Source organism: Ornithodoros turicata, chromosome 3 (assembly GCF_037126465.1).
Source record: "Ornithodoros turicata isolate Travis chromosome 3, ASM3712646v1, whole genome shotgun sequence".
In the NCBI taxonomy this organism is placed as follows: Eukaryota; Metazoa; Arthropoda; class Arachnida; order Ixodida; family Argasidae; genus Ornithodoros; species Ornithodoros turicata.
This window is the reverse complement of record NC_088203.1, coordinates 9,345,735-9,634,092: the sequence shown is the minus strand read 5'-3', so window position 1 is coordinate 9,634,092 and position 288,358 is coordinate 9,345,735. Positions and strand designations below refer to the sequence as shown.

Below are 288,358 nucleotides of genomic sequence, written 5' to 3'. Positions count from 1 at the left end.
TAGAGGGCGAGTTTTTCACTGTTGTTGTGGACAACGGATCGGGACTACACGACTACCTTGTCGTGCGAAGCGTCTTCGTTAAATTTAACACAAGCCTTCTTCATCGGCACCTGCGGACAGATGTTCTCTTTTGCGAATCTGAGGCTACGTGCCGAACAGAAGATATCTAGAAGGTGCAGTCTTCCAGAAGCATCTAATATTATAGTCGCCATGATAATCTAAGAGATAAATGCTATTGTTCCTTGCTGATTTCTTATTATGATCATCAATATTTTTTTCCCAATTCCAGATGGCGTCTTCCTCACAGTATTTATCGTAGTTGTTAGGGTATTTAAATGATATTTTGTACTTATATACCCATATTGAAAAGTATTTAATACCTCTTTCAACAAAGTATTTTGTATTGATATTTAAATACGCAAAAAAATTATTTATGTCCATCCCTGCATCTGATATCGGGAGGGATTTTTCTGGGATAATTCACGGTTTTACACCGCGAGACAACTGTGACAACGAGTGACGCCACATCTAGTGGATGACGAGGAGCCCGAGGGAACTGCACCATGTCACCACGTTAGTGGCGTCCTCCTGAGCGAAGTTCGAACCCACCAACCTTGGATCAGCAGGAGGACTTTTTTTTTTTTTTAAGTGTTGACACCACGAAGAAACTGTGGCTGTGAACGGCCTACAGATGTGGATAGATGGAGAGAGGACAGCAGGAAGAAGTGGGGGATAGAGGAGTTGGTACGCGTACTGCACTCCAAAAACAGAACTTCACCGCATAGCACGCCGTGCGCCAACCATTGCCACGAATGATACGCTCTTAAAAATGAACTTCAGCTCATAGCACGCTCCTAGCCAACAATGATCCCGAGTGACATCGTTCACTATCCTATTTGTTAAAAACAGGAGGTGTACGTCTTTTTTGTGACACTTAAGGCCGTTCATAATTGTCACGAAAAAGGCATACGCCTCCCGTTTTCAACAAATCAAGTCAGATAACGATATCATTCGATATGATGGTTGGCTAGGAGCGTGCTATGAGGTGAAGCTTAGTTTTAAGACTGTAGGGTCATCGCTTCTGATTCAAAGAGAGAGGGGAGCCGTATGCATTTTTGTGTCAATTATCAAAAATCCAAATTGACACAAAAAGGTGTATGCCTCCCTTATCTCTTCGAATCAAAAGCGATAATCTTATCATACGTGGCAACGGTTGGCGCGCAGCGTGCTACGCGATGAAGCTTCGTTTTGCAGCGACAGCTGTATGGGCTCGATTTCGTGAAGACCCTGTCCCGTACGTCGCATCGCCGAAAACCCTCGTGAAAGAGAAGAAACGAGAAAAAAGCGCGCGATATGCAGATTGGTCATCTCCGAGAGTCACGTGGGCTGTGACGTTGGCATCACGTGCCCCGGAGAAAAAGTGGCAGCGGTGGCTGTTGCCGTACCGGGTTCTCGTCGCCCGCAGCAGCAACGCAGACGGTTTTGCGTGCGTATGCGGAGGTGAATAGCGGCATTATGGACCGTCCTATAGGAAGAAGACCTCGCTGCGGACTGCAACCGACAGGGCGAATCACGCACGTAGCGACAGGCGAGCTCAAATAAACAGCTCTGTCGCTGCCGTTGATTTGATGCAACCGTAACTTGCATCGTATCTGCCAGTTCGTTTTCTTTTTTTTATTTCTTTTTTTACAGTGTGGGCCGACTTCAGGGGAAACCGTGATGACACTCGTCCGAAAAGTCTGCCGGAAAACCCAGGGAATCCCTCAGACGACAAAGCCGGAATTCGAACCGCAACGCCACGCGAGCTTGTATGCGAGGTATAGACTTAGGGAGTGACTTTTTCGGGTTAAACCCGATTTCGCCCGGTTATTCCCCCCGAAATGACCCCGGACCAATTCCGGTTAAACCCTATTTCTCCCCGAATTCCAGTCACTATGAAATCCTCAAGTGACGTTCCTACTGAAGACGAACAAAGGTCGACACGTGTAACACATGTAAGAATGGGTCACTTACGATCCCATCAACACACCCATGTGTGTTAACACTGTATATGACTTCGGGGATTACCGCTGGAATGCCACGATACCCCAAAAGCAAAAAAAAAAAAAGAAAGAAAGAAAAGAGATTAGGAAAGGACTTATTAGACAAAAGGAGAAACAAAAACGCCCGATAACACCCGAAGGTACAATTATCGCCCGATTTCTCCCCGAATTACAGATTTTAAAATAGCGCCCGATTTTTACCCCCCGAATCTGAGAAAGGCATTTAACCCGAAAAAGTAACTCCCTAGGTATAGTATATGCACAGTGAGCAACATGCTTGCTTCACCATTTACGTTACACGCTGCAGCTGCCACGAAAAACACGAAATTCCGGCTGCCCAAATTTCCCAAAACACAAAACTTCCTTCGACGGTCACGTTTTCGTCTATGTCTTTATTTCCAATAAGATCCACAAACATACGGATGACGCTCATCTGCGAGTGGTTGCTGCCATTGTTCATTGTTTGACCAAGAGGAAGGGATTTCCCCTGATTCACGCTTGGTAATCAGGTAGCAATATTCCAGCGCGGGCAAAACGAAATTGCGTAACACCGTGGTACCAGCCGCAACAATTATTGCTCTTAGCACTCTGTTAGGAATCAGAAATGGCTTTGAATTCTTTGAACTATGAGAGAATGACTTTTGTAAACTGCTGCAACGTTCAAGCTGCCTCGCTCTCTCGTGACATCACCGAAGCGTCTTCCAATCAATACACGTCATGATACATCTATTTTTCTATCCGCCAGCTAAGCTGTTGTATCTCACTTTGTCCTACCAATCTTATCGGTGTGTCCCGTGTAACAAATTGCTCTCATAATGGTGGTATGTTATATCCGCTACAGTCTTTCTTCGTTATCACTTTTCGTTATCTGACTATGAGTCATCCCAACCTGGTTCGAAGTTGGGCAGTTCCAGGCATGATCCAGGCAGTCAGTCAAGGTACTGCGAGTCCGACTTTAAATTGAACTACCCACATTCTATAAACAGGACTTCACCGCTGTGCGCCAACAATTCTCACGAATGATACACTGTTAAAAATGATGGTGGTGGTGGTGGTGGTGATAGGGCTTGCCGTTGTCGGCCTCACGTATGTGGACAACGTCACGACTCACGCCCTGGGGGAATGTGCGTCCTGGGCCGACTTCTAAGGGAACTGTGCCGAACTTCACCACATAGCACGCTCATGGCCAACCATCATCCCGAATGACATCGTTCTTTCTCCTGATTTGCTGAAAACGGGGGCGTACGCCATTTTTGTGTCACTATGTGGTTTATAATTGCCACAAAAATGGTGTACGCCCCACGATTTCACCAAATCAGGGAAGAGAACGTTGTCATTCGGGATGATGGTTGGCTATAGGAGCGTGCTTATGCGGTGAAGCTGTGTTTTTAGAGTGTAGGGCTATCGCGTCTGATTACGATGGCGTACGCCCGTTTTGGGTCAATTATCGTATACCCACGTTGACACAAAAGGGCGAACGCCCCCCCCCCCCTTTCTTTTCGAATCAGAAGCCATAACAATATCATTCGTGGCTATATGGGTTGCGCACAGCGGTTGAAGTTGCGTTTTTTGGAGTGCAGCAGGACCAATAGAAGGGGTAACATTTGCTGGATATGGCGATATGTGTCAGATAAGATATCTACCACCACAGCGCTTCCAATGGGGGGCCCGTTGGTGCCCGATGATACCATATCAGCACGTGTCGCAGACCCTCCACGTGATCAACCAGTCCCAAGCAGTACAACGTAATGAAAATTCAATCACAAGAAGGTATATGACAGGCGTATTTTCTTCATTTCGCAGAACTGCCTATACAAAGGGAAGATCTTTTATCTTATTTATTCTGATGTTAGCGCCGTGAAGCAACTGATGCTATGAGCAGCGTACAGACGTGGACAGATGGAGAGAGGGCAGCAGGAAGGAGTGGGGCCAGGAGGGGGGGGGGGGTTAATATGCGTCCTGGGAAGACTTAAGGGGGAACTGTACCGACAGGAAAGTATAAAACCCTCATCTACTCCTCCCGACTATGCACTCGTATTTTCAGTACATTGCGGCTGCATAGGGTTTAAATGGACACCAGGCTCTACACAGCAGTTATCAATCAATATTACTCAATATTTATTGGTATTGATTATGCGTCAGGTAATCCAAACTGTTACGCGATATTCAACTGAGCTTTGTCGTGCCATTTCAAATAAAGTTTAAAAAGTAAACGTAAAATCTTCAAGGGCTTCGCTGTGAAGGCTATAATTCAACGGGGCATAATTACGGCAGTGTTTTCCAGCTACAATTAAATTTTCCGCAGGAAGTTCCGAATAAGGACATAGCGTGCTCTTGATATCAATGAACGGCGTTAATGGAATCACTGTGCAGGCAGCGCTTCCAGGCACCGTCGACGGTTTCAGCAATCATGTTTATTTGTTTTGCTTCAGCGAATGGTTCTGTATAGCTAAAACAAGGCATGCCCGTAGGCGTCATCCGTGTGAGAATGCACGGTCACGTGGAAAAAGAGCAGAGCTTCCTGTGGAAGTGAGAAAGAAGTGCGCAGTCACGCTTCCGATTTTTCATGTTTCTCGAAAACTCTGATGCGTCAAGCTTTCGCTTCTTTGACATTCGTGCCCCGTATTTTAGTCGTTCGTATAGATGTGAGCTCACACTATATATCTTTTTTTTTGTTAATTCAGTGTTAGCGCCGCGAAGCAACTGTGGCTATGAGCGGCGTACAGACGTGGACAGATGGAGAGAGGACAGCAGGAAGGAGTGGGGGACAGAGGGGTTAGTATGCGTCGTGGGCCGACTTCAGGGGGAACTGTGCCGACATTCGTATGAAAAAAGTCTTCGGGAAACACAGGGAAAAGCTCAGACAGCCGGTGGTAGGATTCGAACCCAGCACCTCCCAGTCTTCAAGCACGAGCTTGGCTACCCTACCACCATGCCGCCATTAACCCACCTTAGCTCGACCATGCAGCTGGTCCACATTATAGATCAGCATCGTTGAAGGAATTCGGTAGCTTTTCGAAAACTCGCATTTGTCAGAAAACAAACCTTCTTGAGCTTCGGGAACGTGAGAGTTGAACTGTAAACGGAAGAGTTTCGTGACGGGCTTCATCTTACTTAGCCCGATTTTCTTCTACTTGGTATGGCCTTGTATCTTGGTCTATGTCTTTTCACTGATATCATAACGCATTCACACACATTGGCGTTCCACAAAAGCATGTGTCCATGGGCCTGCTTGCATAAACGTCGAGGAAATTCCTCGGTACCGTCCTCAGCAGCATTGTCAGTGCTTCACGAGAGCGCAGTCTTGAGGACAATAGCGTAGCGTGTTCCTGAAACACTACTCCAGCTACTGAGGAATCCCCTTAACTTCAAACTCTTCGCAAATGAACCCAGATCTCAGCCGACAACTCTCAGACAACTACCGTTGCCCCGGCACCTATACCAGTCAACGCCATGCATATAACATGCTCCACCACTGTTTAACGACCAGCTTCCGTGGCATATAGTGGTTAAGATGATCCTTTTCCACGCCGAGACTGGGAGGTGATACGGGTTCGAATCCTGTCACCGGCTGTACTGTCTGGGGTTTTCCGAAGACATTCCAAACGAATGTCGGCCCAGAGTCCTTTGAAGTCGGCCCAGGACGCACACTAACCACCCCTGTCCCCCGCTCCTTCCTGCTGTCCTCTCTCCATCTGTCCACGTCTGTACGCTGCTCATAGCCATATTTCCTTCGCGGCGCGGAACTTGGAATTTAAAAAAAAAACTGTTTAACGGCTATACCCTGAGAGGTACACATATATCACCACCAGTGATATTCGCATGTGAACGTAATCCTCCTCATGACATGGTATGATAGTCTGGGATCTCGCGGTGAACACTCAAGTACGCTCGCAAGATCCATGTCAACTCAATAGATAGTAGCTGCCCAGTTATTTTTGGAATCGCCAACAATCTACTCCCAAGCAGCAAAATGTACTGAAAGTCGAGTGCAATAGGGGTGGACGGGTAGGTGGAAGGCCTCGAAGAGACTCGTGAAACTAAAGAACATTGATAAGACACATACCGTCCACCCCTATTGCACTCGACTTTCAGTACATTGTGCTGCTTGGGCTGTTTTTCATGGTGTTCACGCTTTGGACCGACGTTTTATCTGACGCAGTTGCTTAGTGTATTTGATTTCTCTTATCGCACCATTCTTATAAGTTGTCCATTTATGTGATATATATATGTATATATATACGCAACTGCCGGACAAGGGCCGTGTACAACCAGTCAGGGCTGGAAAAGGCTTGAAGAGGTCTGCGTCGGTAAGTATCCTGACGTGAAACGATAAGGGTATCGCCGCAAGAAAAAAAAACGAGGGCGACTATTTGTTGTATTTGAGAGCTCTCGGTCAATGTAAGTAGATAAGTTGATAAGTATCGGCACCCGGCCAATTCTGCAACTCAAAAGAGAAAAAGAGAGACACAAATAAAATATTTAAAAAAATAGAGAGGACAGAAACGCGTCGTAACACACGCACCCAGCAAAACGTGTAGTCTCTGCACCCTTAAAAATGAACTTCACCACATAGCACGCTCCTAGCCAACCACCATCCCGAATGACAACGTTCTCGCCCCTGATTTGTTGAAAACGGGAGGAGGAGCCTATTTTGTGCCGTGCATAATGGCACAAAATAGGCTCCTCCTCCCGTTTTCAACAAATCAGGGGCGAGAACGTTGTCATTCGGGATGGTGGTTGGCTAGGAGCATGCTATGTGGTGAAGTTCATTTTTAAGAGTGTGGGCCACAATTATACAGCGTCTCCCAGAAAACGTGTCACTGAATTATAATAAAAAAACTATGTCACTCAGAATCATGCGGTCAACGGCATTTGTTCTTACTTGGTTTCTGCCACCTCTTGATGTGCATGTCACGTAACCTAAGTTTAATTATATAAATTTTTGCGAAGTGAACTCTGAAATTAGCCAAGTAAAGGTCTCTTTTTTACCCCACCAACATGAAGAGCGTGCCGAATTTACTCAAATTCGCGATAATTGGCAGTGATATTCGGGGTCTATCCTATCGGGAAAAATATCCGAGCATCATATGCTTCTCGGGGCACTAGAGGATAAGGCGCGAAGAAATTTTGAGCGCGATCGCTCTCAGTTCGACGAAAGGAGGTTGGAAACCCAGCCCACAGAGTCATAGTAGAACAACTTCCGGAAATTGTGAGAGGCGAAGTATGGTCCCAGCCGAAGCCGGACGCGACAAGCTATGTCTGTGTTATTTCTTTCTACCATGCCGGTGTGGGCTGGGTTTCCATTCCAACCTCCTCTCGTCTGACTGACAATAATTTCGCAGAAACATTCGTCGCACGCAGACTTGTGCGTAACGCGTTAATCAATTACCTTTTTGAGTAATTTTTCGAGTAATCAGTTACTTTACTGTCAAAGTAATTTTTCGAGTAATCAATTACTTTTCTGAGTAATCGATTACTCAGTAATTGATTACTTTTCCGGCAGAGATTAGCTTATCTTTCAGATGTTCTGCCCCAAGTCAAGCCCCTGGTGCCATCAGCCTTTGTTGGGCCGTTCTAGTATAGCAAGCGGAGGTCATTGTAATAACGCTCTGGAACTTCAGAGTCTCTCTCCCTAATCTCTTCCTACACCAGTGTGGTGGTACCTGAAGCTTTGGAGGTTTAGTGAGTCATGGGGAAGTACCACGCAATGCTCTTCCACAATCGGGTCAACGTCTTCCCGGGCGTACAGATCTCCTTGTCCTACGTGTTTTTGTTTGTCTTGTTATTTCAGCTGTTCCGCTGTTGAACCTTTTTTTCTTTTCTTTTTTCTGAGGCACAGGAAGACGGTTATAATTTGCGTGAATGCAGAGTAACGACCGAAGTAACGCGTTACTTTTCTACTCGTTACTCAATTACATTTGAAGTCGAGTAATTGGTAATGGTAATCAATTACTTTTTCCACAGAAGTAACGGTAACGGTAATCAATTACTTTTTTCGAGTAACGGGCACAAGTCTGGTCGCACGCTATCCTCTGCGAGCTCCGTAGAGCATGATTTTCGGCTATTTTTTTTTTTTTTTTTTTTCGATACGATAGCTCCTCAATTTGAGTAAATTCGGCACGCTCTTCACATTGGTGGGATAAAAAAGTGGCCTATTTATTTGGCAAATTTCAGAATTCACTTCGCAAAAACACACATACATAATTAAACTTGGGTTACGTGACATGCACATCAGGAGGTGGCAAAAACCTAGTAAGAACAAATGTCGTTGACCGCATGATTCTATGTGGCGTAGTTTTTTTTTTTTTTTTATTATTATTATTATTATTATTAAAATTCAATGACACGTTTTCTAGGACGCCCTGTATACCAAGCGATAACAAATGGGCAACATCAACCACAAAGTGGACTTTTTCGTTACCGGTATAGACCGCTTACAAGAAAAATCTCGATAGTCGCTGTGTCAGAGCGAACCAATGTACTTCGTTGTTGCTTACCATGGGCATGAATGAAGTGTGTCGAAGAAACATTAAATGGGATCCTGATGAGATGTATTCACCAATCCGTGTGAAATTATTTTAGTGGCCTACATGTCAACTAACCAGGGATGTGTATAGTAGCTAACCACTGGTAAAACTACTGCGTGCTTGTTAAAAAGTAGCCAGAAAAGGATCCCCTGCATCCGCGGACACTTTGGAAAACGTAGCTATTAGAAAAATAGCTGGTTACTGAAACTGGCTACTGTAAAAATCTAGGCCTTAAGGTATCTACGAGCTGCTTATAACTCATTATGTACGACTGGTTAAGGTTCTAGGAGATATATCGTGCAATATTGCACGCGCTCAATGACGGTATACTCTATTAGGAGAGAACTCAAGCGTGATACACGAGGAGGTTACAGCTTCCTTTCAAGGTTTCTTATCGTTATTTCCTGGATAGTACGGCTGGGTGCGTGTTCTCTCAAAGACGCTGCGAACAACACCCCGTCCTGGAAGCACGAGGGCCGTACAATTTTCCAATCGTTTACAACTTGAGTAAGACTGTCGACTGTCAACAAACAGTCAGCACTATTGACTAAATAAACAAATAAATAAATAAATAAGACCGAACGCCGTTGACAAACTCGATCACACGAGGAAGAAAAGCCGAAGTTAGAGGAGCAAGCTGCTTTTGTTTTCTATTTCCTGTTCTTCTTCTTCTGTTTTTTTTTCTTTTGTTTTCTTGTAACAAAGTTGTTGTTGTTGTTTGTTTTCTTTCATTTTTTCCTTCTCTTTTATTTTATTTTATTTATTTATTTTATTTATTTTGTTCTTGACTGTGATCAAGCAAATACAGGGTTGGTACTCTGGATACTTATACAGTTTCATTTCATCGGTGATGACGATACCCATAATTCTGTACCTTATCATCCTCGCATTAATTTGGTGAAACAATAACGATGATCCCACAGCGATGTCCGAAGTCCTATATTATCCGGGAAGGTTAGCATACTTTTAGGGATGGGTGTTAGTGGGCCGGACTTGCACCATGAAACAAGTGCTGTCATAGTCCCAGAGGACGGCCCTAAAATGTTGGTACATGAAAAACGATGTCTGCCTCGGTGTATGAAGGGAGGGGAAGAAAGCCTGAAATATTCACACACGAAAAAAAAGCACAGTTTTTCTCTTTTTTCTTTTTTTCTTTTTTCAGCCGCTCAAAGGTTGGACAAAAAAAACCTCAGAAATTCCATGTGGCGTTTTTCGTGCCCCCAGCACATTGTGAGTGAGGCGCCCGAGTTTCGGTTTCACATTCAGCCTAAAAAGTACTTCGATGACCAGCGGCGAAAGATCACCACCGTCATACATCCCTTTCGCTCGCTTTGAACGCAGTGTTCATGACACTTTTGTAAAATAGTTCGTCCACTGTCATACGTTGAATATGTACTTCTCCTTGCGAATCGCAAATAAACAGCACGGAGATTCAATTCAGTCCGACTGACCGTTGTTAACAGACAACAAGACCTGTTGTTAAGGGGGTTGAACTTGTGACTACACTCTTAAAAATGATGGTGGTGGTGGTGGTGATGGTGAAAGGGCTTGCCGTTGCTCTCTACACTCTACAAAATGGCGAACGTCGACTCAGTGTGTGCAATGCAGCGTGTCGGAAGGGTTCCGGATAGATTGCTTCCTGAGGGTCTACACTCTTAAAAATGAACTTCACCACATAGCACGCTCCTAGCCAACCATCGTCCCGAATGACAACGCTCTCGCCCCCGATTTGTTGAAAACGAGAGGTGGAGCCTATTTTGTGCGACCTGTTTTGGGTCATAATGGCACAAAATAGGCTCCGCCTCCCGTTTTCGACAAATCAGGGCAGATAACGATATCATTCGAGATGATGGTTGGCTAAAAGCGTGCTATGCGGTGAAGTTCATTTTTAAGAGTGCTGTCACAGGCCGGATAGGTAGAGGGTAAGATTGTATAATTTTTTCCTCCGATGTAAGCATAAACACGTGACGATGATAGAATCACAAAACTCGCCTTGCATGCAAATCGCGGTCCAACATTTCCTTTCGTCTTCCCAATGCACTCGCAACATCGCAAAATATTCAAAATCATTAGGAATCATCGGCTATCTTGATACAACATAAGGAGTTGCATAACTGATTTGGAACACAGGCCGAAAAAGATAACAGGAATAAAAGACACGAGCTATTGACGTATTTCCTGACACTACAGAATAGGATTTACCCCAAGTTCGAACAATGGTTTATATTGCGTATTAGTTTATCTAACACTATCACGAAAACGAGCATAAGCAAGCTAAGTTCTGGCTTCTAAGGAGATAATAAACACGCATGTGCGTCATGGCGTGTTTAATGTGATAAGGCAATACAATGAGCCGGTGGCAAACCCTTTCAGTTTAGCTCTCAGCTATTTATTTCACGAATTATTTCACGAATCGGGAGTACGGCATACTTGTGGAAATCAGAACTAGAAATGTTTTTGTCTTTAAAACGCAGGTTCTCTTATTTTATTTTATTTTTAATTCAGACAGGCTGCGACAGAAGCACATATATGTCGTTTCTGCATGTGGGCTTTTCGGCTACATTCCGCACCTGGATGTCACTTCATAGATGACTAATTACATAAAATTAATTAAACAACTTTTTAATCAGAAGATTCCTGCCAAAGGTGAGGTAAAGCAGGATTGGAGGCATTTGATATTCGAGCCATTCAATGATCCAACCCACTCGCTGGCTTATCGGAGTTGCGAAGTATTTTATCTGGATCTCAGCGCGTGCCCGACGCTCCAGTCAGTAGAGAGTTTTAGGCAGAGTTCGAGGTAACTCGTTACTGTAACTAAGTTCCTTTTTTTTTTTTTTTATTCGCTTTTCACTCGCGTCCACATATTTTCTTGCTTCCTCTCCGGTTCTTCCATGGCATTTTATGCCATAAAACATGATATTCAATCAATGACAGTATTCTATTCAGGAAGTAAGAACCGCTGCCATTGAAATTAAGCTGAACCATTGTGAGCCCACAGGGAGTAAGATGCAAAGAGTTCCAATTGTTAGACATAAACGAAAACGATTAATTAACGATTTAAATGATCAATCAATCAATCAAAACGATCTAAGAGTGTGTCACTCCTTCGCAGGCAACTCAAGGTCTAACTCAACTGCTCACGCGCGCTGGACCTGTGTAGTGCTATTTCGTGTCCGAAGTAACTTAGAAGTAACTCGTTCTTTTTTTAAGTAACTCCGTAACTGCAAGTTACATTTCACGCTAAAGAACTTCGTTATTAACTCAGTTTTCACACGGTAATTTAAACCGTAACGAGTTCCTTTCGACGGGTAACTTCTCGTTCTATGGTTTAGGAGAACGTAGCCCAAGCAGCACAATGTACTGAAAGTAGAGTGCAATAGGGGTGGATGGGTAGATGGGAGGCCTTGAACAGGCTCATGAAACTAAAGGACATTGATAAGACACGTACCGTCCACCCCTGTTGCACTCGACTTTGAGTACATTGTGCTGCTTGGGAGAAGTTTCTCACGATAACGTTTCTGAAAACATGATAAGCCAACCCAAGCAGCCCAATGTACTGAAAGTCGAGTGCAATAGGGGTGGATGGGTAGATGGGAGGCCTTGAACAGGCTCATGAAACTAAAGGACATTGATAAGACACGTACCGTCCACCCCTGTTGCACTCGACTTTCAGTACATTGTGCTGCTTGGGAGAAGTTTCTCACGATAACGTTTCTGAAAACATGATAAGCCAACCCAAGCAGCCCAATGTACTGAAAGTCGAGTGCAATAGGGGTGGATGGGTAGATGGGAGGCCTTGAACAGGCTCATGAAACTAAAGGACATTGATAAGACACGTACCGTCCACCCCTGTTGCACTCGACTTTCAGTACATTGTGCTGCTTGGGAGAAGTTTCTCACGATAACGTTTCTGAAAACATGATAAGCCAACCCAAGCAGCCCAATGTACTGAAAGTCGAGTGCAATAGGGGTGGATGGGTAGATGGGAGGCCTTGAACAGGCTCATGAAACTAAAGGACATTGATAAGACACGTACCGTCCACCCCTGTTGCACTCGACTTTCAGTACATTGTGCTGCTTGGGAGAAGTTTCTCACGATAACGTTTCTGAAAACATGATAAGCCAACCCAAGCAGCCCAATGTACTGAAAGTCGAGTGCAATAGGGGTGGACGGGTAGGTAGAAGGCCATGAACAGAATTCTGGAACTAAAGAACATTGATAAGACACATACCGGCCACCCCTATTGCACTTGACTTTCAGTACATTGTGCTGCTTGGGAACTGCGTGATTCCTTTGGAGTGACTGACATAACGTTGCTGATATCTGCTTGACTGACAGCGATACGGAGTCTAAATCAGAGGGATGTCCTAAATTTCCATCGTTCCACAGGACGCAGCCCCATGGTTTCTCTTCCTATTTCAACATCTACGTCGACTTCTAGAGAAATGATAAGGCCGCCCTCTTCCGACCAATATCCTCTTGTCTGCTCTTGCGTCTATTTTAAGCTCTGACGTCTATCATTTCTGTTTTGAGCTACAAACGAGTAAATGTAACGTGCAAATTAATGTTAACCCTATCAGGAAGACAACCTTAATAATTCGAATTCCGAAAAGAAAAGATTGTATGTATGTATCAGGCTGTGCCGTGTACATTGGGTATTTCACTACGATGTAATAGATCAATATTATAATATGTATCATAATAATAGCAGTTTGTGTATGTCTTCGGCTGATATTGTTTGCTCTTTTTTTCCCCTGTTTTTGACGTTTGTCGTACCGGTCCCTCACAAGATGCGTGACTAGTACTTCAGTTTATCTGTGTTGTTATCCTGGACAGTTCAACAGGGCTTGCCCTTGCAGTCCTATCGTACCTGTACTTTGACAAATGTGGTAAAATGCAATAAAAAGAAAGAAAGAATATACATATATAATATATCTTTGTCGCATTCGGTTTTGCTCTCGTACGTACTCTCGATAGCAGAGATGGAACAAAAACGGCGACGTCAAATAATAATAAGACATAAAAAACAAATTGAAACTTATTGGTCGACATGTGTTTGGCTATACACTTTGACTGAACCTCATGGAACTTATTTTTTAGCTATTGGCTAGTAATTTGGGCCATACAAACGCGCAAAACACCGAACCACGGGATGCACATTTTTAAATGGATTTTGAGTTTGAGCTTGAGGACCAACCCATCCTGCTTTTCAGCTTATTTCATAATGGTGAATCATCACCAATCACAAGTTCTGGCCCCTTCTCGGTTCGCGAACCCGCTTGTCATCCGTCGACATGTTTTGTGTTGTCTACACATGACTCGGACAAAAACGGTCGTGGAACTCAAAATTCGGAAACTGAGAAATTGAGAATTGATTATAAAAAAAATTCCGTCACGAGTAAAATTTAAGAACTAATTCCTGCTGAACGTTAACGAAGCCCGCGTCAAGTTGAATGTTCACATCGGGGATCGGAAGCGCTCTACGAAAACAATGCGATAAAAAGAAAGCTGTCAAGTTAAAGATCCCCAATGTGACGTCCAGCCGCTTCAAATGAATCAGGCGCTTATAGGACCGTTATCCTGAACACCTTCCGAGCCAAACATAGGCAGTATATACGCTGTTTCACATCTCAAGCATACACTTCCTTGGCGAGCGACTTGGAAATGCGGACGTAGTGTATATTCCTCGTATGTTACGCTATCGTGTATAGCGCGCGCGCTCTGTCTTCTGCGAATAATAACAGCTGTCGTCTGCATGCTGACGGTTGCTCCAAAGCAGTCGGCTTCTCACTATAATCTCGCGCGCAGCTATCTGTGGTGCGATATCGTCTCGTATATAGGGGCAGGTACATTATCGGCGAGCGATAATGGCCTCTGTTACCTGAAACTGTGGCGAGGTGCGATATCGTCGCAGCGGCGTTGTGAGCGGGGCAGTGTCAGAACTAGGCCTAACCGTGCAAGAAAGTCGTCTGCTCGTGCTAGGCTTAATGGAACTCAAGTGCGTGATCTCACAATGGAGCAGTGTGCTCCCGGTGTTATTGGTGCTGGAGGTGGTGACACCGATAGCCGGTAAGGTTTTTTTCCACTAAGATTTCTGTGTCCGTTAGGCCTAGCAGTGGGAAGAGTTGCATGACATTGCCCAGAACCGGAATTACGTAACACAGGCACGTAAAATCACGAGAATAACCTTTAGAGAGAAAAAAAAAGTGGGGAAAGGGGACATGATATCCTGTAGTGCAAAATTCCTGCTCCATTCTGTTCGAAGGTATCTGTTTCTTGAACTTTCGTATAATTTCGAGCTTTATGTGCATAATTACCGGTGTGTGCCACAGGCTCATTTTGATGTATATACACAATTTTGACATATATACATTTTTGATGTCTATACACAGCGCAAACTAATTAATACACGTACGTAACATAACACCGTAACAATAAAGTATTCATATTTCCCGTGTGGCAGCTCACTGCAAAACTGTTTATCATACGCAAGATCACCGTTCCAAGGCGCATATCACAGGGCACACGGGATAACCTCGACCAAAGTGAGCATTCGACGGTCGGAATATCCTGTTGAAACATTCCCATGCACGTGTACAGGTCACAAGTGCGGAGTGATATTTATCACCTATTCTCGGTGCTTGGCAGTGTCACCCCTGGATGCAATCGCTGCCAACGCATATCAGACAGTAGGGAACAAAAACAACTTAAGTGCCAGCACGGGCCCAAGCTTTCCATGCAATGATATGTCAATACCGCAATCTCCTATATTATTTTTGCGCAAGGCATCAAGGACTCCCATATATGGTACCTTAGCCACAGCTGCATTGGGAGAAATATACAGATTCGATCACAACCGAACAGTTTTGAGCAGACAAGCTGGAGGTCTCTACGTTCGTGGAAACATGTAATGTAAAAAGTTAGAAGCGTTCCAATCGCGAGCCGCATGTAGCAGACGTCAAACGCGGTTGCAAACATAGCAGACGACAGCTTTCCTAGCAGACACCGTGCAGACACGCTGTGCAAATACCCCGTCGCTTGGTCACAAAGCGAAAAGCTGTCACATGCATTTCTAAACCGCTTTCAATATTCCTATGAATAAATCGTTATACTGTGCGTCTCATATGTACGAAATTGCGCTGTCACAGTGCATCGGGTAATTAGATCGTGTGCACATTTCTTCGTGTCAGGTTTTCAAAAACCCATGACGATCACTGTTTTGTGAGTTATGACGGACAGCGAAAGACTGCCTTTCCATGTTTGTACCTGGAACCACGACTGTGAGGGTTTTTTTTTTACCAGCGTTTTTCTTTTTCTTTTTTTTTCTTCTGAATTATCGGGGCGTACCTGGTGAGCGGAGAAATTCGGTCCAATTTGTAAAGAAGGGAGAGAGAGAGAAGTGCACTATAACAGGACGAAATTCACTGGGACCATCGGGTGCATCTCTGCTCTTTCGACAAGGGCGTAATGGGGACTATGTCACCACCACATATAAAGTGAAAATCTGTGTGATATAAATGCCACGTGCCTAACTGATAGCCCTTGCCAAAGCGACCCTGTGGTGTCAATTTCAAGATTACTTCGTGGCCAGCAGAAACGTTTATTGTTAGACATGAAAATGGCACGTGCATGTGCGCGATACGGAACCAGTCTGCGCTTTCCCCTTTCGCAATTACGCCGCGCCCTGCGTTTGGCTGTTCTCGACAACGTCGTGTTGCGCAACCGCCTACACGTAAAAGCTTCGTGCCTTTCAGAGCGAACGGCCACCTACTATTCAACAGATAGTGGAGACTTTTATTGTGTCGTTTGGACAGCAGCGATAAACGGTAGCGCAAACGATACGAGGCAGTTTTTCGTCATAACATCACCTGATCCGTTCTCATTGTTCCAAAAAACTGTGTAAGCACATATTCACACCGGCGACTTTGCAGCGAAAGACGTCATAGCTTTCTGCTTACACGTGAGCGCGAGGTCATCGCGATTTATTGTGTTGGGACTCGGGACATCCCAAAACCCCGGCTGCTCGTTGACATCATGTAATCCCGGGATTCCTGTTTGTTCTGGGAGGTACCCGGGTTCGAATCCCGGTGCCGGCTGTGCTGTCTGGGGTTTTTCCTGGGTTTTCCTCAGACGCTTTCAGACATATGTCGGCACAGTTCCCTTAGAAGTCGGCCCAGGACGCACATTCCTCCAGGGCGTGAGTCGTGACGTTGCCCACATACGTGAAGCCGACAACGGCAAGCCCTATCACCACCACCACCACCACCACCTGTTTGTTCTCTCTCTCTCTTTTCTTTTTTGCCTTCGACATTTGCAGTATTGGAGTAATCCCAGAAATTTCTTGAAAAAATAAAAAATGATTTCAATATTTGAATGGAATGTTGCGAAGGTACTGTTAGCGAGTCGCGACGCGGAACTGTTTGGACGATCTACGTTTTTTCTTTTGTTTTTTTTCTCCTTAGTTGCCTCCGAAGCACATTAATGCCGCGCACAAATTTCCTTCTATGTAGTGCGGTGCAGTGAGGGAGCTTCGTTTGTTGACTGTTGCGACACACGCTCCGTGCATTGATAGGGGTATCGCCAGTGTCGAACGATGTGTGTGGCGCCGTGCTCGTGAATAACAGAAGAATGAAAAAGAACAAAGAAAGGCTTGTGATCACAGGCGTGTATTCTACGATGAGCACACAAACGTGCAATAGCGACTTCCCGCAGACGTCACGCGATTCAACCATCGTGTGGTTTTACTTATTGCCTGCCGGACGTAGGCACAGTTCCCTTAGAAGTCGGCCCAGGACGCATATTCCCCCAGGGCGTGAGTCGTGACGTTGCCCACATACGTGAGGCCGACAACGGCAAACCCTATCACCATCACCACCACCACCACCGGAGGTAAACTGAGTGCAAATGGAGGAGGTGTAGCAAAACACTGAACACAGTTGGGGACTCTATGAAAGGTCTACACAAATATCTCCTTCGACGCAACATGAAGCACTGACTTGGCAAATATATTATTTGTATAGTGTAGACCAGCCAGATTTTTCTTCAACATTTCATGTAGTATGTTGTTTGTCAGGTTTTGATGCTTTGATTATCCAGTTTTGTAAGGAAGGCCCTTCTAGAGGACCCTTGGAAGCTCCATGACCGAGCGTGACAAGCATTTCGCCTTGTTCTTATCCTCGAGACCTCAGTAGAAAACTACCTCCACAGCTACTTTTCGTACTGGATGACAGTACTCACTGAGTAGTCCCTTTTTGGAGGACCCTTGGAAGCTCCATGACCGAGCATGACAAGCATTTCGCCTTGTCCCTATCCTCCAGACCTCAGTAGAAAACTACCTCCATAGCTACTTTTCGCACTGGATGACAGTACTCACTGAGTAGTCCCTTTTTGGAGGACCCTTGGAAGCTCCATGACCGAGCATGACAAGCATTTCGCCTTGTCCCCATCCTCCAGACCCCAATAGAAAACTACTTCCATAGCTACTTTTCGTACTGGATGACAGTACTCACTGAGTAGTCCCTTTTGGAGGAGATTTGGGAGCTCCATGACCGAGCATGACAAGCATTTTGCCTTGTCCCCATCCTCCAGACCGTAGTAGCAAACTACCTCCACAGCTACTTTTCGTACTGGAGGACAATACACACATCGCGTTGGCGCGTCTACCTCCTACTTGATGACAATACTCACTGCGTGGTCCCTCGATATATATATGATTGCTATATTTTTCCTGTATTTCTTCCACTTGCGCAATTTTCGTAAGGTGCTAAGTCTTGCGTGAACGCAGTCAGGGGTTGAAATCTTGTGCAAGAAACGAGTTGTTGCACGCGAATGTTTTCTTTGTTTCCAGTTTCTTCCGTTTCTCCATTCTTCTCCATTGCCCACACTACCAACCTTTCCGAACCGTACTCTCCGGATCCCTAAACGAGCTAGACTCTCGTCCAATCTCTCTCACAAAATTGCCTGGTCCCTGGCCACATCTAGGCCACCAGTGCTCTGCTCTCAAAAGCTCTCTTCACCTTTCTGCATACCATAGGACTTCGATCCTCACTGTGAAGGGGCTCATTATTTCATTCCCCGCATCACCATCACCAATGGGGTAGAGCATCGCCCCTGACGATGAAACTCCCCATTCATCATCTTGTAATAAAGTTGTTGTTGTTCCTACCATCCAATTCTAAAGCCCTTACAAAGCCGTTAAAAAATGATCGAAAACAAGCATTTTTGCCTCTGTCAGTGTAAGTTGCCTCGAAGACGCGCCTCTTGCCACACCCAATGCGGCGTGAAAACGGGAGAGAGCCTTGCTAACAAATTGAATTATTCCAATTTTCTAACCTCCTCGACGCAGTAATCAAAGCAGTTTCTTTCGGAACACCTAGTATTTGCCGGAAAAGGAAGAACGACCGTCCGCAAGTGGAATGACGCAGGCACAGCTCCTGTCTTGCAGAATATGAGGACCGTACCTGAGTTCACCCCGAGAACTATAGCTCCCCAGCGGTATGCCAAGGTCGTGCTGAGAGCTGGGAAGTCGTGGGTTCGAATCCTACCACCGACAACCTCCATATGCCCCACTCCTATACCTGCTTTAAGACAAAATATATAATATAAACTAAAGACAAACTACACCTCACCAATCAAGAAAGGGGCCGAATGTAGTCCGTCAACCAGAGCAGAGTTACTCCGCCGCAGACACTACACGGTTCCTGCATTCTCCAAAAACGCTTTTGAAAATAGTGCGCCTTTTAGTCGTAGGTCGTAATGATTATATTCGGATGTCATAATAGGAACCTCCGAACATCCCATGAAGCGTGAAAGTCACTGAGAAGGTTAGCCAGCTGTAGGACTCGAACCCACATCTTCTGGATTGCCGGTCCAGGGCTCTACCAGTTGAGCTAAGCTAACACGCCTTCTCACCGACTTCCAGGTTGCGTCATCTGAAGGGACAAACCAGCCAGCCACTCTCTCTCACTCATCCTCCTTTCACTCTTACATTTTTGCTCACTCACACACCCATTCATACGACGGGATCGACGCAGGCGGCAACTGATGAACGTGAGAGAACTGATGTTCTGAGGCTGGAACAACATAGAAGGGACAAATACATACAAAGCCTTTGTATGTATTTGTCCCTTCTATGTTGTTCCAGCCTCAGGACATCAGTTCTTTCATGCTCCGAACATCCGCACAGTCTGCGACGTCCGCCTCCAGAAAAAGAGGTGGTATTGTGTGTGTGGGGGGGGGGGGGGGGGGGATGTACGTTTGTCCACCCTGGAAGCATTTTGTCCCCGCCCCCTTGGAAAAAAAATCCTGGGAACGCTCATAGGTGGGGCTTAAACGTATAGCCTTCGTCGGACGAACGCGAATATAGGCAAATTCCCTGTGCAATATGGCAAATATGTGACGGGTCGAGCATATTAATAAGTCAAATACTACTTCCTCGTAACGACTTGTGAGGAGTAATGAAATTGCGTATAACTCTCTCATTTCAGGTAACCCCTTAGAAATGTGCCACTCGGACCAAAACTGCACAGCTCCTTATCGTTGTGTTGATTACCACTGCACCTGCCCTGAAGGATACGACGTCACGAAGTGGGGTTGTGAACCGCGTCCTCGTGAGTTCCCATTCACACACCACTACTTTTAGAATACGTACTGTCGCAGTGTAATCAATTAATCTAAAAGCGATCAGTAGACAGACGCATAAACAATAGGAAGATGCAACTCTTGCATATCCTGTTACGGACACTCTTGCAAACCACTGGGCGTCTTCTACGCTGCGCTACGTGAAATTAGAGCCAAAACATAGGGGACTAACGGAAGTCACGCTGAATCCTGCGAGATCCCTCTTCCCTCAGTTCCCTGGTCCGTAGGTCAGCGTGTTCCCTATTCCCTTAGTTATGTTCCTTTTTTTTTTTCACTGATTTTATCTAGTGCGAGCTACCTGCTGTTTTAGTTCTCCCCAGCTGTGCCTAGTCCTTATACCATTCGTTGAGGTAACCAGCGTGTGTTGGTCTGTTGCAGGTGAACTAGAAGGTGAACTGAACGGCCCATGCTTAGAGAGTACGTCGTGCCCGCTCAACGCAGAATGTCGCAGGTCTCGTTGCGAGTGCAAAGAACGCTTCGTAGGGATGCGGAACGCGTGCTACAGGAAAGGTGAGAGACTGAGAACCCAGCACGACCGGGATTTCACAAGTGTCCTTTTCCCCCGGTAGCGTTTCCTGGTGAACCGTGCGAGGTTGCTGAACAGTGCCCGCGTCTGGCAACATGCGAGAGTGGCGTCTGTGCGTGTCTTCAAGGCACCAGGACCACGGCAACTTCATGCGTCACTTTCAAGACACCAAGTAACTTGCCTGTCCTTGTATGGTTTGTGATAGAGTACAGCTGCGCAGTCGCATCCTTTCCAGTGGATTTCGAAACTGACCACAGTACCGAACACCCCACGCGAAATTGTGGCATAGTTTGACTGTTATTTGATCGAATACATGCCAAGAGCAGACGCCGAACGCTGAGCGTATTCCGGAATTCCCTCTCTGAAAAAACGAGAAAACGTCACTCCCTAAGAACCAATGAGGGCGCGGCCTTGAGAACAGGAATCCACCTTTTCAGAAAAGCAAGCACCACCTTGGCGCGCGCAAGGGCTCATGGGAACTTCGAGCGCCCTTAAGACATTACGAGACGGCCAGAGGCGGAGGCAGGAGAAGCAAAACAACGTTACCGGTATGCGCAGCAGCAGCGTCAGCCGGGGTAAATCATAAACGAAGCAGACGACAGAGCAATGTCCCTCAAAGTTCCCATGCAGCTTTGCGCAGCGCGCATCTTTTTAAAATCGTCTATAGACCCTTTTCACTGACCTCATTCCGTCCGCCATACTCTTGTTTTCGCACGTGCTCGCACCACAGTTAATGCTGGTAGCGTGCACGCGCCATGCACAAAAGTATGGCTGCCACAAGCAGGGGGAAAGGCTATGCCGTCTTCGACAGTGACGTCAGATGAAAAGAGTCTATTCTGCGGGCGTCTGGACGGCGCCTTCCTCATCTGGGCGCCAAGCTCTCTCACTGCTCCGCTTAGGGAGTGACGTCACGTCGCCGGTGCCTCTGCAGCAGCGGAAGCAGCGCTGAGCTTTAAATTCGTTTGCCGAACATATAATGGTATCGGTTCCATGGATGGGTTTGCGGATGCGATAAGCGAACGGGGGGATGTCGACGTCACATCGTGAAGTTCCCAGGCCCAATCCCTGCCGTTCCTTTAGCCGGCTTGCGCGGAATAATTTATACTGGAATCCACGCTGCGTGAAATTCCCGCGCACAGACGTATGCGCGACGACACTGTGACAGCACGAGGGCGTTTCCTTTGAGGAGGAGGCGTGTAGAGAACGCTGACTCGTGACCATCCTGGCGAGAACGTCACAGCAACGTCACGCGAGCTCCCGAGGAAAGTCTCCTACTTCCTCCTCCCCCTGGATGCGAATTCGCTGCTGGCTGAATCTCACGACAAAATACGCATAACTGGATAAGACGTCGGTTTCGTGCGAAATGGTTCGCCGAGGAGTTGTTTGGAGTAAAACCGTCCTGCCAGTCATATTGAGCTCGGAGTCACAGACGCTCAACATACAAACATGCATGTCGGACGCGTAATAGCTGGTCATATACTGACGATAGAAAACATGTTTCGCAAAACTGTTTGCTCCACACACTTGTTTGAGTATGTACACGGCTCTCAGTATGCATAATGCGCACAATCCTTTTAGTAGCCGATACTGACATCGCTACCCGGTAAACAGTCGGCGCCAGAGACAGTACATGGAGCTATGCAGCAGATACCTGACGGATTCATGTCGTGTCGGTATACGCTTCGTTTCATCGTCGACGCTGTTTTCTTTATTCTACTTTTCGAAAATATTAGGTTCGGGCGAGAGCTTCGGTACTAAGATTACTATTCGCCCAACCCTACTATAGCACGCTACCTATATACCGGCGCCACGAATTATTGTCTGCCATTATAGTAAGTACCGGGAAGGCGAAGTGGGCATGTCTGCGGTCATCAAATGGTGACTGCGAACTGCGCAAAGTAGAAGCGCAGAAGTCAGGAGGTGACCTTGCAGCTGCGGACCTAGGAGCCATGAGCGGGTCGAGCCTGGAAGCCTCCTTTGGCCCCAACGCCCACAGTCCAGGTATGACGCCGGCCTGACACATACCGTGTTACTTCGTTGTTGATCATGTTAGTGCAGTCGAGAGACAAATTCCTTCAAGTCGTTGCATAGACATTTTAGGTGACTGAACACACCGAATATTAAAATGTCTAATTAATAAGTTACTAATTAATTTTAGGCATTTAGTCGTCCACCAGTTATATGCCATTTTCCCGTAGGATGTACGCATGGCCGCGTAATTCCCTCCCTGCGAAAACTTAGGGGTACGATCTCACGTAGCTTTATTACGAATATTCTGTGTAGGATTAAAAAAGCGCCCTGTATATACAGGGTGTTCAAAATTAAGCTTTCACTAGCACTTTATAAATAGGCGAACAAAAGAAAACTGGTGCTATTTTTCTGTTCCTTGAGTAAGAAACAGGAGCTACATAATTAGCAGCGCCTGTTTCTTACACAAGTAGCGTAAAGTTATCATCCGGTTTCCTGTCATCGCTGTGTTCGTGTAGCGCTTGTGAAAGCTTAATTTTGAACACCCTGTATGTGATGTGGATGTGGACTGGATATGAGTGTTGAGGATTCCTCCAAGTATAACGATGGAAATACACGCCTCACATCACCAGTAAATTTAAGATTGTATCCCTCGCAGAACGATGTCCCTAGAGATATACATGCAGGACACGCTTTCGAAACCATACAAAATATACTACTTGGCATAGCCGAAGAGTTCATATTGTAGCTCCTTTAAGTGTATGATGCATTAAATATTGGGTGACTTTACCGTAAGAGAGTGCTCAGAGTTGCACGTAGAATTCAAACCCCGTTAAAAGTGTAGTTTTGCCCTAAGGCCGCAACAGAAAAGAACTGTTGTCGATTCACAGTTTTGTCCAACACGTGTATGTTTCCTATTTAGGCTGAACCCGTCCTTGTAGAAGAGGAGGTGTTAACCAGCTACTGAGCACGGAGCACAAGGTAGCTCCTGTGAGCCAGTCCAAAACAGTACAAGGCCTCGTGCACAGGAGTCGTCGAGCCATGTGCAGCAGCGGACGTCTCTCATCCAGGCAGTCGTCGACATGCTGAATGGTCCTGCTCCCCAGCAGGCAGACGAAGTCGATGACTTCTTGAAGCTACTGGGCAACGTCATACGTTCCGTTCCGCCTGGGATACAACGGGACAAGTTGTTCCATGCAATGTGGACCACAGCCCTGAACGTGAAGCATGGGACAACTGAATTTGTTTAGGCAAACGTCCATAAAAAATCTGTCTACGTTGAATCATTGGTGTAGACTGCAATTATTCTGTGGCGATTCACACTGCTACTCACCAGCTTCTTCCAAGTCCAAGTGAACCACGAAAATATGCCCACAAGTTTTCTCTGACATCATTAGCCGTGGATGCGTGTGGTCCTGACCTCGGGACTCTCGTGGACCCATGCCCTTCGGGGAGGTCAGAGTGGTACTTGCCGCCATGCATCACACACACACACACACATACATTGGATGGTGATGGGGTGGGCGATGCATCACAGTTCACATCACGCAATTGGAAAATATGTATACTTATAGGTATAGAAACAGACGCACTATCATCGCAGTAGTAGCTAAACTACGGAAGCTATTACGTAAATCAGTGGCGTAGTCGGGGGGGGGGGGGGGTCCAACCCCCCAAGATCGTACCTCTCGTAGTGCATTTGGGAGAGGGAAACGAGGGTGAACAGGGTGAATTCGTCAACAGGGGGCGCTATCGAAGCACTAGACTTTTTGCGAAGGTCCTGCAGACACCGGCCAAGAACTGAGTAGTGAGCGGCTTGTTTGCATACGCTCATTAATTAAACAAAAATTTTAGCCTCAGTTTTACTTCGGACGCTTTCGGAACCTCTGTTTCGTACATATCGGGACCTTCACCGAAAAATATTCCAGACAAAAGAAAAACCATTCGACGCCCGATTTTTTTTTTTGGTTTTCAAGTTTCTTGCGCGGAGCAGCGAACGAATGCGTTTACTTTTTATTTCTCATTTTATTTTTCATTTTATCTTGCTCAGCTATCCGCCCGTCAATTGCGTGTTCATCCGCCTGGTTCACACAAGGGGATGACGGAAGGTGCGTTTTATCATATCTACCCCGAGACACCCAATCCTCAAATCATATTTATTTTTTTATCATAATCTGCGACGATGCCTTTGTAGTGTCGAGATAGTCAGGCGAGACGCATATACTAGTTAGCCTCTGTCTAGATCTGCCATCGCGAAGGACATCACGCAGCACAACGGTAGCCCTGACAATCTCCTTGGCATTTTGGGCGAGGACTCTTGCGGGGGCTTCTGTACACTTGCCAGCAGATCGCAAGAACGCAAACGTCCCACAAACGCAAACAAACAAACAATACGGAAAGTCCATGTTGACCTCCCTACATTCACTTGTCCGTTACAACCACTTAATGGCAAAGTTTATCCAATATGAAACAGTTCCTGGAGTTCAATATCACCTGCACTAATAACAGTAAAACTGTACAAGGGGGCGCTGATGGGGTTAGCGGGTTTGACCAGGTTATTTTAGATTAGGTCTGGTTAGGTTGGGTTAGGTTAGTGATGTGACTTGGTCAAGTTAGGCTTCCGTGTGGCCTTTGGGAGGTCGATCCCCAGCTCGCTTCGGACGGTGCCGACATCAAACTGAAAGCGTTGCCAATACCGTAAGTGGGCTTCACCTAACCCTCGCAGTCATAACGTAAAGCCGACTTCCAGGGCCGTTTCTCTTATACTCCTACCCAAATAATGCCCGTCTCGCGTTGTTGCTCGGTAAATTTCGTAGCGGCAGGGGCATCGTAGAACAACCCTCCGCTGCTGTCAAAATGACGAGTCTCGACTTGTACTCACGTTTCCGCGGTGTGATCAAGGTGTGATGCGTTTCCTTGTGGTAGCGTCGACGGTGAAACGAAGTAAACCTAGACAATGTGCCACCAATCTCAGTGATGTCAAGTGTGTAGGCGGCTCCCGCCAGCTACTGTGGGTTGTGCCCGCTGTACATGTTAGAAGCCGTGTATAGCCAAATAAGTGTATGCAGCAAGCAAAGCTGTTGTAAAAGATGTTTTGTATCGTCAATGTGACCAGCTATTATACAGCAACTTTACTTTGAGATGGCCAGCCTTTATACATCTGCTATGTGCGTTTGTATACACGTTTTTAAACACGTTTTGATCGTTTGTATACATATAACTATTGTGACTAATTGTGACTCCGGCCATAGGGAGCGATCTTTTTTGCAGTTTTCCTCGTATTCACACATTCATCTGGAGGACTAACGCCACCGTTTTTCTCGACAGAACGAAGCATAAAGTCATTAGAAGTCTACAAGGCAGCTATGATTGTGGCGGCATGTCTGATGGTCGTCGTCCTCTTGGCCTTCCTTGCCTGCGTCATTAAAAAGTAAGCCGGATGCAACGCTTCAATAATCTCGCACACCAAAACAATAATCGCGTACTACGTTGAATATTCGCATGGCGGCTGGATGTCGGGAATGTCGTATTGAGCAGACGACACCCTAGCAGACGACACCCTATAGGCGCCTGCCGTCTGCTACGGAATAGCTTGTGGCCGACACCACAGAAACGAAGCCTGATAGCCTAAACGACGTTCGTGTTCTCGGCGGAGACTATGCGGCGGCGGATTATTATGGAAACGAGCCAGCCACAAGCCGCATAGGCAGTCACTGGTAGCCACAGAAAGCCTGTGTTTGAAATCGCCTGCCGCGATTGGCTGACATCCTGACTAAAAACGTCAACTTGCGAATAAGCGAGAGTATCGGCGGCAAGCAGGCCTTGTGTGGGCAGGCAGGTGACGTTCGAAGAGCACGAAAAGGGAGTCTGGCCATTAGGAGGAGCCTAAAAAAGAGGCTCGACATGTTAATCAAACTTGGGCGCATTTCATTGGTTGCCGTTTTCCATGTGGGACGCCATGACACCAAAATTTCTCCAAAATGGAGGATGCTGCTTGGAACGGCGAAGCGGAGATTTCGTGACAAAAAAAAAATTTCATAACCTACTCTAATCTCATTCTGTAAGTATATATCCTCCTGTATCTATCTGCAAAATCAGCCTCAACTTTCGCTCCGCCATCATTATTTACGCGAAAATAACGTTATAACGTTAGGCCTAGTGAAGACCGCGCGGCCCCAAGAGAATAGCAGGAAAGACTGCACTGATGCGTAAGATTTTGCATTATATAATTGTACTTTATTTATACATACATCTTAGTCCACTTTTCATTCCATCTGCTCATGTTACGTGATTTAAAAGTTCATACCGGCAGCCGCCTGTTATGAAGAAGCCGTTCTGCCGCTCTCCTAGCCAATCACTTCTGAGAGCAACCATTTCTGCAGTTCTGAGTCTTCCCAATATGCCTCTCTCCATGCAGATGGCGTTGATAAAGGTGGCAAAAATCCGTCGATTTGAACTGTCACCAGTGATATCCGTTTCAATCCAAGTCAATCAAGTTTCTCCAAAATGGTGGCAGTGCAAATAAGGGTGAGGTATAAGTACTGGATGGCCTTCAATAATAGGGAACTGTATTTCAACCTGCGATTGGCTAGATACCTCAAAAATTGGGTGGAGCCTCAGGAATATGCAGGTCCCATTAATGGTCAGACTCCCTTTTAATACACGGCACTGACGAAAAGGAACTATACGTTTAGCTCTCGCGTTCACGCGGCAGTAGAGAGCTATGAATCGTTTTTGCGCACCTTCCGCTGAAGCATTCTGGGATTCGTCGCTCGTGCAAATACACGGTAACCCACAAAAGAAACTGAGTCTGTTGTATGTCTCACGGAGTTGTCGACCTCTTATCGGTTACGGCGGACGCTTCCCTTTTCAGATCCTTCTTCGACGGTGCTCCATCAACGTTGCCATCGGTATTCTCGGTTTCGGAAACCGTGCCGGAAGCTCGACATCCGACGTACGAGAAACCGCCGTCTTACGAAGACGTGGTACGATCTCCCCCGCGTCAGGTAGGCACGTCGTCGGCGTTGACCGGCAGAAGCTTGATGAGTGCCCCATTGACGCTGACCGATTTCATTTCAGGAAGAACCGCCTTCTTACGCTGACGTCATGGGAGCGTGTGGCTCCTCCCACAATCCTGGTTTCGTTCCGGACGTCTAGAGCATAGTTTCCTTGTTGTAACATACGCGTTATTTATCTCAAGCTTGATATTCAAGCTCACAGGCTCAGGGTTGAGACAGGGACGCGCGGGATAAGCGTGTCGACGTTGCTATACGCAACATGCGTCGATGTGACGCATACTTTTTTTAGGCGCAGACTATGCATCACTATGACGCAGCAAATATTGTCTTGTTTTACTTCGTACTATGTCCAAATAGTACATTTCCGTCCCTATGTTTTCAATTTTGTATTTTTTTTATGTTGAATACGGTGGCTCAAGTGAGAAGCAACCAGGCGCGAATCTAAAAGGGGCAGCCGCGGATGGAACCTTCCTTTGTCGTTTTCTGCCGCTGCGTAGTTCTTCAGTTAGTCGTAGGCAGTGTATGTTGCATGCTGACCACGGCCACCCCCCATCAGAAAAGTCCCGGTTCCGCCCCTGCCAGTAACATCGGGTTCCAACGTTCAGTCGGGGCTGTTACCATAAAGTATGACTACTAAACTATGATTACTAAACTCATGACTAGGTGTGATCATGAACACGCCTTCCATGATAATTGCAGAAGATACTCTGCTAGCAGCAGCTATAGTGTTACGTGGCAGGCGACCATGTAAGACACTTGTGTATAGGCATACATTGTAAATAGTTACATCTTAGCACTTCATCAATCACTGCAATGACCGTGCTGGATACAAAATGATGAATGTGTGATGGATGATATGAAACAAATAAAGTATATGTGCAAAGTACAAGAAAGGCAATACCAAAATGATTTCCCTACGTGAGCACCATTACCATCCATTACTTGCGTGACCGTTGATCGATAATAGACCTCTCCCTGTTTGTAAACAAATGACGTCACAGTGTTCGACAGCGCCACCAATTTGGTAGAGTTGAACTACACACGAAAGCCACGGTCTTGATGGGATTACGAAGGTCCCTGAGAGGGACGCGACCTTCGGTCCTACTTTTCTTTCAATAGGAGGCAGCGAACAAGTGACCATTCGTGGAACCCAGCCCTCCCCATCCGACTTGTTCCGGCTTCAGTCTGTCTACCAACGTCATGATGACGTTTCTCGGGTAGATGTCTCTTACCGCATAAAATTACAAACAACAGACCTATTCTTGTACTCCACCGACACTCAGACGTCACCACTATGAGCGCCCACCCCTGCATTCCCCAGGGGCATGGCTAATATTGGTAATGGGAGAGAGCTGTCCCTTGTCAGCAAGGGGACGTCGCTGCAAGAAGTAAGACATCTGAAGAGTTGGGACACCGCGCGTTTTAACCATCATCAAAGGGAGCAATAATGTTGTGACATGTAACATGGCTCGAAACCGTGCTTCATTCGTTAAGCTGTCCATCAGGAGTCACCACGAAAAATATTTTCGGTCTGCGGAGTATCATAGCTAGGGTTCCACATTTTCGGCTTTAAATGGTAAACCGCAAACTTATTTTTCCGTATATATACAGGGTGTTTCACCTAAAGTGATTAAAAAAATTCTAACTGGCGATGCACTCGCCGGAGGATTGTGGGACTTTCGGCAATTACCTTCTGGAAATTTTTGCAGTCATTTAGGAAGGCTTTGAACAATTTTTAACTGAGGGAAATGTATTATTTTCAATTGAACTTTTAAAATTGCCAAGGGAACCTCACTTTTTTTACGGAAATATGGAGTCCCTCGCAGATAACCGTAGTCCTAACCAAAACTATGCTCAGTATGGCAACAGAAATAGTCCAAAAAAATTAGTAAAAATTCCGCTTAAGCCCCGCCTGCCTGATTGTCGCAAAGAAGAGCGCACGTAAGGTGCGGGGAGAGGACGAAGTGTTCCCCTCCTGTTTTATCTTTCTTTTCCCCCGCTTGGACCTTGATGCTAGTGACAACCGTCTTATCATATACTAGAAGGCAAAATCAAATGAAGGCGGGGACACCTCCTCTCCTAGACGCACATTTCGCGCTCCCTCCTTTGCGACAACCAAGCAGGCGGGGCTAAAACGGAATTTTGTTCTGCTAGTTTTATATATATATATATATATAAACATTTTGTAACGAATAAAGCAACACCCTGTATGTATTATATTCTTTCCGTAGTAGCCTTTTTTTTTTTCATCATTCATTACCCGAAAAGCGCCGAATACAAATGAATGTCCGACGAAAGACTAGGGGGATTAATCGCTGCGCATGTAAAATTTGACGTGTGCAGCACACAAGCATTCGGGCAAGTACGCAAGCATCGATTACAATAAGCTTAACGGAAGACTTCACAAGGATTCGAAAAAATTAAATAGGTGAGCATGATACCGAACACGAACTACCCCCTCGATACCGAATACAACATTCGCATTCATTTTGCGAGTGTAATTAATTCGTAACTGATGACAGCAAACCAAAACCGAAATGCGAAGAGCAGAAAGCAGAGCTCCAGAATATAGAGCGGTTCATCCGCAGGAGGCTACCGTGACGTCACCCAGCATTGTCGTCTGCTTCGAAACCTGCATTCTCCCTTGCCAGATAATGTCAGCGCAGTGTGTTGCTTTCAGTGCCCTCTCGCTTCACAGAGCCGAAGCGCTCGCTTCGTAATAAACTGGTTTGCATAAAATCTGCGCAGTTTTGGAACCAGATATTTACACATGTACATGACACACATGAGATACACATGTTCCTGACATCCCAAAGGATGTACCCAGCCTTCATGGTAATCTTGTTGCGGAGACCCACCTTAATTGAGCTCTGCTTTCACGATTTAAGTACCAGAACTTCACTGTGGAGCAATAAAGTGTGCATTTTGTGATGTCTCGCAGGGGATAGTCTTGTACTGGTTTTAAGGCTGCGCTGAGACGCACAGGTTTTAAATTATGCTGCGATTTATATATTCGCCAATAACTGCATGGTAAACCATGTATATACGCCAGAAAAGTCGTCGAAATAGGCCGATTTCACGGAAATAGACGCCGAAAAAATATGCGAGGAATTCACCCAAAAATAAAAACCCAAAGCGCGGAAGCCTAATTATAACTCAGCAATCAGTCAAAGAAAGCAGCATCGGACGGTCAACACAATAGTCGCGTGGAGTAGGGAAGTCCCCGTGCATTTTTCCTTATGGCGAATTCGAGTGGTCATTTCGTGGCAGCACGGCATAGGGCGGCGCCCGCGCTGGACTACGTGACCGTTGCTACCCCAAAACATGAGTCGGGAATCTAGCAGTTTTAGTCACTTGGATCACGCTAGGGGCATCGCAGTCGCTCGTCTTCGGGTTCCGTCGTCTGCTAACCCACGCGAACCTCGACGTGCGGGCCAGTGAGGGCAATCGCAATGAGGATATTGACGAAACCGGATATAGTTGGGCACCGGGCGGATAAAGTTCGAGGTGGCAAATACACCTCTCCCTGTTTGTAAACAAATGACGTCATAGTGTTCGGCAGCGCCACCAATTTGGTAGAGGCGAACTAGGTCTCGCCCGAAAGACACGGTCTTGCGGGGAATATGGTGGTCCCTGAAAGGGACGCTACCTTCGGTCCTACGTTTCTTTCAACAGGAGGCAGCGAACAAGTGCCCATTCGTGGAACCCAGCCCTTCCCTTCCGATTTCAGTCTGTCTACCAACGTCATGATGACGTTTCTCGGGTAAAGGTCTATTCCTGGCGTTCGGAAAGTGGTGGCACTTTCCGAACGCTAGGAATTCACTGGAACTTGCATGATCAGTAAGCAAGTAGCCGTGATGGCAAAAAGTGGTGGCACTCTCCGAACACCAGAAATTTTCCAGCTAAAACTTTATACACCCGGCCTCGAAGTGACAGGGCCCTAAGCACTGTTGTTCTTTTGCCGCTGATGATTTTGTGTTTTATGGTGCAAACGCAACTTTTGCAATAATGCTGTTTGTTTTGTTTGTTTTGCGCTTCTAGTATTTTTTTTTATCAGGCCCTGCATCGGTCCCTGAGCTTGACTTGAGACTGCCCTGTGTGCTAGTCGCCTATTTGCCCACCGCTGCAGTGGCTCGTTCCTTGCTCCTCTTCCCACAGTACAAATATCGTCTATACAATTGACGGCAGACGTAACACTCAACAAGTTCTCTAACACGCCAGCAGCGCGTAACTGGGCGCTGTCGGGAGGAGTGTAGTCGTGCGCGGTCATGCAAGCTCGTTAGAATACAGCGTTGCGAACGCTCATGCAATCGAATTATCGGGTGTTCCCCCTTCAAATACGCGACTCTGACAGGACCTGAGCGTCAACTCGAATTATCCAAAAGTTCGAATTACCCTAAAGTTCGAATTACCCTAAAGTTCGAATTACCCTAAAGTTCGAATTACCCTAAAGTTCGAATTACCCTAAAGTTCGAATTACCCTAAAGTTCGAATTAACGACACCGCGCTATTTGCTTTTTCGCCATTGGAATGCTTATTTATGAATTACGGGTGAAGAAAGGTTGGACCCCTGGCTCACAGCTGCTGCACTGTAACATTGATAGAGGTTCTTGTAAATGCAACGGAAGAACTATCGTCAGTATCATGAGAAAGTGATATGTAGAGCTGAAACCACAGCACGAGTCATTGTAGAGTGAACATCACTGTTTGGCGAACTGTCTCTCTATTGACGATGTAGTCTTACCAGAGGTCGTGAGAATTTTTCCATCATTGGGTACTGTAGTACCCACCCAATAAAATATTTACTCTTTCGAACTCCAATACAATTCAATGTTACAACTTTTCACTGCGGCACGGTGAACAACACATAAATGCTTTGCAAATTTACAGTACATATTATATTCCTTATAAAAACGCCATGTGCCATGAAACACTTGCTTACGAGGCAATTCATCAAAGAAGTGAATAAATAATTGACTGTTTTACGTGCGTGATAACTTTGCTAACCCACGATTATTTGGCAAGCAGCTTCATGCGTGATTACGGAAGCTTGTCAAGGGACATCCTACTCAAGCTTAGGCTTCACCTGGCATACGCTTGAGCGTAAAATGGGGTACAGTGCTGGACAAAGGTTTACGGAACACGCTCTGGCACATTCCTACCCCCGAGTGACAAGCTAGCAGCGAATGGCACCCTATGGACTTGCAAACGGGTGACTGGGTTACCTGGGCACTTGTCTGCAAGTCCATTCGAAGTATCCGAAAGTTCGAATTAACGAGACCGCGCTATTTGCCTTTTGGCCATTGGAATGCTTATTTATCAATTACGAGTGAAGAAAGGTTGGGCCCTGGGCACACAGCTGCTGCGCTCTAACATTGATAGAGGTTGTTGTAAATGCAACGGAAGAACAATCATTAGTATCATGAGAAAGTGGTACGGTCCCATTTGCTGCTAGTGTGTCACCGTGAGGATGGAATGTGCCAAAGCGTGTTCCATAAACTTTTGTCCAGCACTGTACCAGTATACGCATCAACACTGAAAATTATGGCACACAGTGCAGCTTCCCTGCAAACAATTGTTAGCTTGGTTTATGTGACGACGCATTCAGAAGGTAGTTAAAGCATTGGTATACAAAATTTACCTACGATATGTTTCATTAATGTAAGGCATAAATTGTTCTGTGGATAGGGTCAGAGCCACAACAAAGTGTGATATTCACAAGTAGAAATCACGGTGTACTCTGTGTTAACCATTGCGTACAGCATCTGTTTGACTATAGCACGTTTGTTATGCACATGAATGCTGTGAAATGTGACCCACGCAGGAACAGGTGTTGTCTTCACACATGCTGCAAACATACACATTTTGGTGGTCTGTGGCTCAAGCTGCTAAGCTATTTGCATGTGTAAAAGCTGCATCTTGTAATGAATAACCACAGTATCATGACCTTCCACTGATTCTATGGTGTCCTGAAAGCAGTTATATGTACAAAGACACGATGAAAAGGTTACATAAAATGAAGTGTTTCACAATAAACGTGTTGGCCCGAGCAGGACACATCCACAAAGCCCAGCGGGTCCAGACAGGTACAGGTATACAGGTCGTAGAATAACTATGAATGTGCGAAGCCTCACGGATAGTCTCAATTCATGATTCCACCAACATGTGACTTTCCTTCTGTGGTAGTCGTATTCTAAAGAAACAACAAAAATATAAAACACTTAAGCTTTCCTTTAATAGATACAAGCTTTCATGCAGTGGACTGCATTTCGTCAGGTACAAAAACAACAGCATTGGAGTTACAAATATATATACACTTGTGTCATCCCTTTTTATCATCTCCTGTCATCTTGTCATCCCTCTGTTAATTTGTATCCTTTACCCTCTCCCGTTTTGTATATTCACGTGTGTGCCATCCAAGTGTATATATATTATTGTATACATATATACATATTGTATATATATTTGTAACTCCAATGCTGTTGTTTTTGTACCTGATGGAATGCAGTCCTCTGCATGAAAGCTTGTATCCATTAAAGTAAAGCATCAGTGTTTTGTATTTTTGTTGTTACTTTTGCCAAGTAGATCTTGATCCCACCCTCTACATTCATCAACTAGTCATATTCTACACAAAACGCCAGGCCTACCCCAGGCCAAGAACCCACTTATTCAAACGTTGCAGAAAGCTTAATCTAGGACTAGCAAGGTACAGCTTTGTTCTTAGGACTCTGTTATGGGGTGTTTTACACAAACACAAACGTCAAAAGCACGGATCCCTTGTGCATCCAACAATAAAATAAGCCCTCTGTAGGTTACGTGACCGAAGACACTCATCTTATCTCATTCTCATCATGAAAATATAAGACAGTGTTATAGTTTTGGTACGCTGCAGTCTTTGGTGACTGCCTTCTTGAGGGCGCCCTTATTAAAACCTGTTATGGACGACAAGAGGGCTTTGCGGTCCCCACTGCCACCGGTCTGTGGTGGGGCACCATTGGAAGGGAAAGGGACACCATTCGGAGGGGGAGGGGGGCCTCCATTTGGAGGTGGAGGTGGCGGTGGGGGAGGACTCAAAAGTGGAGGAGGTGGTGGGGGAGGGGGAGGTACGGCCGACGTTGGAGATGTCACTGGAGCGTCTTCGGGGGTTGCTGTAATACAACAGGAAATGGCTTGTTGCAGACAGGAGCACCATTAGCACACGACGGTGCTGCGTTTTTCTAAAAACTAGTTGAAACCCATCTTCGCAACACATATGTGAGAACCCCAATGCCACCAAACATCCTCTGGATGTACGAAAAACGTCCTAACTGATTCGTACATCCAGAGGATATTCGGTGTTGTTGGGGAAGGCACGCCTTGCTCTGGTTCTTCGCCTGTGTGCTTAGCAAATAAATACAAGCTAGGTACGAGTACTTCTAGGTACTAACGAGTACTAAATCTATTAAGTACCAATACCGGCACTGAGTATGAGACAGCATGTACTCTGAACTAGCGTCACACGTTACTGTCCCGCATTTCATAACTTCATTTTTTTAGAACATGCATACTATATATGTATGCGCGTATACTGTTTTAGTTGTTCACAGCAAAGTGGTCGAATTGTGGAACGGACAGTGTTACCTCTCCTAAAAAACAATATAAGAAAAATGCATGCAGGTTCCCCAAATAGCGCACTGCACAGTGCTGAACTGTAATGTGGGCATTTCACCTATCACAATTAAGTGTCATGTCAGTCAACTGCAAGGATCAAAGCTACGGCAACAGACGTGAAGCAAGAAGAACATGAAAAAAGCACCTCGGTTATGAAACTCAGGGTGCTCGCACCTTTATGCCTCATGAACGATTCAGACCTAGCCAAATGGAAATTAGGCTTATTCAATCATTGCGTCGGATTGACACAGACCAACTGTTGTGCACAACATAGCCCGTTTCTGTTGGTGCTAACAGTATGTTATCCTCAACAGCTATCCTCGTGTCAGCAAGACACCCCGCAAACAAAAGGTCAACTCACTCGGAGATGCATGCTGGGACGATGGTGTCTGTTTCCCACTCTGTTGCCTCCGCTGAAGAAGAGAACAATGTGCATGTTCTATGGTGACTTTTTTGGACTCAACCCAAACGTGGAAAGTTTTACCTACCTTTTTCAGCTCAACTGCTCTCCGCTTTCTTTCTTCCTCAGAACCCAGGAGGGCGTGAGCCTTGAGTAATTTTTCTTGGTGCCTCCACTGAAAGACAGAGTTGGACCGTTGCTGTTTCTACAAAGGCATGTTGCGGAAGATACGTTGGCAATATCATGTCGCAGCGTACAGCGCTGCACCGTGCGCTGTGTAAGATTCTGTAGCACAGAGGTCATAAAACTGCATTCTAGGGTATCGTTCCGCACTGTACTTTGAACTCCGTTCACAGCATGGTGAGCACTCTGCTCAGCAAGTGCCGTAGAATGCTTTTGTGCAAAACTCTGAAGCTGCAGCAAAACCTGCAACATGCTACTATAATGTGCTGTAAATACTATGCAGTAGCACCATGCAGTGGAATGTAAATTTTTGTAATAACCCTGTCACACAGCCAATTGAATGGCGTTCCCAGCGAATGACATTCGTTTGTATTGCATCGAGCTACACGGAGAAAAAGAATGTCATTCGCAAATCATGTTACTGTCGATGATTAAGACACCAAGGCCGAACATATGAAGATATACAGGGTGTCCCAGAAAACGTGTCATTGAATTATAATAAAAAAACTACACCACCTAGAGTCATGCGGTCAACGGTATTTGTTCTTACTGGGTTTTTGTCACCTCCTCATGTGAATGTCGTGTAAAGCAAATTTATTATTATATGTAAATTTTTGCAAGCTTTAGTCGGAAATTTGCCAAGTAAAGGTCACTTTTTTACCCCACCAATGTGAAGAGCGTGTCTAATTTACTCAAATTAATGATAACTGACAGGAATATTCAGGAGCTATCCCATCCGAAAAAATAGCCGAACATCATTCTCTACGGAGGTCGCACAGAATAGCGCACGATGAATTTTTCAGCGCAATCTGTGTCAGTCCGACGAAAGGAGGTTGGAAACCCAGCCCACCTCGGCATCGCAGAAAGAGATAACGCAGGCATGGCTTATCACGTCCGACTTTAGCTGGGATAATGCTTTCCCTCTCCCAATTTTAGGAACTGTTACTTTTTCTACTATCACTCTGTGGGCTGGCTTCGGAACCTCCTTTCGTCGGACGGCGAGCGATTGCGCTCAGAAAGACATCGCGCGATATGGTCCGGTGCTCCGAAAAGCATGATCTTCGGCGATTTTTTCCGATGGGATAGCTTGTGAATATCACTGTCAATTATCATGAATTTGAGTGAATTCGGCACGCTCTTCATATTGGTGGTGTAAAAAAGTGACTTTCCCTTGGCAAATTTCTGAGTTCAGTTCGCAAATATTTGCATAATTAAACTTGAGGTACATGACATTAACTTTACAAGGTGGCAAAAACCTAATAAGAACAAATGCCATTGACCGCATGATTCTAGGTGGCGTAGTTTTTTTATTATAATTCAATGACACGTTTTCTGGGACACCCTGTATGTACAAGTATATTCAATATACATATTCTGTTTTCTTCTTCTCGAAATGAGTGAAACATTTTATTGCTCCACAAAATTGTTGCGTGTTGGATGATGCTCAGCTTGCTAAGTACCACGAGCCGAAACAAATAAGAAGCCTATTTGGGCCACACTTGACAACATAGCAACTGGTAACGAGGGTAGTTCTCCGAAAAATTGTATTGAGCCTAGAATTGCTTGATGTCAAAAGTTACTAAATTTGTGATAAAATATTAGAGAATATCTTTTCATTCATGTTTAATTTCTCCTAATGGTTTACTGTTGTTTTTGCTACCTCTCTCCTGGTAAGGGTACGCAGTAGGTACGAGAGCGAAAAGCGAATGAGCTCCTCAAAACTCATTTGCTGGGCGAATGCCATTCGCACGTACTGCCATTTTTGGCTTCACCGTTTGACACGAAACGAATGTCAAACGGTGTGAATTCACGAGTTCTCGAATTCACGAACAGCGTGAATGTTATTCGCTGGGAATGTCATTCAGTTTGCCGTGTGAATGGAGTATAAGACGTGGTACGTAACTAGCATTTTATAGCAAGGGTCAAGGGTACACATACAGTGAAATAAATTATCATCAAAGCTCACAGATTTCTGGCCTGCCTAACATTTGTTTTTTCAGCAAAGTACCTGTCTCTGGTCCTCCTGCAACCTCCTCTCCGTCAACTCTCGGGCAGTTTTAAGGGATTCCCGCAGCTGGCTGGGGAACTTCATGGGCAGCTTTGGTGTGGATCCATTTGTTGCTACACAGCTCCTAAAGAACCTGACGACAAACCATAACACTCTTTTTGTTGTGACAAGTCTAGCAACACGTGTCCTGCCACGGTCGGACTAAGTGGGAACTCGTCACCTCGTGGCTTCAGCAGATGCCAGAGCCGAGGTGCGTTGGCTGGTTAGGTTCGAGAGTTATGCCACTTAAAAGCTCTAATGAAGACTACAACGTGCTGCATTCTTAATACAGCCAACCCTCAATTTATGAACAGTTGGTTTAAAAATTCCTTCTCGTTACAAACGGTGCCTTCTGGGACAAGACACTTCCCCTTCTAATCCCTCAATTTCTGAAGTATTTCTCCAGGAATGTGTACAGCTCATAAATTGAGGGCTGGCTGCATTTCCCCACACAGTGAAACCCGCTAAACATGACATGGACGGGAACTCCAAAAACGTTGTATTAATGGGGTGATTGTACAACGCAGAAACAATACTGCAAGCGGGGTGCTACTGGGGCAAAAAATAATTATATTCTGAAAGAAATTGTATGAAATAACATATCATTGAGGTTTTTCGTCATTTTTAGTCCTTATCTCTTGAGGGTGCGGATAACTACAGCACTAAATCATACTCACGGGTGAAGTAACAGGTCCGCTATTGTAGGTAAACCATTTTTGCAAGCCTCGGTCGTAAGCAGTGCTTCTAGCACCGACCCTAAAATATGGCACAAGCGTGTAATGTCATAAATGGCACACACAATTATGACACACTTTCTTACTTAATTCGGGGGGACAAGATGGTGGATACGAATCGCACGTCGCCGTTGGACATGGTCGACCGAATGCCATCTCGTAGACCATGTGACCGAAACTGTAGACGTCGATTGATTCGAGAGTCTATAATTCAAGGAATGAAAGAGTGAAATAATAAGATAACATTTCTCGAGCGCCAAATTTTGTGCAAGTGGCAAAGTTTTCAAATAAAAATGTATCTAAAATGTTAATGAGAAAGATATCAAGCACCAAAAAGGCATCTAACTGTAATCATGTCAAGTACCAAAAAAGCAATCTTCAAAATGACATGATGAACAAAACTAGTTCTACAAAATTTCAATAGACAAATACTGCACTAGATTTCATGACTAAAAATATATCACATCATCAAGCACTCAGCAGAGCCCTGCGGAGAGCTACGGCTAGCTCAACGCAGAAAGCAGACATCTGCACTGCAGTTTCTTTCCTACATCCATTGAAAAAGCTGTTCTTACTTAAATTTAAACTATCAAAAATAGAAAATACTATCCAAATGTCTGGCCGTTCAAACATAGTCTTACAGCACCCTATGTAATTCACAGAGGTCAAATCGCATTTCCACAGCTCGGTTTCGAAATTTTTCTAGCCTCTCTTGGTAGAAAGCTGCTTGGATAAATCAAATGTCTTTGTTCACATATTTACCCTGTTACCTTATTATTTACTAATAATTACCTAACCTTCTTAGCCAAAGACCATATAATGTCATAGAGGAGGTGCACTAACAATACAAGGAAAAAATTATCTCAACACTCAAAGTACGCTCAACCAGCACAGTGAAACTATGAAACAATCACACTCTCAAACACTCAAAACAAGCACTCCTACAGGAGAAACCTGGCTCTGTGGTAACTTCACCAAAACGTTCAGGAAAATGATACAAAAAAATAAAAATCTCATGCATCTGCCCAAACTTTGTGACATAACAAAAAAAAAATCTCCAACTAGGAAGCAATGTTTTCTTAAGTTTACCCACCTTAACTTTCTTTAAAGTAACAATAAAAGGCCTCAACTGGCATGGTAAGCCTAACAGCTGGTTCTCCAAGTCTAGCAATGCACAACCACTCGCGAGGATTGCCACATTTCCCAGGTGCAGGTGTCCTGAAATACATAAGCTCCTTGTTTTACGCAAGCAAATCTACTTTCCGTTTTGAGACCAAAAGAGAAAAATTAACACACACCATGATACAAGCCTCTGTCGTGCAGCATTTTGAGTGTGTGCAGTATTTGGTTTCCCAGCTTTGCTATGGCCTCAGACGTCAGCGCAAAGGACTCTCTCGGGCTGCAGTACTTCCTCAGGTAGCACTCCTGCAGCCTCGCCTGCAGACAGCAACGGGAATTAGGCTACTTTTTCAATATCACCCGCACAATACCGAACAGTGTGTGTTCAACAAACACTGGATAAAACTCTCACAAGATGAAAAAAAAGACTCAAATTGGGATTGGCCACTGTAGTGAGAAATACTTCCTTCCCCTCTCACTTTCTCTCTCTCTGCAGCGCAACGATGCAAAAACAACGCGAGGATCAAGCACGTTCCGGTCACCGAAATCAGGGGAACACCATCACCACTACAATAAATTCAGTGTGTAATACAAGGCATTCACACCAAGCACTTTCTTTTTGTAGTAAACATGCTATAGATTATTGTTTTTTTTCTCTCTCTCTCTCTCTGGCCAATCTATTTCCGAGCACCAAACGCTATGCATTCCAATTAATTGATTTCGAGTACAAGAGCCACAAAAACTTTTCATAATCTTATGTAAAGAAGAATCCCCTTCAGTGGTCGTTCACTGGGGTGCTCATCCTAGGTCGCCGGTCCCTTTGGCCTTTTTATTTTCAGCCTTATGACTTTCGGCCTTCTAACTGTTCAACCTTATGATCTTTTGGCCTTATGATTTTCAGCCTTTGGTATAATAAACATGTACATTAAACGGCAAAACATTCAGTTGTTGTCTTTCCGGATTCACTCCCTCCTCACTCCAAACACCCTCTCCCTTGGTTTTTTAACTGTCACTCCCCCCCCCCCTCCCCCCAAGACAAAATTCTGCCGCTGCCCATGCAAACACTCTTTTTATTTATTTTATCTTGATTACAGACCTTGTACTTTATCTCGGGTAACCCTGTGATCGCTACCTGGAGCTTGTTACGTTTCTGTCAGATATGATAAGGTTATCTACAAAAAGCACGTGTCTGTGCTTATCTCAGAGATAATCTCGAAGGCTTCAATGAGGATAATACAATACCTTCCTGCAAGGTACAGGCATTTTATCTTAAACTCTCAAGTGTCCAGATAGCATTATCTCCCATGCAAGTTCAATGAATGGATCACTGGGCCTGCTTGCCACTCTCCCCAAGTCATTTGTGGACACAAAACTCTTGCTCCACACGAAAGCAACTGAATATGCTATATGTCTTGAAATGTTTTTGTTCAGGGTTAAAGTAAGCAGAACTGAACTCATTTTCTTAATTTTTATACACAAACAGTCCAACTTACTCGATACAGAAGATCTCGTAATGAGCCCTCGTGCGAAAGGTTCCTTATAATTATGGCCCCGCTCTCGTTGACAGTACACAGCGACGTGGGCCAGATGTGCGGATGCTGCAACGTGACATATGACGCGAAACTGTATCGGATAGACAACGTAAAAACAGCATGGTGTTGTACGTTGTTGAGAAGGTGCACCTACTTGAACTGAGGAAATAATCTTCAATGCACTTTGAAGATCCTTAACACTTAGGTAAAAGTCCGGGCCCAGTGGAACCTTGGTTTTAAAAAAAGTATATGCATTCAAACCTGACCACAACTATTAAATAAGTTCAGATATGTTCGTGAAATAGGCATGAAAGCAAGCATGACACAGAGCATGAAAAAGTGAATATACAAGCGGTGAAAGTAAATACGAAGATGAGTACACAAAGAAAAACAAAAGTGATGGTGGAAGTGAATATGAAAGTGAGTATGGAAAGAAAAACAAAAGTGATTGTGGAAGTGAATATGAAAGTGAGTACGGAAAGAAAAACAAAAGTGATGGTGGAAGTGAATATGAAAGTGAGTACGGAAAGAAAAACAAAAGTGATGGTGGAAGTGAATGTGAAGGTGAGTACGGAAAGAAAAACAAAAGTGATGGTGGAAGTGAATATGAAAATGAGTTCACAAAGAAAAACAAAAGTGATGGTGGAAGTGAATATGAAAGTGAGTATGGAAAGAAAAACAAAAGTGATTGTGGAAGTGAATATGAAAGTGAGTACGGAAAGAAAAACAAAAGTGATGGTGGAAGTGAATATGAAAGTGAGTACGGAAAGAGAAACAAAAGTGATGGTGGAAGTGAATGTGAAGGTGAGTACTAAAAGAAAAACAAAAGTGATGGTGGAAGTGAATATGAAAATGAGTACGGAAAGAAAAACAAAAGTGATGGTGGAAGTGAATATGAAAGTGAGTACGGAAAGAAAAACAAAAGTGATGGTGGAAGTGAATGTGAAAGTGAGTACAGAAAGAAAAACAAAAGTGATGGTGGAAGTGAATATGAAAGTGAGTACGGAAAGAAAAACAAAAGTGATGGTGGAAGTGAATGTGAGTAAGGAAAGAAAAATAAAAGTGATGGTGGAAGTGAACACGAAAGTGAGTACGGAAAGAAAAACAAAAGTGATGGTGGAAGTGAATACGAAAGTAAGTATGTAAGCAAGTATCAAAGAGAGCACGAAACTAAATACAAAAATGAGTACAAAAGTGTGTCAATGACTGCAACGGCCAGTGAGACAGTGAATGATAGAGAGTACAAGCATGAGTACTGTCAAATATTTCAACAAATCCAGTATGGGGACTGTGAACATACCCAAGAAAGAAGGTGTCTTTCTCTAGATTCCCCCTTTGGTTTGACAAGAATGTATTGTTTTCTAAGACGCCACCCTACGGAGAGGTCAAAAGGAAGGTATGTGTAACATCATAGATTATTCAGTACAGTATTCATCTGCATTTCGAAACAGCTAGATGAGAGACCTCGAACTGAAATTTAGTCATGGGTCTTGTTAGCCTTAGCCTACATAAGAACGTGATACACACATACTTTCCGCGGTACTAAAGAAAGTAGAGCCACAGGAAATGTATACAATTCATAGACGAAAGACTCCACTTGACAGCAAAGATAAATAGGTAGACTGCCTACCTAGATCTCATCTCATCTCAAATTTCATGTTACCGAAGCTTTCGTAACAAATGAGTTACAATGAGTTACAGTACTGAAGGAAACGAAAAATGAGTTCAAGCACAATAGGTGATGCCACTTCAGCCAATCTTTGGGAGCCTATTTTCTATGGGCATCTGAACTTTTCAGAGTGCCCATGGACAACCACGTACACGTACCAATTTCTGGCAGAAGCTGCACGACCTCCCACTGTTCTTCTGACCGGAACAGCATTGAAACGTGCTGGAGAGCCAGTTCTAAAAAGTGATTAACGAAGACTTTATACACAATCCGCCCACACTCAGCTGTTGCACACCCAACAAGGTTTTGGCATACCTCGGAAATTCTGGCTGTAGTTGTGGGGGTCCAGGAATCGCTTCACATGGACGCTTACGGACAGCAGAGGATGTGCTAGCACCTTATCAATGTATTCCTATGTAAGAAAATCGAAGAGACAAAAATTCGTTATCTTCACGGTACTTTCAACTTGTGCACTTGCCTGCAACTGTTAATAGACTGTGCTAATATACAGACCTGCAGCTTTTGCTGCCTTTCAGCCACAAACTCTCTGTTCATCTTGTTGAAGACCTTCTTGGGAGGTAGCGGCAGCTCAATGCCGGACGCTTGCAAGTAGCCATTAAGGGAGTCGAAATCGCTGTACCGCCTTGATACAGTCCACGATGTGTCTGTCCCTCTGTGCACCCGCAGTATGTACAACTGGGAAGAAAATGTTTTATTGGGCGAGCAGATGTCGGCTGCATGTATGATACACTGAATCGTGAGTACGATGCAATTCACCGACTTCATTCAGATCCTAGATAACATTCGCCCCTTTTGTTATCCCATACACTGTCCTGTATCCATAACAGCGTACCTGCCTATGTTCTCATTCACAACAGCATTTCTATGGCTGTCCCAAATACACATACGCGAACAAAGAGATAAGCGTAGATGTTGCTGATGCAAGCAAGTTGCAGCAACGCCGATACGATCACTTAGTCGATAATACAGATCAAGGTTCTGATCGCGTGCTAGCTACTATGAACGTAAGGCGAATTCGTACGGCGAATACATAGCACATGATATGGCGCAATACCCCTGCAACAACAGGGAAATGCATCATAACTTCGTGTGGCCTTGCGTAAGCTTCCTTGGGCATAGAAAGCATCTTTCCACGCAATTTTACAACCGACATTTTACATACGCAGCACTACCAGCGTTGTGGCACTCTTCTATGTTTAATGTAGTGGCTTTAAACCCCGTGATTTGCAATTTATAGGCCCAAAAGCTCGTGGAGTACCTTACCCATGGAGGCGTACTGCAAGGGCCGCGCGTAAGTTGGAATTATCTCTAGCAAATAATCATCTAGTTTATGTATCTTGAAGACGTTCATAGTGTATACTTACAGTGTGACCCTGGGAGTTCTCGAAGGACTCGATAACACAAGAGAGTGGATGGGTATCATCGAGCAAAGTATGTTTGCTACGCCTCTCTTCAAACATCGCCATGGCAGCCGCCATGCGGGTTGCCAGACGACGCTTGCGACGCTCACGTTTACGCCGCCAACGCGACCAACCCAACAAGCGCTGCCAGCGCCCCTGTTCCTCAAAAGATAGAAGTGACTTCAATTGACTTCACCTGTGACTTCTCAATGGAAGTCTGCCCGGTGTCAAGAGGATTAGGTGAAACAAAACTCGATAATCGAAGAAGCTTCGGTAACAAGTTGGAGTGGAGACCTAGTGCGTTGTTGTGAAGCACGAAAGAGAAGAAACGAATGAACAAGAAACAAAGTGCCAGAGACACTGGAATCTAGGGTTCAAACTCCCCCCCCCCCCAAAAAAAAAAAATACTCGTACGTTGGGAGACGGGAAACGAGGGTGAAATCCCATTTTTCCATATAAAGTTCCCGCAGAAGATGTCCCGAAATATTTCTCTGACTACGTTTCTGGCATCCTGTATGGCCAACAACAGCGTTACCCAAACTGTGGGTTGCGACCACCAATGGGGCCAGCATGGTAGCCCGAAAAATATTTTATTTCCTTTTTTTTTTTGGGGGGGGGGTCCTATAGGAACTTTACATGAGGAGGTGCTTCCCTTTCCCTAATGCACTATCACGATTTCGGGGGGGGGGGCTAGCCCCCATCCTCCTCCTCCCCCCCCCCCTGGCTACGCCCACCGCCAGGGGGTCGAAAAATGGCATGGGAACTTGAAGGGAGAACAGTGAAAAAAGCTCGTGGTAGCAGACCCCGAGGTCCAGGAACCTAGCTCAACCTGCTGCCATTCGTTCATTTCAACTTTTTTTTGTGTGTGTGTGTGTGTCTCACTTCTTTTCTTTTGTCTCTCTCTTCTTCTTCTTTTTTGCGATGGTATGTAGCCCAGCTATTTCAGTGTCAGTATATATTAACTGCCACACTAAATTTTAGCGTCAATTTTGCGTTTTTCTGATCATACACTCAAATTGGAAAGCTTGTGCCATAGCGAAAAGCCAGGAAGGGAGGAGCGGGGGGGGGGGGGGGGGGGACGCGATATCATATTTTATATGGGATTTTGAGGGCAACATAGGTTGGGAAGCACTGACCTACACAATAAGCTGTGTGTGAAGAGGATGTATTTCTGTGGAATGTTATATTTGTCCAAAAGCGTTAAATGAAAAACAAACAATCACGAAACCGCCATGTCACCAAAAACAGTGATAAGAAGCAGCACCTCCAAACAACTGCCATCGCTTACTTTGAAATCCAAATATCAAAACAGTTCTGCGTCATTACGGACGAGACCCAATATACAAATCAGTTGTTCGTCACATATATACATTTATTGAAATATAATACATTCTGCAGTGTTTTCTAACTTTGTATTACAGAAGGGATGAGATCTGGTCTTCCCAATGGAAGTGCATCTCTCAATCAAGCCAATTTCACAGAGTTAGAACTTGTGAACTTGTTGACTTCAACGCACACACCGCGAAAGTCTGACCGCGAATAAATTTGAGACGAACGCACAAACTACCGGATATATGTTTGCAGACGACATCGTCGCTGTCGTGTGACGCGCATGCCCACATCACCTCCTTCACTTCGCTAGAATCCAATAACTCCAACCACGCAATCACAACGCAGCAAGTGACCGTCCGCAACCGTCCCAGATATTTGCGTAAAAAAAATAATACCAAAAAAAAGGAAGCTAGTTTCGCGAAAATTTTTGAATGAAAAAGTCTGTCGTCTGCTAACTCTGCGCGTCTGCAAGAGAGTCGTCTGCTGTAGTGACGAGCGGAGTCCTTTGTAGCGGAAAACAGCGAACTGCTCATCCAACGCGATTTTTACGCTTCCGCGGGCTTTTCAAGCTCCAATCGAGCTGTCACTCACAGCTGACGCCCGAAGATTTTCGCGCAGAAGAGCATCGCCTTCCTTCCTCGACCCTCTGCGTGTTCTCCGAACGGATGAGGCGCAATAAAGTTGGTGCGAGATAATGATTAAAGGATACGTCCACCGAGTGATATGATGTACCAAAATGTATATACACAGCATTGCCTCATGACGTATATACACGGCAGTTGATGAAGTAAGATGAGATACCGCAGACAAGGTGGTGTGAATTGAAATGGAGAAAGTGTCAGGCTTCGTTATGTAAGAGATCGTTCATGTTTTAAAACCCGCCTTCTTGAGTCGCTTCATTTACATGCATACTGTTCGAACCTCGTTTCGCACGACTTGCACGTGACGTAACAACACCAATGAAACTTACAGTGACACCTCTCTCGCTTCTTTACAACTTTAGTTTCATATCCGCGCCCGCAACAGAGCCTCTTGCACCCCTCGGGTGCGGTGCAAATTCTACCCCTTGTTCCCAACACCCCGAGTCTCGCGTTCGGTTCGCAGAAGTCCGGCGAAGCCCTCAGGTGCACCAAACCGTCCCGCCGCAACCGGTTCGGTCTGGTTTTAACCGGAATCGACCGCCAATACTTCACCTTCAGCGCACGCGCTACCACATGCAGTGGTGGCGCCTGCCGCCAGCACGTGCGCAGTTCGCAGGAGCCCGAGACGCCGTGACAACGACAACGCATGCGAACGCGAGCCGACAGGGCGATTCGCCCAGCCCGAAGGTTGTGGAGGTTGACGGTCGCGCGAGGATCGGACCGTCTTTTTCGCCGTTCGGGGGCATCGGCGAATTGTCGAGCAAGTTGCACGCCGAAACGGACGTTGTCGGAGCACCCGCCCCACTTCCAAGACCGCGGCGGCGATGGTCGCCGTGCTGGTTCGCAGCTGCATTCTGAGAGGTGACCAGAAGCGCAGGCAACAGCGACGGCGTGGGCTACGGCAGCGCTGTGGACGGCGTAGATGAACGCGGTCTCCGGACTTCCTGGAAGAGAACTGGGCCGGTCAGTAAAAGATGCCACTGCTAAGGCTCACAAAAATGAAAAGTGTGAGGATTACCCCTTGTGAGCATTTGCGTGAACCCTTGTAGGGAGCAGTTCCAAGGGTCGTATCTGAACAGCTTCTGGCATTCGGCGAGTGCCCGTCGATTTCCTTCGGCGACAGCTTGAAGAGCTCCTGGACGTTCTTCGCAGAGGCGTCGCTGAGAGCCGACGAGGCCCAGCGATTCGCACTCCAAATTTGGCGCAGTAGCCACTGTGCCCAGGAACCTGCGGCGAGCAAGGCACAGGAAAACGTGGTTAAGAGATAAGATAAAAGAGTAGAAAGCGCAGCCTTGTATGACGTCAACCACTGCGTTCGCGGGAAATTTAGAGGTGCCTAAAACACTCTGATTTCATGAATATGTAACAAGAAGCACGATAATATAAATATAATAAAATATAATTATATATATAATATATATATATATATAATGATATTATAATGATATATAATGATAATTATATATATAAAAAGAGGGAACACAGAATTTTCGAAATTATCTTCGATATTCAACGGCACTGTCAAGTAGGCTTTTCCTGCATAGTTTCCTGTTATGCAGGCAAAACACGCTTTACAGGGTACGGAAGAGGAACAATTTCTATTGATGATGGTGAATGAGTGGGGGAGTTTTATCGGTACACGAGGTACTCTATGATATTGTTCGTGGTAATTTGACGAAGATATAATGATAAGACTCACAGTGAGTATCGAATCCCTACATTATGCAGAGAGATAAGTGGTGCTTTTAAGGCAAGGCGTTGGTCGGCTCGATTTCGCGTATAACAAAGAACACACTGATAGCCAAGTCTGAGAGAGCTGACAAAAGAAAGAAAAAAGGCCTAACCATGCTTCTTGTGCACTATGACGCCACTGACCACCTCATCAAGGCTATTTGCCTAGTAACCACAGCCCACACTGATCATAGCTTATGTCAACGACCAACCTCAATCTGAGAGCAAACATTTTCCTGTCAGATCCCCCCGTTTCTACAACTTTCGCACGCATCGATCTCCCCTTGCTCTAGAGGTAGAGAGAGAGAGAGAGAGAGCACACTACCGAAAACTGTCAGCGGCCGCCGCGAGGCGTCGCTCTCTTCGCGGCGTCTATTTTAAAGCGCCCGTTTCACCTGAGTGTTGGAGGGTTAAAGCGGAAATGATACGGTCGCGGAAGCGGAAATTAAATCCGCCGCGCCGACCTTATCGGCGCTCCACGCTCGAGCGAACGCTCTACTAGACAGCTGATTAGAGAAACATCCCTGCTTTTAAACGGAGGCTTACAACAGGTCTATCTTGTTTAGTTTATTTTTTTCTTATGCACCGTTAATGGGGTTGAGGGACGAAGAAAGTTTTAATAGCTGTCGTTCGTGTTTCAGGCACTTTTGTTTAAACGTAAGAGAGGGTGGTGTTTGACGAGTGGTGCTTTTACCGTCTATAGCCCACAGAATGTCGTTTTGTATGAAGTCTGTTGTGGAAACTTGTTATGAAACTAACTTATTTACGAATTTATTTGTGTACCAGATAACGGAGTTGTTGGTGACTCCCCACCCTTCCCTATATTTATTCACCGAGAGACAATACAGTGTTTGAAATGTTGTATATATAAACAATTTCTACGGGTCATACTTACGTTTGACTAAACTTATTTTCATAGTTAAATGTAATAAGAATATACTGTAATGTTCTCCTTCACTTACCCACTTTATCTCGCTAATTACCCTAACATTCCTAATTAACCTTCCTATACAGACTATTACAACAACAAAAACTTCCTGAAAACGAAAGCTATACAACTACGATGTAGAGCTGAAAACGAATTAATATATATATATATATATATATATATATATATATATAGTGTGAGGTAAAAGGATTATCAAACGGCCACGAAGTTTTACAGAAGTTAAAAAAAAAGACGCGGAAACAGATTTTAGGGAAGTTACAAACTCTAGTTTATTACATAGGGAGACGTTAAAAAGTAAAATGGGCGAGGGGTCGACGTTTCGACAGTGGCACTGTCTTGACGACGAAGACGAAGACAGTGCCACTGTCAAAACGTCGAACCCTTGCCCATTTTACTTTTTAACGTCTCCCTATGTAATAAACTAGTGTTTGTAACTTCCCTAAAATCTGTTTCCGCGTCTATATATATATATATATATATATATATATATATATATATATATAACTACACTAGTAGTTAGTAGAATACAATAAAAGGTTATGGTACACCTAATAAAGGACCACGTCGAACGTTCTAGACGGCCTTGATAGTATACAAAAAAATATAGACTGTATACTAAGAGAAAATGTAGCACGAAACAATCCCATTACATTATACGCAATCCCTGTTTACTTCCTACAATTTTCCGAGAACTTCAAAACTGATAAAAGCGCCTCAGGCTGCCCCAACGGGTTATTTACTCTAAACGCCGTCAAAGAATCAATCGTTCCGGGTAATCCGACGGGATCCATCGATTGAGGATTTCCAGGAGAGTGTAAGGTTTCTCGTAAGCCTGAGGCCAAACAATGAGGTACGTGTACGCCGGACTTAGAAGCATAATCCAAGGTGCGTCCAAGCAGATCACGATAAAGCAGCTTGGCGAATAGCGTTGGTGAAGTCGTGATCATGTCGTACCTATAATCGAAAGTGTTTCGTAACTGGTAATGTAATGTATACTCCATCACTAACATTTACGTGGTGTGTGTGTAACGTAACAATTATTCGTAACAACTGCTTTCTCCCTACCCTACACATAAAGCACGCCAAAAAGATATAGGCCCGGTTTCACCAACGTTGGTTAACTTTGAACCGAGTTCAAGGGTTGTTAAAACTTGAAGTGAACACTAAATTCATTTTTTACAAAATTTTGTTGGCGACACGATGAATGTTTCAGTGACAATAACTCCCTTTAATGAAGCAGAGTTCAGCGTTGAATTCAAGTTAAGGGACCGTTGATCCCGGTTCAAATGTTAATCGGCGTTGGTGAAACCGGGCTATAGGAAACACATAGAAAAAGTAAACTATAGTACGCACAGTCAACGATATTCTGTATACCCTGACGTTCTCATCGCCTGTTGAGGGGACTTAACACACTGTTTCGTCTCGACCACGTCATTGGAAAATTTATAATCTCGTTTTTTTTTTCTCTCTCTCTCTCTCACTATATTTTTACGCCCGGACGTACTAGGGTTTGACACCCACCTGTAGCATATGGTTACAACTTTGTTCAAAATACATGTAAAGTAATTGTGACAGCGCCACCACCCTGCCAGGAAATATATCGGGGAAATAGAAGCGACAGAGCGTGAATGCCTGATAAATATACCACGGTGAGAATACGTTTTATCCGGATAGCCTGTGACGTGTATACAGTGTGCAGGGAAGAGGCGTCAAACGATAGAGCTTATCTATTTTGAAAATCTCCATCTACCAACAAATCCATTCGACGCGTGTAAAGATGGAGAAACGCTTGAACGGATGGGTACAGCTAGGAGTAAACTTCGTAGAGCGATGGTTATCTTGCCGCACGCGGTTTGCGGTTCACTGTTCTCGATAGCGATTGCCCCACACGAAACGTGAAGCACACACGCACAAAACAATTAAGTGACGTACCTGTAATGGAACACACAGTTTTATCGTTCTAGAAATATATTTCGAAAGCGCGCCATGCATGGTCGCCCTACAAGTATCCAACATATAAACGTCACGAATATTTTTGCGCCTTCTGGGGTATCTTCTGCATAAGTGTACATTCATGGATAACAGATTGATTTCATTTCATCATGAAATGACAGGGGCGAGTTTACTAATTCCCTAGCTATAACTGTTGCTATGGGACCGCTCGAAGGCAGCTGTTATAGCAAGACGCGACACTAACTGTTAAGTACCTCACGAGAGCTTCGGAAGCAGACGACAGAACTGTCGTCTGCATTGTCGAAGTTATTTGCAGAAAGCCGTCCTGTCCGAAACAGCTGTGAAGTCCGTATCCGAACTTTTGTCTGAGGAAGTTGCATGCTCGTGGACCAATGAAACAAAATAGTTTTCGATTCTTCGTCTTCTAGTAACACATATCATATCCAATCCTTAAGAAGAAAGATAATTAGAAAGCATGCATAAATTAGATCAAACCACATTCGGAATGCCATGTCCTTACCTAGCTATATTAACCACACTGTGTTACTACCTCTTTCTAACGTGACTGTTCATTCGTTTCTTTGTGAGCTGGACTTTCTCATTGTACCTTGAACATTTGTTGTCAAATGAGTTAATTTCGTGTTCGCGCGTCTTTTATACTCGAAAAACCTCGAACCACACATGCTTACTTACATCCAATTGGCTCTCACCCGCGCCGTTGCACAACAAATGAGCACCCAAAGTACGACGACAGACATTTTCAACTATTCCGTAACCACGCAGCAAAAATCATCAAAAGGCGGTCAACTCCAAGCGCTGGAGCTGAAACTTCGACTGATCCCCATGTTGGAGGGGCGTCCGCCAATCACACGCCCTCCCCCCTCACTCTCTCTCTGCACGTGCGGTCCGCCAATCAAGAGCGACTGAGGCGCGAGGTTCGAGTTCTCCCCCCTTCCCCACAAGCGTGCGACAAACGCGAGCGCGGGGTTGTAATCCGAAAAATGCCTGATATTGCTCAAGGAGATAACTGTTACACTTTTCTTTTTTGATTGCGTGTGCTTTCACTGGTGCATTGTGTTACGGATGACTCAAAGTTTTCGTCACTATTATCGAAGTCAGATTATATAATTGATGGGTATTGCAATCGCACGACTCGGAGCTGTCATAAAAGAGGCGGTTGCAAAATCTGGGAAGTACAAAAGAAATGGGATGGGGGAATAGAAAAAGGGGTTACAGGAGAGCATGGGTTGGATAAATTTACATCATTACTCATGTCTTTTATTTTTTAGATTCCGTGTTAGTGCCGCGAAGCAACTCTGGCTATGAGTGGTGTACAGACGTAGACAGATGGAGAGAGGACAGCAGGAAGGAGTGGCGGACAGGGGGATCAGTATGCATCCTGGGCCAACTTCAGGGGGAACTGGGCCGACATTCGTCTGGAAAGTCTTCGGAAAACCAGGGGGAAACCTCAGACAGCACAGTCGGTGACAGGATTCGAACCCGTGTTACCTCCCAGTCTCGGCGTGGAAATTTACTCATCTCTAAACTGATTGTAACCGTCATAAGATTAGCTATGATAGTGATGTCTACAGTTTTGTTTCGGATTGGAGTAAAACGTTCAACACAAAGGAAATACCATCAGTTGTAGTGTGTTGTGTAGTGTGTGCATTATATTTTAAAGAACGCAACCTGAACATCAGACATCAAAGAACATCAAAGAACACCAGAACATCAAAGAACCACGTCCGACAGCATGTGTCATGTGCTGGATCACATTTATTTCGGCTGCTTGGCATCATTGTGGCAACATAGGGGTGGCAAGGCTCGACAGTGAAGTCACCTTGCACAATAAGGTCACCCTTGGAAAGAGTTGCGCTACCCTGTCACAAGAAAATAAATACTAACTACTGGACGCACAACGCAATGAAGCAACTCGACACTGAAAACATGTCCTCAAGTACAGTGCTGAAACGTTGCAAGTGGAACACATTGTCGATTTGTTACAAACGCCTTCGTTAAACGTGTCGGTGCCAAGATTTTGTCAAACGATCTCCTAGGTCAGCAAAATGTCAACTCAACGAAGTACTTCTTCAAAAGTCAAAATATACTGTTAAAATTTGTGCGCCATATTTTAACCTCGTTGATCGATTCCCCATCGATCCTTATACTAGCTGTCCGTAAACCTTGAGGATGATCTACTGTAGCACTACAAGTGTGCAGTATATCAACTATGCCAAAGACTTTGGACATTTTCAATGGGGATACTTTCCTACTTGTCAGTAAGCAACAAGTTCAATAGGTCATAAATAGGCAGTGCATATCCGAAGGTCAGACAGAATGCACTGGTGTCCTATTACAGGAACTTCAGTACGAAGCCTTACCAAGAAGACGGAACACTCAATGTATGGCAGGGGACTGCATGAAAAATAAATAGTACTTATTCTTTGTACTTAAAAACAAGCGTGGCACTTTATGCTATAGTAAAACTTTCTGAATTTCAGTAAAGGTTGACTATACAACGTATGAGCATTTTTCCCGTGTGCATTCACAGCGTCTCGCACAACACCCACTCACTTCAAGAACAAGACCGTCCCTACGGAACATCAAGGAAGTGACACATCTCAAAAAGATCTGATCACATTGTCACATCGTAGTGTTCACAAAGTGCCAAAGAAAACAAAAATAATAATAATAAAATGGGGAAAATACAATGAGATGAGGTGATAATACACTGACGACAACACGCGCGAAAGACAGTGAAGCCCTCCCTCCCGACGATGCAGGTCCTCAGATCCTGGACAACTGTTGGAGCAAGCTCGAGGGCAGGAGCGCTTCCAGCTTGTCCACGACGTAACCGACGGGAAGGGCCAGCCACGACAGCAGCGTGCGCGCCGCCACTCCGACGGGTTCCGGATACTGATGGGTGAGCAGCGCGAGCAACGCCGTCAGCGAGCACAGACCCGCCGTGAAGAGGATGAAGAACGGCAGCTCCTTCTTCGGATAGACGGAGACCTCGTGGAACGGGGGCAAGAGCTCCCGGTCCGTCGCCTCGGTGCAGGTCGGATATGGGTAGAACAAGTGTCCCCGCTCCAGCGGATACGGAATGGCACGGAATGTTCCCTCCCACGACCAGTGGAGCAACGCGAGGGCGCCCTCGACCCGCTTCCAGTGGGCCAGGTGGAAGAAGGAGTATGCGACGGCCTCCGAGTCGCCCCTTTTGAGGAGGTGCTCCGGGGGCATGATGAGGCTCTTGGCTTCGAGGAGGTACTTGGGAACGTGCGGGTTGAACTCGACGGCACGGTGGATGGCCTCGACAGCAGAGAGTTCGGACGCGGTGAGGCCGCGTCGCGCCGCGGTGTCGGGAGAGAACTTGTCGCCGACCCCTCGGGCTTTGAGGAGGGCGGCGGTGTAGCAGATGGTTGCGGATTTTGGCAAGTTGATGTCTGCGCATCAAAAGAACAAACGTTTATTGCGCAAACAGCCACCAGGTGTACAGCTTTACTGAGCTTAAGCTTTTTAAGCTTTACTCTGCTTACGACATCTCGAGGGCTTACCGTCGTACTTTGCCAGTACCGCCTGGACGTCGGCGTACGCCTGCAGTTCCAGCAGGGCTTCTATCAGGTTCTCGTGAATGTTGAAGAGATTCATCATGGGGAATTCCTTAATCAACTGCTTCGTGAAATAGGGGAACGCATTAAATACAACTCATCTTCAACAGACATCAAGAAGGGGCTTCGACACTCACATCGCGCATCATCTTTACTGCTTCCCGCACTTTGCCCAGCTTGCGTGCGCACATGGCCAGCCTGCGCCGCACGTAAACCAGCACGTTCGAGTCTCGCCCTGCGCAAGACACAGATTAGACACCTCGTAGAAAGATTGCCTCACGCAAAGGTAAGGGCAGGCTTATCAGATGGTGTTATGATTATGTGAGCGATGCAGCGGTCCCTTTTGTTACAGGGGTCCCTTCCTACATTTTGAAAAATCACATAAAAGTATATGTGCTTTAGTGTTATAAACATGCGCATCAAAGTCCTGCGGTGCTGCGATTCTGCGTTCAGAAGTTAATGCACACTGCGACAGAGTCTTTCCCTTCATAGTCCTCGAAAAGATAATGTGCATTAGTGTTCAACTTGTGTTGGTAGTACCTCCCTATGGGTATGTGCAAAGTGTGTCCGTTCCCATGACAACTGACTGCTCCTCCTTTGGCTACTTGTCAGTTTGGCACTGGATCATCATGACCAGGTCCAAATCCTGAAAAGTTGCCAACTCGTCATGAGAAAGCAGCCAAAGGTAGCCAATTTTCCTTGTACGTACTACGTAGCCAATTCTATAACCGGTGCTGGCATCCTTGTATATTGAATGACGGCCTCTTTCAAGAGTGCTAAAACGCCAGCAGACAGACAAAACAGTCTGAAGGACATCGTACCGACTGAGGGAAGGCCGAATGTCAAGGGAATCAGGAATGCGTACTTTGGCATCATGTGGTGCACGGTGAAAACTATCCCAAATGTAGTCTCAAGTGTAGTGTGAAGAAGTATCCACAAAGGTAGCCAGAAAATAGTCAATTGTCCAAATTTTACATTGTCCAAATTTTACATTGTCCAAATTTCGGCATCACGACAGTCAGAAAGTAGCCAATTTGGAGCGAAGTAGCCAAATCTGGCAACCCTGTCTGTCAATTGAGGTCTCTGAGGGTGCACTTTTGGTGAACATTATTACAAGTACAGAACAAATAGTATGTTACATATTGAATATATGAGACACAGCGCTACAAACAGCACAACATGCCCAGGTGGCTTCAGAGCACCCCTCAACCCCTTTGACATCCTTAAATCATGCTTACTATTAGAGCCTGAAGTTTTAGGGTTTAACCCGATTCTTCCCTTAATTTGCACCCCGAATTGAAGGTTGCCTGTTTAGGGCGAAACCCGATTTTTACCAGGCAAATTGCACTCAATGAGACGTCTGTAGGAATGCACACTAACTTGCTTGGCAGCAAATGCAGTTACATCACCGTTTGTACCGAACTAGTACAGTTACTTTGAGTAACCGAGCCCGATTTCTCCTCGAATTTAGCGTACTGGATGTTTTTTCACCCGAATTCGCATGAATTTGGAGCACGTGTTTATTTACCAGATTTTTAACCCCCCGAATTTAGAAAAACATATTTCCCGAAAACTTCAGGCTCTACTTACTATGCAGGGATTCCTGGTATGAGCCTTGGTGTTGCATCTGTTGGCTCTTCCTATGATTGGCCTCTGCAAATTTGAGCGCCTGCTTGAACAACTTCTCCGCCTGAAAGTTCACCAGACGGGGATATTGATTACGATCAGCGAAAACATAAAATTCCTGAATTTTTTTTCCTGTTATATTAGGTACCTGCTGCAAGCCACACCACCCTCTTTTACTGTTCTTGGCTCTAATATTCTAATCTAATCTAATCTTGGCTCTAATTTACTCTCAACTATCTTAGAACGGATCAGTAAAACTTTCCAAGCACGTACCTCTAACACTCCGGGTGCTTCTTCTTCTGCTAATAAGATGTACGCTGTAACACATCTGCAGGAGAAGATTTCTTTAAAACTTTTGTACGTTTCATTTACGTGTGATGGTGATCGTGAATGACAACGGGCCTTACTCAGAATTCTTTTCCAATGCGTCGCGAGCATATTTTACTCTTGTCTTCGGATCTCTCTCTCTCCAAGCCATCTGCATCACTGTAAAATGAGATGCAAGTTAATTAAACTTCTATCGCATATTTTGCACATTCACGCCTGCCTGCATATTTGGTATCTTTATGTCTTGAGCGTGTTACAATGGGCTTTATATGGGTGATGGTTAGTGTTACATAAGGGAGCGTATATTTTGAATAAATAAGCCTGCATATTTTGCAAGGCTAACCTCTAACTAACTTCTTACCAATAGGGAACCATAGCTTTGGAACCATATCAAATCCAATATACGTACTGCGTTTGAAAGAGACGTTTCTTTGACTCGAAATTCAAATACAGAATTATATGTTCGATTCGGAATTGGAATGAAACAAACAACTATTCGCTTCTATATTCAAGAAAGCTGAGTATTCGCACAGCCCTGCTTAGCTCCAAATATGTACTCACACAAAATATGCCCAATTAATTACATTATATGATAAAAGATGAGTCACTGAAAAGGTTAGCCACCTGTAGCCTTCCCAGTGACTTGAATCTTTCATAGTTAATTTCTTAGGCAACTTGAGGCCTTGTATGTGATTATCCCTTCTATGTTGTTCCAGCCTCAGAACATCAGTTCTCTCATAATTACATTATATCTTTCACGTAAACATAGCACATACTCCGAACCTTCACAATCGGGCCGCCCGGTGTCTGCCTCGCACGTGAACAACGTTTGATGATCTTGTGCGGATAAGTTCATGTCGTAGAAGGTGAGGGGCTCACGCCCCGTAGCTGCCAGGAAGCGAGAGTATTCCGCACCGCGGAGGAGACTCAGCGGATTTCGCCACACTTTGCACTCTGATGCCGACGTCGGCGGTGATGCTAGAAAATGCGACAAACACTAAGTATACGGCAAAACAGCCTATGTGATCCATAACAAAAATATCTATATGAAGCACAACAAGAAGCAGACCAGCTCGTTGCATTCTAACCGTTCTTTTTCAGTGTCAGAGTGGAATTAGTTTTCTGTTGATGCTCTCACGAATGCATCATGTTTTTATTCTGCAATGTTGCTTATAGGAAGGGCAGGGACTATTTTGTTCCAAGAGATGTCGGGGGGAAAACCTTTGCACACTTTATTCATATTTTCTCCGTTAATTTGTGTAAAAATAGATTAATTTTTCAATGACCAGCGAAGCAACCTGAATCACACATACATTTTCAATATACGAGGAGTGTTCAAGTCAAACCGGGACTTTTCATTTTTCGCAAAAGTAAAATGAACTTACAGACGAGAAATTTGTTTTATTTTTCAACGTAATCTCCAGCTGCACTAATGCACTTGTCCAGGCGTTTCACGAGGGCTTGGATGCCAGTAGTGTAGAACTGTTTACTGGCGCGTAGCAGCCATGATCGGCTCGAAGAGATGGAAATCGCTGGGGACGAGGTCTGGACTGTAAGGGGGATGTGGCAGCAACTCTCAGCAAAGTTCCTGTAAGGTGCCGTGTCGTGAGATGCGCGGTATGCGGGCGTGCATTGTCCTGTGGGAGGACGACTTCTTTGGTGATGAGGCCCGGACGCTTTTGCTTCAACGCCTTATGCACATCCCTGAGAACCTTGCAGTAATATGCACTATTGATCGCACTATATGCACTATTGATATTGAGACATGTTATCCGTCGGTCCTTGAGGATCACGCGCTCCACAAGTTGGATGTTCTCAGGAACTCTGACACTGTGCTCTGAGGCTCCCCGGCCGGGATCGTCCTGCACTGATGTACGGCCGTCTCGGAAGCGTTTGCACCACTCAAACGCTTTGCTGCGGCTAAGTGTATTGTGGTCGTACTGAGCCTGATGTCTTCTGTGAATTTCAGATGACTTTACGTCGTCATTCACGAGGAACTTCGTGACAATTCGCTGTTCGATGTGCGCGCTCACCTCGTTGTTGGCCATCTTGTCCAGCACGTGTCTTCTGTTTTGCACAAACTTTGGACCACCACGAAAGTCCCGGTTTGACTTGAACACCTCTCGCATATGCAGACTTCTTTTTATCAGAAACATTTTGAAATCAACTTTGTCTGCCGACAACTTTGCAACCCAACAAGACATCGTGTAGCAACAAGCTCCTCCGTTAAATCTTCCTTTGTCTGTTTGTAACAACATGTGTCATGTTCTAAGAAAATCATGTGAGAAATATCGGTGTCCGACTCCATTCTTAACTGAAATGACGAGCAGCAAGATCCAGCCTTAATCTACTTCTGCGTGGATATGCCTTTTTTCCCAATCTCAGTGGACTACCAATGTTGCCACATCATTCGCCGTTCACCGAGCTCAAGAACGAGGGTCGTAAAAAAAACAGTGTAAGAGCGAGCAACCTTGTGGAGGCGGAGGTTCCGCTTCATCTCCATTGCCACCGTTTCCTCCGAGCCACGGGGAGAGATGGTTGAGGGACACCTGCTCGATGAAAGAGGTTCCGTACTTGCGGAAGTACCACCACTCGAAGATCTACAGAGAAGAGAAAAAGAGACGAACATCTCAGTGTTACGCGACGTATACAAGGGAAGTCTGACAAACTCACGAGGATTAAGCCCGAGATGAGTGACGATGTTCCGGTGAGAGCAACGTAGAATTTGGGGGTCAGCGTGTTGAGGAAGACGGAGGCTGTGGTAGAGGTGTGCGAGAGAGAGAGTAATTTTATAAGCATCAGAACACATACGAACACACTCAAGACAGAACACGTTTTTAACAGCATATCTGCTGGCTTTTTCGGGCTCTTTTGTCATTTCTGACAAGTATCTTGAGGGTGTTGTTATCTGGGTCCCGAAATTTGGGATTCCCTTTAAACCGTCAATTTCAGCCGCGAAGGATTTATAGAAATTCCCAACCAGATGCTTAGAATTTGACGAAAAATAAAAAAGAAAGACCCGTTATAATTATTTGTTATTCAGAAGGAGGTGCAAATGCGACTTTCTCACCAAGACAGAATGCTTACCGGTTAGTCAGCATTATATCATAGCAAATTAAAATACGGGCTTTTGTGGTTAACGTAAGGCGCTCCAATGTGCTTCGTACACTGTAACGCTAAAAGGCGCATGACAACTGACTGACGACTACCCATTCTGGCAGCCGGTTTCTGCAAAGGTATTGCCGCGCTTACCCATGGCGTGGATATCAACTGGAAGAGTTTTAACAGATGAGTCTTTTGATCGGCGCAAATATCTGTGCACAATATGATAAATTTGCGAAGTGTTCAGGCTACATAAACCAAAACTCTATTGGTGAAAACGGAGAAAAGCATCTCCAAATTCCGCCATGTCGCTCTGGCGATCGCGATTGCTCCGAACAGCTGATGTGGCTCGCGTTGACAGACGTAATCGAATCCGTGCCGCATTTGCCGGCAGACGACAGTGAATTGCGATATTTTCATTCTTGCAATGAAAAGACGCAGGGCGCAACGTAAACATGTCATTTTGGTGGTAATGTAGCGAAAAAGAACTTTCGGAACAGAGATGTTCTGCGAATTATTTCTGGTTTAAAGCTGGTTTATGTCTTATGGTTTCGCTTTTGGTTTTTTGAAACATCCCAAACACGGAACATTGCGTTCTGAATGTGTGTTGTTTGTGGGAGATTTGTTCATTATGCGCCACATATATAAGAATGGGAACACGAAACGTGTATCTGTTGCGCGATCCACGATAAACTAGTGTATGCGTGGTCAGCGAATGCATGAATATATTTCATGAAATAAGTAATGAACGAAGAGCATTCGCGCAGCAATTCCCGCTTCGCCGGCATTCCCGCCACAACCAGACCCTCCCACCGAGGAATATTCCACATGTCGTTCCCATTTCCTTGTGAAAAAGCCGGCCGTCCTAAAATTCCCCAGGATAGGGAATATTTTCGCGATGGAAAATTCTAGCCTCCTTGATTTTATAACCAGCGGTCTCTTTTTTTCGTTATAGATGGCTCGTTTAAAATCAATCGGACAGCAACAAACCGACTGTTGTCTGTAATGAAGCTATCTATCATTTGAATTTTGAAATGCAGGAATTCGCAATGTCGCTGTAGTACCTAGAGTACCATTTGCTATGCGCTGTTTACACAAAGGGGATTTTCATACACAAAAAAGGAAGTCGTGCATGCAACAGTACGAGATGTGATGAACCGAAACGTGAACAAAAATATGCGCTGCGATTACCGCATACAACGTCGTTTTAAATGATCTGCTACAAAAATGCCGCATACATCTTTCTCCTCCCTCATTCCCTTTCATATCGTGGTCTACCTGTCCTCCAACTTGTTAACATCCGAGAAGAAAACTAGTTCCTCACCCTTTCTATATTTCAAGTCGAAATAGCTTCGATGGTGCTGAAATATTGCATCGACATGTTTGTAATTTTAATTTTGAAGTCAGTTTTTAAACCGTAAAAATTTTTTTGCTAACCTATGCCAATGCCTATGCCTTTGACGCGGAGCAACACGCTATCTTTGTTTATCGATCCACAGTTAACCAAAATGGCGTTTCGTGCTGTTTGCATGTCTCAGTGAACCCACGCTATCTGCGATTTGTGCGCAGTCCCAGTAACTTGTTGTGTTTGTGTTGACGTATTATGCGAAGACTACAGGACCGGGATTCTCCTGGCAAAAGTAAGCGTTCTCGAACTCCCATGCCTCGCTACGACGACAGCCCCCGGGATCGTGGCACGCCAGACCGCCGAGATAGGCGAGGCGGCTCCAACAAGTCCCCAAGTGATCACCGGCGGCGGAATCGCGACCTCTCTGCTGATCGTGGTGGTATGTCGGGCTTTGACGATTATCGAATGAAAGTGGATCGCAGTCCTCCGTACAACGGTTACAAAGTGTTGTGCCTGTCGAATCTTAACCACAAAGTGTCCGACGTGGTGCTGCGAGATACGTTACAAGACCAGTTCAGTCGGTATGGCGATGTGTCCGTTAAAGTTGTTCATGAAGGCACAGATCGTGTAGCTTACGTGTATTTTCGGACGTACGAAGAGGCAAAAGAAGCCAGACATGCAAAAGCTCGCATGATTTTGTTCGATAAGCAAGTTCAGGTTGAACCTGTGTTACGTGTTCGGCAAAGAAGTTTGAGCCCCGAGTACCACCATCCTGTATCTCCGGGGGGTCGCCGTGGGATTCGTGGTGGAATTGACCGTGGTATAGATCGTGTTCCGTTAGATCCGAGACCGATAGATCGTGGAGGTCCTTATCCACGTTTCCGACGCGAAGAATCAAAGAAAGAGAAATTTCCCAACTATTTGCACCATGTAGCGCCCGAAGATGACGATAAGGCGACCCGGACCTTGTTTGTGGGCAATCTTGAAGTTACAATTTCAGAGGCCGACCTTCGGCGTATCTTTGAAAGGTACGGCGTGGTAGAAGATGTTGACGTGAAACGTCCGCCGCCCGGTCAAGGCAACGCCTATGCCTTCATCAAATTTCTGAACCTGGACATGGCCCATAGGGCTAAAGTTGAAATGTCGGGACAGTACATCGGAAAATTCCAGTGTAAAATCGGGTACGGAAAAGCCACGCCGTCCACTCGTATCTGGGTTGGTGGTTTGGGATCGTGGACGTCACTCGCGCACCTCGAGAGGGAATTTGACCGATTCGGAGCTATCAGAAAAATTGATTTTGTCAAGGGGGACAACCACGCCTACCTACAATATGACAGTATCGATGCCGCACAAGCAGCTTGCCAAGAAATGAGAGGATTCCCACTTGGCGGACCAGACAAGCGACTTCGGGTTGACTTCGCCGAACCAGATCCGTTTAGCTACTATCCGCCCGGCTATCCTCCTGAGCCGTACCGTGCACCTCCGCCTCCCGATTACATGGAACCTGGGTGGACGGCACCCCGTTACGAAGACCCTCCACGACGTTGGGAATCGTGGCCTCCCCCACCGCCCCCGACGTCAGGATCGTGGAGGCCTCGAACGCCGCCGAGTCCTCCGCCGCCATCGTCTTCGTCGTCTGCGAACAATTCTCAACCGACGACAGGGTCGAACAAGAAAGCAGACGGTGTGAGCGCAAAAACTGCAACGTCTTTGCAGGACATCGCTAAATCGTGCGCAGTCGCATGGCAGGGAACTCTCGTGCTGAAAAACACCGTTTTTCCGGCAAGAATGCTACACTGTTCCGGCGAGTCCGTCGACTCTCTTCTCGGCGACCAGAGCGCGCTGCGCATCACGCAACGTCTGCGACTCGACCCGCCGAAACTGGCGGACGTCGAAAGACGACTGGCACAGGGCTGTGCCATCCTGGTCGCCATGGCCGACCCGTCACAGCCATCGAGGCCGCTTCGAAACCTGGTGAGTTACCTGAAGCAGAAGGAGGCCGCGGGCGTCATTCCGCGCCCGCCGACGCGGGTCCTGTACGCGTTTCCCCCCTGCGACTTCGCCCTTCAAGTCCTGCGCCGAGCGTGTGCCAACATCGAGTCGGCGGAAGAAGATCACCTGGTCGTCGTGGTTGCGCCGTCTAATTGATGGACCTCGGTGTCGGTGTTATGTTGGTTCTCCCCTCCCACTTCCACATTGGTTTGTGTGATCATGCATGTTAAAAAAAAAAAAAGTGAAACACATTAAAGATGCGGCGATCTGCTTCTTCGTTGATGTGTGCATGTGTGGTTCCGTGTGTGCCTTGTTCATTTGGTGCGTGAAAAATCCGTGCGTGGGTGAAGTTTGCTGTTCTTTTTTAAAACACACAGTCAAAAGAGAGAGGTCTTTTAAAAAATGGTTTTGTGTGTGCATCTGGTTGTGTTCATCCGTCATGTGGTGCAATGAATCCTAGTGTCGGAGAAATGCTGTGCACGCCACGAGGTCTTTTCTCTTTTTTTTCTTTTCGAAGAGGCAAACACGTGTGATGGTTTTTTAAAGAGAGTTTTAAGTTCTGCTGTGAGGTGTCGTTCAGTTTTTAAAAAGTGTGTTTCTCGGAGAGGAGAAAACAGCATCTTAAGGGATGGAAAAATGCAGCACCGCACACTTCTCAGACAGCGTGCACCGACACAATGGGTTCTCATTCTCGAGTGGTTCTTGAGTTCTCGTGCACATGTTTTTGCGAGTATTGAGGTTCTTCGAACGGAAACAATTCCGCGGTGAAGGAGACTGGTTGAAGTGAGGCGACAAAGGTAAGTGTGTCGACGACGAACAGCACCGAGGAAGACTACCAGGAGGCTGCGTTATCAGATAAGTAACTCTCCCTCTTTGGTTAATAAAGTTGGAGAAACAACAGCTCGACCGAGTGGTTCCTTCATGTCCTTCGAGGGCAGGTAGCAGAAAAGGGTGAATCGAAATGTTTCAGGTTTCTAATGCAGATGGCCCCACACCAAATAGGTAAATTTTATTTGGTATTCTATAAGTTGCCTAAAAAGGCCACGGTGAGTATGAAGCGCCGCTTTCGAATGATTGATACTTGCTACTGAATAATGATACTTGGAGGTATTCAATAGTAGACCTCAAGGGATGTGACTTGATGCCAGTGGCTCATTTTCGATGGATGCAGATAATTGGCTTAAATATTATTTCTACCGTTAATAGGGGAGTATCCTGCCAATAGACACAATCAGTCATGCTTTTAAGGGCTCAACTGTCACCCTTACCCTGAGCATTGTTGTTCGCTTGGGGACAGTATTACTGAATGAATATTGAAGAAAAAAAAATCCCCATGGGTGTTACCAGGGTTTTTTCAGGGGGGGGGGGGAGGGGGCAAGCATGCAACCACCACTACCTCCATGACTGTGGTGAACTGGGCAAGTTTGTACAGATCCATTGTAAACTAGCACTGCAAAGAGGTCTGACGGGTCAAACACTAGATTTTCTGTTGTTGAAAGTCTAGCACAGTGTTTGTCTTCTCCCCTGTCAGTCCTCGTTGCAGTGCTAGTTTACTACGATGGCACCACTAACTCTCTTTCTGGAGCCGGACGTTGCGGACTGTGCAGACGCTCACATGTTCCTATTATGCCATCTGAGAATAATCATTACGACTAATGACTAAAGAGTGCACTATACAGTGAAACCTGCCTATCTTGGAGATCCGCGGTGCAGCCGAAGTGTGTCCTACATAGGGAGGTGTCCGAGTTACAGAATACGAGGGAAACAAAAAATGGAAAAGATCACAGCCGCGTTGCGAGAAATGTCCCCTTTCTTCAATTCATTGTCATTTGTGGTACCTGGAACCTCTCAACCCACTCTTCACTGATAATTATTACCGATTTTGGTAGATTCAATTCCGTGCAGATTCCACTCAATGGCATTACCTCTGGAGCTTTTCCAGCTTTTGGAGCGTCGAGCAGCGTACTGCTTGCCTGATAATTTAAACCCACTTGGAATTAAGCTCAAGGACTTATCTCTGAAGCCCACTTTTCATTGCCTTGGTGCAGTGCGCGTTCAAAGGCTCTAGACAAACCGAAGACAAGTGTTCGCACAAAGAATAGTTACAACGTAGACTGACAACACCCGTTTTTGGATTCGGGAAAAACAAACAACAAAGTGCTGAGACCAGTATAGGGAGGAAAAAAGGGCGAAAGTCAAGGGCACTGGCGCATTCTGGGTCTTTTTGGTGCAAAGATGAGCCGAGATTGAGGTAATTTGACCAGGGTTTTGTCCGACTTGGCAGGGAAAACCCTGTCCTACTTCCGAGATAGGGAGGTGTCCGACATAGAGAATTTCGTCTCCATGTAGTTTCAATGGGAGCCTGCCGGTGCAATGAAAGCTTGTCAGAGGTAGAGAGGTGTCCGACTTTGGAGGTTTTACTGTATTTCACAAGCGGCCTTGGCGCTCCGGGGAGGGGGGGAGGCACGGTCCCCCCTGCCCCCTTCTCGGTACACCCATGGGAAGCCCCTCGGTGCAGCCCTCTGTAGCTTTGCCAGTGCTCTGCAACGCAGCAGCATTGACAAAAGTAGTGTGCTCACAAAGATACAGTGAAACCCCCCCTAGTACGGACACCCATGGGACCAGGGTCCTTGTCCGCTGAAGGAAAATATCACTGAGGCTTGTCGGCGGGGAAATCCAACTGTCTGTAGTAGGGTGTGTCTCGCTAGGAGAGGTGTCCGTAATGGGAAGTTTCACTGTGCCACTAAGGAATTTCCTGAACATGAGCACTAGCTGGCCCAAGGCCGTACAAAAAGCTTTCGTTATAAAACATTCTTAGTATGACTTTGAAACAGAGATGCAAAACCATCAACCAATAAAATCGTTTAATTCATCGTGTTTCAAGCCTGACACTGACTTGTGGTGGAGGACACATTTTCTTTACACACACCTCTTTTGATTATCATCTTTTAAAAAAAAATGACAGTACACAGCTGAAGGAGTTATTGGCAGCCTCGAGAGTCTCTTCTTTTTTTTTTTCCTTGGAAAGTCAACTTTATAAAGAGGTCCTTCGCCTTATGAGCACCAACTTTGTCACCATTTAGTCTAACAAAGCTCTGTCGCTAATCTCAACTAGGTTTTTTGTGAAGCTAGTAAAAAAATGTTGCACCTTGGGTATTGTTGTGAGTAATGAAGCAGTCTACTGCTTCTTGTGCTCTGGTCATGCCTGAAAAAATAGTGTCTCGGGGACACGTCGTTAATGGAAGCCACGGACAAAATGCCTGTGAAATTCTAGGGCAGGATCTCAGAAGCTTATGGTGAATTCGGGTGGTCATTTCGTGGCAACTTTTCTTTTGCCAGATCTCGAGCAGTCATGTGCGCTTGGTGAAAGCGAGACAGTCTCGCATGTCGTCGTGGTGGGCTTTCCAAGCGCCGAGAATTTGCCAGCTACCACTTTTTTCGCCCGGTCTCGAAACGACCGACGTCATTGGCCCGCACGTCAAATTTCACGTGATTTAGCAGACGACGGAACCCAAAGAGGGGCGACCGCAATGCCCCGAGCGTGATCCAAGTGACTAAAACTGCTAGAGTCTTGGCACTCATGTACGGGTGACAACGGTCACATGATCCAGCTCAGGCTCCGACCTAGCAATTTCCGAGCGCCAGGCCGCATTGCCATGAAATGCCCACCCGAATTTGCCGTTACACGATTATTTTCCCCCAAGCAAAATCCACGAGGACACACGTACAAAAAAATCTCAGTCGTGGGAACGCAAAGTAGTATTAAATTACCAGTGAGCTCTGTTCACTTGAAATTAAAATTGAATCCTTCAAATGCTACTATGTACAGCCATAGATGTCGTGAGTATGTACATTGTTTCTTGAGATTGCTCGATTATTCGCGGAAGTCCGGACATCACCGCAAGGAACGCGGCTTGACGCGCAATAAGAAATCTTTGCCCGAATTAGTCGTCGTTAAACAATTAAATTAGAACAGCGATCATAAAAAGGTTTTGTTCAGAAGCAAGATTACCTTTCTGAATCAAACGCAGGTCATGTCTAGAGCCCCCTAGCTTTCCGCAAAATTTTGCGGAATTTTGCTTCATAATTGTTTCTTTTTTTTTTTTTTTTTTTCAGAATGTTCGATATATAGTACTGAATTGTGTAAGGATTTCGATCAATCTTCTGACATTTTTGCGGATTAAACCCGATCAGTCGCGAGTGCAATGCCTGTTGCGACCAATACTGCTGGCACTTGTCGGGGTAGAGTCGAACTTTCTTCGTGCACTGAAAAGTGGCGAAATGCTGGAAAAGCACGTGGGACAAGTCGGTGAGCGATCTTGAGAGAATGCTGCAACTTTTTTTTTTTTTGCTTGTTTTGAAAGTCCCACTTCGCAGGAATTGTAACTTTCCACCGCAGAAAGCTAGGGGCCTTACTCGTGTCTAGTGTTCCTCGTTTTGGGACTCGATCCAGCGTCACTGCAGTACCCAAAATTTGGGGCACGGATAACGTCCCAAGACAAGGAACGTCGCTCCTAGGCCCACGGGTACCCATCTTTCGAAAATAAGTAAGCAACTGCTGCTTTCGCAAGTAACGGGAAAGCAGACGGGCAAGTGGATGGCAACATTTGTGACGTGGTTGGTCGGCATTAAAATCAACTTTCCATGTCATCGGATGAGGTATGTACACATGAAATGAGCATGAAAAAACGGGTCAACACAAGCGAGGCAGCATTAGCTGGAAGCCAAGACCTGCTGTAAGTCCTCCGGGAGCTTGGATACAATAGTGCGCACGTGGTCCCGGAGTTTGTCCATCGTGTGGGGCGTCAGGGGCAGGTTCCCTCTTTCGCCCGATGTCTGTTGGGATGGGAAGAAGAGATGATGGGCAATGCTTAGCAGTGCTGCATGTGTTACATGGCATAAACTACAGTCATAACTACAGCCTACCGATTTCCGCGAAATTTTGCGGAATTGGCCATGTCTCGCGGAACATACGGTTTCCCGCAGAATCGTCAATTTTTTGCGGAATATTCGGTATATTACAGAATAATGGGCATTCCTTCGCTTGGTGTCACCACACTGCAAGTTGGCTTCACCTCACACTTCCTGTGGTGTCAGTTTACGTCAAATTAGGCTAGTCTTGGTTTGTTTGTTTGTTACTTTAGGTTAACAATTTTTCTATGGCTTTCGCGCTCATGAATGCGCCACCAGAAATTTGTCAGTTCCATGGACAACGAGTTGCGCATGCAAATCCCACTTTGGTATATCTGCACACACCCTGTGTATGTATCTCTTATGGTAAATTGAGAATCATCTATACTCTGTGCATTTGTGTGATTCTGAGAGAATGTTGAAACTTCTCTTTTTTTTTTTACTGTTTTCTGTTGCCCGCGGCATACCGCGTATTTGTAAATCCCACTTCGTGGAAAATTTAATTTTCCACCGCAGAAAGCTAGGGGCTTAAGTCGTAACCTCTTCGTGCCGAATTTGCATGCAAAAGTCTGCGTAAAACCCTGATCCTGATATGTAAACTGTAAAATGACACTGTGTTAACCGGTTTGTAATGTACAGTGCTGGGCAAAAGTTTACGGAACACGCTCCGGCGCATTCCTCCCTTAGAGTTACACGCTCGTATCGAATGAGGCCGTGCGGACTTAGAGACATGTGCCTATGTAACCCAGTCATCTGTTTGCAAGTCTGTACGGTACCATTCGCTTCTAGCATGTCACTCCGAAGAAGGAATGTGCTGAAGCGTGTCCTTTAAACTTTTGTCCAACACCGTACAAGTGAGCGAGCAAGTTGCGTGTCCGTATTCTCCTGTGTATTCACACAAGCGACATTCCCACAGAATATTCTAATGGAAGAAAAGGCAAATAACTGTTTATGAGGCACAAGTTCTGCCGCATGCTGTGTTAACCATTCGCACAGTGCCACAATATCAGTAGTGCCGCATACTGCATACAGCAGACGCCGCCATTGGCCCAGTTGTCTGCTAGGGAATATCTTGTAGCTGAGCTGTAGAGCTTTGCACATTGTTAGAAGTGCATTAAAAGACATGACGAAACCTTCTAAATATAGCAGAGACTGGAAAATTGCCGTAATTTCACGCGTATTAGCCGTGGCTTCTGTGCAATTTTTTTTTCTCACGGGCACTCTGCGGCTTATCCACTGGAGCGGCTTATCTGATGACTATTTTCCCCATACGCCGGTTTTAACGAAAAGGCCGACAGTGTCTCTGGAACAGCACCGCCCTGCCAATCCAGGAACGATGCGTAACAGGGGCACGTCCACGTTCGTGTAGACTGGCCTTCCTGATGCCTTCCCCCAAGCAGCTTTAAGAAAAGTGGTGACAGTGATTCATGTCTTCTGGAAAGCCACTGACCCGTCGATCCATGAAAAACACAGAACAAGGGCACAATCCGATCTTGCTAGAACACTAGGACTGACCTCCTTTGTTGTACACCATGCCAACCCCGGAGTATGGAAGACAGGGTCTATGGCTTCCTTTGTCGCACAAATCAGTCGCGTGGTATTGCATGCGGCTTATCTGCCCGAAAATTTTCAAAACGTTCCTAAAAAAGGGTCCTGCGGCTTATACGCGTGAAATTACGGTACACCGTACCTACATCATGGCGGCAGTCACCGTTTCAAAACTAGTGCAGATGATGACCAGCGAACAGTCAATAAGCCTTGTGGTGCACACAATTAATTGCTCTGTGGAACTTAGGAAGTTTTTACAAGGAGAATATTGTTTTGTTTTTCTGCGTACCAATTTGTCCTTGAGTCTTAGCACGAGGTCGACAACCTCCACTTCTTGCTTGTCCTGGATCCAGCACAGAGGGTCCTACATCACCAATGTGGAATGTTGTGCTTACTATACACACTTTCTATGTTTACCAGAAGAACAAGCATTGAAGCTTTCATCATATAATGCTCAAACAATAAATTAGTGTTATTAACTCCTGAGTACCCAATGTAAGTTTGATGGATTGCATAAAATATAGTCGTAAAATTCACCCTCATTGGTGGTAATCTAAAACAAGGCTTGAGCAAACTTACTGGATCGCAGAAGTAATTTTCTGAGCCACAACTAACAACGAAATATAGTTCCTTTTATTATTCGCAACAAACAACTCTACGGCCACTCGACAATTCAAATGGGTGACGAAATGCCGGAAAAACAGTAAAACCCGCAACACGTTTCGTCGCAGATAACTTTTGTGGGTGTCTGCGTGCTCTCATCCCACAGTGGAGAAAATATCTCCTGCACAGATATGCATCAAGGACATCCGTTAAGTCTGCTGCCTACAACACAACCTCATGCTGCCATTGAGCCAGGTTAACCGTAAAAAGTCCAGGGACTTACAGCATCCGAGATGGCTTCGACATGCAGCGCTTGCAGTTTCTGACAGGCCTCCTTGTACCTGCTGTTGTACCAGCCAGAAAAATTGCTGCACCTGAAGAACTTCCTAGAGAACAAAACGAAAGGCAAACTTTACAGTACGAATAACGGTAAGATCAAACCCCACATTTTGGACAGTGACATAAGCTTTCTCTTCACTTTTACGATTAGATGATTAGTTTTTTTTTTTTTTGGTGCACATGCCATAAAGGCCATAGTGCAGCAGAACTACGGTAATAGAACGTGACAACAAGCTAAGCAGGAACCATGGGAAACATGTTCTTTTGCATGTGATGTTTTGTGCATTTTTGTGCAGTGTCATACCGCCTGTGATTTACTTTATGTAATTTCTCTTCTATCACATGTGAACCGATATTCGCCGTGATAATTCTAGCAAATACTTAGTTATTTTATACGTTATTTCCTCTCTACACTAAAAATTGCTCATGTACGTCGCACGGCATGATTGTAGGAGATCGGCACAGTCAAACGGAATTGTGTTCTTGCTTTGCCACGTTGGGTGTACATACTTATTTCGGACAGCATCATCTGTTAAGATAAAGTCAATACGTTATTTCCCAACAATAACACTGATTCGTACTGGAATTTAACCCCCACAGCACAATGCACTTTTGATCTACGCGTCGAGATTTATGCGAGTCATCTCTAGGCTGGTGTAGGAGCATATATCAGAGGTGGATCCTCGACGTCCGCTACGTTCACATTTCCACTTCATACCTGTAGAGGGCAGCCCAGTCTCCCTTAATTCCTGTAGTCAGTTGCGGTCCAGCATTCTCCAGGGTGTTCAAGAAGTCGTCCGGCTTGAAAGGTCCCAGTGACGGAGTGCCCTACGTTCATCGATCAAACGTTGGCATACGGTAAATCACTTTCAATTCTTCACGAATCTGCACAAAAAAGGTACAGGTCCCGACAAAAGTTTACGGAACACCGCAGTGGTGTATATAGTCGTCGGAGCGATACCGTTGCTGCAAACAGGAGCAGACGGACTTACACACAGGTGACAAGGTACTCCATGCACCTCTCAGTAAGTGTGACCGCTCCCGTTCTGCTGCTAGGGTGTCGCTCCGGTCAAGAAATACGTTGCTCTGGTGTTCCGTAAGCTGTTGTCTGGATCCGTACATTGCTGCACAAAAGTTTACGGAACATGCTCCGACGCCTTCCTTCCTCGGAGTGACACGCTAGCGAACGGGACTGTACGGACTTACGGACATGTGCATAGGCAACCCTGTCACCCGTTTGCAAGTCCATGGGTGCCATTCGCTGCTAGCGTGTCACTCAAAGGAAGGTATGTGCCGGAGCGTGTTCCGAAACCTTTTTTTCCAGCGCCGTACGTTACCTTATATGGAGAAATATTCCTCTGTAGAGGCATGAGGCTCGCCATGTACCGTTCCTGAAACAGGCGCAAAATATCAAAAATTAAAATGTGTACCACAACAGAGGAAAAGGTGCAATTTCCGTGCATCCTACTCACCAGAGGGATCATGAAACTCTGCGTCAGTTCCAGCAGGTATCGTTTGAGCAATGCACTCTGAACTTCAGAGGGACGTTTAGTTTGAATCCCCTGCACAGCGTGAATTTAGAGGGCTCCACATTTAGCACTTTAGTCACCAATGCCCACCTTTAGTAACTTTTTGAGTAGCATCTTGTCCTTTTGAAGCAGAGGCTTGTACTGTGTATACAGGCCTAAAAAAAATAGAAAGGCCATGGTCGTTAAACATAAACATACCGTATTTACCTGAGTAGAGAGGACTCTGTGTTTTGGGGTAAAACTCATTTTTACCCCCAGATGTGCACCATCATCACTTAGGGTAAAACACAAAAAAACTCAAAAACTAACTTGGCATAGTGCAAATTCAGCCACCAATATTGGCACTAGAGGGCACTATGTACCGCATCTCATGTTTATGTCAAACGCGAGAAGTGCTCCTTTTTTTTAATTTTCCATCCGATATTGCCCGACTTTACCGTTTTACGGCCGCCGAAAGAACACCAGATTTTTACCCCGTGATTTTCAAAAAACATCAAACCCGAAAACACAGGGCCCTAAGTATAGATACACTATACCTATTTTACAGTAGCTTGCAATTTCACCTAGTATTCCTAATTCACCTAGTCTTTTTTTTTAAATAATCACGACCAGGTGGACGTCAGTCAAACATCTGACGGATAGCGGTTGACTTATTTATTTATTTATTTCAATTTACCTCCAAAGGTCCCTTGAAGGACACTTACCTTGCCGTAACCGATGTACAGTGAACCCTCGTTATTATGACCATGGTCGTTCCCGAAAATTTTGGTCATAATGCGGAATTGTCATATTAACGGGGGGGATTTGCAGAGGTTTCACTGCATTGTTCCCTAGGAGTATGGTCGTAAAGCGCGTATGTCAGATTATCGGGGGTCATATTAACGAGGGTTCACTGTACGTCAGAATAGAAACACACTTCCTACCTGGTTTCGAGTCTAGTGTCCTAAGATTGCTCGCTTTCTTGATCTTGTGCCTCTGTGGAGAATCTGAAATAGCAATCCCCGTTTCTGATATCACCTTCGTTAGGAGGAGCAAGCATGAAGCTGGTCATGGTACATAACCTTACGCCAAAACATCATTCTTTCTGAAAAAGCAATGATACCTTTTCATTTCAACATAATGGCATTATGACAATAGAGAAAAGGGGAACCAGCGAGGAGACGAGAACTCACTAGGAGGATATTCATCACCGATGCGTATGATGTGCGGCCAGTGCTGAAACGTCTTGGCGAAGAACGGGTTGGTCACTCCCAGGATCACGGACGGCCTGGATGATCAAGCACAATTCTGTTCAGGACCTACTAGATTATAACTAGAGCCTGAAGCTTTAGGGTTCCCGAGGTTTAGGGTAACCCGATTCTTCCCCGAATTTGCACCCCGAATTGAAGGTTGCCTCTTTAGAGTGAAACCCGATTTTTACCCGGCAAATTGCCCTCACTGAGACGTTTGTAGGAATGCACACTAACTTGGTTGGCAGCAAATGCAGTTACATCACCGTTTGTACCAAACAAGTACAGTTCATTTGAGTAACTGAGCCCGATTTCTCCCCAAATTTAGCATACTGGAAGTTTTTACCCCCGAATTTGCATGAATTTAGAGCAGATGTTTATTTACCCGATTTTTACTCCCCGAATTTAGAAAAAAATATTTTCCATAAACTTCAGGTTCTAATTATAACGAGCATGTCAAAGGCACCCCTCCCCAGCGCCGCTTTTGGAAGCTAGCGGTGGCGCTACTCATCGACCCGATTATTGCTTCCTCAATTTCTGCAATACTTTGTACTTCAGCCTTCCTTAGTATTTTTGCACAAGAGGTGGATGTCCCACAAGAGATGCTTGTTTCTAAAGTTGATTATCATCATCATTCTACATGTTTTCATAGGAGCTGTTGCTGTCGTCTGCTACGGTAGTCGTACGTCTGCTTCTGTGTGTTCAAAATTCAAATTTCCACTGTCCAATCACGACGCAGTTCTCGCGGGCCCTGTGAAAGTATAGCGACAATGGAAATGCTGCCGAAACAGCCTCCTTGATCAACCACGAAGCAAAAATAAAATTATAAAAGACAGTGACATCTCTTTTGCTAGTGGGTTTATGCCCCCCCGATTTCCCACGTTCCTATGGTGATCACATCATGATAGAGACTGAAGTTATCGGGAAATATTTTTTTCTAAATTCGGGGGACAAAAAATCGGGCAAATAAACATGTGCTCCAAATTCATGCAAATTTGGGTGCGAAAACTTGCAGTGTGCTAAATTCCGATATGGACTTAGTTACAACTAACTGTACTGGTTTGGTACAGCAGTGAAGTAACTGCATTTGCTGCCAAACGAGTTAATCTGCACCCCTACAGACTCTTCGGTGAGGACAATTTGACGGGCTAAAATCAGGTGTCACCGTAAAGAGGAAACCGTCAATTCAGAATGCAGATTCGGGGAAGAATCAGGAAAAACTCTAAAACTTCAGGCTCTATACAGGGTGCATCACGTTACAGTGACCATAATTTTTATAAAAAAAGCTATGAGACCAGCATAGGTATTGTTTTTGCTGTTGAGTTCTATGGCCAGATGGATACCCTCTCGAAGAAAGTGTGCAACTACGAGATGACTAATTACTTAAAATTAGTCATCTGGTAGTTAGATACTCCGAATTAAACCAAATAAAAATTGAGGCTAGAAAATAAACAGTGACTGTTCATTTTCCGTTACTGTCAATGAAAGAGGTCGGTTGTAACGCTTTTGTACCTCCGTTTTCGGCCAATGCTGCCCAAATACGCGAGATGATTCAAAAGACGTAGCACGTGCTTTTCACCCGCGAGTCACGCGACAGTGGTCTAAAGCGAGCTTCTCCTAAAGCACGCAGGCATTACGTGAAGCCGACTTGCAGAATGGTGACGCGTAATGTTGCCACAAGTTGTCCCGATATGTTCCCTCCACGTGTTCTGGGGTTCTGGTCGTTGTTTTCCGCCAGAGCGATGTCACACAGCTTCGCGGTTTATTGTTGCGAGGGGGATAAAAAGGTCAAAACAGACCTAGGTGGCGTAGTTTTTTTATTATAATTAAATGACACGTTTTCTGGGACACACTGTATATTACGTGATATCATTACACAATCTCATCTGCCCCAGAACGCAAACAGCAGGGACTCAAGTCAACTCGACTGCTCAGAAGAGGCGCTAAATCCTGTTGTCAATGTTCTGGGTCGGTCCCAACAAAGATCATACGAAACAATCTTATAAAGCAAGGGTTACACATTTCGAGGACGTCGTCAACATGAGGTTAGTACGTACATGAGTACAAATAGTGGACACTCACAGTGCTTGATTGGTAGAAGTGTATTCCTTGAACTCGCTATCGTGAATGGTGAAGAAGGGACGGTAGTCTGCGCAGTATCGAAGGGGCCAGATCATGCTCACCAGGGCTTGTACCATCTCGGAGCAGACGGAGGGTGATTGCGCCATCACCACTACGGGCTGAAAATTTTGGTCCAAGTCAGATGTTGAAAGACAAAAACACGAGGTAGGAGACAACAAAATTTACCTCTGTTACTATCACGAGTTCCCAGAGGAGCTGCACATGTGGCAGGATAGGAAGGAAGCACCTGGGAGAAATTACAATCCCGCAATCACTTTATCGACATCCTATAGGTATATTAGCAATTCGAATATATGGGCATTAAAGGGGTACAGAAGGCCACACACACACAATGTACGCAAACACAGCCGCACTCGTTCACTCTCGACTCTCCCCGCGCGGGGTGTAACGAGGAGGAGAAGGACGGCCCAATGACGGCATAACGTCGGCACGGTCGCTCGAGGTCAGCGCCCGCCTTTTTCTTTTTGTGTGTGTGAGGGCTCTCTCCTTTTGTAGTCGGTAAACCTGTTCCCTCGGGGGGAGGGGGGGGGGGGGGTATTAGGGATTGAAAGGGTGATCGTGCGCATGGAGGATTTCATTGTCCCGCCGGTGTTTCCCCGTGTGCAATGCGTCTTTACATCCCTCAACAGCTGACTAGCAGACGACATCAGCGAGCGTGGACGGCGTGTTGTCAGTGCGAGGCCAGAGGTTGTCACTGTTCCCCGTCAGCGTTGCACACGGTCGCTTTCTGGGACGTACATACTTCAAGCTCAATTTCTGCGACAATCATGACTCCGTGGGGTGAATTACTTCTCGTGGTGCATTTTACTGGCCTCCTTAACCGTTTTACAGAAAGAAAACTGCTAAAAATGATTTCTTTGCTACTTTAAGGTGCCAATTTTGACTCTATGTAGTATGCTCGGAATCCTATCAATTTACGGCACTGACACTTACGAATCCCACGCTGCTTGTCATAAAATACTGTGATGCATTTGCATTTTGTGTATTAAGAATCTGAGTGACGCTGTTTTACGATACCAAGTAAGGTTTTGAATCCACGTTTAAACACACACACAAACAAAAAGGAAAAATCAGCAACACATTTTTACGACTCAATCTCCCTTGGTCCTTGTGCAAATAATGCGCGTGTCACTCAGTGTTTCCGCCTCGCATAAAAATGCAATACAGAAACCGTACAGCATACCTGTCCTTTGTGACAAGAGAAGACCTTCCAATTTAAAAGTATAGTAGTCGTGTACATATCCGGCAATTCCAAAATTCGAATCGAATTATATTCACGAGTGCTATTGGTGAACAACAGCAGAAGTTTCATTCACAATAACAATGTAGTTAATATAGTTTTACAGAAATTTGCAGGAATATACTCTAATAGCAGACACTGCATGTTCAGAGCAGTGAGTAATCAACTGCACAAGATCACAAAAAACATCACGTTGACATTTAACCGAATAGTACCAGTGGGTAAGCACACAGGGACACACACACACAAAAAAACTATGCATCACTAATTAATATAATTTGATTATTTAATAGCCACGCGTTTTAGGGACATGAGAACTTGCATTGTTGCATTATCAATCACGGGGAATAAAATGGTATCCATGCTCTAGGAGACAGTCCTTTTAACGTCGGGTCTTTAATAGCGCACAAATTATTCAGCTCGTCAATGACATGCCTAATTATCCACATCTGCTAATCTTTGTAAAGCGTCAGAAGAGTCTCTGAGACCGATGGCACATCACTTGCGTGGGCCTACCTGAAGATATCGACCTCGTGCACCGAGGGCACTGCAATAGCACTAAGGTGAAACTGGGAAGGACTTGTCTGCGGAGGACTCGACCCCGTTGCCCTGTCGACAGGAAGTCGTGCTTTGAGCAAGACTCCGTTGAGCGGTAGCACGACAGTCTGACCGGGTACGGGAGGTGGCCATTGGTCCATGCTCTGGCAGGCTAATAGGACGAGGGAAGAAGTCGTGATGTCAGAGGTTAGACGATCTCTCACAGTTTTCCTCATCGGGAAGCAACCGTGAGAGAAGAACGTGTATCAAGTGCAAGGGGGGGAGGGGGGGGGGGAGTCCAATATGGGACTTCTTCAAAAACTGTGCAAGACCCACTTGGAAAGCTGTCAAAAATCCCCATAAGGGACTTCAACGAATACAATAATAGAGGACAACGGTACCTGCTTCAATACTGGGATCTCCACAATTAAAATACTCGGGTGCTATAAGAGAAAGGGCCTTGGAAAATAGACCCAACAGAGGTAGCCTGGTCAGCACCACAACAGACTGAAAAAAAAAACAAGGTAAAATTATATGAAAAAAAAAAAAAGACACTGCAAGATCTCCTTCAAACAAAGGAAGGTCGTCACTTGCCTTCTGAAAATACCCCCTCCGTACAGAAGGGTCCTTAACCTGCCTAAAGTAGACGTAGCCGTAAAAATGCGCCGGGTCGGCCTGCAAGGGGGCCGGTGCACCGCCGTTGTAGGCGACCAATCCCGGTGGCAGAGGCCGGGAAGGGGGACATTGTCGGATGCGGAACTGAAACTGCGTGTCCCCCATGCAGCCAGAATTGGAGTCTGGAAATGCTAAGTAGCAGATGCTGCTTTTCTGCAAATGCAGTATCGTGTATTACAGTGTGGAAGCACGTTTGAAGGAGCCTCGTAAAATATTTCAGCGAGTGGTGTATTTCAGCGAAACCTTTACAAAGTACTTATAAAGTATTTCAAAATGGGAAAACCCAGCGATCCAGTACGAGTAGAATGAAACAGACTGAGGTTGGGAGACTCTGATGTTTCTACTGGGATGTACGGCGCGTGTCAAACTTAGTTTGAACACCGTTCCAGCCTGCGAAGCAGGAAGCAGAACGAGAGTCACCGCTCTAATTGCAACGAGATGACCCAAACACCGTCCATTGTTATTTCTTCTAAGCACCACCAGGGTCCGCAGCCGGAATTGTGTTCAAATTAACTCTGATGCGAGCTGTACATCATTGCATAGCTAGCACTGGGCGTTTCAACTTATTAAGACGAGAAAATGGGCTAATTGGTGGTTATCTATAACGACAGCGCCCATTGGAAGACAGGGACAGTAGAGGACAAGGACAAGGGTGCATCCAGTAGAGAACAAGGGCACCCTTGTCCTTGTTCTCTACTCTGTCTTCAATTGGACACTACCGTTATGTTTCACCTAGGATGTCGTAAAAATATTGTAAAAAATCTACTTGTCTGAAAATTATGGGGTCAACAGAGTTTTTCTTTCGTGAACTTTTGCCATGACATAGGAGTACTTTGATCAGTTTTCTGCCTCAAGAAATCGAATTTTCTGAACTGAACTCCAACATTTGCCAATTTGACATTTGTCTGATTTGCCCTATTCCATCACAAAACACATTGCCTACTACAATGGTAATAGCTGAAGGAAAAAAAAATTACAGAGACCATTGTTTCGAAAGGAGCAAATTGTTGAGTCCCTGTCAATTTTCAGTCAACTTAATGCAGGAAGTGGCAAAAGATGTACATGGATCTGCCCCCCCCCCCCCTCCTTTTTCCTTTTCAGTGCTTCTACTGATAACAGTTGCAAGGTTACACGCCAATTATCTGAAGCAACAGTGAGGAGGGGCAGGTCACTATTTTCTTCCTCCGCTTCGTACCTTAATTTGACGGACGACTAAGCGCAGCTGACAATTTCGCGCCTCTTGAAACGGCGCTTTCGCACCTTTTGCCCATTTATTACCATGTGGTAGGGAATGTAATTTGTGATGCGATGGAATAAATCCGACATGCACTTTCTGTTTATGGTGCAGAAAAATGTGACACTCACTTGGCAATTTCTGAGTTTAATTCAGAAAATTCGATTTCTCACGACTGAAAATTGATCAAAGTAGTACTAAGTCGTGGCAAAAGACGAACGTTCGCTGAAGTTAAACAATATTAACCCATTATTCTCAGACAGGTAGATTTTTTCATGAAAATTTGGTGACACATTAGGTGAAACACTCTGCGTATGTTGTACAGTCAGCAGCTGTATGCAGGTGCAGTAGAAGACATTATTTTTCCATACAACGTAGCTACAAGTAGAAAATGGTATTTGTTTGTGTTGTTCGTATTTGTTCGTCACTCAAGCTCAGGCTGTACTCTCCACGGAGCTGTCCTGAGGCTATCTCTCACCGGGGGTAGGATGACTATGAAGCATACCCCTAGAAGCACTGTTGAAAGATTGTAAAATAGCCACAGAAATATTTAGGCGGAGAAATTACGTGAATGCTTTACACCATTAGCTACGCACATACAAGTGGCAATTGATTTTGTCCATGTTCCAGTGCTCTACAAAACAACAACAAATTTAGCAGAAAAAGAAAAATGTAAAACGGTGGAAAGTGAATTGGTAAGAAATATATATATTCTAAATTCTGCACTGAAGATTCTCTAATCTTTCGCTTTTTTACTTCATCCTATAAGCTTCCGGGGCACCCCTGCCATCCGGCTCCACCTCTGCGGTTGCCCCACTCTGAACGAACTACACTGTTAATTTATACATTATATGAAAACTTTACGCGCCTAATGCTGCTGCACAATGTATTCAGTGCCATCCGAACTACACCGAAGAGCACATACAAAACTGCGTCACGTAACGGTACGAAATCCAAAAATGTTTAAGAACATTTTGAGCTCGATATGGTGAAGTTGGATGTAAAAGAATGCTACAAAACATGAGATCAATACTTACTTCTTTTTCTGTCAGTTTCGCTTGATGGGGATATGTCATCTAAACAGCAACAAAGGAAATGAATCAATCAGCGTCTGAAAACGCAGCTACATTGCAAGACCTCGCGTCATCCCAAGACAGAAGTATACCAGGCTCAAGTTTTACGTAATGACAATATTTAATGTCGGAGTGAAGGACTCCAAACAGTACCTTTTGTTGGGTAAGGATACTTTAACACATGAAGTTTACCTCCATCGCTTGCCCCAATTCCAAATCGAAGGCGACGATGCAGATGCAATGCACCCAGTTGGAAAAGTTTTCCCATGGCAGAAGTGGAGAGATGACGGAATTTTCAGGAGACAACGAGCAGCTTTGAAGACCTGCTGCTATTTCCTGATCATCCTCCGCCATCTTACATGATGACCCATGTGGTTCAGTCGGCGGACGGAAATCGGCTGCTTTTGGCGGGAGCGGGAAGCCTGCTCTGGACCATATTTTTATCATTTATCACTACATCCGAATGACTACCACACCCCTACTAGCCAATAACTTACGGAGATATGACAAGCTTCTATAAGTTCAACGTTCAGAATATCATTTTTTGTTATTTTCGTTGGCGTGAACAAGCAAAACTAACTTGCCTCAAGTTAAGCCATATCAACGTTTGGAACATTTATTTACATCTTTTTGTAACAAGAGCAACAGACGACGAGAAAATCGACACTGCTAATGCCGAAACTAATCAGACAGGCATCTCCGCCGGTCGTGGGATAGGTCACGTGCTTATGAGAACCAATACGAATAGCCGGACCTTGACGCTGAAAGGAGTCTCTCGCGAACTTTGGCCCTTTGGCACCCAGAAAAAGAAATCTCACTAGGTATTCTGGCATGCAGTGCAACGCGGGTGACAACAGGCATTTCGCACAACCTGCGTAAAGTCAGCTGCTACATTACAGCTACTTACTGTACAGGAGCTGTTTGTGTGCCGTTTTTTGATGGCCAGCTTCTCCGCAATTTTAATTATGCGGTACCCCTTATTTCATAGTCTGGCACACAAGCTGCAAAATAGAGGTTTTGCAGTTCCACTTCAAAGGTACACTGTTTACCTGCAACCCTACCATATCTTAGGACACATCCTTACTGTGAGGTGGGTTCCAATAGCATCCTGGAAAAAGTGGTTGCCCACACCTATCCCTCACGCCCTTCCTATTCACAATGTTTAACGCAACATTTTGGACGTCGTAACTCTGTTCTTGCTCTTTATTTCTGACGTAATGACAAAAACAGAGCTTGTTTCGCTGTTGGTTTGCCTTCTGCTGTTGGTAAAGGCACGTACATCTTTTTGCCACGGTGTCCCTCTGCAGGATCTGGTTGTCAATCTGAAATGTTTGCAGAAACACATTCTACATACCCAAACATGTGCATCAGAAAAGAATTCCTCATCAACGGCCCACGTATCAACGTTTTCTCGAAAAGATTAAAAAGCACAGATATCGGCGTACATCTGAGGGATTTCCGTCCACCAAACGATTCGGCCCTCGCCGACGAGATCCTGTAAATCTGAGCCAATCCGTGAAGGAGGGTTTCAGGCTCGGGGCTGTACTGCTGTTGGTCGTCACCCATTACCTGACGAGGGAACATTACAGACATCTAGCCACAATTCCAGAGTGGTTTAAACACTACAAGAATGGACTAGCAAAACTTACCCCTATGCTCCATCACGCAGTCCCTGACAGTCCAGTTCTAGAACACAACATCGTAAACATTTTTTTAGACACTGGTCTTTCAAACATAGTTCATGTAACAGTAACACGTAGATGCATCAATGAATAAGTTTTAAAACATGCAACAATATATGTGTAGCAGCATGTCACATGCAAAAACTCAACCCCCAACAGTACCCTCGTACGTACTGGTAGAAATCGCGACTTTTCCCACATGTTCATTCCCTCGGGGATTATGCAGAAAATGTGAAACACATATGACACATGCAGCTGCAGCACTCGTGCAGTTATCCTTGCTACCAAAATGATCCCATGAGATAAAAGCAATACGGGTGCGGATGATAATTGAATTCGAGCAAACATTGCTTTAATTTATAGTTTGTGTGCAACGAAGGTTGCACATAGCGACCGCACAATTGTTCGATGCTTTGCAGTAAAGGTTTTAACATTATGAAATTATTTGACCGATTCTGCTTCGGCATTTCAACTTATGCGCAGCACAACATGGCGCAAGAACGCTTATCTCAACGTCGAAGTTACGGTGGACTAATAAATTCGGCTCCCAAAAGGTTCCGAGACAAGTTTTCTGCCGCACACATTTTTTGTGGTGCTGAAGACAAAGATAAAAAGTAGCCCCAAGGACATGAAATCATTTCCCCGAGTAGACTTTCTTTAAAGAGAACACTGTCACCAATTTGTAATAATTATCGTTACTTTAATAAATAACAAACATTCTACCCTACCCTATATTGTATTGTAACCTTTAACCCTATATTGTATAAGTGGTTAAATTCGCGGGCCCAATAACTCTCAAGCTTGCGAGGAGCCAGTACCAAGCAATTATTCGCGGAACCTTAAATTTGCGGTCGACCCTGCATCAGGGGTCTTAGGGGGCTCTCCACCTTGAACTTCCAGGTAGAAGTTACATTTTACAACTAGATAGATTTTACCAGGTAGATTTTACAACTGCGCAACAACCCTTTGCATTTTGTCATCTTTTTGAACCCTTCTGACTGAGAGGGCAGCGATTTCGGGGCCCTTACACAGTCGGTATCTGGGTCATTGCCGAATTTCCCAGTCTCCCATCGTTCTTGTCACCGCACTGAGCAGATACGATTGGCACACTGTGACACAATGCAGTGTAATAGCGTAAGAAACTGCGTACGTAAGTTGCCTCGGTGTCCTGGGTCAAATTTCTTAGGCATATCGTTCGCATATTTCTTTGTCACTGGTTCAGATATTTCGCGGAACTTTAAAAATGCGAAGAAAAGAGTGCTCGCAAATTTTGTGAAAACTACAACTTATACAGTACTCGTGCACGTCAACAGAAGCCCCACGTAGTACGAAACAACAGGTCATCATTGTGGTCATCGATTTCGGTACAACAAGAACTGCATCTTTTGCATGCTCTCTCGCACCGCTGCTAATACATAAGAATCCCACAGAGCGGAATGAATCTCATCATCTGAAATGCAAATCAACGCACGGCTGCGGCAAAAGACTCAACCCGCACGACGCTGTCAATAATACGTGCACGTTTAGAATTCACGTACGTGGGTTTGGTAAGGGGCATCCCCAAAGTTTATGGAGCGCAATTCTCAAAGCGCTATTTTGCAACGATGTATGTCTTACGAATCCACCACCAATTATGTTTACTCCATTCAACTGAATACAGATGTCACTGACAAGAAGCATATTCTGGGAGTCATACAATCGTGTAATTGTCTCCAATGACTCACACACAAGTTTCCCTTTTTTGCAAATATTTCGCGAATCAAACTGGCAAGCCACACGACGTATCGTGAAACATCTGACATGAAACAGTCTCGCACGTGTGTACACATCGGCAATGCATCGGCTGTTTGTCGTGTACCCAATTCATAAGCTTCAGCGGGACGTATCAAGTATGATTATGAGTCGTGGCTTTACGTCGCGAGACAAGTACGATAAAAAGCGACTGTGCTACAATAAATGCGCTGTCCCCCCCCATGCTCTCGTAGCAACTGCAAATGTAAGTGTTGACACTCTGAAGTGCCACTTGCTCATTGCACAGCAACGCCAATTGCATGTTGTCGTCAATATTGAAAGTCACTTTCTAATAAACGACTTCACGAAGAGGACAGCTACAAGACGCAGTCTATAATGAGAAGAATGATACGCTCCTTCGTATTGAAATATCATATCATATCGTTTAACAGGCGAGGCCACACTAAGATGCGCTTTTTGGCCCAAAAGTCAACGAAGGCACAATCACAAACAGCCTTCGAAGCTACGTAATTTACCATATACTGTTGCGCATAATATTCATGGTCATTGTCGGCTACGTGGAATTACAAGTTCACAAAGTCCGCTGCGCAAATAGCTACAACATCCCAGACGCATCCCCAGTAACGCATCAGAAGATTATCGCGACCCACGCCACACCACCCGTTCCCAGTATATATCCCCACTGAGTCCCGCTATAACCCAGTCGAAGGAGCGCAAAGCACGAAATGAAGCGCTCTACGCACATGATCCTTACCTCCATTTCATTCTCCAGATGTCGTCTGCTACACAATATCAGCTGCAGAAGATCTCTTTCTGTCGAATGGACCAACCTAAAAGACAACTTCTTTCTGGCCCAAAACTTTTGCCTATACGTGATTGTCTGTCCAGATATTTAGAGCAGTGCCGTCAGGCACTTTTAAAATTAACCTGCACTCCACTGCTAGAGACTAATTGTTTGAATTTCAATGACTTTCTAATTGTGCCATTAGTACTGGGGCACTCACTTAGTTCGGCATGAAGTTTGTTACGTTGGATTGCATTTAGAAGCAAATACAGTAAAATGGTCAGTAATAAGGATAACGCAATTTCCCGCCGTCGGAATTAAGGAAGACACAAAGCATACTATGCTAATACCGAACAGAAGTAATGGCTTTTATATTTTGTTTTTTTCTTTTACAAATAATCCTTCCGGAAACATTTTTAATGTGCTCCCATGGCAATGTTTTCATGAAATGCAAATTGGGAAGTCAAAATAATTTACGCGAATATTACGCATTCTGACCAATAGATAAACTTATCAATCCGTCAGTCCCCCAAAGCCACGGTGGGAGCAGCTATTGCTTGAGACATACATTATGCACATAAATACAAGATGCAATGGCATCAGCCAGGTCATTTCCTTGAGAATGTTTTCAGAACTTGAAACAAATTTTGTCTCAAATTGTGTAAGCACGCAATATCCTTACAGAAAAAACAAAACAGGCAACCCCATTGAAAATAACCATCTATTGTGTTGTTGAACTATGAATGCTCTGATGAAGTATCTAATGAAGAAGTATCTCTTGTTGTGTGCATAATATTTTCACACTGGAGTAAAGTAGTCTTTCATGATATCTAGTAAAATTGGGTGTTGCTTTCATATTTGTGTTTTATGTGGTAAATTTAAAAGTAATATTTCTGCCTGTAGTATGGAAGTACATGCAGAGTTTCTTTTCTTTACAAGGTAACAATTTTTTGCTACATTCAGCGAAATATGTGTTACTGTCATAATCATGTTTTATCTGGTAAAATGAATAACAAACATCTTGGCCCAAAGTATGCATAGTCATGTGAAGTGTAAACAAAGCGAAGTGTTATAGCAAAACACTTGTCTGCCACTGGTACCTGGACAGCAATAATGGGTTCTGCTGTGAACCTGCAAATGGTACTGAGGTTGCATAAGCCACAACTGGCAAATGGTTGTCTTTGAATCTGGCACTCCAATCAAGAGGAACATAGTGCAGCCTTCTGTTCTTGCATAATCTGCTGGAATCATAAATTGCCCTGACCTTCAAAAGTGAAACGGTGCTGACAAGCTGATGCACGACTGTACTGTGCATGTCTGTACACCTTGTCTCGGGTTTAGTTCGCAGTCTTCTAATCTTCCCTCATCCGTTGTGTTTCACTGCCACCGTCGCTGAAGTTGTCAGTTGCCCTCAATCTATCCCTTCTCAGTGTTTGTGTTTCCTCCCGTATCCTGACGCATTCCCGTACTCCCATTCCTCCCCATTCCCGTATGCAGGTAGTCTATAACTCTTTTGCGGCTTCCGACATTCCTACTGACATTTTCGTCGGCCAGAACGCCTTCTCGTACAACATTTTTCGTGTGCTGTTCTAAAGGTTCCTGGTCTTTTCCCAAATGTTTACTAGTCCAAATCGGTTTCTGACAAGTTCTATTATGTTATGTGTTTATTAATTATGTTTATTTATTAATTAATTTATTATGTGTACGAGTGGTGCACTACCTTAGGCTACTGCATCGAAAGAACTCTATAAAAAAGGTTGTGGAAAACTTGATCCTGGAAAATAGAAAAGCATGCGGCAGCAAGCAGGCAGAATCCGATTTTACCCAAACACGACCGTCGCTTCATGCCATCTCTTAGAAGTCATCCTTTGCTCAATCTCGGTTATCAGGTGATCTGGGTATTGGCCGGAGGGTACTTAGAAGACATGACTTGTGTGCCACCAAACGCATACGAATATGTATGTAAAGGTTTTGCGACAGCAATGCCTGCACAGCATATGGACAACAATCTGCCAGATGGTTTGATGGTGGCAGATGGTTTATCGCTCTGAGCAGTTTCCTGATGAGAGAATTACCTCCCGTATTAGTGATCGCGAAGTACAATGCAACGCACCAGACCAACTTGACAGGGCCCTACATAAAGCCACAAAACTGGCATGCCCCACTGTTGCTTTTCATTACGTTGCCCTGGCAACTTTAGCATCTTTATTTTCTTGCAGCGCAATGTTGCGGTGATGTAGACTTTGCCACCATCTTGCAGTGTGGCCACAAGGTAGGAGACGGTATAGTCAGAGGACAGGAGAAAGGGGATTCCAGGAAGGACATCAGGGAAGGAAAGATGCAAGGTCACCAGAGAGAGAGCTCTTACACTGCCAGTATCTGATGACAGTATCGGTATTCTTTTGACAGTGAGAGCTCAGTAGGTGTACTGTGCAGTTGCTCATTTGAAGCACCTGCCACAGAACTCCAAAGAGGCCTGTTTGAGGCCAAACAGGCCTAATCTGCCACGTTGCTCTAGTTTTATATGCGAGCTGCAGAAGATGAACTCTTGTCAGTTGCTCCATAAAGGATGTTAACGTGTTAATGACAAAAATCACTGGGGTAATCTTTCACAGTGTGAGATAAAAATGACAAGAAAGGAATGTAAAGGTAATTAAGACATCAAGAGCTGGGCAGATTAACACAGATAAAAAATTCACAAAACTTGTGACTGGTGTGCATTTTTTGGTCCCTGTTCACCTACTCGGCCCGATGTTCGTCCTTTTGATGCACGCAAAATGTTGGGGACTGACATCAGCCTATGTGCGTTAGGTGCAGTCATGGAGTTCCTTCTGGACACTGCATTGCAGAAAACATTCATTGCATCACGTCCATGCAAGTGACATAGGCCCTAGACCAGAGGTCCTCAAACTGGGTTCCATGAATCCCAGTTTGTTCTGAGATGTCCCCCTAGGTGTTCAGTGACCTTCATGGCGTCATCAGTAGAATCTTCGGAAGTCGACACAACGTTCAGTAAAGTAAAACTGATAGCTGTACGAGGTATATCATAACATGATGTGTCACGATATGCAGGATTTCACGTTTATAGTGCAAAGAGCATATTACACGTGAGACTCAATTTCCCTGAAAAAAAAAAAAAAAAAAACTCCCAATGTACTATTTGCAGCAACGTTTCAGCAAATAGTTTTATGAATGCCTGCAAAATGGTCCATGTGTTCAATGTTTAGACCCTGAAGTTTTCGGGTTTTATATTTTTCCAAATTTTTTTTTTTTTTGGGGGGGGTGGGGGTGGGGGGGGGGTAGAAATCGGGTCAATAAATTGATGTCGAAAATTCATTCAAATTCGGGCAGAAAAATTACCATCAAACTGAGTTTGGGGAGAAATCGGGCATTATTGTAGAATAAACGTTCGCTGTACCGTTTATTCAGAGAGCCAGAAGTAAGGGGCAGTCGCATATTTTGTGAGAAACTAGTATGTCGATGCCTTGAGGTACCTAGCCTAGCTGCAGTTTTGCAGGTAGAAATCGGGTTTAACCCTAGATAGGTGAACCTCAATTCTGGGAAAAATCAGGTTTAACCCTAAAACATCAGGGTCTATCAAGGTTACATGAAGCAATTTTTAGCATGCTGTCACCTGAGGGTATGTTGCAGATTGAAGGGTTCCTTGCTACGAAAAAAAAAAAAAAAAATTATAAAATTATAGGGGTGACTCGATCTCACTAATGGCAATTTCCGGTGATGCATCTGGTAATCCGAGCGAGATCGCCCAGGTCCAATGCGCGCTCTACATGGGAGTCGCCCTGGGGCAGTCATCACCCTGATGCTCTACCGCTCTTCCGCCAAGGGCGCTGCGCACCGCGCTATCGTCTATTGTCACCTGCATCACGGCTAACACAAAAAGATGGAGCAGAGTCTTTTTGTGACACCTGAAGTGTACAATATTGTAATGACGCTCACTCTGAGTACTACAGCTGCGTCCTCCTTCGAGATATAATATTCTTCGCGATGTATGTTTCGACTTCGGAGAGTCCATGAAGAGCACAGCTTGAGAGAAGCAGGGTGCATCTTCCTGTTCGTCATTCGCATTATTGAAGTCAACTGAACTTTCATTGCTACTGCTTTCGCAAGGATTCACGCCGTCACTGGTGAATGCACTAAGAAACGGTTCTACGTCAAAACCGCGAGTCAAACTTCGCGACACGTGGCAATGTATGTACATCTCAGACATTTTAGAGTTTTTTCTTGTGTTTTTCTTTACTTTTTCTTCTTGTTCTACAGGTTTTCCCGGCAATTTTAATCCAAGTGCCATGCAAACTTTATGGGGGCATGGGGCATGGTTAATTTAGCTGGCACATGGATTAAAATCGCCGGGAAAACCTGTAGTGCATCCTGGGCCATCAACGGGATTTAATTACTTCTCTGTTCTCCATCATGCAGCCTGTGAAACGTAAAAGGCTCTCCTGACCTAACGTTGGTCAGTCTCAACGAGCTCATACTCTACAAGAACTGACCCACTCCCCAAAGTATGAAATACGTAAAAGGATCTCCTTACCTAACCTTGGTCAGTTTCTCAGTCTTTATTTTAACTCCTGGCCTATTTTCACTGGGACACCCTGCATAGGGCTCAGTCGAGATACTGACTTGTCGCGATTTTTGACTCGCGAATTTGACGGGACGCTCTAAGAAAGATGACAGGCGGGCGCACAGCCGCAAAAAAACACTGCTCAGTTATACATCACCCGAACGCGCGGCTCTTGCTCTGACTGCACCACCCGAATTTACTGCTCATGTCTACGGCAGAAAAAAGTGCCCCAAATGTACCACCCGAAGTCATCTTAAGTTTGTGTACCCCTGCCTCAGACAATAGACAAGACATCCACCCCAGCAGTACTTGTCGTGGGATCATGCCATTTCACAAAACCCTTCCTGCCTTTCATATCACCGTACAGGGCAACATTATTGCCACCCTTTATCCGCAGTGAGTCTTCTTACTGTGCACTCAAGCTGTCTCAATCGGTACAAACATCTCCAGACGTACCGTAGGTTAACTTTCAGCACAACTACTCCGTTCCATGTTGGTAGCCCAGCACCAGTCAGAAATAAGGAAAAGTTGGACCCAAATATTTTTAGTCTGGCGGTTCGCGGTTCAAGAACGGTACTAAATCAAAACATGCGACTTGCAGACTTGTGTGTGGGTAAAACTCATTACAACAGCCTTTTTTTTTTTTTTTCATCCTTCACTGAAAGATGGCACCTTTATTATTCTTCACAGGATAGACATATCCCATCACAACATTACAAGACGAAGGGTGGTATACGACGACGCTCAGATTGTTCGCTTACAGTAGACCGCATGCTTAAGAGAGACGTCCGGTGACCATCTCAGCAGAATCTGTTTTCGCAACATACGTAGAAACCTTGTTACAATGCAGCACACTGCGACGTCCGATGAACAGTGTCGAGCCGTTTGGTCAAGATTAAACCAGCGTCAAATATTATAGTACCATTACCACTACATAACGTGCAGAACATTCTAAAATTCATGGACACGCGACAAGTCTAGGAAAACTAGGATCATCGACCCGAAACCAGCGTCTTGAATCCAGTGCTGACACCTCCTTGTTCCCCCAGTTTTAATTTTTAGCAAAGATGGACGAAAAAAACAGAAAAAATCATTCGCTACATAATCGATCAAACGATCAATCGATCAACCGGATACGATGATGCGATAGAGATGAGTCTAAATGCTAAAACATGAGACTGGAAATGTAACCGAGGGGTGATCAATATCTGCGCTGTCGCTTGGCGTCCATGTCGTAATCCCCGCGATCGAGGGCGTCACGGCGCATCATCATGTCGCGGATGGGCGGACCCCGCATGGACCCGTTCATGTCGCTTCCTCCTCCTCCGCCTCCGCCCATGTGCGGTTGGTCAAAACGTGATTGACGCTACAAGTCCAAAGCACAAGTGAAGGTCAGTTGCAGCAGAAGAAAATCGCAGCCAGGATCCCCGGGGCATTTGCAGCACCGTCCCCACGATCGGTCGTTGTCGTCGTCGTCGTCCAGGTGTCAATGTTGGGGAGAGGGACAAAATATAAAAGAAAAAAAGAGAGGAGAGGGCAAGAGTTAAAGAAAGTGGGTCTCGAACAGCCCCGTCCGCCGAGGGACCCCAGAATATCTCGTAACCTGTCGTGGATGTACACTAGGTTCCAGGAGAAAGAGGTTCCGGGGAGGGGGGGATATATTGATGGAGACGAGGTTACGTGCGCGGGGTTCCCCCCGAGGAGCGTATATGGCGTGGTACCGAATATCCTGCATGGCTAGAGACAGGACTTGAGAGGCTGTACCAGTTAACAACAATTGTCTGCACAAAATGCCCAAAGGTGTCCCAGAATCAAAAGGTCAAAGTTCAGGTCACTGCAGTTGTGACAGGAGGACGGGATCTTGTATAGCTGGTAACACACCAATAGGTTACACTCTGCAACTTCAGCAACTAGCCCAAGTTAAATCTGACAAAATCGTACGGAAAATATTAGCCGGATCACAATGATGAAAGAACAGCGCACACGATATTAAATATGAAAAAAAATATATATATATATATAACAATAATAAAGAAATAAAAAGAGAAGCTGCTATGACTAACCTAGCATTTCTTGTTAAAAGAGCTATGAAATTTCCCAAACACCCAATAGAATTTTTGCCAAAAGTGATTTATCCCCATTCAAACGTGCACGGCTGAAATTGCCTCTGGACCTCTCCTACGAGTTCTTTTTTCCCCTCTTGCTACTACACACATCTTCCCCATGCCCCCTCACATTAGGTTTGCACACGGCCCACACAGAGGAGTGTCCGCCGATGCCTTTCGGTGGGCGGCAACGTAACGGGGCACAGTGGGCAAGGTTTTTCGGCACGGCATTCCTGTCGCCAGGCCTATCGGCTTTGTATAATGCCTGTCGTTTGTTTTAATTCCCCCGTGAGAAATCTACCATAGTTCATAGTTCTGTCATAGTTCATGGTGAATCATTTGAAGTGAAGTTAAGCACTACTCTCAAAAAACACACTCCTTCTGGGAAAAACTGAAAAGACTCGTACCACGGACAGTCACCGAGGAGTAGTCATTTTGAGAAGCTAAAAAAATGACGATCCGAACACATTGTGCAAGTCCCATCTCCACTCAATTAAAGCGCAATGTAGTTGCCAGCTCTTGAAAATATATGCGCAAGCCCGCTACTCTATTCGTATTACCTGCACCCTGGAAGCTAGTGTACACCCAAGACCCCCCCAAAGTCATTTCAGCGTCCAGTATGTGCCCATTATCATTCACTCGGACAGACCAACAACGATTCAATATGACCCTGAAGCAGTACTACCCTTCAATTTGTGCACTAACCTACATTAAAGGACGTCTGAACAGGCTTCCATTAGAAACGGCACCTGTTCTTCAATGCCACTGTCTTGTGTTACCAGACACCAAATACGTGTCCTTCTCGTCGACGATTTGTTTCAATTTTTAATTTGTCGGGGAAGCACCAAACTGCACCGAAGGTAGAATTTATAGACACCAGAACGCTGCATGCGCGGACTGGTTTGACAACGTGTACACCCCATCAACTGCAAACACCTGTTCAGGGTGCCTTTAACTGTAGAATAGTGTATTTCATACCAAACAACTCGTGTGCAGAACGGCTAGAAGAACGGCTAGAGTCGGCTAGAACGGCTCTCAGCGTCACGAAAGGAACACGCCATCTGTGACCCACCCAAGTACAGAGTACTAATAACATGACGAAATAGCACTACAGGAATGCAGACACGGAAGACACGTTACTCGTTCTCGTCCTGTGTTTCTTCAGCACTATTTTGTCAGGTTGGATGTTCGTCAACTAACCGTCACCTTGATTAGTGTTCGTAACCCATTCCCCATGAACAACATGCCAGGTATACCCAACATACTATAGGGAGTGACTTTTTCGGGTTAAACCCCAGATTTCTCCCCGAATTCCAGTCACTATGAAGTCCTCAAGTGACGTTTCCACTGAAGACGAACAAAGGTCGCCACGTGTAACACATGTAAGAATAGGTCACTTGTCTATGCCTTCGGGAATTACCGCTGGAAGGTCACGATCCCGCAAAAAAACAATAACAACAACAACAAAGAGAGAGATTAGGAAAGGATTTAATAGACAAGAGGAGAAACAAAAACGCCCCGATACAAAATAGCGCCCGATTTTTACCCCCCGAATCTGAGAAAAGCATTTAACCCGAAAAAGTCACTCCCTAAACATACATGATCGTGAAACATGAAGAAAGCACCCCCCCTCCCCAATCTTCATATCATTTGTTAAGTCAGTTCTCACTACCATGAAAGAACTTTTACAGCGACGCTGTACGACCCGACAGTGTTCTCGGGTTTGTTTGACCCAATACCCTCATGCCCAACAGTCCAAAATGGCGCCACTCGAATCCATTGGCAACCGTGATGAAAACGCAAGGGAAAAACAAGTGCTGATACAGAGCAAGTCTATCTAAAGCAGTTGCTAATCCAAACTTTGAAATGTTGAGCAAAGCTTGACGGTGGGACAGTTGGTACGCGTAATTCATGCTTTGAAAGTTTAGGCACTGCAAAGGAGTGCAAAACAGGACGTGACATCAGAAAAACTTGTTGAAAAAAAAAAAAAAGATACTAGTTTAAAAAGTGTGCAGTGTTTTTCTGCTGTCACATCCTGTTTTGGACTCATTCGCAGTGCCTAAGCTTTTGAAGTATGAATTCGAAACGTTACATCACACGACGCAAGTTTAAAGTCATCCTTGTTCCTTCGCAAGTGCACATACGTATAATAATAATAACCATCAAAATTATAAGCATGCCCGTTGTCCTGAAAAACTAGACATTCGTACTTGGCTTAACAGTACATAGTTCCCGCTTCCCCTAGCCACTGTTTTTACAAACAGTCTGAAATGTCCACTGAATCCCCACGTTCATCAAAACCAGCAGGATAAGCACTGCTTGATCATTACCTGTTACAAAAATGCAACCAGCAAGTTAGTAAGGCTACAGGGTTACTCAGATATAACAGGCAGGGAGATGGGTCGTACACTCTGAAAAATTGAAATTTGGTGGATCTTCTACATTTTGTGCAGAATGCTCAATTTCGATTTGTCCGTTTCTGCAAAGAAGGCTGCATAAACTTTTTGGCTTCTAGCGTAACTGAGCCCTTCTGTGCAATAAAGGAGCAAGCTGTCTTAACCCCAGAGATTCCCTTCCCCCCCCTAGGGGAGGTATACAACCCTTGTGTTTTTGAAACACCAATCCCCCCCCCCCTTAAACTCCTGAGATTACCCAATATAGCTTAGCTACCAGGTACAAAAACCGGTAAAAAATGTATCCAGAAACATATACCCCCTCCACCCCCCATTGGAAGCTCGCTACCCCCCCCCCCCCCCCCCCAAGAGGTCAATTTCTGGAGGAACTACAACCCCTATCTTCCTAACATGAATGCAGTGCTGCCAGGTCACATGTGCAGAAATTCAGTAAATTCAGTAGAATTCAGATGTACTAAAAATAACGTTCGAAAACAAACTGGACTACTCCGCGACTCGACCACTGGGTCATATATGACAAACAGACAAACTATCACGATGTATACACGATAGAGTAAGCGTAAAAGATATTTGTTATTTGGTGTACACAGTATGTTCTTGCACACCATAACACACTTTCGCTCATAAGATGCATTCACAGTTTCAAAATTCAGCATTCACAGTGAAGTTATAGCAGTTCTTGTCTCCTATCAGTCGCCTAGTGCTGCAGCAATCAAGTAATAGTTTCTGTCGAAAGCTTGTTACACAGTTGAGTCTTCATGAGGTTGACTTCAGAAAATATCCTTTCCGTTCGTGCACTTGAATGCGTCAATATAAGAGGTTCACAACAAAACTTTTCAACATCAGGAAACATAAGCTTGTCAGAACTCATCTTCATGTCTGCTATGTTTTCATGTGTCCTGTCGAATATGCATTTTTATTTTTGCAATGTATTTGCTATAAATTAACGTAAATTGGAATTCACTAAGTCAAACTACATTTCAGGCAAAAAATTATGTTGATTTAAGCACATTTTGACCTTTTTTTTCTCTCAGTATTTCAGTAGACCAACCTGAAATCCAGCAGACATATTAATGGTAGATCTAGCAACACTGCATGAATGTTGCAGACCAGAAATATGCACACTGGACGAGAAAACGCTTGGAAATACGGCTGAGAGAAGACAGGTGTGTCCCACAATAAACATCCCGGCTGGCGGAACTGTTCTTTTTATTAGCTTTTTCACTGTTTTTTTGCTTGGACGCGTGCGTGTTCATGCGCTGTCCGCCAGATATAAAGGAAATGGCCACCACGACCATTATCATCATCATGTTCTCTTTTTACTACAACGAAAATCAGCAGCACTGTAGCATGCTACTAGAGCTCAATGCAGAGCAGAACACACCATTTGTTATCAGTATTTTTTAAAGCAGGCGCACTTTACACGTCACACGCCATTTGTGGTAGGCAAGAATTTCAAATTAACATTGCGATCGTTCATTGTGCAGCAGCTTGTGACGAACCGCAAGTAAGCAACACATTTATCGTGTAATGCGGAATAATGAAAAGTTGAGCAACAAACCCCTGGATTGCTAGAGGCAAATATTCGGAACGAGATGCAAGATTATAAACGACACGGTGCAGCACATCAAACACCTCTGTTGCACTCTGTCAAACTTGACAACATTTCACCCTTTTCAACGAGCCGATGAAGATGATGCGAGCTTGCCTGCCTTCTACTTGTTACAAAGGACCCCATCACGAACAGCCATTCAAGCAAAGAGTTTCACGGCAGCATACTTTTGTGTCATGTCACCGTCAATGATAAGCTGCAAACACAGAGCTGATAAAAGTAGAGCTGTGCAAACAGAAAAATTTCCATCGTGAATAGTTTACGCATATTTCTAGGTGTGTGCGAATATTTGAGTTCTCGAATTTGAATCGAATATCAAACGCTCGAACTATTCGATTCGCGAATCAAATATCTAATATTCGATTTTTAGACTATCCCACGAATATGAACGACACAACCTGAAAGTGGGCTTCACCTGATGCTTCCGTGCATGAGGTGAAGCCTGCTTTACGAAATTGCCCTTGTTGCAGGACCAACACAGGCCGGACGGTGTCTAGTTTAAGATAACGTTATCCAAACTTAGTTTTGTAGACATCGTCTGTGGAAGAGATGGCTCCCCTCCCACATACAGTTTAGCGGTGCCAACGAGGGACTTTAATTTTATCTTTGTGAGGTTGCCTTTAAAAAGTTAGGACTCTTGAGTAATGACTACAGCCCACAAACAAGAAGGGTGTTTTAAAGATGTCCTTTGTGTCTAAAATTTCAGCAGTGCAGTTTCCTCGGGTGAGAGCACAAACTAAAGGGTGTTCATGGCAAAGCTGAGGCAGGATGCTAATTTGTTTGTTTCACAAATGGCCTGTGGTTGTTTACTGCTTTAATTACAGCCTCATCCGTATAACATGCTACTGCCTGACGTAAAATTTTGAAATGAAGGTAACCACTCTAGTAAGTGTGGGCTCACCTGAAAAGCAGGAAGCACCCTGATTCCATGATAGGAAAGCCTGAGCGATGGGCAGGACACGTAAACAAACACAAACACGAAGGCTCAAAGGTTTGTTTACGTGTCCTGCCCATCGCTCAGGCTTGCCTATCATGGAATTTATCCACCAGCTAGCCTGCATTTACGCCATTCCGTCAAGCACCCTGATGTAAAATTAAACGAGTAGGGGCTTTAAACAGAAGAATTGCATGTCTCTCTTGTGACAGTTAATGCCAGAAAAATTACACAAAAGCCACGGGCCACAAAATGGAAAGTTTTAGTGCAAAAGTTACATACTGTAAATTTTGCACAAATATTCGATATTCGATTCGGTACTCGGAATTTTTTCCCCATTCGATTCGATATTCAATACGACTTAAAATATTCGGATTCGCACAGCCCTGCATATTTCACTTGCACTGCGAATCCAACCCGAATAATTTCTTCAGAAGTCGTCAAATTTGAATAATCAGAAAAGGCCCAATTTCAATAATTTTGCATACCTCGTGGTGAAATATTTTGTGCTGTTGTGCTTGTTCGATGATGTTCTGCTACAAACTTGTGAGCCTTTTCACCCAGCATAACATACTGTGAGAGAAGGGTCCCTCTGTGTTGTGTATGGTAGACTGCATTAGTGGGATGAACTGCATTGAGAGTTACTGAACATGTTCCATGCAGCCTGCTTTGTGTGCATCTCCTCATTTCTATGTTTACACAGTGAATTTCCTGTACTTTTTCTTACAGATTTTGTGCATATTTCGATCTGTTAGTGAACGTAACATTCTCCCAAAGTTGGGAGTACATTTACTGGAACCTGCTATGCCCAGAGTACAGTGTTGACCATAAGTTCACAGAAGTTGTAGGCTTTAGTGTAAAGTGGGCTTCACCTAACACTCGAGTGTAATGACGCGAAGCCGACTTGCAGGGTGGAGCCGTTGGGGGATGCGAAGTTGGCTTCACCTAACCCCTGGATGTAATGAGGCGAAGCCCACTTGCAGAATGGCGATAGCGATACCTCGCTTCAGTACTATTCCAAAATTAAAAACACGAAAAATAGGTTGCGAATAGCATCAGATCTTCATTCCATATTCAAATTTTCGAATATTCGCACAGCCCTAAATAAAAGCTGTAGGTGCCTGGGAAATCTCTAGTCCCTTGTGGCTTTTATTTCAGGAGCTGTAAAATCAGGTAGAACAGCAATTTTTGGGTGAAAAAAATGCAATAGAAACTCTTCTCATATTTGAAATTAACCCGAGATAGCTAATGGCAGCGCTGAATGTTAGGTGCTCGGGGTTCTTCGGTACCTGTATTGGTGGGCTTGATTTTGGAAAAAAAAAAAAAAAAAAATTACGAGGCATCACAAATTTATTGCTGTTCCGAGTTCCGTGCTGTGCTTGTCTCGTAATTGCTGTCCCCAACATTCTGGGACATGTTTTCTGTACTTGAGTTTCTTTTCGTGCGTTTTTTTTAAATATTATTATTAACCCTAAAACGCAAGGCACCAGCCATATTACGTGTGTCGTCTGCACTGCAGGAAATGACTGCGAATCATTTCAAACATGACAGTTTTGCGTGCAGTGATAAAACAGTTAAACGACATACTCAAACGATGTAACTAACATATTGTATTGATGTATTCATGGTGTATGACTAGATACAACGTCAAACCCTGTAACACAGCACACACAGAAGTGAAGAAATGGTCCACGGCACTAGGCTTCCTCCCGTAAGCAGACAAGGCTACCTAGTTTAGCAAAACGTGGCTACGCACTTTTGACGGCAGGAGAGTAGAACGGGTACGTGTACGTGGCCTGGAGAACGCAACCAGTGGAAGAGCAGAATCAGTCAATGCGTACTGACTACAGTCAACCCTCGATTTATGAACCTTCGATTTATGAATTCCCTCGTTTTATGAACACTAGCATGAGGAACCAAACTTTTTACGTTCATTTTTCCCTCGTTTTATGAACTTCGATATTCGAATAATGAATGGAATTTCTGGGAACCAACTAGGAGTTGCTAAGCATTTTTGCCCTCAATTTATGAACGGGTCGTTCCGAGGCTAACAAAAGCCTTCAAAGGGATTATTCGTGGTCTTATGAATGACGCTTGAACGGACAAAACATTTTCCAGGTATTGCACCCTCGGTTCTTAACGCCTCGAAATCCGAACAACAAACGGGTTTTTGCAGAAGTGTTCCTGACCTCAATTCACGAATAAGGTGTCCGCTGTCACCCGGAGATTAATAAACATAGGTTAAAAACCCCAGAGGCAATCCGAGACCAGTTGAGTGCGAACGTGCTGACATCTCCTCTTTCCAAGATTGACACAGCGGAAGGCTTGGTCCAAAGCAAAATTACACAATATGTTGCATTATAAACACAATACCAAATCGGAAATACTGTTCCATTTGCTCGATAGTACTCACTTAACGGAATTTTCGATTTATGAACGATTTTGCGAGGAACCGAGGGTGTTCATAAATCGAGGGTTGACTGTATGTGGCTATGACTATGGCTATGACTATGTGACTAACTTAAATACGACTATCGTGGTGCTAAAATTCATCCACAGCTTACCCCCTCATTGCACATATAGGGTCAATTACATAAACGCCTCCCTTAAAGAAACGTCTGTATCACCTCGAGAAAAGGTGTTCCCACCACACGTCTCCCAGAACTTCAACGAACAATAAAAGCAACAAAAGTGAGTTCGAAATACTTGACTGCCGCAATGGTTTTATAAAAGCCCTACTGTAAGGTCAGCCCACCCGTGGTACTCAGTTGCTTAGTACAGTTTGAACCATACTCAGCAATAACGCCCAGTTTCATCAGCCCGTCTTTTTTTATCTTCATTTTTTATTTTTTAATATTTTCTTGTATTTCATATATATCTTTCATTTTTTATCTTCATCTTTCCCAAGTTCTCATAAGGGGCTGCACTCCAGCTTGTGCAGGTGAAACAGTGTCACTTTTAAGTCTACGCTTAAAGCAGTGAGAGAGCCTTGCTGCAGTCGCTTACACACATTCGCATCCGCTCCAAAGTCCTTCACATCCTTTTCACAAGTAGATGAGAGGAGAAGGAGAGGTCAACCCGAACAAGTAAAGTCACGAGAGTAAAATAATTACGAATGCAGAACAAAATTCCGTTAAAACTCAGCTTAAAAATTTCTCCCATAACATGAACCTGATCTTATCTGTGTACTCTAAATGACAATTAAGTGAACAAAAAGGAGCAGGGCAGTCTTCCCGACTCTACGAGGCATACATGAAACACCTTAAAACCTAAGTGCAACAAATGCACACGCGTCCCCTGACCTACAGACTAAGCAGGGTTCAGGTACAGGCAGTTCCATTCCACAGCAACAAAATAGTAAGGTTCTCAGCGGCTCACTGAAGACAAATATTGGGTGATTGTGATGCTGGTTTAAAAGTCATGAAAGAGATGAATTTTAAGTGGCAATAGAGAGTTTGTTAACAAGTAATTTACAGCCACCGTGCCTAGAGAATTCCCGTTTTGGTTCCGTCCCATCCTCGACCCAATACCAACAGTCAGTTCCCGCTTGAAAAAGAGGTAACCGATATTCATGGGCACCGGAGTCACATAAGACCACTTGGATGACTCATCCCACAACAACTGCAACTACTCTGTACTCTGCAGGTATCCTGCGAATGCTAGCTCACAAAATACGAGACCTCCATTTTCAGCCAAGTTCCATCACTTATAGTGCAAAGAACAGTGTGCCTGGTACACAGGTCTGTGGCTGAGACGTAATGGACATTCCGTCCTTATGCTTTAGCTTCGCTGGTCTTCACACAACGTGGGATGCAGCGCAAAATAAATCAGACCGGTTGGTACATACTTAGAGACTGAAGTTTTAGGGTTTTACTCGATCCTTCCTCAAATTTGCACCCCGAATTGAAGGTTGCCTCTTTAGGGTGAAACCAGATTTTTACCCAGCAAATTGCCCTCACTGGGATGTCTGTAGGAATGCACCAACTTACTTGTTTGGCAGAAAAATGCAGTACATCACCGTTTGTACCAAACCGCTACAGTCAGTTTGAATAACAGCGCGATTTCATCCCGAATTTAGCGTACTGGAAGTTTTTCCACCCGAATTTGCATGAATTTAGTGCACATGTTTATTTACCCGATTTTTACCCCCGAATGTAGGAAGAAATATTTCCCGAAAACTTCAGGCTCTATACATACTTCAGCTGTAGCGACACAAGAAACAAATAAACTACACTTTTCAATCTTCATTCTTCGCTACTTCATTCATGTTGTTTATGTTTTTTTCTTGTGTCGATACAATTGAAGGATGGGATGCCGGTCAAGAGACCATTATCTCCACCACCCCGCAGACTCCCACGATTCTCCGAGGCATTACGTCCCGCAACATTTTCCGAAGTCACCTCCCCGTGCTGCCTTTCATGGGCAATGGCAGTTGCATTAGTACAGGCAAGCACTGCGGAGAATGCACAGCACCAACACTATCGAGTCCCCCATAAATTATGTTAAACACTCCAGGCTTGTTTCTGAAAAATAGCTCCCGCTATGTTGCCCAAGTTGGACGACGTACTGAACCCGCCAACCCGCACGAAAGCTTCGAGCGCACCCTACTGACATGCAACGAGATACTCACGGCAGCACTGGACTGTGGACCGTCATTGAAGCTGCCGTTGTAACCTGCAAGGGTGAGCGTCGTCTGCGTTAGTCATGCCGGGTGATATGTTCCATTCTGGAGAAGAGATTTATTCAGACAGCATGGTTCCCACTGAATTTTGCAAATTTTGGAACAAAATTTCCGAGGGTCTGTCGAGGACCTTTTTAAGGCTCAGCCATCACTTTGTCCGGGATGTAAAACACAGCTTATGAAATGCAGTTCGATATTTTTGCAAAAATATTCGTAAGCTACAGGCACCACGAGAGAACACGCGGGGACATCACATCGGTGATCCGTTCACGAATGTGGCTGACGACTCCTTAATTTTAAAGATCATAGGACAGAAAGGAAAACTGATTAATATAATGGAGGATTACGGATAACGGATTAATATAATTTCTAATAATAAAGGATTATGGATTAATATAATTTCTAGCTGCTAATTCCTGTTACTACTCCTGTGGTTTCGGAAAACCGTAGTTCTGACGTTGGATTAGCGAAACTTGCTCCAGCCGCTCCATGAGAACGAGAATAAGTTGCAAAAATCAAAGAGTTTCCTTGAAAATTACATTTTCAAATTCCAGGTCTTCAAGGACCAGTGGAAACCATGCATCTCCCCCTCCCCCCCACAAATGTCAAATGTTTGATGACACTCCCTCTATTTTCTTCCTGTGCACCGCCTACAGGGCATTCTACAAAACATGCTGCCAACGATACACAGACCAGCTACAACTTAACTGTAATAATGAACCCCCCCCCCCCCCAATGTCTTGCAACACCCCCTCATGGTAGCGATTCTGGATAAATCACTGACACCACTCACATTCCACCACACTGACATTATAGAATGAAAAAAAAAAAAGAGAACTCCCGACTTAACAAGATAACAAGGGTTACTCAGACGTTTCGTCCGTCGCCAAACTGAATGAAAGATTACACAACCGGTCGCTATTTAAGGAGATGGGAGTATCGTTTGGGAATACTCCCACCTCCTTAAATAGCCACCGGTTGTGTAATCTCTCATTCAGTTTGGCACTGATGATGTCCGTCGCATGACGGACGAAACGTCTGAGTAAACCATGTTATATTGTTTTGTTAAGTCGGAGTTCTCTATTTTTTTGTCCAGTTATGTCGCCTCCCGGCTTTTGGAGCATTTTTGCATTTATAGAATGGCACACAATAAAAATGGGTGGACACTGACCTCCCATGGCACCCCCCATGGCACCTCCCATCATGTGCGGAGGCGGGGGTGGAGCCGCCACCCCACTGTGGTACACCCCTGACCTGGTGGCAGCCCCCTCCTCCTCTCGTCTTCTGCGCATTTCTTCCTCCTGCTGCTGTTGCTGCTTCAAGAAAGCCTCCTCGTGGCGTCGGCGCTCTTCCTCGCGCCTGCGCTCCTCCTGCAGTCTACAAGAGAGAAAAAGATCCACCGTTGCACACATTTCGCTCTGTCGCGTATTATGCGATAGACCAAATAAGCTGGTCTGGAGTAAGTTGGGGTTAGGTCGGGAGAGACTTGCCTCATTTCCCGTTCGCGAGCCATCATACTGCTCTGCTCCTCCATCATTCGGAGTTCTGAAACAAGAACAGAAGTTGAGACCAAACGTAATTGGTGCTCCGCGAATTACGTTCAAACGGCGATAGCTGCCACACCGATAATTTTTTTGGGACCATTCGGGTTTCGACAGATGTACGCACCCGCCTGAAGGGGCGAGGGAGATTGGATTGGAATAGGCGGAACGAGGAACAACAGAGCCAAATAATACGCCGAAGGAATAAGTTAAACAAATGTCCCATGAGTTAGGAATGTGTCGTGCTGACCCTTTCCATTCCCTTCTCGTTGTAGCTGCAGATTTTGTTATTTTTTTTGTCTCTTCCTCCGTGGACATGGCACACACTATCCCGTTGCAAAATTGCTAGAAAATTTGATTCCTACTGCTCACGCACCATGAAAGGAGCTGTGAGTCCCTTTCTGTTTCAGCAGCTACACGTTAAGGGCTGGCCTTAACTTTTCGATATATCCATACTATCGTAGTCTTGTGAGGTCATTTTCTGCGCTCAACGAACGCGACAATTGTCTGCAGTTAGATGTCTTGTATGTCAAAACACACACACAAAAAAAAAAAAACTTCAAAAATAATAATACACGAAAAATGGGAACCCATAAAAATAAAATGCGGACTCACTTTCTCTGAGCATTTTGGCCTCGTGCTCGTAGAGGTAAAACTCCATCTGGTCTTCCAGCTGACGCCGACATTTCATGACGTCCTGCTCCAGCGACTCCTTGCGGAGACGCTCGCCGTCGTACAGCTTCTTCCAACGCATGGCAAACTCGAACTCGAAGGAACCGGGCTCGGCTATACGAGGCCCCATCTCGCGCTCCTTCAACATGGCCTTGTGGTTGGGAGGAAAGTTCATCTCGGGGAGGCCGTCATCCGTGTCACGTTGCTCCAAAGGCTCCACAATCACTGGCCGCGGTGTGCTATGGGTAAGGGTTGATATCTCTGTCATACAGCCATTCGAATCACCGTTGAAGAGAGTGGCCATTGGGTATCTCGAGTGGCACTGCCAACACATTGAGAATGCGCCAGCCACGTACTAACTGTTGTATTAGTTTCGTGATTTTACATTAAATTCATCGAGGTTTTCTAATGTGGTTCCATTATTTGTTTAGCCACTGACAAAACATGAAAATGCCACGCGCATTTTGCAGGTACCTCTGACTGCATCAATAATGTTTCACGGCCCTCTGTCGACTCAAGGAGCACTCCGAGCCAATGGTAATTGAAATGACGTAGCAGATGCCACTCGCCATTCAGTTCAATCGCCATTCATTTTCAATTGCCACTAAACTGCCCATGTGATACCAGTATTCCCGAAGGATGATTACTGACACATACAAAGAAATACGTACCTAGTGAGCATAAAACATGCTTCTGAGCAACGTTTGAGAGCATTTTGCGCCGCCTGCTTCCGCGCAAATTCAACGATGCCTTCGCCGACCGAACGGCCCCTGTCGTCAACGATGACCACAGCACGCTCCACTTCGCCAAACACGGAAAAGGCCATTTCCAGTAGTTCGTTGGTGACCCACTGGCTGAAGTTCTTCACTTTGAGGGCTGCACCATGTGTGGCGAATCGCACTCGCAATGGCTTGTTTTGCAATGGCAAGAAGTCCAGGGCGGCCTTGGCAGCTTCCGCATTTTGGCGGGTGTCCTGGAGAAGAAAATGTGTGCTTGACGAACGTCCTGAATTTGTAAGAGCTGATTTTATTTAGTCATTTTATTACTCCCCAAGAGCCTATGAAGGCGTTACACACAAATGTAACTGTGTATTTGTATGACCCAATTTTACTTCAGAGATGTAAACTTGTGAAACTGACAACAATCTTGCTTAAAATTACTGCAAACATCCTTGGCACAGTGAGTCACAGTCTCCTTTCTATGCAGCGCAAATCGCACCGCGCGAGTCGCATTTCATTAAACATCAGCTGTGAATGTCACAAAGAATACTGTAGTAGGTTTGCCTTCTTTGTTTGCGGCTCTCTGTGCCTTGCACTGATTATAAGCTTCTAAGAAAGCGGGAAATGAAATCCCTAGCGACTGAGTGCACCAACATGAGTGCTTGCACACCGCCTGCACTACGTGATTGCTGTACAAATCAGCACTTCAGTCGGTCTCATAGTTTACTGACATGCCTTCGCAAAATGGCAACGAACCGCGATAATTACCGATCACTATGCGGGTGCCGCTGAGTTCACTGTGCACGTTAAGCCTATTTTGTGATACAACGCCGCCATGTTAGATCTTACCATTTTGACGAAGCCGAATCCCTTTTGAGCGTTGAGGAATACTTCTGCAGTTTCGCCGAAGTCTTGGAAAAGCTTCTTGAATTGTTCCTCCGTAAAGTTGCTCGGCAAGTTGCCGACGAAAAGACGACATCGTCCTGTAAATTTCTTGGGTTCCACGGTTCGACTTTCAAGACCCGAGGAAGGACCACGGAGGTAAGACAGTTGTTCCAGAACGGGATCTATTTGCGAAGAACCTCGACCCCTCTCCCATCGGGGCTTCTGAGGTGGAGGCATGTTCTCGCGACCCATGTTGCGAGATTCGTTCCACCTGTCTGCTTGGTTACCTACCATACCTGGCATGCGGTCACCCATCTCGAAGGTACGTCGTCCGTTGCGCTAGTTGCGCCAGCCCCCCACAGCTCTCGCAAAATCTGTATCAAAATGCGTGTTACTGCGCACGAAGCAATCCGTGCCTCTCCATTGGTCGGACGCCACAAGCGTGTCCGGATTGGTTGCCAGAATTTGAAAGCGGCACTTCGCGCTTCCTCGCCTGCGTGCTGCGTTCTCCTTCGGCGGTTTCATTTGAAATCTGAACGGTGGGCGCCCCGTTGGCAGTGTCTTTCGTTGGGAGGCAAGTGAGTTCGCCGATCGCCGTTTTATCCGTGTATTATGGTGCCTTTGATCGTGTTGTACTGTTTGTCGCCACAAGCATTGGTCTACAAAGAGCCAATCGGATTTCAAACTGAAGTGTTGTCGTGAATTCTGGCTCGATGAATATGTTCGAGCGCCGTCAGATCTGCATAGCGGTGACAAGAAAATCCGATTCATGAAGCAGCATTTTATGTTTGACGTGTAGCAGGCAAGGACATGGTGATCAAGCAAATGTGCGCAAGTATGTGACAGTTGTTCGTTGCTGGGAATAAGCTGTGTCGATATGCGTATTTTGCAAGTTAGAACTTTGTTCCAGTGTGCTAGGAAGCGCTACGCAATGGACTGAGTACGCTCAGTGCATGTATATGTGTCAACCTGCCGATTGTGTCAGTATAAATAAATTTGTTCATTACGACACTTTTCACAGCTGTTTGTGAATCACGGAATAACTTTACGACGTGCATGAAAGCTAGTAGACTTAGAGGTGAGGGGTAGCCGGTACAAGCCAGTATGGAAAGCAACAGCCAGAACCGGTCGGGCTGCGAGCCGGACGGAAAGACTTCTGATTGGAGGATTGAGGAAGCAATCGCTGCACTCTCATTGGTCGTGTGCCCAGTGTTGTGTGAATTTAGCTATACTATGGGCTCTATGGGGAGTTGTGGAGGGCTGGTTGCGCTGCAAACAATCAATCACAAACAAAGAAAGCCGCTTGGGTTAGGTTCGGAGACAAAGACGTGCGACAGCTCTGCAAAACAAATCAGTAATTTAATATCCGCGTATAATATTTATAGCAAGATTTAAATTCCATGCGAATATTTTGAAAATAATCAAAAGCGTTTCGTTCGAAATGTACTTCCTCAGTCTCTGCGTCTCCTCTACCTTTTCGCCTTTTCCTGTTTCTGTGTACAAAATGGCGGCGAACGATGACGCTTTTGATCAAGTAATGCGATATTTCGAGGTTTAATTCTATCGAATTTGTGAATTTACTACGGATCTCTGCGAAAATTTGTTCTATAGCCAATGATGTCTGAATGACGAGCACTCGCATAATGCTAAAATTGCTGTCACTCCAAACACGATTACTTGTTATGAACCCGCATTCGTACATACAACTTGTCTGATCATCCTATTCTATGCATTATAAACAAATACTGAACTCGTCTCCTGTTTTGTTAACTATCCAGTTTGATGACGACCTACCAGAAGGACCCGAAATTCAAGGAGGCGATAGGCGAAAACGGCTCTTCTCAAAAGAATGTGAGTAGGTTTGTGTTCTATTGAAAAGGAGCGCAACAGTATCATTGTTCTTGTCTTTAATCTCAGTAAGGTGCATGATGTATGGATTTGGAGACGACCAGAACCCGTACACTGAGTCTGTAGACCTTTTGGAGGACCTAGTTATAGAGTTCATCACAGAAATGGTAAGGGCCAATGGCAGAACACCCGAATTACATTGACTCCCGAATACGTATTTAAGTAATCTCGAAAACGTTTTACATCTCTCGCTTCTGCAGACACACAAAGCCATGGAAATAGGACGCACTGGCAGAGTCCAAGTCGAAGACATCGTTTTTTTGGTCCGAAAAGATCCAAGAAAATACGCTCGTGTCAAAGATCTGCTAACGATGAACGAAGAGCTAAAGAAGGCACGGAAGGCGTTCGATGAAGTCAAATATGCCTCTGTATGATGCATATAGTACGGCAACTAAAGAACATGTAAATAACCTTGATCCACACATCACAACGTCAATAAATTACGAATACTTTTATCGTAATTGTTTTGCGGTTTTAAACTTACTCGGTGTTTAGAGCTGTCTATAGCCACTAAACTTAACTGCAATGCTTGAGCGATACGGAGCATTCGCCGCCGTGTTTGAGACCGTGTCACAGCAAGCAAGCAGCACACCCCATAGTGAGTGGGAAGCAGGGACTGATCGTTTGTGCGATAGTCACCCAGTCAAGCATGCCAAGCTGCTATGAAGTGGTGTATTACTCAACCCTGCCTCTGGCGCAGCCTCAAACCCATAGGCTAACGCTCTGTGGTGGACATGAGACCCCCCGTATACACCGCTTATAGCTAAAGACAGTTACTTAGTGGTGCTTTTAAATTTTAAATTTAAATGTTAAAAGGAGACTAGACAGTGACATAAGTTCAAGTTCTTAAGTGGAAGCTGCTATACCTGCATTCAACCCATGACCTACTAGATTATAACAACCATGTCGTAGGGCACCCCTGCTCAGCGCCGCATTTTTGGAAGGTAGCGGTGGCGCCACTCATCGTCCCAGTTATTGTTTCCTCAACTTCTACAATACTTTGTACTTCAGCTTACCTTAGTATTTCTGTACAAGCGGTGGATGTTCCACAGATGTTTCATTCCGAGCTTGATTATCATCATCATTCTACGCGTTTTCATAGGAGCTATTGCTGTCGTCTGCTACGGCAGTCGTACTACAGTGGCTAGTGGTAGTCGTACATACGCTTCTGCGCGTTCATGATTCAAATTTCCATCGTCCAATAGTGTTGCAGATCTCGCGTGCCGATGAGTAGCGGATCGTGCGGACAGGCTCCTCATAGGGGTTGCTGATTATGACATGGTCATTATAATCTACAGGTTTTCCCAGTGACTTTAATCCAAGCGCTATAGAAATTAATCCACGTGCCATGCAAACTTTATGGGGCATGGATTAATTTAGCTGGAACTTGGATTCAAATCGCCGGGAAAACCTGTAGTAGGTCGTGGTTCAACCTAGGAACTGCATGAAATGTAGTCCGTCAACCTCAACAGAGATACTCCGCCGGAGAAGTTATACTGCAGCGCCACCAGGGGAGCCCATGCAGGTCCCTGTACTTTCGGTGGCACTATCTTGTCACGGCATGATGTGATGTGATTAGCCGATTTAGCCAATATGCTCCGCAAGTCTGCGAGGTCAGTGCGCATGATGTCACGGTGACGTTTCTAGGACGCTCTTGATTGGCTGGAGGAACCATGTGCACGCTTCATAAGGTAAACAAAGGAACATTCGATGCACAGAATGCCTCCGGGAGCTCTGATTTTTGTGCTAGAGGTTCCACTTTTCGTTGGGGATGATCTTGGTTTATCGACAAAAGACGATATGTTCGCTGAAGTTTCAACTATTCGGCTCTTGTATAAGTTTGTTCTTGCGAGCATCCTGTAAACATTTTCCCCATTTTGTTCAAACTACGACTCGCGGAGTAGACAGCTGTCTAGGGTGAATTGCGTGTGTCCTCGTAGAAATGGCAAATGTAGTCACATGGCAGCTACAATGCTTTAAACTACTGCGAACGACAGGATGAAAACAACAGTTCCTCAGCACGTGTATGAACTTGCGTCCTACAATGTGAGGCGACAGGAGCCCGATACTGCGGCAGCGACAACCGAACGGACAATGATTGGGCTCGTTCCTGATGAAGTGCGAGGTTCCACCATTATTAGACATTAGAACTTCTATGCGACCACTCAAAACAACACATTAGACTGTGACCTGCCGCGGTGCTGTTCGTTTCCTCCAGAAAGGCAGAGCCTTGATAGTGCACCATGTTTGAACTGTTTCTGAAGCTACCATAAAACACAGCACAACACACAAGCACACAAACACCTCCCCAGCCGTAGAATGCCGTTTGAGCTTTCCAGTAGCAGTGACAGTTAATGGCTATCTCCCATCGTCGGCGCAGCCGTGCGCGCTTCATAAATAAAGCGACAACACATCCAATTGGGTTGAAGTAGAGTCGTAAATACAGACAGAAAAGGCCCAAAACGTACTTAACATAATATGCAGTTATAACATAATGCAGTTTCCTACTGTTTACCTTCCTGTGGTTCACACGTGGATTCGACAGGGGCCTTGGAAAATGGGAGTGCGGCATGCCGCCGCACGTTATTTAACACCCTCGCCCTCTGCTGCACAGAAACCTACTTGCAGAGCCTAAGGAAACAAGCACAGCATGGGGCATAAACATGCCATTCTTCATTTGAACACAACTATAGAGGAAACTCACAATCTTGAGAAAAGTAATTATGTGAAAACACCCAAGCAGCACAACATCTTGGCCGATATTGGCCATGCCAGGCCAATATTGGGCTGGTATCACCAATATTCACCCATTATTAATCACCTACACCCAATGTACATCTTTGCCCGATATTGGCCATGCTGGGCCAATATTGGTCCAAGATTGGTTCAGTATTGGGCTGGTATTGCCAATATTCACCCAATATTACTCATGTACACCCAATATACATCTTGGCCCAATATTGGCCATGCCGGGCCAATATTGGTCCACGGTTGGTTCAGTATTGGGCCAGACCCGCCAATATTAATCATCTACACCCAATATACATCTTGGCCCAATATTGGTTCAAGGTTGGTTCAATATTGGGCTGGTATCGCCAATATTCGCCCTATATTAATCTTCTACCGACGCCCAATATACATCTTGGCCCAATATTGCCCGAGGTTAGTTCAATATTGGGCCAGTATTGCTAATATTCATCCCATATTAATCTACCTATGCCCAATATACATCTTGGCTCAATACTGGCCATGCCGGGCCAATATTGGTTCAATATTGGGCCGGTATCGCCAATATTCCAATATTGGGCCAAGATGTGCTGCTTGGGAATGCACACTTTCCTTCTGAGTAAAGTCACCTTGTCTGCTGAAACACACACAAGTAAAGACAGCTCCACATCTGCAGTTCATTTTATTTGCAGGATAAACGAGTCTCAAACACCGGGTTTGTCACTTTGTTTTTCGTCCATGTCAAAAACTCCATTGCACGGAGAGTCGCCGGACAACTTGTAAGCACTGAGGAAGGGGGATGCACTGAGGTGGCGCTACTTAGGGACCACACTCTTAGTGCAGGACTAGACAATGTACAACTTTACAATTTTCCAGGCTGTACAACGCCAAGAACGCAATCGAGGAAGACTACAAAATCTGCTTCAGAAGTTGCACTGTGAAAGGGGTTTATCTAACTTGCAATGTGCGTGTTGCAGTGCGTTTTTCACCGAGAAGGCGCCCCAGAACGGCAGAGATATATTTTTAGAAAACGGTGCTTAGTTCTGGGTGCTTCGCCCCTAGTTAAGTATAAAGCGTACCTAAAGCCTATATTGGAAGCAGCTTGGGGGCAGCTTCTCCGCAGCCATAGCTTTGACCGGAAAGTTCTGATGTGTTGGTCAAATTTCTGCGCGATAGATGCGAACAACGAAACTAAGCCAGAAATTTTATTCAAAAACAGGTAAAGCAGTTATCGTTAATGGGCCATAGTAATGTTGATTTGGTGCTTCATGATGGGAAATATGCTGAATGTCACATTGATATGGAATATTATGTTAATTGAAATTAGTGAACTACTTGACAAATTTGAACAAAACTTTGCATTATTTAGAATGCAATGCATCTAGGCCAGGTAAAAAATTTGACAGAATAGTCAAAAATGGAACTCTAGCGCAGGTTTAATGGTGTCGCGCAGGCGTGTAACCTTGCACTACAAAAATACAGTAGCAAGGTGGCTGCCTACATGCAATCTCCACTCTATGGGCTTTTGAAGCCGCTGGCCTCATTTGATCATTTTGATCCTCCATCTGTCATTTACGGTCCAGCCATTCCTTTCACTTGCTTCGACTCTACTGAAACAGAAGGACCCATTTCGAGATAACGTTGCAACAAACAAAAATCTCCGCCGGAAATTATGAGAATGCAGTTCTTCCTTCAGGCGAACAGCATTTTACCCAACGTGCTGGGTCACTAAACCACCCGTTAACTGATTACATTCGCACGAATACTATTAATAACAAATAATAAATAGGTCAAGCTGCAGGTCATGCAGTCCGCAGGGTTGCCCACACAGAAAGTAATCGGGCGAGATGAGGTCACCTGGTTTGTGCCATCGTGCAAAGTGTGAACAAATGAGAGTATGTAAAGATTAAATGAGTCCAAACTTTGATTACATAACTTGATTGATGTGGCTGCTGGCCACTGAGGGCGAAAAAAAAAAAAAACCTGCAGCACACAATTCTTGTCCTGCGCAGTACCCTGCATCTGCATACTCATCCCTGCACACATATAACGAAAAGGCCCTCCTGTGAGTGTGCCAACACTTAGTTGATGCGGGAAACCTATTCCGGCAAAAATAAATATAATGCGCCCGATAATGCGTAAACAAAAATGAGCGCCACAAATCCAAGAGTTCTGTTTCAACCCCCCACTGTTGCTCGTAGAGAGAACAAATCGCAGCCAGGCTCATAGTCAGCTATGTTGCAGTTTCCCACGACTAGAGGTGATGGTACGGCTCAGTTGCATACGGAAGACTGGGAACGTTTGCCTACTCCATCATGGATAAATCTGCAAAGAAGGTGTTGCGAAGTCGCTGCATTATTATTACGCCACTGGCAACAATGTTACGGAAAAGAATAGTCATTGTCTCGCTAAATGTTCAAAGAGAATTGAATTGAATTGAATTGTTGAATTTTTATTAAAAAGCTACGAGAGCAGCACAGACGTCGTTTTTGCAGTTTAGTTATGCGGCCATATGGACACATTCTGAAAGAGAGCATGTTATACAAGATGACTAATTACCTAAAATTCATTAAGTAAGGTTTTAATTAGGTGGATTTTAGGCAAAAGCGAGGTAGCGGAACACGAGACAATCCCCGTTGGCAACAAGTTGGCGGGTAAAGTGATGGCCGACACAAGTTCACCGTATCGTAACCACAATGTAATGATCACTCATCTTAACATACGCAGACATTGGTGAAACTCTTCACTTCAGATTTACTCCCATTTAAACTTACCCACTAAGTAAAGCGACCATTATTCTTCCAACCCCCTAGGGGGTAAGAGACGACAGGTTGGGTGTAGATGGTGCTTCCAGTTAACAGATTCCACTCTTTTGTTTTGCGTACACCCTGTACCCCCTTTTCATTTTGCATTTTACGTACTACACAGCACACATGTCATATGCTTTGACCAGAATATATTATCTCATTATTTTCAGCTCTGTGATGACTCATTGTTGCACTGAGACCATGGTCCCACCGAGGCAGCTTGATAAGCAAAGCGTGCATGAGCAAGCCCTGCTTGAAACAAAATTACGACCAAATTACGACCTTGTTTGCCAACACGTTAAGCAGTTCCACTGAAACATGCGATCTGGTACACGGCCATGCGGAGGTTGAAAATGCTCTGCTGTTTAGCAGAATCCGTTTTCCATTCAGGGCTCATTGCCTAACGGCGACAAAACGAAGTCCCGCAAGCAGGCAAGCGGGACTGCGGGACCCTACCCACTTATAGATCGGGGTGTCTGACTATATTTTCTTTCATCATAAGAAGCTTCACACACAATGTGAGGTGGTTGCCCTGCCACAGCCCCTGAGGACGTGGCTAAATTAGTACAGTACGGCAGGAGTTTGTTAATGCCAACAGTGTAGTAAATTTCTGTTGCCCGCCACACCTCCGCAAAGCGCAAATTAAAAACAACGTTGATGGCTTTACGTCATTGGCCTGATAGGTGGCTTACCTGTCTGCGTGGCGCTCTCTGCCAAAGGCGGCCTACAGAAAGCCTCGCTGGGCGACGTTGCCCTGCTACCGTGGCAACCACACGTCGAGCACTCGGTGGCTCGGTATTGCACTAGCTTCTGCGGTGCCGGGTTCTTCCGGCCGGCCTTGCCTGTCCGGATGACGGGTGCGCTTTCCTGGCCTAGTTGCTGACAACGAACATAAACAATACCAACTATATACAAGTGTGGAAGCGGTCGTGGGCAAGTTACGTTTTAAAGGTGACAGAGTTAAAGCAAGTTTGTAAAACACGGTAAACGAGCTACGGTTACTATTTCGAATGTCACAGGATTGGTCACTCCACAGCAATTTTTCTAAACGTAACCAGTTACAGCTATATTTACCACGTTAAATTAACTTAGTTACTTTAGAGTTGCTTTTTTAAGAAATGAAATTTGAGTATACAGGGTGTCCCGTCCCACGTAACAATCACCATGCATTAATAAAAAAAAACTAAGCCATCTTTGTGGATGAAACCGAGTGCACATTAGAAGTTGCCGAAGCTGATAGCCAGTATTTATTTATTTTTTTTTGTTACACAAAATAGCTCATTAATTAACTCTTTAATTAGTGATTTGAGAGTTGAAGTGTCAATGAACAGGTTGTAGGGTAAGTTGAGACATTTTCGAATAAGGTGTCCTCAATGCAACGGGTTTCTCTTTTCCTGCCAAAAGAAAGAAAGCCCATGAAGTTTAAAAGAGTACCACGTGACTGCCTGCTTGCGCGTTTATCGCACGTCACTCTTGGTACGTCCCTCAAGTTCTGGCCATGGCAATGTTTATAATGAGGCTAGCATGGACAACAAACCCTGTCTAGCAGAGCATGTAGAGATAAGGTGGATATCTTTCTTCTAGCAAACTGAGGGCGTTCCAACAGCAACGTGTGCAAGACACGCGAGCAAGCAGTCACGTGGTACTCTTTCATGTTTTGTGGGCTTCCTTTCATGGCAGGGAAAAAGAAGCGTTTTAATGTCTCAACCTACTTAACGACCTGTCCATTGACACTTTGGCCCTCAAGTCACTGTTTACAAAGTTCGTTAATTTTAACTAATGAGCTAATTTGCATAAAACACAAATACTAACTATCAGCCTCAAGTACTCTTAACAGCATGCAGCCTGTTTCTTTTTAAGGCTAATTGGGGCATCCTGTATGAAACTCTCAAGATCCTTATTTTGCTACACTTAAGGAGTAGTTGTTCTATTGAAGTTATCATCAGTATGCTCTCTTCAGTCCAAACACATCCTTCCCACACAAAAAAGTTATTTAACAGGAGCGCTGGAACAAACGCCCATATCTAACCTGACAAACATCTTCCCAACGAGAAAGCCGTTCAGAGCATGCGGCGTGTTGCAAAAATATGGCACTGCCCCAGTAACTTAATTATGGTTACATTTATCACTTACTTTCACCAAAAATGACACCAGCAGCTAAAATCTGGTTAAAGTACTTTAACCAGATGCAGTCTAATTACTTTCCCAGGAATAGTATAGCTCATTACTGTAATTAGTTACTGAAAAAGTATCTAATTACAGTTACAAATTACTCAGTTACTACCCAAGACTGTTTGCAACTTTGTACCGCTCTAATCAAATTATATATTAACCGTATAAAATACCTCATTGCACGTATCTGCTTCCAATGGGCTATGGGTTACAGCGAGCATTTGCTTGAGTAGTTTTTCTCCAGATGTGCCATTGCATTCTGGAGACGCCAGCGACACGGCTGGGCCGGGTGAACTTGCTGGACCTGAGACGTCGAAAAGAAACAGAACCCATGAAACATACCGCTGATACCACACTAGAGTAGTACACGTAAAGGTAAGCATTCTTACGTGTCGGTACAGGAGGCCAAGCAGCGGAGTCGTTGCATAGTCGCTCGTACTGCTGTAAGCAGTCGTAAGAGCAGAAGCTCCTCAAAGTGTTATCCGCAGCGACGAGATGATGACTGGACATTTCTTGTCTCTGCTGCATTTGAAGCGAAGTTTTTGATCGACTGACATTCGGTGTACACAAAGCGAGAATATATCAAGTTCTAGCAAGCACTCTCGGTCTGCTCGGTCTGCGCTGCCTGCTATGGAGACTCTTTCAGATCTTCATAGCTTCTTATGGCATGTATAAAGGCAGTTTTTCTTTGGCAGCACCGTTATTCGGTACGTAAGGTAGAGTTTCTCTCAGTGTAAAAGATTATGCTTTTACCAATTCTGATTCATCTATTTAGTACGCAGGGCGATTCGTATTTCCTGAGTGGTATAAAAATATATGTAGTGTTTAGGAAGTTCCACGGAGCTGTGCTCTCCTGCCATCATAGGGTGTTCCAGCCTTCTCAACCATACAAGACCTCGGTTTACGAATCCCTCGAAGTATGAACAATTTCAGAGAAATTTTGGCTGTTCACATATCGAGGGTTGGCTCTACATATAAATAAACATATTCAACAACAACCTGCACATGTGATCTTGCAAGTGCTTTTCACAGACCATAATATAGCACCATACCTTTGGGACATACAGCATTTAAATCATCATCATTAAGGCCCCGGGTTTTCCGCGATTCCGCGAAATTTCACGGAGTCCGGAATCCATCGCGGAATCCCTTATTTTGCTCGAAATTTCGCGGAAATCCGATTGGGTCGAAGGACGCGATTGGCGCAATGTGGAGAGTTACTACGACGTGCAGCGTCGCAGGAGAAGTACAGGGTGTGTGCAGAAAAACATGACCCGCATTTTTACATGTAACTCGTTGTCTACTTAGCCGAGGAACTTCCGGTGGCGCACGACGGCGTATTTATGCGTGCGAAAGCTACAAAAAAATCCTGGAAGCCATACTCAATGTAAAAAAATAAACAAAGCGCTAAAACATGGGCTTCCATGCATTAGAATAGGGCGGTCATGACACTGCATGGTAGTGTATCTCGGTCTCATAAGAGTTATGTGCAGGCCCCGCTAGGGGCACTGCCGATGAGCATCCATGTGGGACATCGTTTCGATTTATGCACCGATAGCTCCCCTAGCGGTACTTGAACACAACTCTCCTACGTGCACCATGTTGCCCTTTCACATACACCCTGTTGCCCACCATGTTGCCCTATTCTGATGCACGGAAGCCGACGTTTTCGTTGTTCCGTTTATTTTTTAAGCTGGGTATGGCTTCCACAATTTTTCTACAGATTTCGCACGCATAAATGCGCCATCGTGCGCCACCGGAAGTTCGTTAGTTAGGTAGGCAACAAGCTATGTGCCTAAATGCGGGTCATGTTTTTCTGCACACACCCTGTACTGCACGCGAAATCGCGTCAGATAAGAGCGCACGCTCCCAACTGCTCCAAGGTACACGCAGTGGGTACTGCGGACCCTTCGACATATTTACTCGCGTATTTTCCGCCATCGCATATTTTTTAATTTAGCACTAAAAATGACAAGAAAACAAAAAAATCGCGTAATTTGCGCACCCGTGTTTTCATGCGCGGATATCTGGCACGCGCGTCTCAGCGACCGTGGCGATTGCTTTTCGCGGCGCAGTCAGTGCTACCGAAGTTATATTGCGGTGCTTTGGGTTGATTTGCGCGCACTTTCGAGTGTTGGTCCACTGACGCGATGGATGATACTGTCACTCAAACTACAAAACGCGGAAAGAAACGCAAGACAAACCTTACAGCACAGCATGACAAAGTTTGCCAACATAGCGTGCTTTCAGTTGTCAAGTGCGGACATAGCGGCGTCTTCCAGCAGCGTCTCACCGGTATGGGCCTGTTGCTCTGGGCCAGGTGGCGCGAGTGAGCAGCAACATCAGCGCCCCAAATCATGCAACACTCCCCAGTTTAGCAGACGACGCGGCACTTTCAAGTACACGGTTTCGAGTAGTTCGCGCTTTTCAAGAAGCACCGTTTTTTTCTGTTGATTTCCTACAGGTTTTGTAGCTTCCTTGGCACCATACCGTTTGACACACCATGCAAAACTCGCTGATGGAACTCCTTACTGTTGTGAACCGCGGCCGTTTGGGCCCGAAATGGCGCTGTGCAAACTTCACTGCAACAGCCCTATATGAGCAGTAATGGGCTGCCGTTTCGCCTCCCTACCGTCGGCGGTTGCGCGGTATTTGGGTGCTTCTTTCACGCTTGCGCAATGCAGTGAGAACGTCAATATCGGCTCTACCGAGAGCCTATATGACCCGCATACTAAAATGTTGAAATTTTTCGTCGTTTGAATATTGTAACGTTCCCGCGCAATTTGCGCACCCCCCGCAAACCCCGACTTTTTAGGGAGAAAAAGCGCGCAAATTATGCGAATAAATACAATAATTGGGTTTTGGAACGGAATTAGGGTGCTTGCTCCGAGTTTAGCGTTTATTCCGATCAAGTATTTGTCAATTCCTATAAAATTTGCAGATGCATAAAATTTTTTTCAGCAGGTATAAAATGATTGTGGCCGACAACGGCATTCGCTGTCAGAGGAGAACGCAAGATAGCATGTAACGCTGAAGTTTATAAAATATTTTTTTGTACCCACATTTCCCAAGAAAATAGTGTTTCCCGCTTCAAGCAGCCGTTGACTCCTTGCCGCGGAAAATCGTGGAATTTACAAGTGGGTGCCGCAGATTTTTTATTTTGCCGCAGCAGGAAACCAGGGGCCTTAATCATCATCAGCTAACCTCAAGAACGCAACAACTTACAGCCAGCACAATGTTCTTGTGTTGTGGCATAATTGTTTAACCTGCAGGGCATTGTACGTATGCAATGATGTTCATTCAACGATCCTCACCTTGCAAAAATCACACAGCTTGTCGGGCATCCCATTCTCCTCCTTCTCATCCTCTTCTCCCATCTCCTCGCCGGCGCCATTGGACGATGCTCCAGGCGACGCCGTCCTCCCATCCAACGTCGACACAGACGTCTTGTCAGCATGTGACGTTGCCTCTTCCCAATGTGTGAGGCAAAGCGTCGAGCAAAACTTGAGGTGTCCCTTCTCGAGAGGCTGCTGGCCAAACATGGCCCTGCCACAGTAATTGCACGACAGGGACTGGCTGTGAGCGGGAATGGGCTCATGGACGCTGGAAGCCTGGACGCGGGTCGCCCACCGGTGGTAGCATGGTAGGGTGCAGAACGGACTTGGGCAGCCCCGGGATATCACCACCTGCACTGTAGCCGGCTGCAAGACAGCAGTAGCCCACTAGAATTAATTTCTGTGCATATAGTGGAATTCGTTTGTTGAGATCTTCACTATAACGACAACCCCGATATTACGATCTGCATTATAACGACAACCCCAATATTACGATCCCCATTATAACGACAACCCCGATATTACGGTCCTCATTATACAGACTACCCGGATATTACGATCCCCGTTATAACGACAACCCCGGTATTACGATCCTCGTTATAACGACAGCCTCGATATTACGACCCTTGCTATAACGACAACCCCGCAGAGCGCGTGAGAAGTTTCGCGGGTTGATCCCACTCCGCTTTGCCCTTTCGCGCGGAAGTTTTTCAACGTCTTTCAAAGGAAAGACACATGCAATTTACGCTATCATCGATCCTAAGTGGCCTCGACGTGGGTTATCTTGCCGTTGGACAAGCCTAAGTGGAATGCAACATGAAGTTAGGTCAATTGAGAGTTAGATTAAATATGTATATGGTCCTCCATACATCAAGCTCGGATGTTCAGTGGCATTCCACTACAAGCGTATGGCTGCAAATCCATTCACGTGTTCAGGAATAGCAAGTGCGCGAACGCTCGCATAGTATACGATACTTCGGTATAAGGATTTGATTTCGCGTCTCCGTCAATATCATTATAGACGGGCTCGACTGTATAGCCGATGAAGGACATAGAACAGAAGGAATGCTCCACAAGAACTTGGCAAAAAAATGCGCTTTGCGCGATGTATACATTGACTGACGGGACATTGTAACCGTGACGGGTAACCCTGACAAAAAAAGGGGGGGGGGACAGAATACTGCCATTCTAATGGCGAATTCGGGTGGTCATTTCGGAGCAACTTTTTTTGCCAGATCTCGAGCAGTCATGTTCGCTTGGTCAAAATGAAGCAAATCTCGCATGTTCGCATGGCGCTTTCAGCAGATTGCTCAACTGTATCCGGTGTCGTCACATCCCCAATGCAACGGTGGCGAGTGCCCTCATTGGCCCGCATGTTGAAATCACGCGGTTTAGCAGACGACAGAACTCGAAGAGTTGCGACCGCGACGCCCCTAGCGTGATCCAAGTACCTAAAACTGCTAGATTCCTAGCAATCATGTTCGGGTGGCAACGGTCACGTGATCCAGCTCGGTCGCCGACCTAGCAATTTCCGAGCGCTCGCTCGTTTTGCTACGAAATGACCACCCGAATTCGCTATAAATGCGTGCAAGCTCCGCAGCTGCAAGTGCAGGAGTGCATGTGCCTGGAATGAGGCTCACGTCTGTAACTCAAATAAGATCCCATTATTTTCTTCGCCATATCCGCGACAACATATAACACTGACCGCTCCGCAGTTGAGACACGTGCCGGTGGCTCCACCGGTGACGGCGATCGGCCCGCAGTCGGCCCGCAGTTCCGTGCCCAGTGCCGTTGCAGCTGGCAGACCAGACATGAAGTGGTGGAGACCCGTCGTCTGCAATTGATGTCCCGCATCCGTCCCGCTGTGGCCCAGCTTTTGACTCAGAAGCAACCCGTTCTGTAGCCACGTTTCACTGGTGCCGTTTTGCATCCTGCGACAAAGCACGCAACGAAAAAAAAAGTATTGTCATATATTGAGTAGCACGTGGCTTCCGAATAGGGTACCTGTTTGGTTCAGGAAGGACGGCCAAGTCTTTGGCCGTGCTTTGGGCACTAGCGATGGCCCACGCTCTGGCGTTGCTATAGACTCGGCTGAGGCCCGCGCATTTGGAGATGGTCGCCATCATCTTGGAGAGGAGGGTCTTGCCCAGCGGCGCGTTGAAGTACCACACAAGGTCTTGACTCGCCACCTGACAGACGTAAATGTTACCATACTAGTCGCTGCAACACCGTCCTACTCAGTGGCAGATCCAGGGGGCCTCCGGGGATTGCCCCTCCCCAAACGCCAGTTTATACATTGGATTTCCCTCTCTCCCCTCCCCCACTACGCGTTTCAATAAAGCAACCCCCCCTCCCCCAAACAGAGGGCCTGGATCCGCCCCTAGCTGGTTCTACTGCACTGTCAACGATACACCACTCCCCGTGACACTCTCAGTCGAAGCGATCTGGGATGTACAGGCGGCCCAATGCCGAAAGGTGCAGTCATGTTGGGACATCCTGTATAGCACCATGCATTAACAAACACCATACTCAGTTGACGCCTTCGTCTTTGACATCCCATGGCTTACTATAATTATATTTGAGGGTCCTATCCGTACCTGGTCCTTGGGTCTTTGGAAGAGGGCCCTGCAGGCCGGGTTGAGCCTAGCGGCGTAGGCTTCGAAGTTCCGCACGGGACACAAGGGATCGCCGGGCCTTTCCGTCATGATACACACGGATGTCCCGTCCTCGTTCGTCTGAAAACAATGGGCTCAGAATAAGACACTTTTCTTACGTGCACTCCTCATGTTATGACTGATTCGGCGCGAGAAAGTGATCGGGGCCAGGCAATACCCAGTCCGTCCTCCACGACTGTCCTCGACGTCAGGAGACGTGTACCAGGACCATGTATAGACACTTTTACTGCACGTCGTTCTAGTACGTCACGGTGGCGGACGTCGTAGCGGTTCTCCTCACCCCCTCACCTTGCGTGCGCAAGTATCCAGGCTTCCTTGACCAGTCTTTTGGAGCAACTTAGTTACATGTAATCACTTTTACTTATCAGTAATTGTATTGTACTACCTCTTTCTCATCACAGTAGCACCAGCAATGGAGCACAGAGCATCGCCCCCGGCGATGAAACTCCGTAATAATAATCACAAAATAAAGTTGTTTTCTCAGGGAGAAATTTTCATGGTGCATACCAGTCGGCGACAGGCAGTGAGCAAAGATTATTGACTGATTACTGATGATTGATCAATATACGACCTGCGCCCCTACGTCACTGATTACGTAACGATGCCGCGGAAAGCATGCTGGTGAGCACTATCAGCCGACGCGTTTTTCCCGCTTCTTGCTCACCACAGCGAAATATAACCTCGAACCAGTCTTCTTGTGACGTCACATGCTTGTAAACAGAGGGTCGTCTATGGGACCAATCAGGAGTAGTCAGTACCAGCGTGATGACGAAAGAAGTAAATGACGCTTGTATTTAAGAAGCTGTTCTCTACATGATTAAACTTCAGTTGAGTCTGCAGTTGTCCTGTCTTTTTTTTTTTTTCTGTGTCCTTGTCTGCTTGATTTCGTCATCATGAGCTGATGATTGATTGATTGATTGATTGAAATTATATAGATAAACAGGGAATTCCGAAGTCACTAATTAGACAGCAACTATATAGTTTAAGCTACTTTTGAATTTCCTGTTTGGCTGTTTAATTTGAGAAACCTGTCGCATCTTTGTTCGCAATACCTGCCGCCGACTCGTACGCACTATCAAAACTGCTCCCTGATGAGAAAGAGTTATTACTTACAATACAATTACTGGTCAGTATAAGTGATTACTCGTAACTAACGTACTTCCCAAGACTGCCCTATAGACCATAGACTTGTACCGATGAGTTCATTTCTTTGATTTTTTACATATTAGTCCCGTGCGACTAGATTTTCCTAGCACGTTCAACTTCTGCAGTATGCATTTTAGTCGAGAAAATAAATAGGCATTTATTGACTTATTGTTTTCTGCCTGCCTATATACTTCATCTCCGCATTCTCGCGAGTGATATACGCATCCCAAACTCTCGTCTGATAAAAAATAAAATAAAAAATAAAAAGAAAAACGTGAAGAAAGAAAAATGGCTTATTTCACGCGAAGCACGTAACATTCAACGGGGCACGTACAACCCTTTCTCCGGAGTAAAACCCCCCCAAGGAGTTGGTTGACCGACTCGGAACACGTCATGGTCTACAAAACGCGCACTATAAAACCAGATTGGCCAATACGATAGTCAATATCGGCTTTTATTCAACGCCAGAAGAAAGCCTATCCTTATAAGCGTTCAAAGTGGGTCATCAATGCGTGCAATCAACAGTGGCGGTAAAACCGCTTTGCCAATGCACAAACTGTTCCCCCCTCTCCTCTCCCCCCTTTAATAATGTGTCATTAGACCGCAAAGGAGGTGGTAGTGGTGAAAGTCATTCGGAGAATCAGAAAAACGGAATAAACATCGAGGTCGCCTTTTCCACTCGCCCTGTCCTCCTATAATGTACTATATGTGCCAGATGTTTGCGGAAGACGAGAAAGACGGCGGATTATTCCGGTTACAACGATGCGTCGGAAAAAAACGGATTAATTATGCGGAAATTTCGTCGTAACTGGCAGCGGGAAAGTATTAATCACCCTTGCCAAAAGTTGCGCCTTAACAGATTACTATACAGTCAAACTCCTTTATAGCGAACACCTTTTTAACGAAAATACCACTACAGCAAATTTTTTTTGCGATACCGCTGGAGCCCTATAGGTCCAATAATGGACATCCTTTTTAACGAAAATACCTTTACTGCGAATTTTTTTTTTTTTTTGCTGTACCCTGAGTTTCGTTGTAAAGGAGTTTGACTGTATTAATAACTAATTGATTAGTGATTACCAAAAAATTCGTAACAGATTCCGACCTCTACCGAAGAAACGTCATCGTGACGTAACGACGTTGGTAGGTATATCGAAGCAGAAACAACGCGGATGGAGAGCATCGCCGTTTCACAGAGCCGTATTCCTTCACGAAGGTCACGGGTGGCTTCTTTGTACTAATGGTACACACAAATGAGGTCACGTTTTTTTTTTTTTTTTTGTCGATTTCGTGTCTTCATTCGCGTTCCCAGTCCACCGCGGAAAGAAAAGGAGGCTTCACCGCAAGTGTTGCATCGTCTGAAAGTCAATGTCGTAATCCTGGGCAGAATGTGGTCTGTTATTGCGACTTAGGTCGCGCTTGCTAGAAACAAGGGAAAGGGTGCAGGCTGGCTGGTATAGATCCATGAAGGAGACCGAGAGACACGGACACGGAAGACAACACATTGGTATTGGTTGGTATTGGTTCTGAGAACATACGTGTGTTGTCCCCCTTTTGTGTCCGTGTCTCTCGGTCTTCTTCATGGTTGTATAGAGACATCACGTGCACTCCGAGAGAAACTCGTGCCCTTCATGCTCCTGAGGATTGGAAGAGCCCGGTAGCCATCTTTAGAAAGGACTTGCGAAACGATAGGGCATACAACAATAATATGTAAGGAATTATACATAAAAATCTTACAATATGAGAAGCCATATTTAAACGTGGCTTTCTTGTGACTAGACTCTCGCCCCCCCTCTCTCTCACACAAAATTGCTTGGTCCCTGGCCCAATCCAGCCCACCAACGCTGTACCCTCAAAGCTCTCTTCACCTTTCTAGGTGCCATAGGACTTGGATCCTTATTGTGAAGGGGCTCATTATTTCATTCCCCGCATCACCACCAGCAATGGGGTAGAGTATCGCCCCCTGGCGATGAAACTCCCCATTCATCATCTTGTAATAAAGTTGTTGTTTGTGACTTATTGGTTTATATAGTAGTTCCAGTCTACCGAGTTGTCGGCGCTGTTGTACCATCTGACGTCATTGGTTTGTAAACAGGGAGAGGTCTGCACGGTAGATGACAGAAAGAAAAGTTTGATATATATACCAGCTATGACGTCACTGTTACACTCTCTTGCGTTTACTCCATAAAGTACAAAATCATGCTAGGTGTCAGTTAAGTATTTTGCATGTGCTCAGGAACCATGCGGTATCAGGAACGTGTTTTTCTTTCTTGTTATGGTCGCCACGTAATGCGCGAGACCGGATGTTACGTCAGAGGTCAGAACTGACGTCATGACGTCTACGTGACGACTACATGACGTCCGCACACTCGAAAACGAAACTGGACTTCAGAAAAAGACAACGTAAGGTATTTGTTGTGTGATATGTAACATAAGATGCATGATGCGTTTTTTAAAAAAAAAGGAAAGGAAAGAAATATTTAGTTTCGATTCTAACCCCGATAGGAAAAGCTTGAGATCCAGAGACACACAGAGACGGAAGAATACTATTTTGAAATTCCCGTAACAGAAGTTTATATACCAGTTTAGTACTTAGCAAGTAATAAAAATAACAAATGACGGCATGCGTCTTTGGGCGGTAAATTTTTGACGAAACTCTTTTGAAATGCCATTACATTTTTGTTGAAATTGCTTCGTCTCTTTTTATTATTATTATTTTCTTTTTCACTGTGGCTACATAATTTCAGAGTACCGCAAACAGTGTGGCGATCACGTGACCCTATAAAGCCACGGACGGACAAGCATATTATAGCGACGTCACATCGCGTGTAAGCATTATGCAAGAGAGAACATCCCACAGTTCGCTCGCAGAAAGATCAGATGAAATACTTGAATCGCTGTGCAAATCACAGACCAGCAAATTCACTCATAAATACCATCATGGACATCATTCACCATCACCACCTCATGAAGAATGATGTGTTGTTGAGCGATGGGCTTTGATGCGATGTCATGCTGAAGTTGATGTTGAATGACGGCCTGTGATGCGGTACTGATGCCCAATAATGAATAAGACGATCAAGTCGTATTACCCCTTTTTGGAGCTGACGCTTTAGAAAACAACGGACCCAGTAAACCATATATATCCCAGGTACATCCTGGCGATATCGCAAATTGGATGTTAGGATATCCATGGGAGCTTCACAGAGAGCCCGTTTACGTAGAAAGTACATCCATGCGACTGCCAAATTCCTACTGTTTTCACATCCCAGAACCGTCGCATAGACATCTATTTTGGATATTTGGATGTTCAGGGGATATTTTAAAATTTATGCTATTTTTGCGTTGAATCAATTTCAAATTGATAGTTGATTGATTGATTGATTGCTGTAGCAAGATGCTGCACACAGTAATTAAACAAAAAGGCATCTACCTTTGGTAGCACACCCCGCTTGTGGAGGGGTGCACTGTGACCTTTCGGCCACAATCCAAGATCAATGCAGACCACAGGTTAACAAATGTGCTCCCTTTTTGGCCCCTCCACCGCGTACGCGGATTTCAAGAGATACCAGAGCGAGCATATACTGAAATACAAACTGTTGGAGTACGTCCGTCAAGTGTAGCGTGGCGTATCACATTTGCAACGGTGACAACGTCTTTACAGTTAATTTGTGAGTCTGCAAACCATGTCAGCTTATACCTGCGAACGTTCCTGACACCCCATCCTAGCAGCTATCGTGTTTTTAACTCAAGCTACCGCCTATAGTGTGATTACTTGGTAAATAACGTAATAAACCCCAAAATTTTCCCCGTTTGCTTACGTCATGCCACTAACGGTCACGTGTCGTAGATGTCTCCGAAAAATAACGCGCGATTGCTCTATTCTTTTTACATCTACCAGATGTCCCAGGGATATACAAAGTAAGACACTTTTCGAAGTCACATTGTGGACGTACAGGTAACATCGCATAGACGTGGTGGATATGTGCGACGTGTGCGACCTTTGTGGGACGTACCTAGGATATTTCTGGTTTACTGGGGAGATTTGTTATGTATTGTTTTAACATCTTTGAAGCATCGAACATTACGTGTACAGACAAGAAGTACGGTGTGAAGTAAGAAAAAGAGTATTTTGAAGTCTAGGTCCGGTTCCTCCTTGTTGTGGCAATCGGCATGTCATCCCAGGTGAAAAAATATCCGCAATTCCAAATCGTTTACGAAACAACTTCCACTTTAAACCATTTACGTATACAAAGTGGTTTCAAGTAGGAATTGTTTCATAAACCACTTGTAACTGCAAACATTTATCACCTGGGATGCCATTACGGGCCATTACGAGACAAGTCCGCGTCCCCGCCGTTACTAAATCTTTGCGAGATACGCAGCACGACAGACCTAGCATGCACTTACGTTTCACAAAGCCTTCGCGAGAAGGCGCTGCGCACAGCCGAATTTCTCGCGTCACGAAAGCGAAACTGGAAGCTTTCGCTTAGATTTAAAATAAATACCGTATTTTCCGGTGTATAACGCGCACCCCTAAAACGGGCCGAATTTGAAAAAAAAAAGTTCGATGTATAACGCGCACCGCAATGGTGCTACAAGCTTCTGTACTGCCACCAGTATGCACAATAAACCAAAGCGGGTGTATCATATATGCATACGCTATATTTGAAACACATTTAGTCAAATCCGTTAAACTCCGATGCAACAGCGTCGCTGTCATAGTATACTTCGGTCTCCTCTTTGCTTTCATTTTCATCTCATTTCATTTCATTTATTGGAACATTTGTAAAAACCTGTACATCACAGGGTGTGATGTACAGGTTTTTACAAAACATTTCCGTTTCGCGTCCCTTCTCAATCACGCCATTCTTCGGAAATAAATTCAAGATTATTGACTGCTGAATAGCACCCTTAAGCAGCATCATTAACCTTTTATAGAGTTCAGTGTCCTTTCGCCGGTTTTGTCAACTGACCCTAACAGATATGGGAGAAAGCCACAGCGCACTCTGGAAAAAGGCTAGAATTTGTACGTCGTCGCCGACCTGAAAAGGAACTCTGCAGGAAAATATTTCCATGCATAACGCGCACCGTTAGATAACGCGCAGGACCTTTTCAGAACACTTTTTTTACTGTATAACGCGCGCGTTATAAATACACCGGAAAAAATACGGTACACGAATTACACCAAAAAGGCGGAAATTTGAAGGGAGAGTGTTCAGAAGGGAGCACTTTCACCAAAGTACTACCAACTTTCGCTTCTTCTTCTTTTTCTCTTTTTATGTACCACATCTTCGGTTATCTAATCAGGAAAACGGCTGTGTGATGCAAATTCACCACACTTATCTCGGGCCACGTGATACTATTGAGCAATGACGCGAGGCGCACGGCAAAGAGGTAAATCATCCCCTTCACGAAAAAGCGAGAGGAGCGCCATTCGAGGTCAACCCCCCCTTTTTTTCCGCTTTATATGCCTACTTATACCGACCTAGTTCATAATTGCACGTTATCGCCAGCATTTTTTCAGGTCAAACACAGTGCATTATAGACGGTGATCCAAAATGTGTATATACCCTCCGCGGTTGGGCCGTTTCAACCTGATTCCAACCGTTATTTGTTTCTTTCTCCTTTTTTTTTTTTTTTTTTTTTCTCTCGCTGGCCGATTTCAATTGTGGTCAGAAAAGCAAAGCGGAAGTTTGCCGGAGCGATCCCGTTTCAGAGTTTTTTATTCTTTTTTTTTTTTTTGCTCGGCACCGTATACTTTCCCCTTTTTTAGGTAGAGTTTTTCGTGATCTTTATTCTGTAGTCGAAGAAGTTGCGGCATAGTAATGAGTTCAAATGGGTTAACAGTTTGTGTCCGTTTTCCAAGCTTTCCTCTGCGCGTCTGTTCGTCGTTAACGGAACGATATTATTAATAGTGCTTTCGTGCGCTCGTACGTAAAGACACGCTTTTGTGTAATACCACGCGACTTTACAGTCTAGGTTGGGGGTTGAGCTCAATATCGAAGTATCTCCGACAATTCGAAGACTATGTGCGACTATAAGCTCCAGAACTGAACCCGTGAGGCAGACCCACGGGCATTTCTCCATAAAGTCATGGTCTGAGACAACGTTGAGCAAATTCTTCGCTCTCACACGATAAACCCAGGGTTACAGACTCGTAAACTGAGTTACAGGCAAAATGACAAGATACGGTTATTACTAAATGATTAGCCAATTCACTCGAAAAAAAAAAAAAGTCCGAATTCTGAACAGCGTTACCACTGGTGCCCGACTTGTTCCGACTTTAAATACAAAAAAGAAACTTCGTTGTACAAACTGCAGGGTTTCTGCGAAAACAGCTTGTAAAGTCCCTCAAAAACCGTTAGAGCTTAGTGAAGAAATAAGATGAATAATGAATTTTTTTTTTAAAAATGCAGTTAGAGTGACTTGCGAAACTTCTCGACTCTAACGGCAAGACGAAGGCAAAGGGCAGACTTCAGCCCTTCTGGTGAGTTACGATGCATGGATAGGTACCTTAAAACGCCAGAAAACCAGATGACCGTGTGCATCCTGTTTCAAAATTACTATACACTCTGGAAAATGTTCGATTTTCCCGTTGCGATATGTCTTCGGAGAAACGCAGTGGTGCAAGTACGACAAGCTTCGTCCCGGATTAATAAGTTTAATAGTGCAGGTGATACGGTGATATATGTTCTTGTATTCACTTCGACTTATTTTACGACTGATTGATTATGCTTGCACAATTCATACAGTCCATAAGTCGTATAAATTCATAAGCCTAGGTAATTACTGATAATACAAATTCAAATTGGTAGAGCAATAACCCCCGGCTGCGACCGTGAAAACGCGTTTTGCAATACCTTTTTCTGGTCATCCTCTTCGTTCTGACCAGCCTGTTTTTACCGCTGCTTCTGATTCGGAGGTGAAACCCGGTTTATTTTTAAACCCAATATCTTCGGATATAACGTTATCAGATCCTAGCGGACTCAAAGATTCGCACATGGCAATTAACGTCACCCAAGAACCACACAAATCACGTGCGTTCGTCTGCTGCACGAAATGTCAGACTGCGCTACGCAGAAACACACATACACATTCATACAAAAGAGAAACTATAGCAGACGCATTATGCGTACGTGACCACGATGACAATCCGGCTGTACCTGCTTTTTGAAAAGCCATGTATGTACACACTGTATCGATTGCGGGTCTGAAAAAGAATCTGGGACACTTGCTTTGCGATGTATACGAGCAAAAGCTGCACGGGAAAAGTGTTGGCATATGAGAGAGAGAGAGAGAGCTACACATGCCTCCCGGCATCTGCTTTGTCCTCTCGTTTTTCCTGTTGTAAACAAGGCCTTCATTACAACGTCAGTGAACGATCGGGTAAAAAGATCGAGGAAATTGAATGAATCTGAAACGGAGAGAGTTTCTCCTGATTGGTGGTATATAATATAACGATAGTAATATCAAGATTAGAAAGCCCTCATGGGCTAGGAATAAAAAGGTCTGGAAACTTATGAGTAGAGAGGTACAAACAGAGGGGGGGGGGGGGGAGATGGCAGAAACATGACCGGTCAACTTCGCGTGCCGTGAGCATAAGAAAGAGAGGGAATGTGGACTTCACCATGAGTAATGACGTCATAGCTAGGGGAAAAAAAAGGAGTAGCTGCTACCATTCACCAGGAGGTTTGAGCTTGATTTGGAATTTTCTGGCGCAAGATATCTGGGATCATGCTGCGCCGCACTAATTATGTTGGTTTGTTGAAGGCTAACTGGTTTGATTCATTGCCCATAACGTTGAGTCACTGGGTGTGTATTCACCAGGAGGTGTGAGAAGTGTGAGAAGTACGTATAATCGGAGGCGATGTTCCGAAACTGGATCTGAGGGCTTAACAGATGACAGCACAAACGATGTCGTCTGCTAAGCTCACTGTCGTCTGCTTCGTCACTGCGGTTATGGATTGGTCTGTAGCTTCTCGTTTATCTTTCGAAACGATCATTTTGATAATTTCAAATTTACATTTGCTGAGAACAGTCCCGTCGCGCGCTTTGTGCAGTTACAGCTGACGGGGATAGCTAGCGTAGAAAGAAAAATAAATGGAGCGGCAGATGCGACAAAAAGGCAGACAGCATGAGGTTTACGTGCACAGTCCGCAACCGTGGCCTGCAGTCATTAAACAGACGCGTCGCTAGGCAACAGTGAGTGCTTGGTAGTTTAAATGCAAAGTAAGACATGATTACTGACACCATGAAGCAGATCCTTAACAGCGTAACACATATGCGCACGATTTAACATAGCTAACTTCCAACATTCACGTGAAAACAGCTTGCACTGTATAACCGATGTCCCACAGTGCGCTGTCATCCGTATGCGGAAACTACACGAAACTGTCTAATGTGACAACGTGCACCTAGGGCGCAATGCGCAGTTACCACGCATGGCTTCCGATTCAGTCAGCGTACATACAGAGTATTTATTTTTCGTATTGTTGATTAATTAGATGAGAAAATTGGGTATGTTGAAAGCTGAAGGACAGTCCAGTACCAACGCCACCTAGAACACCTCCTCTCCCTCCTTTGCTATACGTGGACATATGCAGGTCAAGTCGCGATGTCGTCTGCAACGTTTGCAACGTCTGCAACGTCTGTCGTCTGCAAACGCAGGCTTTATGTGGCTACGAGTGGCTGCTCATGCGGCTGTTGACGGCTTGTCTCTATAGCTACGGCCGCCGAAAGTAAGGTCGTGATTTGTCCTTTATGCGATAAGGTTTTCTCCATCTCTCCTGACGTTTTCGAACGCTATTCGAAGTCGGCTTGAGACGCACAATCCCCAATCCGACTTTGGCAAGCAGTTTCATCGCCATCATCACCACCACCGAACGCTGTTTCCTATTCAATATTTGTGTACCGTATAGGATGGGACATGCGCAATTCTTGCTCATGTCACATTTCAAAAATAGTACTCAGTTTTGCTGTTTTAGTCTAATGCCGATTTTAGACAGGCAGGTTAAAAAAAAATTTAGAAAGTATTGTATTTGTATCGTAGGTGTAGTAAACTATATAGGCACTGGGCAACAAATGGAGCAGAAAAGCTATCACAAAACAAACCCAGGTAAGATTAGGAAAAATATTTCCAGGAGCAGAACACAAGCAGCAAAACTATACCTATGGAGGACTACCCTTGTACATGTACAGGTCCATGCAGGCACAGGTACAGGCAGGAAGTACATGTACCCTTTGCACAGAACTCTACCTTACACTCCTTTATACCAGATAACACTCCCTAAGGGAGTTTGCTTGTTGCCATCACGACCTACTAGATTATAACGACCATGTCAGGCGCACTCCTTCTATGCGCCGCATTTTTGGAAGGTAGCGGTGGCGCTTCTGATCGTCCCAGTTATCGCTTCCTCAACTTCTACAATACTTTGTACTTCAGCTTACCTTAGTAGTTCTGTACAAGCGGTGGACGTTCCACAGATGTTTCATTCTGAGGTTGATTATCATCATCATTTACGCGTTTTCATAGGGGCTATCGCTGTCGTCTGCTACGGTAGTCGTACACACGCTTCTGCGCGTTCAGAATTCAAATTTCCATCGTCCAATCGTGTTGTGCCGATCAGTAGCGCCCCTGGCGGATCGTGCGGACAGGCTCCTCATAGGGTTTTCTGATTGTGACATGGTCGTTATAATCTAGTAGGTCGTGGTTGCCATACCACGCGAACAATCCAAACATGGGAAAGTCCCTGCGGAGGGCAATGCAGTCCTAGCGATGTGTATTGCATTGCAAACTGTATAGGATGGGACAAGCGCAATGCTCGCCCACATCACGTTCCAAAAGTAGTACTGCCCTCGCCCTATAAGGACGAAGAGCATGGTGCACCGCCTTCAACTAGACGTCCCTTTCAGCCGTGCCCTATTGTCGAGGACGGGAAAGGTAAACTCGCAGAACTGCCTCACGCGTGCTGATGTGGAGAACACTCAACACATATTAATTAATTGGTCCAGATACAGTGTCCAACGTAATGACCTTAGTGCCGCCTTGGAAAGACTGGACCACAGTCCTCTGGACTTCGTGAAGCTCCTCGGAGAATGGCCGAGGGATCTTGGACATCGTGCACAGCTGCTTTAATGACATTCCTTGTGGACATTACAAACGCCTGTAACTTATTAGACGTACTAATTTTTATTTTCAAGGACTTTGGAGTAGTCCTGTGTTTTCTAGGAGCCACCATATCCATATTTTTCTTTTCTAACCCTAACTCTAACGAAGAGCCAGGCACTCACTGCTTCGTCTCCCACCCCGGCGAGCATTCAAGAAAGCGTATATATGAAGGGGAGACAGCAACAGCTGCTTCTGCCTTATTGGCTATAGCGTGTGTATTGTCATCAAGCAGGAAAGCTACCTACGGGGAAAAATTGTATTTGCACCTATATGGAGTCGGGGAAATGGAAGCCGAAGCAGCGAATTTTGGTTCTAACCACAAAATGTATGTATTGGTATCGGCGCGGAAACCACAAAATAATACATGACGGCGTTACGATGTTACACTTATAAGGTTTCCTATAAGCACAACTGACTCCTCCACTGGCTTGGTCATCTAACCCGGACAATAAGGGACATCTGATCACGTGGGCCCGTACGTTGGCTTGCAGTAAATATGTCACGGTGGGTTGACATTCTTGTTTATCCTCCTTTCTTTTCTTTTTTTGTAATAAACACATAGTTATCCCCCTCCCCCTCTAGTTATCGTGCATGGGAGATTAATAGAGTGATGCCAATGAAATTGTGAAATACCCCCCCCCCCTCCCGTCTACTGCAGGATAGCGCGACATTCCTTTTATGAACCGAATCTCTCTTGTGTGTGTGTGTTTTTCACATTCTAAGTTTGCAAACTATCTCACCTACGAAAAGGATGGATGCATGTTTTATGGAAACGAAAAAGAAAAGACGCAAAGGCTACACTCTAAGAAAAAAAAAGGAGTAAAATGGGGAGTAATTGCAGTTTCTACTCCCCTAGTCTGCAATTACTCCCCATTTTAGTCCCCTAACCCAACATTTAGTCCCGACATTTACTCCCCAGGACTGCAAATTCTCACTGAACTTCGCGAATGGTCTCCTGAATGCAACAGTCTACGTAAATATGTGCCCTTGGTCAACTTGAACGACATAGGGCCGTATAACTCAGACAACGTAGCAATTTTCCAGCCACACAGAGTAAGAAACAGTTAGCGCATCTTTCTTTGCAAATTGTGCCCTAGTATGGCGCAAGATTTTATATCACTCGATATATCACGGTTGACGGTTTGCTTCAAAGTATTTTCATGCATGCGCACCAGTTATGTACCTGGGGCTCTTACAACAGCGCGTGAAATGCGGTCTTCACTCTGTGACATTCATTTACTCCCGAAAGGGACTATTTTTTTGTGGCAATGCAATTACTCCCCAAAAGGAGTAAAAGTACTCCTTTTTTTTCTTAGAGTGTATGTATATACAATCTAGTTTAGATTATGCAATTAGGGTCCTGCGAATATACGAATTTTTCGAATACCGAAGGGAATAGATATATATATTCTATCCGAATTAGGAATCGAGTACGGAATTCTTCATTGGAATTTCGAACCTAAGCGATGTCCTTCCCAAACGGAATATATATTCCAATACGGTTTTGAATCTCAAGTTTCGAGACCTAAAGTTCACTGACCCGAGGTATATAACCTTAATATTACGTTATAGGTTAGGTTACTTTCAAAAAAACAAAACAAAACCAGGTTACGCAGGCTGCGAATTTCGGTTAATCCGCGTACAGTTCCAACAACAGGTGGCTGCATGCGTACAGCATATGATACAGTCGCCGTATGTGCTCCCATGTTTTCGCTATTACCGTTCTCCACTTCCTGTTCCATATGCATCTCCTCAAACAAAAGCGTATCAGTCACTAGCTTCGTATACCGCATAGTAGCCACTTGCAGTATAGCTGACCAAACGCGCGCCACCTGTCTTGAAATCAAATAGGAGAGCGCGCATAGGACACTAATCAATCAAGCTCCCAGAAATGCCCTTGCATGCGGAGAGACCGCGTTTACTTGCCATTCTATACGGCGGGTCACTTCCTTTAACGGCTACTGATTAAAGAATGGCAGGTGATTAGGAAAACAAAAAGTGCACCACAGCAGCGTGGGACTCGAACCTATACACCTCCATTAAAGTGGCCCATTATTTAGGAACCATTATCTAGGAAGGTGAACTATTATTTAATTTGATTTTCGTTAAACAAAGATATCGAATTTTGCGTCGGAACATTTTTCGGTAGAAGCGTGATTTTTCTCTCCCCCCCCCCCCCCCCCCCCCCGCCCGACTTCTTAAGCTCTTTTTTAAGAAAGGATTCGAACGATTCGAGATTCGTGGATTCCGCCTTCCTTGAATTCGGATTCGTCCTCCTCTTCGTCCTATCTCTAGTTTATAGTATAGGGAGTGACTTTTTCGGGGGGGGGGGGGATATGTTTATTAAGAAAAAAAGAAAGGAAAGGTTAGCCAGGCAAAGAGCCGGCTTGCTATTCCGAAAAGAAAGAAAAAGGGGACTTTTTCGGGTTAAACACGATTCCGCCCGGCTATTCCCCCCCACCCCCCCACCCGAACTGACCTCCGACCAATTCGGGTTAAACCAGATTTCTTCCCGAATTCCAGTCATTATGAAATCCTCAAGTGACGTTTCCACTGAAGACGAACAAAGGTCGCCACGCGTAACACATGTAAGAATGGGTCACTTACGTTCTCAGCAATATACACCCATGTGTGCCAACACTGTCTATGCCTTCGGGGATCACCGTTGGAAGGTCACGATCCCGCAGAAACAACAACAACAGCAACAACAACAACAACAACAAAAAAGAGAGAGAGATTAGGAAAGGACTTAATAGGCAAGAGGAGAAACAAAAAACACCCGATGGCACAATTATTTCTCCCCGAATTAGATATTTAAAAAAAAAACGCCCGATTTTACCCCCCCCCCCGAATCTGAGAAAAGCGTTTAACCCGGAAAAGACGCTCCTTATTTATAGTCTCTTAAATTGCAATTACTCCCCATTTTGGTCCCCTGTCTGGCCATGCAATTTACTGATCAGCACTACAAATAGTCTCTATGCTTCACATAATGCTTCCACGCATACACAGGGTGTTTGCTCTAACGTGTCCAGAACTTATATTTAATGCGAGCGATAAAAGAAAAAACAAGTGGTATTTTTCTGCTACTTGAGTAAGAAACAGGTACTGCTTCACTAGTAGCGCCTGTTTCTTAGTCAAGTAGCTGAAAAGTAGCGCTCGTCCCTCTTTTATCGCTCGCTCTAAATAAGATTTCTGGACACGTTGGAACAAACACCCTGTATGTATAGTGCCGAAAGGGAGTAATGACTGACAGCGCATGCATGTAGACCGCAAGCAGGAGAATTTTAGACAACAAAACTAACAGTAACTTTAGACTAACACAATTACTCTAGCTCTCTTTTTTTTTTAGAGGGGGGGGGAGAACTCATGAGGCCGAGGGTTTAGTATTCCTCAACATTCTTAGAGAATATCCCGAAAATAAACTTCACCCTTTCTTTCCTTTCGTTCGTGAAAGGATTAGGAGCCTGCACCGAGATTGCCCGCAAATATAAGCGGGTGCTCCTTTCGGGAAACGCCATTAACTTGGCTCGGATCCTCCGAGTCATATCTTGGGAGAGGGTTAAAATGTACGACTTCTATATAGTGTTGCTCGACAAAGAGAAGGCCTTCAGAACTGGCACCACTGGACCGTTCTATATATATATATGCTCTGTGGCTTTGAAACCGTAGGTCGGCACTCTTCCAGGCATTCATTCAACATCGCATATCATAGTGGGAATATTACTCACAACCCATCACGTCAACATCATAACCCATATCATTGAACGTCAAATTCAAAACCGCGTCACATCATAGGCCCCATCACTCAACATCACCAGCTCGCTTGGCGGAGTGGTTAGCGTGCGGGCCATGTCACGTCGAGACTGGGAGGTACCCGGGTTCAAATCCCGGTGCCGGCTGTGCTGTCTTGGGGGTTTTTCCTCTGACACTATCAGACACATGACGGCACAGTTCCCTTAGAAGTCGGCCCGGGACGCAGCTTCCCCCAGAGCGTTAGTCGTGACTTTGCCCACCTCTGTAAGGCCGACAACGGTGAGCTCTGCATGACGTGATGGTGAATGATGTCCAAGGTGATCGTCACGAGGTAATTTGCTATACCTATGCTGATAAAAATGACTGTATATGTATTCACGAAACTACATCTGTGGCGCAAAGCGCTACACCGTCATTAGATACCAGCCTGCCTTACAGGAGATCCACCGCTGATCCGACTCCTGTACCAGACATGGGTACAGGACGGCCCACATGGATTATACGATGGTGCAATGCATGGAGAATCTTAAAAATAATAAGATGCTGCTTGTCTGGTGCTTTGGAAGTTCCATTCTGCAATGGAGCAATTGCTCTTGCACTCTGACGCTCTTTTTTCTGTTACTGCAAGCGCGATTCACGAATCTTTCGTTATGCATACAGCTCGAGTGTTCCACCTTACATGCACCAAGCCTTTAAAAAAAAAGAGAGAGAGAGAGAGAGAAAGACTGAGTGCTCAACGGCAACGAACCCAACTGAATGTTGTTGGCATTCCTCGTCGTCAGTAAGAAAGCATACAAGAACATAAAAACATCTACGCGACAACGATGATGGTAATGATATTGATGGTGATGGACTGGTAGTTTTATGGCGCATTACCAACTTAGGCCATAATGCACCCAGACAGTACGAAAGAGAATACCGAGCGTTTAAACTAAAGCGGACCGATTAAGACTGAAACATTATGAGGGTAAAATGCAAACTGTGTGACATAGAAAAAGACAGGTGCGTAAGAAATTGTAAAATCACGAAGCATTTTTTTTGTTTTCAATTCTGTGTTAGCGCCGCGAAGCAACTGTGGCTATGAGCGGCGTACAGACGTGGACAGATGGAGAGAGGACAGCAGGAAGGAGTGGGGGACAGGGGGGTTAGTATGCGTACTTGGCCGACTTCACGGGGAAACCATGCCGACATTCGCCTGGAAACTCTTCGGAAAACCCAGGGAAAACCTCAGACCGCACAGCCGGTGACAGGATTCGAACCCATATCGCTTCCCAGTCTCGCCGTGGAAAGCGATGATCCTAACCACTATGCCACGGGAGCTGGTGCGAGCCAGTTATGTAACCAATATCTCTCTAAAAGAAAGCTATAGGAATTCTATTGTAAAGGGTAGTAACGGCTCATCACCCCGCAACGGTGATATTGGTAAAACTAATGAAATGAAATGAAATGAAATGAAATGAAATGAAAAGTGACGACGGCGATGGGGTTCCTACGAGCGACATGCACCCCGCGCTCCGATCACGTGACAACGCGCCCGCGGCGCGCAATTGCAGGGTTGCTTCGTCTCGTGGTGTTCTTTGTATTCCGCGGGCTTCGCTGACTGAAAAGAACCGGCCACAGAAAAACGTACCTCGTTGGAAACATCTTCGTCCTGTATTTACCAACCCATAGGAACCCTTTCAATTTTTTGAAAAGGTATAGTTAATTAGTCTCAACTAATGAGTTTAATTAATTAGGGATTTGGGAGAAAATATTGGCGGCGACGATACACGACTACTGGCAAGATTCGATTCATAATGTAAAAACCCCGAGACTAGGGAACACGAAGGGACAGACACAACACAGACACAGACACCCCTTCGTGTTCCCTAGTCTCGGGGTTTTTACATTATGCATCATCTTCACCAGCTCGCTCGCTTCCTAGCCATTTTTTCATTGCAAGATTCGATTGTTTTCATTGGTGCAGAGATTATTTTTTTTTTGTTTTTTTTTAAATAAATCTTGGCTGATGTTGGTTGGGAAGGCCAGCACACGATTTCTTTTCTTTGATTTTTTCAGGTAATTTCCCTTTTGTTGTAGTGCGATTGCATGTGTTTCTCACATTACAATGTGCGTGTGTTCTTTTCTCATTTTCAATTCAAGTCATGTATTTTTTTTTTCTTTTCTTCATGTACAGTCTCTTATGTTTTTGTGTGTGTGACCGCGTAGATCGTGTCTTGTTGTTAGTGCATATTACTGTATTTTTATGTATATTGTGTCTATTTGTAGTGCATTTGTATGGTATTTGTGTGCGCCAACCTTAGGGTCGTCACGACCGTTCTTGGGCACCAATAAAACATTATTATCATTATGACTATGATAATTATGATAATTATGATGATGATAATTGACCCTCACAAGATAGACTACATCTAAACGTTTTCTCCAAATTCGCGAGATAAAAATACATGAATCACTGGTTCACGTGACGCAATGTCTTTGTGGAGCGTGCATAGATAAAAGGAATGTGCGTTCTTTGCGACATGGCAAAGGGGAAACCTTTAAAAACATTGTGAATCATACGGAAGGCTTTGTAGTGAACCTCGAGTGTACATCACAAACTACGTCAGGTTTCTAGTTTCATCCATTTAGTGCATTTTAAGTGTACGTTTACAAAACAATAGTGAGCTTTAGTATATCGTACGGTGTCGCCTTTGCGTACGCAAGGAATAGCGTTGTACGTGGCTCTGCGCAATGCGCAAAGCTCTGTTTATGTCTTGCGCGTGCGCAGAACCACCAACGCAGTCCCTTACGTACGCAAAGTCAATAGCGTACGATGTACTAAAACACACTGATATGGGAAGAAATCTTATGGGAAGAAATCGGGATTAACCGACCGAAAACTTAGTCTGGTGGTATAGAAATCGGTTTCGACTCGAAACAGAGCCTATACTACCTAACTATTTACTAACTACTATTTACTAACTAACTAACTACTTACTGCACAGTTCGTACTTCGCACTATGCACGCGTTAGAAAAGGTGGATGTTTAATTGTTGACTTCCGAGAGTCAAGTTGTTTCAGGCCTCATCAGTCCGTTATGTACCCATTACCATATCTTACTTGTGATGAAAAAATAAAAAAAATAAATATATATCTATATATATATATATATATATATATATATATATATGTGTGTGTGTGTGTGTGTGTGTGTGTGTTCCGGACCCAGACCTAAAAAACGTCATGCGCCTTGTTACGAAATATTTCGACTAAATTCGTATAGCTGGTGAAACACAATTCAATTTTATAGCCCCTCGCTTCCATTACCGTGTTGTCACTTCCCGTACAGCTTCCGGTTCTTTCTTTTTTATTTTTATTTATTTTTTTCTAACTTGTAATTGAGCCACTTGTTCGCGACAAACCTGCCGATTTTACGGCTCCACAAAGCAGTTTCAATCACCTCCCCTCTGTGAAGGCCGACAACGGCCAGCCTTTTCACCATCACCACCTCCTCCTCAATCACCTCTATCTCGACCGAACACCATGGTGAGGCCAGCCAACGTTCGGTAATTCACGCATGCGTCGTCGAAACAGAAAGTGCGGACGTCGATTGTCTTTCTTGTACATCTCAAAAAGCTACGACACTGCGCATATGGCATCTACGCGTCGCTCATAGAGGAATCCAATCTCAAAAAGGAGTCGCTGGTACTAGAATTGACATTCTAAAAATAGTTGTAGCCAAGGGGCTCACCGTAATTTGTTGGATTATGAAAAGAAATCTCAGTTATCGGGGTTTTCGCGCGTTCGGATTTTGATACATTGAAACGTGAGAGTCATTTTTGGGAGCAGCATTATTCCGGTCATTACAAGCGAACTGCCATTATCACGCTCGAAACAGAGACCGAAAACTGGCCGCAGTATAATTTCCGGAAACGAAGTATAGCCCTCTGGCAAAGTCTTTCTGCTTTACAAACGTATTCTTTTTTCGATGTATTTAGTTTGTATGCACACCGTACTCCGCCAGTACACTAACACTGCAACTATTTTCAATTCACGCATGAGTCATTGATGACTGGTGTACAGCGCATTTCATGTGGCCTTGAATGCGCCTCCGTAAGAAATCAGGCAGATTAAACGGCACACATTAAATAAATTAATCGATTGCCTCAAGTAATGAACAGTTTCACACGCTCGCTTTAGGATAAAAAACGAGACATTGCCCGCAGTAAAAGTCCTATAAGCATATTTATATACCATTTATGTTGTTTGTCTCCACCTCAATCAGCCAGACACAGGAGGCCCCCCGACATTCAAAACACTCCTGCCCAAACCCACTACCTTCCCCTCGAAATGAGTCACGGTTTTAAATCGCACCTGAAATTGAAAGAAAACACCCACATAGACGGCCGAACGTGACGCTGCACGCGTGCGGCACGTGGCCCTTCAAACTAGGGGGCGCCATCGTCATCCAAGATGGTCGCCAGATGCCGAAAGTTCGTGTGCTTCGTAACAACTTTCCGATAAGCGCGACTGCAATAACTGGAACGTGAAAGATGACTCATCTTCTTGATAAATGTATTCGACGATTAATTTAAAAATGAAATAACAAACTTGATAACGCTTATTCGTTATCGCTTCCGCAGAGAGCAGCAAACATCGAACAGAAGCCAGCGACGGACTCGAAGAAAAATCTCGTTTGTACGAACCGACACCAAAAGACGCACTCTCGATATAGTAAGACGCGCACTCATCATCCCCCGTCACCAATATCACGTCTCTTATCTCTTACCTGATATATCGCACGTCGCTTATCAACCCAAGAAGGCACAACTTTGAAGGCATCTTTTCCCAACTCCTGAATCTTGTCCAGACTTCGATAGCCCATATGAGCGGACAAATCAAACCATACTTTCTGCAAGAGACCCCTAGGGGTGTTGAGATTGAGCAGAAAATACTGCCTCAATCTCTTGTGGTCCGCCGAATAAATATTGGGCCGCACTCTATGTTGTCCAGGGACCCTGTTTTTCTCTTCCTGATGCAACCGGCGTACGATGGCTTTGAAAGTTTTGTTGGCGAGATGAAACGCCGGATCACGAACAATGTCGATATTCCTGTTGATGTGCGGAGCGCGGTAGTACCTGTTTATCGCGTACCGTATCACCACCAGCGAGTTTGCACTGAACGGCACGCCTTCTCGAGTTCGAGCGTCTTCGTAAAATGTTTGTAGCAGACGCGCAATCTCCCTTGTCGGTATGTGGTCCACGTTCTCGATGCCCTTCTGCTGACAGTACTCACGAAACACTCGGTAGCCATAATCCACGGTCAACTTGGTCTTGTCGTTGTTATCCTTTGCGTCCTCGTGAATTTTCTTCACCATAGGCGACTCTGAATTCGGCGCCGCCGCGCGACTGACGTCTGACGCCATTTTGAGCTCAATACAGCAATAATCGGCCCGAGTACGATTGCCATCACTCTATAGGGCGAGAGAAACCGACGTCACGACGCGCGCTCGTGGACGAGCCAATGAAAACAAACGGAGCGGCGGCGCTGTCGTCACTCTGACCTGCTCCGCTTTTTCGTCTGCTATAGATGCCCTTTCTCATCATCGATTCATTTTATTCTGTTTCGAGTGTGGATTTGCATAATTTCATTTCAGCAGACTGATTGTTCGTTCTGCCGAGTGCGAGGCGAGGGAAGATGCGTAAATGGAAAAAGAGAGGGGAATAAATAAAGAGGGGAAAAAAGTGTCGTCTGCGCACGAGCAGAAGAAACGGAATTAACGGCTGGATTAATGTCGTCTGTCACGATTTTTGGGCCGGGGTGGGGATACAATAATAAAAGACCAACGACCGCAGTGAGCGTCATAATTTGCGCTTTTTCGCCTCTGCGCGGAATGAAAAAGCGCCTTAGTTTTATGAAGAGCTGGCACGCGTCTGCGTATGCGCTGCTGGCTGTTTATATCTGCAGCTGGGGACTTTATATAGGGCGGTTATATGCGCATGCAGTCTGTGGGCGGATGGTGTTACAACAGCAAGTGCGATGTTGGTTCTTTCGCATACATGTTTACATTCATGCGTCCTGCTTTCTTATTTTGAAGCTTGTGGGCGGTTGAAGTGTTTCCACGCATAGTTATGTCGAAGTGACACGTCCCTTCTTTTTCGTATCAGGTTTCTAGAACGAAATCTTGGCAGCACAGCGTATAGAACCCGGAAGTCGTGATCGCGCGTTTAAAATAACTCCAGAATCCAATTTCTATCTCTTAAATTTTCCAGCTTTTCACTCTTTTTGTCGTGTCAAGAATAAAGCTTCGTATTAAATACGAATTTGGAGACAAAAATATACAACAGAGACAATAGACAACGTAACCTCAACGTTAAAATATAGTTCTCGAAGGTTCGACCTAGCGAAACCAGTCAAATCGTTAGATAAAGCGTGTTATTCATCACAACGACGATCTCTTAGATAGCGAGAATATAGGCAGGTGCAAGGGTGACATTTCGGGGTATATTCTTAGGCGTCACAATTGGCATAGGCACAAGGCTTGGGATCTCGGGGGCCTTAATGAAGCACTACAATAGGCATCTATTTGGGGAATGGTAAAGGGATATGGGACCTTGTCTGCCTATCATGCCATTGATGATGACGGCGACTGGGAGGAACAGCTTGGAACCTGCAGCAAACTTTGGACATGATGCAATGTCGTAGCAGGAATTAAACAGATCCCCTCTTTTTCCCTTCTGGTGATGCATAACTTGCGTGACCGCTTTCGTTGGTAATCACACAGGCTGGTTGTTTATATCGCGACTAGGAGGATAATACATAGCGACGAAACCGCGCTAGCATTGATGAGCATACTTTGACGATTGGATAGCCGTTGTTGGAAGGGCAGTTTAAGAAAAATGGGGTTTAAAAAAATAAAAGTCTTGATATGAAAATGATTGGAAAATGATGCAGCTTTTGTGCCGTCATAGGAAGTATATTTTGTCAGCCGGCTTCGTGTCGAAAAAAAGAAAAAGAAAGAAAAGAAAAAGAAAGGACACATATACACACAAGGTTCATGAAAAACATGGAAGTGTACGACAAAAAAAAAACAAAAAAAACAAGGTGTTGTATTGTATGTAGTATAAACTGGGTAACCGCGTAATCTAAAAAGATGAGAGAAATCATCAAAAGGTAGCGTGTGATCCATACCGACAGAAAAAACCTTAGCCTCGTGCAATTTAATCCATTGAATTTTATCGGTTAGTTTTGTCCGCTCCCATGTTCTGCACTGTTTTCCCCAAGACAAATGCGTACAGTGTAAGGCAAAAAAACGAAGCCTTGGAAATAATTTTAGACTAATAACCTTTAGGTCATCCAGCTCGCGTTAATTAGGAGAAAAAAAAAGCAAAACAAGAATATCCACCGAGTCTTTAGCCCTCAGGGTCCTTCATGCCACACCTGCAGAAATTGCAGAAATCATTTTTCCCTCACCCAACATCACGTGACTTTCGAAATCATCCCACTCCCACACGAAGAAACACAAACAGAAACCACCTGAAAAATCACGACCGAATTGCATATATGATCGTTCTTTAACGTTCTTTCGTTAGATGTAGAGGCTTAATCGAAATCCAAGCCAAGCCCCGAGGCAACATCGAGTCAAAGTGTGGGCCGTGCATCACGCACGCAGAAGGAATTACCACGAACAAGATGGCGGCGATACAATTCATCAATCAGGCATAGCGCGCATCGCTAATGATTGAATATAACTTGGCACCCGGATGTGTTCTAGGATATATCGTGTACGAATTCAGTGCGTGGTTTCGTTATTGTAATAGGAATCATGCGCTTGCTGAGGTCGTAGGTCGAGCAGACGACGCCAAGAAGAAAGCAGACGACAAAAAGAGTACAGACGATTTTTGGCCAATGACACGGATGTTGGGGCCAAATTATGAAGGTTCCAGTTAATGGTTCGTATATTGGAGGGTGTTTTCGATGGCGCAAAAAAATATTCATAATATAACGCAATTTGTCCTCGCGAATCGTCTGCATAAATGTCCCTCTGCTTCACACAGATAGTCTGCACTCTTTTTGTCGTCTGCTTCTTTCTTGGCGTGGTCTGCTCGACCTCTGCGGGTTTGACTCTGTGCCTCACCGTAGGCCATCCATTGACTATTGCTGATTTTATCATCGGCTCTCAATGGGGTAGAACTGTCGACGTTGTTAATTATGCACCTCATATAGCCTAACTAATTCTCGCTTATAGGGTTCAAAACTGAAAAAAAAAAAGAAAAAGAAAAACAAGCGACATCCACATTTGACTTTACATGTCGCCTGCATTTCTCGCTGCGTCTGCTACGCCACCACAGGCCGTGCATAAAGCATTCACAGGTTAACGTTTACAGCTGCCATCGCGCCTCATGTATTGTTTATGTACGAAGCGATATGACAAATGCATATTTCGCTCGGCCTCTCTGTGTGACGTCATACGATATACATAAACCATATACTGAGCGCAGAAACTATAGCGATATTAGTGCAGAACTATATTCAGTGAATGATAGTGAACTATATTCAAGGGCGATATATAACGAACGTGTCTAATCAACATGGATACTGGTATCGTTTACACGATTCAAATTATTAACACGATTAAGTTCATATATATGCGGTGACGCTATATATCGGCGACTGGCGCATGCGCAGATGATGCCGGATGCCGTCCGTAATGAGGAAACCGGATGAGCCAACTTGCAAGCCCCATAACACTCCATCAACTGTTTTCAGCCTTATACAATGGACGTTCATCGTTAACCTTTTCCGTATTTCGTTAACCCTTCGACGTAATATCTACTATATGCCTTTGGCACAATACATGGCATAAACATAAATATGGCATACTGCGAATTTCAAAGGGCACCTTGATGTTGATTATTAGGGCCTTCGAGTTCATGCAAAACCCACATTCGTCGAGTATTGATTGGCTCGTTTATTATATATATATAAAAAAAACGGAGTTGTAGAATACGTTGTAATTTATACCCTAAAACGTTCCTCCACACACTTGCAAGTTACAACGACATAAATCTACAGTGTTTCGTGCGTCCTATAATTACATATTTCTGCATATCTTTTCCTAATCTCCATATAATATGACGGTTGCATATCATGGCCATCTCGGCGCCATTTAGTTGCATATTACGTTATATTATACGGAGCACTTTTGACCTTTCAACTTCCGATAACGAATGTGTACTTTCATTTGTACAATGTTTTTTTAAGACAATATACGTACTCTCCAGTTCCAAGCTACGCGAAGGCTTCCGGAGCAGCATTCCCTGCATCATAATATTTCTGCATATTTTGTGCATATTTAGACGTTTCGCGCCGCATGTTTGCATGCATATTTTAGAAGATTTTTGTACACTGTAAACTTTTTTCACACCTTTAAAGGTGTGCGCTATGCACATTCAATCTGGTTGCTAAACATTGCATCTCCAGGATGATATTTAACAAAACTCGGAACGCATTACTAAAGATCAAGTGTCAGTGCAAATCTTGCTTTCATTATGTCTTGGATATCGTAGGTACGAGCTAATGCATATATGCATCGCTATCGATAATCTAGCACGCGCAAGTGTCTACAATACTGTTGAACAATGTTGAGATGTTGCAAGACTGAATTTTTGGAGGACAGACAACACTCGAGTAAAGAAAATTTCTGCGAAACCGTGCTTCATTATGATGTTACCAAAATTACACCTAAAAAGGCGTGCGCCATGCACGCTATTACACCTTTAAAGGTGTGAAAAGATTTAGAGTGTACGTAAAACGCGGGCCTCCTTATTATTTTTTGACATAGTAGCCGGAACAGTGACAAGGGGATTCTTTAAAAAAAATAGCACCAGAGGGCGCTATTTATACGGACAGCGAGCCTATAAGGGCGGTAAAGATGACGCCGTCAAATCACCGCCACACCACGAAAGCGAAAGGGTATACAGCGCAAAATTATTAGGCGGGATTTCGCTAAACGGTCCTGCACCGTGGCTTCTGTCAGCTTGATGGGCTACAACGGCAGTTTATCACGATCCTTAAAGGTCGTTGCGAGGTTGACCAATAGGTGCGGTTGCACGGAGCTGCATTTCCGTCATGATTAGCAGAAGTTCCGCGCACCAATATGGCGGTCATTTTGCACGCGTGACTGAACACACGGGGCCGTTTAGCTCTTTAGAGCCAATTTCAGAGAGAAACGCTCTCTGGTACACTATTCCTGCACGCCCCGTGGACTCGGCCGGCCTACTTGTCCACTCGTGGTTGCTTGACGCAGATTTAATTCCTCCGCTAAAGTTAGCGGGCTTAACGAAAAGCAGGCACTCGATAGGCGTATTTTGATATGTATGTGTCGAGATGTGCATGAGACTGCGTAGCAGGTATATACAGTGAGTGGTCGATATATAGGGGGATATTGCAGAATAGAAGGATTGAGCATCCTGGAAGATATGAGTTTTTTTTTTTGTTGTTGTTGTTAATGCATTATGAAGCAGAGGGAAAGCGATAGAAACTATGAAGATAGAAACTATGGACTCACTACTAGTAGGAGTACTGCTAGCAGTAATGCTACTAGTAGTGAAACTATAGTTAGCACTGGTAGAATCATTGAAGGTTCCGTGAAGGTCTCGTTACTTGCTCATCGAAGAAACGGACGGAAATTTAGTACAAGTGGCCTCAATTTTCACGCTGTTATCACGTTAACTTGTGCGCATTAATGCTACCCAGGACATAATAAATTTCACCATCTGTTTCACTCGCAAATTAACCGCATTACATGTTAAAAAATGTACCAATACAGCGGACTTTCTATCAGAGAAGTTGATAAGTAAATTAAAAATATACGGAGAAATTGAATTCGGCAGACCATCACTTTCTACCAGTTTTTCGCTGACCCGTTGCAGCTCACGGTCCTTCTCAGCTGCAAGCGGAAAGAAAACTCATGCCGAGAGCTTAACAGCATAACCATCCCCTAATCGTTCAATCATCATCGACATCATCAGCATACGGTATTAAAGATGGTAGTTATCGCCACCAGGACGCGGGGGTGGATGGTCAAGGCAGGCCGTGATGACCCCTTTTCTGGAGTCCTCACGCGTGGCCCCCAGACCCTGTGACCCTTCTTTGAACGGCCTTCGGTGCAACCTGTATACATACATATAATATGCCTATATAAACACGTGTGTCTATAGCTATTATACAGGAAGCTCGGGTCAGTCGGCCGATTTAATGGATGGAAAGTAAGATGCGTGGTCCGGCCGTGCATCAACGGAGAAACCGTGTAAATAATTAGGAAGTGAAAGCCGTCGCGTGGAGGCGCAGAGGATACGTGACTGAAAGGAAGGGAAACCTTTTTTTTTTTTTCTTTTTCTATTCCGTTATCCAGCCGCAAAGTTAATCTGATATTGGGTTTAAGTTAGCTACTACTGTACAGTGTGGTAAGCTAAAATTAGCTACCGCTATTTACTGAGGTAAATTCGTGTTAAACCTCATTTTACTTACGCTGACTTCATTTACTGTTTTGTACTTTCTTTCTTGTACTCCTTCTTCCCTGAAGGTAGAAGGGCAGAAAATCTAGTGAGGCGGTGAGGAAATGTGAACGGAGGTGCCTCAGGACGCGAGCCTGAAGGCACTGTCAGGTGGATTGATTGATTGATTGATTTGTAAAAGAAAAAAATGCAGATGTTAGCCCCTGTCAGCTGGAAGTCGTTACCTGCTGCTGTAATTGAATGCATACAGTGTCATCGAATTCGGCAGTGCCTTGACACAGCGTCGCGTGTGTTGTATAGTAAACGTGTGTTTCAGTTTGTTTATTTTCTTCTATACCTCTCATGTTTTAGTCACATGAAGGTCACACGGTATATGCTAAATAAATAAATAAATAAATAAATAAATACAGTAATGTACAGCGTGTACAACACGAAAAATAGAACAAGAGAGGCTTCAAGCTACGTTAAGAATATATGTTAGGCAATGTCAGCCTGTTAGTAAGTACGTTTTTAAAAATTGCACCTTCCAATAGACATGGACATCATGACTAAGTATAGATAATCCCTGACCAATCGCGCTCGCGGGCGTTAGTGACGTCAGAGAAGGCGGACAAAAACTATGCACATCGGGACCACAACCCCACCATAACCAACCAACACACCACATGACTATATACATGACGGAATATGTGATATGTGCGCGCAGTAACTGCCTATATAATGCTGCTTGGAATTATTTTCTGACTTTCGCTGTCAGCCACTGTTGCTCAAACGTTGCGGGATATTTCGTGTATTCATCGACATCATCATCAATTTATTCGTTATTCTGATGAGACGGAGGTGGAAATGAGTATATGTATGCACGGTATCTCATTCATGGCCCCACCTTTACAACCTTCCGCCTTACTACCCGAACTAGATGGGTAGGTACTCCAATACTTACGCTGGTGTACCTACCCCCCCCCCCCCCCCCCCCATTCCAACGAAATAAACGTTACGTCGCACTTGGGATCGAGGCTTGAATATCTGGAAGGCAACAAAAGAAGGTATATAGTGGTTGTTTCCTCGGAGGAGATGGTAGTGGCGAATTCTAAACTTAGCTTGGGGCGGCGCAGTCTTATATAAACTACCCGTGGCATATATAAATACATCAGCGACCCCCTCTGATGTGGCTAGAAAAGCGTATATAAAGGGGGGGTATAAGATGACGCATGCGCGGCATTTATGCCACTTTTAAATATAGACCCCCTCTTTCACACACTCTCCTGAAGCGGGTACATTTTCGGTGGTCCTCCGCTTCGTAGTTATGTTAAGGCTTCGCCGGAAGAAACACATTTAAAAAAAAAAGTTATATATGTTAGCAGAAAGGGTTCTTATTCATGGAAGACGTGTGTGGTTATAGGGGCATGCACGAGACGATGGAATTCTCTCTCTCTCTCTCTCTCTCTCCTTCCTGGGTTTTCCTGAGACGCTTTCAGGCATATGTCCGCGCAGTTCCCTTAGAAGTCGGCCCGGGAAGCACATTCCCCAGGCCGTCGGTCGTGACGTTGCCCACCCTTGTGAAGCCGGCGACGGCGAGCCCCACCGTCCACCACCACCTTGCTCCCTCTCTCCTAAATTGTAACGTTCGAAATAGTTTTAATTGGTCAAAAATTAATAACACGTATAAGCTCAAGTGTATATAAGTTAATTAAACGTGTCTAAAATAGAAATATGTCCCGAATCATTGCATAAGAAGAGCTGGGGTTCGTATAAGAATTTTGTTTCCTGTTTTGTTTCTTTTGTTTTTTGTTTTTTGGCCCATGGAGCTCCCCTGCGCATCTGTGCCGGGCTCTTCGCTCCCCTTTTTGCTTTCGTGCAAGCCACTGGGCTCCTCGAAGAGCTCTAGACAGAACTCCGACCTGTCTTCGCCCCTCTTCGCGCTCACCATTAATTCATCCTCTGTGAAGTGGGGTAGGGTCCTGTGGCTACCACGGGGAAACATCCCGTGATGTGATGTGATGTGAATAAAGAAAAAAATGGGGATGTTAGTTTCGACGAAGTCAAACTGGCTACCCCAGTACACTTAATACAGAAAGTTCAAACCGATGATGAGATGATGAAAACACAAAGGGATGATGTCCAGAGACGAACAGAGATGATAATGGAGTTCAACATGTAGATCAAAAGAAACATCCCGTGTCATCATCACTTCTCCATCATTTATTGTTGTTGTTGTTGTTGTTTCTTATTCTCTTCTAAACTATTCAATTCAATTCAATATTTTTTTATTTTCCTTTCGGTTGCAAGGGGAAGCAAATAGCCGAAGAGGCTTGAGACTATATGCGTTTGAAAGTTTTAATTTATTACTTATTATTAATTACTATTTAATTAAACTAAAGATGATGAAGCTCGTCATTAACTGTATCAGCGTAAGGTAATTAAATACAGCTAAAAACGAATTTCACCCACCGTTAATGCGTGCCGCATTCTTCTTAACACTCTAGGCCCAGCACAGTGTACCTTGGCAACTTGCACCGTGCCATCAATTTGCTGGCACGATGTTGGTTTTCAAATTTTTTGTTCGTGATGGGAACACGCATGTAGTAGAGCCACCGGGGCCGGTAAATTCGCCGTAACGGCAAGGTTACCGAGATCTTGGTACGCAATAGTTAACGTAACAGTATAGGTACATAAAGGTAACAGTACAGATACGCAACAGCATTAGTGCATGACAGCAACAATAGTAACAGTAATGATAGTAATGATATAAGTGCGCTACTTTAACATTGTAATGTTACATTAGGGAGTGTCCGCATACCGTTAGTGACGTCACTGTGAAGTTACCGTACCTACCGGACCTAATGAACGCGTCTAGACTCGGGTAACTTGACTCATGCAGGTGCAGTAGTTACTAGTTACTGTACTTCGAAGGCCACGCTATTAGGGGCCCACTAGCACTCTCTAATGCTGTTATAACGTTAACCGGTTCTAACGTTATGACTAATACAGTCAAACTCCTTTATAGCGAACACCTTTTTAACGAAAATACCACTACAGCAATTTTTTTTTGCGGTCATGCTGGAGCCCTATAGGTCCAATAATGGACATCCTTTTTAACGAAAATTCGTTTACTGCGAATTTTTTTTGCTGTCCCCTGAGTTTCGTTGTAAAGGAGTTTGACTGTAGTGAGTTTGAGTTTTAGTAACGAATAGCGTGGTAGTTCTGCGCAATGCGCAAAGCTCTGTTTATGTCTTGCGCATGCGCAGAATCCACCAACGCTACCCCTTACGTATACGCAGAGACGATAGCGTACGATATACTACAACTCATTACTATAATGTTAACGGTATTGGTAAGTGGCACTAACGTAACGGTAACAAGTATAAGTACGTATCAGTTAAACGTAACGCTGCCTTTGTTACCTATAGCTCCAAAGCCCGTTACAACGTAACAACAGGAAAAAAAAAAAGTCGATGAACTTAAAGACACGACAAAGTGTCGTGGAGATTATGTAAGCGGAAGTGAAAATTAGTCTGGCATTTGATTGGTTGATTCCAATCTACCTCCGTGACAGCACTTTGTCAAGTAACGCACTGGTTATGCGTGCCCGTTTAGTAGGCGATCTGTCTTTGAGGATACACACATTTCCTGGATACGCATGAGCTACCAATCTCGGTTCGTCTCTGTTTTTAATCAGCCAATCGCGGGGCGGGGTTTTGTTTATACGCTCCGCTTCTCGCTGCGGTCACTTCCTCTAAATATTGGCCCCCTTTTTAAGAACATTCCTCGCAAAATATATGCAGGTAGACTCAGACGTACGTGTCAGAACCTCATCTGCAAACATCTGCTCGTGGAAAAGGGAGGACCCATTGCGCTTTGCTCGTGGAAATGCACGCGCGCGAGAATAAGTATGTGTACAAATATTTAGCTTAGTTTACTCGACTGGTTGAGCTCTCAACAGTTAACGCCAATCAGGTGATTCGTAGAATATCGAATAAATGCAATTCTGATCGACAGCGATATCATATAACATGAGGCTTTGTTTCTGGTGGACGCAATGCACCTGCCTTGCACACGCACATACATACTGCATTAAACATCACACGGCCCATCAACTTGCACTTTAGATGCCACCGTGTGCCACATAAATAGATGAGCACCATAATTAATCGTATTAATTAACATTTGACTAATGAGCTTAATAAGCTCATTAGCACGACATATATAGTACAGATTACGTATGATATAGGTGGAAGGTGCTCGCTTTCTGATTTAGGGACCCAACTACGCGGTCATCGCTTAGTTTTGCCGAGCAGCTGATTACACAGGGATAATGCAATGACAACGAAATCCGTTTACTTCTTGTGGCCAACTACGGGAAGCAGTTCCATCCCCATCGTTAATTTCTTCTCAGATGTATCACCGTGGGCGGGGGAAACCAAGCGATAAGTCGTATCCACGTACTATCTTCCGAGAAATATTCCCTGAACTCCAGTACAGGAATCATATCACGAACGACGACGACGACGACTTCACCTGCAAAAAAAAGTCTTCAGTGTTAGCGCCGACCGCGAAGCAACTAGTGGCGTATACAGACGTCTGCCGGAAACAGGGAAACCTCAGAGAGCACAGCCGGTGGGAGGTTCGAACTCGCATCACCTCTCGGTTTCGGCGTGGAGAGCTGTCATGCTAACCTCTATGTTACGGGAGCTGGTGCAACAAAAAAGAAAAAAGAGAAAAGGTAATTATTACAGTTACGTCATAATAGCTTAACGTATCATTACCGACATATGTGTCTGAAGCTGAAATTTTAAGGTCCCCTTTGCAGGGGGTGCACAGGTAAAAAAAGTTAGGAGGGTGTCGCCAAACATTCGAGGCGTGTTGGGGTGTGTGGGGGCTCAGGATTAATCACTGGTTGTAAATAAATTCAATAATAGCGTGCAACTAAGTTACTGCGATTATTTGCATTGATTAATAATCAGTTGTAACACAAATGCATTTTGGTCCCCCTTCCGGTAATGACAACTGTAATGACACTGGACATAATTCCAGTTACAGGTAACTTCTATGACTAGTTATCTCTCTACAAAAGTAACTCGTAACTGTATATCTATAGTTACCGCTTTCGGTTAAAGTAAGTGTAAAATGTAACGGTAACAAAGTTTCTCATCGACAGTTCCCTATAGCATCGTTTTGTCGAGGCTTCAAGTATATATACGCTCCCATCTTTCCTTATAGTCAGGAATTCCAGGAACTTTGTCACCACCATACGCAGCCAGGATGACCTATATAGACTAACTCCCAAGTGCTCAAAGACTTCGGGAGTTACATTCATCTCGACTTCCCCCCCCCCCCCTTAGAGGATACCTGTGAAGTAGCTAAGCTACATTAACGTAGCATGTAGCCGTAACTACACAACGGGAGACCTGAGCGGGAGCAAAACCTGTGTCTACGCTATTGTATAATTTTAGCTGTAAATACATATAGTTACATTAAACAAAAAAAGGGTAAATGTAATAGTAACTTAGTTACTGGTTTTTAATTTGCCCACGGCTGTATAATACAACAGTATTTCAGTCGTATTTCACTATTTTCGAAACAGATACCGAATTACATATAGATAACCGAATTAAACAGATACAGATTTATATATAGATATCGAATTCCACTCCACCTCCCTCCAGCAAACTCGATGCCAACCCTCTTGTAAGTCCGCTCGTGACTTTACTGGGTCACGTGACGCCCTGTGTTAGCGCCGCGAGGCAACTGTAGCTATGAGCAGCGTACACACGGGTACACATGAAGAGAGGGCAGAAGAAAGGAGCGCGAAACAGGGAGGGGGGTTAGTATGCGCCCCGGGCCGACTTCAAGGGGAACTGTGCTGACATTCGTCTGGAAAATCTGCCAGAAAAAAACAGGGAAAACCTCAGACAGCACAGCCGGAGGTAGGATTCGAACCTACCACCTCGCAGTCTTCAGCACGACCTTGGCTCCGACCAACGAACAGACGCTTAGCCACCACAGTAACAATAAATCTAAAAGAAAATAAACGATTACGCAAAACATTAAAAGACTTTCAATAGAAACTGAATAGCATTTCAAAAGGGGTTTCGTCCAAAATTTATCGACAACGACGGCCCCATAAAACTACGGCATTTCAACGCGTTCGGCACAATGCCCGAACATGTAGTCAATTTTCCTTAGCAGTATACTCTGCTTGACCCTTCGCTTTGTAATTTATTTATTTATTTTCAATACTGTTAGTCCCATAAGGAGGACCGCAATGAAATGAACTTTCCAGAGGATAACATCCCACTGTTCCATACCATACCATACCATACCATACCATTACCGTATCGTCGAATTCCGAATGCTACAGTACGGCACTAACCTGATAAAAAATACCTTCCATATTTCCTCTACATTCTGATGCACACATGGACCGGCAAATTGCGTAATGGCACGCGAGAGCCGTTGAGGTCAATGTGGAAAAGCCTAAAGATGATCTCAGCATGATTATACGGGGACTGTGTCATTACACGATACTTCTCTGCATTTATTCCGACTGGGCGATCTTCTTCGGTTACGGCAGTGATGATTTATAACTGCCCTTCGGCATGGAAATGTAAGCTCTCCAGAATAAAATATAATCAACGTGGAACATATCTGTTGTGCCCGAACATGAATGGGCGTCAATTTTTCTTTTCTCCTCGTGAACTTTTGCTAGCACATAGCAGTGCCATTACGGCAGGGTGCACCAGAAGTACAGAAGACTGTAGTTATAACCAAGCCAACGGGACCGAAAAAATATTCGCTTTAAGCGGTAATTCGATAAAAGCCGAAGTGCCTACAAAAACAGTGACAGTATACCATCGGGAGCTTGAGGAAACATCGCGAAAGCGAAGGGGGATAAAATCAAGCGAGCAAATAAAACCTTGGTGATGAGCGCGGTTGGCAACTTTTTAAGTTACGGGAAAAAATATAAATAAATGAACTTATGAAAATATAAATAATCAATTAAAATGTAATGAAATAAACAAATAAAAAAATAAAAAGATAAAAAATAATATCTAAAAATAAAATAAAATAAATGATACGGGACTGCGTGAGGCTTCGGATGCGCCGATAATTCGAAAAGGGCGATTTCGTTATAACGATGGTTTATATTATACTTTTTGTGACGACTTTTTCCGCACTTTTACTTTTATACTTTCTACTTTTATACTTTGTTGCGCTGTGCGCCCCTTGCAATGAATGGTTTGGATACCATGATTTGCTTCAATTATCAGAAAGATAAAGAGTAATTGGATCAAGTACGTGCACGATATTATAAGGACTTGAGGGAGCAGATTTTTTCAGGTTATGTCGCTAGCTGTAACTGTTACGCCATCGTACCAGGCGATCTACGAGAAACCTCAGAAGGAACGTTGTTTTTATGACAGAAGGAGGACGGAGTTAAGGTAATGTACGTGATAAGGAGGTTGAATCTCCGAATTGCGTAATAATTTCGTATTAATGATGCAAAAATAGTAACGTACATATTTTTAATTAAGTCAGAGGAACGACTGAACGAAATTCCTCCCCGTGACCGGGCCCTGCCTTATATGAAGCATCTGCTCTCGTTTTTATATGACGTGTTCATTCCCCATTTGGAGCCATGCACACTCCGAGGGGGGTAGCTGTTTGCTTATGCGACATGCAACTGTCTATATAGGAAGGGGGGGTCTAATCTTAGCCACCTTCCGTGAGGATACAGATCCGAAATATAGAGTGACGGTGTTTCCGGGCTACCCAAATGTGGCGCCGGGCCAACGGCCTCCCCTTGCCATCCGGCAGGGCAATTGCTCATCTTCGGAAGCAACCCCTTCCCGCTATAGCGATGAAAGTGCACATAACAATGAGATGAGTATGTACACGACCACATATGTGCACATGTGTGCACATGTGTGCACGGTGTGTGCGGCCGAACTTCACAAGAGGCAAGCGATGTTTGAAGTTTTCTTATATATATATATATATATATATATATATATTTAATCTATGTGTTAAATTGCCCATTAAATAAATTAGTTTTCGTTAACGTTCCTGTAATCCAAGTAGTCCAAGTCTTATTATTTCACTGTTATTCAACTTCGTAGCAGTCTGATATATTAACCTATTTGTTCTATATATATAGATATATATATATATAAAAGAAAACTATATAAATCATCACACACACACACACACATATATATATATATTCCGACGCCACTCGCTCAAACGTCGCCCACCTACGCATTGCTGATGAAGGCCCAATAAGGCCGAAACAGCTGTCCAATGCTGGTGTGGAGACGTTTGGGACTTATAAACATATATATATATATATATATACACCGTGTTAGCGCCGCGAAGCAACTGTGGCTGTGAGCGGAGTACAGATGTGGGCAGATGGAGAGAGGACAGGAGGAAAGAGCGGGGGACAGGGGGGTTACTATGCGTCTTGGGCCGACTTCAGGAGAATTGTACCGAGATTTGTTCAGAAAGTCTTCGGGAAACCCAGGGAAAACCTCAGACAGCACATCCGACGGTGGGATTCGAACCCACCACCTCAGAGTTTTCAGCATGACGTTTGCTATACCACCAACGGCTCAGGCCATTTGCCGCTGGTTTGAAGTTTTCCGATGGTTTTTCGGCAAAGCTACCCCTTGAAATCGACCCCGAACAGAAACCGGAAGTTACGAACAGTGACGTCACGCCGGCTAATGAATTGGTTCATAAATAATTGGCTGCGAATTTCATTGAAATATTGTGCACGGTGACCACGCGCATCATGTGCATGGGATGACAACGTTTGTTTCACTTCGGTTTGCAACCGCGGGCTGGCGCATTAAAGAGACACTCCGGGACAATCCGAAACTATTACAATGGCTCTGTAAATAACATAAATAACATATAAGTAACATTTCTTTATTATTATTATTATCTTTTATTTTCACTCTCATGCTATCGTGTCTTCTTTTCTTACAGTACTAAACACTGCTTTAGGGTGAACAGTCACCGCTTAAAGGAGCACTAATGTTAAAGCATTTCTCCTCGTGAGATTGAAAGATAACGTTACCTTGACATCTGCGAAAAACGAACGTGATGCATCGGTTGCGTCAGATTTATGCTCTCCCACTCTCTCTCCTTCTCAAGAAGGCCGACAACGCGGAGCGGGCTCTCATTGGTCTCCTCAAACGATTTTGTCCAATCATCGTGGGAGATCGTTTGAAGAAACCAATCAGAGGTACGTCTCTCCTCATTGGCGCGCTTCCTGAGAAGGAGAGGGAAAGCGTTGATCGCGTTTTTTTTTTCTCTCTATCGATCATAAATCAGGAACGACGCAACCGATGAACCCCGTTCCTTTTGTGTTGTTGTTAAGGTAACCGACATCTTCCATTCCACGAAGAGAAATTCTTTGCACCCCTTAACGATGCAACAGTAGGTTGCTTGTAACCAGACTTGTGCCCGTTACTCCAAAAAAGTAATTGATTACCGCTACAAGTTACTCGACTCAAAATGTAGTTGATTAACGAGCATAAAAGTAACGCGTTACTGGGGCCATTACTTTGAATTCATGCAAAAATTTCCGCCCCTGTGCGCTTCGAAAAAAAAAAAAAAAAGAATAACTCCAACTCCCAAGTGATTGGGACAGCCAAAATAGCGCAAAAGACTCGCGCGTGAGAAGTAGCAATAATATTTTCTGCTTACTACAGTATAATAGCCCAACAAATACATAGGAAATTTGTCATAGAGCATTGTTATTTTGAGTCACTCTACTTCAAAAGTAATTGATTACTCAAAATTGTAATCCAATTACTTGAAAAATTACTTGTTCAAAAATGTAATTGATTACCCGAAAAATTACTCAAAAAAGTAATTGATTACAAGTAACGCAATTACTTGTAACGCGTTACGTACAAGTCTGCCACGAAAGTTTACCGCGAACATACCCAAGTAACGAAAAAAATGTCTAGGTATATCCAACCCAACTATAAACCCAACCATATACCCAAGTAAACCTCGAAAAATCAGCGCCGTTCCTGCGAGCAAGGATTTTTCACCGGGGCGCCAGTCACACATATTGAGAGAAGAGGCCCCGACGTATAGGAATCACGAAATGAAAGTTTCTCTTCCCGCACCGATTCTCATCGATCCGTTGAAAGCGCAAAGAGAAGCCGGTTCTATTGATTGCTTCCACACTGCCCGCCATTAATTAAATCACACCAAACATCACGCGCATATATAGTATAGGCTGCCATTTTTATGCATACTCGCTCTCCTCCTCATACGAGGCAACTTTTCCTTCCACTCGAACTTTTCCCTTTTTTCGCTTTCTTTATGAACGGGACTTTTGATTTCGTGACCGTGTCTTCGGGGCCATCATTTTTCGCGCGCTGTCAAAGCTTCACTCATTTTCATTGGAAAGACACAGATGTATATATACGCGCCTTTCTGTTTCTGCTTTTAATTTATTCGAGCGACACGGTATCCTTTTGTTTCTTCGAGAAGCGCTGAAAGACAATTTATAATAAGGGATTTTGAAGCGTCGCGCGTACATGAAGACATATAGCACGCTCCAGTGTGGGAATACGATTGTGGAGATTTCCTTTTCGGTTGCCCAGTAAGTTTGGCGCGAAATTACTAACGGTAATCGTTCTGAATTGAAGCGAAGCAAAATCAACAATTGGCCGGTTTAGAGAGTAAGCCCCCGAGGCAGCGGGTTCGAACCTGATTGAGGATGTTGTACTAATTATAGCACTACATACATGTAGATACGAGTGTACAAGTAGAATGAACACTAAGTAATGTAGCTACACGTGTGCATGTACTGCGAACACTGAATAATTCCTTGCGTCGCGGCATAACCTGTCACTACGTTTAAGCTTGCTACCGAGACAGATGTCGTGTACAGTTTACGATGATTTACTTTACATTTACGATACTTTAATATGATTCCCAGACTCGAAGAAAGGAAGACCAATTAACAGCTTCTGGTCCCCGAAGTTTTAATTACTCTCCATTTTAGTCCCCTGACCACGAAATTTACTCCTCAGTACTGCAAATAATCCCAAAACAGTGCATAAACTTCCGCGTATCTAGTCCTGAAACGGAACAATGATTGCGGCAATGCATCTATAGTCACCGAAAGGAGTGAAATTACTCCTTTTTTTTTTTTTTTTTTTTTTGTAGGGTGCAGTTCTTCAAGATGTCAGCACTGTTCTACCTGATGTCAGCCCTGGGACAGCCACGACCTGCTAGATTATTGCTAGGTTATATCGAACAACGTCATAATCGGCAACCCCTATGAGAAGCCCGTCCGCAAGATCCGCTAGGAGCGCTACACATCGGCCCGCGAGATCTGCATCATGATTGGACGACGAAAATTTGAATTTTGAACGCGCAGAAGCGGACGTGCGTCTACCGTATAGCAGACGACAGCAACGGCTCCTATGAAAACGCGTAGAATGATGATGATAATCAACTTTAGAAAGAAGCGTCTTCCGTGGGACATGCACCGCTTGTACAAAAACACTGTAAGGTAAGTAGAAGTATAAAGTATTGTAGAATTTGAGCAAGCAATAACCGGGCCGATGTGAAGCGCCACCGCTAGCTTCCAATGCGGCGCTGGGAAGGGGTGCCTATGACCTGGGCCCGTTCGCATAAAAGTTGAGTACGGGACTCATATAGTCAACCTCAACAGCATTTGCTGTGCAATGAGCACGCGCTCTCTGCTCGTGCGGGAAGCGCTGCCAAAACTATTGAGAATGAGTCCGAGTCTCATACTCAATAGCCTTGGTTGAGCAATTGGTTGAGCCTTGGTTGAGTCTCAATTGAGTACGCGCTCGCTGCATGCGGAAGCCCTGCCGAAGCTGTTGAGTTTCATAACGTAAAAGCGCTAAAACCAGGACGAACACAAGACACACACAACATCGAGCGCTCGATGTTGTGTGTGTGTCTTGTGTTCGTCCTGGTTTTAGCGCTTCTACGTTATGAAAGTCTATCACCAACAAGCCCAAATGGATGTTTTAATGAAGCTGTGTGAGATTGAGTCTGAGACTCAAACTCAACTTTTATGCAAACGGCCCCATTGTCGTTATAATCTAGTAGGTCATGATGCTAGTAACCCCACCGACTTCCACTCCTTTGGATCATGGCCATAGCTGCGTCGCAGTGCTTCCCCGATTTCTACAACACTTTGTACTTCTACTTACCTTAGTATTTTTGCAACTCAACTGCATAACTTGGTAAGATTGACTGCTTGGTTGAAAAAATAAAATTAAAATATGTTGAGATGTGAGACACGACAGAGAGTAAGGCCTCACAATGTTCACCGCTACATTGCGAACCTGATTTCCCAAATTTACTTTCTGCTCAAGTTCACTCATTCATCCACTGACGCCCCTCCATCAGCCTACGTCACTCTTTCTAGTCAGAATAGAAAGTTCTGGAAATAGTTTGAGGCCGCGTGAATTGAAACAGCAGCGCAAACTGACACGCCATACTCGATCCTCTTGCGGCATAACAAGCAACGAGAGAACAGCTGACATTTCTTCCATGGCTTCACTATGGGATGAAAGAGGAAAAAGTTGTGCATGCGAGCCTCCCCACGATATAGGAGTCATTACTTATTTCCACTGACCGCAGCTATAGCGCACATGGCGTTAGGTCACGATCTTCTCAGGCCACTGTCAATATCCTATACCCGACTGCACGGAAAGCGATTTCTCATCAGCTATACGCCTGCGAGTTACACGGAGACCCCTGGTGGAGTAAGACAACTTCATCGCATAGTCGAAAATGCAGATCAGGGTTAACAATTGTGGTCCGTGTGGAAAGCTGCCGATAACGTATTTGTCGTCCATATATACATACTAGCACACCCGGCCAACGCCACTTAGATACAGAAGGCCTGCTTATTTCCTCCTCTCCCTCCTTCGCTACGTAGACATGTGACGTCAGAATTCGTCTGCTACTGCGATTCGCCGTTCTGCGAATTCAAGAACTCGCGAATGATTGCAGCTGACTTGCAACCTGTAGACCCGAATCTGTATAGACAAAAAAGTGCTATGCGCTTTCCAGAAAATCAGTCATGAGAAAGATATGGGTCCGTTTTGGGCTTTATTTTAAAGATTTCCCATTTAGTACGCGCGGACGTTCAATCAGTGCTCGCAGACGACGGCTGTTCGTCTCCATGGCTACGACCGCCGAAAGCACGTTCGTGATTGGCTACCGCCGCTGAAAACGCTATCCTGATTGGCTGACTCTTAGTTGTCACGTCACGTCGGCGAGCAAGCAGGGTTTCCGTATCTATAGGCGGTGTTGGCCCGGCACAGTGGTTAGGACGATCGCCTTAAACGCCGAGACTGGGAGGCCACAGGGGTTCGAATCCTGTCACCGGCTGTACTGTCTGAGGTTTTCCCCGGGTTTTCCGGCAGACTTTCCAGACGAACGTCGGCAGAGTTCCCCCTGAAGTCGGCCCAGGTCCCATACGAACCTCCGCCCCCACTCCTTCCTGCTGTCCTCTCTCCGTCTGTCTACGAGGGTGCGCCGCTCATAGCCACAGTTGCTACGCGGCGCTAACACGAAATAAACAACGACAAAAACAACTTTATTTCAGGATAATGGGTGCGGAGTTCCATCGCCGGGGGCACAGGGGTGGCATCCAATATATTCCTCCGTAGACGAAAGCGTGCTGGGCGAACGCAATGCATCCTGGACAGGTCCTAGTCGCATGTCACAGCAAACGTCAAGGCGCACGTGACCTTAAAGATGGCGGCGCCCGTGATCGGCAGCCAAACCGTTTGTAAACAATGTGGTTGTTGTTTCTGGGCGACGTTTTGGATGTTTTTCGATCACGGTGATTATTTTCATCCGATAATCTTGCAGTAAAACGCGCAGTTTTGCACACAAAGCCTCGCATTGTTGACTTCCAAAGATGTGATGACGACTGCGAGTTAAGACTTACCGAGCCGATGCCATGTACTTAAACTAAGGTGAAATGGGCCACGATGTTGCGGAAGAAGCATCGCATAGTTTACGCTGGCAAAATACGGCAATCTCTTGGTGCTATGACGGCGAAAATATGTCGGTAAGCGGCAAAACGACATATAAACAAAGCCACATGACCTGAAAATGACGTTTTCTATGACGTGCGACCAGGACAAGATGGCAGTTTTGCCAAAAGCACCCGCTTGAGGGTAGTTACAACAATGGCGGGTTTGTGTCACCCCTGTGGCCGGGGGCGATACTCTACCCCATTGCTGGAGGTGAAGCAGGGAATGAAGGAATGGGTCCCGTTACAATGAGGATCCAAGTCCTGTGGCGTCCGAAAAGGCGAAGAGAGCCTCGAGGACAGAGCGTTGGTGAGCTGGATGCGGCCAGGGGCCAAGCAGTTTGGTGAGGGAGAGGGGACGGGAGTCGAGCTCGTTGAGGGAGGCGGAGAGTACGGAGCGGGATGGGTGGTAGTGTGGGCAATGGGGAAGAATGTGCTCGAGATCTTCAACAGCGCCGCAGTGACTGCAGCGGGGAGAGTTAACTTGTCGCAAGCGGTAGCGCCACTGTGCTGCGAAGGCCACGTCGAGGCGCATTCGATGAACTAATATGCTGCGTCTTGACGAGAGATATGTGCTGGCATGCGGAAAGCGAGCGCTGGGTCAACTCTGCTCAGCATGGCGGGGGGCAGTATGTCGGCGGTCCGTTGGCGGGTAGCCAGAGGAGTCACAAGGCTTCGAAATATGGACCGCCGATCGCCTCTCAGCAGTGCAATACGCGTCCGTGTCCGAAATGAGAGAGCTGCTCCGGCGGCGCTGTCCGCCAGTTCATTACCTTCGACACCGCAATGGGCGGGAACCCATTGGAGAGCGAGCCTATGTCCTGCTTCGTAGACAAGTTTGTAAGCGGTTAACATATCCATAACCAACGGGGCGGAGGAGCCTCGGATGCCAGAATTTTCAATTGCTTGCAGCGCAGATGCGGAGTCAGTAAAGACCACACAATTCAGGGGTGGGAATGGAACGATGTGCTAAAAAGAAAAGTATGGCGTAGAGTTCCGCAGCTGTGGATGATGTACAATGCCAAAGGCGACGTCCTTGAACTACGCCTTCGTCGGGGATGACAAATGCTGACGCGGACTTGCCATTTCGAGATGCGCCATCGGTGTAAGCGGAGGTAGAGGTGGAAAACTTCGCGTCGACGAGAGCATAAAAATGGGCTCAAAGGACTTGAGGGGGAACCTGAGCTCTGCGGACCTGGGGGTCAAGAAGATGTGGGAAGGTGGGTGGCACAGGCAGAGACCAGGGGGCGTTCGACGTGACAGTCCTAGTGACTGTCCTATAGGTGTGAAGCCGGTGAGAGCGTGAACACGAAATAAAAAGTCAATGTACAGTGTGCATGCCAAAAAAGTGCCGAGGGTTCGGTTCTTGGTACCGGCTGTGCCATGGGTTTCCCTCAAACGCTCACAAGCAAAGGTCGGCTCAGTTCCCAGTGAAGCTGCCCCAGGATACACTATCCCAACCGAATGCCTTGTCGCCAAGTCAGGCGTGCACAACCACCACGAAAGTGCATCTGGCAACATCGCGGGTCGACTTCCGTCTCCTCACCACAGCTGCTGGCAGACTTCCAACGTTGAGTGAAGAGCGGAGACGCTCGCACTGTTGCTAGGAGACTACGCTCTCGGCCACCGACGTCACTGATGAAGGTGATCTATAACGTGGAATAAAATAAATATAACTTTTTTTAGCCCGTAGTGGCACTTACTGTGACGTAGTCATTGAGAACGCGCCAATCACGATCGTGTTTTCGGCGGCTGTAGCTATGGAGACGAGCCGCCATCAGCCGCACGGGAAGCCAATGATAGCCATGGAAAGCCTGTGTTTGAAATCGTCTGCGAGGCTTGGCAGAAGCAGACGACAATGCGACCTCGTAGAGGCGAGCGGTACAATGATGAAGAAGAACAGCATCGATATGTTTCTCCGCCCTGCAACTTCCCGTTCTTCCTCCTACTTACGCATCTGCTGAGTTCTCTTTAATTTATCGGGTAAACATGAAGGGGACTTTTTTTTTTTCCTGCGCATCGTCATCCCGTTCCTGGTATAGAATATGATCTTACACGCCATCATATTATGAGTCTATTTACTCTCTTTTATTGTGCGACAAACAAGGTGTTTGTTTGCAAACACGAGTCTTATAGAGGTATTGACGGGGTATTCTCTCGTGAAAAAAAAAAAAAAGTAAATGGAAAAGAACAAACAGACGCATCGAATATGAGGGGATCTCGATGCTCGATGGCAACTGCACACGATCACGACGCCGCTTCGCGGCTCCTCTGGCATTATATCTTGCCGTCTAGGTTGGAGGGCGCCACACGTATACATGCTAAAAAGCGTCACGTGTCTTTCCCAATGTATGCCATTGCAACCCAAAATATCCCTTCTCTCTGTGACGCGGAAGCATAATAAAATTCATTTCCAGTTTTCAGAAATATGACTTCACAGGATGCAGAATCTGCCAACGCGTCTGGCAGCCCTGCTCCTCGAATGTCTCTATATATGTCCAATGTGGAGCGGGGAGAGGAGACCGAAAGGGTGCGTGCGCTGTTACTAGGAGACAGACGCAGATCTCACAATGACGTCACCTACTCTCAGAGAATCCGAAACTATGAGGCCGTTATTCATTGTTGAAGTCATTGTTCACTGACGTGATTTATGTCTTGCGTACCGAGCAAAAAGTGAAACAAGTGTAATTCTTTTTAGCTTGTAGTTGCACTTTAATGTGGACTGTTACGCACCCTTTCGTGACAGAGAAGATAAGATAGTACGACCTTTCCCTGCCCAAGCAGCAGGATGTACTGAAAGTCCAGGTATACATGTGGGTGTCTGGCAGGTCTTTCCAGTGCGGTGCTTCATTTCACAGAGTTGTCCAAGAAGAAAACAACCTTGATCTACCCGTCCATCCTTAGCACACCAGCTTCAAACATCAAATTTCAATGTCGCTTCTCTCTCTACTCAACCCTTCCTCTCATTCTTTTCAGGTGCTAACCTTCTTAGATATTCATGAAAGCGACACCAGGTGCAAGCCAGTATTGATACTTAGAAACCAAGATGGCGAAATGGGACATCTATATCAACTGCCCATGCCGCCATGCCCATGATAGATACGGTAGTCCTAACCCAGGGGTCGGGAACACGTTGGTCGCTTATGGCCTGTACTCAGCTATTTTGTGACAACGAAGGCAACACCACCAAGACAGAGAAAGCCTGCTTACTTGTCGACGTGGCGTGACAACTACGAGTCAGCCAATTAGGATCGTGTTTTAAACAGCGGCAGCCAATCACGAACGCGCTTTCAGCGGTCGTGGCCATGAAGACGAACCACTGTCGTCTGCGAATAGTGATTGAACGTCCCCGCATATACTAAACGGGAAAACTTCGGAATGAAACGCAAACCGGTCCCATATCTTTCTCAAAACTGATTTTCTGGAAAGCGTGTTCCACTTTTTGTGTACATATTCAGGTCTGCAGGTTCGACGCTACACTCTTAGAAAGAAAAAAAAAAAAAAGTGGAACAGTTACACCTTTTAGGAGGCAATAGTTGTCGCATATGTTGTGCCTAAAAGGTTGCAAAGTTCTACCTGCTATCTACGAATGATAGGGTCACCACTTCTGATTCGGTGAGCGAGGGGGGCGTACGGCTTTCTGTAGCAATCAGGATATAATTAATAATATTGCTAATAATATAAATAATAATTGCTTTTACCACACTTTTACACCCTTTATCAGACGCCACGTTGACCTAGGTAGTAACTATAGGAGTTACCACCTGTTCACACCCTAGTGTACCTGCAATCATTTGCGAGTCCTTGAATTCGCAGAACGGGAGGGAGAGGAGGCAATAAGCAGGCCTTCTGTATATCCAGGTGGCGCTGCACGAGGGCTCTTGACCACCAGTCGGGAAAAACATGCCCTCTCGAAAAAATTAGTGAAGAATTGGGAATGGATCCAGATTGTCAAACATTGTTTTTACCCTTGCTCGACGCATCACTTCTCCTTCATTCATTGTTGTTGGTGTTGTTGTTGTTGTTGTTGCTCGGCGCAGCGCTGCCCCTATCCATGTTAGGCATAATACGCGCGTGAGCGCTTCTTATACGTGGCTCATACACTCTCAGGAAAAAGGGTGGAGCAGTTATACCTTTCAGGAGGTAATATTTGTCGCATATGTTGTGCCTAAAAGGTTGCAAAGTTCTATACCTGCTAGCTCACTCTCTGCCACGAATGCTAGGGTTACCACTTCTGATTCGGTGAGCAAGGGTGCGTACGCCTTTTTGTAGCAATTTGGATATATCATAATTGCTTTCACCACCCTGTTACACCCTTTATCAGACGCTATGTTGATCTAGGTGGTGACTATGGAAGTTACCACCTTATAGAGAGTAGACTTTAAACAAGTTACGTGTGCAGCACCCTGGTCTCCGCGTGCACTTTCGTAGACTAACGCTGTAGCTATATAGTGTGTGGACGGGCTCACCTTAATTATTACACAAAGTTTACGAGTTATAGAAGAGGCAGCCCCTCTTGGATATCCAGCGCGGTAAATTAGAACGGAGAAAAATTGAAATTGGAAGCAGAGGCAACAGTACAGTGCGTAAATATTAGGAGACGATTTCAGTGCTCCTGCACATTTTCATAATCGTTCTTGAAGGCTCTATATATATATTTTTTTTATTGAATCGTCTTTCATATTTCTAGTATCCGATTTGGAAAGGCAGCTGATTTATTTGGCTCTTGGTGTGTCGAGTGGAGTCAGTAACGACTTGTGCTCACCGTCCCGCTCCACCATAAATACACCGTACCCCTTTTTCGTGTATATTTTTATTTTACGCTGTTTTGGGGGATGTTCTACGGTAATTACTGTCACTTCTTTCCCGTGCGGCCCTTCCATGATGTGGGTCTAAAGTCAATGCTGCCCGCGACGCGATTTTAGTTTCAGGCTCCCGCCCTATAATATCCCCCGCTGTCACACGGCAAACTGAATGACATTCCCAGCGAATGCCATTCGCGCTGAATGGCATTCGTTCCGTGTCACACGGTGGAACCAAATGGCAATACGTGCGAATGAATTAGAGGAACTCGTACGCTTCTTTCTCTCGCACCGACTGCGTACACGTACCCTCGTCGGTAGAGAGGTAGCAAAAAACAACAACGCTAAACCGTTTGAAGAAATCAAATCCGAATGAAGAGTTGTACTCGAATTAACGTTTGTCATGACGGAAGGAAGGAAGCCTGAAAGTGTCTCGGGAAACAGCGTTTATTTTATTTAGTCCATGAAAACCCAAGCAGCACGGCGTCTGGACCGAATATTGGTCCAATGTTGGACCAATATTGGGCCGGTATTGCCAATATTGGACCAATATTGTGCCGAGATGTTGTGCTGCTTGGGAAGAAGGTGCCTCAAGGATTCTATACGCCAGTTTAATATATTATTATTATATTATATTAACTATTATTATTATAACTATTATAATTATTATATATCATTATATAATATATATATATAAATGAAGAAAAATAGCATACGCTCTTTGGCTGCACGTTGAACATATGCTTATAAGTCCCAAACGTATATATATATATGTAACATAGCCATCCCCAAAACCTCATCATCTCCACCCCACAGCTGTGTCACACGAAGGGCGACCCCTCAGTTCCAAGAAATGGGGGAGAGGACTCCTTCCAAGAACAATTTGGAGCGACGCTTCGACTGTCCCAAGTAGTCCGGACTCAGCCATCGTCCCAGCCAGTTCATTTCCGTTATAGCTTTTATCCATTGTAAATAGTAATGTAAATAAACCTGTAGTGCCCTCATCATTCAATCACTCATCATCTCACCCCTTCCACACCAAGCCACCGCCACGCGAGTGCTACACGAGTCGACAGGATATACCTTCAATCAGTGCCGCAATGCCGGGAAAGAAGCATCTCCACATCGCCAAGTTCTCTGGATCACCGGACGACGTCCCAATCGAAAAATGGCTTCGTTTATTTCACAAGATGACAACAGAGGTCGAGTGGTCACAACAAGACAGGGTGAGCTACTTTCATGAATACCTTGAAGGGGAAGTTTTCAAGTGCTACTTGTCCGACGTCTTCGACACTGGTGAAACATGGAAGGACATCGAAAAATACATGACGCATCGTTTCGGAGCTGTGGTGACAGACCCTTTCCGTGAGTTTATTCACATGAAACTGAAGAAAGATCAGATCATCAAAGAGTATTATGATGCGAAATATAAATTAGGCAAGGCTGCGGAGCTTAAGGACCGTCACATCGTTTCCGGTCTCATTGATGGACTTCCTCAGCACATGGAGATCGCATTTGCAAGTACTTGTGTCGAAACCCCGTTGGAATGGCTAACAATTGCCCAACGCATCGAGGCATCTCAGCGGAGAGTCGGATTAACACCTCGTGCCCAAGAGAGGCCAAGACGTGAAAATGATGGGGCGAGACTGACAAAGCAACCCCGGGCAATGCCGACAAGCGAGTGTCGCATTTGTGCTGCAAGGGGTGTCCATGGACGAATGCATTGGCACAGCGAGTGTCCTAGCAAGGCACAAGTTTCAAACACTGAGGTGGATTCGGGAAACGAGGAAAGCGGCCCAAGGCATCACTAATTCACTTCCGTGCGCTGATCAACGGGCATCCGGTTGACGCTGTTCTCGACACAGGAGCCACCATCACCTGTGTCAACGAATCTGTTTTCCGCCGGCTCAAGCTACAACTCGTCAATAACTCGAAGATCAGTGTACGACAAGTGAACACAACAACCACCACCTTGGGTCGCACCACCATCCACTTAACCATTGGAAACACAACCAAGACTGTGACCGCCCATGTTCTTCAAAACATGCAACACCAACTTTTGTTTGGATTGGACAGTGCGGTGCTTTTCAATCTTTCTCTGGACTTATCAACGCTCAAGTTGACCTCACGACCGGAGAAGTTATGTGAACAGCTCGCCACTGTCACCACACCAAACCAAGATCAAGCCACCGGTGAGTCCAAGTCACCACTTCAATCACATAGCGACCCACTTATCGCTGACATCCTGGAAAAACACTCGTCACTATTCTCAAAATCCCAAACGGATATCGGATCAATATCTCTCGAGAAGCATTCCATCAGTCTGACGAACAACACTCCTATTCGTTATGTGCCCTACCGTACATCATTGGCCGACAAAGAGGAGATAAGCAGACAGGTGGAATCGCTGCTAAATGAAAACTTGATTCGACCATCCCAATCACCCTACGCCTCCCCTGCTGTGCTTGCGAAAAAAAAGGACGAAGGGAAGACAAGACTCTGTGTAGACTACCGCAAACTCAATGCAATCACGCAACCTGATCACCAGCCAATTCCCAGAATTGACGACTTGTTGGACGCCTTGGGTAATTCCAGGATATTCACCACACTAGACGTCACGTCAGGGTACTGGCATGTGCATATGACAGAAGAGGACATTCAAAAAACAGCTTTCGTAACTCATAACGGTCACTACGAATGGCTTGTTATGCCTTTTGGCTTACGGAATGCTCCAGCTACATTTCAACGTGTAATTCGGACTCTCATTGAGAAACATCGTCTCAAAAATGTACTTAACTATTTCGACGACATCATCATCCACTCTGAGACAAAAGAACAACATCTCGAGCATCTTGCGGCGGTCCTAAAAGCCCTGGAATCCGAGCATGTCAAACTCAAAAGGAAGAAATGCAAATTTGCCACTACAAGTATCGACTTCCTCGGGCATACCATCTGCGCGGGGAAGCTGCAACCACGAACTGAAAACGTTACCGCAATCACACGGTACCCGACACCGAGGAACGTCAAAGACGTTCAACGATTCCTTGGCGCTGTAAACGTCTATCGGAGGTACATCGATAAATTTACAGAAACAGCCTTACCTCTAACGAAGCTTTTGAAGAAAGGTGCTAAATGGAATTGGACGTCAGACTGTGCTGCTTCATTCCAGCGCTTCAAAGATGCTTTGGTGAAACAACCGATCTTGGCAATTCACGACCCAGCCAAGCCCTGTACGGTCTACTGTGACGCCTCCAACGAAGGTATTGGAGCAGTACTAAAACAGATAGGCGACGACAACCTTGAACATCCTGTGGCCTTTCACTCCCGCAAGCTTCACGACCACGAAAAGAACTATGCCATCGCGGAACTGGAGTGCCTGGCTATAGTCGACGCTATTGACAAATGGCATTGCTACCTTCATGGACACCGTTTCCGTGTAGTGACAGACCACGCCGCACTCAAGTGGCTGAAGACCATCAAAAAACCGACAGGAAGGCTTTTCCGCTGGTCACTCAAGCTTTCTGTCTACGATATGGATATTGAACACCAGAAAGGTAGCGAAAACAACGAAGCGGACACGTTATCCAGAACACCTGTTATCAACCTTCTTCATATTGAAGACATTCGGCAAGCACAGTCCGAACTAGAAAACAGAGAGAGAAATGGAACCCTTGAGCAAGGAATCACTGTTGTGCGCAAAGGGGGATTACGTAAAATCCTTGTTCCACCATCCTTGCGCAAAGAAGCGATAAAGAATGCGCACGAAAATTACGGCCATGTCGGAGTCAAAAAGACGCTCAGCCTCCTCTCTCCACAGTATTACTGGAAAAGTATTATGGCGGACGTTTCCAACTACGTTAAACACTGCGACATTTGCCAACGTTGTAAAAAATCAAAGAAGAAAAGGTTTGGCCTCCTCGAGTCACTTCCTCCCGCAGCGGAACCCTTCGACCTTGTCGCAATGGACACCATTGGGGGTCTCGCAGGCTACAATTCTGCGAAGCGTTTCATTCACCTGGCAATCGACCACGCAACAAGATACGTATGGGCCTTCAGTCACAAGAGCGAAACATCGGACGCATACGTGTCATGCATCCAACAAATAATGACAGTCGGGAAACCAAACAAGTTTCTATCAGACAGAGGTACCGGATTCCTTGGCAGTAGATTCAAACGATTTTTGAAGAACAACGGCTTTCATCAACTGACAACGTCCACACAACGACCACAGTGCAACGGAATGAACGAAAGAACCAATCAGACCATCATGACAAGACTAAAATGCAAAATGAATGAAAATCCTCGAACTCCATGGCCAAAACTTTTGGAACAAGTTGTGTGTGAGTACAACAACACACCCCATGAAGTTACCGGCTATTCTCCATCGTTTCTCCTCTTTGGGAAACTTCCATATCCAGACCTGATTAACAACCCGAGACCCAGCCTAGAAGAAGCACGACGGGAAGCGCTTGAAAACACAGAGAGCTACCACACCAAAAACAAGATCGCCTACGACAAAAGATTTGTGCAAGGAGAATTTTCCCCCGGCGAGCGAGTTCTTCTCGAGAGAATGTGGCACCCCAATAAAGGGAAGCTCTCCCCTGTCATGGAGGGCCCTTTTACAATCCTACGGAAAGTGTCAAACGTCAATTACGAGATTGACCGACCTGTGCTTCCCCTCGACCGCTCAACGGACATAGTGCATATTAGCAAGCTTCGACGGTACTTCGACCCCCGTAACTGCAGTTTGGCGGCGGGGGACGTGTAACATAGCCATCCCCAAAACCTCATCATCTCCACCCCACAGCTGTGTCACACGAAGGGCGACCCCTCAGTTCCAAGAAATGGGGGAGAGGACTCCTTCCAAGAACAATTTGGAGCGACGCTTCGACTGTCCCAAGTAGTCCGGACTCAGCCATCGCCCCAGCCAGTTCATTTCCGTTATAGCTTTTATCCATTGTAAATAGTAATGTAAATAAACCTGTAGTGCCCTCATCATTCAATCACTCATCATCTCACCCCTTCCACACCAAGCCACCGCCACGCGAGTGCTACATATATATATATATATATATATATATAATTATTATATATTAATTATTATAACTATACGCCTGATCCAACCCTGTTTACGGACGCTGTGCATTTCTGTCAGTTTTTGAAGATCTGCTGATCCTCCGCAAATTTCGATGACGCGAGGAGCGGATGACGTAATCATAAGCCCACAAATTGCAATGATATGGTGTAGCAATGATGTCATGTTGTGGAGATGGCACGCGTCTCCTAGCAACGACGCCGGCATCCGGGGAGGGTCACGTGGTAGAGTAGTCACGTGACGCTGATCGAAAGAGGGGATAATCAGGGAAAGGTAACAGAGACGGTAACAGAAATGGAAACGGATATCGCATAGTTACGTAGAATACCTGAAAGAGAAACGGAAACGACAATAATTTACGGTAATAATTCGGGTACCGCGGGACCTGAATTATTGCAATTCTTCACCATATCATGTAGATAAATTTATTAAATAATCCTTGATGAAGCAAACTAAAATTAACTGAAGAACTAAAACTAAAATGAACTATCAAACTGGAGCATATAAGTAAGTAGTATACAGTAAATAGAAGAAGCATAGTTCTTATACGCTTATGGTGACCTGGAAGATGCAAGCGTGAGTGACATTCCTGGAGACCATGTTCATATTAGCTGTTCACAGAAATCACGTACCTATATGTGTATTTTGAATATACGTTGTCTCTTGTATGCATGTATCACTGGAGTCCTCAAAATAGACTTCAGAACGTAGAGGGATTATGTTTTGTCACGGTCTCAATGGTCTTTTCTTAAAAAAAAGGGAAAGAAAAGAAAGAAGGAAAACAAAAAGCTGGCGGTACCGAAAACCGAAACAGAAACATAACGGAAACGAAATCAACAATGGTGGTAACCGAAACTGAAACAGAAACAAATAGGGGCCAGTAACGGAGGTGGTAACGGAAACGAAAAAGATTCCGTTACCTTTCGCTGTGGATAATGGGAGAGATGTCTTCTGCCTCCTTTGTGTTTTCTCGAAGGTCGGAGCGGTCGGAGGATATGTCACGTGGGGCTCCGCTAACGGAGTGCAAAAAGTGAGCACCCCGGAAGGCGCGAAGGGCAACAACGTTGCCAGATGAGAGCCCGGCGCTCCGTCGGAGCCTAACATAACGTCACAGTTCTCGAAAATAAAAATTAAATTTCTCTAGCTTTCGCGTCACGTAGAGCCAAAACGTTTTGCAGGAATGTAAAGTGAGACAAGAATATTTCAGTAACATAATTTTGGTAGGATTCTGAAGACACGAGATTTAGTTTAACTACCCTCGTTCCGAGTCGACTCGACTCCCACGCCAGTGCGGTTGACACATCGCACATAGGCTTCTCATTTGTCTTGGCTTGTGATATTTAGCCAACTGAGCGTCGTTCGAAACGCAACGATTTTGATAAATAATCTAATGTATCGCTAGTTCTGAGAAAAAGAAACAAAAACATAGCGAATGTACCTCTATATTTAACAGGGTGTTTCAGTTAAATCCCCGGGCTAAATAATCCGCGAACGGGTGCACCAATCGAAGAACTTTCTTCTTTACAAGTATCGATCAGATACCACCTACAAGCAGCTCGCACCTTGTGAATGAGTGGGAGACGCTCATTATTAAAAAAAAAAATCAAACGAGTTTCGTGAAAACCATAACTTCTAAAGCAGGGCGCCGTCGGCATTAAAATGGGCACTACCCCATTTGTGACCTTCAGTAGACACCTTTCAGAGAAAAGTCTGCCACCGAAGCGGATCATTTGTTGCAGTAATTAATTAGTTTCGGTTTAGATATTTTTGTCGCGGCTGGTCGAAGCGCAAAAGGACGTAATTCATTGGTGGATAAGGGAGCGAATGAGCGTCCTTTTGCGCTTCACAGCGACCAGCCGCGACAAAACTATCTAAACCGAAACAAAGTAATTTCTGCAACAAATGACCAAAGCGGCAACAGCATCAGCCAACACAACGTAGAAACAAAGAAACGTGTAACGAGCTTACGAGGGGCGGGGCACTCGTCGAGAAGGGCACGTGATAAGACACGTGCACGGCGCTCTTGATACGTGATACGTGAAGGGCATAGCATACGTGACGCGCAATGTGTCACGCTCCCGTCTTTCTGAATTTCCCGCCACTCGATAGCTCGTTGGACGCAAGCGACTAAGTCCGTCCGACGTCACGTTTAGCAGCCACAGGTCCAGCAATCACGACCGTGCTTCGGCGGCCGTAGCTATGGAAACGAGCCGTCATCAGCCGTATGGGCAGCCACTTGTGGTCATGGCCACAGAAAGCATGTGTTCGAAATCGTCTGTGGCGGTTGGTTGAATCCCGATATATCCACGCCAGCAGTACTACCATCACCGCCGCCATCTCGTCGAGGCTGGGAGGTGCCCGGGTTCGAATCCCGGTGCCGGCTGTGCTGTCTGGGGATAATGGCATTCCACGCCGAGACCAGGAGGTGATCCAGGTTCCAATCCGGGAGCCGGCTGTGCTGTCTGGGCGTTTTCCCATGCAGGCGCAGTCCTCATTGAAGTCGGCCCAGGACTAAACGATAACCCCTGCGATAGTCGTGACGCAGCCCGCCTGAGAGTAGCCGACTACGGCAAGCAGTTTCTTCACCACCACCTTTCTTTATTTATAGGTGGCGTTGCATCAGCACACGAAAAGAACATACGGATGTTGTTGGTGTGTCGTACCTCTGTCTCTCATAATTAGAAATTTCATCAATCAACATTGATTACGACGCCGACGGCCCAAGACGCTACTTCTGCGACTATAAGGTGACCCACTTGATATAGGATATATTTTTATTTATTTAACTATAATGCCAGCCAACTGAGGTCGGCCAAGGCATGAATGTACATGCAACATCATTCAACATACAACAACATTTCACTAAGTCGTATATATAGCATCTAATCTATCACAAAAAGACTGCGACGACTGGGCACATACAACACTGTTTGGAAGAGCATTGCATTCAATAGCGGTGCGGTGAACGAAAGAATACTGATAACAATTCACCCTCGGTCGAAAAGTGTCTACATGCCGGCAATGGCGAATTCTGCTCGGTTGAATGGAACTCAGCGAAAACAAATTTCGATAATCAATTTTCAATTCGCCAGCTAAAATCAAAAAAAAAAAAAAAAACATCTTCAGTCTATGCAATTTCCGACGGTGTGCCAACGGCTCAATACTAACCTGTTTGTATAGAGCAGTAACAGATGATCGCATTATCGTATGAGCCACAGATAACGCGAAGGGCGAGCCTTTGCACGCGTTCCAACTTCGTAATATTGGACGCTGTGTAAGGGTCCCAGACCACGTCAGCATACTCAAGGATGGGGCGGACGAGTGATTGGTACGCTGCTAATTTTGTCGTACGGGTACTGTGTCGCATGAAGCGTCTAAGGTACCAGAGACGCTGCTCTTCCAGTGATGTGATCCACATGGTTATTCCAACGCAGGTCTGAAGATATTATAACTCCGAGATACTTGTAAGTATCGACAAGACGGAGTGGCACGCTATTTACGAATAGGAATAAGAAAGGAGGCAGCGTTTGTGTGTAATTGTCATTTGAACACACTTAACCGGATTCAGATCCATCCGCCATTCCGTGGCCCATTCAGATATGCGATCCAGTGAGTCATTAAGTACTACGTCATCTTGCACAGTATTTATACTATTGAACACAATGCAGTCATCTGCATACAATTTGCAATGTACTGATACCCGTCTGACTAAATTATTAAAATAAGAAAAAGTACGGGACCGAGGACGAACCCTGCGGTGCCCCGGAGCGCACTTCTGCCCTGGACGAACAACAACCATTGACGACAACAAATTGCGACCTATCCTTCAAGTAAAATTGTAACCAATATTGCCATGGATCATAAGTGAAAAAAAAAAAGAAAAAAAAAGTGTTTGTCTATTTTATAAAAAAAATTCTGTCCATAGTTAGCGCGGAGATAGTACATGTAGTGTGCATTCTTTCTTTCTTTCTTTTTTTTTTTTTTTCATTTCAAACGTGATGTCTCTAGGTCACTGCGAATACCCGGATATTTCGAATACTGAAGTGAATAATTGCGAATTCGAATTTATATTCCGTTACCGAATACGTAGTTCTCTATTCGAATTTCGAACCAAAGCTATGTCTCTCGCAAACCGAATATATTTCAAATGGTTCCGAAACTGCACTTGTAGGCCCAAAAAACGCCAGAAGATAATGCACAAAACAAAGTGAGGTCTCTGCCTCATACGAAGATCCACATGCACGTTTCACCGCAACGCTGTATATCTGCACGTGTTTTTTTTTTTTTTTTTTAGATATTCCAGGTAAGCGCCGAGAAGCAACTGTGGTTATCAGCGGCATACAGATATGAACAGATGGAGAGAAGACAGTAGGAAAGAGTGCGGGACAGGGGGGTTAGTATGCGTCCTAGGCCGACTTCAAGGGGAACTGAGCCGACATTCGTCTGAAAAGTCTTCGGAAAACCCAGGGCAAACCTCGGATAGCGCAGCCTGTGGTAGGATTCGAACCCACTACCTCCCAGTGTTAAGTATACGGCCTTGGCTAATCTGTCCGTGTGCTGCGCGAGTTTAGGTTTCAAAATGACTGCGCTTATTTTGAAACCGAAGTAGATCGAAGCAAGTATATAGTATGCTTGCCTTGTGATTTCGAAATATGCACGAGGAAGTAGAAAAGGAAAAGACACCAAACGGTTTTACGCTACGCAAACACGTCATCCCCTACGACATCCCTAAAGCACAGCACGACGGACTGAAAGGAGTGCACTATAATACATCGCGTGAGCATAAATGAGGAAAAATGAATGCAGCGGTCAGTCTCGCTCCTTTCTTCTTCCCATACTATAGGCGTCGCCACCGTCGAGAGTTGCTGCTCTTTTCTCCCTGTTTTATAATGCCATTATGAAGGATTGGTTCTTTTCCCTGTCGCATTCGCACTGCTAATGTGAAGGATTTTTACTCTTATGGAACTCCGTTTAATATGACGCCAGTTCCGGGTCCCACTGACTGACAGTGTCCTGAACGGTTCAGTAGAGGGTTTTCATTGCTGAGACAATCTCTCTCTCTCTCTTTCTTTCTTCCTTTCTCTACACCTCACTCACTCACTCACTCTCTCTGTTGAAAAGTGTCAGGGTAACTTGAAAGCAGAAAAGATCCGGTAGCAGGATTCTGGGCCCCATTAGCCATAGGTACATTCACGAGTGATGCGCACAGCAAAGCAAATTATCCAGACCGAGTGCGCATGTTTCGACACTATTATCATAGTGGTATATCGGTACAATACAAAGTAAAAAAGTCCTATTAACTGTGATTACACTGAGGGAAGGTAAAACGGGTTGGAACACTTTATTACGATGAACATGAACAAGACAGCACAATGTATTTTTCGAAGTAATTTTGTCAAATCGACTACTATTATTATTGTTATTATTATTTTTAAGTTGTCTAGTTTCTCATTGGTGTTGAGTATAGATGGAGAGAAATCGAAACGCAAGAGAATGGAAATCTATCACGCGATTAACACCGGTGCGATTAAAATAACTTGAACGCGCTATATTGATGAAACAATTAGAACAGAAAGTTAAATTGGACGAGACAAACTGCAAAGTTGTTATCCACATAAGTCCAGGCGTGCAACAAGACGCAGACCGAGTCGGTTTACTTGAAACATATGACACGAACATGAACGAAACGAGACAAACAAACAGCGTTCGAAAGCTGTTCGTCTCCGTCCGAGTCTCGTTATGCGTTCGCGCATCACGCTACATCTAAACACACTCCACGTGCAACGTTCACATAAGCAGAATATCTCGTAAGTACGATAAAGAAACTGCGTTCTCACGCCGAGTAGATTAACATAAAATCATCCTACGTTTGATAATAACGAAGAACATTCTCCCTCTATTGGAGCCGTATTTCCCGTTATAATAATGCGCGAGACATTATATAAAAGGCAAATGCATTCGAATTATAGAACATGATAACAATTCTCTCCCTTTGTTCTCGTCGTACGCGGATATGTATCCATAAATTATGCACAGCACGCGAGGGTGAGAGAGAGCGAGAGAGGGCATTTTAAATATAAATGGCCACGAGGGGGAGGGGGGGGGAGGGGGGCTGTTCGCAATTGGATTTGCGGAGCAAATATGGCGGACTCGCAAATGAAAAGGGAATGACGAAGTAGCATCGCCTCGGGAGCGAAGGCACATATATAGTTGACGCCAGCGTGTATGTATAGTTGCAAATAGTTCCTTGTTGGACTCGCAACTGGAACTATCGATATTGTCTCGTGATGGAACTTTTTCAGTAGTAGTTGAGAGGCACACCCTATATATATAGAGGAGAGGGGTAATATTAGTTCTTTTTGGCGAACAGACACAATATTACGACCAACAACAACAACAACTTCATGCAAATGATGATGGGTGGGGAGCTCGGTCGCGGAGTATGGAAGCTGTAATTGTTCCTCGATTTAAGATTTTTTTTTTGTCATTAGAGTGCGGTTGTTGCTAGGCAACAAATGTAATTCGGACACCATAGTGAGACAGCACTTTTTTGTTGTTGTTGTTCATGCAAGTGTATATACCGTACAACGCGTGACATCCCTGCCACTGATTCAAAAGTGATATCACTTTTGAATCAGTGACGGCAACGTAAAGGGTCAGGGACAGGGTCAACGTAAAGCTGTATACATCTTGGGCCGACTTCACAGGGAACGGGGCAGGATTCGACCCCACCACCTCCAAGTCTTTAGCATGACCTTGGAAAGGTACTCGTGACAAAGGAGCAAATGGTTTGTCCGCTCGGCTGATAGCGTCACACACACACAAAAAAAAGAAAGAAAGAAAAAGTGATGTACGGCTCGCGTCAACTTTAACTTGAACACCGTTCCAGCCTGTGAGGAGGAAAGAGAGGGACACCCCTGTAACTGTAAATAGATGACCAGTACTCCCTCCGCCGTTATTTCTTCTAAGCACCACCAGAGACTGCTGGCCGGAGTGGCGTTCAAGTTAATTCTGATGCGAGCTGTAAAAAAAAAAAAAAAGAGCTAAAAGAAAAAGTGATGGTACACAGTTTGGAGGGTATGGAAAGGCGAATAAGAAGCGAAATATGAACACACTCTGTCAGCGGGTGGGATCATATATGTATAGCAGAAAGATATAGCCCAACATTTCTTCACTATATATACGCAAGCTTCCTCCTATATATACTAATAAATAACTGCGAACTCCAGCGAAGTAAATCCCGTGACTGTCTCTCGAAAGTCTGTGAGAGCGATCGCGCTGCTATAGAACTCACTCGCACTACCTGCAGGCGTCTTCGCCTAGATATTTGTGATGTACAGGCCCAGGTGGTACACATCACACGCCCCGGAAAATCAGAATGACAGTCCTTTCACTTCCGCTTCTGGTCAGAAGAAGATAAACGGATTGAGCAGAAATAGATTCTGTAATCCGATAAAACGTTTACGAGAGTACGTAGAAACTCGCCCCATACTGAAAAACACTCCCGTCAAATGCACGTATAAAAATTAACGTTTTGCGTAACGTTGTAACGATACATCTTGATGAATGCTGTTATAATATTGTTGTATATTGATTATAAGGTTGATTAACGTCCATGTTAGACTTCCTTGTGTAATTTATGGAACGAAAAAGCGATAATTATGTAAGGCAAATCTGTACACTATATAAGTTAATAGCAAACTATCGTATCTAAGTATTCATGAATTGTTCGTACTTTAGCAACCGGCATCAAGGGTTATCCTAACGTAACTAGCAGTTGGTGAGACAAATTGATTGGTCCGTGATCCCACGTGACCTTTTAATTCTTGTTGCGCCCTCGACAACTTTATAAAGATGAACAAATTAGAACAGTGCAAGCGAGCTGTTGTATAAAGAAACATAGAAGGGGACAACACAACTCTTGTGTTGTCCCCTTCATAGTGTGTCATTCGTCAAACTCAAGGATACGTTGCCTCCTTCAACTTTATAAAAAGTAACAAAACGTACACTTTTCTACATATCAGCTGTCTTCTGCATTTTTCAAATTTCCCACTGCCTGTTACCCAAACTTTCGTTTCTTTCTACGATCACGTCCATCACGTGACCGCCACCATCCAATCACGCCCCCACTCTCGATAAATCGTTGCAGCAACGACATTAAACCCTTTGTGTCCATTATTTCCAAATCCGCTCCCTTCCACGATACAAAAGTTGAATGCAATTTTCAAAGCCACGTCTGCCACCGAAATGATGGGCATCGCTCACACTTTTCAAAACGCCAGTGCCAGTCTTCCTATGTTAGCTTGAATTACCACGCGTGCGCGCTCACACACACGAAACACCATTAGAAGCCCCCCCCCCCTCAACACAGGCACAGCAAAATAATAACTAACCACGTCCCCCGAACACAAATCGATTGCATCCATAACCCCCCCCCCCTCGTATGCAAAACGACTATACAGGAGAGCTTTCCTCTTTCCCTCTGTCAAATGAAACAAAGAGCAACTCCCGAATAACAAATAGAAGTTAAAATGAAAGCACCTCACACACACAACAGACAATGCACCGCACCAAAAACCCCGTTTTGTGCAAAAGAAGCGAATCCAATCGAAGATTTCGCAGTCGCGTTTCCAACATTTGTATCATAAAAGTATATATATATATATATGGATTTATATAATACTCGCTCTCTCTCCCTCTCGCTCTGCCTTTGACGCAGTTCATATATAAATACACAGGGTTCTAAATAAACCTAGCTATTCCATAACAACGACGGACTGACGCAGCGCGTGTTGGCAAGTCCCCAGCCAAAGACACTAAAGGGGGGGAAGGGGGTTATATTTTATCCCTCTATATTATACTGGCATCCTATATAAATATATAGAACCCTATAGATAGGGAAAACGAGAAAGCGCATGAGAGGGGAGGAGAGAGAGCGAAGCTCGCAGAAATCAGCATAATATTTGGTATTGATCTCCTCACTGCTGTGTGGTGATGACTGCAGTCTTAATTTGCGCTCTGAGCCAACGGTAAAAGGGGGGGGGGGGGGTTATAAGGGAGGGAGGGGGGGGAGGCAAAGTGCGATCGAAAACGTTTCCCTAATCGGGGCGTGTATTATGCTCTGTGCGTTTCACTCTTTTCTGCATTCGCGTCCCATTGTGTGTGACGACTGCTCGCAGGGCGTGCTTGAATTTAGCAGCAGACGACGAACGGAATTGTGGCGGCGGCGCTCCGATCGTTAGTGTGGTTTTTGAGAGAGAAATACAAAAAAGCAAACTGTCGTCTGCTAACGGCGTTAACGGGTTTGCTTTGAGTGATAGCGGCGAAAACTATAATGTGTTCTGAGAGAGACAATCCGAGATTGGAAACGCTACAATGAAAACAATATGGAGTAGTGAAACGTCAGGGTGGTTTCGCAGAGATTTGGTGGTGGAAGGAAGTATCGGTTAATTGACGCCCGATTAACAGGAGAGGAAGGTGGACAGTGGACACAGGATGGTTTTGTGCGGAGATTTCTGGAAGGATTATTGTGACGGAGTATCTTTGACGGGTGGTTTAGAGGGTAACATGCACCCCTATTTTCTGGGGAAGAATCCTCAATAGTAGCCTTGCAGGCGAATCAGGCATCATCATTATCTTGGTACATACATATATGCATTTGTGTCAATAACACTTTTGCTAAAATACGTTTCCATAACTGTAGTTCAATAGCAACAGCAGTGCTTACTCAAAACCCAGTGATAAACAGCGGTTCCTACAGGAAGGTAAAGCTACGTGTCACCGGAGGACTCGAATTTTATCGCGTTGAAAAACAATTTGTTGTACTCATAGCAAAAGCGAGCTACAAACACAGAAGGCTAAACGTGTAAAAGAGTATGTCTTTTGAGACTTGGTCGAACAATTTACATGTTTACTGAACAAAGTCAAACCGGCACATACCTCCCGGTTCCCAATAGTATTTTCGAATATAATCTTCTTATTTTATTAGAAAGGTGTAATACAGTAGCTACAACACAGGCAAGTACAATATTTCTTGAAAATTTTCGGATACTCTCGACATTAAAAAAACAAAACAAACTTTTATTCCCCTGATTCTCTGCCAACATTGACTTTATATGTTCAGGTTTCCGTTCTAGGAAAGCAGACGCCAGTCAGCCGCTTCTGTTTGCAACGTGATGGAGCATTTCGCTAAGGAAACATTTCGCTCTGGCTGAATAAACACAAAATCGTCGATAAACAAACATAAAACTTAAAAAAAAAAGAGAGACCGTTCTAAAATAAACCGACCAAGTAGGGATATCGCCGCTAGGGCAGTTTTAGAAAGTACAGCACAGCCTTAGGTTCAAATAGAGGCCACTGGATGTAGTTATATGTATACTTCCGTTCTCCCCTCATAAGTTATTGCCACCTCGTGGTCAAAATATGCGCAATCCACGATGGCTATCGTGGCGCTCACACAGGATGCATATGCTTAATATTGGCAAAAAAGATTCATAATGCATCCTACATTCGTTCTTCGATGAGCAAGGCAGAATGAAACGGCGATGATGTGGCTACTTAATTGTACTCTTTGCGTATGCAGTGAAGATTATCTAGGCCAGTAGGAGAAAGCGACCTAGCATTCCTATCGGCGGCATAGTTGTCGGTTTATTGGTGTTATTTTGACATCCCCGGGGCTAGTACGACCTGCCTACAAAGTGACTTAGGAGGAAAATGTGGGCGATAAGCATTTTGGAACGTTCTGCGTGGAGAATATGCTATGCGCTATTAAACATAAACAACGCGAAACAAAATGCTGCTATACGCAACTGCTCCGTATGAAAGATTATATAAGGATGTGTATCACCACCTATCAAGGGACCGTGGTATCAAGTAAGAGCTCAGATTCGGGTGAAATGGTTGCAGGTTGGTTGCTTTGATTTGAATGTCGCATCACGTGAAGCAGAGTCTACGTAGCATTTTGACTTACCAGAAGAAGAAGAAAAAAAAAAGCGATGTCAAACGACCGAATGATGAATGAGGGAAAAAAAATTATAACGGTTAGATACTCGTAGACTTTTTTTTTTTTTTTGAGTGTGTAGCAGTCTACACGTCAACAGGAAATTGTTACACACCTTCTGCCACAATTTTTGTCTTATTGCACCGTTCCCTGTTTGAACAAAGAATTTACCATGGTAGAAACAGAAGGTGAGTTCACACAATAGCACAAAGGAATCGAAATCAAACGCCCGGAAACCCAGGAGCCACTAGCAGACGACAAAAGCAGACGACACATCATCAGCACCACCTCGTGTGGCGCTCCCAAAGATGGAGCTTTTCTTCTATTACTCGAGCCTAACACGAGAGCGCAGCACAGACCACGCTTCAAAAAGTATGACGTAATCTCGCTTTCATTTTCAAACTTTGAACTCCTGCTACCAGCTGCCGCCACTCTCCACGAACCTCACTTACGTCACGGGTAACGTCATTTTCTCGATCACGTGGCTGGCTCCACCGGAAGAAGCCGCGTCGCTGCTGCCCTCTGAAGCGTACATCAGCTTCCGCCATCGGCACCACCGCCACAAGGCGAGTAATCTATCTCATCGGCGTACGTCATGTCGATCTCAAGTAAGCGACTTGTATAGAATCTTCCCCCCCAAAGTCGTTTCGGAATGGCATCTTCGGGTGTCCTGCCGACGTATTTAAAGTACGTCAATGGCGTTCCGGTCAGTGGACCCCGAAAGACGCTACGGCTACGCGAAAAGTACATCGTCGTACTGGTGTTAGCGACCTTTTCAATGGTGTGCCTAGTAGCCTTCTTCTATCTTCCTGATCTTCGAGCATCCAATGCGTATCGTCAGATGAGAGACGCTGGACCGGATCTGTTATTTCCACCGCCTCAACTGGACGAAAACGTGATCCGACACAACGATGTGTTGAATGAAGATCCTCATCGTGCGGAGGATCGCGAAAAACTGAATCAAAAGATCAAGCTGGATCTGGATCAATCAAAGATGCAGGTTGATAAACCCGCTGTGCAACCAGGAATCTCGAGTACGAGCACGAAATCTGCGGTGGTTGTAGTGGGAGTGAGTTCATCTGTTCAGCCTCCTCACGCTGCCGTGTGGAGTACGACTGATCTTTCCATCCACCCTGGTGAACCTAAAGATCCTGTGACGAGGGAACGTCGAAACAAAGTCCGTGAGGTGAGAAACCTTCTTGCATCACCTTTGAACACGCGGGTACATTTGGCACTATGATAAGAGATTCCAAGATTGATGCAAGCATCGCCCTCAAGACGGCCTTGGATGTTGGGTCGTGTTGCAGTTTTTCTTCTTATGAACGGAATCGTGCTTGATAAGAAACAATGAATAACGAAAGATATGATGCTGTTTGTAAGTTCAGAGAGAGAGAAAAAAAAGGCATGCGTGTGACGAATGGACGCGGTGTGTGATTCGTTACGTAGCGCTGCCATCGTGGGAAGTTATCGGCAAACAGGTGTTGCAATGTGATTCGATATGTCACAATAGCAGACAGGTGTCGTCGGTGACATTGCTCTCTGAACACGTGGCGGTTCTTACCATAGTTTTCCCGTGCCGGTGAGAGCACGGAGATGCAAAATCAAACAGGAAGTATCAGCCAGAATCGTCAGGGAAAGGTAGTCCGCAGGCATACGGCTCCAGCGTAGACACAAAAAAGCGTTTTGTTTCGTTCTCACATTCATAAAGCAGGAAGCAAAACGCGTGCCAGTTCTGGCTTTACAATTGGAGGAATACAGACGAGGGTAATGTTTTAAAAAGGCATCCTGCAGACATGGGGGCAAGGTAACCGTTTGAAGCAAGCTGTCTTTTGAGGTTACCGCTTCTGGGACAAATATAAATGGAACAACCATACCTGCTTGTGAAAAGACTCGAGGAAGGAACGACATTTCGTAATAATGGATACATGTAAGCGTGAAATACGTGAGAGGGTTCGTTTCGAGGAAATTGCAGACGGCCATGAATAGCGGAGTAGACAACACCATGATTCGCGGCAACGAGGGGGGTTGCGGAAAAGCCAAGCCATACACCACAATGCTATACAGCCAGTTTGCGTTTTATGGTGACGCTGAATGTTTAAACGCGACGATAACGTCATGAAATATTCGTTTATCAGTGTAGTTCGTCAGAGCAGACGACTTTCGGTTCCACACCGCCCGCCCACACAATGCAGTGGGTATGTTGGTCGTCTGCTACCTTTCAGCACTCCGCACTGTGTTTGAGGACTGCTCTTTTCTTTCTTGATCTGCGAATATAAATTCGTAACGGAACATTGCAAAATACCATGATTATGCCGGTGTAATTTCTATGTGATTTATGTGAAAACAAACACCAAAAGAAAGAAAACAAGAGAAGGAAGACGAAGAAGAACAGATGGGACTTGTTACCTGTTGAAAAAAAAAAAGAGCGTTAAGAATCGACGACTAATTACCCAAACGATTCGAACAGTAAATGGGTCCACCTGCGTGACTAAGATAAATGGAATGAAGATCGTTAATCGATGGACCGACGGTGCTTTAACAGAGTTGATTCTTACACTGAATGGCAGCAATTAAGGGATTAGCGGTTCCTGCTTCAGTTTCGTCCATCGTTCATAATGGACTCCTCCTATAGAAACAGAGCGCGACGATGGGGCTTTAGCGAAATGCCCACATCCGCTATTGCTCTCGTGCGTTCAAACACGGGCAACGATATAGAGGTTATATAAGTGGAGCAAGACGGTTCCTGCAGAAATGGCTTTCTTTATGGGCTTGTGCTGTATTACGAGCCATAGGAGAAGTGGACCGAGATACTATATGGGCGCTCTGACATGCTGTTGGCTCACAGCTGCCTAACGGAACGAAAACTTGTTAAAAGCAATGGGATAATGTCGAACGTTCCCTGTTGTCTCCCACTGCGGGCATTTCAATTAGGCTCAGTCAACACGCTCGGCTAATATTTGACTAGCCCTAGTTACAGGCTGGCCGCTTAACGACGGAGCTCTGGTTGCAGAGCTTGGCGGCAGTTAGCAAAATTCGGCGACACTGGTGACCTGTGGATCTTCGGGCAGTCTTGGGGTTATCCAGCTGATAATCGCGGTTATCGCTGTTTGAGTTGGAGGAGGGAGGGAGTTTAGACAGAGATAAGATATCACGGGTTCTTCTTGAAAGTGTGACCGTATATAGTGATATAAGGGCAGGAGCGGGCGAATACGGTAGTTTCCATCCTTGCGGCGTGAAGCTGTTTCACTCACACTCTTAAAAATGAACTTCACCGCATATCACGCTCCTAGCCAACCATTATCTCGAATGATATCGTTATCTGCCCTGACTTGTTGAAAACAGGGGGCGTACGCCTTTTCTATGACAATTATGAACAGCATAAGTGTCACAGAAATGGCGTACGCCCCCCGTTTTCAGCAAATCAGGGCAGATAACGATATCATTCGATTAAATGGTTGGCTAGGAGCGTGCTATGCGGTGAAGTTCATTTTTAAGAGTGCAGGGAGCATTCAAAAGTGGCAGACCTGTTAATCACGTTAGTCACGATTAACATGACATGTTGTTAGTTATATAGCTACAGTGAGCAAATGGGAAATGCTCATGGTCCTTAGGCTGCACCCAGAAACGTCTTCCTGCAAGAGAAATTCACTGCCGCCGTATGAGATAAACTGAAGGGCACAAACGGCAGGAGAGCACAAAGTAACCAGAAGACAGCTGCGTCTTCCAGGAAAGAGAAATCAATGAGACAGAGTGTATCACACTTCCAGCGAAGCTTGCGCATTTTCTTTCCCGGTAGGTGGTTTATAGTAGGATATCGTCTGACTAAATAAAGTGTACGTTTCTATGACGGACGGCGGCGCATACGGAGCAGACGATGCCACATTCTGGTACACGCGTAGCAGACGACACGCGTATCAGACGACACTATCCCATTTGCCGTGTTCCGTTAATTTTTGTCAGGACCTGTACTTCTGTACGCATGATAGATCACGCTATGCACTTGTTTGTTCCGTGTCAACCCCACGAAGCATCTGTTGCTATAGCGGGCTACGTACCTGCGCATGTGCAGTAGACGACACTACATGCCGGTGCGAGCGTAGCAGACGACGCTATATACGTACACGTGCGTACATGCGGATTACGCTACGCGAGTGCATGTGGGGCGTATGACAAGGGAAATATCCCCATTCAGCACCAATACACCAATTGCACAAATATTGCCAATATTGTACTGTTCCCTCACTACAGCACGTGAAACATTGCCTCAGCAACGTAATCGTAACGTTTGTAAAACGCTGCAATGCTGCACCAACATTGAAATAGAAGCATTGCGGTAACATTCCATTTGTGCATGAAACGTTGCCGCAACATTTAAATGACGGGTGAACGTCATGGGACGTCCGGAACATTTCATTCCATTCCTTATTGGTGGGAATCACAGATAGAACAAGCTAGTGCAACCATTGTGTTACTGAAACACCGAAGTGCCTCGGCAATGTTGCATGCAAAAGGTGCAGCATTGCAATATATTTGTTTCAATGTTGATCAATGTTTCAGACGTTGCCTATACGGGTAACATCTCTATTACACATTGTAAGTGCGACGTTTCCTCAGTGTACCAGGTGCAACATTGCTTTCGCAACAGAATTACAATGTTAGCTCTGCGTGTCACTTGAAATCCAGCAGACACATTGATACAACGATGGTCCTGCAACGCTAACATTAGGTTGCTGATGCAGTGTTGTGTGAACAATGCTATTGCAGCATTGCATTACAATTGTTTGCCAAACACCGGTCACCAATGTAACTGCGACATTTCGTCAGTGTAGCACACACGCAACATTGCTTCGGCAACACAATCGCACTGTTAACTCTACGCATCTTTTTGAAATACAGCAAAAACATTGAAATAAAGATATTGCACCGACGTTGAATTTACTTGTTGTTTAAGCGTTTTTGAAGAAATGCAATTACAACATAGCACTGACATTGCTCGCAAAACAATGTATCAACAATGTAAACGCCACATTACCTCGGTGTAACATCTTCAACATCAGTAACATCATCGCAATGTTAGCTATACGCTATCTTTGAAACAAATATATTGCTACAACGATGAATGTGGACATGAAACATCGCAGCAACATTTCAACATTCGGGTAACACTGATGCTACACATTTGCAACATCTTGTGCTGTCTGGACAAGTGGGCGTACCTGTAGCTGGCTATGCTACATACTCGTGCACACGCAGAATTAAGACTGCTTTAAGTGCTTGTGCATACGCAGCAGATTACGCTACATATTCCACGATGCACGATTAGCAGACGACACTGCGTACTAGTGCACGCGTAGCAGACAACGCTACATACTCATGCACGCATAGCAAACGACGCTGCATACTCGTCCACCCGTAGTGGACAGTGCTACATACTCGTGCACGCATAGCAGACGGTGATACATACTCGTGCACGCGTAACAGACGACGCTTTACATACTCGTGTACCCCTAACAGACCGCGCTATACATACTCGTGTACCCGTAGCAGACGACGCAACATACTCACGTACCCGTATAGCAGACGACACTACATACACGTGTACCTGTAGCAGACGACGCTACATACTCACGTACCCGCATAGCAGACGACACTACATACACGTATACCCGTAGCAGACGACACTACATACTCATGTACCCGTAGCAGACGACACTACATATTCGTGCGCCCCTATCGGACGACACTACACACTTGTGTACGCATAGCAGACGCGGCGCTACATACTCGTGCACGCGTAGCAAACCGACGCTGCATACTCGTGAACCCGTAGCGGTCGACGCTACGTACTCGTGCACTCGTAGCGGACGACGCTACATATTCGTGCACGCATGGCAGACGGCACTGTATACTGGTGCACCCGTAGCAGACGACGCTACATATTCGTGCACGCGTCGCAGACGAGGTTGTATATTTCTGCCGGCGTAGCAGGCAATTTAATTATTCACAGCCAGTGCTATATAACAAAGCGTGTACCTTCATATTCCTTTTGTCCCGCAAGCTCATATAGTATCCCGTTGCCGTGTGTTGTCACCTTCTGTGCCCTTAGGCTTATGAAAATCTGTCATATTTCATTCACGAATAGTAGATGTTTCAACTTCTCGTACAACCTTAATTCCGCGCGCACTTTGGTAGCACTGGATCGGTCTGCCTATATAAGCCACCGGCACAGCCCTTGGTGGCATACATCCCATGAGAGCCCAATCCGATACATAACAAAGTGACACCTGTGTAGATCAATATGTCGCGGATGATATACGTACTAAAATTGGGAGCAGTGTAAAGCATGATATATCGACATTTTGATGCGCTCTGTGTTCATCTTCGCGCGCCGGCGTGATCTAGTTGGCGGTGACAAAGTGTATTAAAAGTTCAGCCTCTCGCTGTATGCGTCTGTCACATACGGGTCTTTAATGGAATACGGTGACACGGTGACAGCTCGATGAAGCAGGAGAAACGAGATTTCGAAAATATCACCAACCATCGTCAGGCACGTAAAGTAGAAACGAAGTGTATACGAGCCGCACCTGTTAGGATCTGTTTTAGAACGCACATGTTTCAAAGTAACAGACAAAACGGTAGTTTATATCTCATGTAGCGTGTGGAAAAATGTCTTTTTTATTGGTGTAGTACAACGTATAGTATATCGAATTTTGAATCTGTATTCTGCATTAAGTTGCTTTCAGTAGCATTCGACCACGACGTCACCACTGCCTGTATCACCCGGTGGCCACCGCAAAAACCCTATTTCTGAACTCAGTAACCGCCAGGTATTGTATATTGTATTGTCTGTATTAATAAAATCAGTTCCGAACTATATAGTAATATTACATAATATTACCGAATACATTTTTGTGGTGCAACCAGAACGCATTGAACTATCTGCTCTTGTGAAAACGCAAGAAAAAAAGAAGGAAAAGCATGTAAAATAAAGATCAGCATTATACTGTCGATACTTCAACACCGTATACTATCGATATAGGAACTCCTGAACGATACGACACATCGCTGGTGTTAATAATGTATTCGGTAATGTGCCTAGTCGATAACTCTAAGGATACTGCAGACGGCAACGGGATTTCTTGTAGCTCTGTAGATTACTAATAAATCCTGTTTTTCTGTACCTTTGCAAGCATGAACGGTTCTGTAATGGGACGCCATGCATAAGTGAATGAAATCATCACGCAATAATGGAATCTAGTGGTCGATGGATTCAAATGGGCTGGGGCGGACGTGGAGCCGACATTGACCCGCCGGTGTCGTGCCTGCATGCATCCGTAGTGGCTTTCATTCAGGGATCCATCAATTTGTCCGACATATTCCGAATATGGACAGGCACGCCGTATTCAGATTCGCGATCGAATCTCCATATATTTATTCGTAGCGACCAGTATGTGCTGTATGTGACATTGCTGCCATTTTTTCGCGTGCGCATTTGCTGTCGTAAAAGGCCAAGGTTCCAGCATGGTGCTTGCCGAGGGCGAGGGTATTACGTTACTGAAGGAAACCTCGAAGGGCAAGGGTATAAGTGGCGTGTGCTTAGGAACGCCCGAAATCGTTAGTGATCCACAATCTGTATGCAAACCAAACTGCACGAAACAGAAAGTGAAACGCGATGTAAAGGCTGGTTATATTATTGTGGTGAACAGACGTGGACAAATCGGGAGGACAGCGCCTTTGTTATGCGCTTGGACACCGGAAGTTATTTCGAGTCTATTCCGATAATATTTATATTAATATTAATATTCCAGAATCGTCTTTGCGTATTACCTCGATCTCATGCAAGAGGCGCATTCAATCACGTGCTACCTCTTTGCAGTTTGCAAGCAGACGACAGTAGTACCACCTGCTTTGCCGTTGTCGTCTGCAACCCTGGACGAACTAAATGCTTGCTACGGCTCCCAACGTTTTCCGAAGCAGACGACGGAATTTGCCGTCTGCTTCGCTAATTGCCGCCTGCAAAAATTCGTCAGTTGGAAATGTGTGTAAACAGCTGAAAAGGTTGTTCGAACGCCTTACGTATCAACCTTTGGCGGCGGCAACAGAAGTCCATGCGCAAGACCTCGAAGAATTTCGTCCCTGATGCAGGAAAGCATACAGAGATGAGCAGCATGGAGAGTCATCCCGGCGTATCAAAAAGCTCCAGCCATCACAATGGGCACGCGAGATCAAACAAAGGAGAAAGCGTATCAAAAGCAGCTGTGACTTGTTACGCAACAGTGGCACACATGCTAATGAGGTCACTGTTGCTCTGAGCGGACCCGATGTCGGACATATGCCTACTCTGTTTCCATACGGTGGCCAGGGTGGTGCCTTCTGTTCTGTCCAGCATGAACTTGCAGAAGTACGATATTTCACAGGCTACGCGTCTTCGAATGCGAGCTTATAACAACATCTACTTCCGCAGCACGGGTGTTAACTTCATGCCTGCTACAATCCCACCTATTTTTCTTGCTGCGTCGCTATAGCAACGGCGGATTTGAAGAAAAAAACAAACAAACGAAAAACTTGCGTCCTTTATGTCACTGCGCCGAAGAACCATCTCATATTGCACGCCTTTACAAATCCCTTCCAAGTGTCGTACAGCCCTGACATCAATTATTTTACGAGAGTGGTCTGGTCACGAAAGCAATTTCACAGCATCAATAGGATGGAATGTCGCCATGAGGTTTTCATGCATTAGAGAGTTCTGAAATAGAGTGCGTGAAAATAGGGGACACAAAACGCGAGCGCTATATTGCATGAAGCTCTCCGCGCGCGCGCACGGTTTCATAACGCAGGACGGTGCGCTCGTGTTCACCCGAGCCCAGACGGTGGAATGGAAACACCAGTGTTCTGTCCACGTGGATCCGTTTCGAGGTCGCTACAAAAATGATTGGCCATGTAGACGTCAGGTGGAGCCACAATTAGGAAACGGATTCGATTGACGATGAAAAATGTGGAAGACGCTAAAAAAGACGACGTTTTTGCGTGATAGAGAACATTCGATGACGCACAACACGCATGGTGACTGTCCATATTCTAAAGAAGTACACGCTGCACGTAGAAATAACAGTCGGATAGATCGTGTGTCTTTTTATATCGCGTGCGGTATATACGCCCCGTACAGTGTACAAACATGGAGTGCCTGCTTTCATGGCATGCCATGTGGTCGTTGCGGCTTATATCGGTGTGCACACATTGTTGCTTGACTGTGTGCGGTGGAACACGAAAGGGTTAATGCGCCAGGAAGGCCAGAATCGATTTCGAACGGGAATTTAATTAGACGAGGCGTAACCTCGTACTCAGCTTTATCGCACGGAGCCGTTATTTCGGATATCATATGATTTGTGTGGAGTGTTTTTTTGTTTTTTTCTCCTCTAAATCTTGGTTGGAAATTAGCCTGTTTCTTCACCGGTTTCTTCACCGGTTTCTTGAGAGGGAGTTTGTTCGAGGGACTTTCAATCGATTCCCGGCTCGCAGGAGCGGAAAAAGAAGTATAGCGTCCGAACGTGTTTCGCAAGTTCGTTGACAACGGCGTTAGCGGCATGAAGAAAAGATGACGGGACCACCGTGACCATGTTATGGAGCAGACGTGATGATTGGTAATCGTATATAGCGACGTCATTTGCAATGGCCGTCCGATAGTGATACGGGAAAAGGAGGGACCAAGGTAAAACGCTAGCACATTCACGTAATCACACGGTCAGGGTTATATGGTAACCTTTTTTTTTTTTTTTTTTTATTCCTCAGGCTCAACTGAAATGTGTGATAACAGTTTTGGAAATGATGGGTGCATAACACCCGCCAGGAAGTGGTGTTTTCCGTAAAATATATCCCCCTTTGAAATATTGCTTTTTGTATAGAATACACCGTTTAAAAGGATGCTTTGTAAAGCACCCTTCTGTATGATGCTATGAAGCTTACACCGTAACGGTGTGTAGCCATCGGACAAAGACGTTTACACCCGCCATTCACGCTTATCCAACGTTTATAACTAAAGACCAGCTCGAGGTCTGATAAAGTGGTCTAACAGTTGTGCATTAGCGTACGTAAATGATGGACTTTAAATGGGCTCGATACGAAAACCCGCTTCACCCCCCCCCCCCCTATTTTTTTCCTTCTGATTCCGTGTGGCACTCGACACACATACCTGTGCATACAGCGAGATGGGTTGACGAAAATATATAATGTTTGAGCGTTAAATAATGCGATTACATATGGGTTGCCGTGACCGGTGAGGCAGCGTCACGTGATTCGAAGCGGTGTGAAAAATTCGAACTTTCAAAACTTTTCAAGAATGACGCTTAGATAGCTGCCGGGACCTGCAAGAACTTTTGCGATCGTCACGCTGCCCCCCCCTCCCCCCCAAAAAAAAAGATATTCTCCTCGGAATCCCCCCCCCCCCCGCCCCTCCCCTTCTTGGCTACTGATGTAAATACTTGCCAACGAACGTAATGTATTCTCTGTCTGTACGTAGTTCTCTTTTCGGCTCATTTGGATATCAAAATTTGGCGATCTACGTGTCAAAGTACGTGTTCGTTACTTTTAAAAGTTCTGCGCTCACAGCGCAGCTTCGTGCCTGCAAGAATGTGGACGTACCGAGTAAGATTGGAAGGTGCACACACCTGGCTCTGGTTATTTCGGTGCTCAATTGATTAGCGCGTAGGGCATGCGGAAGGCGTCCTCCGGACTCTGGAAGGCGTGACGACCACGCGGTCACGCCAACCTCATTCTTCGCTCGCTCGCTCTCGAGTGAGCGATGACTTTCATCCAAATGGACCGCGTTACAGCCACTCAGTCGGTAACGCATCGCGGATAGTGCATCGCTGCCCTGGGGTGCACTTCGAGAACTAGTATAGTGGTTCTCAGGTAATTGGTCTAACTTACTGTTTCTGGTTGCACCTGTGGAGTTCTAAATGGTGACATTTTTAGGAATGCGTGTCGAGTCCTTTTATGATTAATCGCCGACGAACATGTGCTGCAAGCAGGCAGAGCCAACGCCAGGTGGACAGCTTACACGACGTGACACGTAGTCATTAAGAGTCCGCCAATCACGACCGTGCTTTCAGCGGCCGTAGTCATGGAGGCGAGCCGCCATCAGCCGCATGGGCAGCCACTGGTATCCACAGGAAGCCTGTGTTTGAAACACGACCTACTAGATTATAACGACCATGTTGTAGGCACCCCTTTCCAGCGCCGCATTTTTGGAAGGTAGCGGTGGCGCTACTCATCGTGCCAGTTATTGCTTCCTCAACTTCTACAATACTTTGTACTTCACCTTACCATAGTATTTCTGTACAAGCGGTGGATATTCCACAGATGTCTCGTTCTGATGTTGATTATCATCATCATGCTACGGTAGTCGTACGTACGCTTCTGCGCGTTCAGAATTCAAATTTCCATCGTCCAATCGTGGTGGAGATCTCGCGTGCCGATGAGTAGCGCCCCTAGCGGATCGTGAGGACGGGATCTTCATAAAGGTTGCTGATTATGACATGGTGGTTATAATCTATAGTAGGTCGTGGTTTGAAATCGCCTGCAGTGATTGCTAGAAGCAGACGACATTCCTACTTTGTCCGTACATTCACGCTAGCGACATCTCCACGGAAAAGTTTAAAGCCGAAAAAAGAAGCCTTCCCACAAGGCAGATGTTCCGCCGCGTGTTATGTAGATCATTCGCACGATGCAGGGAGTGCACACTTAGCAGACGACACCGCGATTTCTTGTCGTCTGCTATGGAATATCTTGTGGCTGCACCGCAGAATATTCCCCACGGTGAACAGTGCACAAAAAGACGGGGCGCTGAGCGCTCGCGCGTACATGGCAGCAGAAATTTGTTTTTCGCATCTCCCGCTGGGAATAAAAGCATCACCTGTTAGTATGATGATACACTGAACGTGTTACTATGTACGCGGCCCGTGGTACAGAAAATTGCGCGGTGTACTGTCCTTTTAAAGCGATTTCGCACTCGAGCGAGGAAATAATCGTGCGCGTCGAAGAAAAAGTCTCTCACGCATTTCCGTTACGCGGTTCAGTGGCCAAGCGCGGTCTCGAGAAATTTCGTTTAATTCGAGACTTGTTCTCACGACCTCCGGTGTGTCCATTTCGAGTGAGAAACGCACGCGTTGGTGGAGCTCGTGAGACACGGCTTCTTCTCATACCAGATGTAGGACAACAAAAGGCAAAGGGTTTTGCCTCCCATCGTTAGGTACAGGGGTGTACGTTGTCGTTCGCGTAACGATCGCCCCTGCACGATTGTGAAAATAAGCAAGTCTAAAAACGCGGCTTTGAATCTACTATGTAGCTTCAGTCATGCGCGCACGCGTGATATGTTTTTCTTTGGAGAAGTCATGTCTCAAGCCTTTGACATCGAATCCACCACAAGGTCCGTGCGCGGGAGAAGAAAGGGTGGAAAGGGTAAAAAGGAAGTGCGGACGAGCAGGTTGTCGCCAGCACGTGCTTGCGTCAGAGGGAGGGGCTTGACGTCAGATGTTATGGAAAAAGCAAACGAAAGTTGGGAACACGTTCGCAATGACCCTTCACAAAAACATCAAAAGCCTTTCAATACGGGCTTAATAAGATCTCAGAAAGAGTTCCGCCAAAGTCATACCGCCAACGATGGCCCTATAAAGTTTAACTGCATGTGGATACATGGAGTGAGGAGGCCGACATTGGACTAACCATCTGTGCGAAAAGTCATCTGGAAAACCTCGGGAAAAACCGCGGACAGCATATCCTGCAGTTTGGTTACGTGCTGCCATACTCCCAGTCTTTCATAAAGTCTCTGCGGATCATGTCTGCAGAGAAACAGTGTTTGCCCACAGGCATCATGGCAGCATTGTCACAGTGTAGAAGACTGTAGAAGCATTCCTTCTTTCCAGATGATGCAGCATGCATGGTCCAACTACGAAAAATATGCCTGGGGCCAAAACGAGCTGAGGCCAGTGTCCAAACGCGGCCACTCGGCCGGCATCTTCGGAAAGAGTTCCATGGGAGCAACCATCGTGGATGGACTGGATACCCTGTACCTGATGGGTCTACGGGAGGAGTACCGTAGGGCCAGGAATTGGGTGGCTGAGAACCTCAGTATTGAAAATATTGTAAGTTCACGACAGCGTTAGCCTAAAGTGACTTTGGTGATGAAAACTAGGTGAGCTTAACACAACAGCACACAGTTACCAGCCTTAACTGTCAGCTTCTACCTCAAACCGCAGTTGTATGTAAGCAACCAATGTCTGCAACTGGGAGGTCTTTTGGAGCTTGTGACCTTTAATAGTCTTGGAAGGGTCCAGACTCTCCATCCAAGACTGGTCAAGAGATGGGAATTAATGACTCACAGTGATTCTGTTCTTGCTGTTCTTGCAGAATTCCGATATTTCCGTGTTTGAGACCAATATACGTTTCATCGGTGGACTACTTGCATGTTATGCGCTCACTGGAGATACAGTAAGTTCCAGGAAAAAATTTCAATTCATGCTCTACGAGCCTCACTACATCTTACTCTGCACATGCGTCACTCTTCGACCTGATGCTCTCAGGGTGACTTACTTCACTTTGACCATTTCAGATGTACAAAGAGAAGGCAGACAAAATTGCGCAGGTCCTCCTTCCAGCATTTGAGACTCCAAAGGGCATTCCACATTCCCTGATCAACATAAAGACGTAAGAAATGCTCACAGTGGGTGAACAGTAATGACAGAGCAGCATAAGAAATATACCTCTCGATTCTTTCCCCATAGTGGTGTCAGCAAGAACTACGCCTGGGCATCCAGCGGGAGTTCCATCCTGGCAGAGTTTGGCACGATGCACCTGGAGTTCACGTACCTTAGTGACATCACTGGCAACCCTGTGTACAGGGACAAGGTCATGCGCATCAGGAAACTGCTGCACGGCATGGAGAAGCCAAAGGGGCTCTACCCTAACTTCTTGAACCCTAAGACTGGACACTGGGGACAACGTAAGCGTAGACATGTCACTAGCTTTCAGTGAATAGAGGTTGATGTCGTGGTGTCTCATATTTTCAGACCACATGTCGATGGGTGCACTGGGAGACAGTTTCTACGAGTACTTGCTGAAGGCTTGGCTGCAGTCCGACAAAGAAGACACGCAGGCCAAGCTGATGGTAGCTGATGCCATCCAAGCCATCGAACAGCACATGGTGCAGAGGTCCAAGAATGGACTCGTCTATTTGGCGGACATAAAGTATGACAGGCTGGAGCACAAAATGGATCACCTCGCCTGCTTTGCCGGTGAGCACAGATGAAAGGGTGATTGTGCAGGGTATTCCTTGAGATGTGGAGGGTTACTGTTGTGAGCCTCGAGTTTGGTTTTCAAAACCTGGCCCTCTAGGCACGTGGTACTTGCTCGAAGTTCGTATTGGCTCACTTCTTTCCTCTTGCGTTTTTTTGAGAGATACAAAAGTAGTACAGTTTGTAAGGTTAGCTTTTGACTGATTTAGAGGTTAGAGTTTTATGTATTTGACTATTAAGTTATGTGTGGAAGCCAAATGCAAAATTGTATCCAGTACATTGTATCTTTTAGACAGTCGAGGAAACCGAACGGCACGTTCGCATCCAGTTTCAGTTACATCACTTTGACGACACCTTGGTTGCCTTTATGCAACTTTACGACAGCGATAAAGATGAATGAGAACTGTTTGGAGATATAGCAAAACATAATCATCAAGTCTTGCTCGGTGGAACAGGAACCGGAACCGGAACCGGAAGTTACTCACAGGGACGTCACGACAGTGAAAGCACTGGCTATGTAATTGAAATATGAATTATTGGCAGTGTATTCAATTGAAATATTTTGCACACTGACTCTGAGCATAATAAGAAAGCACATGACAGTGTTTGTTTAGATTTGGTATGAAACGGGACTGTTGCTTTAAGCTTGCACCTCTAATGGCACTCGTGCTTATAGAGCACTTTCTTTAGGATTTCACTCTCTTCTTGTGCCTATAATTTTATATCCTTGCATTTACTGCCACCTATCGCCTAATTTGAAAAGCAGAAAATTTCCCGTGCACAACAGTCTTAAGACATATCATAGGTTGGTATGAAATGCATATATCTTACATAAAGAAATCTGCAATAAGAGTCAACAGAGGACGTAGCTGTGGCAAGGACCCTCGTGAAGTGCAGTGAAAGCAGCTGTACGAATTTTGATTAATACAATAACGTGCCTCCATGTATTGTGCAGGAGGATTTTTTGGCCTGTCGGCTTCAGTGTTCCCCGAGGAACGGAGGGACCACTACATGCAACTAGCCAAGGACATCACGCATACGTGCCACGAATCCTACGACAGAACACGTGAGTATCTTCCTTGTCCAACACAGGTACTCCACGCCGCACTGTCCCGCTTAAACACATTGCATTTTGCCTTCAGCAACCAAGCTGGGACCCGAAGCCTTCCGTTTCACTGACAGCCTCGAAGCGCAGGCTATCAAGCAGAATGAACGTTACTACATTCTACGTCCGGAGGTCATAGAATCTTACTTCTACCTGTGGAGGTTCACAAAAGATCCAAAGTATCGAGATTGGGCCTGGGAGGCTGTGCAGGTAATTGTCGATATATCAAGCTATTTCCAGTTCCATAGAAGCTTTGTTGCTGTTTGGTTTTGTAAGTTGGCAGCTTGCAACAAATCGTGCTTATCTAGACTAGTAATCGGGCTAGCAATCTGCAAAACATCAGCTGGACTGTTGACATAACATGTAAAATTCACGGAGTGTAAAAGCACGATAACGAGGTACTGTAAAACCCTTTAATTCTTGCGATATCGGGTAGAGATTCGTGGCCACTAAATTCGACGAAATCTGAATGCTAAAGTTTGTGGCTTGGTTGCCTCACTTTGCGATATGCCTCAACTTGCCCTTACTATATTGAATGAAGGCGGTATTGCAGATGATTGTGTGGTAAAGCAGTTCAAATTCTTACTAGCAACCAAGTGTGAAAATAAAGCTCCGTTTGTATCACTGTCTTGGGAGTGCCAATTTCTGCTCAAAATTTTTGCATGCCCTTATATTTTGCAAATTTTTATTTTTACAAAAGTTGGAAAAATTAAGTGCATGCAAACACTAAGGGTTTTACAGCGTACTGTGTGTTATGAGATTCAATGACCGATGAAAATTGCAGGTCTCTCGCATAACTGAAACTTAGGATGATATCTGGGGTATTATTGAATCGAAAATACCATCATTGTGGTGAATGATTGGGATGTTTTGCAACATTTATAGTTGACATAGCGCAGACTTTACAAGTCCACTCACTCTAATATTGCTCAAGAATTACGTATTCACTCCTCACAATTGTGACAGTGTATTATTTTAAGAAGCCCTTTGTAAAGAGAATTTCGCTACCTCTACGTGTGTCAGTCAACAGTCATCAGTGTTTCTTGGCAGCATCACAAAAAATGTAACTTGTGAAGTTCACTGCTCGCGGGGTACTCTCATTCAAGCCACACCTGCCCCATATCAAAGGTACACCTGAGAGAGGTGTCAAGTTGTCTTAAAAGCATCTAGGTATACCTGAGGTACTGTACTGCACAAATGCATCATTGAACTTTCTAGTGGTGGAAGTCATAGTATCTGTCACAACCAGCAAGCCTGACAGTTTTCAGTCCGTTCTTGCTGCTCCTCGTTTTGGATACGAGTCATTAATGTGGTGTATTGAACCTGTAACATAGTTCTCACCCCACAAGTGCTTCAATCCTATCAGGGTAGGGCATGCATATTACAATACTTTGCATTATAAAAGTACTACTGTGATACATTTTTGTACTTCACATGTGCATCTCTCCACAAGACTGTATAATACTTCCTAGCTGTCAGACTGAGTATTCTTCTTTTGAGTCATCCATATTATGCTGCGGTAACACACAGGTATTTGTCAGTTTGTCAGTAACAGTGGAAATCTGGGTGAGCTGGTGACAGACAATTGAACAGCTGAAGGGCGCATACAGGAGGAAAATGCAGTCTCATCTGCCGTCCATCTCATGCATGCACTCTTTGTTCAATTAGGGATATCTGTGTTCAAGAGATATTTATTTGATCCTATGGTCGTGATGGTAATTTGGTACTTATTTTGCTTGGCTGTTGGCTTTAAAGCAAAATATTGTTCGTATTATATTACGAACATATTATAGTTAGGGCTTGACTTTTTCGGGTTTTATTTTTGGCCAAATTCGGGGGGTAAATATCGGGTCATATTTTTCATTTGAAAATTCGGGTTAAATGCCGTTACGGCATATTCTGTCGTCAGGAATTCGGGTGTATTCGGGTGATTTTTTTTGTTTAATAAAAATTTGTCTTAACATGGAACTAATGTTTAGCAATGTTATAAAACTTTATTTTAATGCACGCTTATGAGTGTGCCACGCGACCCGGATGTTTTCGGGTAGATTCGGGTTAAACCCGAATTTTACAGATTTCGTTGGGGGGGTAAATATCGGGCGGATACGGGTTTAACCCTAAAAGGTCAGGCCCTAATTATAGTACTGTACTTTAGTTAAGATGTACAACTGTATTTACATTATAATACACTTTATAATATGTAGTGGTGCGGTGCCCCATTGCGTATTATTAATCATTGTGTATAATTATGTATCATTATTATAAAACATAAAACAGATATTACTGCCCACCCCTGAACCATGTAAAATGAAGTGCACTTTTAAAATTCTATCTTTTCTTGTACTAGGCACTGGAAAAGCACTGCCGTGTTGAAGGAGGCTACTCAGGAATCCGAAACGTGTACGCGACAGACGGACCGAAAGACGACGTTCAGCAGAGCTTCTTCCTTGCGGAAACGCTCAAGTACCTCTACCTTATCTTTTCTGAGGACTCTCTCCTTCCACTGGATCAGTGGGTGTTGAACACGGAGGCCCACCCCATCCCCATCCGTAACAAGAATCCTCATTACGGTGCCGCTGCCCCTGCCCCTACCAGCTGATGGTCTAGTGAAGGCTAGTTATGCCCCCGAGGGGTGTGTTGGTATTCTGTTGAAGCCTCGTTGAGGCAACGTTATCGTCAATACAGTTGCATCCTCCTGGGGAGGAAAGTTGCGCTGATGCACCTGGGATATGTGAACCTACCTAAGACACCTCATCTACATCAAGAATGTTTCTTGCAGGATTGGAGCCTCGCATTTGGCTGCTCAGAAATACGGTGCAGATGCATTTATTCAGTTGTCTCCCGATTCGTAGTATTGGTAAAGTATATTCCTTTAAGTATGCTAGAAGTATACAGCTGCATTCCTGCAAAAACTAGAAATAGGACTACAATCAACAGGAAACTAAGTTTCTGTAACAAATTTTACACATCGCCTGCACTGTATCTTGTATCAAAGTGTGTGAAATGCTGTTGTACTTTTGGAGGAAAGGGGGCATTCAGAAAAATGCGGATTCCCTGCACGTTGTGTTTGACGAAATTTTAATTTCAGCTGTGGGTTAAGTCTAACAATCAGTACAAATACATTTTAAATAGCATTCCATTTTGTGCGTGGTGTTCACTGCCTCGCAGGCTGGTGCAATTGGAACCACTAGCTCTGCAGACTTTTCTCGCAAGCACAGTCGTCCTTGGACACCATTGGCCATTTTATCTTTTTTGTTTTTGTTTTTTGCTTGTTTGTGGTATCCCTTTCCTCAAATGTACCGGCATTTCTGTCACAATCTCAGTGAGACATCCTCCCCGAAGAGAGTCCCCAGAGTGGTGTGCGGACATCGCGCGCCTCTCTCCGACTCTACTGCAAAGTGCAATGCCTTACATTAGGAGAGCTTTGTTTTTGGGCAAGACATTTGATTGCTTTCGTTTTTTGTCCTGTATCAGGACTCTCTGTATTTTGTTTCTTCGTTGACGAGTTAGCTGGCACAGAACGAAACTCGCTTTTGTACAGATGATCCGACGGCCTTAAGACGGTACTGGTGAGACTTCAAGATTCTTTTTGTGTGTACTGTGGCTCAGATCTTTTGTCACACTGGTTCGGGACTCTGTGGTGCAGGACATATTTCGTACGCTACTCTACTACGTTACCGGTGCGCTTCGAGTTGTCTTTCGGGAGGTGGAGGGTCGGCAGATTAAAGGGGTGGACGCCTTTAGAGTATCATTTGATCTCTCTTCGCAGAAGCTACTGCATTTCCTTTTTGGTCACATTAGAGTTATCCGGGGGCATCCACGTTCTCAGGTTGAGTCAAAGGGAGAGATAGGTTTGTAATGGTTTATGCTTGAAGGGCATTAGTCGTTAATGAATCCTTTGCTTCCAGGAGCAGACAGCTAGAGGGTTCTGGCTCCTTATATCCATCCACACCATACCCATGTCACAAAACTCATTATAATGTCACTAGTGAGCATGCATTAGAGAGTACAATCGAAGTTGGGAGGCAAAATGGCGACTCGAAAGAACGTGAATGACACAACTTACATGCGGAACGTGTGAGAAACTAGTGGAGACCCACCAAGCACAAACGTACTCTCACACGTACGAAAAAAGACTTCGGTCACTGTAGCCCAGCGTTGTACGAAACCTCTTTTACTCGTCTCCAAACTGTGTAGGCATTTGAGCGCATAATATATATATGTATATTCTGGTAGGCAAGTACGCTATGGTGGAGAACTGTGTCTTCACACGATGCAGAGAAGAATGGTCCGTGATGTGTTGACACAATGCTGCATGTACTGAATTGTGTTTTATTTTTCTGGTCGACGGGATCCCTCTTAGAATTATATGTTGAACGCTGTGATATTTATGGCGAGAATGTCTTCCGTCTTTTGGTTCTCGCTTCTCTATCGGTGTCGAGGGTTAAGTGGAGAGAGTTAAGTCGTGGTAAGGAACCGGAAAGATTATTATTTGTGCATATTGCAGTATTTATTCGATAATAGAGAGCACTCCTTTTCCGTAATGTACATTTGCCCTGACAACCGACTGGTGTCCGGCCAATACCCGACTAATGCCCGACCAACGTCATGTTGGTCGTGTGGGTGTCATGTACATTGCACGGATGCCCAGGGGATCATGCGGGGCAGGAAACAGGGTGTCCTATGTTCGAACAAATAACGTAAAATGTTGGAGGTTGGGAAATTATGTTACTATGACGTACCATTGCTCGTTGCTGCATTTGTGCATGTGGTGCAACAAAGAAAGACCTTGGTTGGTGTTGTATTGCTTGCATTGCTAGCACTGAGATTGTTTGATGTTTTTGTGTTTGAGGACCACAGCAAACTGCAGGAAAAAAAATCGTCTGCGCAATATCGTTACAGTTGAAGTTGTTGATTTCCTTACCTTAAGATATAAGTTTCTAAAAGTCAGGACCAGTTGAAGTTGCACCACTTGGCTTCCTGACCTACCATTTGTACTGCTAATATGATGATCTGTCATCATGGTAATGCAAGACTAATATTAGTTTGGGGAGCTATTATAAAACTGATGCAATAAGTGTGTGTTGCAGCAGTCAGAGTTGATCTGGTTGAAATTTCTTCCCTTCTGGACATTGTCAAAGAGGATAGACGGTAGCTTAGCAATTTGATCTCTTACGCATCAGCCACTTAAATTAGCAATTTTGCATTTTTGAATGTTGAAATGTATACTAGCTGCTGGACAAGATAGACAAGGTTCTTGAAATGTGCAAAGTATATTCAAATCTTGTCCCGACGTGTTTCAACACTTCATTAGAGTACGACGGGCGTAGTTGAAAGTGCGTCTTCTCACAGATACGTTATCAACTTATCATGTGCTTGCTCATCTCGATATTTAGTCCCCCGGTAGTACGGATAGCGGTAGAAGAGTAGTTTGCGCGGATAAAGTTTTGCATTGGGCCCGCTCGAAACAGGTGTTCACCGACATGCGCAGAGAGGTATGGCCTGTCGTGCCTAAATACACATTTTTGTAATTCGACAGGTAGAGGTTCTGTACCTGGATTCACTAGAATAAATTACAAGGGTGCCGACTGTGTTGCAGCCTACGCCTATAATGCCACATTCTATAGAGGGTCATTCCAGGCTGCACGAACAGTAGGTCTAAACAGGTGCTTAGGACAGCTCTTGTGCATCTAGTGCCAAACTCTTTCTATCTGCTGTGAGCGTTTTTCTTTTTTTTTTTTTTTTTTTTTGAGCTACTGGCGAAAGGATGAGGCAGTAGTGGACTGAGGCAAGCCCTATGTGTGAATGAGTTTTTTTCTGTGGACCTTTCCCTATAGAGGGTGTCTGTATGCACACACACACACCTCTTGCCTTGTACAGTGTGAAAAAAAAAAACAAGAAAAAAAACAAGTCACGTGTCTTCACTCCCCTACTGCGTGAAGACAGGCACACAAGAAGATTTTTGGTGCTAAGAATTAATAAAGTTGTTTCTTTTTTGCGACATGTCTCGCTTGCTCTTTTTTTTTTTTTTTGTGCATGCTGCCAATTACTCTTGGTGCCATACACGTAGCCCAGCAGCAGGGTCTCTCTTCTCACAGCGCTGAACTCTGACTGTTGATGTCCGCTACGCAAAGCAACTGAGAAGTGCCAGCAGTGCCCCAGGGCCATCACAAGCCAAGCACTCCACATAATCAAAATTAAAGATCAGCCGACCAGACGTCAACAAGCAAAGCAGCCACATTTTTCCTTTGTGCATTTTGCTTTTACTTCATCACAATGACATTCTTTGAAAAAAAAAAAAAAACTCTGGAATATACATTTTGCAAACACACAAAAACAAACAGAAAATGGCACCATGCTTTCATCTGCTGTGAGGTGTGACTCGAAGACAGGACCGTAGCAGGAGTTCCAGAATGAAATTAATCGATCTCTTTGAGAAAGTTGCGTGACACCTTCAAGTATTATTATTCTGAATCACCTTCCAACAGTCCTGAAATAGTATCTTGCTTTGCGTGTCCCTTGGCAGGGGAGGCATCTAGAAAATCTCCTTGTGGGCGAAGCTATAGAGTTCATCGAAAATATGTGTCTAAGTAGTTGGCACCGGGTACGGCAAAATAAACTCAAGCAGAACTCAAAGGAACATCGTTGTAGGGCAGCAATAGACGGTGCGATGCATGGAACGCTGCTCGCGAGCGAAATTCCATAAGTAGGCAGTCTTAAAGGGAAATACCAAAAAACTTGCAGCTCTGGGAAAGGAAGTGTTGCTTCCGTGCATACACGTTCTGCATCAACATTCCCTTCAAAGTAGATGGTCGATATTCGGTAGAAAAAAAAAAAAAAGAGAGATAAACTAAATCACAACTCCGACGTTCTTGCACCGCACCGTGACGTCGGAACGTCAAAAAGTCCCAGACAGAAACAACAACTTGTGTGACAGAAGATTGGAAGAGGAGAAACGTAAGAACGGAGAGAAAATCCCACTGGTGACAAATGAGACGCTGGAAAGTGGGCAGGACATTGGCACAAAAGGTCTTCTCGGGGGGTCGTTCTTTTCATTTACTTCTAGGCTCTATGGGACTTCAACCTTGAAGGGGCTTCCAGGGATATGGTCGTCGCCCCATTTGACAATAACGATGTGATCGCCCTTCTCCTTGACCATGTAGTTGACTTGATAGAGGTTTCGGCCCAAGTGTTTGACATACACCTCGTCACAAGGTCCCTTAGGCCCATAGACGCTGGCATAGATGAGGTTGTTGCCTGGAATATGTCACAGACATGTCAGTATGTGTCGCTGTTCTGAGGAACGGGTTTGGGACAAGCTTCATTCATGTGGAGACACTGAGGACAGGAAGAGCAGTCAAAGTGATGCTGAACGAGAAGGGTCAGGTAAAACCAGGCACCCACGGAAAGGGCAGGGCATGAACTGGGCTTCAGTCACGTAGCAAAGTTCAGGGAAGAACTTTTGACAGCAAATGTGGTTCAACAAGAGTGCCTGGACAAGGACAATTGGTTGGGAGGCAGCCAAGAGCACAAGGTGCAAAGCAAGCGACCGTTTTGAGGATCTAGAAAGTCTTGTGATCACAGGGCACATTTGCAGGCAGGTGTCTGGGATGTGTGCAGGGCTCAAGGTAAAATCCAGGAAAAGAGGTTCAAGACTGGTGCGTCAGCAAAGCATGGGACTAAGCTAGGTATGGCAGGGATCAAGGCCAAGGAAGTGGGAAAGGATTGGCCTGTGTGGCTTGTAAAACAGGCAAGCAGTCAGGGAAAGGATCATAAACAGGAAATAGGGTTCATAACATGCAGAATTCAATAAATAATAAACACAATACAATTCATAATGCAAGACGGCTCCAAGAGCGGCCTCTGCCCAAGAGCGCGAGTGTTCGACTGTTTTGTTTGCTGCTGTATTGCCAGCAGCATATTGAACTAGAAGCACGATACGTTTTTTGCGTCAGTGTTATGCGATACAAATGTACACGGAAACAAAATATGTGGGCAACCAGAATAGAAGGACTCACCAGCTTCGAGGCAGTTGACATTGAACGTGTTCATCTTGTGCAAGGTAGCACGCTTAAGCCCCATACCCTTGGATGTCACTTTGGCTGCGTTAGAACGGAACTTTGGCAGGGCGTCCGCCTTCTGTACTGCCTGCTTCACAACGGTGTCTACAAGCACTGAAGACGTCTCTGGAGCTGTCTGGGGTGCGATGGAAAGGCCTGCATTCCCAAAGCAAAGAGCATAACGGTCAAGACCGAGAACCGCCTGTGGTATACACGATCACACAGCATGCCGTGGGAAGACACGTGTTGGAACGCATGCGGAGACTACGGGTCAAGTGCCAGTAACACGTCTTCCAAAATTTCCTGGTCTCAACCAGGTTTTTAAGGGTAATGGTACGCTGTCAGCAAGAAGGCGTTCATGTGACGCGCCTGTAGAATCATGGCTACAACTCTTCAATATCACTGCACACACATTAGTTACATGCCGTGCCAACGAGGTGTTAAACTGGGACATAATAATTCGAGGTATTGGAAGTGAGACAATGCAGATTGGGGAAAGGATGTCACTCTCGCACGCACGGAGTCCTTCACTTACGTTTGCCACCTTCACTCCTGGTAACCAAACCTAGGAAGGCAAACAGTACATTAAATCTAACACTATAAAAGACGCTGTGTGCATCAAGCCCTACCAGAGTTCCAACTGCGAGTGCTACTGCTGTTGTACAACAGCATCATTTACTCGTATGATGTGTATTAGAATGTGCCGCGATGTACCTACCTGTGCAGTTGACCCTGAATGGGCTGCCAGCAATGTGGTAACTGTTGAACTTGACCGTGATGAAATATTCTCCTGGGGCCAGTGGTGTGTACCGCACCTTGTAGCCTTCTTCAACTTCTGTGCAGTCCATGTTGACCTTTGTAGGGCCATCGATGGTCACGGCTAGAGAACCAGCGCCGGCATTGCACGTATCGACAATGAAGTCAGTCTTCACACCTGCAGCAAACCGGGGAAGACTCTTTCACACATTCAGCAGCACAGATAGCTGAACTGTCCTGGACGGTGAAGTCTTACCGCTCTTAACATCGCGAAGACCAGGACCGAAGGCGTTGACGGCAGCGGGATCGGCGTCGTCCTTGCCCACACGGATGCGGAAGGGACTGGCAGGGATATGGACGCCGTTGAGGCGGATGTGGATCTGGTGGATGCCGTTCTCGCGAGGAACGAATCGCAATGCCCACTGGTCTGCGGTTAGAATGATGGGAGATCGTCATGCAACTTACGAACGTACTTTTTACTCGCCGATAAATTCGAATATAAGTCATATGACTCTACATCAAATTGCGTGGCAACCCCCTTTCCTCTGAATGAATTAACGTGCCAGGTGCTTCAGGTATAGCACACGATCGTCGTAGCGTACCGTCATCCAGTGGAGCGACGAAGCAATCGTCATCGTTGCCGCTCGGTGAGACCACCTTGCCGTCGAGGTTTCCCCTGGCTCCATTCATGGCGATGGTGAACGTGCAGGGTGAGTTGACCTTGAGGTGCTCGGGGATGCGGCCCAACTCGATCTTGCTGGCATCTCCAGCCTGGGGCATTACGTACACCTTGAACGGGCTGTCGGGTATGGGCTGGTCGTTGAACTTGATGCCCACACGGTACTCTCCTGCAAGGATCCCAGAGTATTGTGTTGCGTTACGTGTGCTCCTGGTGAATTGCTCCCGGAGTCTTAACGAAAAAAATTAGATGAGCATCATACCGAACACGAACTATTCCCTAGATACCGAATACAGCATTCACATTCATTTTGCGCGAGTAATTAGTTCGCAAATGATGACAATAGCAAACCGCAACCAAAATGCGAAGAACGGAAAACAGTGCTATGCTATACAGTGACGTCACCCAGCATTGTCGTCTGCTTCGCAACCTGCATTCTCCCTTGCTGGATGCCGGATGATGTCAGCAGTACGGCAGTATGTTGCTTACAGTGCCCTCTCGCTTCACAGAGGCGAAGCGCTCGCTTCTTAATAAATTTATTTGAATAAAATCTGCACAGTTTTGGAACGAGATATTTCGTACACATGTTCCTGACATTCCAGAGGTTACGGGTATACCACAACCTCTGCGGTGATTTTGTTGCGGAGTACCACTTTAAAGGGACGTTCGCAAATAGAAACCCATCTATGAAACAGATATCACTATGTTCGGCATTGCCCGACAATCTACTTGGTAAATTTTTTCATCCAAAAGTGCTTAGATATCAAATAAACGAATTTTAAAGATGAGCGCTGCTTCGGCGACAACAAGATCAACGAGTGACGTCACTTCCTAATAGGGGTAGTGAGAGGGCCTCGCTCAGAGGAGAAAGGCGCCGTTCAGACGCCCACACCGCTGCGGCATCCCCTTTTCTCAAGGCTGTGCTCTGATTGGTGGTGTAGGGAGTGACGTTTTCGCCTTTTTCCAGAGAGGGAATTCCGGCATACGCTCAACATCCAGCGTCTGCTCTTGTCACGTATTCCATGGAATCGCAGTCAAACTACGCCACTATTTCGCGTGCGTGGGATTTTCGATACCGTGGTCAGTGGTAATCAAGGAACAAAGTGACACCATAGTTTCAAAATTGACGGGAACGGGTGCGACCGCCCCCTTTAATCCTTCAAAGGACCCGTTCGACCTACCAGGGTCTTTGACGACGTAAGATACGTAGCAGGATCCGTCCTTTCTGTCCTTGAAGTCGATCTTTGCCTTGGATGGGCCTTCCACGGAGATGGACAAGCTACCAGCACCGGCCTCGCGGGTCCACACGTTGAACTCGCCTAGGACAAACGATCAGTAGCAAAGAAGACATCAATCTGTGCCATACGCACACTTCAGGGGGCCCTTTCTTTCCGCAGTATTCTCGCTCCGTTCTTGGGTATCCCTATGCAGCTTCGGGGCCTCTCTTCGGCTCCCGAAGCGCTCTTTACCGCAGCGGCTTCCCTTGCGTTACCTCCACACAAAAGTGCGTGTGTGTGTGGGGGGGGGGGGGGGGGGGCTGGACCACCTTCCAGCAGTCCTCAACTGTCGCGTCGCATCTTAACTTCAAATAGAGCGGACGACTGTGGCGACATTATGGGACGTGTGGTTAGGTTAAGGGGCGACAGTCAGATTTTATAAGGGAAGCAACTGCGTGACAGAAGCTATAGGAGAGGTCCTTGACGTGCGCTTGGATCTAGGGATTCCTGAGGGAGGAGTTAGAATACGGCTTGAAAAAGTGTAGTGCGCTATCTACCACTCATGTCGGGCTTGCATTTTGAGATGAGGACGCACTTACAAGGTTCGTTGCATGTGCCTCTCTCCAAGCCAGGTCCACCGGCATGAACACGGTGGGCACCGTAATCCCGGAAGGGACCGACGGTGAACTGGAACGGAGATCCAGGGATGTGGATGTCCTTGTGACGAACGCTGACAGTGTGCACTCCGGTTTCCTTGGGCACGAAATGGACGGCGTACTGGCAATCATCTAGATCAGCGATTTCAGCGTCCTCCGTGCTACCAGAAGGCGATGTCACGCGGGCAGCCATGTCGAAGGCGCTGGTTCCTAAGAGCCATACAGGATATCATTCATGTCAAGCTGGTGTATTTTATCGACACAAGAACATGTCTTCTGGCTTTTGGTATACCTTCGCGGTGTCGCTCATGTTAAAAGAATCAAAAGGGCACATGACTATCCGAAGTTCATCATGCCAGCACTCTACACGAAATATTTTTAGTTTCTTTTGCTTTTATCCGCGAGTCACTCGCACCATTTGCTCTGATTCGCTTTCCTAATCTGTAGAACTAGCACGTTGTGCACACAAAGTACCAACATGGAAGAAAAGTGAAGCTAGAAGAGTAAATAAAACTAAACGCTCAAGTCGTTCAACATTTTCGATATAGTCGTTTGGTGTTCTTCACTGCAGCACTACAGTGCTTGGCAGGCAAAGCACCCTTTGCAGGCGCGTTAACGTTACTCGTGTTCAATTTCAATTTGCCTTTGGCGTAAAGTGCTTAACCAATAGTTGTCGACCGTTTTCCGCCTGTGTACCCACCGGGCATCTTGTAGTTGAACTCGCACTTGGAGCCCACTTCGGCCATAGGTGCCGCCTCACGCTGTTTCTTGATGTTCTCGCGTTGAATGTTACCGCCCTTGCCGGTCACCTTGACGGTGAATGGAGAACCGGGCACGTGGTGGTCGGCGAACTTGAGGTTGATCATGTAGTAACCGGGTTCGGTGGGAGTGTAGCTAACGTTCAGGGTACCGTCCTCGTTGTCCTTGCACTGAATGTCGGCTTTGCTAGGCCCCTCAATGGACAAACTCAGGCCACCATAGCCTGGACGGAGAAAGGATTTGTGTGACGCGGAACGGATAAATAACAGCGCAGTTACCTGCTTCGCGGGTGTCGACGTAGAACTCGTTCTTGGCTTGCGTGGTGCCTTCGGTGAGTGCGTTGCCCTTCACCTTCACCTTACTGGCATCACCGATTTCGCGCTCCAGGACGTTGATCTTGAAAGGGCTGCCATTGATATGGTTGCCCATACGCTTCACATTGATTAAGTGTTCGCCCGTTTCACGAGGTGTGAAGGAGATACCTAGGCGTGAGACAGAGCACAAGTCATGCGCGATATCCCTGAAGGCATAATGGCAACAACGTCGGTGTGCGCATATAATGCTCACATAGGCGAAGCAAGCCTCAGTCCATAGGAACCAACTACTCCTCTCCTCTTATAAATCCATCGGCAAAGATAATGATTGAGGACACGACATACCTAGATGGCCATTGGGCAGGGTCTTAAGGAAGCATGGCTCTTCCAGACCAGATGGTGCAACGATACTGGCGTTGAGGTTCTTGAGGTCCTTCTCTTGCACCTTAAGGGATACTTCGCTGGAGTGGCCCACGGAAATTTGGTTGCGCTTGCGGCCCTCACCTAAAAGAATGTGTTCAATACACGGTTATTGTCAAGAACACGTTTTAACTACTTTAAGAACGCCAGAAGTTTTGTGAAACTGACCGGTGATCTTAGCAGTGAAGGGGCTTCCCTTGATGGGCTTGTCGGCGAACTTGATGGAGATCTTGTATTCGCCGGGCGCGGCCGGAAGGTAGGAGACGCTAACGGTGCCGTCCTTGTTGTCGTGAACGCTGATCTCAGCCTTGGATGGTCCTTCGACGGCCACGTTAAGGCCACCTGCGCGTCCGCAGCCAAACCGCACAAGACTTAGACTGGTACTCAGACATGAAAGCGTGCATCTCTGTATGGGCAGCGGGGCAGTGTCTTACCTGCGCCGGCATCCTTGGTGCTGATGTAGAAGTTGCTGGGTTCGCCAGCGACGCCATGCGTAAGACCGGATCCGTAGGCGGTCACGTAGCCACTCTGGATGGAGTCCACGTGGAAACGGAATGGGCTACCTGGGTAAGTGAAAAAAAGAAATGTAGCCGAAGAGAGAAGGGAAAAAAGTGCAGACAAGCTGGAACATCGTGAGATAAGGACGACACGGGACAATATAAGAAATGAGTACGCATGTGCGCATGCGCAGCCACGAGCAGGCAGCCGCCATATTTATTCGGGGGGACATTATGGGGCTTCACGGTTACGTGCACGCGAGTCTTGTTGACGAGGTCGTACTCGCAATGTGTGAGAGGCACTTTCATTCTTCTTCCATGTCTCACTCTTGCTACACGACGTGCCAGACCGCATGAGCGTCGGGGGAAAAGACGACATTTGATATTCGGCCGCTAGGGGGAAGGGCGACGCGTGTGTGGAAATTAGGGTGCCTGCATGTGGGCAATGCAGGCACCCTAGTGGAAATGGTAAAATTTAGCCGTGTCACTGGGTTCCTATCTCTCAGTAGTCGAAGACATGCACGTCACGTTCACGCGCAATATCCTATGCCTTACCTTGAATGTGTTCGTGGTTATATTTGATGTGAAGTTCATGCTGTCCTTCTTCCCTGGGTTCGTACTGGATACTGACAGTACCGTTTTGATTGTCGATTATCACAGGTTTATCCACACGTCCCGACGGCATCTTCACCTCAGCTAAAAGAACAGACAGCCTCGAATTACTCTCCGTCAAATCGATTAACTTTAATTTGAGACGAATTAAATCGAGAGAAGAGCGCGAGTATACATACCCGTGAGTAGCCCTCCGGCAGTTTGAACAACGGGGATGTCAAAGAGCTGTACAGGTCTGAACTTTCCTTGCGGCGGTGGGGCACTGCGGAACTTGCGGTCGACTACGGTCTTCTGTTGGATTTTCTCTGTTACAGCCTATGGGAAGAGAAGCAAGAGACGATCAGTGAGCGACTCGAGCGACAAAATTTGTTCTTGTCTCTTACGTATGCTACTGTAAAAGGCCCTCGGCAGATCATATTACCTGCACCAGGTTTAATTTCGTGAACAGAAAAACGTTCCTATGGATAAGCCACGTTTCACGCTTTCAAACGGTACGGGGCTAATATTTCTTATATGGTAATATGATACGATATATAATATGATATTTCGTATAAATATTCTCGTATTCCTTTAGGTATTAGCTAGTTTTTGGCTCTAGCCACCTATTATACTACAACTAGTTAACAAAATTTACTTAATTCTGGATTAATAATCATTCCACTATAAGAAGAACGTTAAAACAGCAATCAGTTGTGGCGTAAGAAGACATTTACCGAAAGCCTTTGCCATGTTTTCCATTAAATGCTAATGACCTTTATTTAACAAATAGGGTCATACAACTGCTTCATGGCTGTCTCACACTATGCAGGCCCTCATGACGTCATCCTAATTAGTCAGCTCAACGTTATCCACGTTCGTCATACCTTTCCTTTCGGCTTATCTACGCGGCCGGAACACATATGGCATCACTTGCGATGCGGTGCCGATAAAAATATTAATACACAACGTGCTCTTTCTTGCCTGCCACTCAATCTCTCTCATTCTACCGACCGCGCAATGTTGACGACGAGACGTCCTGCGTCTCGGAACCAGATGATCGGGATTTTGATGACGACGCGACGGGACGCCCTCCCCATCTGTCACACATGTTGGCGGCCCATCTCAAAGCACCCGATCTCATCCGGGCACCAATTTATAGCTCACCGAAACGAATGCCACTGGGACGGTGCCAGTTTCATTTACTTTTTTCTTTTTTTTTTTTACAAATGCTCCGACCCAGCACTGAAGAGATGTGCGCGAACATGCATATAGCTGTCTGCTCGACACAGAATCCACGACGACGGAAAGAAGTGAGGGGAGACGATCTTCATAAGGTCTCTCTCCGTCTTTAGATACGTGTTTTGCTGAGCAATCTGCCCCCTAGATGGCAGCATGTTGATTGATGGGGATCGTGCGTGTTGGGCCGACGTTACGAGGAACCGTGCCGAATAGACCTTTACCCGAGAAACGCCATCATGACGTTGGTAGACAGACTGAAATCGAAACAAGTCGGAAGGGCAGGGCTTGGTTCCACGAATGGGCACTTGTTCGCTGCCTCTTATTGGAAGAAAAGTAGGACCGAAGGTCGCGTCCCGTTGAAGGACTATCGTAATCCCCTCAAGACCGTGGCTTTCGGGCGCGACCTTGTTCGCCCCTAACTTCCAGCGTAGTTCAACTCTACCAAATTGGTGGCGCTGTCGAACACTATGACGTCATAACAGGGAGAGAGAGAGGTTTATTTTGTCTGAGGCAGTCCAAGGGGAAAACATCTAAACAGCACAGATTTGAACCTGGATCAGCTCTCATTCTTGTGGCAGAAGGTTGTCATTTTCAAAGCGTATTGACGGAGGTACTGCCACTTGTACAAGATATGGAGGAAATACCAGCAACGTTCCTAAGGCTTTCAAGGTCGTTCCCCTTTCACAGACACACTCATGCTGTTTTATGATGTTGCTCAAAAATGTAATTCAACAGCAATTCTGTAATTCAACATCCTAAAGCTAATTCCTACGTAAAGTTAAGTTCTTTTTCTACTAATTGAAGCATGGCAGTTGCAGAAAAGTCCCAAGTTTGTCCTTTGAGTTTGATTTGCGATTTTCTGGCGCAAAGATATCCCAAGTTTGTCCTGGTATGTTGGATTGTCTCATCCACTACAGCGTTTTTTTTTCTCTACGTTTAGTGTGTTTTGCACAGTCTGTCCAAAAGGGTTCCATTATGTAGACTATATATTGTTCATCGATTCACCCGTATATCGTCGTGCAGAAACCTACTACGAACGAACAAATATTTTTTTTTTTTTGCACAGTAGACAGATGCGCTACTGCAAAACGCACGCGCAGTTTATTACCCCTGGACGTTTCCCGTTAAAAACATGTGTTTGCTTCGCCACATGACGCGGTCTTGCTGCGGAGAAGCATACTGCAAGCGGCAGCGAACGACATCACATAGAGACCATAGCGACGACTACCCTGTTGTAAGTCGCCACGTATTCGTGAAAAAGGGCTCTGAACAGTGGATTATCCAGAATCCCGAACACGGTGGGGGGGGGGGGGGGTGCGAAAAATGGAGGAGGGGGTCATTATTGCAATAACGTCATAACAGCTTAACGTATCATTACCGGCATGTGCCTCTTGCTGAAATAGCAAGCCCCTCCACAGGCAAGAAAGTTAGGGGGTGTTGGGAGGTCTGGATAGATCACTGGTGCTGAACATATTTAGTTATGGCTTCGAATCGCTTGTCACGAACCCACGCACGTCGATGGTGCCCCAGACTACAGAGCAGCGTCAGCCGCCTTTCCGACCGTCAAAAAGCGGTGGGAGGTCGTGCCGGAAAACAACCGTTCAGCTAAGAATACGCTAGGCCATGAAAGCAACAACAAGAAGTATAAATAGAAGAGACATTAATCCCTTTCCCTCGACGTAAGAAGGGACGGATTATGCTCTCAAGTCTTAAGAACCACAAACTCTGATGAAAAGTCTTTGCTGTAGAGATGTGGTACAGGGTCACTCACCGACTGCATTGTTTGTTTTCTTTTGCTTACTTGCTGTCTCTAAGCGCGTGTACTTTATATTTCTTACGTTCAAGGACTTCTGGAATGTTATAGCGATGAAAAGGGCATCCGAAGCTCGCCCTGTATCGTATAGTTTGGATTGCCAGAACAAAGTTATAGCCTTGAACCAGACCAAACATTGAACCGGACATTTTCGGGGTGACTCGTCCGTATCGTCACCAGGCCAGTTCCGCTACATGGTGAGGGAAGCCTGAGCTCTGGCGACGAAAAGATAAAATATTATAAAAATAAATAAAGAACAATGAAATTATCGTTCGACTAATTTTGTCGCCCATGCTCAGACCGTTGTTGTCATGAAGCTTTATCCGTCAACTAGGCATTTTACCAGTTCAGTTTCTTCTACCTTACTTCGGATACTTTTCTCTCTCTCTCTCTCTCCCCTCTCACGTGGACAACAAACAAACAAAAGACATCTCGACGGCCTAGTACACTTCGCTCATTCTGTAGCTTACTGTGATGCGTAGCCTTGAATGTGGTCAGGACTAGAAAACACCGAGAATATTAGCCTAGGACGGCCAGCACGTTGGTTACATGTGGTCCGTCCTTATCTTCGTCGCGTCCTTAAACATATATCAGCCTTAAAAGAGACTAACTGCTGCAAGCTCATGCAGATCCAATGTTGGCAGCATTACCTTGACACAGGACATGCTTTGCTTGTCTTGTTCACTTCATGTTCCGTGTTCTGTTTCGCGCTTCGACTCTCAAGAAGCTTTTTTTTTGTCGCGACAAGCAAAAAATTGACTCAAGGAAATGCTACCAACCTCAAACACCCATTGCCCCGCATGAACTCATCGTCAAAAAACCCCCGCACAGCCACAGCTGCCCTCCCCCTCCCTATATCGATGCTACAGTAAATCAAAGCGAGGTCTCCGCAAGATATGCTTTCTGTGACAGAGGAACGTGCTAAAAGTGTCCCAACTCTGCATGCGGTATTCACATTTTTTTTTTTAATGCACGTGCCTGGAGCACTTCCAAGAAGGTTGCTCGTCGGCGCAGAGACGTCCATCACATTCGCCTTCAATTAGTGTGGAACATGTCAACCGTAATCTACCCATACGGGTCCGACTCATTAAGGTATCGGGATCTGTGTTTGGAATACAGCATCGCTTCACCGTCTAGTAGCCTCGATGCAAAGATGTCTGCCCTAGAAGGTCTCTTCCAGCTGTCGGTTCTATTTCGGAGGTGAGTGGCTGAAAAAGGAAGCCCTCGCACTTTGCTGAGCAGCCGCCGCTTCCACGCGGTTATTTAGATGAACGCTGACTGTGCAAAAACGTGCTGCACTGTACCAGGTGGTCGCAGATATGTACAGATGGAAAGAAAGCCTGATCGCTTAAGCGGTGTATGCAGACGCGGTAATCGTGCGATGAGAGGTCTTTTCAGTAGGACAGAGCATGCCTTTGACAAACGCATACTGCAAACGGTTTACGTGGGTCCTGGATTTAAAATCCACTGTCGTATTACTTCCACTGCTGTTTGCGGCCACTACCACAAGTATTCTGCGAAAGTATCGTACATTATAATCGTAATCTGTATACAGTCAAACTCCTTTATAGCGAATACCTTTTTAACGAAAATACCATTACAGCAAAATTTTTTTGCGGTCCCGCTGGAGCCTATAGGTCCAATAATAGACATCCTTTTTAAAGAAAATACCTTTACTACGAATTTTTTTTGCTGTCCCCTGAGTTTCGTTGTAAAGGAGTTTGACTGTATTATATTTTTATGTAGCGTATCCTTTTACCCGAATAATGGTCCTCGGCTACGTCACGTATCTTTGGGTACTTCTCCCTCACGTAAGGCGCATGTGGAGAAATTGAACGCAAGAGGGATGCGGATAGGTGGATTTGTTCTTATTCGGTTGACCACAAAACTTGTGTTTTATTGAATTTACGCAGTATGTGCTGTTCAGATGCAATCGAATGTAAATAGCTTCAGGAATGGGTCGCACGACCACATGCTACAGATAGTCGCCATTTTCGGAACTTATACGTCGTATAGGAAGTGGTTGACAGAATAGTGGAAACACAGACGGGGTGGTGGACGAAATCGCTTCTTCATGGACATAATCAATGGTCCTTAGTTCTTTACATGTACTCGAGGCAGCTCGCCAAGACGCCATATCAATACTTGGAAATTTCATCTCGATATCTCGTCTTCTCGTAGTATGATGTGGACCAAATGTTAATTTTTTTCTCTGGCAAGTCCTCCGAAATGAGTTGCTAACGACCTGCAACCGCAACAGCGACGTGATTGAAGTCTACACAGAGGGGAAGTTTCGCGTTTGCTCCTGTCAATATATATTCCACCGCTACCATTTTAACCAACGCCTTCAGGACTGCAATTCAATTCACTGTTCATCTCTGTGACTCGCAAGCTACCCGTAAGACAAAAAACAGTTGCGTGAATACGCGGAATTAAACGTTATTGGCGAACGTTAGCTATAGGGCGCTGGGAAGCTCGTCTTCTAAACGTGCCCACTAGCAGAGAGGAAGAACGGAAGTCTTGTGGTAGCCTCACAGTGACTTCTGTTCGTAAGAGCAAAGTGTATCCCGGCGAAGAGCCCTTGGCATGTTTGCGGAGGCGGTGTATACAGTGTTATACCAGAGAACACTTTTCCTTTTACCACAACAGGCACACTGTGGAGAATGCTGAAAGCTTGAGCCAAAGACGTGAGCCATACGGTAGCACACGATCTGTTGCAACATGGTCGGAACAGGGACGCACCTAGCGTCGACGATATCCGGCCAGCGACATTCCCGCATTGAAGAGAATACTGCTCTGCGTGTCAATTGTCTTCGGACCTCAGCATCTGTCTTTTGATGCAGTTATGTCAGATTGCGACTCCACCTTCCGTGTGAGTCTACGAAATGAGGAACTTGTGACTGAGGCTAGGTAGCGCAAGTATGAGTGTCTGTCTCTTACTTGAAGCCTGCCTCATAGTTCAATGGTCAGTCATACCGGTGCAGTGCAATTAGAGAAAGCATACTACTTCAAAAGCCTGACAGGTCCATGTCCGATTTATTTTGCTTGGCAGGCAGACACTGCCTTTTTCGTTGTCGACTTGCACGAATTATATACGCCGGGCTCTGTTCAAGACCCTCGCAGATAACGCATTTAACAAGTTCCGCGGCCTTCTATTGAGGGGACGCTTTACGAAGTCAAAAAAGGAAGACCTCCGTTCAGCCTCTTCTCGAGACACGGTCGTACTTTCGTTCAGTAACTGCAGAAGTGCTCCACTTGGCTCACAAGACGTAGGGGATGGCGGGATTCGGAACGACTGCCAAGCAACCAACAAAACATTTGGACAACGGAAAGGAAAAGAGAACGAGGGCAGGTGTGTGCTCCTTTACTGCTCTGGCGTAGATGATGATATGACGATAGTATACGCTGGAACGTTTCCAACTGGAACCAAGGCAAGCTGTAGATTCAGATACCTTCTGCCCTCTCTTTCATCCCGCTTCTTCCGGAGTGGGTCGCTAGTAAACAGCGCAGTAAACCAAAGCAGCCAGAGGTCTACCTGGAAGATGCACTGATGGTGGCTCGCTCACCCACAGCTAATTATGTGTGCCAATGTAATGCCCGACGGCATAGGGCAACGACCCTGTCAAGTTCTTGACATGGCACGAAAGACAATGGTCTTGTGACTGATTTGGATGTATGTGCGCTGTTGCCGTTATGCGTGTCTGGAGCAATGTCTTGCCCGAAGAGAGGGTCCGTGGCTAACTTAGAGTATGTTGTATGATCCCAATGAGGATACAAGTATACGTTGAGCAGCCATCCATGTATGGGTCGCCTGCTCCAGTGGTCTTCGCAACGTACTACGTAGGAGGACAGAGCGCCCCATGGTCTTAAGAAATTGTGCCAGAATGAATTCCAGTCAAACTATAGAAAACAGACCACGCAAAAAAAGAAAAAAGAAGAAGAAAGAAAAAGGTGGCACGGCAGCACTTGGTACAGCTTGGGACAAAAGTTTACGGAACACGACACTGGCGTATTTCTTCGTCGGAGCGGCCCCTTGCTAGATATCAGGATGCGATCGAATAAGAAACGGGTGACCGACTCCATCTCCATCTGCCAGTATGTGTGTCATCCCCTGTGTGTTCCGTAAAGTTTTGTCCCAAGTTGTACATGATGTCCTGAATAGGAACATTCTTTGGTGTGGCGTGACGGGTAGGAACCATGACTGGAACTATTGCTTCAACTGCTAGCACGTTGACGTTAGTTACCACGGGGTACCGCCACAGGTACCGGGGTACTTCATGTTACCATGGGGCACCAGCACGGCGGTAGTAAAGTCGACCACCGGCGCGAACCGAACGTTCGCTCTTGTAAGGGCCTTGGGGCCATAAAGGGTGTCAACAATAAAACGAAGAAAGACCTTCCACAGACACGCTGCCGTGAAGTCATACAGTATCACTGCAATACAACGTCCCCTCTATCTCAGCACGACAGATTGATGTATTTGTGACAGCTGAAGCAGGACGCCGAGAGAAAGCGATCGTGACAAATGTCTGGTAGGGGACGCAAGACTGTCAACATGAACTGACGGCTGTGGGCTCTAAAATTAGAAGCACACTAACGAGACCTACCTCCCGTGAACGCTCAATATTGCTCAAATGGCCCTGAAACATAATTTACGAGCCAAATATGAGTCAGCTCCGAAGTCGGAGCCGAGGCTGGCCTTGCACCGAGGTATGTGGGCACGACGCTGCGGCTGGAATGGCATAGCGTTCTTCCTTTGGAGCCAAGGAATATACGGATATGGTAGTTCCACAGATGGCGGATGCTTTTACTCCGTGACCCTTGAAGCTGAATGCTCAGCAAAATGTAAAGAGATACAGTGAACGCTCGTTATTATGACCCCCGATAATCTGACATACGCGCTTTACGACCGTACTCCCGGGGAACAATGCAGTGAAACCTCTGCAAACCATCCCCCGTTAATATGACAATTCCGCATTATGACCAAAATTGTCGGGAACGACCATGGTCATAATAACGAGGGTTCACTGTAATAACATAAAGGAGAATGAAACAAAGTGAAATTACTGTCGCACCAGTGTGCGACACTACCCTTAGCTGTCCTCAGTGTCATGGAGATATTTGTCTAGTCCGCGAAACGCTCGTTCACTGCCATGTGGGTCCCACAGCTCTATAGAATTCACGGACCTTTTATGTCACGCGCTCAGGGCTTAACGTAGTTGTTTAGCTGCGCAGCATTGCTGAAGCATTACAGCTATAGCACGATGTGGCCCCAAGAAGCTCTCTCGGAAAAAAATGATATGACTCGCGTGTCTCGATGTCAGAGTTCCCGAACGTATGTTTAGCTGCGTTATTCAGATGATATTTGATGACGCAACATTGAGGAATGTACAGCTGTCACGGTCACAGGAAGTCCCACTGCCGTACGATAGTCACTCGTAGACCTCACGGTGATTACCTGAGACTGACAGTACAAGTAGTAGTCTTGCGACCTGCATGATTTTGAGTTCGGTCCATATTTTTTACTTTCTCCTAATTTTTCTTTCATTTACAATCCTATCCAATCCAATCCAATCGGTTGCGAGTCCGCGCAAGATTAGCATTGCAGGGTTCGCTAGTGCGCTTAATTTTAGAACTACAATATGAATTCTAGCTGTCACCTTGTACTCCATCATGACCATTTACGAACTTAACGTTGGAACTTATATGTGTCTGATGCAATTCCCTGCACGCGAGGCTGAATGCTGATGGCAAGTCGGACCTCCACGAATCGGAAAGGGGCGTCAAGACCTTTGAAAGTTCCGGGCTACAAATTTCACTCTTGAGTCATCATTTTCTCGTTAGTTTCTGTAAATCCAGTGGAGAGGCCAATCTAGCACGCAACCTACAGAAGCTGACGTTGTTTTTGTAGGAATATAAATGTCCTATAAACGTCGTTATGCACAATGTTCTTCTTTTTGTATTTCGAACAGAGACAGTTCTTCTACTGGGCTTCGAAAAATCGTAGAAGAACTGCCTGTGTTCGAAATATCAGCGGCTCCAGACCTGTGCACTTTGCGTCAATCCAGCTTTCGACGTACAACGTTCTGTGCATCTGCTTCAACCAATTTCTCTGTTGGAGAAAACCTCGCTAGTCTTAATCCAAAATGTCTGCCTGGTCATAAAAGAAAGCGCCCGTGAAAACCAGGATGAACCTCAAAGGAGAGCCAGCGGAGCCACTGAAACCAGATCCGTCCTCGAGAGGGAGAGAGAGAGTATACGACATGACGGCTTACCCCTCCAGGAGATGGAGTTCGAACTCTGCTTTCGTGCGGCCAATAAAAATCACACCACTACAGCGTAATCCGTGAGTGCGTCACAAGGCAAGCGTTGCAGAACACTTTACTTACTCGAGGACCTCAAGGCAAGCCCGGGGCAAAATCCCACCGTCCGCTGTCGCGAAAGAAATGCACAGGCTAAAGCCACGGGCCCGAGGCGGCGCTATGGTCGGTTTTTTGCTCAAACCCTACGAGATTTTAGGAATCCAAAATGGCTGCCGGACGGAGCGAGCCGAGTGCAAAGACGCCCCCACCCATTCCCGAGGGGTAGGTGGGTGGGGGTAGGTTACTTTTAGCATCACGGGAGGGGCTTCGTGGGAGAGGGGGGTTTCCAAGTTTGGCCGAATCTTTAATGTCTTCCGAGGCGTTATTTACTTTTTCAGTGTTTGCGAAGAACTTGGTGGATGAGGGTATGATGAACGTTTACAATCGCTGACGTGGAAGAGAGGAGGGCGATGAAAGTTTCGAGGGACAGGATAACTGTTTCGGAACGGGATGTAGGTCGGATGACGCCCAATGCATGACGATGTCTGATATCTGTTTTTTCGCGTTTGTTAGGAGTGCTCAGGAGCAGAGTGTAGAATCGTAGAGGAACAGTACGTCATGGCCGTGGCGTGCGACGATTATTGCGTTTGCAATGGCGCACTTTTGACAAGTGCATGCTTCGGCATATGCACAGTCTACACTGCTCGGCATATGCACTGTTCGTTGTGAAGTACCTTCTCCTCTTCATACAATTTGAAACAAGTAATGTGTTTACCACTCAGATCTGTGGGTGACCCCTGGTCGTGACTTAGGTATTTCAAATACCGTTAGCGTCATTTCTTCTCTCTTTTTTTTTTTTACTTTTCAGATCTCAGCGAATGCTAGGTGCCAAAAGAAGCTGTCATATATCAGCGCTCCAATAAGAAGAAGAAGAAAGAAGACTTCAGGAAGGCACATCATGCATTACTGGAAGCCTATGCGGATTCAGCTGTGAAAGACGGCACACAGCTGAGCTTCCACAAAGCGATCGTGCCAAGGCACGAACCCTCGACGCAATGCCCCCGGTCCATCCTGGCAATGTGTCGACAAGGGCGGAGGCCACAATGCGGCCCTGACCCGGGCACCAAGGACAGTGCGACGCGCCTTCTATGGTTCCTGGTAATATGATCGACAAAGACAGGGGGGAGGCGACGGTGGCTGCTGCCGTCGTCGCTGCTGCCTCTGCTATTACGTTTTTAGCGTGGTTAGCACAAAAATAAACCCTGGGAGCTCTGCTTTTTCCCCACCAAAGAACCGGGCTGGATGACACGCCTGGCTCCCGGCGGCACGCCAAGACCACGACCAGCGAAGAAGCCGCTCGTCTATCAACATGCGCTTTGCTTTGCATGTTTGCGTGCACGGCTCGTTCACACGTTTAAAGACAGCGTTAATCGATGCCTAACTTCGCTTTTGAAAAAAAAAAAATATTGAACTGCAACTGAATTTCTTAAGTAAGGGCCAGTCGCTTGGGTCGACACGGACGTGCTCCCTGAAGCTTTAGAAGCGCACTGGATGTGCTGACGTGACGCCGCAAGAATCCATTGACGATGCTCGACGAAAATAGATACTAGAGTTCTAATATAGGTCGTAACGCTGTATTTGTGTCTAAGAAACGAAGCGATAACCGTAGTTGCGGGCGGCGAAGAGATGCCCCGCTCTCTCTAATCTCCTGTCCTGGATTGGGATGTTAACAAATTACCTAAAAAAAGTATCAAGTATTGCCTTCCTTGCAAAGTTCACGACTAATATCCGCATAAGTATATACCAGGAGGGTCAGCTGCCTGTGCGTATTCATACTCTGGTGCAATACGCTAGAAAGGTGGGGAACGCAGATGTGAAGAAACCCCAAGGATAATCGGCCGCTCAACGTCAATCACGCTGCGGTATGGCACTGACGTCGGTAGCGTTTGCCCCCTTCGGGTTATTTGTAGCAATCAGACCCATCGTTCAGTGCACGAGATCGGAGGGTGGTGACTCTGATTTACGACGTTGTTCGAACTCCCGAGAACAGCTGGTGCTCGTTGTTTCTGCACCGTCGAAGTCTGTTACCGCGAGGCGGCGGCTGTTGTTGTTGTTGGCAGTGGTACCGGTGTTGCCGCCTTCGCGACTAGACTTCAACACAACACCATGCGCGTGATAACGTCTGGGTTTCACTGTTCGACAAGCCACAACCCTTCACAAAGCGTTCAGCACCATCGACAGCGCACAGAAGCGCTGCAGTCTTTCGTCATGCCGGCGTTTTTGGTTGTGCGGCAACTGACGCGAACAGATCGGTGTCGATTTGCGAGCGTAAACAGTGGGGCTTTAGGTACTGTAAAAGTTGTTTTCTTCGCGCGGAGCGATCCTTCCCGTTTTCCGCGCGCGCCAAAAATTCGCGAATTATATACCCGCGAAGTAAATACACTGACAATGTTTCCTTTCCTTTTACGAGTCATGTTTTTGGAATATAGCGGCAGAAAAAGAAAAAAAAAAGTCTGAAGGGAACCACGTTTGTCAACGCGCTACAACCCCGTATCATGACAGGCAGCGCCATCTGATAGTATACCATTTCGGACGGCCATTTGGCAATGTTTTCACAAGGATATTCGCGAAGCAGTTCACGTACAAGGCATAAAAGTCGTCATCGACCGTGAATCAATTTGCGCGATGTACGCCGTCCTTTCCTATAACCTACCCAAGCAGCGCAATATATTGGCCCAATATTGGCTGAATACTGGTCTAACATTGGTCCACTATTGCCGATATCCGGCCAATATTGAGCGAAGATGTTGCGCTGCTTGGGCTACCAGCGGCATGGCCGAGTGGGTTAAAGCATCCGTTCGATTATGGTAGACAAGGTCGTGCTGAAGACTGGGAGGTGGTGGGTTCGAATCCCACCAACGGCTGCGCTGTCTGGGGTTTTCCGGCAGGCTTCCCAGACGTCAGAGGAGCAGTCAGAGGAGCAGTCGGGAAAAGGAACGCGAGTGGTACCCACGTAAAACTTACCCCTCCACGGTTCAACCCTTTGTGCTCGTATTGACTAAAGCGAATCGGGAAACGCCACCGGTTCCTTACAGCTATCTAATGAGTTTTTTGTTTTCTGATGTTCCCGTAGACTTCGGTGTCGTAGTAGATGGATGAGAAACGGAAAGAACAAGAGGAAGATGGACGAGGTAAGGTGGGTCGACAGCTATTGAATGTCTACGAGGAACCCATCGAAAGCAAGAGTGGGATTCGAACCTGGACCGCACTCGTCCGGTGAAGAGGACTTTCAAAATCAGCTTATCAAGCCTTTTGTGCATTACCGCGTGATCTCTGTTGTTGCGCAATATGGCCGCACGGTGCTAACAAGAAGCAGGTTCAATGGCGGATCCACAGATGGTTGAGACACTGGGTTTTCCTATCTCCATTCCCCCACAACCGGCTTCGAGAAAGAACACCCCCCCCCCCCCCCCCCCCCCCAAATGTGATGGTCTGCATCGCCCCTGAGCAGGTTACACCTTCACGGTTTTGTGCTACCGCCATTTTCAAAGCAAACAGCCCAGACGGCTAAATTGTCTCCTCTGTACTCCAAAAACACCAAGCGTCGAGCCCACACGAGAGGCCAATACATTCAAAGAGCCTCGCGTGCACGACTCAAAATAGCTCGATGCCTACAGAGACACAAGGTTCCTTCTTCGCAATGTTACACCCCTTATAGCTCCAACGACTCGCAACGTGAACGCGTTACCGACGCCATCGTCGGATTTCGTCGCTTTTAGATGTATATATTTGTTTTAAAGAGATCACTGCGCGGAAAGCGACGGGGAGACTTGGTTGACGGATGTGAATTTGATCGGCATCCAAGAACTCAGCATCCTCGTTAAACACAGTTCGTATCTTCTTTGTGTATGTTGCTGATTTGCACTGGCGACCACATACGATTCCCCGAAAAAAAGAAAGAAAAAAAACTGCATCCATCATGCATTTCTTGATGGTTACTTAAGAGGTGATCTATGGCCTGCACGCTTGGGACGTGCGCCTTGCCTCTCTATCACTCGAGAGAGAAAAAAAAAGGGGGGGGAGTAAATTGGGGTAATTAGTCCCCTAGTCTAGTGACTAGTCCCCTGGATTGCAATCACTCCCCATCATCAGTCATCAACTCCCCAGTCATCCCCAGCCATGAACTCTACAAATAGTCCCTAAGCTCGCCCGAAAGGGCCTAATGGTCGTGGCAGAGCATCTGAATTGAATTGAATTGGATTGATCTTTAACAGCAATCTAATTCCCAAAAGGACTAAAATTACACCTTTTTCTCGAAGAGTGTACAATTCATCTTTTACTTGTATATACATTCTAGAAGAACTGTAATGCTGCCTCGAAAGCACCAACCAGAAATTTTGACAGACGATATCCTTTACTGCGCAACAATGTCTACTGTACACAGACTGTAAAGAAACGTTGCACGCTGTCAATGTTAGCATTCCGCCGAGGACCGGACGCGAATAAATCTCTTTCTGTTTGTAGATGCAGTAAGAGACAACCTGGGAGATAGCCAGATACGTAACACCGATGCAGAGAAATCGAGCGTATCCACCGAGTTTCGTAACCCAGTATTTATAGCGGGGACGGTCGAGGTACCGCGGCTGCTGCTGCTGCTTCCGAGAGGCTGCATCACTTAGCAGAATCGAGGACTTAATTCTTACGTTGCATAACTGACGAGATAGACCGGCCTCGGCGAAGAGATACGGTACCATTGTGTCGGTGACATTGTTTTAGGGCGCTCTGGTAGGCTGTCACATCGTGGATTTGCTTCGGGGATTCAGGCTGAAAAACCTATGGCGACCGCCACTAAATCTTGGACAGGGGAACTGGCTCTCGCGCTGTTGTAGAACACTGTGTGCTGTTGTTGTAGCACATTGGTTTGTGCGTAATTTAAAGGTGACGACACGAAAGAACCACTGTGTCCCTATGCCACTCACCTATATGCAGGTCACTATGCCAATCAATGTCTTGCAAAGTACGGATCGTTCATGCTCGCTCACTGCTTTTCGGATAGACAGCACTGCATTGCAGTTTACGTTTAACACCAAAAGGTTCACGAGAGCTGCTAATACCACTTTTACTATGCAATTAATACTAGCGATATACACAAAGATATAATTTCTTATAAGCAGTGGAAGTGGTTCGTAAGCGTTAAGGACTGCCCTCATAGTCGCATACAGTAATGTATTTCTTTTTTCAGTTACATTTTATAAGGAAAGGTTGAATTTCAGTTTGGCACATCAACTCCTTTGAACTCCTCACACGCTCTTCCTTCCAACTTTTCAAGTGGAACAAGTCGTATTTCAACTACTTCAGCATCTGGCGACCCGAATCAGACAACAGAGACCACAGAAAACATCAGTTATGACTAGAGCTCATAAGTTATGAACCCCATTCTGGAGAAGTTGCTTTCGAACCACCATTACTGTTGCAGTCAGTCAGATAAACTTTATCTTGCCCCTTCCTGGGGTTCCTACACCACACAAACGACATGAGGGCTGCACGTCTGCAGGAGTATAGAGCCTACCAAACAGCGAGAAGGAGTACTGGTCGCCCCCCCTCGGTGCACCAGCTCCGACATTCTTTCGAGTCGGATCACAAAGCCTTCCAAAACAACAAAGCAAAGTCTCGAGCAGCAAGTGCATGCCAGGCATGAGGAAGGGGCCACAAAAGCGAAGGTCTCGCATGAAACATTCTCCGATCCTAGAGCTCTATTTTCTGCAGACCGGGCCCCGAAATAGTTCCCTCAGTGAGTGGCAACAAGGCCCCTGTGACAACGGCTCTTTGTAACACTGCCAGGTCCACGCCCTTGTCTCCGCAACAATGAGCCCAGGTGACTCCGCGATAAGAAACCAGCTCTAGAGTCAGTGGAGACAGATTTATGTACCGCAACTGTGGCGTCCCTGATATGCACCGCCTAATATGCGACGGTGAAGACAGTATACGGACGGAGATGATATAACGTGAGGGATGATGACGATGATGATAAGTATGAGTGGAGAGACGGCAAGGAATATTTACGTCTGCCACACGCTCGAATTTGTGGCGGAGCTTTGGAAACTCTTTTGAAGTCCATTTCTTCTACCTCTGTGGCTTGGCCAGAATGCTCTGCAGTATGGAGGAACACGGGCTTTTGATCGTGTCCTGCGCGTTACGCAAACTTGGCGCGCAGCCCCCAGGGCTCGTTTCATTCCATTCTTTATCCAGTAACCTACACATCGAAGATTCACCTAGTTTCATCACCGTTCATCAGAGAATCCATTTGTTCTGTAGCCCATTGCCAATGAGCTATGCGCCACTTTTGAGAAGAACAAGGAGGAGAAGTGGGCTTTCGTATAATGCGTGTCTAATACGGTGGTGGTGGTGGTGGTGGTGGTGGTGGTGGTGGATGGCGAAAGGACTCGCCGTTGTCGGCCTCACAGAGGTGGGCAACGTCACGACTGACGCCCTGGAGGAATGCGCGTCCCAGGCAGACTTCTAAGGGAACTGTGCCGACAGTGGGACTGTGTCTAATACCCCTGCCACGCGGGCATTGAAACAATTGGCCCCATGGTCATTCAAATCAGGGCCGGCGTCTATGGAGGGCAGGGGGGAGTGGGGCAACTGCTCGCCCCTAAGCCAGCATAAAGGGGCGCAAACAAGACAACTTTCGGGGAGCAAGACTACTGGTGGGGGGGGGGGGGGAGCGCAAATTTCCAACTTGTCCCCCCGATGGCGAAAAGTAGACGCCGGTACTGATTCATACCAAATAATGATTGAAAGCAATGGCCAATGAACTAGGGTGCCTCAATACTAGCTCCCTCTGCGATGGAGCTGAGAGGGAACTCATTGAACATGCACGTAGCGCCACAAAGCGTGTATAGCGTCAACTTCTCAAAGAGCATTGGATCCTACGCACCCTAACAGGTTGACACGATACACGCTTGGTGGCGCTACGCACATATTCAATGACCGTTGGTTTCAATGATCATTGAAACCAATAGCCACTGAACATGCGCGTAGCGCCACCTAGCGTGTTTTTTTTGTAAATTCCGTGTTAGCGCCGCGAAGCAACTGTGGCTATGAGCGGCGTACAGACGTAGACATATAGAGAGGGGACAGCAAGAAGTCGTGGTGGACAGGGGGTTAATATGCGTCATGGGCAGACTTCAAGGGGAACTGTGGAGACATTCGTCTGGAAAGACTGCCGCAAAACACCCCGCGGGAACTTCAGACAGCACAGCCGGCGTCGGGGTTCGAACCCGCGTCACCTCCCAGTCTCGAGGTGGAAGTCCGAGTAGAGCATCGCTTAAGAGTAACCCTTACTGCCGTTGGCCCATTCAGCCGTGCGACTTTAAATTTGGTAGGGTTCGAGCGCCAGCCACGAGAGCCGCCTACGGGCGAGGCCCCAAGGGACAGGCCGCCATAAAATTCTGTCTTCGAAAGGTGGACACCTTTTCTGACCTTCTTGCAGCTCAATGAGGTACGGTTGTACATAGCTTCTGCAACGCAGAGAACGACGAACTCTGAAAGAACGAGCGAGCACCGCCTTGTAGTGCATGCCGTGACATATCCGGCGTGTCGAATCAAGTGACCGCTACTTGGAACGGCTTCCTCGCTCATGTCTACCACCAGCCACTGGGGATTCTCAAAATAGCGGAGGAAGAAAAAGGAATACGTGCTTTTCTTTCTGCACAGATGCCATCTCTGTAGTCACTCTGTGTCTGTGACAAAAGGAAGCCCCCCATTCCGGTAGGACTTAATAGGTACTCTCTCAACATTCCTGGGCAGTCTGCCTGATGGTGTGCTCTCGGGTGTAGCAGATACAAACTTGCTCATCCGCACCCGCAAGCGTATCCCCATTCGCACAGGTCAAGCGTTCTCGTATGACCACACGTCCAGGCAAATACGTCCAGATGTCCTGATTTGTAATATAACAAGTGCCTGGTTTTCTTATCTGTCCGGCTTTCGTCAGCAGGTGTGGCGTCACCGTTAAGCAAGTGTGGCTTTTGTCTAATCTACAGAACCGTAACTACGCATTTCGGTTTCGTTTCCATCGTACGATACTGCAAGCTTTCATGTAGGCTTACACCTTTGGAAACGCGCTTGACAGTCTAGAATATAACCAAGGTTACGAGGAATTCCAATGGCCGCATGGACATATACTGTTCTACGTCAGCACGAAAGAGCTACCCCTTTGAACTCGTACTCTTACCTCCCTTCTCAATTCCGTACCATAATATTTTGTGTATATGGAGCGGTGTCGAGACACGGACAGAGGGAGAGAGAGGATAGTAGGAAGGGTGGGACGCGGGGAAGTTAGTATGCGTAATGGACCGACTTCATGGGAAACGGTACAGACATATATGGGGAAAGCCTGTCGGAAATTCTAGGGGAACCTCAGAGAGCACAGACAATTGCGGGATTCGATTCCACTACCTCCCTATATTTAGCATGAATTTGAAGCTATCACCAACGGTATGATGCAGTATAGAGTCACTAAATAGGGGTGCAGAGTATGGCATTCCTTTTCCGCGCCGAAGCCGCCGTTCGGTGTCAGCGATTGGGCCCGATCGTGTCACGTGGTTTCTCCTTCCATGAACTCGCCGTCCATGTTGAGCCACCTCCATCCAAAAACGGTTTCCTGAGTTGCGAGCTGGCTCGACTGCGCGTTGTTCTCCACCGGAGGAGGGGGAGATTGGCATCCCATTGCTAGGCGACGCAGCCGCGCCTGACTCAAAATGGCGGACTCGATCGCCGGCGTGGCTCAGTGTCATAACTCTGCTCCCTGTTTAGCAGTGATGGCCAGTAGTTAACTACATGTAGTTAAACTACTAGTTAAACTACCTGATTGTAGTTAAAAAGTAGTTATCAACTACTTGTAGAAATGTAGTGGGAACTACTAGTTAAACTACTATGTCGAGTAGTTAACTACAGTAGTTCGGTTACTGCAGGCGCCAACTACTTAAGATTTTGCCGCAAGCTTTACGGCACGATTGTGCTTCCTACTTTTACCTTGAGCTGTACTTGTTTGATGAGGTGCAGAGCAATTGTGCATTGCATGTGTACTATATCTTCACTTTTACCACTGCTTGTGACTCATATTTAGGTGTCCAGGAACACTATAGAATGGGATTGGTGTTGACGGACAACGTTAAGTAGTTATAGATGTAGTTAAAATACATTGCAATAGTTAAAGAAGTAGTTTTAACTACCTCCCCTGAAAAGTAGTTGAACTGCTAGTTAAACTACTCCATCGCGAGGTAGTTAGTAGTTATAGTTAAACTACTGTAGAAGTAGGTAGTGGCCATCACTGCTGTTTAGTGACTCTAATGTAGTAGACACAGGACCAGGCCGTTGGCGACTGATTTGGAGCTCTAGTGGAGGCTGATGACATAAGGGCAATAAACGGGTATACAAGGTGCACGTTTTTCTAATGTATTGTGATTCGTTGCCTACGGTGAACGTTTTCCAAAAAAATGTTATCGCAAAATAGTTAATACTGGCTCTAAATCGACCGAATATTCCCTGCATTCTTTCGCGCTCATGCTCCGCCCTACGATGCCCTGGCGACAATATAGCCACACGTCATTTTGACGTCGCGCAGCATCAACCATTGAAAATGCGGGACGCTTATACATTGCTTTTGTTGTGATATCGGAAAGTGAGGTCAATTCTAAACATCTGTCCACTTGTCAATCCCAAGGTAGCTAGATCAATCGGTACCAAAATCCCACAATGCTCTATTTCATGTGCGCACTATGTTTTCAGTGATGTATATCTCCGAGAGGTCACCGCGATGCTCCCGTAACCGGTTCCTTCGCGAGCTACAGCTTGCCTCAGTGGGGCCAGTCATTGGCTAGGAGAGCAAAATCTCGCCCACCTCCAGCGCCTGGAATGCGGTGTTGCTATGCGTTGAAACGTTGTGACGTCATCTGGTTCCAGGAACGAAGGAGAGACTCACGCAGATTATGCTCTTTGAATGGCGTTGTTTCGTGGTCAAGACGCTCGCTCGAAGTAAATAAATTCCATGTTTGGATAACGTGAGCCACGTTCTTTCATGAAGCATAATAATCGGATAATGTTAGTCGAGCTATTTAGTGCCCCTCGTACCACCGTGCCTAGTGCAGTGCCACCGTACCTCCTCTCGATACTTACTCATGAAGCGCTCTCTTAAATATATTGCCCTCGCCAGGAGACAAGAGAACAGAAGACTGCACTGTCTATGCAAAAAATGAAAGAGAAAAAAAGAAGTCGTGCGTGCATGCGTGAAGTGAGTTGACCAGTCGGTGGTGGTGGTGGTGATGTTGAAAGGGCTTGCGAGTTGACCAGTCAGGGGCACCACAAGCATGGAATGGACCAATCACAGTACTGAGGAACTGGCGAACACCAACAAAGAAGGTGTCCGTCAACAGCAGTCAACGAAGAAACCATTGAGAAGACCTAGACAGTGGTGTTACCGTGTTACTGGTGTCTGGTGGTACTGCTCTCCAGTGGTGAAGCACCACGGGTCATAGTCACGATTTATTCGTTGTTGTTGTTGTGCATGAAATAATAGACGACGAAAAAATCCCAGAGAGCTTAGCGTCGCTTTGAACAATGGTAACTTGCTTATCAGAAAGGAGGAGAAGGTCTCCAAACTGTTTCGATTTCTCGAACCATTGTCCACGCGGTGTCAAGGTCAGCGAAAATGAAACCTGGACTGTCCTCCCTTGCTCGTGACAGTAATCTCCCAGGATGCAACGCGTGCGCAAGGAACACTGGGATTTCGTAAAATCGTCTATTTGTGAAAGGGGTATTTCGACTGAACGGGTTCAAACTGCCTTCACTCAAGAGCTGGGACTCTTGAGGCTCCGTGTACGGTGCTTGCCACGTTTGCAGACGCGGGACCAGGGATACGTCCGAACTCAGGTTGCGAAAAGGCGCTTGGACGATGACCGTCGTAACCGCAGCAATCCTTTCAGGAGATCCGTCACCACAGACAACACTTGCCAGCTGGGGACGAATACGGTGACCCTCCTTCCCGAAAAAGGCAAAAACCTTCGGCTGGCGACGTGATGGAGACTTCTCCCGTCAGGTTCAAAACGTATTATTAGGGTGGACAGTCTTCCAAATTTTCGTGGAACACCCACGGCGCGACGAAAGCATTTTCAGTGGCCTTTGACAACACGACTTTCAAGGGATGTGATGAAGCATATGAGGCATTGATGGAAAAAGTGAAATGCCTTCGAATTCAGTGTCCATGCCGAGACTTTTCAAACAGTCTCGTTCATCAAGTTGAACCGAGTATTTATGGAACTTCATTCGTATAAGAAACGGGAACACGCACACTCAGACTATGGTATAGACAGTCACCAAGTTGAACGAGATATTGAAATGAAAGCTGTAAGCCAGAATGCAATCCCTCACCACATCAGGTTCGAAAAATACTTGTACCCCGGTTTGCACTTCACAACAGTATATTTATTGGGCTAGTTCACGAACAGATAGATAGACAACGGTCCTGCTTTCAGAGCCACAGGCCTTTAGAAGACACAAACCGCGGTCAAAAATCCGATGACTTTATCAAAGTGGAAATCAACAATGTCCTTTCTAACCACCTAGCCAGACTAACTAGGCATTCATATTTACGGCTCTTGTGGGAAACCATTCTACTTGTTGATAATGTACGTCTGTCCTGGCATTTCTACCCGGTCGATAAAACGTACAGTGCTGGACAAAAGTTTACGGAACACGCTCCGGGGCATCCCTTCCTCAGAGTAACACGCTAGCAGCGAATGGGACCGTACGAACTTATAGACATGTGCCTAGGTAACCCAGCGACCCGTTTGCAATTCCGTATACGGTACTATTGGCTGCTAGCGCGTCACGCTGAGGAAGTAATGCGCCGGAGCGTGTTCTGTAAACTTTTGTCCACCACTGTACATACAACTCTCGTTGACAGATTAGAGATGTTTACAGGGCCACTGGTATACGTGCCCCGGTTACTGGCACAATACTGGAACCGGATCCAGATCCGCTTGATCTAGATGTTCCGATCTGACACATACATGCCGAATTTTCTTGTCCTTTTCAAGGTCCGGGAATACACGCGTGCGAGAGTGATGACAATATGACAACGGTCACTGTGTCTGTTTTGTCAAAAGTCACTTTGTGGTGAAGTACCAAACCCGTCTGAAGGGGCTCCGAAGAGGCGATCAAAACCAGATCTTCTGTCGCCACCTATGTTTCTAAACTCGAACATCGCAAACATTTTGGATTTCGGACAAACCCTATAACTTGGTGTTTGAGACTTTGCTACAATACTCCGCTGCAACTCATGCCCAGAAACTTCGGCAGGAGACATAAGATTGCAGTTGTTATCGGTCGTTTAAACAAAAGCAACGGAAAAGTTTTCCCCATCCCTTCTGTCCTATTGCCACCGGAAGGCCCCCCAAACGAAGACACAATATTTTCCCTGTTACTATTGGCTTAAAGCCTGTTATGTGAAACCGGGCTTTGCTACTACGTGTGGCAATTATCTACGGCAGCATTGTCCTATAAAGACCGGTCCTGGTTACAGTCATCAGGACTAACAACCTGACCGTCGATCCGGAGAGCAGGCACAACATGAGCCCATCTAGTCAAAGGGAACGTCCGGGAGGTTCCTCATGCAGACAGGATAGTTCGCTTATCGAGTGCGTATTTTTTACGCATTCTTTGTTTCCTTCTTTCTCTTGTTCTTATTGACTTGGAGTATAACGAGATATCGCCTCAGACTGCACTGACTGGTTACAACTGTTGCAACTCGCGCAGATGTTGTGTATCTAAGTAATGAGCTTCGCGTCTAAATAAACAAAGTTTGTGAAAAATGACCGCAGCCAACCTTTACACCTGATTATCTGCAGTTCAAGTTTGAGGTCTTCAGGAAGCTCACCATACGTACATCACCGTCCTAGCACGCGTGCGCGTTTTTAATAATGCACGAAAGAAAAAGTGCGGTCAGGCTGTGTTGACCACCGCTTTTTAGGAATGTGCCTGTTTCCGAGCAGGAGTTGGTGCCACTGTCATTTTCAACTGACCACAGCTGTTGATCGTTGGCTCTTTTAGGCTGCTTACAATATGGGTAATATCGCTTTCGCTAACTAGCGCGTAGAAAAAGCGAGAGCACGAGTATTCTCGTCGTTAACTGACGTCTACATGTGGCTTCAAGCCCGTGGTCAGGGCCAGCCGTTCAACTGCTGACTTCCGTAACGATGTATGCACAGCTTCTGGACTTGTGCAGGGTATGACAGGCACGCACAGCAATCTCAGCCATCTGAAGCACTGTCATCTTAGGTATCGATCTGTTAAATACCTGTTTATAATACAGAGCACCGCAAGGTCAGTCCGAGTCAATTGAGCTCCGCTTTGCCGCCACACACTGGGGACAAACAAGGAAACACGTTGGATGCTGTGCTTACTCCGGTGGCCGTCACAATGCCAAAGCATCAAGTCCTTGCTACTGGCGTACCAGCTCCGGTGGCGCAGCGGTAACGCGCGCGCTTGGAGACTGGGAGGTCCGCGGTTCGAATCCGCGTTCAAATCCGGCTGTGCCGTCTGGGGTTTTTCCTGGGTTTCCCTCAGATGTGTAATAGGCGTATGCCGGCACAGTTCCCCTGAAGTCGGCCCATGGACGCAGCTATCCTCCCCCCGAGCGGATTCCGCTCGGTCTTCCACTTCACCCTTTCCTCTTCTCCTATCCACCACCTTTCCCTTCCCGAGAAACATGCCGCCTAATCAGGCAGGCAGACCTCTCGGGTTCCTCCCAACGACACTCCTCCTCCTCCTCCTCCTCCTGCTACTGGCGTAGATCTATAGCACGACTGCATATTATCAAGCTGCCAAAGTCCCCGATAACGGAAACCCACAAAACCCACCCAAACAGAAACGCACTAAAGTGCACGAACGGTTCTGGGATTAAGTGAAAGGCTGTTGGAAGACGAACCATGTACTCACCGTGATCTTGTAGGAGCCGTTGGGCACGGGTTGGCCGCCGAACTTGAGATTGACGGTGTACTCGCCCTTGTTCTTCACCTTGTAGAAAATGGAGAACGTGCCGTCGTTGTTGTCGACGACTTCGATGTCGACGTCGGAATCTGCGCCCGTTGTCGAAGTGATGCGACAAGTGACAGCTCCCTGCCCGGCTTCGTCGGCGCGAACTGTCAGGCAATACTCTTCTCCGATCGTCACCTTGTCCTGTTTTGTGTCCTCTGACGGGGGTAAGAGAAGCACCACAGAGAATTTACATACTTGCGTTAACGTACCGCGGTGTTCTAAACATAGACGCTGCGCTCCATTCTCACCGGCAATCTTGACCTTGTCCGCTTGTCCGGTAGGAACGCTGTTCACGTTGGCGGGAGATCCGGGTACTTCTTGTCCTCCGTACTTGGTGATGATCTGGTGCTTGCCAACGTCTTCGCAGACGTACGTGGCTGTGAACGTTCCGTCGTCATTGTCGACGACTTTAGCTTTACGCGGGACATTGTCCGGACCCTAGCGAGGAAAAAGAAAACGCGTGTCAGGGAGTACAACGAGGAGGCAACACTCGAGTAAGAGAGGATGAGCGGTGAGAAAATTCCTTAGTTGCGTCCTCAGTAGCGCTTTGGGAACACAGCCTACTGTTTTCAACGTTGCTCGTTCGTACACCTCTGGCAAGGCTACTGAGAATGGCAAAGTTCATGCAAGCAGGTCATGATCTCTGGGCTATAGCGATCTCATGTTGTGGTACAGGTCCCGATTAAAGTTTACGGAACGCGTGAGCGGTTTACTTCTTCAGTGCGACACCCTAGCGGTGGGTGGAAGCGGACTCGCTCATTCGCTAAGAGCACGGACGAGTGCGACATACCGCGTAGTTTCGGTATCGCACGATTGCTTGAATGAAAACCACCACGGTGTTTCGCCACCAGCGTCGCACTCGTCCACCCCCCTGAATGATTCCGCCCGCCGCTATAGGGTGTCGCGCTGAACAAAAAGTACACCGCTCGCGTGTTCCGTGAACTTCTGTCGGGACCTGTACATGATGAAATGTGTAGTACCTTGACTTGAACTTCAGGTTCAGCGACGCCAGCCTTCTTGCAGTCAATGGTAAACTTTTGAGGTATGCTGGCCAGCACAGGCTCGTCTGGCTTTGGAAGCCCAGTAAGTTTCACGTTCTTGGGTTCACACTTGGGCTTCACTTTTGCCGTGAACGGGCTGTTAACAAATGACGCACGCATTCAACACGCAGGAAGGATGAACGACGATTACGAAGATGACAAGTAAAAGGTAATCACCTTCCCGGTATGTTCTTTCCATCGTAGGTGATGTCTACCTTGCACGTACTGTTCTCTGGTGGTGGCATGTAGGTGACGTCATATGTACCGTCCTTGTTGTCCTTGATCTCTGGCTTCTTCGGTACAGGGCCTACGTCAACGAGATAGCGCTTTGTCAGCAAAATTCTCAGCTTAAACGTAATGAAGAATTCATTTCCCCTCACCTTTCTCGGAGCTGACCTGGACGTCAATGGGCGCTCGGCCAGATTTCTTCGAGTCGATTGTGAACTTCTGGGGAACTTCGGCACGGATCAACTCTGGATCCAGACCAGGTCCCTTGGCTGTCACCTTTGAGGGATCGACCTCGGCACCGACAGGGATACGGAAAGGGCTTCCTGCAATGGTCGTTCGTGGACATGTTGCACGTCAAAAGGGCTATGGTGCAGGTGAGCTGGTACATGGTAACAGGAACCCCAGACAAGGAGCAGAAAGAAGAAACGCGTCGTTCTTTGTCCATCCTGTTCCTTGTCCGGCGTACTCTGCATATTGTACGTAGCGTACAGGGATAAGGTACGTCATCACTCACCAGGAATGGGCTTTCCGTCAAACTTAATAGTGATGTCGTATTCTCCAATCTCGTCGGGAATGTACTCTACGGTGCACGTTCCATCACGGTTGTCCTTGCAAGACATCTTAGCCTCGGTAGGGCCCTCGATCGACAATCCAAGACCACCTGGACCAGCACCTTTGGTCTCGATGGTGAACTCGTTGGGCTGCACATGGCAACAGCGATATATTGAGCAATGAACAGACATTTTTATTTTTTATTTTTTTCAGTTATCCAACCACTCAACACAGCGTACAAACAACCGACGTCTGATGATGAGCTAAACATGGTGTGTGAACATATACCTCACAGTGATTTCTGCGCTTCCTGAAATTCGTACGAACATTGCAATTGTTCATTATTTTATTTAATAACTGTTGTGAGACAGAATCAGCACGTATACAGTCATTATGAGCTTCGGGGCGCGGTCCATATCTCGTTACACCTGGACTCAGGCAAGAGCGGCTCAGTTAGTATGCTTTGCATTTAGCACTATCAATGACATTGAGATGTTGAGAGCCAAGTGCATTTCCTTATCTCTTGCTCACCTTGTCCACAATTCCCCTCTGCAGACCAGGTCCGTACGCGATGACCTTGCTGGGATCCGTTCCACGGACGGCGTTCACCTTGAACGGACTTCCTGGAACTGGGACTCCCTCGTAGGCCACGTCCAGGGTGTGAGGTCCTGAAGAAAAAAAAAAAGACTCCACCTGTGAGGTTTACTATAATACACATTACGTGGTTTTCTAAACATGTACTGGGATGTAATTTCGTACACGCACTTATGGCACTAAAAAATTCAGACTACTTAGCCTCTGTAGCTAGTCGACAAGTCAGAAGAAGTCAGGACCGCTGGGCCCACCACCCACCTTCTTCACGAGGTACGTAAGGCACGCGGTATTTGCCGTCATTAGCCGGCAGAGGTTGTACGGCCAGCTGGGCACGGGTTCCTGAGGGATTGGTAAGATGAACAGTAACCTTGTTGGCTTCGCTCGTCTTCTGTAGGGCAGTGGTGTCCACCGTGATCTCGTTTAGCGCGTCGACGAACGCCGCTGCAAAAAGGGACACAGAGTTCGTTTATCGACCAGCATCGGACGGTTACTTCTCTTGACGGCGGAGCAAATTGTAGAAAAGCCAAGGAGTGCAAAGGGGAATCAGCTGCGTGTGCGGCATGTTGTGAAAGTTTCAAATGAGTCATGGCATTGGAGCTGCAGGTGTACTACGTTTGGATTTAGTGGACTCGTTGACCTGAAGGCTGGATCTTTGTTTGGAAGTCGTATCACACAAGCAGACGGCGGTAAGCATCTTGCTCGTCACAATTCATCGCACATCGCATCACATCAGGTCAGAGTTGTTACTCCTTCGTGACAGACTGTGAATGTTATGCTAGTTACAGGTAGAGGCCAGAGCTATTGATTAATAAGCAGCAAGTTCCCGTGTAAGTCACTACTTCCGGACTTGCCTTCAGCTTGTTCGTGCAGTGCAAAGCACAAGTGCGTAGTTATGGTATGCCCCATGCTACTGATATCACTGCATTACGATCAAGATCAGGACTTACATTTCACTGCTCAGGTGTCTGCAGGTAGTGTTTGGCGGTGTTAGAGGCTACAGTTAGGATACAGCAGGAAGCATATCGGTAAGTGCTATACGGCCCCGAAAACATCCAGGTTTAATGCTCGTGTTGTTTCGTGGACGTCGATTGCTAACATACAACCATGCAGAGCTCAAAACTTCTGTTAGCGTTAGCATGCACAAACCAGGTGATAGGAGGTGCACTAAATTGTGATATAATGCCGCATTGCCCTACGTGGATAGCCTTGGATGTCAGCACTACTGTGGGACACTGCAGTCCTTTAGTAGTATGGGCCCTTAGGCCACTATTACCCTTCCTGGATTGTATGACAAGATATTCGCGCAAATGTTGTCCTAAGCTCCACAATGCGTATCGAGTTGGCTGGTCACTAGCTAGTTGGTAGGCACCCAGCAACTAAGAGCTGCTTCCACACGAGACTATGGCCCACATTTTTGGACGTAATCGCCCTATAGTTCCATTACAGTGTTTACGTCGGTGCTTACATCTACAGCCCATCAAAATTCCTTAATAAGGCAAACCGAAGACAATTCAGAAACAGTGTGTATGGCATGATGATGATGACTGGATAACGTCTAACGAGGTTGTGCACCTTTCGATTTGTCATTTGCCTATCAAATACCTACGCCAGTAGCAAGCCGACCAACGGCCTTTGGTAATTGACAGAGTTTACCATCACACTCCTATTCGGCAAAGCGGCCAGGCATACCAGACTGAGGCCAGACACCCTGAACCACAATTCCTCCCAAGTCTGGCAGAGCATGGACCACAAAAGGCGACCCTTCCACGGGCTTTCCATCGTACACCACGTGCACGTCGTACTGGCCAGGCTCGAACGTCACATACCCTACACGACACGTCCCGTCCCCAGTGTCTGAATAGTTCAACGGCGCATCCCCTGGTCCTTCCACGGACACAGACAGTCTAGCCGGGCCACCCGCTCCCCGGGCGTCCACTTCGAAGAAGGTTGGCCTTCCGCAAACGGCTCGGGATAATCCGGGGCCGTACGCTTTTACGGGGCAAGTACTGAGGAAAGGTGCGTTGCAGACTGGTGTGCCGTGCACTAGTACTCTGAGGAGGTACTGTCCCACTTCCCTGGTAACGACGTTGACCAGGTAACCTTCTCCGGTGCTGAGGACGTGAGCCTGAACGGGAACGCCGCTGGGGCTCGTCACGTCGACGCTGTAGTCGGCCGGGTACCCGCCGGCGTCTCGGGTCACGACTCTGAACTGCTGCATTGTGCCTACGGGGGCGGCTGAGTAGGGAGGCAATGGTGGACTATCTCACACTATACTTGGCTAGGATTTATACTTGACTACAGAATTTAGCTGGACAGCTGTCCTTATCAACTATGTGCGTGGACAGAAAGTCGTGTCCGCATCGTTGGTCATCAAAGCTACTAGAGGCGCGGCAGAGATCACCCTTTACGAGTTCACTTATCCTGTAAGCAGAACTAAACGAACTACTAAAAAAGTCAGTTTGTAGTTGTAGGGTTCTTTTAAATGCACAGTCCTATAGATTATGGTCCATCAATATGGTTAAGGGTATGATAAGAGGAAAAATGACATTTTAGTGGCGAGAGAGAAGTACCAAATATTCCGTATCCGATGTACGGATGCTCAGCATGGAAGAAGTGACCAAAGACACCCAAATACTCCGCATAATAGACCACGGACATCAAATTCAACAGAAAACACACTATCGGTAGTGCCATGAGCCGCGAAGATCGCTTCGCGTATATCCTCATTCGGAAGAACTGTGTCGAGACAGTTACAGTAAATAAAGGTTCGCGCAGTACAACACGTCAGCACTCTGTATGGTACCAGCTAATGTTTCCAGGAACGTGGCGGAAAAGACATGTAGACGTCAGCCAGCGGCGAGAGCACTCCACAATACCGTACAGTGCTTCCTCACGGACAATGTGGCTACGAAGCCCTGTCCTGACAGCCTGAAATATAGCTGCGTCTCCGAAGTATGGGCCACCGATTGCCAGCCGTCAACGACGACTCCACAGTTTATCGTCGTATGGCCAACTGTTGGATGGGACAAGCGAAAGCTTGCCCATATCACACTTCATGTGTATTGGCACCGAGATGGACTGGCTCCCGTATAACTGTCTCAGCAAACGAGGACTGAAACTAGGATTAGACGTCTTCGTATTGCCATCTGTAGGATGGGATAAACGAAAGGTCGCCGAAACGTCGTCGGAACGTCATCGTCGTGATGAGTGCTACAGGGTACATATGAGAACCACCATGGTACGACCCAACCCAACGCTATGTTATCAGCTTGTGGTTTCGACCGTGTGCACATATCTAGTACTAACTATTTTCGTGGGAACAATCCGGGCATTGGGATAGAGTAACTTCGCGAATCATTCTGGCGATTCCTGTGGTACAGAGAGAATACCCCAATGAATTAAGGCTACTGCTGCTGAGCGACGCTCGCATGTTCTCTGTGGTGGGTCCTTCGGACTACCCAAACCCCACAGCAAGCAATGTCACGGACCAATTATCTGGTATCACCTCCAAAACACAGAGAAGCAAACAACAAGCTGACACCTAACTGATAATGAAACAGAAGAAGCACAACAATGTCCACAACAACTATTGGACCTTGCCTTCGGTTTAGAACGCCTTGCAGGTCAGCAGCCGGGGCTTCACACCCCTCACTCTCCTGTGCCACCGTCATCTCTCCCCTCCCTCTTTGACGCTTCCCCCTTGTCCCTCCCTGGGTACACCGAGGCGCCAGCCCTGTGCACCAAAGTGCTAAGTTGGGGTAGTTGGTGTGACATTACTAGTTTAGGCTGCCAAGGGGGACGTTGGACAAAGTAGGAGACACGACAACAGAAACAGCTTTTTGCAAAGTTACAAGCTGTTTCTGTTGTCGTGTCTCCTACTTTGTCCGACGTCCCCCTTGGCAGCCTAAACTAGTAAAGCCCGTGCAGCCTGACCGCACCTTCCCCCAACATCACTCCCTCCATCCAGGCATTGGGGGGGGGGGGGGGCGTTCCTTCCCGGACGATCAAACCAGTCAAGTCGTGACGCATGGCTGTCTGGTATGGCTAAGGTACTATTATACCTTTTTTTTTCAATCTAGGAGCGACATAAAATGCAGCCTGTCCTCCCAAACAGGGTTACACTGACGAAGAAATTGTACTGGAGCGCCACTATAGGTTACACCGATTGGTGCCCTATAGCTTCGATGTCGTTGCCGTACGCTTATCGCGACGCAGAGGAAAACGAGAAAGTAAGGGCCGTGGTAGGGTGATGGTGCTAGCTATTGCATCCAATAGGAGCAACCGTAACGAAAGGCTTAAAAATCTCTTGACGACAGTGTAGCTTTGCAAAAGTGACACATTCAACTGCCGCTCCGGATGAAAAAAAAAAGAATATATATACTGTATAATAAAGCAACGCCGCTCACAGGCTCGACATTTTAAATATGAATGCCGTCGATGTGTGCGTGCGTGTGTTTGGTTCGCAGTGGGTGAACATGCGTTTGAGTCGTGTGTTTGTTCTGCCCCTCTGTTTGTGCCCAGACTCAGGCTTTTCAAATCACGGAGTTTGTCCACCAGATGGCCACCTGCATCTATGCCCTACTGTCAGTTTGTCCTGTCCCTCTGTTTGTGCCCAGACTCAGCTGCTTTTCACATTATGGAGTTTGCCCACCAGCTGGCCTGCATCTATGCCATACTCTCAGTTTGTCCAGTCCGTCTTATTTGTGCCCATCACACATCATGATGTTCAACATCGCACGCTTCCAGGAGTTTTCTAAAGATCCCGAGAGAATTCATCGTTTCGGATTCTCCGCGAGCCGGCGACGTCACCGCTAGGAGGCGTGTGCCTCCTAGCAACAGCGCACTCACCCTCCCGTCTCCGTTCTCCGCACCACGCTGTAAGACTGCGAACAAATGCTGTAGAGACAGAAACTGATCTTCGAGGATCGATGTTGCCAGGCGCTTGGCAGGTTACGCACCATCTGACGTCATGCTTCTCAAAACTACAAATTAATTTTATGATACTTCCACCTCACATATGAGAAACAATATTTTTTGGAAGAATACAATGTGAGACGGGATTCTACGCCACGAGATTCGGCAGGATTATGAAGACACAAGATTTAGTCCATAGCCGTTGTCTGAGATCTAGTGGCTCAAACTGTGGGGATCCATCTCTAGGGGGATCTAACTGTGGGTATGAGCATCGTACAGACGTGGACAGTCAGAGAGAGGACAGCCGGTAGGAGTGGGGGTGTTAGTATGCCTCCTGGGAAGACTTCAGGGGGAAATGTGCCCCAACATTCGTCTGGAAAATCTGCCAGAAAACCCAGGGAAAACCTTAGAGAGCACATGCGCCGGGACTCGAACCCGTGTCACTTCCCAGTCTCGGCGTGGAAAGCGATCATCTGAACCACCATGCCAGGGCAGTCATGAGCCCAATGGCCATTGGACATGTGCGTAACGTCACCTAGCGTGCAAGGTGTCAACCTGTCGGGAAGCATTAGATCCCATGCTCTTCGACAAGTTGACACACGCTATGGTGCACTACACGGATGTCCAATCATTGAAGATCAGGCCGTATAACAAGGGTACTACTCCGTAAGTGGCAATTTCAGTCGGGGTGTCTTCTACTTAAACCTGTATTATTGGTGCTCATGATCAGCTTTGAGTCTTTGGCATGCTGCATATGGGTTGCAATGGTGCACACTTATAGTCAAGTAGCGGATATAGTGAGCCATTCCGGAACTCCCCGAGGTTACCGTTAAACGGACGACACTAGCGTCTCTTCCTCTAAATGTTATAGAGAGTGCTACATCTTAGATTTCGCTATCCAGCAGATTTTATCAATAGTGGTTGAAAACTGGTACAGGGCAGAGTCACATAGCACCACCGATAGTGTTTCTTCTGTCACGCGCGACGTTTTGACTTCAAGGTGGAGAGAATATACTTACATGGACCAAGTCCCTCAACGCGAACCTTGGATACGTCCATGTGAGGAGCGACGGGAACTTTAAACGGACTGCCTACTACGTTCTTTCCGCCAGCGGTCACGGACACCTGAACAAAATGGGTACATCACATCGGCCGTCCGCGTCAATAACACACGAAAAACGGTAATGATAAGAGTAACTTACATAATGATCTCCAGGAGTGGGTGTCGTGTAGTCTACGGTGTAAGTCTCATCCTTGTTATCCGTCACGTTCACCGGAACTTCCTTGTTGCGCTCGTCGGTAAGACGTACCTTGGGCTTCACTGAAACAGTCAAAGAAACGCGTACGTAAGTCGGCGTCGCACTCTTCAAGTTCAAAATCACTCTGCTGCCATAGCGCACACAAGCTCTGATGACCCTGTCCATAAGATAGGCCTCTACGAAAGTGCACTGAAGAGAGGACAGTCTTCTCTAACGGAGGAGCCCATTAAACGGCCTCCAGTGCATAAAGCTTCGTCCCGTGCATCTGGAATCGAAGGAGTGGTACGTGCACTACCATATAGGTCAAAGTTCACTGGCCCTACATGTTCCCTACTGGAATTTAGGAACGCCTTAAAGAACTGAAGCAAACCGAGCCGCTCCCGGCGACCAGAACAGCTAAAATCATCCTTCAGGCCGTACACCGTATCATTAGATCAAAGATAAAGAAAGTTCGGAAATACATGTACGGCAGCTGTTTTCAACAGTATCAGTGGATGCATGTGAACATTATGCTTCAAGCTGGGTAATCCCACCCAGAGCGAGTGGTTCAGCCACAACAGGAAAGGTGCATGAAAAGGAAGCTGATGTCACTGCTACAGAACACGATGTAGGAAACCAGAAAGAACTCGTCCAGTTCTGGAGTAGCCTGGAGCAGCCATATCTTCACATTTTTTAGTATCTTAATCAATCAACTCGTCCACCGTGCTTCTCCCAACCAGTGGCCATAACAGGGTCAGCACCCTTCAAATGATCATTAAATATGGAAGAAGAAGCTATTTAGCAGAAACTATTTTTGAAAGGTGATGTGGGCAAGTATTGCGTGCTTGTCCCATCCTACAATTTGCAATACAAGCAGCTCCGTAGCAACGTCAGATCCGTGAGTCTTCATTTTTCCACATTTCTTATAATCATCATCATCAGTGCATCCGTCAACGGACCAGTCAAAGAAATGGGTCCTTAAAGCACGAATCTCGCAACTCCAGCTGGTGCTGACTTACCTTTACCGGCAGCCTTGCAGTCCACGTAGAACTTGGTTGGTGTCTGCGACTTGACGCCCTTCTCGACTCCCGGACCGTATACCTTGATCTTGGTGGGATCCGTGTTGTCAGCCACGGTCACCTGATTGGGGAACATGCGGAACCCATTATGAATATCACGCGCCGCGTGCGTGTCATTTCACAACGGGACAGGAAATGTGCAAATGAAGGAAACGTGAGAAGAACACCTGTGGGTTAAGCCAACGCCACCTAGATAAAGAAAGCCTGCTTAATGCCTCCTCTCTCTCCTTCACCAGGTGGACATATGGAGTGGCAGTGTCGTCTGCCTTCAGCCAATCGCCGACGATGATTTCAAACAGACTTTCTGTATGGCTCCCAATGGCTACTCATACGGCTTATATCTCCAGAGCTACGGCCATCGAAAGTGCGTTGTGATTGGCGGACTCTTAGTGACTACATAACGGCAAGCACGGTGCCGGCTGCGCTGTCTAGGGTTTTTCTCGGTTTCCTTCAGACGCTTTCAGACATATGTCAGCACAGTTCCCTTAGAAGGCGGCCCAGGACGCACATTCCCCCAGTGCGTTAGTCGTGACGTTGCCCACCTCTGCGAGGCGGACAGCGGCGGGCCTTTTCACCACCGCCATCCCACCGAGCTCTTTCACCTGCAACACCACCACCGCTTAAGTAATCAAAGTGTCCTACCGTTTAAGCGATCAGGCTTAGTTTACACTAGGTGGCGTTGATTATGCGCTTCCTATGCAAGTATCGCTGTCGGTCTTTTCTTCGTGGATACTATAGACAGCTTTGGTGCATCGTACCCTATCGCCTTTGCGTACGTAAGGTATGGCGTAGTGGTTCTACGCAATGCGCGAAGCTCTCTTTGTTTGCGCATGCGCAGAACCACCAACGATGTCCCTTACGTACGCAAGGGCGATAGCGTATGATGCACTAAAACTGTCTACTCTCTTCTACGGACAGAATGTCTTCCAGAGCGTAGATGCAGGGCGTGAGCTAGAGCATTGCACGGGCTCGGGCTTACCCGAAAGAACGGGTCCCGTACGAGTCCGGGCCCGGCACACAACAGGGGCCCGGCCCGTGCGTTGGTGGAAGCAGACAGAGCGCATCTACTACTGAACTGTAGACGTTACAACACTGCCCAAGACACGGTCAAAGGATGCCTGACTGCTCTGGGACACGCACACATATACACCTTTCTGTATTACTTGGTCCTGTGCGCCACTCCTGTCAGTGGTGCGTCATTCGAGCTTTGCTGGACTTCCTCCAGACGACAGACCTCATGAACCAGTTATGAGTTGTCCACCAGCCTTTCAGCATCTGCACTTCACCCCGCTCTCATTATCTTATATTTGTTTTTGCTTCATCTTTGTATTATAGTTTTTAGGAATAGCAAGCCGACCTTTGGTCATGCTGACCTTTCCGAAATAAACGTATATCCCCCTTTTTCCTGATCACTGGTTTCCCTGTTTACATATATATATATAACGTTTACTCTGTTCCTAGCACAGCCGCCAAAGCTACCCACAACAGAGAGATAGCAAGCCCACAGCGAACAGGTAGTCAGTAAAAGGGGTCCACACCTTGAACGGGCTCTTGGGAATGGCCACACCAGCGTAGTTAACGAGCACAGTGTGCTTATCACAGGCGTCTGGCTTGTAGGTGACCTTGTAGGTCTTGTCTTTGTTGTCCTGGACTTTCACCTCTACTGGCTTGTAGTCCGAGTCAAGCACCTGGACATCTAGAGGAGCTGGAGCACCGGCCTTGGAGGCATCGACCGTGAATTCGGTGGGAAGGCCCTGAGTTACCCCCGTTGGCTGGATACCGGGGCCACGGGCTTCAACCTGAAAGTCGTGTATACAACAAGTACCAGTTACCTTTTAGTACGATGTAATTGTAAAACATTTTTTGTGACGTTAGAACAATAGGCACAGATGCCTGTGTGCTTACTCCTCTGTGCAATCGGAAAAGGCGCAAGCTTCCTCCGGAAACGCATCCCGGAAGCGCTACGGATGACGTACCTTGTCTGGTGCAGTGTCGCCCTGTGGCTGAATGGAAGCGATGTAGGGCGACTTTGGTATGTCCTCCCCATTGCACAGGATGTGCACCGCGTAGTCACCAGGGGCGGTCGGCCAGTATTTGACGTCCGCGGAGCCGTCGCCGTTGTCGAAGCACTCGATTTTGGCTTGCGACGGGCCCTCGATGGAGAAGCCTAGAAGGGGAAAAGTTCTTGTTTGTTCTGTCATTTTGAGAATTCAAAATTTCCAGATAAGGTGACCATGCAGGGCTGACTGCGTTGTGTAGGGGTTGACTTTTCACTGCCTCTACGCTCATCGAGCCCTTAGGTCCCTTAGGACCACTTTGTACCGCCTTTGGGCCCACTTGTAATACTCCCATTTGGCGACCCGGAATTAAGAAACGCTCAACTGGAGCTATTTTTGCCATCCAAACACCGGTTGCCAGTTGGCTTTTGCAATTATTTAGACTATGTAACTTCTGAATCATCTCCTTGTCTAGTTGTAATTGCGTCTCCGCCTACTGAACTAAAGGTCGCGAGTTCGGACCCGGCCGACGACGCCAGCAACGTCGAGACAGGGTACATGTTTAGACATGCCGCTTTCCACGAGGGACGTTAAATACAGATTGCTGTGATTTCACCGAATCCTCAGGCGGGCAAGATTAACCCACAAATTAATGAACTAAAAAAAATAATCCACAGATCGGCCACTGTGGAGTCGTACATTATAGCTGCCTCGCAACAGAGAGCCACGAGTTGTCATTTCGAGTTGTCATTTGTCATTATTTGCATTACAATAACATCATACAGGACGCGGCCAAATCATCACCTCGCTATTCATTTTATAGTGCCCAACGTGGAATGACAGAGAAACGGCTATGTAGTCACTTCTTAGAAGATAACGACAGACCATTCCACAGTGACATGACGCAGTGATGTGCGTACCCAGAGATCCCGTTTCGCCGTTGGTGTCCACAGTGAAGCATGCGGGATGCCCCACAATGCCACCGGTGAGGCCTGGACCATAGGCGATGATCTTGGACTCCTTGTAAGGTCCCACGTTCACTTCGAACGGGCTGCGTGGAATCTCCTGTCCTCCCCAGGAGACCATAACCACATAGCGACCTTCCTTCGCCGGGTGATATTTGCACTCGTACGTTGTAGCGTCCAGCTTCTTGATGTCCACCCTCTCTTGGACACCACCTGTAGTCAACGTGACGTTAGCCAAATAGCAACAACAGCGATTATATGACGAATGATGATGGCGTGGCGTGGGATGTTGATCAAACCCGCATAGTAGGTGCACGGGAAACAAACGAACCATAAACGAGCCAGCTCGCAACAGATACGCACTGCATTGTTCTCATTCTCAGGGGTACCATACCATAGACATGTATCAATAGCTGTCGTGTCTGTGAAGATATTTACTTACAGGAGCTTAGTACGAATGAGAGTATCTCGCTCAGCCCGCTGGCGATCTAATATGCAGTCTTCTACATCATTCGACACCTACTTTGATGGCCTTCTTGCGAAAACTCTGGAGAGCAACGTACCGGGGCCTAGAACCTTGACTTCAAGCTCTCCGTCGCCAGCGTTTTCCGTAAACACCTTGAAATCAGCGACGTCCCGGACGCGGACACCGTTCTTCTGAAGACCACGACCAGATGCACGGACGCGGCGTGGATTGCATGCTATTAAAGAAAGGGAAAAATGGCTCTGACTTCACTTTCATCATGTTCTCAAGGAAGCACGTCTAGGCATCGGGACGTACGTGGCCCGACGTTGACGTTGAAGGGGCTCTTTGGAATGGCTCTTCCCGTGAAGAGGACGTGGACCTGGTGAGGACCTTCGTCCTTGGCAACGTACTCGCAGCGGTGCACATCGCCATCCAACTTCTTTATGCGGCAGGGTACGGTGTTCTTGTTGCCTTTTGGGTCCACAATTTCCACTTCTACCTGACCCATGCCAGCATCTGCGCAGAGGACAATATAGCGGTTAATGAAACGTAGTCCATATTTGTGAACATATCGCGGAAAAAAACACAAAAGTGTGATCCCGGAACACACGGACACATACACTGGATGATAACGAGGTGGGTGATTCACCGCCTCTGAGGCGGTACTCCGCCCTATTGCACATGGGGAATGAATGAAGGGCTGATTATGGGGGTGGGGAGCACTTTCGGAGATCCGTCACGAGACCTGTGGTGATCGCGGAAGAACGACTGTGAAATATGAGAAAGTAGTACGTGCCTTTCGTGAAAACGTCAAAGTAGGTTGGTTTTCCAGCGCTGACGCCGGTTGGTTGAAGACCAGGACCGCTAGCGGAAGCTTTTGTTGGGTCGCCGGCGAAGCCTTCCACCTTGACATTGAATGGGCTCTTGGGCACATCCTTACCAGCGAATGTTACCTTAACCTAGAAGACAGCGGAGGGAACCGACAGGGTACCGTTAGCTAGGGCCGTCACATTTTACAGCTTATTTCAGTGGCAATGTATGAGAGACGCAAATGTAGGTAAGCCATTACCTTTAGTAGGTATCGGGGTACCTATCGACAACAGCTATAAGAACATATACGAACCTTGTGTGGTCCTTCCATCTTCGCAGTATAGGTAACAGTGTACGTCTTTGCCTTGTCGTCATTGTATTTCACTTGTGCCTGGACACCAAAAATTTTAGTTCTTACGATCTGATACACATGACTCCTATACAACAGCAAGGCGCTACCAACGCTGACGAGCAACACTCACGGGTTCCTCTTTGCCCTTAGGATCGACTATGGTGACCTTGACATCGCCCTGTCCAGCACTGAAGGTCTCCACGGTAAAATGTGTTGGTGCACCGACAACGACGCCCGTGGGTTCGATGCCAGGTCCGTAGCAACGAACACGAGCAGGGTTCGTCTGCAGGCGGAGAGGAGCCTTGTCCTTGAGCTTGGCAGCGGGGAACTGAGACAAGTAGGTCATCATGGACAGCTCGTCCACCTTCGGGTTCACCATTTCTTCGGGCTTCACAAGCTGCATGGAGAGATTACAGAACGTCATTTTTCGATTTCGACAACTTAGACCGTCAACAGTAAGTCTTGAGTGCTTGGACGTCAACGAATTATAAGCTGACATGGGGGACGTGGTCATAGAAACCGGTACACGTGAACCCTGTAATCACCTCAGCAGTGCCCATAGAAAGTTGTTACCAGTTCTTTCGAAAAAAGCAAACGATCTAGAAATCGTCAAACACTTCAGCAGAGACCCTATTCAAGAACACCGTTTCCATTGGCGTACGTACCTGCGGTACGCCCAGCCACTTCTCAGCAAGGTCCATGGCCTCTTTGGCGTTCTTGAGGGCGTTGTTGGGGTCCCACGAGTTCCAGTCGGGGCAGAGGCCTGGGGCGAGGGCGTCCACGAGCGCACCCAGGGCCTTGCCGTCGTTCCAGTCGTTGGTGAAGTTGGTGATGTTCCTTTCGGGTACCTTGCTCTGGATCCACCTGAGGAGACGCTGCTTCGGCGTAGCGTTCTTGTCGAAGAGTGTGTCGTCGTCGCCCTCCCACATGGGAAGCGAGATGGAGTAGTGCAGGATAAGCGTCCATATTAGACCAAGGATAAGCTTCAGCTTGCAGTCGACGATGTCTGAACTGTCTGCAAGCGGAAAAGAAGAGTGCCGTGTTTGGCACATAGAATCCTCCAGAAAGCAAAAAAAAAAAAAAATAAGAAAAGTGCTCAGTACGCGTCTTACATAGAGCTTTGAGTGTCTCCAAGTTTTCTGTGGATATCACCGCCTACAAGAAATGGAGCTGCGGGCGACATATGAAGTCACTGCATAGCTCCAGCAAACACCCAATAAGAGAAGGAGAAGGAGGAGAAGAAGAAGCTCAGAACGATATTGGTACGTTCTTTCCACAATACTTCTTCCATATGGTTTTCTGCATGCGTTTTGTTTATTTATTTATTTATTTACTTTTAATAATTCGATTGTCAATGACCACGACCAATCACGCATAAAAATCGGCGGAACACTTAGAACCTGTTCCGGGTGCGAGCCACTGTTCAAAAAAAAAAACAAAAAAAAGTGTTGTTTAAAAGTCATAAGTTAGGTGTTCTTCTTTATAAGGAAGCTTGAAGCTTTTTTTGATAAAACAGGCTGGAGATAGTTGCATTAGCGTGCCTTCCGTTTTGGTTACGGATAAAATTCAGCAGTTCTTTGATAACTAACTCGAATTCTGGTTCCTGGGAGGCGTTTACTTGGTGCTCCTGTTTGCGTGATAACTTTGCGATTACAGCATGATGGCCTAAGGCTGCCACTAGGGGTCGGTTGTGTGCAGTTGGTGTAATTAAGCGGTGTCTCTGCCATTAAAGGTGTTTGTCAGTCAGTGCTTCGTCTGTTTTGTCTGTGTCCCCTGCACTGGGGTTTTATCGCTTTTTATCATAAAAATCGGTCCTTCATTTCCTTTTACCTCCTTTCATTCTCTTCTTTTCAAGGACCAGTCTTGGCTGACAGTCCACGAACGTAGCATGAACAAGTTAACAACAGTAGCATTTTTTTTAAAAAGGTGGTTCTGTCCAGCTTCTTGACTCGAAGTATCTGCCTCTCTGACGTGTTCACTTGAAGACGTCATATGTCCTTCCTCCTCGTAACAGCAGTCACCAGCTTTCCACAGCAGCTTGGAGCGTCACCGGCATTGATAATGCACCGTAGTGCAAAATATGTGCTACTAGTGCCACTTAGGTGCGCAATGCCAGCACATGATATCCCCATCTCTCTCCTCTCACTCAGTTTATCGCACCGGCTAGAGCGACGCGATGCGACAACCTTGCAGACGACAGCACGTAGCCGAGCATCGAACATTATCGAACCTGCGTGTCGCAAAACACGCTATATTTGTAGAGAGTAACAAACAGTTGTAATAAATATATAGTGGACCACTTTAGTTTCCTTTACTCCGTTTTTTCGGGTTTTTGTTTGTTTGTTTTCGGTGGATGACGTACCATTGTCGTCTGCCAGGATGGTCCATGCGCTCATCGTTGGCAGACGAGTGCACTTACTGCACACTTGTCCCGAGTGTGATCACCTCGCATGGCTACTCACGAGAGAAAAAGACGAAGAAAACTTGCTATGCCACATCACGTGACACAACGAGAACAACCTGGACTACATCGAAGCAGCCCAAGCAGCACAATGTACTGAAAGTCAAGTGCAATAGGGGTGGACGGCATGTGTCTTATGAACGTTCTTTAGTTTCACGAGTCTGTTCAAGGCCTTCCACTTACCCATCCACTTCTAATGCGCTCGACTTTCAGTTTTCAGTACATTGGGCTGCTTGGAAGACGACACCGTCATATCCTCAACCTTCGGTACACCTTCATTCAAGACAGCAAGACAGCTCGCATCCACTCTTATCTGTCCGTCACCGTCTCAGGGAGCAGCTATTTTCTCTTCTTATCTATGTGAGCCAGTCACTGACCTCTCGTGAACCGTACCTCATCAGTGGAAGCCAGCAGACGTCACAAGGAACCTAATTTTAGATAGATAGACCCCCCCCCCGTACCGTTTGAACACACGCCCAGCGTCGAAAAGGAGTGGCTACATACTATTCGTTTTTCCCATACCGCCACTAATGAACTGACTGTGAAGTCGCGGCGTTTCGACTACTTTGTATTCGGCCCGACGACCGCTTTTGTCTTGGCCACGGTGATAAAGACAATCATTTTAAAAGGCCCGGACGGGTATCTATTCATGCGCTGGCCGTGAAAATCTTCCACTGAGCGGGGACATTTTCCTTTTCAGAATCGTTTCGAGAGGGTTCACCTGCGGCAATGCCGAGTAGATACTGCACTATACCATAAGCTATATATTAAGCCATATTTTGTGGCTTTTTGCTCTTCTCCGTTTCACATTGTGAATAAAGCATTATTATTATTATTATTATTATTATTATTATTATTATTATTATTATTATTATTATTATTATTATTATTATTATTATTATTATTATTATTATTATTATTATACTGTAAAGGGGTGCTTTTTTTAGTCCTTTACGGAGCAAGGAGCGTGTTACGACTAATTACATAAAATTCGTTAATTATCTTATTCATTAGATGTTTTCGAAGAAATGCGAGGTAGCAGAATTGAAGCCAGCCATTCCGACCTATTTTTTTATACCCTTATACGGACACCGTACTTTGAGATAGGAATCGCCAAATTTTACTATGCAAATGAGCCGTAACCGAGACGACGCACTTCAGGAGCACAAAGAGAAGGAAAGGGCGTTTGCGTGGGAGGGCCACGTGTTTTGTAACGAAGGAGCTGATTGGTGGAAAAAATAAGAAACCCTGATCTTTCAGCCAATCAGGTATGCCGAACCGATGTCGTTTCTCCGCTCGAGAAGTGCGTAGTTCTGGTTTCGCCTCAGTTGCCGATTTATCTCTCAAAGTACATGCTCGTTTCACGACTTTTTAAGGGTGAAGGTGGATTCAAATAATGATTGCCTCCAATTATGCTGTCTCGCATTTTCGCGACATCTAATTAAAAACTTTATGAATTGTAGGTAATTAGTAGTCGCCCAGCAGTTGCATGCTCTTTCCCACATGATGTTCGCTCGGCCGCACAACCGGCCCGCAAAAATGGCATCAGTGCTGCTCTTACAACTTTTTATTTTTTAAAAAATCTGCGAAGGATTAAAAAAAAAAGACACTGGGGGACTGCATCTCTGGCTGTGCCTCGCCGTTCCCCTTGTACTTCAGTGTTTCACACAGGCATACAAATAAAAAGGGTTAATTGATTAATACTGCATTGCTCGCAGCTCCAAAGTCATGCTCGTGACTGGGAGGTCGCTTGTTCGAAACGCATCGCCGGCTGTGCTGTCCAAGTTTTTCCCTTGTTTTAGCCGTGAATAATTTCCCGTGAAGTCTGCCCACGACGCGTGTAACCCTACCTCCCGCTCCTTCGTACTGTCCTCTTCCTGTCCACCTCTGTACACCGCTCAAAGCCACACTTGCTACGCGGTGCAGCCACGAAATTCAACAAAAAGGACCTTACTTCATTTCTATACGTTGGCCACGAACACGTTTTATTAGCAGTGTGTATAAGGATAGGGTACGACACGATAAAGACACGAGTAGTGTGGTGGTGTTGGTGGTGAAAGAGCTGGTCGTTGTCGGCCTCACAGAGGTGGGCAACGTCGTAGTCGTCGGCAACGTGGAATATATGCGTCCTGGTCCGACTTCTAAGGGAACCGTGCCGACATATGTCCGAAAGCGTTTGAGAAAACGCAAGAAAAGCCCAAGACAGCTGGGATTCGAACCCGGGTACCTCCCAGTCTCGACGTGACATGGCCAGCACGCTAACCACTGTATAGTGTGCAACCATTAGAGCGGCCGGGCTTCGTCGCTGGAGTTCTCCTCCCCCTCCTCCAATCACGGCGATATAGTGTCACGCGGAAATTACGAGCCGGCCAAGCGCATCCCGCCCGGACCCAGAGACACGCGCAAAACGAAAGCATTCTCCACGGGGGTGATTCGGATAGAACGGTTGCGACAGAGAGCGAAACCAGTTTTTTCCCCCATCACGGGTCGTGGCCCCATCGAGGCAGGCAGCTTTTAATGGGCGAAGAAAATGTTCTGCTGTGTGTGTGCTTCCTACATCAGCGTGCGTATTATTTGCGGTTAAGCATAAGTAGCGCGTGCCACCGGGGTGGAGATCGCGTGGGACGACAAGGAAGACATTTTCAATGCGGACGTATAGACCTCGGGTTTGGTGATTGCGGGTTCCGTTTTCAAGGATGAGGGCCGTCTTGTTGTGTTGTGTAGGTTAGGTTAGGTTAGGTTAGGTTGGGTTGGGTTCTTGTTCGATAAAAGAGATAGGGCGCAGTCTAACTGGTGCTTGATGATGAAGGAACGAATAACCGAGTGACACGGGACACGAAGACAAGCACAAGATTGATTGATTGATTATTTAAAAGAAAACCAGGGAGAAATTGAACTTGTCTCCTGACTAGTTCTGCTACTCCCAAAACAAAACAACAAACAACCAAAAACAAACAAAGTACATTCCCCATCCCCAACAATTAGTGTGTTAGTACACTAGGTGCAAGTGAATAAATATCACTAGAACATGCAGAGAAACAGATACACACTAATGCAAAGATACACACTACAAATACACACTACAAAGATACACACTGATACAAGGCACTCGCACAAAATCCTAAAATATGAGTTCCATGCCGCAGCTCACAAGGGAGATACCGGCTCAGTGGGTTATCTACTGTGACTCCAAGGCTGGACTTGAAGCTATACAAGCACAAGAATTCTCAGACACAGTAATGATTTAATAACACCGAGCCTCCTAAGTACCTAACCCAGGGCTCTTGTAGTGAAGTAAAACGAAAAGAAATTAAGAATTCAACTTCTTACGCCGCGAAACAACTATGACTATTAGCGACACCACAATAGTACAGGTCCGTCGAGAAGCAGCGTATAATTACCGGCTGTCTTTTTTTATGTACTCGGTACATTTTTTAGAGGTAGCTTTATAATTTAGTTCACTGTGTATTGTCATGAAGCAGGAGAGCTACCTGCAGGTCACTTGTATTGTCAACACTGTGTAGGTCCGTCCGTAATATACACGATAGAGCCACGTGACACTGCCACTACCACGTGATCTGGAGGACTGTGTTGGCGCTGCGCTGAAGTTGTGCAACCGTCGCACAGGAACAATGTGAAAAATTGAGCGATTTCACAACCGATCAAACGACTTTCAGAAACATTTAAAATAATTTCTAAAAAGATTTTCGACAAAATTAATCGGCAAGTGTGACCCACAAAGTCACCATATTTTGTCTAAACGCGTTTGGCGCAATGTCCAAATATGTTGCCTTCTTTTTTCTCTTCTGCTGCTTCTTTTGCGGGGTTAGTAGTTTCTTTTTTCTTTTCCTTTTTTTAATAATCTGACTCGTGTTTTGTATTTTCTTCGCCGCGTTTCACGTTTCTGAGTACCACTACATACGTTATTTCAGTTTCTCGCCCAAATATTCCACGTAAGCGAATCCGAGAACCGCCTTCACCCAGGAATCGATTAATACCTCGCGAAATATACCGATGGGGTTTATTCGCTCCCGCTTCAGGATTCCTTCCCGTTTTTTTTTCCGTGTCAAGACTCAGGACACCATAATTCACCACCGTCGACCCCACGAAAAAAAAAAAAAAAAGAAGAAGAAGTTCGCAAAACCTGGTCTTAATCACGTTGTTACTCCATTATAGGCTCGCCAGGTTTCATCTTTCTTGTCCGGGCTCGACGCATATTCCGCGCAGAAAAAAAGCGCGCTGAAGCATCATTAATAATCACCGCGCGGTCATCGCCGAACAAACAGTGCCGTGAGTTACGGCGAACGGCCGCACAGCGTCGTTACTGTCGTGGCAGCGAGCACCAGGGGGCAGCGCGAGGCGCAAAACTAATTTGGACGGATCTTCTCCTCTGGGTGATGCAAATCGTGTCTGCACCAAAATTTATTCTCGCACATTTTATGTCGGTTAATTGAAATGTATGTTGGCTGTTTAGCCGCCCGTCAGTTCTGTCTCATCCCCGTGAAAGTGTCGCGCTAACGAAATAAATGACAACTTAGCGAATGAGAGAGTAAGTAACAAACAATGGTAAATACAAAAGCACGAATGAATAAATAAATAAATGTTATATTCGTGCCTTAATGCCGCGCGGTATTTCGAAGCTGCTATAAACGCACTTCCCAGTACCACTGTCATATAAAGCCGCCTAACAGCAAGCAGGACGTACCATCAATAAATAATAATAGGGGTAATTCCCTCAGGACCTGTGGGGTATTTAAATAAATAAATAATGAATACGCGTAATTAGTAGATATGCCTGGTGGTTCATAATCGAATTACATCGACGAATGTACAAATAAAAAATTAATTCCCTTCACCAGTAGCGCTGCTTATACCGACAAGTACCTCGCACATAACAATCACAAAATGAGTTCCAATAGTATTCAGATTATTCGAATACCGAAGCGAATAACTGCATATTGGATTCGAAATCCGAATCGAACACGGAATTTCTCTATTCGAATCTCGAATCAAAGCGGTCGCACTCGTAAGTTCAAAAACGCCAGAAGGAGAGGCTATAAAACAGTATGAGCGCTGCTTCATGTGAAGACCGCTGCCGGCACAGTTCTCCCTGAAGTCGGCCCAAGAGGGATACTAAACCCCCCCCACTCCTTCCTGCTGTCCTTCTCTCCATCAGTCCACATCTTTCTTTACGCCGCTCATAGAGACAGTTGCTTCGCGGCGCTAACACGGCGTAATAAAAAAACGTGAATATCCGTACACATATATTAACATAAATCAACAACACATAGCATAAATAAAAATAGCATAATAATAAATAAAAATAAAAATAATGTATGATGCGTATCGGTACACATACTGCATATGGGTTCGGTTCTGTTATGTACGCCTTCCTTTGTACTCCAGCGTTTCGTACCAGAGCGAACAAAAGAAATCTTTTTCCGGAAGGAGAGAAATAGAGGCGCTGCCGGCCTTGAACGGAGAACAACATTCCGCCGCCGGCTACTGCGAGGCGTCGCCCGTGATTTACGAATATACGCATAAGCCTATCTATGTATGTATGAGAGTGTACCTATATTACATGCGTGGACTCTGCACTCGGCAGCGTTTATTCCAGACGGAAAAAAAAATAAAAATAAAAGAAGCGACAAGGAAAGACTTGCCTCAGTCCTTCTGGCAACAGGACAGAGGTGGTTGAGAAAGCTTTCATTTTATCTACTTTTACTCGCTTCATGATACAGAGCCCACAAAGGATGACGTCACATTTAAAGGAGCAGTGAAAGCCCGCTACATGAACTCTTCGTTTTTGCATGCGGCGGATTGTGGTAACGTGCTCTCTCGAGCAAGGACGATCATCGCAGCCGACCACTAGGGCGAGAGAGAGAGAGAGGTCTTTGATCAATAGACACCCTCTCACCCTCAGTGAGCCCGTAAGTGAATGAGTGCTGTTGACGTCATTCTGTGACGTATAGAGTACGCCGCAAGCAGCTCCGCGCCACGTCCCCAGCGGACGAATCTGCAGTGGGAAACGAGATCTCGCGGCGCATCTCTACTCTGATGCTACGTCCCACGGATCTGATTACGTCACGCGACGAGACTGTGCCGGGCCTCCAAGGTCACGTCGCACCGCTCGTGGCTGCTTTTTTAGAGTGTTTTTTTATCAGGTTTTAATATAGTGTTTTAAATTAAATTGCGCGGCGACGCGACGTTGTTCAGCGAAAAGATTTAGCACGGTAGCTCCCGATAAACTGCATAATAAATGAAACATGGAGCCGATGGAAGCTAAGTGTGGTCAGCAGTACCAAATGAGCACCGCGAGTTCTTGTTCTTTTCTGTTCTTTCGAGGCACAGAACGAAACATCGAGAATGTTCAGCCAGACAGCCGGGGACCTCGTTTCTCCTGGAACGGTTCCAAACCCAATTCAAACCCCGGAGTTCTTATCTGGCTTTCTTCAAAGTTTTCACTGCCAACGAGGAAGAGGAAACAAACCCACTTTACACTTGCACTGATGATATCACACTGCGAGACGACCTTGTTAAATCCCTTGTGGGCTTTCAAGGGAGCCACTCCAAACTCATCCCTGCACTGTTTTCTAACAGCATTTCATTCTGACGTATGCAAGCAATTCAACTCAACCGAAAAGGGGGGAAAAAAAACTAAAAAAATCTCGCTTTTACTTCGTGCAAAATTACCTGGGCACAGTGTCATGCGGAGTAAACTGTTAAGAAATACCTCCTGAAAACAAAAAACAGCAAAAGAAAGTTACCCGTTCCATTTTGTCCTTGGCCCTTGTTCCACAAGTGAACCCAAGGAATAAAAAAATGGTTGCAATTGTTGCAATTTCAACAATCGTGCTGTTCTATACGTTCCGATACGGTATCGTTATGGGAAAATCGCTGGCTTCGAAGAAACTCGTTGTGAAAACACAGTCTGGTGATCACGCCGTGGTGGAACTGTAACGTGACCTATAAAGCTATATACGGTCCTGCTCAGTGGTTGATCCTACAAATCTGTCACTTTAATAATAATAATAACAATAATAATACAAGCTAATTAGCTTTTAGTTACACCGGCTAAAGGAGCATCGTACAAATTACGAGCTTTTTTCGGATATATAACGCATGCGCTAATACAAAGTTATTTCCATAAAATACGAATATATTATGTATGGGAGCAGCAAAAAAATTTTAACTTAATTTACACGCATCGAAACTTACGTTTAAAATGAAATTTAATTTAATCGAAGGATTAATATTTAACTTGGGCTCTACAAATATTTTTTTCTTTTCTTTTTTCAACCGTTACGTTTAGAGAAACAAACGGAAGCAGCTCGCGTAATCAGCTTCTTTACAAAGGAAGGCAGTTTCGGTTTGCAATATTGCATCGGCTGAGTCAGCCAATTTGCTGTGGAAACAGAACGAGGCGTGTCGTCTGCAACGACGAGCAGACGCAGCAACAAACGAGACAAGCCATCGAGGAATGTAGAAACATCCTGTGTTTGGCCCCGTAACGGTCTGTCACCGCGCCTGTACAGTTTACCGCTATACCAGACGCGTTAATCCGCGTCACTGGTGCCGGGGCAGATCTACTAGTAGTCGTGCAGTTGCAGGAAACTCACGTAGTAAACGTGCAGGGTAGGAAAAACGGTCGAGTTTTACCGTCTGGATGTCCGTACCAAAAGTATCCTAGTAACTGATTAGTTGGTAAAATTTGGTTGGTTGATTGCTCTCCAGTGGTGAATCACCCCAGGTCATAGTCACGATTTATTTGTTGCTGTTGTTGTTGGTCAAATTACGATTAACCGATCCTTCCATGTAGCTCAAAGACTACTTTTTAGAGAATTGTCAGATCGACTACGAAGCACGCTGCTATGCGCTGTTTTCATTTCAAGTAGAACCCATCGCCATTTTGGGGAGATGCACAATATATCGACGGACATGATAAAAGTTATTGACTTTTTTGAAAAAGTGAAATTTGTGGAAAATTCTTACGGAATAAAGGAGTTTTTAAATCAAAGATAAAATATATTTAATAATTAGAACATCTACTCTAAATTTAAGATCGATTTATTTAAAAGCATCTGGGGGGATATGTTTATTGATAAAAAAAAAGAAAGGGGAAAGGTTGGCCAGGCACAGGAGGCCGACTTGCTAACTAAAAAAAAAAAAAAAAAGATGTGGCCTTAGAGGCTGGCCGAGAGGCTGGAGGCACGAAGGAAGGGCAATAGGATAGTCGTGGCCGCCCCATGCAGTGCACTTGCTTCCAAGGATATACATTGTCCTTTCTTGTCCTTTGCATAGTTCTTTTATGAAATAACCGAAAGCGAAAGCACCCAATATAGGGCTCTCAGTCATCGTGTTTGATGGTTACAAGAAAAATACTCAACTGCTGGCCAGGAGAACGACAAACAAAAAATCTTATTTAAATCGAATAAATATCATCTGAACAAAACCTTTTTTTTACAACTAGATAAGAACAACGACCAGTAAATCAGACAACTCTTGCTGACGAGCAAAGAAATGGTTAGGGGACCGTAGAGCACTGTAGGAGACTGTAAAAGTAACTGTATTACAGGGTTCACGTTACTATGGTCACGCTTTGTAACATGCACTGTTGGTGAGAACAATAACCGAAAATATTCATATTGTCGTGTCGTGTCTCTCGGTCTTCCTCATGGATTCATATTCCTAATACATTTGAGCGACAGGTCGAATGTTTGAACGTCCCGTCACTGCGGCCATTTTCTGACCAGACCAGTGTTAGCCACTGACACTAACCTCAAATGGGAGAGACCACGGAGACGTCATGAATTCTTAAACCACGTACATTATATGTGACGAACCGGCTTTCGTCCGTGTGTAACTGTACATCTTTACATCTTTATTACATCTTAATACATCTTTATTAGCGTTACAAGCGTTCGCACCTGCAGAATTTCTCTCTGTGTAGAAAAGCTTATACACCATCATAATTAGTTCTCCTGCTTGATGGCAACAGACACATTTTCCTCCTGTTTTTTTTTTTCTTCTTTTTCTTATGTGTGTGTGAATGAACAAGTTACCTATTATCGATTCCTTTCTTTTTTTAGTTTTTCTCTTCCTTTTTTTTTTTTAAAGAAAACGTGCTTGACACTATGAGCTTCGTGATTCGAGGATATCCGGACAGAGGCGGCGAGTGTATCTCACATCCAGCCGGCGCGAAGCTCCCGTTTCCGACATCCTCTATAGTCCCAAACAAAAGACCGTCATCCTAACGAGCCATTGTTTAACAACGAACTCGGACGAGTAACTAAAAAAGCCTCCTCGTATTGATGACACTGTATTCGTTGTTGATAGTTGGCACCACGTTATGACTCGACTGTCATTCCAGAGTAGCGACAGTAGACAATACAAACGTGCTGGACCAGCGGCATGGCCTTTCGGGGACTCTGGGTTGTCCCGCCTCTATATAGAGTGAAGGCGCTCTCCTAACGAAATTTGGACCACCCTCGGTGGCTCATTTGGTGAATTCATTGGCTGAACCTGAGGTTGTGGGTTCGAATTCCATCAACGACGCTACCAATTCGTATACAGATTGTCTATAGTGAACCCTCGTTAAAATGACCCCCGATAATCTGACATACGCGCTTTACGACCATACTCCTGGGGAACAATTTAGTGAAACTTCTACACATATGCCCCCGTTAATATGACAATTCCGCATTATGACCAAAATTTTCGGGAACGACCATGGTCATAATAACGAGGGTTCACTGTATAGATTGGCTTTCATCGTGGTACTCGTTGTTCAACAGGACGACCCTGTGGCACGAATGTCTCATCAATTTCTTTTTCGTGTTAGCGCCGCGAAGCAACTGTGGTTATGAGCGGCGTACAGACGTGGACACATGGAGAGAGGACAGCAGGAAGGAGTGGGGGGCAGGGGGGTTAGTATGCGTCCTGGGCCGACTTCACGGGGGAACTGTGCCGACATTCGTCTGGAAAGTCTTCGGAAAACCCAGGGAAAACCTCAGACAACACATCCGGTGACAGGGTTCGAACCCGTGTCACCTCCCAGCCTCGGCGTGGAAAGCATCCCTTAGCCACTATGCCACGGGAGCTGGTCCTCGTCAATGTCAACAAACGTGCATTCTAAATGGTCCTTCGGGAAGTGAAGCGAGTATAACCACTGTCTCGCGTACTTCCCCATAACTGAATGAACTCCCACCAAAACGCCGATATTTCTGTAACCCATTTACGGCGTGGTTGAGCGAGAGTGGTCTGACCAGAATAACGGCTCGTAATCGATTCCCGGACCACCAGAAGGTCACAACATAATACTACTTTATATGTGAGAGACCTTTCTGGTGTTGCTCATATATTACCGCGCATGCCCGGTGATGACGTCTACCAAAAGCGAAAGCTGACGTCACTCTTCCGGTATTTCTGTCTCTCTACAACGCCTGTCTCTTTCTCCGAGAATACTTAATCGCTTTTCTGATGAATCTCACCCGAGATGCAAAGAATTATCTCCACCACCCGCCAACGAAACCGCGCTCGTCGGCATTTTAGAGTCACTCGTCGGCATGGATAATCAAGGTTGCCCTCATTCTAGCACTCGCACGAGTCAAGCTATCGTGTTTACTAGCACGCTGCAGCAAAACGTGATTAGCCAGAAAATAGCTGCTTTCCTCCCTAGCCTCTTTTTAATTAGAATTTATTACGCTGCTATAAATAACCGTTTGTCTCGTTTCCTTTTTCGGTACAATTCGGAGGGTAATTATGGTGCACGATTATCCACGTTTTGAATAAATAAGCGCCTGGAACGAGTCGCACGGGCCTCATAATTCACGTAAACGCGACACAGATAAACAAACAAAAGGACCAACCCCAATATCGTTATTGAAATTTGCATATTAGTTGAGTTCGAGTCTGATTCGAGTCTCGGCAACATCGGTAGCGCTTTCCGCACGAGCAGCGAGCGCGTGGTCAATGCACTGCATAGGCTTGGATTGAGTTTGGATTGGATTGAGTTGGATGAGCCCGAAGGAGACTGGGTCTGAGACTCGGTACGGTGCGTACGCAATCAATCAATCAGTCTCATTATATACGAACGCAACATCGAATAAGAGCGCAGGTACGTACAAGGTCCATTCAGTTCGGGCACCTGTCCAACATGCGCTCAATTTAAATAATACGGGGCTTTTACGTGACAGTCTCTAAGAAGTCTTTTCCACTAACGAAAAGAAAATGTACCTCGAGCAGCACATCTTGGCCCAATACTGGCCCAATAATATTGAGCAGAGATTTATTGGACCAATACTGAGCCGACATTGCCAATACTGGCCCAATATTGAGCCGACATTTATTGGACCAATACCGAGCCGACATTGCCAATATTGAGCCAAGATGATGTGCTGCTTGGGACCTGCCATGCGGCAACAAACGTGGTTTCAATTATATTCGCGCGTATCGCAAAAGGAGGAGGAACAGAGAACACGACTCATACCATGGCCATCCAGCTCCTAAACGCCCTAAGAAACCGTCTTTGTAGGAGGAAGCCGAAAAACGTCTGAGTTATTACGTTACGACAGACCTATATATTTCCTTGTGAGCGTGTGAGCATTTTTTGAGTCTTTCGACGTCTCTCCTCCCTCGGCAAGAGGAACCCTAACGTTGGGTAAGTAACTGCTTCCAAATTATGAACGTCCGCGATGACAGACCCAATTGTGATTTTAACGATCTACCACGTTCACGCTTACTGACTGGAAAACAGTGAACGTGACGTAATGAAATGTCAGGTGCACAAGAATAGCTGGTATAGTGGAAACGAGCGACAGTGCGTGTTTTGTGTGTTCCATCGGTGTAGTGCTCCAATCTTCTGCTATATGACGGGTGCAACAGTGTTTTCAACACATAGGGGGGGGGGGGTCAGAAAGTTTAACAGAAGCAAGCAAATGACAACAGGACTCCTCCGGCGGGACAGCTATCTTCAAAGTGTTCTATCTAATCTGGGCTACCAGAAATCTTTCGGCGATGTCTTTGCGATACATCGAGATTGTGTACACATAGTCATTTCAACAAACACAACCGCATTATCTGACAAACTACTCTGACCTAGTGTATATATTTTTTTAACATATGTGCTATCGACAGATTTTTAATTACCTTGAAGACGTGTTTAATAGTTGTTTTCGTATATTGTATGTACATGGAACCGTCTCACAGGCTAGACCTCGCAGTCCCACATCAGAAACCGTGCAAATGTATGTCTTCGATTTTAAAAAAAAGTCAAAAGAGGGATAAAGAAATGGTGTGGCTTTGTCGCAGCGTATCTTCTGAGGGTGATATGCCGTTACATCCACTGCATGTTCACAGCAGACGCTATAGGAGACAACATTCCTACTCTCAGATTTCAGATCATTTTTTTAATGTGCAATTCTACTCTCCGTATAGCGATGCCTCATTGTTTTGCATATCTCATTACTCGTGAATAATGAACGATACTTGGAAGAACGGCTGTCTCTGGTACAGAGTATAGACCCCTCACCATAGAATCACCTCAAGAACGCACATGATATGGACAACCCTTGTATGCACATGCACGCTACCTCCTCCTCATGATAACGACCACGTGTCCTACCCTCCACCAACCCTCTCTCCCCATGCCACACCTACCAACCCGTTCGCGCGCGCGAACCTCGAATTCATCCATCGCTCACTAATCTTGCTTCACTCACGTTTGAAAATCACACACACACACACACACACTCACCGATATTGACTAGCTTGATTCCTTCTTCATCTGTCAGGAACTTTAATGCGACGCACACATTTTCCAACTTCTGCGACCGAAAAGTGGGCCTCTTGCTGTGCCTGGGCAGCTTCTTTCCCGAGAGCACTTCGATGAGGGCAATGAGACGGAGTCCGTCAGCCAAGTCCGACTCCAGGGACGCAATGGTCTTGTTAGCCGCCTTCAAGTGTTCGTTGGCCCATCGTGTGAAGGTGTTCTGCTGAATTCGTTTCCAAACGGCGTCTTCAGCGAGCTCGCGCTCCATCAGGTCTTCTTCGCCGTCCTTAGCTGCCCTGTCGTCTGCCATCGTGAAGCCGGTTCTGGAGCCGCCGGATGTGCCGATGTAACTGAGCTTACGTCACTTCCCGCCGCAGGTGGTGGTCACGTGGTCGTGGAGAGAACCACTTCGCCGCTTACCTGCGATGATATAAGCAGAGAGAGAGAGAAGACGTGAGGTGTGTGCGTGCATGTCAAGGCCGTTTCGTGTTAGAGCAGACGACGCTCTTTTTCAAAGCAGACGAGATTGCGAGATGCGTTACGATTTGCAGCGGGATGTGGGTTAATTTGATTTTGTTTAAGGTCGGTTTGTGAAGCAAAATATAATGAACAGGAAGGAAAACACGGGGAAATAAAATGCGTTTCTCAGCGTTTGATTTCGAAGCAGGTGACAGGGACAAAAAAAAAAAAGCTACGCGGGGTTGCAGACTAGCATCGGAAATAACGCCAAAATGAGAGCTTGCAGCACAATTAACGTTACTTTGTTTTCTATAATCAAACTCAACGATACTTTGTTGCAAACTCACGCAATCCTAGTTCAGCGTGTTTCTTTCCAGCGATGTAGGTATTATCGTGGAAGAAGACGAAACTTCACAAGGTAAGAAACAAAACAAAAACTCGGTTTAAGATTTCGACGGGTATCCTGGTCTCTGTGACACCGAACTTAGGGCGAACATAGTTTGTGGAGTGGCATAATGCTTGGAGTTGGCAGCGTGGGCTCCGGACGTGTAGATACACTTGAAGTACTCATTCTGATAACGATCGGATAACGAGGAGCTCAAATAAAGACGGCAGCTCTCTTGGATCGTAAAAGGGAACCTCTGAGGAGCAGTAGGAAGTCCTTTCAACGTACCTCGGTAGAGAACGGAGGTGATATCACTTGGACGCCTTTGAAGTGTCACTTCATCGATAAAGTAATACGAAATAAAAACAAAAGTGTTGCCGTCGACTGATAAACACTTTACAGGCCCGAAGCATGGAAAGGATATGGAGTAACCGAAACTCCTGCAACATATCCGGCATCATCATCGCTTCCTTGATCCTCCTCTCTACTTCATTTCCTTCTTTCACTTCTTCTGTTAGCCTTATTTTTTTCTCATTAACTAGTCTAGTGTAGGGGTGCTGGGGCAGCCAGTTCGGCTCTGTCATGCCCTCCTCGCGCACCGACTTCTCCCCCCCCCCCCCCCTGTTTCTATCCTTATTCTTCTGATGAAAACTATACTCAACCCTCCACTTTTTCGTTCGACTTCGTTTAGCTCGGTTGCAACCGAGACTTACAATCTATAAATACAATTACGTAGCTACAAAGTCACTGTGTATCTAATTGTACAAGTATCAGTGGGTTGGAACTGTTTGGAACTGCTGGAACTGTTTGGGTTGGAACTGGTACTGCAGGTTGGAACAGGACGATACAAACAAAACCACGGGGCAAACAGATGACAGATATCGCGGTTCTCGATGCTTCTCGGGTAACTGACTAAAGAATAATTTATTCTCGCAGCTGCCGGGAAGGAAGAAAGTGACAGAATCCAGTGACTTATGCAGCTTTCACGCAAATGCCTTCTTGGCAGCAGAAAGGCTTCAGTGAAGCAGGCGGCGCCGAGCCAGACAACCTTTCTATTTTGCCCTCATTCCCTTTGCCTCCTCCTTTCTTTTTTCTCTCTCTTCTTCTTGTTTTAGCGTCTCATTAGTCGGCGTAACCGTTTAGAATGCCCTAGGACAACATTGTGCAGGAGGACGGCAACGACAGACACAATTGTTCTCCCAATTAAGAACTCCATATCGTGCGACGTGATGCCTCTATAACATATTTCCCTGCTCACAACTATAGGATGTCCACGCTAAGTGTGAACAGATTTTTCTAAAATATATCAATCACTTTTTCCGAGATGAAATCAATTGCAATATAGCATATGCTGAAGGGCACTCCCTAGGGGGGCATTAACAGACTCCTAAGGCAATGTCTTAATTAACTTTCAATAATTAACTTTTTAATTATAAAAGCTACGAAGTTGCTCCAATGAGAACATCTGATCTCTTCGGTCACCAGATGCCAAAACCGTTTTCAGAACAAAAATCCGTTCGGTAGATCGTCCGCAAAAAATTCGTGAAGGAACGCCATTTTTTCTTTATTTGGTTTATTGCGCATCTTCAAAGATGCGGCTTTCCTTTTCCCCCAGTGTGAGAGAGTGAAAGAGCACAGTGCCGCCTCATGCGTCGAAGGTTAGCTTTAACTTGCGGAAACAAAACAAAAACACACATCTATCGGGTGACTCTATCGCGACTGCCCTTATCTTGGGATGCATTTTCTATTTTCTTTTGATCTTTTTCCAGGACGCAAGAGGCGATAGTGTGCTCTTTCATCATCACGCGTCTCTAGAGATGCGCAATGAATAAAATAAAGAAAAAAATGGCGTTCCTTCACGATTTTTTTGCGGACGATCTATCGAACGTATTTTTGTTCTGAAAACGGCTTTGGTATCTGGTGACCGAAGAGATCAGATGTTCTCATTGGAGGAACTTCGTAGCTTTTATAATTAAAAAGTTAATTATTGAAAGTTAATTAAGGCATTGCCTTAGGAGTCTGTTAATGCCTCCCTAGGGAGTGCCCCTCAGCATATGCTATATTGCAATTGATTTCATCTCGGAAAAAGTGATTGATATATTTTTTAAAAATCTGTTCACACTTAGCGTGTATAACTGTGCACCTTGTATAACTGTGCGTTATTCGTCGGAATACTCCAGAGCTCCAGAACACTCCGGTGAATACTGTAGCAGACGACAGTGCTAATAGTGTCGTCTGCTACGTGCTCTGCTAGTGTCGTCTGCTCAATACTCCCGATATTTCGGATACGTGCGAACGCTAAACGTAAGACGTGGCGGAACTTTCGCCCCGTAAGCAGTTTTTGCTGTTTCTACCACCAGAATATTCCGTGAAGATGTCACTCGTGTGAACACACTAAAAATGTTACTCTTCCTGCAGGATTTCTGACGAATTCGTGGCATAAAGGAGCTCGGCAACAAAAACGTCTTGCCCTTGCACTTGTTTTACGAGCAAAGCCTCGCAAAATAGAAGCGCGTATATTCTAAGGTTGCCACTTCCAACGGAGGGAACTCAAGGGGTGGGCGGTGCCTCCTGTGTGTAGGGATTGCTGTAATGTGTCCCGCCGCTGTTTGTGTATATTTCGAGCAGGCTGTTGGCTATTTTGAGACCAACGCAGTGACATTGGCAACGAGGCTTCTCTACACAGTCGAGAGAGAGAGTGTGTGTGGGGGGAGGTTCTAAAGAGTCCGGATGCTTGTGTCGGCTCTACGAGTTGAAGGATTGTCGTAACATGGAAGATGGATTTGATTACCTCGTTGACTATAGGATTAGATAAATCCGTTTTCGCGTTATGTGAATTGGGGTCGAGGATATATAGACCAGAAGCCCTGAGACATGTTCTTGTATAGCTAAAAGATACAGCCGCTTGACATCCGATGAGAAAACAAAATTAGAAGAGCATCATCATCGACACATGAATAAAACGCTGCCCTGTTCATGTCAAAGAACCAAGTTGAAACGGGAATCATTTTAAAACCCAAATGACACTCTTGTAGCGTTCAGGGAGAGGCACGCACGTAGAACCGAAACGTCCAACTTTTTATCTTGCCCTTTCGTGTTATGTCAAGCCGGTGTAATTTATCAATACAAGAAAATGACTCACGATTGTGAGCATTGATATTGGTTGAGTATGTTCTAATCTAATCTAATCTGTTGGATGAGTAACATTTGGTCGACCGAGATCCAAGTGAAAAGGCTTCACAAAGTTTTTGTTTTTGTTTTTTTCAAGAACGAATTTCTTTTTTTTTTCTTTTTTTCTTTCAAAGTGGCACCTTGGCAATTCAACTATATCATACAAGCAGGAATATGTCACGCTGTTTGGTTGGAGCATTATCGTCCTTATTGTCCTTCATCCTCCCACTGTCAGGACACGGAAAGTAAGAATCAAAATTTTTCACCTGCTACGAGAAGCGCCGTCTCCCAACTGTACTCCTGTAGCATCGCAAATATTCTTTACATCACATTACGTTTCATTCGTTATACAGCACTTGACATTGTTTCAATGTTGATCGCAGCACACACATACACACACTTCACTTCGCCAGTTTGATAAGTACCACGATGTAATTCCTTCGTGTATACTTATATTTAGATCTCCTTCTCCCCTACCGTTACCCTGCCTTCCGACAGAAGCCTGCTTCGGCTTCCACGGTAAAAACGAAGGCGAGGGCAGCAGGCAAACTATTGGCAAGACTTCCGTCATCAACGTATAATGTATTCAATGAGTGAAACCTGTTGCGAAGGTGAAGTATACGCAGGAACAATGCAGGTGCTGCTTATCTTTCTTACAACTTTTGAAGTAAAACTAACGAAAAACATTCCAGACGCAAGGTGCGCTTTGAGAAAATAAATAGGAGTAAATTTGGGATAGCAACTACAGCTTGTGGTCCCCTAGATTTCAATTACCCCTGACTCTGAAATTTACTCTCCTGCGGTGCAAGTGGTCCCTGATCTTCTCATAAACTTTCGCGCATTTAATCCCGAAAGGGAATAACGGTTGTGGCAATGCATTTCGCCCAAAACGATTAAAACTACTTTTTTTTTTCATGAGTCAGTCTGATACGTGTACGTTGATATGTGTACGTGAGCATAGAGCGGTCCACGCTGTTAAAACAGTTTGATCACTTATTGCTATTTTTATTTTAATTTACGTCTTTTGTTGTTGTTTTTTGCCCTCGCACGACGTTTTAGAAATATATCTTTAACAAGCGGGATGTTAAGTTGGGCTAAAGTTAAAGTCGAACACTTTTCGACCTCACAAAGAACCAGAAGTTTTTTTTCTCCATGTTTCGCCCTCTTTTCTCCTAAACAGTTGGAACATTCCTGGTGCGAATACGGAACATTCCATTGGGAATAACTGAAGCAAGGGAGGGGGCGTACGCCCTCATTTCCACCAGCAGCATGGCCGAGGTAGTGCTGAAAACTGGGAGGTGTCGGGTTCGAACCCTACCAACGACTATGTCTGAGGTTTTCCCCGGGTTTTCCGACAGACTTTCCAAACGGAATTTAAAAAAAAACACGGAATTAAAAACCGGGATACAAAAAAGAACCTTTCCTTCCGCACAAGGCGCAATCACCCCTTAGCCGCCGACCCCTAGACGGTGCCCCTGAACTGCCCTTCTATTCCTGGGTACAAGTGCCATGGTTGACGAACGACATAGGCCATACGTATAGCGTTGTCACATTCCTTCTACCGTCATGGCTGCTCGAAGCCTTCAACATATAGGAACAGCGGACGACGAGCTGAAAATAAACGACGCACTGCATGAATCACACAGGGCCGAGGGATGCTGTTTACCACTCTCTATACCTGCAACTTAAGGGCGGTGCCTGACCATTGTGCAATGGACTACTTCGAAGAATATACATCTCTGCATCGAATCTCCTGTCCACCCGTATATAAGCGTCAACTTTATGTATACTCCCCGTATAATCCTCGTATATTGCATGGCATGCATATACACCCGGTTTTCGGTGCTTAATTTTTCAGAGATGCGGTGCGAGAAATCGGTGGCTATTTGGCTCACCAGTAGTCGGTGCCTTTCGGTGGTAATATTTTGAAAAATGAAGACACCCGGTGGAAACCGGCGAGGAATGTGATGGGAGTTTCCAATGCATACAGTGAACCAACACTTGATGTCCTTGTGTTTTTTTTTTCTTCTTTCTTACAATGCCAACTGTTAAAATCAGGGATTGATAAATTTGTCATGTACATCTTAGCGATGCAGGTGATATCGCACACAGCTCTTTTCACTGCAAGGAATTGGTGATGTGATGTGATGTGATGTGATGTGAATAAAGAAAAAATGGGGATGTGAGTTTCGACGAAGTCAAACTGGCTACCCCAGTACACTTAATACAGAAAGTTCAATCCGATGATGAGATGATGAAAACGCAAAAGGATGATGTCCAGAGACGAACAGAGATGATAATGGAGTTCAACATGTAGGTCAAAAGGAATTGGCGTCGGAGCTTTCTTGTAGGTGGCAAATCTTTTAGTCGGTCCTAGTTTTCAGTGTCTGTGGAATAGGCGAATAGTTCGCACTGGTACACCCCATGGTCTCTAGGCGCAGGCTGGGGCACTTCCTGATCGAACAGACCTATTCTTATTATGTAGATTTCTTTGTAACTGGCCTGGATCCTGACTATCGGCAACATTGAGACCCAGTGGGAAGCAAGACGAAATATCTGTTCTCTCAAGAACGGCCTCAGGTCCACTGTTCGCTGCCAACCAGTTCAGAGCGAAGGGACAGGAAATGGAATCAAGACATTAGAAGTCGACATTTCGACGACAGTCGGTGAATAATTATTTCCACCGAACTTGTAAAAAATTTACCGGCGTACGTTTATCGGTGCTTTTCGGTGAATACCGAACACCGGGAAACCTATTTACATGCACATACTTTGACGCTGCAACTCTCCTTGCGAGGAAGGTCACGCTATTCGTGCTACTCAGGCAGGTAGCCGGGGACAGCCAATGTATAGCACTTTTACGAGGAAATAAAATCGAAATTACTTGCTCTGTTATATGCCGTTTTGTGAGCACTTTTCTCTCAATGACATTTAAAAGCTAATATCGGCACACTATATACCTCACCATGAAGGCATACTGTAGAAGTAGAAATGTTCGCGAGGACTTAATTTTCGCAGAAATTAAGGTTTCGCGAAATATAGCTAGCGGAGATTACGAAGTATGGATACTGGAATTCGCGACGATATGGGCTCCGTCGTACTTGACGACCCTTATCTTCACCAATTCATTTTTTTCAAACATTTCTATAATTGATGATGATGATGATGATGATGATGATGATGATTGCAGTTCTTATGGCGCACGAGCAACTAGGGCTATAGTGCGCCAAAACGCCACTTTAACATCAGTATATCACTGTATATCACTTGGTACACTCTTAAAAATGAACTTCACCGCATAGCACGCTCCTAGCCAACCATCATCTCTAATGATATCGTTATCTGCCCTGATTTGTTCAAAACGGGGGGCGTACGCCATTTTTGTGACAATTATGAACAGCATAAGTGTCACAAAAAGGCGTACGCCTCCCGTTTTCAACAAATCAGGGCAGATAACGATATCATTTGAGATGATGGTTGGCTAGGAGCGTGCTATGCGGTGAAGTTCATTTTTAAGAGTGTATCGCAGATACCTGCTTTCACAAAACCAGCACGTATGTCACTGTCGCGGGATTGGAGTTCAAACCTGCAAAACCCGCTAAATTAAGGGTCGGCGAAATTTTCCCGAAACGCGCTTCCACACAAATTCGCGAAATAAAGGTCTCCGTGATAAATTCCCGAAATAATGCGCTTCCACACGAATTTGGGAACTATCAATACCGCGAAATTTACCACTTTTACAGTATCTTCACCTCCTCTATCTCCCACGTTGTCGCTCTCTGTCTGTTCGTACGCGTGCAACGAATATAGCCCCAGCTGCTTCGCAGTGCTAATGTGGATCTATAGAAAGCAGCTGTTTAATACATATAATGAAAAGATGTATCACAGTACGACTCATCGCATTTCGCAGCGTCATTTCTATATGCATTCGCATGTGTGAATACCTGAAAGCAATATAGATAAGTAATCGTGGATATATAAGAAATTGATAACGAAGAATTACTATCTCTTATACTTGCTGAGATAAATACGTGAGATACAACATTTCGGGAAGCGTATTTCCTCAGCACACCAAAGTGACCATCAGTAGGGCACATTTTCTATATTGTTTCTATTGTTTGTTTTTTTTTCTCTCTCTTCTATCCATCCTTCCATCATCATCATCATCATCATCTGTATTGTTTCAATAATGCAGCGCCAATTATATGTGCTGTCGATCATCACGCAGCTGTCTATAAAATATAAATATATGTGAAAAAAAAAATAGCTACACGTAAAATAGAAGGGTGTAGCCTAAGCAATACCAAGAAGTCGTTCGTCCCAAACCGAGCTAAAAATAGTTCCACGCGTTGTCATCGGAGTGCCAGCATAAAAACACTAATTTCATTCGAACGTCTTGCCAAGAATCACTTGACACGGATTCCTTCACAATATTGTCAGTCTCGCTTTGTATAACTTGCTCGAGCCACTCGACGACTACAGGACGGGTCGCTTACGTATAAAATCAACAAATCCAATTTGGCTCTTATTCACCGGGCCTCATTTAGTGTCCTCGTCAAATTAATCAATTTTGCGGACACTCCAAATTTCTCTGCTATAAGGTGCTGGTAGTGCATGGCTGAGAATCGGAAAGACGCTCTTCTTGTACCATGTACCTGTTGTACCATTCTGAGCTTTTCTATCGAATAAAACTGAGCGTTTTTGCGCTAAATTTTTACGTGTTTTTACGCTCAATTTTATTCGGTTATGTTATCGTGCTGCCCCTGGGTTTTCGCAGATTCCTAAAGGCAAATGTCGGCACAGTTGCCTGTGAAGTCGTCCCAGGAAACACGACTCCCCCTCACCCACCCACCCCGAGGATCATGCTGCCATATAGGCAGGCAGACCGCTCGGCAGTGAAACGTCATCAACCAACCAGCCAATCAAATGGTGTTGATGTGACATGACGTGGCACCTAAGTTTTAAACTGCATTTCTTTTGGCGTACGATAACAGATGGCGCTGCTATGTCTACTATGTCAAGGCTCTGTATAGTATGTATACTACGTAGCGTCTGTGGGTATTATAAATGCGAGCGTGGCAGAAAGTACGTGCTATGCCAGCGCATGGAACAATGCTGAAAGAGAAGCACTTCTCGAACTTTGTTTGCGTACGGTACGTCAGGTGAGTCAGGGTGAAGTAATCACCTCATGTAAGCTTTATTAAGCGTATAGGAAATCAAAAATAACCAAAGTGTTCACAACAGTGTGCAGGAAAAACCAGTCATGTAAGTGCTCTGTAGAGGTCCTTCTACACAAGCAAATTAAAGGGTGCAGAAGACAAACAGCCTTTTGCAGAAGATACCTACGATACGTTTCTTACAACCGGCATCACCGTCAGTTTTCGCGATGCGAGCCATATATCCAAACCGTGACACATTGTACACGTGCCTTCGTGAGATACTATCATTATCGAAGACGCAATACAATAATATTATTTTCTGACGATTTTATATCCTAACCCTTTAGAGTGACCACGTCTAATCAGACCTCAAAACTTTAATTGCCACCCCAAACACCTCCTCCCTAATGTTTATCAACCTTCCGCCAAACTCGACCTAAGCTATATTTCAGAAAGGGAAGATTTCTGCTTCGAGAACGCACGCAGACGATCGTCTGCTAACACCGCACGAGCCAATAAGCATCCATCTCGTGCAGCAGACAGCGCCTCACAACAGATGACAGCTCGCACACAACAAGACGTTTCACACCTGTCAACAAATACACACCTCACCTGGATTTCTCAAAAAAACGATGAGACGGTTCTTTCGAAAATAAAACACCACCTTCGCACGTGAAACTTTGCACAAAACGATTGCTCCCCACTCAGTACAAGGTCCACAAAGTAAACTTGCAGCAAGTATGGTACGTTGTCTGTAAATGCTGAACGACCAACCAGTTCAGGCCGGCGTGACGCTGAAGATGTCAGCAAGGAGGAGGAGGAGCCGCTCGCCGCAAGATGGCGGCCGATCGCGACGAATCACGGGAAGAGGGCTAAGAATAATCGTCGCGTTTCCCTCCCCCGCGTGGTGCCTAATTTGGTATGTCTGGAAAACTGAGATGGCTCTCTAGAAAACAGTACTTTCCAGGCACTGCGTCCTGCACATAGGATGCATGTGGACTTCTGCAAGAATGGTAAACGTTTCAGCATACCAGGACTAGCAGAAGTGCGTCTGCAAATGATGCAGAAATCCCGAATGACGTCATTTGTAAAAGGGGCATTTGCCTGCGCGCCCGAAGGTACAAAATCTTACGAAGGCTGCCATAATCGCTGCTCGCAACCCGGAAAATTCAAAATCATTGCCACTAAAATTACAAAAATAGTCGTCGTCACTAGCAGACGACGTCTGCATTCCCATTCCAGTATGTTACAAAATGTTCATAAATTGCGCCAATGACCATTCAACCAAAACGTGCTTCTAGCTCTTTTACATTCTGTATCAGCTAAATTTCTAGACCGAATTCGAGATGCGACCGGCAACTTGAAGTGCAAAATCTTGTATGTTAGATTCTTGCAATGAACAGAAGCACAATTTTAAAACTGTACTTCTGTTCATCGCCTTGCGGATCCACAGCGTGGATTCAAGAACTGCTCGAGTTAGAAACCGCGTCGGATCGCGGTTGTTGTCAGAGCTTGAGAAACATCGGTCCGGGGTCAAAGTCATTGTTAGCTATGCTCGCCAAGGAAAAGATTGTCTGAAATCCAAACAGCAGTGCAGAAGACAACGTTGTGAGAGATGTTTCAACTGGGGTTGTTGCCTGTGCGGTATGCGCTCGAGATGCGTTGCAAAGGGAAAGGGTTATCCTTCGCAACGCCAACAGCTTGGCTTTGCCAAATGCTTTGCTCTTCTGCTGTTGGTACTTCTTGATACTGCTTCAAGCGTGCCACGAGCGTTTTTCACGAGCTTATTTCCAGCCGATTACTGTACGCGTTTTGAAATTGTGTTTTGCTACCATTCCATGCATTCCTCACAAAGACAGAAACTTGGACGTGGAAAGCACTGTTGAGTGGTAGCGAAGCACGCATACACACATGCACATACAAAAATCGCACATACACGAGTGTTTTTAAACACACACAGCAGAGGGTGAGGCTCCCTTTTCTCTCATTTTATTTCTATTTTGTCACCCTTGAGAGATGGACGGGAAAAGAAAGAAAAAGATACAGGGCGTTTTTACTGCCAGTCGTTTTTACAGCCAGAAAATGGTGGGTGGGTGGGGTTCTGCGTCCTGCAGGAAACATTCTTGAGCCCTGGAAAACTCGCCTGATACTGGTTATCCTCGAGAAAGCAGCCTAAACGCAGCACTATCCGTATATCATTATTGCCTTTCCTCTCTCTCTAATTTACTTAATGTATATAAAGCGAAGATTTCGACCCGTTGTGTAGAAGATTCCGCAGTATAATGTCATAGTCATCATTTATCTGTTGTTGTTTTGTTGTCCTACAGTGTCTGAGTTTTAAACGTGCAAAAGCGAATATGTATGACTTAAATTGTATTTATAATGCAAGGCTCTGATGACATCAGGTGGCGTGCACCCCTCTCCCCTCAGCCGTTTCTTCCTCATCTCTAACGAATCTAATCCCAAGTTCAAGTTCAGCGTGCAGATGGTACCCGGGTTATGATCAGGCCGAAAGGAATGTGTTGTAGCTTATGAGCTATGACTAGTACTCTTAGGTTTTCCTTGAGTCGAAACTTATCAGACCGGCACGTACGTGAAGTGCATATTTTCTCCAGGTAGTGACCCCGAGCACAATTACCAAAATGGATGGCAAAGCAGCAGCTCAAGATACTGCAGAGCTGGACGAATGCAACAACTGCTGCAGAACCCACAATGGAGAAACAACGTCCTCACGAACAGGGTGTTGACAGGAAATAAACGGAACGTAAGTTTACAGGAAAAAAGCGTCATTTGCAGATTCTGCATGAGGAACTCCTTTACAAAGGCGTGCAAATTCAAAATGAAACACGCGGTAAACACACTCAGCACTACTTGCAAAGTACCAGAGGACGATGTCCACATACTCCTTTACTGTTTTAAATTCTCAACACAGAGACAATATCTACAGGAAAGCCTATTTAAGATGAACAGAAATCCGCTCTCCCAGAAGAAGATCCTCCGCGCCTGGGGCCACCCCTGATGTAACTCAGTCATGCCGCGAAACTCCTTCTCGAACTCTTGGATTCCTCGTAGACTTTACGACCTGTCGCGTGAATTGCAGCATATAGTGACGTTCCTCTTGTTTTACTTTTCACTCGAATACAGTGAGTCGCATAACTACGGGTGAATTCTCGGAAACACAAAGTAATAATAACGGGTCATTACTCATTACTCATTAACATCCCATAGCAAGGGTGAGGGGATGTTGTTTGGGAAAAGTGTGGTCAGCCTGTTCAGGGGTGGCGGCTCGGTGCAACCAGGGGAGAGGGGAAGAAGTAAGGGTGAAAGAGGGAAGGGAAAGATGATGGTAGTGCACGAGACGGAGGGGTGTACATTCCCTCTTGCTCTGGGGATCGGGTAGGCGCAGAGAACTACCCACCACAGAAAAACATGCGACCACCCCTCAGTATAGCCTTCATTTGGGATGCTCCCTGTATCATGGTAACCGCCAGGATGATCGGCGAAGTTATCCCACCAGGTTCAGGTTATCCCCAAATTAATACTATTTAACAATTCGGGGTCTCGGGGTCGCGCGACAACTGTGATCGTGAGCGACAGCACAGTGGTCGGGTGTGTGGATTAATTTTGCCCACCTGAGGGTTGTTTAACGTGCGCTTAAATCTCGACAGATGGCACACCACATTTAACGTCCCTCGCGGAAGACGGCGTGTTTGAGCAACGTGTATCCTTCCACCAAGTTGCCACCGTCCTCGGCCGGGTTTGAGGACGCGATGTTGGGATCAGCAGACGTACACGCTACCGACTGAGGCGGGGTGGCTTATCCCCATATTAGCGACAGACGTTGACAGCAGGAACGAATTGAAGACAGGAGATTACTGCACGTCCTGGAACGACTGGGGACTGTGTCTACAAAGTCAGCCAAAAGACCCAGAAGACATACAGAACTAGTGTTGCAGTGTCCGAACTTGTATCCGTGGGACACTGCGTGGTATTCCTGGGGATTCCGAGCCATGCATGTCGGACTTTCTGGCAATCGATCATGCTGAGCAGCCAACTGTCCTTCCCTTTATGCTCTCTATGTGCGAGCTGAAAATCCGCCGCTTATTTGCCAACTGCACCCAGCTCTTTGAGCAAGAAGCTATATGCACCAATACCTTCCCTAAATCCATTGACCCGCTAATGACACACGCTGGGCCCGGCCGCATCCCGCGCATCGAGGAGTCGTTGCTTCATATAGGCAGCGGCTGAATGTGGCACGAACTCCACTCCTCTTGTTTTAGATGAGACGACTTCCATCCCCTCTTTGTCCCACGTGTCATGTAGAAGCTGACAAAGGTCACCGGTCCAGTCCCCGGCGCCGTCTCTGTCTGCCGTCTTCGCTGTGTTACTTGGCCCCACTCAGCATGCTGAAGTCACGTCTGTGTTGACACGATTCCTTCGGGAAGCTAAACTCTTGGGCACGCTCTGATATCACCTACATGACTGTCTGCATAACAACAACAACAACAACTTTAAAGATGATGAATGGGGAGTTTCACCGCCAGGGGCGATACTCTACACCACTGCTGGTGGTGATGCGGGGAATGAGATTATGAGCCCCTTAACAATAAGGATCGAAGTCCTTCTGCGTGTCTGCAAGCAAACTTATATCATGGCTAGCCTTTCCCTTCTTTTCTTTTCTATCAACATTAAGCATACCCCCCCCCCCCCCCCGCCCAGTGTTGCACTTGGAGTCCACGCACGTGTCGCGCACCCAATAAAGCGATCTTTTCCCATTCACGTCAATTGAGTCACCGTTATTCGACACCGCATCAACTGTTTCTTCCCGACCCAATTCATTTTAAACGGCAAATAATACCAACGCGACCAGACACGCACGGATTGAACCGTGAATGACGACAAAGGGGGAGAGGTCCATTATTCAAAACGCCGTGTCCGCAAACAAAAAAGCCAGGACCGAGGTCAGTGGCTTTTTTGCGTCCAAACCGTTTCCCATCAGCACGGTCATCGAATGCAGCTGGATAAAGGACAACACTTTCCCTTGATGATGCATCGGCTGACCTCATTTCTGGAACTCCCTGTCTATGCTCTATAGCAGTCCACATATTAGGATTGAACGGACCATGGCGTGCAGGGCAATGGAAGTGGTGGCCAGTGTGATGACAGTATGTCTCGCGATGTGGTGTCTCGTAGACGGTCTTGAGAGGAGTGGATGTGTGAGGCCTCCCGGTACGGAACCACTGGTTGTCTACGGATGGAAGTGGTTCTTAGGTGAGTGTCTTCAAGAGGACGCTGATTCTGGGTCTTATATAGTGTCTAGGGGACCACAGGGGGCGAAATCTTCCGTACTTTCGTGGTACGCTGGTGTGAAAGCTAGGGTTGAACTTGAACGGTTTCCGTTTTGCAGAGTTTCCTGACAAAGTGCGGGCATCTGCTTTGGACTGTTGGGGTTTCACGAGACAGCAGGCTGAACAGGTGTGGTAAAATGTAGGACAGTAATGTCCAGGAAGCCCTTCTCCTTTTTGCTGACAGACCAGACATTTCTGGAATTTTGAAGGGATATCTATATATACGTCTGTCTGTAGAAATTGTAACCTTTGCGGTATAAACGGCTTGTCCCATGAACAGATATCAGATTTGTACCTTTCCCAACCCTCTATCCGCAAAATTATATTCCTTGCAGAGGATAATAGCTCTCTGAAGGAGAGATCGCTGTTCGTCTACGCCATACCGTACAAACAACCCAGGATTTTTTCGGGAGTCGCTATGAAGGCAGTACAGTACCCGTACTGGGACTTCATTCGTCCTTCACCCCAGTCATCGTGGAGAACGCGCGTGACGTAAGCGACCAGCAGGAAATATTCCACAAGCTCGTGTAACGATACAGAGTCTATCAACAGATAAGGTCCGCGCGGGTTTGGCCCTCACGGTCTGGAAGTGAAGCACGGATCCACCGAAAGATCCCCAGCCGGGAACAACAATTACAGTTTTTACACGCGTTACGCGCTACTGACCTATTCGACTATTCGAATCTAAAATGCTTGCGCTCCCTTATTCCATAAGAGCAGCGGAATAAATGTAGAGACATTGTCCGACTACACGGGTTGCAAAAAATTGGACTGTTCTTTCATTAGCGCAAAAAGCGGGTCATTGCGTTTCTGTTTCACTTCCTATATGTCTGCGACTTACACAGGAATGTGTGGTGTCATTAAGTTGGAGAACACCTAAGGAGGCAAAACCTTTTACACGGGCAGGAATTCTTCCGCGGAAGACAGGAGGACAGCACGAATCGACAGGAAGTACGAGCTAGGTTTAGGCATAACATTGTTGTGCACTCCACCGAATTGGCGAGTTTTTCAAAGACGTTTTCACACAACCACCGACTTTATGAGGAGGGATGTGTACAAACTTCTTCAGGGCTTAAAATAGGTTGCCAATAGACCACTGCACGTATCAACCAGAATGCTATGCTCATTGCTGCTATGTTCTCCGCAAAAAAAGTAGCCCCATCAAAGTGAACAACAACAACAACAACTAAATCATGACTATGGCCTCGCAACTCTTCCGCAAATGTGCACGATTCAGTAAGTTGCGCGGTTAAACATAGAAAAATGGCGTTATGGGCTGGACGTTTGACAAAAGTCCGTTACCTTACCAACAGCTGCCGCGGGAGCCCAGTTGTCCGTTCGGCGGGGTACATTATTTCGCCCTGCTTTTTTTTTTTCCTTATGATGGATTCTTTGATTTTCTGCTCATCTATACAGATCTTCTGCGTCATGCATACCCCTGTGCGCTTGCCAGCTAACCGCGATCAGTTGTGGATCATGGTGTAACGTCGCCAATCATACTGGTGGTCGCCGTTTGTACAGGAAGCATATCCCAATGAAGTCTGCTGAGCGATGCTCACATGTTTTCTGCGGTGGGTAATTCCGAGGAACTACCCGGATCCCAGAGCTAGAGGAACTGCGCACCCGTTCCCTCCCCTGCTGTACAACCATAATATTTCTCCTCTCCCTTGCACACTTCCCGTTTGCCCTCCCTTAGTGCACCGAGCCGCCTCCCATGAGCAGATTTACTGCACCTTCCCCAAACATCACTACCTCCAGATCACCGCCAAAGATTACAATATTAGACCGTCTTGCAGAAGGATGTTATGTTTCAACGGCGACGAACAGCCTGCCTGGCCAGAATATTCCCGGAAGTGAACCCAGATTTGAGAGAAGAACGGAGCTGCAGGATACTGGAGGAGCCATCACGAACCGACAGCTCCGACTTCGCGCTCGTCAACAGTGTAAGGAAGCGGTTACAACTGCAGTCATACGAGAGACGCAATTTATCCTTCCATTTCCGCGTAGGTGGACAAATGTCTTCGAGAACAGTACCGAAAGCTAGCGAAGGCTGGAAGGGAACAGCGCAGGAGCGCCAGACTCAAGTGCGTCCAGGAAGCCCTGCACGACGGCTCAGCCCTCACGGAAGGTGAACTGGAGTCCCGTTACAGCAACGCGTACGCACAGCATAGGAAAGCGGTTCGGAGAGCGGACGCATTCATAGGAATAGTAAGATGGCACAGAAGACTTGTCAGGAGTTCAGTAGCGTCAATGGCGTTTCTTTTTCCTGCTTATTACAGCTTTCCGACTGCATGAGGTACTTCCATCTGACGCTGATTGTGAGTGCTCCTCAGTCCCTTTGCGGTTCTTTCTTTTTTTCATTATTATTTCACTTCTGAGTGTTTGACCAAGAGTTACCTTTCCCATATTCGTTTTGTCTCTCTCTCTCTCTCTCTTTTCTTGTACGAACACTTTCTCCTGATGTTCTTCAGCCGCGTGCAGTTGATCATGACGACTGCGTCAAAATCTGCAAGTCTTTTCTCGGGTTCCGTGAGCATGACAAGCATAGAGCGAGAACGTGTAGAGGTGAACGCGAATTGGCATAGCAGTTTAAGTTGCCGGACACGGTAGCTCAGTCGGACGCGTGCCAGCCTAATGAGCTCAAGATCGTGGGCTCGTTCCCGGCCGCGAACGGTAACAATGTGGGGCGGGTAAACATTGCTTCCAGGTGGTCGAACCTCTCTGCAGTCCAACCCCGCGGCACGTACGGCATGTAGCGACACATAAATATACATCCTGGTCCTCATTAATGGGCAACAACTGGAGCCAACCGGAGCGGGCGTAAACCTAACAAGGGCTACCGAACACTTGTCCCTCTCAGCTTCTGGAGCCCTTCGATGACTGTAACCGGGCGATGCCTATAGATTGATACTCGAGTACTACTGATGTATGTACTTCTATTGCCTTAGGAACAGCAAGAGTACGACCGCCTCAGTCCTCTGTGCATGCGCCAGGTCTTACCGCATGTTCCGCCTAGTCAAGTGCGACGCTTCTACGAAGACATCATACGCAGGGGAAACCTAACAGTCGAGACTTTGGTATAGTTTATTTATTTATTTTTTTCGTGATTGGTCTGTTCTGGACGTCTTTTGGCTCTAACCTTTTTCGTTCCAGGTCGATATTTGTATCTATAAGAACTCAACAAGAGGAAAGGTACTGTAGTCGTTGACTGCGAAAAGTTCTGTACGATGACGCTAGTCGTTGACGTCGCATGCAGGTTGTGCGCGACGAAGTAGAAACCCAGTTCGCCTGCCTACGGGAATCTCTCAACAATGCTACTCAGGAGGAAGAGGACGTTCTTCGAGAGTTATTCTGGAACCACACGGAACCTTTGCACTTGGAATACGTAACTCTATTTCCTCTCTAAATATTTGTAAAAACTTCAAGAACTGGCTTGTGCATCTCACGCAGTCTAAACCCAGCGAGGGAACCAGTTGCATCAGTTCAGTTTCGGTTTCGATATCAGACAAAAAATAGACCTCTACACTCTTAAAAATGATGGTGGTGGTGGTGGTGGGTGGTGAAAGAGCTCGCCGTTGTCGGCCTCACAGAGGTGGGCAACGTCACGACTGACGCCCTGGGGGAATGGGCGTCCTGGGCCGACTTCTAAGGGAACTGTGCCGACATATGTCTGAAAACGTCTGAGGAAAACCCAGGAAAAACCCCAGACAGCACAGCCGGCACCGGGAACCGGCAGCCGGCTCTTAAAATGAACTTCACTACATAGCACGCTCCTAGCCAACCATCACCTCGAATGACAACGTTCTCGCCCAAGATTTGTTGAAAACGGGAGGAGGAGCCTATTTTGTGCCGTGCATAATGGCCACAAAATAGGCTCCTCCTCCCGTTTTCAGCAAATCAGGGGCGAGAACGTTGTCATTCGGGATGATGGTTGGCTTGGAGCGTGCTATGTGGTGAAGTTCATTCTTAAGAGTGTACCAGAGAAACGTGATCAATGACATTGGTAGACAGACTGAAACCGAAACAAATCTGAATGGGAGGGCTGGGTTCCACGAATGGGCACTTGTTCGCTTCCTCCTATTGAAAAAAAAGTAGGACTGAAGGTCGTGTCCCTCAGTGATTTATCCAGACCCCTCCCTACACCCCTTAACACCCCTCAAATGTTCAGTGACACCCCCTAACAGGGGGTGCCCTTGTGATTTCAACTTTAGACAAATGTCGGTAATGATATGTTAAGCTGTAATGACATAACTATAATAATGACCCCTCCCCAATTTTTTTTTCAACACCCCTCCGGCTTGGGATTCTGTATAAATCACTGACGTCCCTTTCAGGGACCATCGTGAACCCCTCAAGACCGTGGCTTTCGGGCGCGACCTTGTCGCCTCTAGCTTCGAGCGTAGTTCAACTCTACCACATTGGTGGTGCTGTCGAACACTATGACGTCATTTGTTTACAAACAGGGAGAGGTCTATTTAATCTACTTAACCCTTTCGTCCCCCCCCCCCCCTCTTTTAAACTTCTCGGCATGATCGTATTGTGTTCTATCGCCCATGGTACATTCCTTGAAAGTGCTGTTGTATACTTCTCCGTACGTAGGAACTGGACTGCAGAGCTATTCGGGGAAGACCATTCTGGACAAAGGTATAGTTGCTGATGTAGTTGCCTGAATGTGACATTGAGCCTTCACAAGATGATGACACGCAAGCTCTTGAATTAGGGCCCAAATAAAACCCTTCATTTCGGCTGTGCTGCTGGATCAAGCCGAGGACGGCGTGAATACGCATCTCCACCTCCACCGCCACCGCCACCTCCTACCCCTTCTCCGGTCTCTCCACCAGGAACAGACAAGCCAGACAACGGGCGAGACGTAGCCGATATCAAAGCCGAAGCCATTGCCAAGGTCCTACCTCTTTCGTTATGTAATCTAAGTCACCAAGTGGTTTACTGCTCTGAATTTTAAACTATAAGTGGAACCTTTAATTGTGTTAGGGCACCATCGACAATGTACTTTTTTTTTAGAAATTAGATTAGATAGCAAGAAAGTGTGTTGTTGCGTAAGAAACTTTAACTACGAGCAGTGACTTCAGTGGACCTCTACCCTGATCATGTCGCAGCCTAGTGGCTCTTGAGCGAACCACTCTTGTCGCGCGGCCAAACAACCCACGTGCATTGCACCCAATCAAAAAACCGGCCTTGGGAGCTCTACCAGCCCGGTTCTCGAGGTGTCGTGTCTACTGAGCATGCGTGGTACTCAGCGTAGCCGCCGAAATCGGAAGCAGAAGACGCCATCTGCCGAGTGCGGAGAGAATGTTCCGCGGCGCCTTCATGGTCACAAGCGCCACGCGCATGCGCATAGACAATCATGTAAGAGGTCCATTGACGTCACTTTTTTATGTTTTCGTTTTCGCAGCTCGACAAATGCATGCGTCAGAAACTCCGTGGAAGTGAGGTACGTCCGGTAACAGTTCGGGTGAAAATCAAGACCAGCGCGATTTTTCATTAATTTCTCATCTATCCAATACAGCTACGAAAGAAGCACGAAGAACAACAACAACGACACAAGGCCTGGCTTGCAAAACACGCCGTAAGTGTCAGACTCCAAACATAACAGCCATTTGGGACTTTGTTTATCCCTGGAGAACAGTTAATCTACAGTTAGTAACAGTTAAGTAATTAGTGACAGTTAATCGGATCATCTGCTCCGCTGTACATAAAACCTTGCACGGACATCGGAGGAGGTGCAGCAATTTTAGTGAACTCGCGCGGCACTCCCGCGGCACTTTTTTCAAGTGTACGTAGTGCAGCGGCTGCACCTCCGCTGACTCGAATGTGGGAACTAGAGGTTGGGAAGTTCCGGGCCGCTTTTACAGTCCCGGGACTTCAGGATTATCCCGGGACGGGATTTCGACATTGATTGAACACCGACATCTACGCATCCTATATGTAGTAACTTTTGTGATTCCTGTGTGTGTCTCCTCAGCCTTTTGTCACTGCGGGAATCAAAACATTCGTTTTTTTTCTTTTTCTTTTTTTTTTTTAGTATGCGACGTCTTTTTTGTCCAAAAACTGATAAGGCCTGTTTTACGTTCTCCTCGAATAAAAATGCTCGTTTTTATTTATGTATTTATTTATTTAAAGTACCCCGAAGGCTCATAAGAGCGCTACACGGGGGAGTAGGACGCTACAAGCATATCAGCAACACAAAGACGATGAAAACAAATATCAAAACACTGAACCAGTCACATTGCTTGGCTGGCACGAAAAGCAAAGCATAATAGAAGAAAACATAATAGTACATTATAAAAAGAGTTCCGACATCAAACGGAAAGTTGGCCACGAAAATTATCGTAAGTCAACGAGCTCAGCTAGGTCAGAGGGATCCAGTTAATTGCGGTTCGACAAAAAAATGAGTTCGCAAAGATGTCTGTTCGGCATTCAAAACGATTTACTTTGCACTGATGGTCGAAACGTGGGAATATAACTGTGGAACGGGCAAACGGAGAAAGGTTAGGTGGGATACTGTGAACGAACCTGTGAAAAAGTGACAACCTGGCGACGGTTCGGCGACTGTCCAGGCTAGGGAGCTCACGTTACTGTTTAATTGCCGTTACCGGAGAACTTCGCGAGTAGTTGCTGACAATGAAACGAGTTGCTCTGTTCTTGACAGCCTCTAAAGCAGAGCACAAGTAGTGCTGAGGGGGATCCCAGATAGCTGAAGCATACTCCAACTTGGACCTAACGTATGCTAATTTACGGATACCTTGTGGGGCCGACTTAAGGCGACGTCTAATGTATTTATTTTTATTCGCAGTTGTCTTGCGTATTGCCCACCAATTTATTTCGTGCTGTCACCGAATACGAAACAAAGATTCGACTTCCAAAAGTGAATCAGTAAAGTATCAAAACTTGCCACGCAACAGTAAGTGAGGCTGGTTTCCGGAAGCGTTCGCTTTTTTCTTCTTCCTTCTTTGTGCCTTATTCACGCGCCCCTATATCTCCGCAAAAACTGAAAACAGACGTTGAGAGCGAGCGCTAAAAATTAAATAACTCGAAATTGTTACGCTATTCTGCGTCTCGCGCGATTTTTTCGAAAAAAAAGAAATCCCGAGATTTCCGGACGTGAAATGACAGCCGGGATTTCAGGATATCTCGGACTCCAATACTAGTTGGAACTTAATTGCACGGGCAGGCAGAACGAAGGTCTCTTCGGTAAGCGCTTACCAGTAAGCCCGGAGATCGACACCTATGAGCAACGTAAGGTGCATTGCCAGCCGATATGAAGCCCCTTACTGTGTTTATCACTAGCATTTCCGACATTACGTGCCCTTACTCCCAACATAAACTGTACTTACGTCTCGAGATAAACCTCCTCCCGCGGCGCAGTGCAACACCGTGCATACAGCCACCTGTCACGTATTTGTACAGGTTTGCCCCATCAGAATACATCCGTCGCACTCGACAGTGTATGTAACCGTGACGTCACCGTCTGGCTTTAGAGTCTGCAAAACAGGACGGAACTTACAGTCCTAAGAAAGGTCTGAGTGAGAGAGCTTTCGTGTCCGCATTGCGAACGCTATTACTATTTTTCGGTGAAAACAGGATGAAAGGAAATAGATAAAAGGGCTATTTTTTGCGAAGAAGTATCTCTTTGTTAAAGACCGTGGATATTTTACAACAGGGCTGTTCCACTCCACGGCGTTCGGAGCTGTCTGTCGACCCGCTCAGATCGGACTGAAAAAACAAAACAAAACAAAAAAAGAATGTGGCAGCCGACCCAGACGTTAACAGCATTGACCTGATCTCATAACATTATCTTTAGCGAGTATCCATTATAGCAGTCTTCATTAGTTCACACACACACACAAAATAATATTTCGTGAAAGAACATGAAAGAACTGATGTTCTGAGGCTGGAACAACATAGAAGGGACAAATACATACAAAACCTCAGTCTTGTATTTCGTGGTTTCGTGAATATGCAAGGTTGAAATGAGGTTGGGGCATCGTAAACACCGTACTGTAAAGCACTGTATCGTAAACTGTGTCGTAAATCACTGTGCTTCTGCTCTCGCGTTCGTTTTCCAACACAAATTAAAGGGCAAATCATGTAAATATTCGCTCCGATATTCACTCATTCTATTTTTGGTAAATCGAGAGGTAAAGTGTCAAAGAGATAAAGTTTAAACTTTTTAAACGATTTTTAAACTTATCTCGTTAAACTTTATCTCGTACAGGGAATAAATAAGAACAGTTCAGGCCGGTCTATTTTTGCACAAAGAACCGAAACCCTTGAGCACCGCCATTTCATAACAAACAAAAATATTTATGAAAAATGTCTCAATGTTGAAGCCACGATGGAATGTTCTGAAGCACAAAGTACGCTCGTTGATTATATTCATGGAATCCACGATGTTCTGATCCCGACACGAACAACATTGATGGGAAAGCACAAGTGAATGCCTCCTAGCGAGACATAATAAGCAGTATTCATTTACCTTTATGTAAACGATTCCTTTACACAGAGCTGCTGGAGGAGATACCGAACTCCAGAAGACGCGGTACAGGAGTCTGCAAGATGGGAGCCCTTCTATCAACAAACCTTATCTCGCGACGATTTCCCCTAGCGAGAGAAGTTCATATCACACGCAATGGTATCATCTCCTGTGTGTATACAATCTCCATCCACGTAGATAAGTCAGATAAGCAGATTTTGGAGGAAGCTACTCGTTATCAGACGTTATCGCGTGGTGGACAAACGAAAGTGTTTCATTACTTTCTCATTCTCTGTCTCAATGTAGCGCGTTCTTTATTTGAAATTAAAATGTATTTTGAGAAACAGAACTAGAGCCTTTCCTATCAGCTATTTGCTTGCGTGATTTCCTTTTCGAAGAACCTTATCAACACTACCACACCCGGACTAACTTAGTATGGTTGCAGGATGCACTCTAGAAGAAATAGAAGGTAAACGCTATGAACGTTCAAGTTTAAAAGACATATAGTGAAATACCTTCCGTTTCTATAAAACGTTGAAAGTTACCTGTTCCTTTTGCAGTACATCTGTATTGTATACCACCACTACACCCGTGACACTAAATACCGCAAAATCCTTTAATTTCGTGGCTCCCAATTTTTCTAGAATCGGACCCATGGTGTGACATCCTCATGGCACGTGTTCTATATTCTTGAATTTGTGGCTTGATGGGTGTTCTCCGTGACAAGCCGTAACGCATTTAAACAAAACAAAAAAGCGTCATTTCACATACTTGCACTGCAATGTACTCATTCGACCAGCTATGAAACTATAATGTTTGCGATTGTAGCATAGTTTTTTGAAGTGTCGACCCTTGATCGAAATTTTCGTGTGTCCTTAAAATTCGCACATTTTCGAATTCGCAGCGAAAATAAGGGACTCGCGAACGTTATGGGTTTTGCAGTATCAAATCATGGGTTGATAAAAATGCCAAATGACACTGATGAATTGTTAAAAGCAACTGACGAATGACATAAAAACCGGCGTTGAGGCACAGGATCACGTCAACTTTACTTTTTGTACTTCACTTTTTGAGATGAGGTAAGATTTCAAAGCGAAGCAGAAAAGAAAAAAAGAAGAAGAAGAAGCTGTAGCTAAAAATTCACCTCGTTACTCGAGCACAATGTTTGAAACTGAAGTTAAAACGCGGAAGGGCGTATATGATAGGCAAAAATAGACTGACGTCAACAACGGCGGAAAATAGGGCACACTTTCCCGCCTGGCAACCTTGAAAAAAAGTGCAATATTCTCCTGGCACATCACACACTTTGGCGAGGGGCGAAACTTGACGACAGACGTTTAAGTAAATATGAGACAGCGTTAAGGAGCTCGCTACACAAATAACAACAAAGACGTCGTCGTCAAACACTGCCTGCCTCAGCGA

General features: G+C 45.7%; 12 protein-coding genes across 19 annotated transcripts; 5 read left to right on the top strand and 7 right to left on the bottom strand.

The window, feature by feature from the left end:
* The first annotated feature begins 14,430 nt into the window (after positions 1-14,430).
* Positions 14,431-28,618, top strand: LOC135388022 (uncharacterized). The gene is made up of 7 exons (XM_064617298.1): positions 14,431-14,642; positions 20,060-20,182; positions 20,592-20,723; positions 20,783-20,911; positions 26,035-26,137; positions 27,581-27,713; positions 27,787-28,618. Exons 1-7 carry the CDS (start codon positions 14,561-14,563, stop codon positions 27,862-27,864), a joined length of 780 nt encoding a protein of 259 aa, XP_064473368.1. The 5' UTR covers positions 14,431-14,560; the 3' UTR covers positions 27,865-28,618.
* Positions 28,619-34,223: 5,605 nt separating this feature from the next.
* Positions 34,224-44,614, bottom strand: LOC135388021 (PX domain-containing protein kinase-like protein). The gene is made up of 15 exons (XM_064617297.1): positions 44,445-44,614; positions 43,573-43,755; positions 43,375-43,471; positions 43,218-43,295; positions 42,691-42,764; positions 41,545-41,619; positions 41,352-41,456; positions 40,038-40,176; positions 39,833-39,957; positions 38,826-38,943; positions 38,683-38,761; positions 37,967-38,099; positions 35,864-35,950; positions 35,737-35,788; positions 34,224-34,873 (listed from the first exon to the last, which is right to left on the bottom strand). The coding sequence occupies exons 1-15, from the start codon at positions 44,556-44,558 to the stop codon at positions 34,596-34,598; spliced, it is 1,737 nt and encodes a 578-aa protein (XP_064473367.1). The 5' UTR covers positions 44,559-44,614; the 3' UTR covers positions 34,224-34,595.
* Positions 44,615-45,843: 1,229 nt separating this feature from the next.
* LOC135389864 (protein Wnt-4-like) lies at positions 45,844-51,983 on the bottom strand. The gene is made up of 3 exons (XM_064619895.1): positions 51,780-51,983; positions 47,472-47,680; positions 45,844-47,397 (listed from the first exon to the last, which is right to left on the bottom strand). The coding sequence occupies exons 1-3, from the start codon at positions 51,842-51,844 to the stop codon at positions 46,709-46,711; spliced, it is 963 nt and encodes a 320-aa protein (XP_064475965.1). The 5' UTR covers positions 51,845-51,983; the 3' UTR covers positions 45,844-46,708.
* Positions 51,984-52,829: 846 nt separating this feature from the next.
* On the bottom strand, positions 52,830-60,087 carry LOC135388020 (suppressor of tumorigenicity 7 protein homolog). The gene is made up of 10 exons (XM_064617296.1): positions 59,900-60,087; positions 59,321-59,403; positions 59,118-59,247; positions 57,431-57,625; positions 56,728-56,806; positions 56,594-56,648; positions 56,285-56,384; positions 54,832-54,929; positions 54,641-54,755; positions 52,830-54,529 (listed from the first exon to the last, which is right to left on the bottom strand). Exons 1-10 carry the CDS (start codon positions 59,901-59,903, stop codon positions 53,874-53,876), a joined length of 1,515 nt encoding a protein of 504 aa, XP_064473366.1. The 5' UTR covers positions 59,904-60,087; the 3' UTR covers positions 52,830-53,873.
* A 1,147-nt stretch (positions 60,088-61,234) lies between these two features.
* Positions 61,235-63,651, top strand: LOC135388019 (RNA-binding protein spenito-like). Its single transcript, XM_064617295.1, has one exon. The coding sequence runs from the start codon at positions 61,353-61,355 to the stop codon at positions 63,243-63,245; it is 1,893 nt and encodes a 630-aa protein (XP_064473365.1). The 5' UTR covers positions 61,235-61,352; the 3' UTR covers positions 63,246-63,651.
* Positions 63,652-65,936: 2,285 nt separating this feature from the next.
* Positions 65,937-80,540, bottom strand: LOC135388018 (protein DENND6B-like). 3 transcript variants are annotated; one of them, XM_064617291.1, is made up of 17 exons: positions 80,342-80,530; positions 80,114-80,152; positions 77,762-77,995; positions 77,569-77,674; positions 77,147-77,339; positions 75,556-75,616; positions 75,331-75,488; positions 73,192-73,286; positions 73,086-73,103; positions 72,943-73,005; positions 72,110-72,174; positions 71,963-72,052; positions 71,828-71,881; positions 71,209-71,318; positions 70,435-70,537; positions 69,838-69,912; positions 65,937-67,925 (listed from the first exon to the last, which is right to left on the bottom strand). In XM_064617291.1, exons 1-17 carry the CDS (start codon positions 80,501-80,503, stop codon positions 67,803-67,805), a joined length of 1,749 nt encoding a protein of 582 aa, XP_064473361.1. In that variant the 5' UTR covers positions 80,504-80,530; the 3' UTR covers positions 65,937-67,802. The 3 variants fall into 3 exon arrangements, with proteins under 3 accessions (XP_064473361.1, XP_064473362.1, XP_064473363.1); XM_064617292.1 differs by lacking the exon at positions 73,086-73,103 and having other exon boundaries at positions 80,342-80,522; XM_064617293.1 differs by lacking the exons at positions 65,937-67,925; positions 69,838-69,912 and adding an exon at positions 70,204-70,332 and having other exon boundaries at positions 80,342-80,540.
* Positions 80,541-81,338: 798 nt separating this feature from the next.
* Positions 81,339-104,859, bottom strand: LOC135388015 (splicing factor, proline- and glutamine-rich-like). Of its 3 annotated transcripts, XM_064617288.1 has the most exons (9): positions 104,477-104,859; positions 103,580-103,881; positions 102,852-103,147; positions 102,186-102,240; positions 101,867-102,072; positions 100,645-100,688; positions 81,799-81,835; positions 81,595-81,718; positions 81,339-81,471 (listed from the first exon to the last, which is right to left on the bottom strand). In XM_064617288.1, the coding sequence occupies exons 1-8, from the start codon at positions 104,825-104,827 to the stop codon at positions 81,708-81,710; spliced, it is 1,302 nt and encodes a 433-aa protein (XP_064473358.1). In that variant the 5' UTR covers positions 104,828-104,859; the 3' UTR covers positions 81,339-81,471; positions 81,595-81,707. The 3 variants fall into 3 exon arrangements, with proteins under 3 accessions (XP_064473358.1, XP_064473357.1, XP_064473359.1); XM_064617287.1 differs by lacking the exons at positions 81,339-81,471; positions 81,595-81,718; positions 81,799-81,835 and adding an exon at positions 89,425-90,315; XM_064617289.1 differs by lacking the exons at positions 81,339-81,471; positions 81,595-81,718; positions 81,799-81,835 and adding an exon at positions 97,610-97,810.
* A 1,088-nt stretch (positions 104,860-105,947) lies between these two features.
* Positions 105,948-106,881, top strand: LOC135388017 (transcription initiation factor TFIID subunit 13-like). The gene is made up of 4 exons (XM_064617290.1): positions 105,948-106,046; positions 106,291-106,363; positions 106,430-106,527; positions 106,621-106,881. The coding sequence occupies exons 1-4, from the start codon at positions 105,954-105,956 to the stop codon at positions 106,792-106,794; spliced, it is 438 nt and encodes a 145-aa protein (XP_064473360.1). The 5' UTR covers positions 105,948-105,953; the 3' UTR covers positions 106,795-106,881.
* A 2,931-nt stretch (positions 106,882-109,812) lies between these two features.
* On the bottom strand, positions 109,813-140,647 carry LOC135388014 (uncharacterized). The gene is made up of 9 exons (XM_064617286.1): positions 139,978-140,647; positions 120,059-120,196; positions 119,466-119,650; positions 119,167-119,392; positions 117,441-117,827; positions 114,516-114,648; positions 114,300-114,430; positions 112,647-112,833; positions 109,813-111,472 (listed from the first exon to the last, which is right to left on the bottom strand). The coding sequence occupies exons 1-9, from the start codon at positions 140,611-140,613 to the stop codon at positions 111,453-111,455; spliced, it is 2,043 nt and encodes a 680-aa protein (XP_064473356.1). The 5' UTR covers positions 140,614-140,647; the 3' UTR covers positions 109,813-111,452.
* Positions 140,648-182,148: 41,501 nt separating this feature from the next.
* Positions 182,149-203,056, top strand: LOC135388013 (mannosyl-oligosaccharide 1,2-alpha-mannosidase IA-like). Its single transcript, XM_064617285.1, has 9 exons — positions 182,149-182,848; positions 194,583-194,801; positions 195,067-195,147; positions 195,269-195,363; positions 195,441-195,658; positions 195,726-195,950; positions 196,906-197,016; positions 197,093-197,265; positions 199,403-203,056. Exons 1-9 carry the CDS (start codon positions 182,315-182,317, stop codon positions 199,652-199,654), a joined length of 1,908 nt encoding a protein of 635 aa, XP_064473355.1. The 5' UTR covers positions 182,149-182,314; the 3' UTR covers positions 199,655-203,056.
* A 239-nt stretch (positions 203,057-203,295) lies between these two features.
* LOC135388012 (filamin-A-like) lies at positions 203,296-285,899 on the bottom strand. Of its 4 annotated transcripts, none has more exons than XM_064617282.1 (37): positions 285,798-285,899; positions 263,906-264,340; positions 249,356-249,705; positions 248,821-249,087; positions 248,652-248,729; positions 248,325-248,487; positions 247,844-248,044; positions 247,626-247,763; positions 247,018-247,275; positions 246,077-246,267; positions 245,639-245,899; positions 244,041-244,161; positions 242,986-243,104; positions 242,803-242,908; positions 237,128-237,310; positions 236,807-236,943; positions 236,238-236,424; positions 235,876-236,046; positions 235,673-235,802; positions 235,436-235,592; positions 234,704-234,893; positions 234,357-234,610; positions 211,205-211,340; positions 210,969-211,109; positions 210,351-210,479; positions 210,085-210,258; positions 209,842-210,000; positions 209,461-209,664; positions 209,124-209,405; positions 208,367-208,633; positions 207,732-207,869; positions 206,474-206,719; positions 206,128-206,298; positions 205,834-206,049; positions 205,651-205,680; positions 205,074-205,271; positions 203,296-204,312 (listed from the first exon to the last, which is right to left on the bottom strand). In XM_064617282.1, exons 2-37 carry the CDS (start codon positions 264,228-264,230, stop codon positions 204,125-204,127), a joined length of 6,666 nt encoding a protein of 2,221 aa, XP_064473352.1. In that variant the 5' UTR covers positions 264,231-264,340; positions 285,798-285,899; the 3' UTR covers positions 203,296-204,124. The 4 variants fall into 4 exon arrangements, with proteins under 4 accessions (XP_064473352.1, XP_064473350.1, XP_064473353.1 ...); XM_064617280.1 differs by lacking the exon at positions 285,798-285,899 and adding an exon at positions 273,707-273,908; XM_064617283.1 differs by lacking the exon at positions 285,798-285,899 and adding an exon at positions 268,202-268,223.
* LOC135387725 (uncharacterized) lies at positions 273,023-287,235 on the top strand. The gene is made up of 12 exons (XM_064616822.1): positions 273,023-273,097; positions 280,239-280,385; positions 280,450-280,650; positions 280,722-280,760; positions 281,391-281,519; positions 281,596-281,634; positions 281,699-281,827; positions 283,042-283,086; positions 283,163-283,345; positions 283,856-283,894; positions 283,970-284,029; positions 286,967-287,235. The coding sequence occupies exons 2-12, from the start codon at positions 280,248-280,250 to the stop codon at positions 287,066-287,068; spliced, it is 1,104 nt and encodes a 367-aa protein (XP_064472892.1). The 5' UTR covers positions 273,023-273,097; positions 280,239-280,247; the 3' UTR covers positions 287,069-287,235.
* Positions 287,236-288,358: the final 1,123 nt, after the last annotated feature.

What these genes read in the sequence shown, in the direction of transcription:
- LOC135388013 (XM_064617285.1), top strand. Translation starts at nt 182,315, where the DNA reads ATGGCATCTTCGGGTGTCCTGCCGACGTATTTAAAGTACGTCAATGGC. An exon ending in TCCCTGATCAACATAAAGAC is followed by an intron (nt 195,364 to 195,440) that starts GTAAGAAATGCT and finishes CTTTCCCCATAG; the next exon opens with TGGTGTCAGCAAGAACTACG. An exon ending in GACTGGACACTGGGGACAAC is followed by an intron (nt 195,659 to 195,725) that starts GTAAGCGTAGAC and finishes TCATATTTTCAG; the next exon opens with ACCACATGTCGATGGGTGCA.
- LOC135388020 (XM_064617296.1), bottom strand. An exon ending in GGAACCTCCGCCTCCACAAG is followed by an intron (nt 57,626 to 59,117) that starts GTTGCTCGCTCT and finishes CGCATTTTCTAG; the next exon opens with CATCACCGCCGACGTCGGCA. An exon ending in GCATTGGAAAAGAATTCTGA is followed by an intron (nt 56,649 to 56,727) that starts GTAAGGCCCGTT and finishes CTTCTCCTGCAG; the next exon opens with ATGTGTTACAGCGTACATCT.
- LOC135388015 (XM_064617287.1), bottom strand. Translation starts at nt 104,827, where the DNA reads ATGGGTGACCGCATGCCAGGTATGGTAGGTAACCAAGCAGACAGGTGG. An exon ending in GCTCGCGAACGGGAAATGAG is followed by an intron (nt 102,073 to 102,185) that starts GCAAGTCTCTCC and finishes TCTCTCTTGTAG; the next exon opens with ACTGCAGGAGGAGCGCAGGC. An exon ending in CATGGGGGGTGCCATGGGAG is followed by an intron (nt 100,689 to 101,866) that starts GTCAGTGTCCAC and finishes TCACCCTTGCAG; the next exon opens with GTTACAACGGCAGCTTCAAT.
- LOC135388021 (XM_064617297.1), bottom strand. Translation starts at nt 44,558, where the DNA reads ATGGCGGCTGCCATGGCGATGTTTGAAGAGAGGCGTAGCAAACATACT. An exon ending in AGATTATTTCCTCAGTTCAA is followed by an intron (nt 41,457 to 41,544) that starts GTAGGTGCACCT and finishes GTCACGTTGCAG; the next exon opens with CATCCGCACATCTGGCCCAC. An exon ending in TGCAGGAGGACCAGAGACAG is followed by an intron (nt 35,951 to 37,966) that starts GTACTTTGCTGA and finishes TCTGTCTTTCAG; the next exon opens with TGGAGGCACCAAGAAAAATT.
- LOC135388019 (XM_064617295.1), top strand. Translation starts at nt 61,353, where the DNA reads ATGCGAAGACTACAGGACCGGGATTCTCCTGGCAAAAGTAAGCGTTCT.
- LOC135388018 (XM_064617291.1), bottom strand. Translation starts at nt 80,503, where the DNA reads ATGGCGGAGGATGATCAGGAAATAGCAGCAGGTCTTCAAAGCTGCTCG. An exon ending in GGAGGGGGTATTTTCAGAAG is followed by an intron (nt 77,675 to 77,761) that starts GCAAGTGACGAC and finishes TTTTTTTTTCAG; the next exon opens with TCTGTTGTGGTGCTGACCAG. An exon ending in AACTCGTGATAGTAACAGAG is followed by an intron (nt 75,489 to 75,555) that starts GTAAATTTTGTT and finishes CAAAATTTTCAG; the next exon opens with CCCGTAGTGGTGATGGCGCA.
- LOC135388022 (XM_064617298.1), top strand. Translation starts at nt 14,561, where the DNA reads ATGGAACTCAAGTGCGTGATCTCACAATGGAGCAGTGTGCTCCCGGTG. An exon ending in GGGTTGTGAACCGCGTCCTC is followed by an intron (nt 20,183 to 20,591) that starts GTGAGTTCCCAT and finishes GGTCTGTTGCAG; the next exon opens with GTGAACTAGAAGGTGAACTG. An exon ending in CGTCACTTTCAAGACACCAA is followed by an intron (nt 20,912 to 26,034) that starts GTAACTTGCCTG and finishes TTTTCTCGACAG; the next exon opens with AACGAAGCATAAAGTCATTA.
- LOC135388017 (XM_064617290.1), top strand. Translation starts at nt 105,954, where the DNA reads ATGTACTTCCTCAGTCTCTGCGTCTCCTCTACCTTTTCGCCTTTTCCT. An exon ending in ACGATGACGCTTTTGATCAA is followed by an intron (nt 106,047 to 106,290) that starts GTAATGCGATAT and finishes TTAACTATCCAG; the next exon opens with TTTGATGACGACCTACCAGA. An exon ending in ACGGCTCTTCTCAAAAGAAT is followed by an intron (nt 106,364 to 106,429) that starts GTGAGTAGGTTT and finishes CTTTAATCTCAG; the next exon opens with TAAGGTGCATGATGTATGGA.
- LOC135387725 (XM_064616822.1), top strand. Translation starts at nt 280,248, where the DNA reads ATGTTTCAACGGCGACGAACAGCCTGCCTGGCCAGAATATTCCCGGAA. An exon ending in ACTTCGCGCTCGTCAACAGT is followed by an intron (nt 280,386 to 280,449) that starts GTAAGGAAGCGG and finishes ATTTCCGCGTAG; the next exon opens with GTGGACAAATGTCTTCGAGA. An exon ending in CCTGGCTTGCAAAACACGCC is followed by an intron (nt 284,030 to 286,966) that starts GTAAGTGTCAGA and finishes TCCTTTACACAG; the next exon opens with AGCTGCTGGAGGAGATACCG.
- LOC135388014 (XM_064617286.1), bottom strand. Translation starts at nt 140,613, where the DNA reads ATGGCGTCAGACGTCAGTCGCGCGGCGGCGCCGAATTCAGAGTCGCCT. An exon ending in AGCGACGTGCGATATATCAG is followed by an intron (nt 120,197 to 139,977) that starts GTAAGAGATAAG and finishes CATTGTTTTCAG; the next exon opens with ACGAACGAGGACGGGACATC. An exon ending in AAGCAGATACGTGCAATGAG is followed by an intron (nt 112,834 to 114,299) that starts GTATTTTATACG and finishes GTTCGTTGTCAG; the next exon opens with CAACTAGGCCAGGAAAGCGC.
- LOC135388012 (XM_064617282.1), bottom strand. Translation starts at nt 264,230, where the DNA reads ATGGCAGACGACAGGGCAGCTAAGGACGGCGAAGAAGACCTGATGGAG. An exon ending in CGGCGAAACGGGATCTCTGG is followed by an intron (nt 246,268 to 247,017) that starts GTACGCACATCA and finishes TTCCCCTTCTAG; the next exon opens with GCTTCTCCATCGAGGGCCCG. An exon ending in TCTTCGCGATGTTAAGAGCG is followed by an intron (nt 206,050 to 206,127) that starts GTAAGACTTCAC and finishes GGTTTGCTGCAG; the next exon opens with GTGTGAAGACTGACTTCATT.
- LOC135389864 (XM_064619895.1), bottom strand. Translation starts at nt 51,844, where the DNA reads ATGTCTGTCGTCGTACTTTGGGTGCTCATTTGTTGTGCAACGGCGCGG. An exon ending in CGGGTGAGAGCCAATTGGAT is followed by an intron (nt 47,681 to 51,779) that starts GTAAGTAAGCAT and finishes TGCTCGCCGCAG; the next exon opens with GTTCCTGGGCACAGTGGCTA. An exon ending in CACGCAAATGCTCACAAGGG is followed by an intron (nt 47,398 to 47,471) that starts GTAATCCTCACA and finishes GTTCTCTTCCAG; the next exon opens with GAAGTCCGGAGACCGCGTTC.